Below are 287,398 nucleotides of genomic sequence, written 5' to 3' on the forward strand. Positions count from 1 at the left end.
CCTCGGCGGGTCATCCGTCTGTCTCAGTGTTCCACATGTAATTGTTCTTCCCCATTTGTTTGGACGTAAACGCAGAAAATAGATGGAAATCAAAACTTCTCCCCCAGTAATCAGTCGGCATCGTGCAGATGTGAATGAATTCTGTTTTTGTCGGCAGCCACTTGTTTCCCCTGCTTTTGCATGTTTTGGTCTGATGCTCATAAATGGGAAGTGCAGTCATCTGAATCAGTGACAGAGCCATTTAGCTTGTTATTTCTGTCAGTCCGCTTGTGCTTCCTCAGGGTTCGGATGACAAGGGCTCAAATGAAATGCCCATGATTTATTTCATTACTATTCAATATATAAGACAAAAGAATGTGTTTTCCGTAGGTTTGGTTACACAATAATTACCTCTTCATTATTATTGCTGCCAGAAGCTTCAGCTTGAGTTCTCCCGATGTGGACAGCTGAGACGGAAAAAGACCGACTTCTTCCTTCCAAGAGGACTCGGGCTCTCCGGGACATAATTTGCCATTAGTTTGGGCAAAATGCTAGTACCAGCACAACTGACCCTGGCTTCGTAGGAGACTTGTTATTAGTGTTGGATGTTTTATGTCGTCATTAGCGCAGTGAAAATGGAGAACACGACCGACCAACATTCAGGTTGCCATTTGCTCAAATAGGTGCTTACTGTTATTATTCCCTACATTGCCCTGGACGGAATTAAAGGATCCGTCTGAATTATACATGCTCTTGTTATTCCTGTTATTTCGCATGTGAGTGAGACCGAAATAAGTAACACTCAAAGAGGGCAAACCGCCAATAAATCACGGTCAATTCACAAAATCCATACGATTTCCATTCATTAGGCTATGACTCGATAAATCACAATACGATTCTGTACTTCATTCTTGTTTTTTCTTTTCTTCTTTTAGACCAGGATCAACTGGTTTAAAATGAAACCTGGTTAAATGTTCCATTTAAAATATCAGCCAGTGCTCCAGGGAGAAGAACGGGGTGTTGAGACTAAAAACGATGGGGTGACACTTCAGGCATAGTGGTGGGAGAACCTGATGGAAACACTGAGGAAAGAAAATAACTGAACTGTGAGTTGTTGGAAAAAGCAATCCAAATCAACCACTGCTCAAAGACCTCAGCGTCAGGTTCCGCACTCAGGTGTCAGGTGCTTTTATTTTGTTAACCCCCTGTAGTTTCCTGTTCCTGTGTTCCATCCAGCTTAATGGCAGCGCAGCTGGAGCTCATCTCATCATCAACTCTGCTGTGGATATCACCTGGCGAGCTCCAGACTGCAGGCTGCTAGATCACTTCGTGTCACTCGGTAAATCTCCCATGACTTATATTCCTTGTTGAACCTTTGAGCTTTCTAGATTTTTGTGCGTGCTTCCATTTCTCTTCAGCCGCCTTCTTAGTTTCGTTTTCTCCTCCTTGCTCCGCTTCTGTTCCCGACTCCCTAAATTTGTAAGTTTGACCGCGTGTTTTAAGATCACTTCTCATTTGACGTTTGTCTTAATCTTTTATCCTTCGTGTTAGTGTTTCTCCTCCACGTAGAGCTTTTGGTTGATCTGGACCTCGGGATTATCAGTTTTTGTGTTCTCCCTAGTTTTGAAGGTTGACATTGATTCAACTCTCTTTTGTTACAGATTTTTCTGTACATCCCGGTTTGTTTTGACTCCGGCGCCTTCAGTTCCTGTCTTTGTCGTTTGTACTTACTGTGTTTTTTTTTTTTTTTTTTGTATTAAATTTCTTAATTTAATCTTGTGTCCGTGCCTTCTGTCAGCCTGCAATCATCTGCACCTGGGTCACTTCTTGGGTAATTATGACACTCAGCTGAGTGGAAGCTGATCTCAGGCTCTTCTCAGAGGATCTAATGAGGGACAAGGTGGGATTCTATGAGGATTTTGGGATTGACTACACTCGGCACATCGGCCAGCTGCCTGTAGAGGGTGCAAGACCACACCCTATTCTAGTGAAATTCCAACAGGAAGTGATGAAACTCAAGGTCTTCAAGGCAGCATGGCTTACCAGAAACGTCACCGTCAATGATCAGACCATTCAACCACGATTATCCACAGAAGGTTTGTCACGACAGGAAGAAGCAAGTGGCAATGAAGAAAAGCATCCTGGAATTGAAGGCTGAAGAAGAGGGTAGTGTGGTATCTACAAAACCCAAGAGGCGGCTTTCCATGGCCCATTGCCACATCACCAAAGGAAGCCAGCAACAAGGAGTGACAGTCTCATGTTCAGAAACCGTCTGAAGTGATGAAAAATTATCAAGGAATTGTAGCAACACAGTCAAAGATGATTCACTCACGTCACAAGAAATTAACAGAAAATGTCTTTTCTCTGCTCCTTCTCGATGCCTCAGATCAAATGAGAGTATTGTTGTTGTACTGTATGTATCTTTAATGTGGGATTGAAATAAATATTCATCCAGTCATCAAATTTTAACTGGAAACAAAGGCTTCAGGCGCCTTTGTGCTTTGCTAGTCAGAAGCTTCCCGAACACTGTGTAATTTGTACTGTTTTTAAAACGATAACATTAATAAAGCTTTATTTAGATAGCAATTTTCAAACACTGTTTACATAGTGCTTCACAGGCAGAGGTGGAGGAGGTACAGGTTGTGTTTCGCATCTCCTCTGACAGACTGTGCCAGAGATCCATTCCTGTCACCTCTAGATTTAAGTCGAGACTTAGGGACAACTAGCAGAGACCCGCCTGAGGATCTGGAGGTCCGGCTTGGCTTGTAGGGGGTCAGCAGTTCCACAAAGTAGCCGGGGCCAGGCCAAGATGGGCTTTAAAAGTTATCAATAAAATCTGTTAGTGGATTCTAAAGTCACAGGGAGCAAAGTGGAGTGAAGTTAGCACAGGAGTGATGTGCCGCTGCCTGTCAGAGCCAGGTAGAAGCCTAGCTGCTGAGTTCTGAACCAGCTGGAGGCGTGAGAGAAATTTTTTGTTGACGCCAGGAGAGAGTTGCAGGAGCTCAGGCAGTTATGCTCAGAGCTCAGAGTATATGCATGTATGAATTTGTTTTTTCTAAGTCGCTGTGTGAGAACATGTGTTTGATTTTAGAGATCATTTTCAACTGGAGGAAGCAGGACTGGACTGTTTTTTATTTTTTATTTTTAGTTTGTTTTTATAAATGAGGATTGAATTAGTAAGCATACTGTGTGTTTAAGAGCATGGGTAAAAAACACTGCATGTAGCTTTTGTTTATGGCCAGGTTATGGACAGACTGCGTCTGGCTTGCAAAAAATCTACCACCCACAGATGTCATGCCATGATTCATGGTCATCACTGCAGTACAGTCAACAACGATTTACTCCAGTAACTGCATTGTCGATGCATTGTTTTCGCTTTCCTGGACTGAGCCGGATGGATTGATACCATAAGTAGAACAATGGATGGCCATCGATTTCAGTAACCCTGTCACCATGGAGAAGGTTTGCCCCACCTCCAAAAGACGCACTTAGGCTCACCATTGAAGACTTATAGCAGAGACCAAAAAAAATGTCACAATGTGAATGTCTTTTAAGTCGTCCTCTGGGGTGTCTGTTCAGCCTACCTGAAAAGGTGGAGTTCTCCTCAACCGACTGGAGTGAGGGAGTGCTGGCATTGCAAGTCACTGTACACTGCAGTGGAGCGGGTCAAAAGCCCTGTGCAGGTGGCGGCTACTACACAGCTAAAGTGGTGGAGAGAACCCTTATTTTATTGCGTCACCCACTTTCAATACCATTCAAACAGTAAATTCTTGCTTCTGCTGCCTTGCAGCGAACGGCTGTCAACCGAATGACAAATGCAACGGATGTGGATGAAGCTCAAGCTTAAAAGTGTCTGTCCAATTGATGAGCTTCAAATAGCACACTAAAATATTTTAAATCATCAAAAATCTTTACAAAATTTCAGAGGATTGTCTTGTCGTGGGGAAAACACCTGCCATTCAAGCAGGTAAAATGCAGCATTGTGGTCTCCCCGGGCAATATCACAATATCACTTCTTTCTTTCTCTCTCTCGCGCTCTCATTTTCTCTCTCTCTCTCACACACACACACACACACACACTTCTACACACAGTGTTTACCCAGCTACTATCCCAAGATAGAATCCATCTCAGACTCTCACCTGGTCTGAAGCAATCAGTGTGATGGGATTCCACTAGCTGCTAGCTTTACATATTCAATCTGTCTCCATCCTTTTTAGATAAACACAGCTAGCCGGGGTCCCCAGCTGCTCTGTACGCTGTGGGTTCAGCGTAATGAGTTTAAGATGGCTGACGGAGACGAGAGGAGAGCCTCCGTTTCTGCTAGTGAGCTGGACGAGCCCTGCGTGGGTGCTTCCACCCCTTGTCAAGCACCGGAGTGGATATAGAGTGTGTGTAGAGTCACGTTTGGTGGTTTCAGTGCAGAAACCGTGTGAGAGGAGCTGCACACAGCAAAGTTAAATGTTTACACGACACATCTGTCACTGTTTTCCCTTGGGATGAGACTCAAGAACGTGAGGATTGTTGTCAGGTTCCTCAAAATATGAGGTGTTTTTGTTTGGTGGGGCTCATTATTTCATGAAAGGTACTGTCCAGGAAGGCATTGCAAATTTTAGCGCGGCATGTTATTGAAACGTACTGAATATTCCTCAACTAACACATGGATTGATGCTGAGGACATCCTAACCAGAATCTGCTCTCAGAGCTCCATAAAGGACATTTAATGCAAACGTGACCATCGTCCCTGGCCATGCTTGAATGTCTTTGTTCATCACCGTCGCTTGCTGCTCGTGGACACTTGACCCAGCACCCTCTTCACTGAGCCCTTACTAAGGATGGCAGGGAACAAGATTGTAACGAAAAAGATGCATTTTCACACGACAAGGCCCAGCGCACTCTTGACAGATCTTTGTTCATTGTATAAATGGTTTGTTTGACACCAATGTGGGTTCACTGTTGACTTGAAGTCAGCCGTGTAATGCTATAGTCAGCAATTACTCTGTAAGTAATGGGGAGTGGGGTCGTAGCCACCCCTGTCAGAAAACGGCGCCCATGGAGTTCGCTGCTCAGAAAATCCCCACTTCAGCTCATTTGTGTGAAACTAATGCATTAGTGTCATAGTGCACTTTAAACTTAAAGCCTACGCGCATGCGGCGGGTTCTCGCAGCGGTGCCACAGCTGTCAGACGATAATGCTATTCCAAAGAGGGACTGGGGAGAGAAACAAAGCATCTGGACACACACACACACACTTGCACATATCTTTAGAAGCATAGAATCAGATTTTCCAGGCGTCCGTCGTGGTGGACTTCATGACCCAAGTGTGTGTTCGCTAAAGCGGTTCACTCACGTGTACAGTATGTGCGGCGTTGTGAGTTGCATAACTTGACTTTGTGAGCAAAGCAGAGCTTAGAAACACAGATCAGATGTGTGACAAGTCCATATCTTGGTCTTTGAATAAATGGTGAAATCCTGAAATGGCTTTTCTTGATGACGGTTTCTCAAAATGGTTCCTAAATTCTGACTTCCATCAAATGCTCCAATAGCCTCAATTGGATTTCTCAAAGGAGCTTTCTAATTGTTGCGTCCATCAGGAGCATGCACACACTCGTGTCTTGTACCTCAAATCGGACAAAAAAAAACATCTGCTGATATAGTATGTACAACGACAACAACAAAATGCTTGTCTTAAGACGCTCCTGAGATTCCTTCAACTATTTCAAAGAAAGACGGTCCACAATTTGAACGGAACTGTGATGCACTTCAAAAGTGTATTTTTTTATAACAACGTAAATATAACCATATAAACTCCATTTGAACTCCAAATTGGAAAAAACTCAAGACAACCACACAATTTTAAAAGACTGTTACATCAGAGCCAGGGCTTCACAGACATGAACTGAGAGAGGAGGAGGCCATCTCGACTCATCAACAGTAGATGCGTTCCACCAACTTCAACTTCACATTTAAGTGTTGTGCCTGCGTTGTTATGTTCTGACCACATTGGAGGTTCATGCATTGTTCTATAACAAGTGTCCCTTCATGTCCACTACACCTTCAGATGTGAGACTGTCTTCCTGCATACAATACTGCAACACAAACAATTTTGCAGTTACACTCACGTTAAAAAGCAGCACACGCTTGTTAAAGCTGATTTAAATGCTTCGGTGTTGACATTTGTGATCTGTTAAAACCAGAAGTGACGTGTTTGTTGTTCTTTGTAGTTCAAGGGAGCGTGTTGAGCAAGGCAGCCATTTTCCAACTTGAAATTACAAACAGGAATATTTCTATTTTGATACAAAGCAGCTAGAGATATACCAGTACTGAGGAGGAAAAACAAGTCTTTTTAATGCGCTAACTTTAACAGCTCTATGAAAGACATACAAACGGTCTTGTAAAAAATAACAAAAGAGTAACAATGTCTCCAAGGTTTTCAACAACAGTGAATCACAGAGGTGAGGATGTTAAATTGATCCGGCCCTTTATCAAACTGTTGTGGTCCTTTGTTAATGAACTGTTTGTTAATGAACAGTTTGCTAATGAGTTCATCATTAATAGTCATCTATCTTCTTTATTTACTAATTGGGACTGACCTTAGTTCATCGATTGTCCGTCTCCAAGCGGTTGGGTCCAAGGCTCTGGGCCTCCAGGGTCTTGTTGAAGTGACTCCAATTAAAAGTGGTCAGTCACAGAGAGCTCGACCTCCGGCATTAAATTCCACTGTGATGACCAGCGAAGTGACCGACTCCCGCCACTAGACTGCAGTCTTTCAGTTTAAGTGTGCAGCGGATGCAAGTGTGAATCCTAAAGTAAGATGTCTGTGAACGGTTGGACCCCAAGCATGGATGGACGCGACAGAGATGACAGTACTGGAAGTGATAAAAACAAGTGATAAAATTGATGCGGATATTGTTTCAGTTCGACCCCCAACTTCGTGCGATGAAGTTTGATCCCAAAGGTCATGGGAGCCAGAACATACTGTGACCTCTTGTGAACCAAATAAAAGCCATTCCGACTTGGTTCGGGAAATAAAGAAATAACGTTCATTTTTCAGCAGCGGACAGTGCTCCTGGTGAATGAAAAAGCTAATGGAAATGCACAACAGAAAAAGCCACACATTCAAGTTCACAAAATGAATTATCTATAAAATTATTAAAAATCAAAGTTCCCCTCGGCCATAAAATGAACACTTCTTTAATTCATTACACACGCTATGTAAACACCGACATTTTAATAATACACTTTTTGTCTTGATTTTGTTTATGTTTAATTCAGGATTGCACCAAAGAAAATTCATGGTTCTGCACTTTTCTGATTCTGAGTTCATGACTCATTCATTTTCTGGTTTGCCAGGCATCATCTGGTCCATCCCCTCACTGTTGTCTAATCCCCAGGTTGGATTACAGATGTCAGATGTTCCTGCTGCACGTGGAGTAATGCTATCCTCCACATCAGACCGGAGGCTCCGCCTTCTGCTCGGGGCTTCACGTAATTACACCTACAACAAACAGCCCCAGAGAGCAGGAGGCAGGAAGCTACCAGCATCACTGGAAACAGTTCAAACTCTTATCTCGCCGTTTCCCCATATCGGCTTCATTACACCGCTTTCCCCCCCAGAAAATCTGACAACTTCAGATGACTAAGCGGGTTCGCAGCAGAGTGCCACACAAAAGCAACCACAAAAAATTGGGAATCCCGGAGGTTTCCTGGAGTGCGAGGGTTCATGGAGAGAGCATGATGTAATCTGAGAGGCAGAATGTTCCAAACCGACATCTCAATGTTGCCAACAGTTTAATCCGGGATCCACTTTTCACAGTTACCAGGCTGAACTGATCAGCTGAGGCTCCCCGACTTACACTCTCCGGCTACTGATATTTGTGGCACATGATATCAGCTTCTCAGAAATATTGTGTATACAATACACATGTATAAACTGACATATTAAAAAGTGGACATTTCATGTCTAAAATGTCTTTGATTCAATAGATCCTCAAATAAAGGTTTACAGTAAATCATACACATTGCCAACATTTTTTTATTTTTTTAATGTGAAAATTTAAGTTCAAATTCACCAAGAAAACTGCGTTTGTTTGTTGTTGCTAAGGAATATTTAGTTTATGAGCATAGTAAAATTTTCTGATCACGTTTCCTGAGTGAAGGATTTATGTTTTCCCCTGTGTGTTTTTTACTTAGTTACATTTGATTATGTCTGGGTTTTATGACTGAATTTGATCTTATTTGTCCATAAACACACATATAGATGTTGAAATAAATAGAAAATAACATACAGAAGGCATTGTTGAATTTAAATTTTGGGATTATTTATCCCGTCACCAGTTTGGGAGACTTACTAGAATAACTTTGTCGAAGTATGTCGGGTGCTTGACAGCTGGCGTGCAGCTCTCCTCCCGCGATCACCTGAGATAAGAAGTCAAGCCGCTCGCTCCACTTGGAAGGTGTGATTTTGCACTTCCACAAATAGCAGCAGACTCCACTGTTGCTGTGAGAAGTATGTCGAGTTAACATGCCGTTACACAAAATTCTGAGTTCAGGTTCTGAAGCAAACGGGGGGATCAAATACATGCAGTGAAATAGAAATTTCCAACACGCACATGTCTGTCACACTATCTCTGTGGGGACCGGTCATTGCCATAATGCTTTCCTCTCACGCTAAACCTAACCATCCAAAACACAGTTATAATGACACAGTTATTTTGGAGTCTTCAGCCAAAATGCCATCCAGCCAAATCTTCCCACAAAGTCATATGGTCCTCACAAGGATAGCGTTTTGTCAAGAATTGGTCCCCACAAAGTAGGATAAACAAGCCCACGCACACATAGGCTGCCAGTTGACAGGGAAGCCACGTGTGTAGGTGCTGTGAGAATTGGCGACACAGTAAATGTGGATTCCACCAGTGACTCATTGGTTAGCAACTGCTTGCTTTACAAAGACATTAAAGACTGGTGAGAGTTATAGGAAGATTCCCTTCATTAAATACACTCGAGCCTGACGCTGTGTTGTTTTTGTTCTGTTCTCATCTGTCATACAGTGAGTCAGACCAATTAAGTACAGAAAGGAATGAAGACAGTAATCTATGTTTAGATTGAGGAATTCAGTACAGTTTCAGTACATATTGCCAGTTTTTCAGTTTCAGGATCATCTGCCAGATCTTGAAATATCAATTTCAGGACCAGAAAAATAGGCTAGAAAATAAGAATACATGATTGTATTAACAGTTTGTTATTGAACTGCATGTCATGACTTGTTCATTCATATTCCTCTTGTGTTTAAAGTGAGGAGAAGTGTGTTTTTGGCTGTGAAGTAGAGGGACAAACTGCCACAAAGGTGAAGCTGGTGCTGCTGCAGGACGCCTCCACCACAGTCACCAACTGCTACATTTGTGGTCCATGCTGTAACCATTCGACCGCATACTGTTTCACAGCCATGATCCGCTGCATTGTAGGTTTGTCACATGCTAACACTCCAATAAACTCCTCGTGGATGAATAAGACTGTGAACTTCATGTTGCCCACGAAAACAATCAATGAGGACAAATTTGAACTGAGGAAGGAATCTCAAAGTAGTGTGAACTAGGAACACATGGCATCACTTGACGGACGAGTGGCGCCACCTGACTATGGCGCACCTCGTGTTGGTAGCAGGCGGTCAGATGTTACCCGTGAACTTGATGTGTCTCAAAGTGTCATCAATAGACTGGTAGCAAGGCAGAGAACAACAGGAAATGTTGGTGACAGACCCCGGAGTGGAGCCCCACAAGTACCTCTGGACCTACTGTATGCACTCAGACACACAGCTGCCACCTTGTGATATCCTCACAGCTTCAGGAAGTTTGAGTGCCTCACATGGTGTGGCAGCAATATCCCCGCACCTGAACCAAATAGAGCACATGTGGTGGCACCTGAAGCAGGGACTGGGTCCCCGTACTCCTATCCCTGACTTAGCAGAACTGCATGGAGCAATTGCAGAGGGGTGGAACACATTGCCACATTGTGAGGAGCATCAGTCAAGCTGGTGAAAAACACCCCCTATTGACTTCTGACCATTTTGGTTATTTGGGTCTATCTTTGTTAGTGTCTAAATTGTTGTGTAATAAATACTGAAATGATGGAAACTGAGTATATTCCCATTCATTGATAGTAATAGCAAAGGCATCTATGACTTATTTCATTAAAAGACTGAACTGACTGAATAGGAAAAGCACTTGTGCAAATGGCAATATCCCTAACTTATTGAGAGTAGTGTACAAGTCGTTTCACAACCTTCCATAAGGGAGTCGACTTGTTTAGATCACCATATTCCCATTACACACAGAACCAAAAAAGTAAGGGATACTAGTAAAATTACATTGGCCTTAAAGGACGAGGGTAAAAAATAAATATTTGTGCAAAAATGTTCGGGTTATGTGTGGGGCATGTAGCCTCGGGATAGAAAGCGTTCTCCACTCTGTTTATTCTGGTTTTGACTCTCCTGAAGCTCTTTGCGGGACGGAAGTGGGACCAACAGCGAGTGACCGGGTCAGTGCTGTCAGGAGTGACGCTGATTGCTCTCCTTCTCAGTCGGCTGCTATAAACAGCTCCGGAAGCTCCGTCCTCATGATCCGCTGGGCAGCTTTGGCCACTCGATCGAGGGCTCTTCGCTCGGCCTTCAGAGGAAACAGTCTCTGTTGAGTCTTTGACAACGCTCGTGTTGATGTTTGGCTGATGTCAAAGTGAAGGGGGAAAAGTGAGTGTTGCACTTTTCAAGTTCACTCAGGATATTTTTTTTCTTTCTCTACTGTGTGCTACCTTCCATTCCATTCCATTTTTTCCATTTGTCCAATCAGGTCAATAGTGCTGACCACTGACACCAGTGCTGATGCTGGTCACATGGATTGGCTATGATTTAGTTGCCGCTTTTGGGGTCTGTCCATTTTTTATCATGATCTATTCAAGGCAATGGCGAGAGTGTTGCAGGGAACCCCTCATGTGTTGAGTCCTGATGGGACAACCTTGTCCCGAAACGTATTTGGACCAACCGATCTTACAAAACCAGGACTGCCTCCGCGTCACAGTATCTGCTAGTGTCACAATAGATGCCAGCCAATCACAACGTGTTGTTCCGCAGGCCGCTGGAAGAACAGACATATTCTTCGCAAATGACAAACATCGTATTTGCGGATATAAATGTTATGCAAGTGGTAGAAAGTGCCATCAAATCCTTCATTTCGATTTTCTCTGGGTCATTATAACATTGCAAATAAAATCGTATCGTCATCCTCCCGACACAGGTAGGACACATTCGGTAAGTGGACAGATTTGATACCTGCAATAGCATGATGCACGTTCTGAGTCGTTCTGAGTGTCCTGAGTCTCGACGCTGGAGCTTGTCTCAAAACTTTAGTGTGATGTGACGTATCCTCATGCATCCATTGACCATTCCGCGACGTAGACTGCACAGCTTGCCATAGACCAGTGAAAAAATCATCACGTTTGCATAGTGTCATATGGATTCATGCACCTGCATCCTGTTTTGAAGGTGTTATGTGAAGAAATGCAAAATCATATTTGTGTTTCGTTCTATTATAAGAAGGTAAATTGTACCACAAACAGTGATAAGTGAGTGACTGAAGTTTGTATGTTCATTTGAACCTTTGAAAAACCTGTTTTGTGCTTTGCTCTATTGCATCCTGTTAAAATGACTGTGTGAAAGAAATGAAACAGTCTCATCTTCAATCATATTGTTCATTGGTCTAAATTGTCGGATTTTCCTTTAGGGCTAACACTGATCAGAAACTTGCAGCCTAGTCTCAAAAATGCATGTGAGAGAAAATTGAAACACTTTTTTAAAATAAACAAATAAACACAATATATTTTTGCTATATTGCCCAGCCTTTTCTGGGGACATTTTCATTCAAATACTATTTTGCTATTTCTTTCTGCAAATAACATGCCAAAATAGCCAGAAGTCAGTAGCTACAATTTTTCATAAATTATAAGAGCTTTTCTGCGGGACATTTGACTGAGCACAAACGTGCTTTGGCGGAGGTTCCTTTGGTGGTGAGCCTTGGGATTTTTTTCAGTGAGCGAAGTGTGCACTGGCTTAACAAAGCTTGAACAAAACTGCAGTGGAAGATGGTTGGTGGTCTTCTCGCCATGGGGAAAGGCACAGACTCTGGTCTTGGAGGGGTGTTACAGTGACAGCCGATTCTAAAGTTTCTGCCCAAACTTAAACAATAACACTATACAATTTCACCTCAACCAAACTCCGATTTCAATTTTTTATATTCCTGATGTGTATAGTGTGAAGTCAGGTAATGATCTGAAGAGTCACATTTTAATCGCACAGCTGAAGGCTCTGACCTTCCATGCCCCCATGAGAAACAACTGGACATTAACATATCATAACTGCATTTCAGATCCACCCTCCCATCAGTGCTGATCACTTCCCTCTCCTATCCATCGGTTTGGTTACATGAAGGTCCACTGACAGGACAAATGAGGCCGACCTTTTGTCGTCCACACACGAGAAGCACGCCACTTTGAATCCTTGTACAGCCCATTTCCTCAGCAGAGGAAGGCTGTGGGCGTGATCATCTGTGCGCCTCTAATCTCATGATGTTAATATTTCCACCCACTCTCTGCCTTGGTTTCCCTCCTTTTCAATATCATACCCCGGCCTTTCTGCTCCTCTCCGATCCTGACATGGCCATGCATCATTTCCAGACTGCTTCCAGATTACAGTCATAGTCATGACTTCTAGGAAGAAGTCATGAATTGACGTCTACACAAAAAAAGGAACAGCGGAGGAAGACGTTTGTAGTTTGTAGATGATGCTTAGAAAAAAACGTTTTTGTTGGAAAGTTCAATCAAAGCAAAAATGTCCACTATTCAACACACAAAAGTGGAGAACAATTTTGTCTGATCCCAACTGGTTCGGGCCCAGATTTTTGCACCAAACCAGACATCAATTTTAAAATGTCACTCAACAGGAGGTTTGTACTGGCCATTGTGTTCTCAAAACACCCTCCTCCATACTGTTCATGACTGCTGGTTCAATCCGTCCTGACTGGAGCACCGTTTAAAGGGGCACTATTATGGCTTTCCACAGTTTATCCATAGTTATCCGCTGTTTGCAAGACGAAGCATCACCTTTACATAAACTGATGTGTGTAATGTAATGAAGTCATTCCATCGGCACAAATGGCAGGTCAGACGGACCTCATGCAGCGACTTTTTAAACATGGATAACTATTTTCTTGAAAGGTGAAGAAGCGTGTTCTTCAAAGTTCCCAGACGACATAAATAATAATAGCGCCGTGCTTATCAATACAGAATGCGTTATGATCATAAAACTCCATAAAGGGTGGGAGAATCTCAAAGTCAAATACTGACTTGTGAACACATGGCGGGAAGAAACAGTGAACAGTGATGCCAGCAACAAGTTGTGATCGAATGTTATCATTTCCAGCCCAGTAAGTCATTGTAAAGTCACTTATCCAAGTCACTGTGTGTTACTAGTTTTGTCGTTTTCTGGAAACAATAGATTTATACTTGCTTTTTTTCTCCTCTTGCAAGACGTCAGTCACATTTTGAGCATCTGTCAAGAAGCCATTGACACTGACATAAATAACAGAGGAGTGAGAAGAGAGATGCAGTTTCTAGCAGATAGTATACAGCCACTACCTTGAATTGGTGTCTGCTACAGATGACAGTGCTGACTATACTGGGTCCCCAGATGCACTGATGTCACAAAAAGGCAGCCTCGCGAAATGTGAAGACTCCAAAATATATAGCGTTTTTTAAAAATAATCTTGATTTGTCGAGTTAAATGACACTTATTGTTCAATGAAGGAATAGTTTCTGATTGGTGCAGTAAGGGACAGGTACTGTTGTTCTGTTCTACCATCTCCCGAGAGTCAAAAATAAGTTGCACTGCCACTACTACTCAGTGCAGAGACGCCAGAGTCGCTGCAGCAATCATTTAAGAGCAGCCGCTGCCTGCAGGTGGCCAACTGGAGACGTGACACACCGAGGCTTTGCACACCTGTGTCTTCAATGGGGACAGGGACCGTCTTGTTTGTAATGCTTTCTTAGTATTTCATAAAAAAGGTAAAACAAAAAATACAAATCCTGGGACATTTACGGCATCATTATCTAAATCACATTATTGAAAATACTTTACTTTATTAAATAGTTTCATATTTGTGGCTGTTACATGATATATGATGTTGGTCCTCCTTTTGCAGCTATTACAGCTTCAACTCTTCTGGGAAGGCTGTCCTCAAGGTTGAGGAGTGTCTCTATAGGAATATTTTATCATTCTTCCAAAAGCGCATTGGTGACGCACTGATGTTGGTGGAGAAGGTCTGGCTGTCAGTCTCAGAGTCTCAGGCTCTAATTCATCCCAGAGGTGTTCAGGACTCTGTACAGGCCATTCAAGTTCATCCACACCAGACTCCAGAGTCATCCATGTCTTAATGGACCTTGCTTTGTGCACTGGTGCACAGTCATGTTGGAAGAGGAAGGGGCTCACTCCAAACTGTTGCCACAAAGTTGGGAGCATGGAATTGTCCAAAATGTTTTGGTATCCTGAAGCATTCAAAGTTCCTTTCACTGGAACTAAGGGGCCAAGCCCAACTCCTGAAAAACAACCTCACACCATCATTCTTCCTCCACCAAATGTCACCTTTGGCAGAATGCAGTCTGAAATGTACCGTTCTCCTGGCAACCTCCAAACCCAGACTGGTCCTTCAGGTTGCCAGATGGAAACGTGTGATTCATCACTCCAGAGAAGGCGTCTCCACTGCTCTATAGTCCAGTGGCAGCGAGCTTTACACCACTGCATCCAGCGCTTTGCATTGCACTTGGTGATGTATGGCTTGGATGCAGCTGCTTGGCCACGGAAATCCATTCCATGAAGCTCTTTGCGTACTGTACTTGGGCTCATCTGAAGGCCACATGTTTGGAGCTCTGTAGCAATTGACTGTGCAGAAAGTTAGCGACATCTTGCACTTGTACTGTGCACCTCAGCATCCGTCAGTTTACATGGCCGACCACTTGGTGGCTGAGTTGCTGTTGTTCCCAAACGCTTCCATTTCCTTGTAATAAAGCCGACAGTTGACTGTGGAATATTTTAGAGCGAGGAAATGTCACAACTGGATTTGTGGCACAGGTGGCATCCTACAGCAGTTCCACGCTGGAATTCACTTATACCGTGGTGATCATTTGGATTGGTGAGCAAATACTTTTGGTAATATAGTCATCAGTCAGTCGTCGGATTACTTCCATTAATATTGATATGGCATAATAAGAGAGAAGACTGAAAGACATAGTAGATGTAGCAGGTGTCATTTTAAGTGGGGGAATCCGCTGGTGCACAGCATCAGGTGTAAGTGGATCTTCACCCTTATGGACATCAGCCTTGTGATTTGCATTGTCTCGATGACCCAGGGAGGTCACACGCTCTGCCTGTCTAACACATGTAGTTAAATAACATCAACACAAAACGACAAGCATCAGGGTTGGATCCGGTGAAGGTGAGCAGGCTGATGCTTAACTGATGTTCACTGCAGCATCATATTCAATTATCAGCATCTTTCCATCTGTGCAAGCAGCTGACCTGCGGGCGAAATGTGGCTCCAGCTGCAGCCCCACTATCAAAATGTGTGAGTGCTGATCTGAGGTGTGATTAGTCTCTGTCCCCCAGACATCAGAGGCAGGGATCAATAAAGTAAATCTATCTGTCCCTCTACAAGAGGATGGATTTATCTGTGATGCTGAAGAAAGGATTCTAAGTTTAAATTATTATGTGATAATAAGAGTAAGGGCTCAGATCGGCTGCTGCTGTTGCCATCACTTCCAGCTTCACTCATCTTGACCTCTCAGTCAGACCTATTCTCTTCCTTTATCACATCCATGAACCTCAAGGGTTGTCTTCCTTCTTTTGCCCCGTAGCTCCATTTTGAACACTCACCTCGCGTCCCAATCATGTGAGCAGGTCTTTAACTCTGCCTCCAAACTTCTCTGACATACATGTTTCCATCCACTCCGTTCTTCGACCCACTCCCAAAGAAAACCAATGAGTTTAAACACATTTTCAAATGAATCTCAAAACTAAATAAATGAGAAAAACAAATCAGAAAAAAGTGAAACGAAAAAGATTTGGGATGATTTACTGAAGGAAGTTGGACGTGTCTCCGGAGAGCAGGTAGAAGTTCAAGCTGGAGGAGGAAGAAGTGATAATGAGGATGTTTCTCCCCCTTTCCTCAGTGCTCAGATCTCTGGACAGCTTGACAGGATCATACTTGTATTCAACAAATTCAAACTCACATGATGTAATTCATGTATTTCACAAACAGGTCTTCTTTCTCAGGAACAGAAGTCACTCAAAAAGACTTGAAAAGTATCAAAACAGCACTGAGGGCTGGTCAGCATCAGAAGCACCATCTATTATTAGGTCTTTGTCCTAAAAGGGTCCAGACCGATGAAAGGCAGGCAGAGGTCCCAAATTGTGAAGCAACCTTGAGGTGCTGCTGTGTGCCCGTCTGTTGGGCTCTAATTGTTCATTTCAAAGTGAAAGGAAGTTTGTTTAAAAACCTTCCAAATGTGTCAGCGTGTGTCGACACCACCCTCCAGGCAGCCGCGACTCGGTCCATCCCCTGCTGCGGGCAGACTCTGACTCTGAACCAGAGAAGTGAAATGTTTCCTGCGTTTCATGATCATGCAGCTTTGGAAGATCTAAATCTCTCTCTACTTCAGTGAGTCTTCAAGGTTAGTGACTTTGCAAGTGTGGACATGAGATTCATTTCATATTCCTGAAAACTTTCACCCCTGAAGGTCGGTGCTCTCAATCCTCAGAGAGCTTCTGAATCCACTAAAGCTCACAACAGAGGCAGCACGTCTCCTCCAGCGAGGTCATCCACGCGTACGAGAACCGAGCACAATGTCTTGTGGAAACATGTTTGCGAAAACCGATTGTACTGAAGGAAAGACCGGTGAGAAAACATAAGGCTCCCAGACAGTAGAAACACATCAAACCATGGGCACCTGAGCCGGAGTGGACTGGTCATGTCTCGGGAGCTGCAGTAATAGATGAAGTCAAAATGCCAACAACCCATATAATTTTTAACCAAACAAAATTTATTTTATATTTTATATTATTATATTTTTTTGTTTATTATTATCATTATTATTATAGTATTTTGTTCATTATTGCACGTTGTTCCAAAGCACTTTCCTAGTTGGTGGGATCCTCACTGACCTTGCCATAAAGCTGATTCTGATCCTAAAGATTGTGCATTATCACGTAAAATCCACAAACACAACAGCGTAACTCCAAGGTTTAGAGCTGACACAGGCTCGGCTCCGTCCACACAAAATCAAGTCTAATCCCAGCTTCTATTCTAAAGCCGGGTCCTCCAGCGCTGTGGTCCAGTGGGTCAGCATGTTGCTTATCCTCATAATGAGCAGCCGCGCTCACGCCAAGTCTGCAGCATGCACGATGGAGATAGGAGCGTTTCTGCCGCGACCTTGTTTGAACTGGACGTCTCCTTCATGGTCTGTGCAAAGCTGAGGCGCATTATTGCACAGATACATGTAAATAATGTGGAGCGGACATCCATTTCCTCCAGGGATGGAAAAGCTACGTGGAGATGACGACACATGGTGGATATATGATTTAATAACATAATTTGATTAAGTCAATGTTCGAGATAGGTTGTAGTTCATTTCAGGAGTGTGCATGTGTGTGTAGCTGGGGGGAAACACAGCTACTTGTGTGGACATTTTGCATTCTAGCCGCGTTTTTGCCAGTCTCCAAGCCCCAATTTGAAGATTAAAATGTCAAAATAACTGGGTCATTTTAAGTCCTGGTTAAGGTGAGCCATGTGTTTTGGATGGTTGGGTTTAGGGTGAGAGGCTGGGGAAAGGGTTATGGCAATGAGAGGTCCCCACAAAGACAGTGTGACAAAGCTGTGTGTGAGAGTTTAGGTAAAACAATATGTCAAGATGAAACGACACAAACAGGGCCAACTGTTTGCAGCAGAGTTTAAAAGATAAAATAAAAAATAGACAGCTATATTCATGTATAACTTGGCTACTGTTAAAATCAAGTAATCTGTAAAGTAATCATGCTATTAAGGAATGAATGACTACACACACACACATTTCTCTTTCTCTCTCATTGCCATAATGCTTTGCTCAGCCTCTCACCCTAAACCTAACCATCCAAAAAACAAATAGCTAACCTTAACCAGCACTAAACCTAATAGTTATTTTGAAGTCTTCATCCTCAAATTGAGGCTTAACCTTGTTGGGTCCAGCCAAATGTCATAAGGTTCTCACAAGGATAGTGTTTTATCAAGAATTGCTCCCCACAAAGTAGGATAAACAAAGTACACACACTCACGATATATATATCACTGGAGCACAATGAAAACACGTTCATCATTTACACCAAGTGGGCAACCATTGATGGCTCATGTGTTGAAGGAGCAACCCCTGATGGGAAATGGAAGAGATAGAATCACAGACATGTCACAAGATGGCGCTTGTTTGCAGTCCTCACTCAGGGACCCCTCATGCCTGGCCTTTGCCTCGGAACCATTCATGGAATCTTAACACTACCAACCCTCTTCATTATTGATATACCTCCATAAAACCCTCACTGTCAACACCACCCTTCACTTCGACATCCCAGAAGAGCTTCACAGTTTTGCTGAAAGGCTGCGAATATTCAGAGAAACAGATTTTGACTTGACGTTTTCCCCGATCTGTTTTGGGGCTTTGATGAATGTAGAACACATGACAGCCCCTCAGCCAAACGTTTAGTTACCAAATACACTCGATTGCAAGCTACGTTGTGTTATCAAGCAGAATCAGACAGGCTGTCAGGATGTGTCTCACGCCGTGTAGATCTCAGTTCTGCAGCGGGAACCAGGCGCAACACGGCTTCTGCAGCGGAATGTGTTTCTTCAATGTAACACGAAGCATCGACCAGGAGGCATGAGGTTGCTCGAGAGGCGCCGATGTAACCTGACACATGTTCACACACCAGTTCTATTGGAAAAAAAAGAATAACCGCGGACTGATCTTGGCCCTTGGACACCAGCAGCTGCGTCAACATCACTGGCAGGATCGCTGCAATTCCTGCGCTCACTTGACGGTTCACTTGGCATCATGATGACTCGTATGATGAGGGGAGACTGCTGCCGACTCAGCAACAATGGAAGTATACGTGACCAGATTTGATTGAAGGGATGACTCATTTGGAGACCAGTCGCTGAGAAATCATCAGCTTTAATTATATTATCACAGCAAAGTTAAATACATTTTTACATTTCTTGCATTTTGGCATAAAAATTTGGAGTCCAAATTGGCCACTTAACCCCAAAAATATCAGGTGGCAATCATTAAATCCCTCTAAAACTCAACGCTCAGACAGTAAAAAAGACATTTGTCAGGGGTCACCCCCACTATTGCTCTCTCTAAATATACATCCCAGCATGTTTAAAAATAAAGGCAGCAGACTCTCAAGACAACTGGCCATTAATATTGTGAGGTTTACAGTAGTGCGAGCCTTTCGATAGTTCGTTGCTACTGTTCAATAGATAAGGTTCGACCGGAATAAGGTGGTTTGCTCTCTCCAGGTCGGTGGAGAGTTCTTGCCTCAAGTGGTGGAGTTTAAGTATTTCGGGGTCTTGTTCTCGAGTGAGGGAAAAGGGGAGCGTGAGATTGATAGATGGGTTGGTGCAGCGGCAGCAGTGATGCGGTCGCTGTATCGGACCGTCGTGGTGAAGAGGGAGCTGAGTCACAAGACGAAGCTCTCGATTTACCGATCGATCTACGTTCCCACCCTCACCTATGGTCACGAGCTTTGGGTAGTGACCGAAAGGATGAGATCGCGGATACAAGCGGCTGAGATGAGTTTCCTCCGCAGGGTGGCTTGGCGCACCCTTAGAGATAGGGTGAGGAGTTCAGTCATCCGGGAGGAGCTCGGGGTGGAGCCGCTGCTCCTCCACATCGAGAGGAACCAGCTGAGGTGGCTCGGGCATCTGATCCGGATGCCCCCTGGACGCCTCCCTGGGGAGGTGTTTCGGGCATGTCCTACCGGGAGGAGACCCCGGGGAAGAACCAGGACTCGCAGGAGAGATTATGTCTCCGGTCTGGCCTGGGAACGCCTCGGGATCCCCCGGGAAGAGCTGGAGGAGGTTTGTGCGGACCGGGAAGTTTGGGCTTCCTTGCTCCGAATGCTGCCTCCGCGACCCGACCCCGGATAAGAGGCAGAAGAAGGTGACGGGGAAGGTGTTCAATAGATGGGAGATTGACCCGTGAGCCTCCACAGTAAAACAGTGCACAATAAGCTCCTGGACTGTTGAGTGACAAATGTAAGGAGAACAAATGAGCAACATTATACGTTACAGAATCTGTCACTGTGAGGCGGTTTAACAGATATTAAGGTCCCACTTGTAATAGAAGTTTCCACTCTAGCATGGAGAGTGACAAACACACGGCACACACATACAGTCGCGCCTGTTCCTTCAGCAGGTTTACTGGGACTTGATAAAGTCTCGAGGTGACGAGAAAACTGAGTCGTCGTGTGAGACTCACACCGCTGGCAAAATAAAAGGCCTGGGTCTGCTCTGAGTTAGAAAAACAATTTCATTGAAGCCTTGTTTGCTCATCTTTCTGATCTACAACTGGTAAATGGTTTCAGCACTGCAGCACTGACAACACTCAATAAATATCAACATCAACCAATACTTTATTAGAAAGAAGTGCTGGGTTTTCATTCCATGAATACAAAAAAATAATAAAAAATTCAGTCGAGTTTACTTTCCATATGGTTCCATAAAAAACAACCTGGCTGCCATCTTGAGCCCTCACTGGAGGAACCGAACACCAAGTTGCAGCAATCTCAGCAAATAATGAGGCATTTCTCTACGGTTTTTAAAGAAAAAGAGCACATTTACGTAAACAAAGGACAATTAGTTTTCAAACCATGTTGTTCAATGTTTGAACGGATCAGAACAGAACTGTAAATGTACATGTAATGAAAAACAAAATGGGTCAGTCGTGCATAACATAATTAAACAGAGGGACTTATTCTGTCTTTTACTGGAGAGTATTGACATCTCCTCACCGCTGTTTAGATTTGATAGCTTCTCTCTATTGTTTTATTAGTGTTGGGATCATTGCCTTTGTTTATGTTTGACAACCGTGAGGCAAACTTTCAGAGCAAAATAATCCTGCAAAGCAGCTAAATACTGAGGGTTTGACACTCGTCCCACATTCTGTGAACTTGTTCCACCTATTCCTTATGATGCTGCTCTCACCCCAGAGAGCCTGCCTCAGTGGGGATGCTGCTCTAGGAATTGCTGCTGTTAAAACATTCATCCCATGGGAATGAAGAAACATGTGCGTGTATGACTGTTTTATTTAAAGACGTTATACGGTGTATATATACACTGTTAAAAAAAAAAATCAAGGGAACAACATAATGTAACTTCAAGTCAAGAGGAAGCAACACTGACAAACTCTTGATCCAATGGAAGAGACAACAGGTGAAAATCACATGCATATAGCATGACAAGTGGTGGTGCAGGTGGTGACCATAGACTACTTCTTAGTTCCTATGCTTTCTGGCTGTTGTTTTGGTCACTTTTGAATGGTCACAATATGACGCAAGTGCTAAAGGTCATGCTTGCCGGCACACAACAATCCGCTCTCAGTTACCGTTTTCCTTTTCCCTGAGACTGTGCACCTGGCACTTCATGAAGACCAAGGAGTCTCTGATTGGTCAACTGACCCATCTCTCTTTGAATTACTGTAATATCTGGACCATAGAGTGCACCGGAATATTAGCCGCACCCACAAAATTTAAGTAGGAAAATAGATCTTATTCATACATAAGCGGTCTATAAGCAGCGGTCGCAGTGGTGCTGTCCGCACCGTAGAAAGGCCAGTAGTGCACCAGGATTAAAAATGAATCACTTCGAAACTACTTTTGAAAATGGACTCCAGCATGGAGACTGACTCATGAAACGATATTCTGAACTAGAATCATGAACTCCTCACATCCTTTATTCAAATTAAAGCACTCATAATGCAATGTTTCCGACCGCGTGACGGAAGTTCAAACACCACAGCCAGTCTCAGCTGCTGCTTCTCGTCTCCGGTCCTCCAGAAGAACGGCTCTGTTGGCGGAGCTGTGGACGAAAACAGCACATTTAAGGTCAATAAAACGCCTGTGATTTCATTGGTTTGACGTGACAAGACTCAATATTCTGGAAGCATGACATGCTTAAGCCTGTAAAAATCCATACATTATCCCCGTCCTTGTACAAGCCACAGAGTTCAGAGTGCAGGAAAAAAGTAAAGCCTGAGTACGTTCAGATACATGAAGTAATTCCTAGTCAGGTCACACAGTGTTATTCGTGAATCTTAAAAAATGTGATGTGGCAAGTCATCTCAGGGAGCAATATGTTCATTTTCCATTCACAGCTACCTCAGTGTTAGTCATCATTTGATTCTCCCTGTGACTTGTAACAAAAGATGACCCAATGCTTTGTTGTTTCACTGGCTGTCCTTAAAGTCTAGGTGCATGTGAAATAACTTGAATCACCACTTAACTGAAGAAAGACACAGACATGACAGGGATGACCCACGTTCACTTTATTTCTAAGGCTGAATGTAATTCAGTATCTTACAGTTCATCTTTAAGGACATGAGTATCTGAGCGGTGTGACTCCATCTGAAAACTAAAGTGTCCAACAGACTCTACAAAAGCCAAATCAGCTGTTGGGTAAATTGGAGTTTCTAGTGGCTTCCCCTTTCTTCTTCCTCGTGACTGCATGTAGCTGCATCTGCATTAGGGAGTCACTCCAATGCACTTTCTGTCAATATACTAAGGTAATGACATATTCATAGAGTCAGATGCTCATCCGAGAGCACTTCAATGGAACAATCTTTAATGTAATGGCACTGTAATAATGACGCACTGACTATTACTGCTCATCCATTTGGAAGTAGCTACAAACCACTGGAGGCACTGAACATGATGCATGATCACTAAAAACTGAGCAGAATAAGAAATAAAACATCATATTTGATGGTGGACAAAACTGTCCTGTGTTGTTCTGACTCTCATCGAGGTAAGAAGTGCTGTCAGTGAGTTGGTCCATGTTCCCACAGGAACATCTTTGAGATACAAGTCTGTAACATTCCTTCTCTTCCCCAAGTGGAAAAGCAGCAAGCCCCGGCTCAGCAAGCCGAAGATATTAAGGCCATTTCATCGCCCTCTGAAATGGGAGTTGCTATGTCAATACTGGATTCAAGTGTTTTCTCCGGTCACGTCCTCTTTCCCGAAATGTTCAGGCTAAAGGTCACCACTCTGAGGCTCAGGTCTGGCCTCCTGGTTGCGGCTGCGGCCCAGTCTTGGGAAGCGGGACGAGGTCTTAGACCGTGGCGTTTTGGCCGCGCTGTCGTTGGCCTGCGGTGTGTCTCTGGAGGAGAAAGAAGAAAGATAAAGTACTTTGATGAGAACATATGTTGAGGTTTATTGCTGAGAGGATGGGAACACAAAGATGCTGCAGCTGGAGATTAAACGCATTGTTTACTCCGGGCCAGAGGGACTTGCTTTTTATGACAGTATAGAGTTTTTTTTAATGATGGAATGTTTTCCCTTTTCTACATTAAACATTAATGATGTGTGATGAAGACAAGTGGGTAATGTTATCTACCATAACCTGGGCTTTGTGTATGACGTTTTCTAAGTAAAGAAGCCTTTTGTTCTCCAGTTCACAAGAAATCTAAACAAATTGAGACAAAAAGATGTTCGAAAATAGTTTGAGTGAAAATGTGCTTTAAGGAGGAGGCATTAGCCTGCGTGGATTACACTGATCTTGACTCATGAGTCTACTTTCATCCTGACTGGGAACCACTGCTTTGAGTCATGTGGTGGACAAACCATGATTTGTTTGCATAATATTGTGTTTTTCTATTTTTTTTTTTTTTAACGTGGTTACAATGGTCCCACCAAAGGACCCTGCGAGTGCAGAGAACTGCTTAGCAACAATGCTCCAATGACTCCTGTGAGACTGGGCTGTTGACTCGTGAAGATGTTCAGCAATATTAATGATCTTTCATCGTGGCTCAGCAGTCTTAGACAACAAGACAAGAAGGGAGTTTCACTCCAGGAATTGCTGAACCACACAAATGCAAAGAGTCCCAGTGACAGAAGGGCAGGAAGTAAGGCAGTTAGAATGAGTGACAGTCTTTTAAAGTATTGTTGGTGCCAAGTGGTTATGAGCCTGATGCTCCTGTAGGGATAAACCATCAATGAAATGCTGGATTTAAATAAATAAATGGCATTTAACTCGGGTAACAACAGGACATGTGACCTAGATTGTTTCAATGCTGAGCTAATGTGTATCGCTGACAGCACCAAGACACGAATATGATGGCGAAGCATGTCTCTCCAAAGTTACTGCACTCCAGAGACGGCTGTTGTGGACATGAACTGGGCATGGGCGGTAACATAGCTACAAACAAAAGGAGTCTATGCAAATATTAGCCACAGTCTACACATACTAAAAACCACATTCATCAAACCGTAATAAATGAGCTGGACACTTGGAAAAGGCGGCAGATCAGTACGTGGATTGATGGTGTTTCTATTGTCTCAAAAACAAGCCTCACTATCCTCTAATATTGTAGATTAAACTCGGCAATGTGGCACCCTGTGAAAGGGCCTTGTTGCCGTGACGACCAGCTGTAGCACAGATGAACCCTGAACTGAGAAGATCTGCACTTGTCTGAGGACAGTAATGAAAAAAAGCAACTGCATCATTGTAGATGTTCTGACTTGTGAGTCGCTTTCGTCATTCCTCACCTGCTGCGACTGTTCGAGTGGTGAGGCTGTAAAAGTAGTGATGCATTCAAGGGTATCTCAGACAAAGACACTTTACATGAATATTAGTAAATGGAAGCTCCTCACTGCTTGACACCTGCTGCTTGTGGAGTACTTTTAAAGTAGAATATAGTGTTATACATTATATATATATATATATATATACATATTTAAAAAACAATCATAACAATACATTCAAACAATAATATTAACAAAACATTTACTGAATATATGGAAATACATCCATCAAAAAAGCAAGTCTGAATGCTGCATGTGCCTGAGAGGAAAAGTATAGTCTAATAGCACTTATAGGAGAGATACCTGTACTTTGGCAGCAGGTTGAACGGTAATGAAGTGTAAATAAATACTTCAGAAGTGAACACATGAAGCAACTGTCCAACAGACGTGTCGAACTGCTAGCAAAGATTTAGCTGGAGTGGCGGTGATTCTGCGGTGCACCAGGCTCAGACTCAACCAACCGCCACACAATTTGACTGTCCAAACATCGGTGCAATGGGGAGCAACCTCAGCGAAAGATTAGAGGAACATTGAGGCAAGTTCGAGGAGGTGATGTCACACAGCTGGTCCCTTATACATATCCAGCTGGACAATAATGAGGTCCATCGATTTCCCTTTCTTGGCATGGACACGGACCAGTCCCAGCAGCATTTGGAGCAGGTACGAACTAATGTGAGAAAACAACACTCCCGGGCACCACTGGAATATGAATAATTGGAGTGCAGAGCAGAGTAATTACAGTGAACAGGAGGAATCATATTGATTTTGTGACAGGAAATGGTGGGATGCGGTAAACAGCAGAGGAAGGATAATGAACTATTCCTCCAACATTTCCTCTCCCACACACACCTTCTATAAAGCTAACAGGACAGAAATGAAAGTTTACCTCCGAACACTGAAAGTCAAACTGCTGCTGACAGCGAAACAGAGGTCCACAACACTTTTCTGCGCTCTCTGGCAGCAGGTCAATAAGACTGAACCCAGATCAGCATGGACACTTTGTGCTCTGAGTGAGAGAGATGTGATGAGGTTGCGCTGCATATGAAATCAGCGCAAACCCAGAGAGGGAGAGTTGAAAAGAAAAAAACTACAGCTGGAACTGAGGCTGGTCTTAGGGCCACAGTCGTCTCCGTCGCGTCTTGGACTTGGGATTTCTTGTCAAGGGAAGTCGAGAGCGCAGCTACTCAGCGTTTTTTAAATAAACGTGAAATGTGTGAAATTCTCAGGTTAGATTCAAGCCAAACAAGTCAATTGATTTGAAGAAATGCAACTGACCCGCGCTCCTATTTAACGTCATACAGAGTAGCAACTACGTTGTCAATGTCAACAATTCCATTTGCCTATGCTAATCGCAAAGCACTCAGTAGAGTGTAACATTTGCAAAGCAGCCGTCACAGAAGCGGCTCAGATGCTGAACTATCACTGTCACAACTGTTAAGGTAGAATATCAACATTAAGCTAACTAAGCTAAATGTGTGTGCGGGGAAATAACTGTCAGGTCACGATATCACCATTACTGCTATGGCAGTCACAAGTCCTACAGTAAACTGCTAATGTAAACTGCTCACTCCACGCTAGTGTAGTCGCACTCGAGACGCAGTCTTGAAACCAGGCTCAAGACAGGATTTTGTCGCCTTGGACTTGACGGCATTGGGTCACGGCCTTGGCTTAGGTGGTTTCTACTACACGAGACAAAAATGAGCATCAGGTGACAAAGGGGTTCAGCTCACTTCCTGACTGTACACCAACAACAGACCTGTCTGGAGAAATGAGGCCCTCTCAGCTGGGGGGACAGGAGAGGTAGGATTGGCTGACTCGGCATTCCCAGCACCACAGTTAAAGGCATGTTCTCAAGCTCTTATTAAACAAGTGCATGTTTCACTTCTTTCTTTATCTTAACATATTGTCTATCTTTGTCATCGTGACAACCTCCAGTGGAATGGAGCTCAAGCACAACACAGATTGTGTTGTGTGTCCCTGCTGCTTGCAAAAATATTAAATAGTGATCGGACTTTTTGTCTCCAGACACACAAACATTGACCCAGAGGAAAGTGACAGGAGCGTGGCGCTACTAAAGTTACGAGTGGGCGGAGGGTCGTGAATCTCCAGGATGTTTCGAAACACGGGCATCTGTGGGACGGCTAGGAAATCCATAGCTCTACTTGAGATAATGGAGCTGAGCGCATTTAATCCCAGCAGTTGTGCTCTGTGTTGGACAAACAAGCACATGCACAAACACCTGAAGACTATTCAGATCGGGGCTGAAGTCTTCCCACAGAGGACCCTTGTTAGACACAGAATTGGCCATAGCTGGGATCCAACTGGTGACCTTCTCACTGCAGGGGGAATTACTGTTTGGTATTGATTTGAATCAAGGAAATGAAACAATGATTTGATTTGGGAAGAGGTGGCCCAGCGCTCAGTCAATGACTCGGCCTCTCAGCTGCAGAGGACACAGCAGGAGGGTTAAAGAGTTACATCTCCCTCTTCTGCCCCTGTCTCTACTCTGAACCTGCCACCACATCCCAACTCTCTCCCTGAAGCAGCTGTCAACTCTTGTACACGCTCGGTTATTGTGCCACACGTGTGCCAGCATCAGCAGCTGGTGGCATCACGGAGGTCCAAAGGATAATGGGGCTCAGCACAGATGGCGAATGAGCGAATAATGGCCGTGAAAAAAATGGAGACATTTCAAGTGGCGGATTAGAGGAAGTCCACTTAATCAACCTCTCAAGGAGATGACAAGCTTGACAGCAGCCAGGTACAATCTTGGAAGAGAGAATTTGGAGCAGCATCATTAAATTGCCCATAAAGAAACTGGAAATAGCATCCACTAGTCTCCTCTTTACGACTTTTACAGCATTGCTAAAGTTAAGTTGGGCTAACCTTCTTCCAACGACTACTGACACTATTTAATTGGTGAATGTTAAATGAACAAAACACGGGCAAAAGTGAAGACATTTCAGCTCAGTCAGGGTAAATAAAAGATCTGTCATTCAGAGATCCACTACAAAGCATCAAGCTAGTCACCAAAGGCAAAACAGACAGTGCAAATAGTTATTTTAAATCAACAAATAACCAAAACATATTCTTGCATCACACTAAACAGTTCTCGACTAAAGTACACGGTCGGCTTCAGAAAGCAAATGAAATCCAAAAGTGAGGATTTTCGTGGGAGCCAGACTGTCCATGAAACAGTGGGATATTCTCGATGAGGCTGTACAAACACAGAGGAACCAAAGATTCAAAAGCTATCGCGCATGAATGCCATGATGATATGATGTAGCTAGCAAAGGCAGCAAGTCATGTGGAAAGCCAGTGAAGTGCCATGTCGACGCCCCTCGGCTAGTATGGCAATATTTCATGCCTTTCAAGGATGGTTTCTATTTCAGCCAGGAGAGATATGAGGAAGAGATTGGATTATTAAGCTTCCCGCTTTAGAGGAAATAATGAGCCATCTGTGAGAGTGGGGGGTGCTGGTGGTTTATAGAGGCTATAGAGTTGACTCCTATTTCATTGTGGACAATTGCCTCTAATTTTACTTATAAGTGGATTCGTGCACAATATGGAATGCCAGTTATAACAGTCTTAGTGTGTGGTAACGTTAAAAAGCACACAATTCTAGCAGATTAATTATATTTGCTGCTCTGGAAGGAGGTCAGGCGCATGCTTCTTGTATGTGTGTGTGTGTAGATATATATTTATATCTACACACACAGTATATACATATATAATTAAATAAGGGACTAAAAGCAAAAAAATGGCATTAGACATGAGATGTATGAAATTGTGAACTGACTTGTGTTTACATGCGCTGACTTTATATTCATATATTTATATTGGTCTCACCTGGTCTATCGAGGTTCTCAGGAAAATTTGAGCTCCCCAACTATTCAACAGTTAAGTGAACTCCATGCGTGACAAACATTGAAGCACTGAGAGTTGCAATTCATTACCATCATAGCCACAATTTCCGTCATTTCGTAAAGGCCAGCAGGATTTGCCGGTAGATCTTTATTCATACGAAAAAGCAAATTACTAATCGACAACTATGTCAGTATGAAAGCAGACTTCTGCTTCACCTGGTTTAAGTTTGGCTGTGGAAGCTTAGAGTCAACCTGAAGGCATGAGAGTGTCCCAAAAGAACAATCCTGGCATTGGTGTAAGACCACTCACAGCTTTGAAGATCAAGCGCAAGATCTATTCTTTGAATCACAGGAAGCCAGTGTAGTGATTTAAGCACTGGATCAAGGGGATGGATGAATGTGTGAGCAAGCTCCTCTGTGACTTATCTAGACTCTGGATTTAAGAAATAGATTGTGGTCACACGTTGATTCAGATGCGACCACACAATTGGCACCCAGGCGCCAAAGCTCAGTACCCTTAAAAAGCCTTATTAATGGTGAGCATGTTTCCTCCTTGGTGCCAGTAAGTGATGACTAAACATCCAGGGTGTCCAAACCAGACCTGAAAACCCAACTAGCACACAGCCCTGTGACTCACCTTCTCAGTGACTCGGCCCGAGTGACTGCCCTCCAGCTCTTTTTTTTTCGCAGTAAGAGGAACAGGACGTGAGTGAAGCATTTCTAGAGCCTGGTTTTGTCCTGTGCGCCTTCATTCTTACTGGTCAGACTGTGTGAGAGCATGTCTGTTCTGAATGAGTGCTGAATGAATGTCACTCTGCTATGAACAGAATTTCCGGTTATCATGAGCGCAATTGGATGGACTTTTTTCACTTTTCCCCATCTGCAGTTGTCCTCCCGTTGGATCATGCAGGCATAAATGGGTGGTGAGCGGTGTGGACTTACAGACAGAAGGGCAGCAGAGACAGCAGGGTCTCTTTGGTGGGGCGGGCGGCGAACTCCGGCAGCGTCTGGATCAGTTTGTTCATCACCATGCGAAGGTAGTTCTGCAGCTGCTTCCTCCTCTCCTCCACAAACTTGGCATCCTGGTGACCAGAGGTGGACAATTGAGATTTCTCAAGAGTTGCTTGAGAACAGACACTTGTACTTAGTGAGGAAGCAAAACACTGATAAGACTTGTGTAAAAAAACAATAGTTTTATGTGAGTGGGGGAGATATTTCGGATTGAAGACTACTGATCCCAATGTGTAACAGCAGCTACACAGTGAACAACCACTACCAACCAGCAGCATCATGTGACCAGGAGGAGACCCTTGGGCACAATGGCAAAATAGCTTTAATGTGCTCTAACTGAGGTTCCTAAAGACAATTTGACATAAGGGTCAGGGGTGTGTGTGGCCTCCCAAAGGACAAGGTCAGGGCAAACAGGGATCTCCTACCAGCTGTCCCATTAGTCATGTCTCAAACAGTTTATGGTGAGACTTAACAGTGTTGGACAGAACACTACATGTCCCAGAAGAACTGGGTTCATGCGAGTCCACACATAAATGGCTTCATCGTTCAGAACTGCTGACAAGCTACAGCATGGTCATACATCAGGCCCAACTGCAGCAGCATATGTGACGGCTGTGGCAGTTGTCCTTCCTTGTACAGGGGAGCTCATGGTGATCCTACAGTTGGAGAGTTGCCCTCCTACCCAAGTTCATGTAAACATGACTCCGTGACTACAAGGGAATCTCTATGCCAGACGTAGGGGCTGCATGTGGCCCTCATGAGTTCAGAGCAAGAACAACAAAACAATAAATGATTTAAATATAACTCATAACTCACACTTCTGTGCGATACTTACCACTTACAAGGATCCACCAATATTTATGACTTATATTGATAATCTTTCAATAAAATGAAACAATTTATCGTCAAATATTATTTGTATATAATGACATGGCATAATTACAGCTTCCCTATTTTTCTGTGGTTTTATAATACTTTACTACCAAAGTTTTAAATTTAAGATTCTTCTTCTGTCCTTCTGTCTTTTGACACAACAGTCAGAATATATAAAGTGTCCCCCTTGCATAAAATCGCTCACCCCTGCTCTATGCAAGCGTATAAAAAAATATACAGGTATAGTGACTGAATTCATATGTGTATGAGAAAAGTTGGATCAGAATCAGAACAATCGAAGATCGACCGACACGAGCTTCTTCTCATACACTTTTATTGTGGTTCTCGCCATTAAATCATGTTAAAGTTGATAGTCAATATGACAGTGGTCATTGGCTAATACCACCCTTTGTCCCGCCCCTCCAACAGACCAGGGACAGCTTACATTGGCGTTGAAAAAAAAAAAGACATTTTTGTATTGAGGTAGAAAACTAGTATGGTATTAAAATTAAAAATACAAATGTATTCTTTTTTTCAGCCAATATATTTTTCTTAATGTCAATGTAAGCTGTCCCTGGTCTAGTCCCACAGCCCCTGGCTGCTGAACATCCCTGGAGGTCTGTGGTGAAGGGAGTGGACCAGGGTGCTGTACTTTTACATGAGCATTGGAAGAACTGTCCTAAAGCCAGAATCTCTTTTGATTGGCAGCAAGCTACAAACATCCAGACACTCGACTGTAGAGTTTGCCACAGAGGTCCAAAGATGAGCGCCTGCGCATTACTCATACTTGCTTGGTGATATGGCCCATTTCCATTCATACACTGCAAATAGAGCTGACTTTTCACCCCCTTGCTTCAGTGACACAGACCTCACACAGGAATTTCTCATTCATTCAAACAGTTGTACAGTAGTAGTAGGAGTTCAATCCAGCCATGGCATTAACATGAGATCTTTTCTTGTTTTTTTGTTTGCTCCAAACACTTTAAGGAGGGGGACCTGGCGGCTCACCTGGCATATACGTCGGCGGTTGTTGACTACAAGCAGCAGGCACTCTTCTCTTTCCAACTCATACAATACAACAAGCCTGCCTGTTTCTGTTCACGACACCAATTTTCATCTCACTCTTGTGGCTACAAAGAGCCTCCAAACAACGCAGGTTTTTTATTAGGGTTTCAAGGCCACACAGACATTTGAAGATTCAAACCCTCCGCACTGTGACGCTGTGCAGCCGGAGGCATCCAGCCACATGGACCACGCAGGCATCACTAATCAGTGTCCAGCGAGGCTCAGAACAAAGGCCTGGCCAATGTTCCGTTCCACACGGGGAGCTTGGTAATGGGACAAACAGCCCTCCAGAGAGGACAACACATCCCAAAATTCACACTGATACTCTTCGTTTTATCTACCACCAAAGTCCCCGCTGGGTCCACTGTACTGCCCCAAAACACATAAAATAAAAGAGTGAGCAGGAGCGGAGTGCAACTTGGATCTGAGCATAAATCACAAACAGAAACCAGAACAAAAGCGAATCAGAATGAAATAACTGTGGACTGGATCAACCAACTCACATTTGAACGCCCCAAGCGGATGTTGACTCCACAGCATCCGCCAACAAAAGGCAAATAATTAGCTCCAGTTTCAGACCTGGACGGCAGGAGGCCTGTTCAAATTGTTTTACCTTAGAGGGAGATGTGACATTTGCTTCGAGGACTAATTCATTACAGAGACATTTAAATCTTTGTTTGCAATTCATTTGACACTTGATCTCCAACAATAGCTGGTAAATAGCTAGTAAAATTAGATGTCAGTTAGCATTTAAAAAGGTGATATGAAGATGAGGGCAATATGTAATATTATTTTGCCAAAACCCAATTCATTTTATGATGCACAACACCTTGCACGTGCATCCCTTAATAAAACAGGGGACTGAAGCCTGTCCTGGAATCACCAGCGCCCAGGCAAACCAGGCAAAAACCAGCAGGTCTGGAAGCACAACACATGAGTTCCTGTTCAGGGCCTTTTATTTGAAGGAAGCAAAAAAAAAAAATCATAACCAGTTATTTGGTACTTGTCTTTTATTCTGAATTTGTTTGTTTAGTGAAACAAACAGCAATCAAAAGGTGTACAGAGGTCACATAGTAAAAGTACTTGTATGAGCCGTTCATGAGTCTAGTGCAGCTTTGATGATCTTCACCCAACACAAATCATCTTTTATTACCTCCAATGTGCTACACCTCAACATAATGATTCATGACTCACTTGTATCAAATGAACTTTTTTGACTGACATTTCCATGACCTTACTGAACTTCACATGAGTCCAAGGACCATTACAGTCCTTCAAACTATTGACCCTTAAGTCAGTGTCTCAGGAGAGCAGGTAGTGCATGTCGACGAAGAAAATTCAAAACGTTTCTTGGAAAAAAAAAAGAAAAACAAAACATTTTTAGTTATTTGTTGCGCTTGTCGCAGACGAGTGTCATCCAGAGGTGAGCAGCACATAACCAGGCCACCTCATTGTCCCTGCGGCGGCGGGGAAATCAGATGTGTCAGATGAGGGTGAGCACGTCAGCGTGCTTTACATGCTATGTCAACATTGGAAGGCGACACCCTGACTGCCTTCATGGATGTCAGCGCTGTAATAACACTAATGGACGCGGTGACAGATTTATCCTCTCGCGGAGGAGGCCCGAGGACGGCAGGTGCCACCACTCGTTTGCCTGAAGGAACAAGAACAGAAGCCACAGTGGAGTTCTGATGCCGCTTCAGAACAGCCCATCAAAAGACTGCTTCTGGAACCTACTTGTCTGAGCACTGGGAAGGTCAATCTATAAGGTCATGATCTTGACAGCTTCTGTAACTAATCTTGGGTTTAATCATGTCCTGATCTAACTTTGTGTTGCTTGGCATAAAGCAACATTAAACCAATCCCGGTAAGGACTCTTGCCAAGTCTTTGTCTTCCAACATTATTAGCTTGACCTTTGAATGGACGCCAAACGCTCACAGGCTTGTCCGCAGTACAGCCACAACAGACCTAGTTTTAGCTTCGTCTAACTACTCTGCCTAACTTGTGTGTCAAAACATGGCCTTCATATGGTCTCTCTTATTTTGGACCTGACTCCACAGCCCCATGAGCATCGGGACGTGACCTGTTGTGGTGCTCTCCTTTTTATGAGACACAAGAGAGATGAAGGTCAAACATCAGTTACAGACAAGAGTACTAAACTTCACATCAAGAGGGTGTATGTACCGCATGAGCTGCGGAGAGAATACATGGGAGCTGGATTATCCCTCCATGGCAACAGAAATAAACAAATGAACGCTGATGCCTCTATGTGCCAGTGGCATCTTACACCATCCTATTTTTTAAAGCGTTCCAAGTCCCAAACCATTTTGCCTTTGATACGTCTCCATCAGCACAAGGGGACAGGTATTTGGCAGCCATCTAGGAAGCACACAAGGTAACTGACGTAGAAAATATCAAACAGTGTCAAGATAAGAACATTTTAAAACGGTAGAGGAGCCAACATATGTTCATTTATGGGGTCCACAGAAGTCAGAAATGGCAAAATCAAAGGGTAGGATGTCAAACACACACAACACACACAGCTACATGGCACGTCTTAGCGCAGAAAGATAAGCAGCTGAGTGGAGCTGTCAATGGGAGAGGCGTAAAACCGCCACATATCCGACGGGGTCTCCACAACTGCTCACTGAATTTCCTGCCACCTTAGCTGTGCTCAACATAGAAGAGAGAAAGACACTGCTGATAGCACATCTGAGGAGCTAAATGTTGCCTGGCAACAGAAAACACTTCCAAGAGAAAAACGGAAAAACACACCCTGCGGCAGCATCAACTCCTCTCCAACAGAAAATCGATGCACTTGACAAAGACTCACATCCTGTCTGTAAATCGGGAATTACTTGGCGGATATAAATTGCTTTTCCTTTAGAGTCTTGCTTTGTTCCAGACTGTGATGCTTGCACAGGTGTGACGTGACCACAGGATGAAAGTTTCTTTATGCTCACCGCGGCGCAGTCTGCACGTACACAGGGCAAATATAATATCCGTCCAGCTTGGCACACCTGAAAGATTCTGGGATGGAATCGAATGTGTGAGTATGGCTTCATTGATAAAATGAACCTAGAGTTCATAAACTCATCTGCATCTCAGTTACATTTGCTGCATTAAAGAAAAAACCTTTCATGCATTTGTGGGTTTGAATGCTCCATATTGATATATTAACGTAAACTCCGGACTATAGAGGGCACTGGAATATTAGCTGCACCCACTAAATTCAAGAAGGAAAACAGATATTGTTCGTACATAAGTCGCAGCAGCCTACAAGCCGCCGGTGCAGTGGTGCTATCTGCGCCATTGAAAGGTCAGTGATGCTCAAAAAATGCATGAGGATCAATTCTAAACTAGTTATGAAGACGGGGTCCAGAATGAATACTGACTCATGAAAAAAACTCGGCAATGTTCTGAACTTGAATCATGAACTCCTCTCATCTTTTATTTACATTAAAGCACTCAAAATGTGCTGTTTTTTGTGTCCAAAGTTCAGACACCACAGGCAGTATTTTGAGCGCTTTAAGATGAGCGGTAAAAATCCATACATTAGCCACACTGTGACACAAGCTGCAGGGTTCAGGCCATGATGAAAAAGGAGCGGCTAATAGTATAGAGCTGAACACTGAAGTGCGCGTACACTACCAGCTAAGTCAGCGGCACCTGTGAACAGGCCGCTGTTCAACACTGGAACAATCTTGTCTATGAATAAAACATCCCCGAATGTTCCTGCAAGACCTCCACAATGTCTACATGTCATAATTAAAAGTGGGAAACATGTACATTACATAATGTGTGAACACAACATACTAAAAACACTGAATTATTCACTTTGTAGTTTGTGATTAATTAATCAGGGCAGCCTTGGCACTCCTTGCTGGAACCAGAACGCGGAGACGCTTCTTGTGTAAGGACTGTTTTAAGAGAGAACTTCATTCTAATCTTCAGTTCACTACCATTAAAATACCTGTGAACTTTCGCACATCGCGGGAAAACATCCACTTGAGACAGTTAACTAACTGCGTGAGCTTTCTGGAAAACCAGATAGATACTTTTTCCCATTGGGTGTGTGACTTAAATTATTCAATATTCCAGTATCATACTAGTACTATGTGATGGTTAGGTGACATGGCAGACTATTGTTATTTGAACCTAGAAACTTAAAGACAGATCTACTGCATGGTCTGATCTCAGCTGTCGCTTTCACATCGATATTAATGAATTAGTATGAATAATTAATAAATCATATTAAGTTACATTATAATCCACATGCTTTGCAACACAATTTTGTTGTCTATCTACCTGCTGAACCAGGTCTACACTCACCTGGACCAGCTTGTTGAGAATCACGTTCTTTGATTTCTCCAGCGCCATTGAATTGAATGAAACAGACAGAGATGCTGGTCGATGCTCCCCTTGTGCCCTGGATTATGGACTACCTGACGGGTAGACCACAGTACGTGCGCCTGCAGGGCTGTGTGTCGGACACAGTAGTTAGTAATACCGGGGCACCACAGGGAACTGTTCTCTCTCCATTCCTCTTCACTATGTACACTACAGAGTTCAGTTATCGGTCGGAGACTTGCCACCTTCAGAAGTTCTCTGACGACTCTGCCATAGTCGGACGTATCAGCATGGTTGAGGAGACTGAGTACGGGGCTGTGGTGGAGGACTTTGTTTCTTGGTGTGAGCTGAACCATCTGCAGCTCAATGTGGCAAAGTCCAAGGAACTGATGGTGGACCTAAGGAGGACCAAGTCTCCTGTGACCCCCGTTTCCAATGTGGATATGGTCGAGGACTATGAGTATCTTGGGGTCCTCACAGGAACATTAATGCACTTTACAAAAAAGGACAGAGTCGTCTCTACTCAGGTCCTTCAACGTCTGCAGAACAATGCTGAGGATGTTTTATGAGTCGGTGGTGTCCAGTGCAATTCTGTTGGCTGTGGTTTGCTGGGGCAGCAGATTAACGGTGCCGTAACAGACTCGACATACGCATCAGCAAAGCTGGTGATGTGGTGTGGGTGAAACTGGACTCCTTGTAGATGGTTATGGAGAGGAGGATGCTCCTGAAACTAAGGAGCATCCTGGACAACATCACCCACCCCCTCCATGAGCTCCTGGTCCAATACAGTAGCACACGTACCAACAGACTGAGACTACCCAACTCAAAGACTGAGCGCCACAGGAGGTCCTTTCTTCCTGTGGCAATAAAACTACAATTCATCCCTGAAAAATTACAATGAAGGATTCTTTGGCACGTTTTTTCTTAAACTGTTTCTAAGCTCTTTTGTATTGCTTTTTGCACTTTATAATATTATTTCCTATTCATTTTATTGTGATATGTTGTATACAGAGCATGTTACGAACACTATTTCCCTTGGGATTAATAAAGTTTTTCTGATACTGATTCTTCATTTATGCGTTAATAAATAAATGTGATCTTACTCATGTTTGGGTTTCTATTCATTTGAAGATATAGTCAGTTTTGTTTGTGTCACAGCAAGGTGTCAGTATGGTGTCACCACTGAAGTGTCAGGTTTAAATATGTATATTGATTTAATATGGATATTGATATTTTATATTGATTCAAAAAATGTCTATGTAAATACATCAGGAAGGTTTTAATGTAATACATTAAAACCTTCCTGATGCGGTAAATGTGTCCTCCCTGAAACTCTGCAGGACGTGGGCCTGAAACAGGAAAGTAACAATAGGAAGGAGATCTGTCAGAGTGATCCCCCTTTTCTCTAGAAACTACTGGTCAGGTCAGGAAACAAGAAGACACGGTGGAGGCCATCACTACGTGACTCATAAGCAGCTCCCACCAGAAATGAAGGCCAAAGAATTGACTATTGAAATGTTGTTGGGACCCACAGCAACACGTTCAGGTACATGGTCACAAAGTTGTTGCTCAACTTTGTAAAAACAACGTTGTGCGCCTTTAAATGGTGTTTCGGATGATGTTTCAAGATTTTTTCTTCATGGCCAAGACAGATAAATAAAAGTGGATTCGGCATTAATGGAACCATTTTATGAGGATATTTGCATGATGTGATTGCTTTGATCATCATAATTAATGTGCACTCCCAAAAACATAATTATTATCTCGCAAAAAAAAATCACGTTTGGCAGACATCTGTAATCATATTTCAAAATATAGGTTGTTGGCATCCCAGATTATTGAGGGTTTAATAACCCCCTCACCACCTAAACAGCATTTGCTTCATTAGCGAATCATGTTCACAACAAACCAAGCAGATGTAACAAGTCAGAAAGCTTCTGGAGATTGCCGTACACCAGGACAAAGTCTGAGGCGCCGCTACCGTTCAGGCACTTGCTCGACAAGGCCGCACAGTTAAGGTGATCATTACGAGCGGTGAACAACAAGCCCTACAATATTCATGAAGGGATTACTCTGGCGCCGATGAGCAGCTGATGAGAATCCCAATATCTGAACTTGTAGCCCAGAAGGGGGAAAAGGAGAGGAAGATAAAAGGCGCATCAAAAATGAAGCAGCCTGAAGGCCAAGGTGAGGTGACAGGAGCCAGCTGGGGAGGGGTGCTGATCCAGTTGGAGCCGGAAGGGGAAGACAGACAAGTGCAACAAGTCTGAGGGCGAAAATGATTCAATTATAAAATCTGAGGTTTCGATGTGGCTTTGATGTCGTCATCCTGCCTTTTTCTCTCAGTGTTGGCCACGAAAAAAAGAGACTTGTCGGGCCCGACTGGGGAGCCTTTAGCTTGTATGCATGGGCAGACCCCTGACAAATCCGCGGGTTTTAGCGCTGCCGTCACAGGGGGAGGATGAGCTGCGCCGTCTTTGCTAGTTTACACAGCTGGACGATCCCAGAGCTCGAAGAGTCGCCCGGAGAGAAAGAATCATTGTCTCATTAATGAAATACACACAGTGAAGCTGAAAGCAAAGCTGATATTTGAGAGCAGAACTGGCCACAGGGATTAGCTCCACCACTGTCGGATCCATTTACTCGTGATGAAGTTGGTTTGAAGCGTACAGCTTCATTTGTCATGTTACCTGCTCCATACTTGCAGGCTTAACAGTTTCTTGTCATGCAGTCATGTGGCATCTATGGAGGCCGCACCAGCATGCAGGTCACACATTCGGTGAAAAGAAACTAACCTCAGCGCTCCAACGGGCTCTGAAATTATTTTAGTGTTTTGTAGAGATGACATCCGGAATTTTTTAGAACAATTTTGATGATTTATTATTATTTATCTGTCGGTAGTGTACGTAACAGACAACAGGATCAGATTGTATTTCACACTTCAAGATTGTAAAAGTGAGTGCACGTTGCAAAGTGGGCACAGAAATAGTGGCTGACACCTAACTGATGTCATGCTCGACTTTAAGTGGGGTGGCCTGTTCAGAGCAGCATTCCTTGTGACCTCATGTGAGCAGAGGTCACCCTCTGATCTGTGCTGTTGGAACCTATTACTGTTCATAACGCTGTGATCTACTCTTCAAAGCTCCCACAGCTCTAACTCAGCAATCAGTGCCAGACATTACCACCTTGTCAGACGATAAACAGCAACTGCTCCACTAAGTGCAACAAATCATCCCCTACAGCAGCAGCCAAAACTTCACTTCTACTTTATCCAACAGTAACTTTTCACTCAGGCTTGGTACTTGAAATAAACAGGAAGTTATAATATAGATGATTGAAGCATACGTAAGAATGAAAATGTTATTCAGCTTGAAGCTGGAATGGGTCCCACTTAAAATGGTATTAGGGATGGAGAGACAGCGCAAAGCAGAGAAGCGATTTCGGGTTCCTAAAAACCTAAAAGGGATCTGTATTTTGAAGATGTGTGCTTCACTTTAAAAAGAGGATCGTTTTCATGTTTTTAATGGAATCTTATGTAGCAGTTTACTTTGACAGGTACAGTTGGAATCAGGTGGGTAGGGAAACCACTGCTCCTGGTGTTGTAGTTGAGACCACTGAACCAGTAACTTGGTGCCTGTTTGAAAAATTCAAACATGTTTTTATCCTTTACACATTTTCATCTTTTTATTCCAGTATATTACCCAAAACTTAAGGGGACTCTCCTCCTACTGTCTGACTCATTATGTTTAAAATGTAGAACTCCTGATCTAGTGGTGACTCCTTTATTCCTGTTCATCCCAAAACCATGCCAAAAGATTTCTGATTCTATAGTATCAGAAATCCAGTCTCCAACATGGAGCTGCGAGTGTTGAGTGTTGTACTAATAGTTTATTGTAATGGAAGCACCACAGTTTCTTTTGCAGTCAGAAATAAAAGTGTGCATCTGATATGCAGCAGATTCTTATTTTTACATTTATTCATTTTATTGTGTCGTACGTATTTGTTCAAAAACCCCATGCAGATGCAAGTTTGCTCATTTTCCTTTCCTTGGGAGCTTGAATTTTGTGAAGTTTGTGGAGCGCTTCACTGTTACTGCAGCTTCCGGTGGGAGGGGGTCAGTAACCTCTGGATAGTTTGAATGTGCTCCACAAAGCAGCTATCTGAACATCGTCCTCATTTCAATCGATGGTGGTAGGAGGGCGGAGGCATGACGGACTCTGCCTCAGTGCAGAGATAGTGGCTTCATCCACTGCTAATCACGTTACGCTCTGGTTTATCAAACAGAGTACGTTTCATTCCAGATGAGAGTCAGACCTGCCAGTGATTTCATGGCGTGGTTGGGGTTTTCTAGCCGCTACTCTGCAGTGTTCTTTTGAAGGTCAAATTTTGCAGCAAAATCAACCATGTTTGACGTATAACGCTACAACTTTAATCATATTGAATTATTACACTGCAAAATAATTCAAAAACATGTCAGCAGCACTTTAAAGGTTTGGTTCGGTGTTGGATCAAGTAGATGAAAATGTGAATGAAACGGAAAAGAAACCTAAAGAATTATGCAATAGGCACCAAATACGACATAACACATGAATCGACAGCATGAATCCTCTTTCTGAAGCAAAAAACAAACTAAACCCAAAACAGACTTCACAACGTGACGTGTCTCAGGCGTGATGGAACATGTGATTCATGGTAACAGACATCAATCGCCTGAGCCGATGCTCGACTTCCTGTGTCATGCTATGAAGACAGAAGATGAACTTGAACAGACAGCTTGGCAATCTGCTTATGAAGTTATTTTGGGATGATGGTAATGCACGCATGTGCTCGAGTAGGTTTAGCAGGTGTCATACATGCATCGTGTCTTAAAGCCAGAGCATGACGAACATCCTCCGACGTCTCTCTTTCGACAGTGTCTCTCTCTCTACTTTGGTAGCTCGTGTGTGTTTGCTTCTACCTGATCTTAGTTGCATGATTGACAAGGGTAAAAAAAAAAAAAGTAAACGCTATTTAAAACTCAAATGAAGACCATGGAATTAATCATGACAACAAACATAACACAAATGCAACCCCCTGTTGATTAAACGTGATTCATTTTCCGAGCTGCATGACTTCCATAAGGAGAATGTTGCTCCTGCTGTAAAAGAAGTTTGGTTTGGTTTGATTTGGTATATTACTGAGTCAAATGATGGACCACGATGGTGGCTATATTCAAGTTTTTACATCACCTTATTTAAACTAAAGCTCTTTTATTGTATTGAACAATTTCAATTTTATAAGAATTTCAAATACATTCCGAGTAGAGGAAACCCTGGCCATTGTGTAGTGAAAAACATCCCTGAACAAAAGCAAACAGATGCTTTTGTTTGCTTTTGTTCAGGGATTCCTCCATGTTTGTTGTTGTTGTTATCATCCTAGCTGCCACGTGTCTTGTGCAGCAGTGGGATCAGTGGAGCAGGAACTCCTGCACTTACAAAGGTTTTGTGTTGTCAGGAGGGAAAACCGTTAAAATAAATGAACATCAATAAATATTTATTGGACATCTCTGCCATGTCTTTTGCTAGCCACCATGAAGACATAACGTCAATATAAAAGAGCACTCAATGCACCACATATAATCACAATTTAACTCCAAAATAAAACTGGCAGAAAACAGTCTGTGATGTTGGGAACAGAAGAGGGTTCTATGAGAGACATGGAACATTGATGAGCGATGTTCAAGCACATTCTTAGTTAATGTTAATAGTCACTATCACCATGAAACAGAAGGGCTTTCCAGACAAAATGTAGGAACCGAAACACATCTAGTAGAAGTATAGTTTATTTGTCATTATTTTGAGTGTAAACATTTACCAGCATCGTCACTTTCAGGTTGAAAATAAAAACTGTAAACAGATGCTTCACATTGTAGTAAGCAGGTGAAGAATCAATGAAAAACAAGCCATGGTGTTTAGTTCTGTGGCCAAATTCCACTTCATAGAAGCTGTACCTGAAGTAATGATGTGAACAGCAACACAATAGAAGAAACTAAAACAGCATCTTGCCCAGCATCGGACACCCAACTGACTCATTATTTAGTCCACTTTCCTAAAACTTTAGTCTGAGAGAAAGTGGGGAGCCGGACCACAGCTCAAGGCCATGACTGTATCTAATTCACCCGGGCTGTGAATCCAGGTCAGAACCAAATTAGCTCAGAAAGGTTGGAAAGAGTCGAGGCGAACAGGATGAAGAAGCTGGGGAGAGCGGGGGACTAGACAATCGTGGGCACATTAGTGCTGGTGTGTGTGTGTGTGTGTGTGTGTGTGTGTGTGTGTGTGTACAAGACACCATTATATTTTGAAATGAGTTGAAGAAAAAAAGGAAACATTCAGGTCACCATTACGTAAAACAGAAGAGGAAGTAGGTGTTGAGTTTGAATCCCAATATGACATCTGGTGTAGGCAAGCCTTTCACACAAAATTCAATATTCGAATCATTGCTCATACAGAGTGTGATGGTGCTGGAAAAGTCATTCGAAATAAGAAAATAAAGAAAAGGGTTCATGTCCTTCACATGGCATTAAAAAAAGAGTTAGGACTCAATTTGCTCAGCGAGGCCTGTTCTTGTGGTTCACATGTGGAGAAACTAGGGTCAATGGCAGCATCGGCTTTTTGATGCAAAGGCCCATTAAAGGACACCCAATACATATCGTGCAAAAAAGTTCAAACTGAATAAAGTTATTTCAAATACTAAGTAACATTCATTTTGTAATTATTGTAATCATCCAGTTGATGTTGTTGAAAGAATGAAGTACACCAGCCATCTCTGGCGTGGTCTATATTCAAGAGAGAATGGACCTAGCCTTGATCCCAGAGGAACTCCACACACATTTGATTTCTCAACTTTAAAACACCCTAAATACAGAGCCTTATACAGTCTCAGTCTCTACAATTCCCAATCTGATCGACGGTGTGCTCACCTTATTTCCGATGGCTTTCTTTGGCGGGAAGTTGAAGGTGTCCACTTGAGGAAACTGAGATCTGAGATGGTTGTGGAGTTCTCTGAACTCTGTGTAGCGTCTGTATACATTCCACTCATTGTCCAGGATGCGGATGTAAACCTGACGAGAGGGAGACATGACACTCCGTAAGCGGTGGAACTACACTTTCTGGTTTGACAATACTGACGGTGATATTAATATTAACAAGCGTGCTTCAGGTGGCTTGTATTGTCAAAGGAGAGGTGAACTTCTGATTGTTAAATATATTTGGCAAAATACATCTGCTGGCAACATACAGAAGGAAAAGGTGATATATAGGGAACACAATGACATCAAGACTGGTAGTCCACTCTTTGTCCTTCATACAGACAACGGGCAAACAATAACATCAAGGACGTATCCTCTTCAGGAGGAGATGTACCTGGACAGAAGCTACCTGTTCACAGCCACAAGTGAAGTTGCAAACAAACAATTACATTTGCCAATGGAGGGGCAGAGTGAACTTTCTTCACACTCTGAAATGCCCACACAAAAAACAGACAAAAATCTAATCTAATCTGCTGCCATGAAAGCAGGTCTAGGGTGAAAAAGGTCAAATGCAATTGCAGACTGACATGTCAGAGAATGGTTTGTTTGGCTCACAGTAGCCCTGTGTTCTACACTGACGTTTGCACAAGGACATTCAAGCATAGATTTGAATATTTGAGTTTCTACATCATGAAAGGACACCTATAGCCCTTTTACACTCCTGTCTTATCCATGACCAGTTCCAGTTGAATTTCAAGCCAGCATCCAGGTGTTTAACACGAGTTGTATCCTTCTCCCCCAAAACTCACTCTGCAAAAAAACACTGTCATATTTGTATTAGTGATAGTATACTACAATATCAACTGCAACCCCCAACTGCACCCCTTCTTAAGCCTTTTGTGACACATAAACACAATGAAATTAAGTGTTCTGCCACACAGATTGTCCTGCAGGAAGAAATGACGCACTGGATGCCACAGTGTATAAATACTGCGTTCATGTTTTTAATGTTTTGGGAATCTTCAGGCAACTCACAATGAGATCACGATTAAGGGCGGGTTAGATTCTAAACCATTATTTTCCCCCCGCCATATTAGATGACAGAGAATAAGCATAAATCGAAACACTAGAGATTCGTAAAAAAGGCCCAAAATTGGGCAAACTTGAAGGAGGTAGATTGGTCTGCTTATCGATAAAAGGAGATGCTGTTTTTTTGTTTTGCAGATACACAATGACTGGACTGGACACCATGTCACACATTGTGATCCAAAAACTGGTGGCGGACAATGAAGTGAGATACTGTAAGTTTGGGGATGAAAAAAGCATTTTTTTTTCTGTAGTTGATCAAAGAAGCAAATATATAGACATACACATATTGTATATACCTGTATATGATATTGTGCTTTCAATCTGTGGATGGTGGGGGGCAGAGAACAGACTTGATAGAACAAAGCCGAAACAACAGAGCAGCTATTACTGATGATGGTTATATTGCTGGGATGAGGCACATTTGCTGAATTATAAAGTGAATGAATATTTCAAACAAAGACACTGACGCTGTTGGAGCCTTCGCTCGACTCTAACAGGCTCGTGATCAATTACAAGAAGTGGCTCAATGTTCAATGTCAGTGCTGTGTGCTGCTCTTTCTCTATCAGATCAGTTTGTCCTCAACACCATTGTCTGCATGAAACCGCTAGAGATATTCATTAAATGTCATGTTTTCTTTTTTTGATGAACCTGAAACAGCCATCCATCCATCCATCCATCAATCAATCAATCAATCCTCAACCACTTATCCGTTGCCAGGTCGCGGGGGCAGCAGCTTCAGAGGGTCGCGCCAAATGCCCTTCTCCTGGGCAACATTCACCAGCTCTGACTGGGGGATCCCGAGACGCTCCCAAGGCAGTGAAGTGGTAAAATCCTGGGTCCTGGGTCGACCCTCTGTCTTCTCCAAGCTGGCCCTGCCTGAAACACCTCCAAAGGGAGGCATCTGGGGAGCACCCTCATGAGACGCCTGAACCACTCCAACTGGCTCCGTGCAATGCGGAAAGGAGTGGCTCTACTCCAAGTCACCCACAGCTCATGACCATAGGTGAGGGTTGGGATGAAGACTGATGGGTGAACAGAGAGCTTTGCCTTTTGGCTCAGCTCTCTCTTACACACAACAGTACGGCAGATCGACTCCAGTACATGATGCACCAATTCACCGACCAATCATAACCCCCTCACTCGAGAACAAGACCCCAAGTTATTTAAACTTCTTTGCTTGAGGCAGGACCTCATTCTCCATCCGAGGGAGCAGACCATAAGTAAGTCCTAAGTCAGCTGTAGTAAATAAGTCAACCTCACCCCTGCCTGGATATGAGCCACTCCAATTTTTAAGATTGGGAGCACCACCCAGGCCCGTTCCAGTAACACACAGCAAACGGAGATCAGCTTAACATTGATAAAGATTCCTCGAGCAGCCATTACAGGATATTGCTGGATCTGTCACAGTGATGAACTGGTCCTGATCCAGAGAGAATGAGAGAAATACTCACAGAAAGGAGAAACAGTAATAAGTCCACCCTATAATTCAATATATGTTTATATTACTCTCAGTAACATGATTCCAATTGCTGGTGTTCCTGACAGGAGGCAACATTCCCAGTAAACCAAAGCACTAGAAATCTGTAGAAACTACCAGGATATGAAGACTTCTCTGGACATTGGGTCAAATCTCACATTTTTCATTAAGCTCAAGAGGCTCATCACCGGATGTGAAAGGAACAACCGTCCCTCCTCTCATCCATTTTTTTCAACACAAAACAGAGAAAGTGTGTATAGACATTGACGCCATTTCCATGCACCATTAGCTGCTTTATTCAGACTCAGAGAAGACAGAGGGAGACGAGGGACGATGAGCCTATTACAAAGAGAGACGGGAAGACGACAGAAAACCATTTTCAAAGAAAAAGCACAGACAGAGAGGAAAAAAGCTCGAAGAATTGAATTTCAAAATGCCCGACATCCCAGAAGAAGCAAAATGTAATTCTGCAACATAGGGAAAAATGACCTGAGAAACTGGGAAATAATTTCATGACGATGACTCCTTCTATATATCCACTACCGTCCAAACGTTTGGGGTCGCCCAGACAATTTTGTGTTTTCCATGAAAAGTCATAATGTTTTTTTAACTTGAAATAACCATTTTCTCCTTCAAACTTTGCTCTTGTCAGTGAATGCTCCAGTTGCAGCAATTACTGCATTGCAGACCTTTTGTACTCAAGCTGTTCTTTTGTTGAGGTAATTTGGAAGGTTTCCACACCATGCTTCCAGAAGTCCCTCCCACAAGTTGGATTGGCTTGATGGCCACTTCCTGTGTACCCTACAGTCAAACTGCTACCACAACAACTCAATTCAGTTGAAATCTATTGACTCTGCAGGCCACTCCATTATAGACAGAATACCAGCAGCCTGCTTCTCACGTAAATAGTTCTTGCTATGCAAGTCCTGAGGCAATGACATGGTGTTGCAACATGGAGTCATAGCTTTCCTTATTCAATAACCCTTCTACCTTGTACAAACATCCCACTTGATTGGAACACAAGCAACTCTTTCAGCACATTTCCACTTGTTCTGCATCTCCCAAATGTTCTTCTGTGTGATCTAAACATCTCAAACTTCATTTTGTCTTGCCATCTTGCCAACACTTTTTTTCCAATCTTCCTGAGTCTGATGTCTGTGTTCTGTTGCCCATATAAATCTTCTGCATTTAATGGCCATTTCCAGATACAGCTCTTTCTCTGCCACTGTGACCTGAAGGCTGGAGTTGCCTCTTCACTGTAGTTATTGACATGGCGTTTTGTGGGTACCGTTTAATGAAGCTGCCAGTTGAGAACCTGTGAGGCGTCTATTTCTCAAACTAGTTTACTTGTCTTCTTTGTCAGTTGTGGTCCTCCCACTTCTCTTTCTACTCTGGTTAGAGCTTTTGTTAGTGCTGTTCTCTGGAGGGAGTAGTACACACAGTTGGATGGAATCTTCAGTTTCTTTCTACAGAAGGAAATTTCTGAGAACAAGAATCGTCTGTTGAGATCCACAAGGAAGTTTTCGGGCCATTTTGAGAGTTTATTCGAACCCATGATCCTGATACTCAACTAGCTCAATGGAAGGTTGGTCTTTTAGATTCACTAACCAGCTAAACTGTTTTAAGCTGTGCTAGCATCCTTGCACATCCATTAGGCATCTAACAAAACCAGCAAACACAACGTACCATGAGAACACTGGAGTGATGGTAGGTGGAAATGGGCCTCTATACAGTTGCAGCTAGAAAAGTCATTTACCACATTAACAATCTATAGAGTGTATGTCCGATTAGTTTAACACAAGAAATCCCAGAGAGGGGTCATTTGACCTTTCTACCTTTAAAACCCAGAGATGTGTCGATTGACCTGAGACGAAACTATTAAAAAAAAAAAAAAAATCCATTTGCTTCCTTCTTGCTGTATTCCTTCCTTATTGGCTGCACTACGCTCGGTGGTACTTTTTGATTTTTTTAAATGTATTCATTTCTTTTCTTTTTTTTTTTTTCGCAGTGGCAGATGGCCGGGAGTTGTCCACCACAGTTTTCAAATGCCTGGCGGAAAACCTGAATATTATCTCATTTTGAGGGGAAAACAGTATCATTTTCCATGAAATGAATGTAGCATGAGCTATGAGCTGGAAAAACTATTCTCATTACACATGCATTAAAAAAGCAATTGAATTTGTTTTTCAAAAAATAGGGTCACACTGTGCTACTTAAGGGGAAGTGCAAACAAGTGTGAAGTGACAGAAAACACCCACAGACAAGCACAGGAGTATTTAAAGTCAGTAAATAACACACTAATGGCCACATTAGCATACAGTCTGCAGTCTCTCAGACTTCAAATGGCAACTCACATATGGTGAAGAGAGCTGCATCCACTTTATCGCACGCAACATACTTATTTATGGCTACACATTAAACAACTCCTCCTTCTTCCCTCCTAATTACAGACAAGCTTTTATAATCTTTGCCGAATGTATCAGTTACATATATGTGCTTCCATCTGCAAACACTTGCAGTGTCGCTGTCACTAAAGTTAGGTATCTTCTAGCAGGGATGAGGAACTAAACGTTGTTTATTGGAGTAGGGTTTATAGGATTCTGTTGGTTCTGAAATCTTGACTGTGATAAACAACGCAGTAGCGTTATCTAACTTGCTGGAGAAAGAGAGGAAATTGGTTTAATAGAAACAGAACCTCGATGAATCATGATGGCAGTGAAAGTTAACCTTTAATTACAAGTGTGACACCGAGTGTTTGGTCCTTTCAGAGTGTCGTGGCCAGTCAAACTATCAACTCGCCATAAGGAATTACATGAAGAAAATGCTCCATTTTATTTATTTTTAAAGGACATTTTCTTCAATTAAAGTGCATAAATGCAACTGTATTCAACAATAAGCAAAAGGATATGGTCACACTTTATGAGTTCATTTGTAAATTTGAACACGTCACACACATACAGTGTACAAAAAGGCAACAAATAAGCCAATTGCGTCATGTTCTTCTAGTTAAAACAGTATGCAGGGAAGAGAAAGTGGGATTACAGAGTAATGCACCTCCGGGACAAGGGGTGGCGTTGTGAGCTCTTCAGTCCTTCCAGTTCTGCTATCAGTAGAAGAACTGGCAGAGCTCACAGGTAGCGAGGAGGCGTTTCAGACTGTTCTCTTCTTTTCTGTACACAGCGATCGTGCTACCAACACATGATCGTACAACACACGACCAACCGATCAGACATTATTGGTACATGATTAGTCTAGGAGTTTGTTTACTTCCGCTGCGCAGCCGAAGCTTGCGCGTCATCCAGGCCGTGTAGTCTGACGAAGAGAAATTGCAATTTCTCTCCAGTCGTCGGACTAAGCTGTTTACATGCATTTTAAAAGTCCAAATTTTGCCCGACTAGCGCAATAATATGCGTGTAAACACAGTGTAGTAAGCAATGCTGTAGGAGCAATTCACAACATTGTAAATGAACGTTATTTCAAGCAGCAAATTCCTATGGCTTCACGAATCGAAGTGCTTCTCCATTCCCAACAGTATGGAGTATAAGAGCTCAAAAAAAGATCTAGTTAAGAGCAGGCCAGGTGCAGTAATTGTTGTTGCCAGGAAACAAAATTGGCTTGCTGCAGCTTTGGAAACAGTGTTTTTGAGAAGACTGAGCCGCGCCAACTTCAAAGAAAATACACACAGGCTCAATAAACAGATGCAAAACCGCATAAATGACATCAAATGAATGTGCTTCCCAGCTACAAAGGTATTCATGGATCAGTCAGGACCGACTCTAGTGACCGTTCTATCAGTTCCAGAGGCTGCAAGTCCTTTAAGAAAGGACATGCATATGACACACAAGCAGAGCTTCATACATGAAGGAGCTGTGAAGGCCAACTCCAATCTGCTGGTCACAGAATGTGACTGGACAGCAACTCAGGCTACATCTAGAAGGATAAGCAACTTAAAGAACTAAAGTATTAGATTTACTTGTACATTTACTAAAAGACTAGCTCACATGATCGGTACGATGATTTCATTCAGAGTAAGCATTGATAGCACAGAAGCATAATCCACACGCGGTGAACACTTCTCTTCTTGTCTTTACACCTGAGTTTGGTGGTTGATATTGAAGACAGCACAACATCAAGATGCAAGGTCAAGAGCGTTAAACACTAACCTGTAAGTCCGATTTGGGGATCATGCAGCAGTATGATGTTATCTGAACCGCGAGTCCAGTCTTTGAGCCTCGGCTACGTTATGAAGAACATTTAAGGAAATACAAAGCCTTTAACAGCAGCTTTATGTTCAGCAGAACCCATTTTAGTCATACAAGATATCTCCATATTTACAAGTGTAGTTTTACACAGTATTGACATGCATTTGATTTATCCATTGAAATTAATGCTACCAGACGGAGACAAACTCTATTTTCAGACAAATATTCAGCTATCTATGTTGCCAGAACCTGCCAGACAATCACCATTTTAAAATAACCATCTTCTCAACTCCATCTTAAATCCCACATTTAAAGTAAAAATGGCTTTATACCACTTTTTTTCCCATCTGATACAGATACTGCAGGATCAAACGACATAGATCTGACACCTTCTACATGTTACTCAAAACGTAGTCCATAATAATAGATGGCTTCATGGAAAAGCAAGATAATAACATAATAATAACAACAACATAATAGATAATAACAACAACATAAATAAAAGGGTAAAATCGCAAAGCTATTGGAGTAATTAAAATAAATAAATACAGGGATACACACCATGTTTAATCTACCATGACAAAATCTAAAAGGCATTGAGGATATTTGGTTTTATGTATCGGAACAGATAGGTAGATACCGATAGTCACCCCAAATGAAAATGTTTACATGACGGCTCAGAAAACCGAATTATCGTGCGGACATTTAAAATGCATATAAACAGCTTAGTCCGACGGCTGGAGACAAAGTCAGACTACACAAACTGGATAATGTGGTTAATAGCTGGACTAAGCCTGTATGTAGCCAAGTAGCTCCACCATGACCGGACTGGTTGATGAGTGGCTGCACGAGCTTCAGCTACACAGCGGAAGAAAAAAACTCTAAGACTTATCAAGCTATGATGATATCTAATAACCTAATATACGATTGAGAAGTTACGTGTGTAACCTGATAAAGTATCTGTGCTACTTTATCTTAGTCGAGGTCTGCGGTGTACACATGACAAACCTGATATCAGCTGTGTTTTGTAACTCAGATTTGTCTTCAACTTTGTTTGTTCTCACAACAAGTTAAGAAGACCGGATTGGTTGGATCAAGGAGTCAACACGATAGCAACCGTTAACATGGTTGCTAAGTTAGTCGAGGCTCACGCTGGTGGTCAAAAGGCAACACTGTACATTAGATGCTCCACATGTGTGATACAGTGAAAACACAACAGCTTACTCTCTGCATGTCACCTCAGTTATGAAAAGGAGAGTGGTGCGCAACTGACACCCAAATCATCAGAGAAGATGAAAACACATCAGATCTAGGATTCATTAAAAGCTGAGCTACTGTTACACTAAAGCCTCATTGAGACGCAAAATAAAAAGTTCCTTTCGTTCTTCATTTCCATTTTGACTACTAGACTGTAAAGTTCAATCAGAGCCTGCAGGCGGCTGGAGGAAGCTTGTGATCACGCACAAGAGTCAAAATGTGATCTTCTACTTTACAGCCAGAGTAGCTTCCAGTTGAAACAACACTTGCCCTAATAGAGAGGATTTAAGCGTCAGTGAGCAGATAATTGCCGCCACATCTAAGCTTGACATTTAACAGGCTGTGCAGCCGGAGGGCAGTCCCACAAACAGGTGAGGCGAGAGCTTGTCGTGAGCATCGTAATGATGTCTCCCTCTCTGCCACAGTGAACGCTCCTCTCTTCTGCTGAGATCTGAGAAGAAGGCAAAATACTGTGGATCTGACAGATGACTGAAATATCTGGCTCACTTTAGAGAACTCACCGACAGTAAGGCGTGTTTCAGCATCTACCACTTTCATAAAAAACAGGTGAAACACTGCATAAAGGAAATTGAATTGACTATTTCATCCAGGCTGCTCATGGGACTGCGACATGTTGGAACACATTTTTTATTTGAGCAGATCAATTTTATAACATAACAAATACAAGAATATCACAGAATTTCCCTCATGCAAATTAGTCAACAATTCTTGCACTGAGGAAACGCCCACTTGGGAAATCCTGTTGTTCCATAGTTTCTTTTGAAAGTCTGACAGAAAAGGTCGCACTGTCCCCACAGTTCAGCCACAACTTGGGATGCATCGATCAAGTCACGCGATTTGCCACAATTTCCGATCACATGAAACTGAAATTTACAATTAATTCTGAGGAAAAAGACAAATGTCCAGTGATTCTTAACCATACGTCCCGGGGCCCATGGTTGGGCCGCGAGCGCCTCCTAAAGGCCGCTAAAAGTTTTTTTTGTTTTAAATCTTTGGGTCATGAGGGCAGTGAGACGCTCAGTTTTAATACATGAGCCATGTATGGTGGCAGTAGTGTGTCACTGTATTGACATGACAGCTGCAACTTTGTGATGGTTACCAACTTTGGAGAAGATCTTGAAGGGAAAAAAATGATTAAGAAAGTGATGATGCCCAAAACAGCAAAAACTGTTCATGAAAGCACCTGTCGACGCAGTTTCGAAATGACAATACTTTTATTTACACTTTACTCACATCATCTTTGGAGTTTAAATAAAATATATAATTTTAATTTCATGATATTTAGACATGGTTTTATTATATTTATCTTATTCAGAATTGTATTCAGTTTTTCCAATTTTCTCAACAGTTTACATCAAGTGTATATTTCTTCTTTAGTAAATTCTGGTTTCTGGTGGGACTTTTCGATGACAAAATAAATAAATTGCGATGATCACATGGTACCGTGTCATTTCACAAGGTTTTGGTTTGTTTATGTGTAAGTAGACTAAATATGGTTATGGATCACAAATAAAATCAAGAGTAATGAATCACTTCTATTACTTGAATGGGCCCCATGGCTCATTTGTTCGGGGAAAGGTGGGCCCCGAGATCAAAAAGGTTAAGAAACCCTGATCTACTCCGCTATTTCAAGGACGGGTTGCTGGTTCATGGCTTAACAGTAAATATATTGAGGTGACTCTTGGTCACATTGCTGTGCTCAATACACTTTTTTTAACAAGAATTCTGCTTTGGTCCATGACAAAAACAAAGTGTCTTCACCAGTTTTCTCGAAACCTTCTGCAAGCATCTCTCAACACTGTTACTGAAAGCTTGATCAGGTGCTGACCACAGCATTCCTGGAAGCATATGGGGGAGCAACACAACATCGGCCAGTTGGCAATAATGCTGCTGCTGATTTGTGTAAATCTGATAGGGAGCAGGTATAAACAATACCTAGTCCAAATACACTGTCAGACATTGGGGTGCACCGAGCTCAAGACTTCCCGTACACAGGTCAGAGAAATGGATTTGAGCAGATAGAATAAAGGCTCCCCCCTCGTGTGTCCTCCACCCTGACTGTGGTTCACAAGAACGGTGGAAACTTCACCTTTGTCCTCGATTTGTTCCACTTCTCTGCAGCAACCTCAGCATCTACAGGGATGTACTTCAACTCGTACTTAGTGTAATTAAATTTAGCACGTTCACATCACTCCAATTATGCACCTAGCTTTTATCATGAAAAAAAAATCATCAGTGTGATGACTGTGGATGATGAACACCCCAATAGCTTCCATTAGAGAGCAAATGTGAGAACCACCCAGGAAGCAGCTGGTATTTCTTTCTCATTAAAATGTAATTTCTAAACTTTCCACTGGGTGATTTATTTTAATGCCGCTTATTCACAAAGTCAGTCTGTCTATCACACTCGAAAATGAATCTTTCATCTAAACATTCACTTTTGACATAGTGTATCGCAAAAAGTAGAAGTGATCATAATTGATGGGCATTAACCTTTTTCTGGAAATGTAATAAACGCAACACGTGAAAAGTCTTATACCTCTCCTTCAACTGGAGGACAGCTTTAACTGGAGTGCTGAGGTTCGAACTGAGTGAGGACAATATGCTTGGCTCAATCTAAGAAACAAGACACTCAGCTTACACACCTCATTCCAAGGTGATGTACTTGTATTCATCCCAATAGACGGACAAGAGACACGTCACAAAGTCATCCTTCTTGGATAGAAAGACCTCACTGCCTCTTTTGCTCTTTGAGGGAGGAAGCAGTTAATTCAATGAGCGTCACCATGAGGTTGAGCCTGTTCTGCAAGGGCCAGTGTCCTAAATACTACATATCACATCACAAACACAAAACGGCAACCACAAAATGTGGAAGCGTTACCTTTCCAGGAAATCTTCTGCCTTTTTTGTTCGTGAAAATACAATATCCTATCTGTATCTTTGTGTCCTAAGGAAGGCAAAGGCACCACATTCTCACTCCCAAGGAAGACAGAAAGTGCTAAAGCCTAATGCGTCAAGATGCAATGTGGAGGACTGACTTCAGCGTCACTCTGGCATGAAGTCCAATTTGTGTTCACTACAGTTGTCATCTCTATGTCCACTTTTCAGAAAGCGCAAGCCGGTGATAAGGGCACAATTGTGAGGATGACTAGCTTGGATTCAGGTCACTACACTATAAGGTGTAAAATATCTTTCCCCATTGAACAGATTTATAACTATACTAATATACTAATGATAATAATAATAACAATGACCATGATTACATACAGTAGCACTTTTGAGAAGCGTTATAGTACTTATGAAAGGTCTCGGTCTCAAGACCACTTTTTTAGGGTCTCGACTCGCCATGGTCTCAAATGTGTTTTTACTCTGTCTTGCCTCGAACTGGGCAACCAACAGAGAAAGCTGTCATCATATATGAACTGCCTTGTCTCAGTCTCCACCTCCAAATATTTTGGTCCCGTCTTGTTCTTGATCTACAAATAGCTTGTTCTTGTCCGGCGTGACGCCTGCTGTTTATAGACATTAGCGCCGGCTACATGAAAACGTTGCCACATTGTGGCAGTTTGGTCACACACGGATTTAGCCACTAACTTGGTATCGAGAGGCAAGTCACGGTTCATTGCATGTTCAACTGTTAATCAGAAGTAGGCGTTTTAATTCACAGATTCATTTAAGTGTATCTGCCTTACAATTATTTATTATTAAGGAAGGAGGGGGTTTGGAAGAGGAGTCGTCGCTTCACAGTTTGGCGCTAAAAAACTTGAAAGGGGCACTGAGTCCAGGCGGGTTCGTCAGACATGATGGCATTGGTCCAGCTTATCTGATATCATGCAGCAACAGAAGAGACCATCACACAGTCACTTGAAGGGAATCCCGACTGCAGCCTGTTTCGCCACAGGGACTGACCACCGGGCAGGTGCCAGTACAATCTCCACCCAGGTGCTACACACCTTTGAAGGCTTTAGGGGAGAAAGGTTGTCTGATGAACAGCCACAGCAGGACTTCACCTAAGGCCTTAACGCTGGCTGCCCTTCAGTTTACAAATCCAGCAAGGGGTTCAAACCAAGATGAGCAGGAGGAAAACATATTCCTGTGCAAAGCAGATCAAAGCTGCACATTTGATGGTGTGGTGCAGACATGCAGGACTTTTACAGTCAAGAATATGAATGACACTTGAGCTGTTGCAGGATGTTTATTCTATCGAAGACCATCGGAAGGGAGGAGGGCAAGAGAGTTGTCACAGCACTTCTAAGGCAGGATCATCCGACAACTGACCAAATTCACATGCGTCCACAGGTAAGAAGGCTTCTCAGGTGTGCACAATTGTGTTGCATCATATGTAGCCTTAACAAATACTCTCTGACCGAATGGGACCTTCATGAATAATTTGATTTGTATTGAAGAGGATTTTGGTTTAATCATGGGATATTTTACTCAATTGTGGGAATTCATTTAAAATATTCGCTGAATTAGAAGTGTGGGGTTGGGGAGGACTGGGGCAGGACAGACCTTGGACAGTGACAGACTTATGGGGCTTAATAAGGCTCTTTTGGGGGCATTATATTCACTCACTTATCAGTTAAAATAAAGCAGTAAAATGTTCATAAAAAGCTGTCATCAACATTCACAACTAGTGTCTAAACTCATCGCACTTTCCAGCAAGAGACAAAAGAAAGCATGAGAGAATAAGTCATGCAATGTGGGCTTCATAACTGAAATACTAATTTTCCCTGTGTATGACAATTGAACACTGCAATTCAATGAGTGTGAATTGATATAGGCACATTGATAGGTAAGAGAAAAAATACAGAGAAAATAAATCTTGAGGCAGCACAGTCGGCGCACCAGGCTGACATTTACATGAACTACATTCGCACTGTATTCTGCTTCTGCCGATGAATGATAATTTCCGGCATGTGAAAATCTTCATGCAGTTGCAATTGTGGAAAAAGGGAAAGAGTGGAGGAAGAGCAAAAAACGCGGTGTAGACAAGGAGACGAGGTGGAAATAAATAATCAGACATAATAAACAGAAAAATAAAAAGGAGAGAGGGAAGAAACGGCAGAGCTACGCCTGCAGGGACAAAACCTGGAAGGAAAACTAACTACGCCATGTTTGTTCAGATGAAACATAAAAAGTTTGCAACAATAACAACTCGGGCGAAGAGGAAACAGCTAGAGGTGAAATTTTGTGATTGTGTTTTATGAGAGTTGATGTTAGGTGAGTGTGTTTGACATCGTGTTTTAATAAAGGAGCCTGCATAACATCACAGAGCAACGGAAGAGTACACATGTTGCTCTGACTTTTTACCCCTTTGAATTCCTGGAATGTGTTATCTAACAAAACACAAATAAAGAAAAGATGGCCAAGCTTCTCTCCTAGGAAGAGTCAGGACAGCCTGAAGAGAAAACTCATCTTACTCACTTCTGTCTATCGCTCGTGGCCACAGTTGAAGTATGGGATGGGGATCAGCAGGAAAATCAAGAACAATTTTCCTCCTATTTCAACTGGACAAACTGATGTCATGAATGAAAACGCTGCTCTCATCTGTCAATGGATCTCGCGCTCCATCTTTCTCTCACTTGTGAACATGACCCAGAGAGACCCTAGCCGAAAACAGCTGCTCTCCATGGTCCATAATTCACACCCGCATCATGGTAAATGAAAGAGGTGACGCACACATACCGAACCTGCTTTTACAAGATGGTTGCGTGAGTCATCTGATGGAGAGAAAGCGATGCTTCTCTCAATCTCATTACCATCTCTTTTGTTGGTGTGGTGTAGGAGTGAGACACTAATGTGCCGAGGCCTCGTTCTCTCATTGAACAATTAGGGAGAAAACAGGTGCTTAGAGGGATGAAGATATCAAGAGCAAACCGGACTGATTCACATTGTCAATTGCTGTGTCTGGATAGACCTTAAAGCCAAATAAAGTGAAACCTCCTCCAGTCAAAAATGCCACACCAGATATTCTTTCTGCAAATAAAAAGACCTAAAACAGACCTCTACATTTTTCACAATTGCACTCTGCTGAGGGAATTTTCAATTTCAAAAAAACAAGAATTAGACATTAAAAACCCCAAGATCTGAGAGGCAGCGATGGGATCAAGCACCCCCATCTTTGCGGTGACCTGACTTGACTTGGCTGCACATGTTCAGTTCACTCATTATTACTCAAACACTTTTTAGCTTTCACTTGAACTCAGTGCCCTCCCTTCTCTCAGAGAGTTCTCTAAATAGCAGACTGCCATCAATGAACTAAATGGCCATGCATATATAATTTAACAATTTCCATTGTTATCATAATAAAATGACAGCAACAACAGTACTGAATTACTTTACTATGGTGGAGATGTGCAGTGTAAGTTAACACCGTTGCTTCTCTCGTCACTTGCGATCTTGTTTACCATCGGCTCTGTGTTCACACGCGACACACTCGCTCACGTTAAATACAATGACTCCAGTAACCTTGGTCATCCATTAGCTTGTCTTACAACCGAGGCGATTTCCACAGGGAGCCATTAGATGGATATAGCTCTGGGAAAGGAAGTATCCAATTGACCATATGGGCTGGTCTTTGTATCATCTGTCGCTCTGGACTGCACGCTGACAGAGGCGCTTCATGAATCTCACATTTTATATTAAATTATCCTTGAAAAAGCGAGCCATAGCTGTATGCTCCAAGATCTTTAAACATGTTTCACACACTGAAAGCTTATTCGCTCACAGAGGCTCCAAACTTGATTTTCAGCTTTCAGGAGGAAATATAAGAGAAGCGCTCCATGCATTGTCCCGACATTGACTTGCCAGGATTGGGGAAAAAAGCATAATAAAACTATGCAGCTTTAACATACTATCAAAACAAAAACAAAGCATTTTAATTTCATTTAATGTAACCAAGAGTTATAATATTGGATCACGCTATATGATGTAACTTTTTCAATGACTTGATCTCAGGTTGACCTCTTGGCAACCAGATATCATCAGACACCCCAAACTCATTGTCATTGGCATGGATCAAATATGAAAAAAAAAACCCTCAATGCCTGGGGGACAAATCCATCTATCGAGTAACTTCATGTGGCTCATGTGAGCAGTAAATATTAATAGTCGCTGCACCAGCAATTAGCTATTAGCTGCATCATGTGACTTGCAGTGCCACTATATAACTATATTTACGAGGAGGACAACGTTTAAAGAGTCACTGACAAGGCTGTGGAACTTTCATAAATACACCATATGAAATGATCATCTATCATCCACAATGTCAGTTCTGTTGAATTAGAATGGTAAAACTAAATTCAAATCCAGCGCAGTGTTGCACTAAGAGAGAACCGCAAACATGGCATTGGTCAGTGAGGAGGTTAAATATATCACAACTGCAGCACAGAGAATGCCCACCATTGTTACGTCTTCTGCCAGTTTCCAGTGGTACTGCTCTGTTTGGTTCATCCGGATCCACACGTAACGTGGAGCATAAATGGGCTGTAATTCCACATGCATTATATATTTTGTACCGTTGACCCTTTTAAAGTGAATATTACTCCCAGTTCACCTTCATTTTTAATCAGTATATGACCATTTGCTGTAATGGAGCTCACTTATGTCCGACTCTCACTAACTCAGCAGCATCTCAGCCTTCAATTGCCAGAACAACATGATTTGAACAATAATAAAAAAAAAGCCTTTGTTTGCATGAACCTGCTCATCCGCCTAAATTTCCGTGGATAAATCCCCCAAATCTTTGCAGATATAGCTCATGACTTTATCCACGTCCATGCAAACAGCCGTGCTTGTTTACAGAGTTTGTACCTGTTACATTACAAGATGCCACTAAAGACTAAACATCAGACTCGTCTGCATCACAATGTAAGTCATGGTCACATGCGGACAGTACTTTTTATTGATACTTTCTAGATGAGAACACAGTACTAGTTTCTAATTACGTCCCGGTTGACTTGCCGTTGATGACCCTGTAAGATTCACCGTTATAGATAAGATCGATCAACAGCTAATCTGGAAATGTCCAAAATGGAAGCGAATTTGGTAGAAGATGGGAAATCGCATTGAAGTTCCAACTACTGCAAAGAAAAAACATAAAGTCAGTGGGGAACCTGAGATGCTTCATGCTAAAATGAATCTTCATTCATTACAGTGGAGACAGATACTGCATTCTGATTAGACTGGAAATTCTTGTGATAGACTCAATCAATAAAAACAAAACACGCTTAGCCTGTGACTTGGACTGTGTTTACAATGATCACCCCTAACCTGTTCATTTCAGTGGATCCTCCACATTGCGGTGATGCCAGGTGAAGAGGTCCTCAGGGAGGCTCCTAGCTTTAGGCCTGATCTCTGGGCTGATCTGAGAACACTTCTGTATTTTTCTATTAGAGGTCACTCGCATGAGGGGGGGTTGGCGCCCTCCCTGGAGCTGCTGCCTTGTTAATACAACCTTGGATAAAGGGGAGACAACGGATGGATCCACATTTTACAGCTGGTTTGGCAGATGCTCTGATGGCTAGCATCCACTACGGTGCAGAGACCAGCTCATCGTCTGAGACGCTGCTTGTCACTAAAAAGAAATTTTTAGTCAAGCTGGATGCCTTTGCGATTTTAAGGACAAAAATGACATGGAGACATTTGAACTATTTCCCATATTTGTCAGCAACAATGGTCAAATGACCAGAAAAGGCCTCTGTGGCTATAAGGTGAAGTATGTAAGTAAGTTGACATCTGTCACGTCAGGACAGCAGTATGGAGATAATTTCACACAAAAAAAGGTGCTTGGCAGAGCTCAGCTTGTCCCATGAGTTGTGAATTTACATCAATTATGTACAAGTTGAGCTCAGCACACACCGGTGCTCTGAGCAAGCTGGTTCTACTGGCGCCAAGTGTCACCTGTCTGTGCCTGTTTGCCATCGTTCCCCCATGATGAATTCTGAAGTGACTGGCAGAGAATGAGGGTTTGGGCCTGAAAAATAGCTCTGAATATCATGACTAACTGTAGGTATGCTGCATTCATGAATGTTTTTAAACAGCGCAACAGAGCCCAAACAAACCTGGCGATTCCAAGCCGTACACAGACTGACAACATTGGTGAAACCACCGAGAGCTTCATCCAGCGCCTGAAGGTTTGTGTGTCTGAGTGGGTCCTCGTGTCACATGAGGGGAAACACTGGGGGACTGAGAGCTGAGTTGCAACACCTTGTTAATGTGATAGACACAATAAAACAGCCACCCAGGGAATGAAATGACTACTTGGCCGGACAACTTGACAGAAACAAGAAGAAGCAGCAGGCAGGTTTGTTAAGGGGCTCAGGAGTCCAACTTCCGGCGGTGCAGAGGAGGACTTGTTTTCACTGGAGACCAGCAACTCAGGTGTACTTTTCAGACCTAACAGTAAACAGGTTAGAACAGATCCAAAGGTGGATCTCAGACCTTGCTTTAGAGGGTTGTCTAGTATTGCCCTTTTCCATATACATTGGCACAGTAAAGTATGAAACACCATTTTAAGCATCACAGCTGTAGTGTACACTGACAAGCTTTCAAAATCACCTCACAGGTCGATCAGCGGCTTTGCCGAATTATTGTGATCCTAACCAGCCTCCTCTCAAGACTAAACCTCCACTGCACCACGACCTTATGGTAGGGAAGGTTTTAGCACGCTGTTTTTGAATCCAAAAGCTCAACCTCTTCCTTCAGACTCTCCCCCAAAGACAAGCTTCCAGATATATAATATAATCTCAGGCTCATAAGAACAGCTGACTGCAGTGTGTCTGAAGCCCCTTTAATACTACAGCAAAATCTACAGGAAAAGTAGGTCAACCGGTAATTTTGTGAGATATGATGGGGTCATCCAGTATTTGGAAATGCGTCAAACCGCAATAGACACGGGTATTTGTCACGACTGGCTTTGACGCTATTCAAGGACCTTGTGGGGTTGCTTGCTCAACCCCAGAGCTCTTGACGTGTGCGAGACTGAGAACTATAGCAGGGCAAGTACTTGAAATTCACCACAACAACTCCTGTGAGTGAAGCAGGGGAGGTCAATTAAATGAATTGCAGCGATCCAAATTTCAAGTTTCGTCTTTTCAGTGGCAGCAATGAACTTTGTACAGATCGAGCAGATCAACAATGTGTCCTTGAGCTTCTAAATTCAGACATTGCACAAGCACCTTTCTCTCAGTGTAGCTCTCATGTAATGTGTCTCTGCATCTACGTCGACAAGTGTGCGTGCAGTCAGAGGTAGGCGACTTGTCTTATTTTAGTCTTCAGTTGTCATGGTGTCATGAAAAGTTGCTCAGTAGAGATGTGCTTGTTTCCTTAAAGAACCTCCAGAGAGAGAATCCAACTGTTTCTCTGCATATTACTGATGTTACGGCAGCATATTTCATAGGGCAGCATGGCAAGTGCTGCAGTCATAGCAAGGACACAAGTTTCATTCTTTGGGTTTTCAGCAAGCCAGACTCAGTCCCTTTGATGTCACCCCAAGTACAGCCCATGACCTGTTAGAACGCATGTTAAACTCAAGGCCAGATGGCCAAATCCAATCCAGTCCTTTTTTTCAGCCCCCAAAAGCCTGATGAAAGACCAACCCCATTGCCAAGCAGTCGTCACCTCATGCAAGTTGTGATGAAGTTAGTTAAGTAAATAGCATAGCTGGGGGAAGACGTGATCAAGAAAACCAATAAAGATATGAAACTGTTTCAGAAAGTAGTGCAACAAATTTAAGGTGAGAGTGACTTGGTGCAGCTCTATTCGTTTTTAAGATTTCACCAATTATGAGGAACAGAAACCAGGCGTGGCTAATTCTGAGTTGTATGGCACCATGATACACACTTTCAGCTACTGAACAGCTACATCTCTATCACAATAATATAAATACCAATGTACAACAATGCACTATGCAACCATCACAGTAAAAACTCACTGTCTCACTCCTATCCAACAAAACGTAAGGGAGTCATTTCATTTAAACACTTCACACAAACCTTGCAAGAGTGTGCGGCAGTGTATTGTGTATCGAGTCCAGACACCACTCAGACACCAGTGAGAAGTGTGGCAGGCGGCTTATCGCATAATGAAACAGAGCTGGGTTTTTCCATGTGTTTTCACCTAACACTGTCCCAGCACTGTCTCCCTCTGCGCAAGTTTAGCAGTACTTCTTGATTTCAAGTATTTCTTTGTCCTGCTCAGAGGCAGTGGGAGAATTGTCCGAACTGCCGAACTTAATCACTGTCAAGTAAATAGTGGAAAAAAACTGTAAAGACAGTGTCTCATGTAATTTGACACACTCTGAACAAAACTGGAATGAATTTCAGGAACAAAACACTCTCTTGAGTCGTAACCATGCGCTGTGGGTTATAGCTGGAAGAGTAGGAAAGAGCAGCTCAAAGAAATGACTAATGTCAGAAGTGCAGGGCTTTACACATCAAACACACATTACTTGATAGACGTGGTAAGCGTTGGCTGCTCTGCCCTGCAGGAACACTGAAGGTATCCACACGTTGATGAGAGCACGTTGAGCCCTGAAAGATATCAAGAAGATCCTCAATGACCACAGCACACTCAACCTCAAGTCGGCGGATCAACAGACCATTCAGTTTCAAACAGATTCACATATTTAGAGCAAAAATTATTATATTATGATATCAATTTTAGCTTGAAGATACATATAACACTTCTCATTATATTATATTATTACATATAACACGTTTATCACATGTTTTCAAGGGTGTCTTTCAGAAAAGCTGTCAGTATTGGTTGCTACTCATTGCTTCTAGGCAATACCAAGATCGCGAAAAACAATCACTCACGTCTCAAAATCAGAAAGACTGGGATCATCTGAAGTTTGGCTTAAATCTCCAGGAACCTGAAACAAAGACAAGAAAATACATTGATATCTAATCTGTATCTTGAGCATAATATTTCAAATAAATGCTCCTCTACTTTGGCCGAAACCAATTCAGCTTTCGTGGATGGTATCCTTATAGAAAACATGGTGGAACCAGAAGGGTGTTAAGATAGAAATAGGGTAGTTGTGAGAGTTGTGTGTGTTCATGTTGAGGCGGTATGAGAGTAGGAATACATCGATAGCCACCCTTTTTGGGGGCATAACTACGATGTGTCAGCGTCAGGGACAAAGACGAAGAGAGCGCTACTGTCGTCATTTAAGCAGCCCTTTGCAGCAGATTCCTGCCAAGCTAAATCTATTGGTTGTGTGTCTTTTTGCTGCAGAAGAAACACAGTAATGGAAGGGAAATGATTATATCAACTTGTCCATAACAAGGTTGTGTTACTTTCGTGTTGTTTTTAGGGGGTAAACCTATGCTGTTTTTTTCAGAGAGCACTAACAATAATATCTTAATTGGTCACAGTATATTGTATTTTTTTTTGTCTGTTTCTTGCATGTATAATGCAATATACACTTTTGTATACATACTTGCCTGATGAGGGATTCACTGCACGTACTACTATATTTTGTTCACAGTAACAATGATAGCAATAAAGAGAAGACCAAAAAAATGTATCTTAAGTCTGTGTATAAAGCAGTCAACAATTTCAAGATGTTACTTCTCTTAAAAACAAAAACATTGTTTTGCCAGGAAAAAAATAAGCCAGCCGTTTCTCAACTCTTTAATAACAAAGGGAGTCAAATGCAACCCCACTGTCTTCTCGTCCATTCATGAACAAAGCATATCACACTTCTCACAAACAAGGGTTGAAGCAGTGACCCACTGATTTTAGGATTATTTTCCGGAGACGTCAGTTCAATAGAACCAGAGCGTGTTGCATTTTGAAAAACAATCAACTGGGTTTAATTTTGTAACTACACTTTACTTTCTCACGCTGTTCAGAGCTGAGCTGAATCCAGGCGCTTGTGACGGAAGTGTCCACGTAGAGGTGGAAGAACACATTGGAAATTCACCCTACACCAGCAATAAACGCAATGGTGACATAAAGCTGGGGTTTCAAACCATTATTAACATGTGCTGCTGTGACACACGGAGGCGTGTGATTGATTTCGGTTATTTGCCTGTGCAAGAGAACAATGACGCCTCATGGGTGATGGTTAAAGGAAAATGCAGTCAAAGGTAATTGTATTTTGACTTTACAGGACAATAAGAAAAGGAAAGAAAAGCTATAATACTGAAATCAGAACCAGCCTCAGTGTGACCTTTGTCTGTGTGTGTGTGTGTGTGTGTGTGTCTGTGGGTTAGGGACACTCACCGGTCCTCTCAAGTCGATGAGTTCCTGTCTCATCTGGACAATGAGATGGTCTTTGGCCATGAGCGAACGGTACAGTCGCTCATTGAACTCAATCAGCTCTCCATGCATCTCGGCAACCTGAGAAACGCGAACAGAAAAACAAAACTCTCAAAAAAAAAATAAAGCACAGAGCAGGAAATCAGGTGGGTATATAAATATAAGCCTCATTGTGTCAAAAACAGCGGCATTAGAAATCGAAAGCATACAGCTTTTAGACCTTTTCAGCAAGGAGCGTTCTGTTAACACACAAAAGGTGGAGGCGCTCCAGGAGAGCTTTAATGATTGCTGACAGCAGGACAGATTCGAGGAAACAGTGAGATGTGGCGCGGGGACAAAGAGACAGCTAGAGAAGTGGGCACACAGCGAGAGGGTGAAACCGGTTCACATCCAAAACTGTCAGACTCCTGCCAGGCTGCTGATGAAATGGCTTCAAATCTAAGTGACCTTGACGTGTCTTTCTTCACATCTCTCTACTGTATTCGCTCATGCAAATATGGTGGAGTTAACGCGCAAGTCTTAGTCGTGTCCCCTTAAACAGGCCAGACAATGAGGACAGGTCTCTGTCAGTGGACTGACAGCGGTGACACACACTCTGTTGTTCGGAGGCTCCCTGCTGTCAACCACCACTAGGACAGAGGGTGGAAGTGCTGACGGGTGAACAAGTCGCAGAGGTGCAGTTGTTCTTTACAACGGAAGCAGACAACAGTACAGGAGACAACACATCTCTTACAGACAGTCAAGTGTAAAGATGGCTTTGAATCATTTGGAATAAAACCTACCACCTGACAGCAAGGCTCCACACAGTCCAAAGCATGGGCTAAAACAAAGCACATTTATCAAACTAAGGTCTAATTTTGATATAAAGCAGTTTTTTGGACAGCAATGGTTCATATTCTTTGAAGGAATGTTATTACTCTCTCTTTTATTTTTCATTAAAAGGGTGTTGAGCAGGGCAGATGGCTCAGTGAACAACAACCCTGCTTCAGTCAAACAACAAACTCAGCAAATCTCTGTTTCCTCTCTTGTGCAAGAGCTACTTTTAATCATCAATACTTCTTCAACAGCCACAGTGTTGGTTTTGGAGTTTGTCGTCATAAATGTTTGACTCTGGGCTGCGCCCCCTGGTGGATATATTGGTGAACAGCAATACCAAGGCAAAGAACGCATGGAAGCATGACGGTAACAATGTTTGAAATGTCGTACATATAGGAAGCATAAATAGTCCGAATGAGATCCTTCCCCATAGGAAGAGAATAGAGATAGAAGTAGACTTCGATGCCCATGCAGGTGAAGAAGAAACAGAAGAAATGGGGTGAGGTTTGGGCTGGTATGGAGTCAAGTGAAGAAATACCGGGGGACAGATGGTGGCAGGTTTTGCGATGGATATGGCACATATATCCAGTCAAGAGTGGAACACCAGGTAACATATAGTTCTCAGGTAGATCACAACAAAAAAATCTGAAAGCGATATTTCATTATACAGTGGTGGCAGATGAGTGTTGCCAGACAGCGTGGGACAGGGATCAGTAGAATGAGACATGGGACATTAGGGACAAGTAATGTTAGGATGTTAGAAATGGAAGCACCGGGCAATGGAAGAAGAGGAAGACAACCGTTGGGGATAGTGGAAGTGATAAAGGAGGAGGAGGGAAAGGAAGATCAAGATAGGTTGAGGTAGAGGAGGCCGACCCGCTGTGGCAAATCATGGCGGGAGATGTCGAAAAACAAAGCAGTGTTTGGGACACCTCGGGATGCCTTAAATAACGCTTCAGGGTCAATTAAAGTCCACATAAAAACAGATCACACACACCCAAAGACAGACAAAAACGGCAATGAGCAGCCTGTGAACTGATTAGCTCCCTGAAAATTAATTGGGTTACTTCGCGCTTAAAATTAATTTCCTCTTTAATGTTCCATTTGAGAGTTCTGTAGCCAAAATAAAGAGTGGTAATGATTGCTTGGCTCTATGGAGGGCAGTCATTGTTTTAGTGTTTCCGAGGATCCCAACCATTGCAGTCCAATATAGAATAAATTCACTTGTCCTTTTCTCTGCCTTCCGTCACACTGCTTTCTGAGGAAGCTGCCAGTGCTATTCCAGGATACACAGAAATGCTCGAGTCGCACAGAGCATAAATCCTGAGTTATACTTTGCATTGCGGGATTACCATCTGCTGCCTTTTATTGCCACGCAGTCCTGTATGACTGTGAGATTTCCAACTTGTCTGTTGTTTATAGGCATCGGTATTTACAGGGAATATGGGTATCCAGATAAAGCCCGCAGGTAAACAAAGCCCATATGCTCTAATACCTGTTCATTCTTGCCAGCCAAAAAACATTCAGTGTTGTTCACTCTTTGAAGGAACCTGACAATGCACTCTTTTCTTCTCTTTTGTCATCATCAAAAGAACAATATCAGTGCACTCACAACATAGCAAATAAAATTAGAGTCAGTGTCCACATGCCATTGGGATACGTTACTCAATAATGGGCACATATTTACAACTGGTGTCCATGAGGCTGAGGAGGCTGCCACAAAGCATTTTAGCTGGGACGTGCGTCCAAAACTAGCAAGAATGTAGTTGACTCGCACTTAAAAATTGTGTGCTGCTAACAGTGTGAAAAGGATATTACATGGGCCTTAGCAGCACATTGTGAAAATTATACTTCAGATTTAAAGTAGTAGGACTTAGTGGTTATTAATGTTGTATAATACATGTATTATCTCATCTTAGGCACCAATCGGATATAAGCTCTTCAAAAGTGTCTGGTAAACAGTGCAACAATACTTGTAAATAATTGCAGTTGCATTCCCATTTGGTAATGCTGCTTATCTGCACTGAAGTTGAACTACGTCGCTTTGTATTAGCAATATACCATGTACATCTGTCCTGTTTAAATCATCCTTCCTTCATGTTTGGCACCTTCAAAACTTTAATAAATTATAAGTCTTAATAGTGCCAAGGCAAGTTTCTACTCCCCGGCTGTTTAAAAAACCATGGAGGACAAATTTCTGCATCTGTGTGGAAGAGATTTAAGAAAACCTCATGATTTATTTAAGAGCCTACTTCTTGAGGCACAGCTGATTCAGGGAGCGAGAGGTGCAACCTTGTGCGGTGCCGCACATCGCTGTCAAAAGTGATGACTGGGAATGTTTAACTTTGATAATTAGAGCGACTGAATTACTGAGTAAAACAGCAAAAGTGCTTAAGCAGCTGTATGATTTGTTATGCAACGGATATTTGCTCTGAGGGAGAGTCTCTTGGTTCTGCGCTCCACTGTGATATAGTGTCCTACTGAATGTGTCGACGACAATAGTGAATCTTTGAATCATTTATGTGGACGTTTAGTGATAAGTAGTCGATTTGGCAACTGGATCTCCACAGGAAGCTTTACGTAGTGTGATGGAATATTGTGTTGCAGGCTTTGTTCTTTGTGGAATGTCTCCTTGCTCAACTACCGGTATCATCCAGTGTCCTGGTCCTGCAAACGTTACACACTTTTTTTTTTTTCAATTAGTAGTCTAAACAGCAACGACAGCCTTTCTGATGGTGTGCCATCTTTATTTATGTTGGATTTTGTGACAAGCACAAGTGATTTTCACGTCCTTGTAGTTGCTACTTTTCAAAGTCAGTGAGACAACGTGTTTGATTTTATCAGCCACGTGGAACTCCTTCAAACCCTTGTAAACAAAGGTAATGGGATAAGAAAATGCTCCCGACACTTTAACTTGGAAGGATTCGGATGCTTACAAATAGAGTGCAGCTAAATCAAGTTATGTTCATCCAATTAGTTCCCCTTGGCCTCACTAATGATATCCAAATTTGAGTAAGCGGGAAAAGAATATTTTATTTATGGTTATTTGGCCCACAGGCGGTCTGCAGCAGAGAAATGGACCAGACATGTTGCGAAGCTTTGATTTTGCTGTGTGTGAAATGAGGTTGTCATAGCAACTGCCGTTTTTGGTGAGACCTTGACAACAATGCAGGACACTCTTTTATTGAATTTTATAGAAAATTGCGAACAATCACCACCATGCAGTGTCTCTTCTTTGGGATTGTCAAATGACAGTTTGCCGTCGAGACTACGGTGGCAACTCTGACTCTTGAAGAGGGGAGTGGATTTGGTTGGGTGTGAATTTACGACTGGAGCCAAGATTGACAGACTGCCTGCCAACATTAAAAGCTTTACACTGGGGTGAGTGTTTCGCTGGTAGCAACACATCTCTACATCAACATTCCCTGCCAGCAAAAAACCCCAGGCTCCTGGTTGTAAAGCAGACGCGCGACGTCAATAATGCAAATAAGAGCCGTCCATCAAATGAAGCTGCGACAAGGTTCATCATTTTAAGCTTTTTGGTTTTCTCTATATTGAAGCAATGCAGCTTGTGAACTCGTCTTTGAATGTGATCGCAGATGAAAGGTAATAATTGAAGGTCTATTTCACTACTTAGAGTGGACCAACAACTCTCCCAACAAGCAGGCACGCTTTCATCCCCGTCCAGCATACTAGTAACCTTTTGCGAGAAAATGATATAGGATTGTTTTTACTTTTTGCTGAACCAACTTTCATGTCTAGTCTTTCAGACTTCACTTGTAAGTTTGATGTGGAACAAACCTGGGTAGTTTTAAGTGAAACAGAGGCACAAATATGACAAAAAGAACAGACAAAAAGTGCAAAATCACTATTTTACTGTTATCTATTTATGTTTTATTTTCTTACTTATTTGACAAAAACCTAAAATGTTGGAGACTTCCCTTGGATATTGGACATGCTGTATCTCTACAAGTTGAGACACAGCAGGCCAAAGAGTTGAGTAATGCAGCAATAGACCTCGCAGCAGATGAGCAGTCCCAGATAAGTGAGCGACGGCTGAACTCCTTTTATCGACTCTTATAAGTCGGCACATCGACGGTGGTGTTAGACTTGCAAAGGGAGGTGATTACCTTGTGAGAAGAACTTACTTGGATTCTACACACAAAAGAAGAGACAGTCCCTGTTTCAAAGATTAGAATTCACACAGGCGAATCACATATTGCAGTGTGAGAAGAAAACAATACCTGCTTCCACCCGCTGCTGAATGTTTTTCTTGTCTTTATCTCTCTGAGTTCGCAGGAGCTTAGGCTTAAAATAGAGCTCACTTCTGTTGTCTATACTGCATTTGAAGTGAGCGTTTAATATGCGGAAGAAAGGCATCTTTATGTTGCACTATACTATCATAGTCCCACAGTAGCTCTTTATGGTTGTTTAATTTGTTCATTTTGTGTCAGTGTCTCCATTGAAAATTCATCCATGCTGCTGAATGTATGTTAAAAGAAATAACAAAAATTGACTCACACTTGTCAGCAATTAAAACAAATGGGTTGACTTTTTCAATGCACATAAAACTGAAGTGAAGTGTTGTTGGCTGGGCAGCCAAGAACCAAACTCAGGGCTGAGTGTGGACCGCGTTTTAAGTGACTCAAGACGGCTGAAAAACATCAGAAACAAAACCTCTCCATCATGACCCATGAGGACGGCAGTGTTTTCCCTCAAATAGCAATTGTCAATCTCCACTCTTGCATTATTAGAAAAAATGATGTATAGTTTACAGTATATTATAATGTATACAAGGGAACTTTTGTGTACATTATATTTATACACCTGTTTGTACACTTGTTCTCCAATACAATTAATATGGTTACTGTAAGTTGAATAACCAACTGGCTGCCTTACTCAGTCCTAAAGCAGACTTCCCCAACACAAACAGGGAGGTGATGTTGCTACTGTGCTCAAGTCGCTTTCAGTTTCCTTGGAGTCGACAGAGCAGAAGTCTTCAGGCTGCTGTTGTTTGCTGCATCAATTTGTAGTCCTGGAGGTTTGACTTCATGCCACACATGGGACACTCTCAAGGTCCAGCACAGAGCAAAAAGGAGCGGAAAGTAATGTCCAGCCAGAATTCAGACCACAAACTCCAATAATGGAGTGGAATAACAAGTAGCAATAAATGGGTGGAAAAGGTGCAATACAAAACTGCAAATGAAATATCATCCTGATTTTGGATGCATATATTTTTTCTCTTTTTTGCTCAAATGTATCACGTCGAGGCTCTCCTGATAGTGGAAATACATTGGCCATAACCATGGTGTGTCAGAGACAGCAGGCGAAGCAGAGGCTGCTCAACAACCGTCATCACCACGACATTGAAGAAGCCCTTCACAGCACAATCAGAACTGGCTGCGAAACAGTGCAGTGTTAAGTAATTAAGGAAGGTCCAATGAAAACTCTCAGGTCAGCACATCAGTCGCCACAAGTTCAAATAAGTTTTCCGCTGGGTGTTAACTGCTGCAGATGTGACGCCATTCTCCACTGTGCAAACCCAGGGGAACAAATTTATGCTGATGCTGCACTTTAGGCATGTAATGAAATCCCGTCGCGCACCTCTTCAGAGGGAAGATCGTGTCTTCATGTGTGGTCTCTAAAAGCTTTTATTCATGTCAACAAACTCTGGGAGCAAAAAACTGTGCCTTTGAAGGTCGAGGAGCAGAAGAGAGTGTGGCCCTATAGTCAAGACAGTTTCTTCATTTAACTAATGTCCTCTATTATGGATTCTACATTAGGCATGTAGAAAATACTCACTGCCTTCTACAGACATTTGTTACAATTAACACTTAGAAGCAATTCTATTAGTTTCTCAACGTAAATATTTTCATTCATTAAAATAATGCAAAGCTGCGATCATTTTCATGGACGGTGATTTTGTGTACTGAAATGGGAACCTGAACATACCACACTCCAGAGCAATCTGCATGAAAAACCAAGAGAGATGACCAGAACATGCAGTACATGAGAGCACTAATGCTAATGTCAGATCAGTGTGGTTCTCTCCTAACAAAGCTTGCGGCAGATGGACCCAACAGAAAAGACTAAATCTGGCTTCAGACATCTCTGTCTCAACATGCTCAGATCACACATTTTCAGGAGAAGTGAGAGTATTTCTTTGAAGCGGCGCAGTGATGCCGGCGTTAAAGTGCAGGGTGTCAACTCTAATATGTGGGTGTTTTTATTATCAATAGAGGAACAATCAAAACAAGGCACTCTTGTCTATTAGATCAATTTGTCTGTGTCTCGGTGTGTTGAGACATAAAAATTACATTTGTTAGGATGCGGGAAAACACCTAGTGTACACAGTTGACTGTAAAATAAAATGAAAACTGTTCTACTACTACTTGGTATGAATCAATCCAAGCACATTGCTATTGAAAGCTGAGTGAGGATGTATTCTATATCTTTGATATTACATGCCAAAAACACATGCTACTGAATTCAGTTACATGTTCCTAGTCAACTAGTGAAGTTAAATATGCTCACTAGTTAACTAGTTTAAGCCATTATTGCCACACTCGTGAGCGATTCAAATGCAACATTTACTAGTAACCGTCTACTCAGTCACTCTCAAACTCATTTTGTAGCAGGACTACTCAAATGAGGGCTCTTTCACACGAGTGAAAGTCATAATGAAAGCCAGATACTGAAACATAATGATGGTGTCTGAGGAGCAAGTGCCACTGGCTCTCCAGTTGAATATGAAATACCTCAAACAATCACCACTCATGAATGTATTGTTATCATACATCTTTCGTTCGCACTAGTCCATCACATTTATGAATTGCTAGTTTTAGGATCATTTTTTCATTTGACTCGTAAACTACGGGGCATTTCCTACACAACGTGAACTTGTTCACTACAAAGGTCAAGAAAGGTAAAGTGAATGTAGTCAGTTTGCCCATCACAGGTAAACCTTACCTTACAGGCACGAGGTCAGTGGCACACAATTCACTAGTGAACCTGTAAATGTCTTATTGTTACTAGTTCACTAAGAAACACATTAAGTCCAGGTAGTTCACGATAAAGGCCAAAAAGACAAAAGAACGACTTAACCAGTGAGCAATTTCAGCTTTCACTAGTGAACTAGTAATATAAAACTGCATGACAAGTTAACTACGGATGTCATTTAATGTCTGACTTGTTGACTTGTCAGTGACTTTGATGCTCACTCGTGAAATAGTATACATTTTTATTTTATTTATTTAACATGTGATGGGAAAGAAACGGAATAAATCCTGAGTCTACTTTCCATACATAGTGACATTTAATTGATCCTGAATCCCTGCAATGGTGTCACTAAACAACTGTGATGTACGGTCGTCATGCTGAGGGCGAGCAGCTAATGCATCTCTGATAATTGAGGCTTCATTTAATCCCCATCCTGAGCGGCGATTAATCATTTATGCTGAGCACTGCCAAGTGCACATGGCACAACTGTCATGCTCAGCCAGCAGGAGATGTCGGGCACCAACGGAGCCTTAGTTAACTGCTGTAATCTCTTTGTATTTACAGTCAGCTTACCTGCCTTATGCGGGAAAACACTACATCATCATCCACGCATCACTCAATGCTTGTACAGTGCACGGTGTCGGTTTTTGTCATAAGCAATTTGTTGTCGTGGAATGGGTGATTGCTCAAAGTCATGGAATTTTTGGTGGTGCTTTTATTCACATGTAGTTACTGTACCAGTGTCAGGCTCTTCAAGCCCAAAATATGGGCTGCGTGCAAGGTACTACACCTTGCACGCAGCCCATATTGTTAAACCAGCATCTACTGTATCTAGAGGCAGCCATCTTGCAGTGACCGCAAAATTACTTGGAGGGACGGATTTGGCCCCCGAGCCTCAAGTCTAACAAGTGCTATACAGTGACTGCCTTAAATCATTTTGCTTGTTGGTGCCATAATTTTGAAGTCGGTTGTTATGGTTCCTGGTAGGCCTGTCACAACAAACACATTTTGCTGGTCCATAAATTGTCCCACAACTGCAGACAAGCTGTTTTCAAACATTATTTTGAGCTAAAATGAATGATTAATGTAATGATAACATAGCAAAAATAATGTAAATGTACCCTTTAAAATGTAATGTATTTTATTTCCCATCAGTATTTTACCATCGTCAGCAAAATGTCTACAACTTTTCAATTTCTTAAATAAACGAAATAAATAAAGATGCAATACAAAATGCATTCATAGTCTCAGCAAAACTTGAGCTTACTAACTTGCTGCTCTGGTGGTTGTGCTTCAGGTGAGCTGCATGTTAGATGTGTTTGGCGTTTTTTGCTGTTAACACGTTTCACAATTCCACTCGTCCTGGTTGTCGCTCACCTCACACATTAGGAATGATGGCAAAATATTTCCACACCAGGACTGTGGCATTTGGCTCTGCAATCATGCTTTTTTTTCACCCTTTATTTCCACAAACGGAGCTAGTGCTGGCTGGACAACTGACTCTGAGATGACTGACAAGAGGGTTCATTCTGCTGTGGCACAAATGGGAACGGAGAGCTGTCTGATATCATGGACAGAGTGAACCCTCCAGTCAGTGAGAAGAGACGAGGTCGGCGGTAATAAGCCAAGATGCACACGGCAATTCATCCAGGCCACCAAAGTGACCCAGTAGATTTATATTTATATAACAGTGACCGCAACATCCCATCAGTGGACATACTGTAATAGAGGGTTTTCACGGCGCGTCATCAAACCCGGAAGCTGTCATGTTGGAGATACTCACTGCTCAGCACAGAGCGGTGCTGAAGGCGATTCTGCAGCGTTTCCTTGAAAAAATGGTGAATTACGGTTGTGTTTTGAATTGTACAAATCATACTGATCGTGAAAAACATTTGGAATTTTATCGACTTCCAAAAAGTTATTACAAATCAAGGAGAACAATGCCAGAAGTTGTGGTTAGCGAAGCTGAACCAGGACCTTCGTGGCTGCGGATAACATCCGAATATTTTGCAAAAAAAAAGTATAGCCTAAATGAATATTAATTTGCATTATATTGCAGTGGAAGAGAATACACAAAACTTTTATCAGAGCATATTTATTGATGCCAATACGCTCAATTTTCAGAATGTTCCCTGAATCTCACACACACACACAGACAAAAAAATACTTGAGCACAATCTAAAATAACAAAACAAACTCAAAATGAAACGTCAAAATATTTAAATATGTCACATTCTCATATAAGGTGCAAAATCGGCGATGACTTCTAATAACAGTTTCCTGACCCATCCGGTGACATTTCAGGTCCGGTGGATGGAATAGGCGAAAAAACAGGTAACTGACGATATACTGTCCAGGTCGTTGTTCATTTCGTATGGGTCTGTACCACCAATAAAGCTCAACTCTGTCATGCATTTTCGTGCTCATGAAGTCTCTCTCTGTATGTCCTGTCACTCGGAACTCGTTTCGACGAGCCTTTCCGTTTTATTTTGCATTTTTCCATCGCACTCCATTCACAGCCTATGAGAGTCCAACATGGCGGCTTCCGGGTGGGATGGCGCGGTAATGACGCGCTGTGAAAACCCTCTATTGTACTGAGGTGTGAGCATGGTCAAAATCTGAAAGAGTGCACCTTGAAAGGCATCAAAAAGCAAAATGAAGGCACAACCTTAAATAGACTCCATTGTCATGAGATAAATCCCATGTATAATGCAGCACAGTGGCTACTCGAGGGCCGCTTCACATGCTTTATATAATGTGTTCACAATATTGGCACATGCTCTGTATGACGGTCTATGGAAGGAGCAGATTGTGTGATGGATGTCTAATTGTTGTCCCTGCTCTTGATGTTGCTTCTAGTTCATTAATGAGTTCTGGGATCAAAGGCAGAATCCCTGATCCCACCGGAACCATCGACCCGAATATCTCCTTCACTGCAGTCACCCAATTCCTCATCGATACAGAGATGCAAAAAGAAAAATAATTAGCTGGCCACACCAAAGCCTCAACAGTCAAGGACGCCAAATTCCTCTTACAGCATTCACGGTTTTTGGTTGCTCAATCAAAGCAGCCTAACATTTGCTGCATGACTCAAATGGTAAATCCACGCTGGAACTACTTGGATTGAATATTACAAGAATGAAAACGTTTTAAGAGGATAAATCCAGTGTAATTTGGGAGTCGGTAGTACATGAAGAGCGAGAACGACACAAGCATTAATACAGAAAAAGCATCAGAAAAGCACGTCTTGACAGTTTTCACTATTTGCAGAATTTCCTTTCTTTGTCATCAAAAGACTGTTAAATGCTTATTTGTTACAAAGCGAGGGACTGCTTAGGAGAAATTACTCCCCTGCCCTTTATTGATTTTCAGAATGTATTCATTATTTTTAGTCATACACAAATACTTGGATTTACATATACATCTGCTCAGGCACTTGGAGTGCAGCTAAAGATCGCTTTGGGGCAGGTTATCCAGCTCAGTAGCTGTGCATGTGACCCCTGTTGCAGGAACAGTATTAAACGAAAAGCACGCTTGGACGTTCATTTATTGTCATTACCGAGTGTGTAAAACTAACATTTCATTGACCATGATCATTAAATAATGTGACTCAGGCCTTCAAAGAATATATTTCATAATGAATCCAAGCAGTTTCTTTTTTTCGTATTACAAATCCATGTTTTGATACTGTTTCCACAGGGATCATTTGTTTTATTATGAAAAGCCTGGATGAAGCAAAAAGGTTCCCACTTTAGATGTCAATCCACGTTAGATCTTCTCAGAATGGTGTGTATGATCTTGTTAAGATCATTGCCTGAGCTAATGAACTAGACATAATACTGTCATACCCCTGAAAAAAAAAAAAGTCTAACCCCACAATGTCCCCAGGGATCCTACACTGCCTGTCTTTGATGGCATTAGTTAGTCTTCCCTCATTTCATTTTTCCATGAACCTATTGTTTTTCAGCTAAGACAGGCATATCCATTGGGAAATATTTACGCCCTCCCACACTGATAGCTTTCGAAAAAAAAAACCCATTGAGATCAAACATCCGCGCAGCTTCCCGTGAGAAGTGCCACTCACATGAAGTGCTGTTTGCACATCTGGTAGTGTTAAAGATAGTAGGGGAGTGAGCGGGAAGGGAACATGGGAAAAGATGTGCGTACCAAAAATATAAACATCAATACACCACATAGCCTCCAGCGATCCTAATGCTGTGGTTTGCAATGGGTTGAATGAATCATGTCATGCGGTTGTGTAATATAAGTGTCAGTCAAAGACATGTTTGTATGTTTATGCCTTCATCTTTTCTTAGTTCTAAAACCAGCAGTACTGAAGCATTGTCACCCATTGCATATCAGATTTAGCTGTGGCAAGTGAGGGAACAAAAGTGAGCGATCTTACTGAATCTGAGCAGGTGGGGGCAGTAATGAGTTCACTGAAGTGCACCATCGTCACAAAAATATAGCCGAGTCAGCAGGTAAAACTCATTTTCTACCTGTGTTGAAGTTATTGAATTTTGGGTCAGTATTGAAAGATTAAGATTTAAGATAGAAGCTGCTAAAGTTAGCTATTGCCAACTCCCCTACATTACAGATACCAGGGCTTTTTTTGTCAGACATCATAGGACCGTTTGTCCTTTGAAGCTGTAGTCACGACAGACAACAATGGAGCTGACCCAAGACCAGAAATCTCTGAGCTAAATTCTTGCAAATGTAGCAATTTTTGAGCAGAGTTTGTGTGTTCCACCGTCCTCCGGGCACTAGAGAAAATACAACACTCACATGTTGTGCATGAGGCTGTCTGTCTGTAAGTTACTCTACTGGACAGCCGAACCCATCCTAGGTGTCCCCGAGTCACGTCACCAGCACAGCTTGAGAGCAATATAAGGGAATAAGACAACAGAAACAAATGACTTTTCTGACTCATGATCTTCAAGAATGTGATGTGGTTGTACCTTCTAGGCTACGAATACAGGTCAGCAAGAAAAAGATTCATACAGCATCTAAACCAGGAAAACAGCAGCCAGTTGTTCAATGGAACCTGAAGGGAGCAGTGTCCCTCGGGTTAATGATGATAATCCTTGTCCAATATTTATTTGTGTCAGCGAGGGCTCTGTGTAACCAACAAGGCCCGACGTGACATTTACAAAAAAATCAATAACCGCTTCAGTCGGAATTTTCTCTCCCGGCTACTGAAGCAAGACAGCTGAATCAGGAGGGCTGGCAGCTGCGAATGTAAATCACTGATTTACTGAACATTGACATCAGCTGTGATGCTGCACAGTGAAGGCTATTCACAGTATGAAAAAAAAAAAAGTACTGGAAAATAATGGCTTTTTTTGTTTTGTACTAGCATCACATGGCGTGGCTTTTTTTGGCACATCTAGGATTTGAAGAGCAACTTACTGTGTTTACTGATTTGACTGTCTGTTAAAAATAGGGCTGGGACAATATGCATTTGGCCTGATCCGATATTTTTCGATACTTGTATGTCAATTCAATTTATATCGCAATTGTGATCTATTCATTTCAAGATTAATAATAATAAAAATGCACATCATGCTTTCCCAGAGACTTTTGGTCAAGGTGCTGACCGTGGTTGTGTTTGTTTATTATTTTTCAGTTTATATTATTAGAGATTACCAGATTAACCGCAAAGCAGTTCATGTGCCAGAACAGGTTCTGAGAGCAATATTTTGGGGCTAAATTGTTTCAGCGAGTGAGAGCCTGTGTTATCACAGGTCAATGTGCACATGCAGCAGGAGAGAGACGCAGTGGGAGCTGGATTAAATAACCTATATCCAACTACTTTCCCCACAATTTATACAGCCCAGGACGACCAACCATTGCATAGATGATGTTATTTCGGTATCTACCATCCTCCCAAACTATACTAGGCAAAGGATACCAGAGACTGCTAACATGTTGGCACAGAGCTGCAACTTCTCTTGTGACCAGTGTAAGACTCTCGCAAAAGGGGCTTTTGTCAGGCCACACTTCCCATTTGTCTATGGTGCGCTCCTGAAATGGCACTGTGGAGTGACAGTTGCCAATGTCCGCTACGTGAATCCAGCAAGGAGTCCTTGGACTACATTTGACAATAGCTGGCATTTGAACATAAAAGCTTGTCATGTGTATTAAACTTGTGTGTTTGATCAGCTGGAGACATGCTTGAGCTCGGCTTCTCAACTGTTTACCAAGAAACAGATATGACGTTGCGTCTTAACACCATCATAATGTTTGAGAAAAAAATCAATTCTGGGCAGAAATACCAATATTTAATATTGTCATGAAAAAAATGCTTGAGAATCATTTTTTAATTCATTTTTTCTACAACAAAATATGCATAAGCCCTGCCCATTAAAAACACTTTGTTTAGCAAGAGAAAATAAAAAGTCAAAACTGTAGCCTACAATAAACCAGGATGCGAACACTGAGTCTTCATTCGCCACGTACACCAGTACTAGCTAGCATGCTTGCCAGCTACATGTATTTCACATACGTAAATAATATGAGGTTTCTCAGTGAATTCTAACAAGCATTAAATAGTGGCTAACTTTGGGACCTCAAGAGCCAGTCATCAAGTTACAAATCTTCATCACCTCAATGAGCTTCCGCTCGTAGCTGGCTGCCAACTCCTCGATGTCACCCATGCACTTATTCTGAGGGGCCGGTGTGTGCTCTTCACTGGACTGCAGCACTGACACAACTGCAACAGATAGAATTGAGGCTGTTAAACACGCCATCAGAGCTCTTCATCATTTTACCCAACCTGTCAACAGGAAGTGGAGTGTCAGGCCTGAATGCGGGGAAACACAGTTCTCAAAACACAAAGTACAACTTGATCAATGTATTCACGATGAGATTAGATTAGAATTGATTTGCGCGACCATTTTATAGCTACAAATGAGGAGTTATGGTGAAGGAAATATTGCTTTCATCTTTAGATAACGCAAAAGGATTTTTCAACACTAACATGGTTAAATGTCTAAGATGGCCTCAATAAGCAAAATGAGATGACAAATGTGACTTATTTTGCATAGTTACAAGAACAAAATTTCACTTCTGGTGTTTTATTATTTTGTTATTCAAAGTGCTATAGCCCAGCGTTATCAGCTGGGAGGAGTAGAAACAGATTGGAATTATAAGGGTTCCTGAGCAAAAACTAAAACCAATACTTCTTCTTTTGAGGGACAGAGTCAGAAATGTATATTAACACACCACGATTAGCATAAACTAAAATCTAAAAACTCAATAAACACTCTCCTTAACAAACCAAAGTTCATTACTTCTCTTTTTTCAAGCTAGTTGAGATACAGTCATATCACAATTCTTCAAGCAGTCATTTATTTAAACTATTTTCTGGATGTCAAAATCTACAATCCCAGCAAAATCATCTTAAACTCAATTAAAAATAATCTAAAATTCTTAGTTCTATGGCTAAATTTAGTATATTGTACTTATTTTTGGAGAGTCAAAAGATATATTTTAAGTAATGTCAACTTAAAACCTGCATTGTTTTTGCTCTTTTTATTGCCTTCTGGAGACATTTTCTATATGTCAATCCAATAAATCTTGTCAAGTGAAATTATCTTGCTGAAATTTCACTTGCTTCAAGTACATATTTGCTCACAATGAGTATCATTATCTAGTTTTTAGATGTCCCACTTTTTGCAATTTGGACAAAGAATGTTAAAGATGGAAAAGGCAGATAAAAGGAACACAATGAGGTTGTGGTAAAGGAGGATGTGGGGAGAGAGGGATGTTATCAGGGACATCAGTTAACTGTCAACTGTATCTTATTCCAAGCTATAGCCTGAATTAATTGTTGCACACAAACATCTTCTTTTGTGATCCTCCTAGAATGAGAAAGGTCCCGCTTTTTGCAAAACTGGTCATAGCCAATAAGAGTCTTAAGTTTGGATGTAAGACTGTTGTTCACTGTCATTAGCACAGAGGCTGAAATGTCAGTGGTGAGAGCAACTCTTCTGTTGCTTTCCGCAAAAATAACAAACGTTGGGTGAAGTGAGAGTTCTGTATCCCCGCAGACAAGTGGCAAAGGGGAGACAGATTGTTTCTCCACCTCCTCAAAACTGTATTAGCAGCGGTGTCGGTTAACCATTCAACAAATGCGGTGAAGCTTGACGGTGCAACTTAGAGGACCGACACTAGGAGACTGAGCTTTGGCTTCTGAGCACGTCTGGCTGACTGAACCAACAAGAATGTAAATGTCGAGAAAGAATCAGAAAGTCATTAATTTCAGAGAGCAACCTCAAACACTGAATATGACATTCAAGTTATCAAACATTATGCAATACTGCAGGAGGGCTGTTCTTACTGAAAATAAATGCAACATGATTTGCACAACAACTAAAGCAAATTGTTCCATGGACATGGCGGCTGGTTTTAATCCTAAACCAACAATTGTTTTTTTTCTTAATCTATTCTCCTCAAAAGTAGTTAACATTCTGATTTCAATATTTTAAAATTATGGACAATTTACTTTACTTTTATAGTTTCTATTATGATGAAGCAAGTGGCTGCCTCACTGCTCATCCGACTGTTTTTCTTTACAAATTTAGCAGTAGTTCTACACATAGACACGTCAGCCTGATCCATAACCACAATCTGTTTCACACGGTACAAAATCATCTCAGAGAAAATCATTTGTCAGGTCATTTTCTTATCTTTTTAACAAGGCCAAAGTTGCATTCTATTAGACTGGGCTATCAGCGATTTGGGGAAAACATTGAATTGTGATTTATTGTGACAATATTGCAATTCAGCATGCAGTTTTCAAAATGTTCTGCACTATTCACTTAACATAAGCAATATATCATTCTATGCTATGGCCAACAACATCAGACACAATCAACATATAAACACTTCTTCCCTTTAAGAGAGGCATACATGTTATAAAACAACATGAAATGATGCATACATTGATATGAATAATATATCTTTATTTATATACATTTATATACCGTAAAAATCACTGCAAAACATCAGTATAATGTAGTATAATTATCATTTGCTAGAATAAAAGTACTGCTGCACATGAAAAATAAACAACTGCTGTGTTTCTAGAGTGGGTTCCTAGTTTTGTATTGAGTACGATGGATCACTCCAACAGGGAGTCATTTGATGGAAAGCAAAGACATTGAATCACACTTTACGCTGACGCGGCACAGCGACGATGGAGCCGGTCGCTCTTCTTACTTGACACCACGGACAACAAGGGAACGATCAAATCAAAGAGTACACACAGTACAGCTCGCGCTTGGTGGATTGCAATGCCAGATCTGGTGGAGCAGGTTGCCGGAATATTCTACCGCAGTCTGGCGGAGCTCGCCTCAGCTCGGCGGCACACGTTAGCTTTCAAAATTGCAGCCTACGAGGTATGAAAATTACACCATGATGTCGAGGTCAGAGGCTGCTGTGGAGAGGGAGAAACCCTTTGAGCGTAACTTGATCAATTTTGTTTCTCGGAAGCTCCAGTATAAAGCATTTGCGAGAGTTCCATCCTCATTCATAAACTAGGCAGCAACCCAAACCCTGACATTTGCAGGTTTTACAGTACAACTTTGGTTTAACACAACAAGGTTATTCAGTTGCTTGTGTTATGTGACACTGTTTCTACAGGACCACAAACACTTTAAGCCACTTAAGCAATAAAAATTTAAAATGCCAACTCAAGCAAGTTTTTTTTAAAAAAGAAAAAAAACAATATGAAGAATAAAATAGCAACAACAAAGAACAACAACAACAAAGTAATTATCTTATTTCATGAAAAATATTTTTCACGCTTTCTTAGTAAGTCATTTGTCAATTTATTTTAATACAGAAATGTTCCATTTTTTTTAATTTTCATACTTGGAGCAATTTACCAAAACACACCCAGCTGTGTTCCAAGATCTGCCAAGGGCATGGTTATACCAGAGTAATATTCCTTCTCAGTTTCCCTCCACCGTGAGTTTCTTCCCCCTCCAGTTAGATTTCATACCTGTCAGGCTCTTTATCATGACAAACGCAGGGGGTGTGCGCCAAAAAAGAACAGGGGGAGAAGGAGGCAAGATGGGTGGGGGAATCACAGATGTTCTAAGCAGATGTTCTGTTGTAACTAAACTAACAGATCAACGCTCCCCAGCAGCTGCATGAGTGGAGAACAACTCTGGGAATGAAAGGAGAAACGTACTAAAGTGATCTGTAACGGTCTAGTCCCTGAGGTCCAAATCCCAGCGGTGGTTCTCAGGTGAGTGTTCTCCTTTGGGGAATTGAAAGTGGCACAGATAATGAGGCAGTGGATTGTGAAGAGCCAATATGACAATCACACACAAACATAGAGATTCCCTGGAAGAGCGCTCCATGTTCCAGGATGTGAGGGCTTGAGCAGATGTTGATTCATGTATATAGAAATATATCTTTGTTTGTGTGGTCATGCTTGTCAAGTGTGAGCACAGCACGTTGTTGAGCGACTCAACTTTTGTATTACACCTCCGAGTGGCATTTGCTTATTTTCCACAATGGACGAGGACATTTGAATGAAAGGTTGGTTTGACGTTGCATAACTCTGAAGTGATTTAATTTTGGTGGAGTTGTCAGGGTTGGTTTGGATTTACAGACATTCAAATTCTTTGGTGCATGCTCCGGCTAAAACAAGCACAAAACTGACAACTTTACAAACCCAAACTCAATTGACTCACTGAAACAAGATACTAACTAGAGATCTGAGGAATCGAGTGCTTAGCAAACGGCAACTGAGGCACAGCGGGTCGAGGCACAAGTCATAGATGTTGCTCTATTAACTTAGTCATGTGCTGTGTTTCTACAAAGACACGTGAAATGGAGGAGGTGCACTGTCTCAAGCCTTCCTAGTTATGAAGTCATTATTTCCGTGTCATCCTGCAGCCAGGGACCATCTCAAACGGAAACAGTACTTCATGAGTACGTGTCATGCCTCAGAAAAAAACCTCCTATCACTGAGACCCGACTTCTTCTTCAGGCATTTCCCGCCACAGCAAGTCAGTGTCCTCCACCTAAGCCTGGCTTGTGCATCCTCCCTGGTCAAGTTAGAGAAGTTAAGAGAACAAGGGCGCAGATGGCACACGGATGCCATTCGCTCAATTAGTCCGGTCTGGGGAAGTGTCCGGTTCCAACAGATGCTCTTGCGGAGCTGGAGCGTACTTGCTCAATAAAACATGTGCAGGGCTTCTTTCTCAACAGGACTAATGTGCCATCAAGTGAAGCGCCTCTTGTAACATCGTAAAAGCACAAAGGCAGGGTGAAAACGCCGCTGTGAAATTGGGCTTGCTCTTCCACATCTTATCTTCATATGAAAGTGCTGCATCCCTCCAAGCTCTTGTTCTAATTCTTTGTTCTTCCGTGCCCTTAACTTTCTTTTATCTTTCCTCTGTAAAAAACACGTCCTTGTTTGGGCTTCACCTCCTTCTCACTGATCCTGCCTCAGCCGCTCATGTGCATCTGATTTACACATCCGTCCTTTACCTTTAAACTCTTCCCTTGGATTTCTTTCTTCCACTGATCAATCATTCAACATCACTCATACTAACTTGGCACGTGTTGTGAAGGCCAGCCACACGCTCTCATGCATAGTAATGAAAAGACGTATACAAAGAACACTCACGCACGGAATTAAGGAGGGTGTGTGACATCTGCATATTAATATATAGCAGCAAGGATGATGAATAAAAGGAGGAACACACAAGCTGCAGCTCATCGCCAGTCAGGACATACATCCCCGGCTTATGAGCGGGCGAGAATCCGGCCACTGCCTGAGTGAATTAACCAGTGCTCATTTACAGCAATCTCCTTTCATCATTCACTTCTTGTGTTCTCATCCTTTAGATAAGAGAAATCCTTTGTGGATCCCCACCGCATGAAACCAGCTGACATCAACCTTTCACCGGCCTGTGCTCGCTGTACTCCAGGCTGACCGTGCCTGAACGCCACTGTGCCAATACAAAGCAAAGCAGTTCAACAGTCAGTCTCTGCAGGCGACAAGGCTCTGACCTCAAGTCTAAACAATTGCTCTATTGATGATACAACAAACATAGAGATTCCCTGGAAGAGCGCTCCATGTTCCAGGATGTGAGGGGTTGAGCAGATGTTGATTCATGTATATAGAAATATATCTTTGTTTGTGTGGTCATGCTTGTCAAGTGTGAGCACAGCACGTTGTTGAGCGACTCAACTTTTGTATTTCACCTCCGAGTGGCATTTGCTTATTTTCCACAATGGACGAGGACATTTGAATGAAAGGTTGGTTTGATGTTGCATAACTCTGAAGTGATTTGATTTTGGTGGTGTTGTCAGGGTTGGTTTGGATTTACAGACATTCAAATTCTTTGGTGCACAGCTCAGGTGCCAGTCACGTGACCAGCTCCGGCTAAAACAAGCACAAAACTGACAACTTTACAAACCCAAACTCAATTGACTCACTGAAACAAGACACTAACTAGAGATCTGAGGAATCGAGTGCTCTCCTTAGCAAATGGCAACTGAGGCACAGCGAGTCGAGGCAAAAAACTACATTTTGTTATTGCTATATTGATGATGCAACTCCAAACAATAACTCAGCTTTAATCCCAGCACTGTAATCCCTAATCTGTATGGAGTTTTGTCTTCCATCCATGACACATAAACTAAGTTGGCAATATCCACAGACGCATGCATGGTTCGTGACAATTATGGACAAAACCTTTTGTGTATCCAAACTCATTAGCTGTGTTTTGGAAGCACGGCTGGTAAATAAATTCAAATAAATTCCCTCAAAGGCCAAACCGTACACAATTACTTCAGTGAGAGGAGATACACAGAGCAACAATTAAAAAAAAGCTTTAGAAAATGATACTTGCAACCCATGCTTGTGTACACGCATAAAGCTGTCTGAAGAGAGTCATTTTCTTCAGTATTTCTCATTAAATCACAGACATCTTGGCAAAACACAAGAAAATACTCATTTTAAAAGGATTAAGAAGGCAATTATTGGTGATACAAAGCTTATTAAATCTCTCATTTTACTTACTTAATGTTGCATTTTCAAAACCCTGATGAAACTTCAGTACAAAAGGAAGATTCCATGACACCCATAATCAAACAGCAGCAACTTGAACACTCATCAAATCACCAGGGGATTGTTGCTTTGTAATCACGGCGCGTTTGCCACTATGACCTGCGCAAGCTGCACATCCTTTATCCAACACATATGTTCTCAAGTCTGAGCAAATGAATCTACATATGCCACCGATTGTCAGACTCTCAAATGCATTCTTTTTCTTTGTCGCAGCATGTAATGATCTTGAATTTGTAAATACGCGCATTATCTTGAAGCCTCCATTTGCTCGGCTATTCTCTTCCCACATTGACCCACTTTCCCCACAGGGATTATTAAAGTTTTATATTATCGAGCATTAATCCGGAGCCTTTGTTGAGGCTCCGCACCTCTCCAAGTCACATGAGCGCTCTCCTAGGAGGGAGCGTGCGGCTGCAAGCAAACATCGTGCCAAGCAGTTTTGGATCGCTGCGATCATGTGGGGAAAACAATCAATATTCAGATCAGGAAGACTTCATAAATATTAATTGAAAAATCTAAGGGAATGTAAATCTAAAATAGATTTGCATTTGTCAGTATCTGAAACAGACATCACCGGGTTGACAATCAGACGATAAAAGAGCAAACACATATCTAATGCAGATATATTAATGAGGCATTCACACATAGGCGATTCAATGTCACAGTCACGTCTTGTTTTCACAATGAAAGTTTGCTATTGAACCAAAACTAATTCACATTATCGATGGATTAGCTTTGACTAGAGGCAGAAAGAAAGGTTGCTGAATAATAGAAATGTGTTGAAAGTTTAAATCTGAAATAAAGACATTTTCAACTCATCCATTTCCATAGAATCCACTCGACAACAGAATGCCGTTTTTTCTTCAATAAATAAACGCTTGAGGACGGAAAAACAACGGTGTGGAATTCAATTTGGGTTTCCACCTTGAGCACAGCAGGCTGCATCTACCACATAAACGGCACAACTGCTCCAGTAGTGGGCTTATCATTATTCATCCTGGCAGGGTTTGGGCGTGTTTGTTCTCAACTTTTTTTTTTTTTCTGGTTCATCACTTACAGGGCCCAACTTCTGTGGTCAGAGCGTGGAATTCAATTGATATGTCATGGTTCACCGCTGGCTGTGAGCAGGTGCTCGCGTGCGCTAACGTGTGTGAAAATCTGATTATTTCTGTGATCAAAGCAATTATAGGAAAAACACTCTGACCCAAAAATGTCTCAGCTGGAAACCATGGCGGCTCAATCTGTGGCAACCTTTTTTCAAAAGCGTTTTCACACAGCCCTCGCTCGCACTGAACTCATGCATGACAAAGCTTTAGCTCCACAATTAGGAGCAAAACGGAAGGAAAACAATAATCAACTGGGTGGGTTTCTTTTTTTGTCACGTTAAATCACAAAACGTGGAAACATGCAGAAGTGATCTAAGCGATTTAAATCTCCATCGAAAGCTGTCAAAGCCACTGATGCTCGGCACAAACAGGAAGCACATCATTGGTCCTAGTTAACAACATTGCACCTAATGCACATCACTTTGATCATCATGACATTAGACGGACTGAAAAGATCAGTCCAACCGCCAACATACTCGTGTTACTTACATGTCAAACCGGTCCTCAAAGGGCCGAAGTGGTTGCTGGCTTTTGTCCCAACCAATCACCAGTAACATGTCTGAAGGCTGTGAACAGTAGAAAGTCTGGTGCAGCTGTTTCCACTAACACCTGACTGGCTGACCAAGATGTATTTGCAGGGTTAGAACAAAAACTAGAACCCACTGCGGCCCTTTTGTGCAGTTTGACACCTCAGAACTCGGCAAAGTTTAGTTAGGATTAAGCCCGTCAATCTATCTGCTTGCCTCCAGCACTCAGAGAATCGATAGACCATACTATCCACGATGGCCAAGCCGTTTCCCTGTCCATACAAGTCACCATCTTTTGGCGTGTCTGTGCAAAGAATGGTACAAATTGTAAGGGCAACAAGTTTCCCTTTGTTGTGCAATATCATGCACTCTCAGGAGAGAATCTGTAAACATCTGAGCCTTTCCCACTTCTCACTTCTGGCTTCTTCTTCGTTGCTGCTATGCATACAACAGTCGAATGTGTTGTTTATGGACGTATAGTTCAAGCTGTCAGATTGCAGCTGAGCATCAGCTCATACAGTGTGACAACAGGAATGGTGAGCTATTCACTCAGACAGTACGAACGGCAACCGAATGAGGCAAATCGAAAAAGTCAGCTAGGCCATGACCAGATTTAGAGAGGACACGCACGCTAACTTGGGCGACGTGGGGTGCCCAAGAAGAAGTTTATCACATCATTCAATTGTCTATTTGCAATACATTTTAAGCTCTGTTCCAGTTAACACACCAAAGATCATTCACTCCTATCCATACTTTATTTATCCCTCCTATCTTTAGTTCCACCAACGGTGTACTGACATTTTGTGAAGTCAATAAATTAGCACTTGGATTGTTGTTTAGCAGATAGTTTGTTCTTAAGAGCACCAGCGCTCTCTTCATCCAACTTAATCACAAGGCCTGTTGATCTGCGGCAGCCTTACAGGTTTGTAGAGGCTATTAAGAGACCAGTTAACCGTGAGCTGCTCACTGTCCAGCTACCACTAACAACAAGCACTAATGAGTTAGGGCCAGGGAGTCACTTTATTAATTGTGTACATCGTGTAACGCATCAGCAGCGACATTGCAATTAACCGTTGGGTACAGGACACATCTAGAAGGTTTACTCAGGAGCTCATGGAACCTCAATTAAAAATACAATAGGAAAACTTCTATGGTTAAAAAAAAAAAAAAAAGAAAATGACCATCAATGTTGCACATGAAAGACACATTCTGATGTGTTGTAAGAATGTGCTGAAATAAACGTTGAAAGCAAATCACCTCGGTCATAACTGCAGGTTCACATGCAGGATAGCTGCTTTTGCACTGTAGGAGCCTTTCTAATTCTAGGAACCATTATCCCCTAGTGTGCATTCCCATGGACTTTAGAGGGGGCACAGAGGGGGCAGGGGGTGACACTGCTGCATTACACGATCGTCACAAAAAAAAAAGAAATAGTGAGCAATGATGGAGCAGTGTTTTAGTTGTCTATAGTATTAGAGTGTGCCTCAAATCACAGATTTTGGGTTTAATACTGGTTAAATAAGGGCAAAGACCGCCGTGTCACGTGTGTGTGACAGTGGTAGAAACTCTGGTAAAACAAACTTTGAATCTACATTTATTTACGTTACCATTGACAGACTGTGGGCTTGTTACCTCTGAATGTCTGTAGTGGTCTGTGTGTGTTGAGGCGATGCTGCAGGTCAGAGTTGACTGTCCGCTCCGCTGAATTAAAATCACGTCTCATGATGAGTCTGCAGACTGTGACTGAACTACTCATGTCAATACGGAGACCTTTGTGTCGTCTAAAACAGCGATCATGAACCGCAGTCCTCCAGACTACCAGCCTCAACGCTGCCTCTGTGCTGGTGTTGGTTTTCATACGTCACGCAGGCATGAAGATGCTTCCATGAGAAATAACGAAAAGACTCTGCTCTGGAAACAGGACTGAAAAGGTTCTTAGTGCCATTACAATTGGTTCCTACTGTGTGAACATGTACTGAAATGACAGCTGGAAGTGAAAAGGTTGCTACAGAGTGAAAGCGGCTCATGAAGTAGTGTGCATATGGTCAGCCATGTCTGCAACAAGGAGGTAGCTCCAATAATAGCTGAAGAATGACAAACGGATGTAACAATTAAACCAATGTCATTTGTCACCGTGCTGGCAGAAACACACCTTAACTATACTGCTAGAAACTGTTGACCTTGAAGTGACAGTTGAAGTTACATTGCTACAGAGCCTTTATGAGGAAGTTTGAAGGTATGGTAACAAATGTGACTTGCTGTCCTGTTGGCCATGGATCAGCACCATCTCACACAGTGAGAAAAGAGCCAGAGCACTACAGGAGAAAATAATTCTGAGACAACAAAAACAATTCTTGAGAAACCAACAGTGGCTCCATTTAGCTTTTAGAAATCTGCTTAAACATCAAAACACTGCACAGCAAAGCCAATTTCCAGTTTGTTGGTGGACTCCCTGCGCGTGCCGCCCTGCCTGTGCAGCTCATCCAAACCCAGTGGCCTGACCTGCTTTGAACCTGCCAAAGTTCTCCCACACTATTCCCTCGCTCACTTGACAGGCTTTTGTAAGCTGCACATATTGAAGATGGCAGTACTTTCATGGGGTGTTACCAACACTCACACCCAAGGCATCAAATAGCAACTATCTTTGCCTTATGTTGACAGCGAAGGCAGCCATCTGTGTTGCACGCGGTGTTTCAATGCCAAAAGTTTCCCCTCCAGTGTGGATGGACATGTGAAGCCAAGGGAGCAACATCAAGATGTGACGTGGGCAGCTGACTACGGCGTCACTCTAGGACGCAGTCCACTTGAAAACAGTCAGTATTTGACAACCTGGGAGAGAGAATGTGTTGTTGTTTCAGTAGGCAATTTAAGTGGTTTCTGCCAACCATGACTTTGATGATGAAGATGATGAATTGGTGTAGGGTTGCATAATTTGAAGTGATCATGCCAGTGACGGTAAGTTTATGATCACTATGACATTTTATATAAAGCATCTACTGGTGGTTTTAATGAGGGAGACAAGGAGCAATGTGACATTCCTCCCAAGTTTCTGCAACTCAAAAAATAAAATAAATAAATAAATAAAAAATGGTACTGTTCTATTTATTTGTCCTACCAGAGCCATCGTACTTAATTTTACTCTTCAGATGAAGTAGCTTCATTCATTAAACCTTTGTTTTAAGGGTGTGATTTCTTGTTTTTCTGGTCTTTTGTGGTCTGGTCGTACATACCACTGTCTTTTCCAAAACACAATGAACAATCATGGTGTTCGTAGAAAAAAAAAAAAAAAAAAAGAAAAAAAAAAACAGAGAAGCGCAGGACTAATGTTGGTATTAGCCGATCCAAATTCAAGTACCAGAAGTGAAAAAATGAAGATGGGTGCATTCGAGTACGGGTGTCCAAACCGGTTCTCGAAGGGCCGAGGTGGTACAGCGTTTTGTTCCCACACAGTTTAGCGACTGATGTGTCGGCTGAAACACCAACACCAGATTGACAGTCAACGGATTATGCTCTTAACTTAAGGCACTTGTTTGGCTGGAACAAGAGGCTATACTCACTGCTGACCTTGGTGGAACAGTCTGGACACCCCTGGGTCAGAGTAATGGCATTGATGCTGGTAGCAATGGCTGAGGGGTGACAGCAATAGTTTTGACATTGGGAGCGCTGTTGGAATGATGAGATGATGGTGGCGGCAAGATGGACGACGACGGCGACAGTAATGACAGCAGAGGTGTGAATGGAGTAATTGATGCAGAGGAAGTTTATAAACTTGATGGTCATGATGAAAAGGCTACACGGAGACAGGTGTAACAGTGAGAGTGGATTCACATATATCTATTGACTTTCTATATCCCATCCAACAGCCGGTTCTTTGAAGTTCACAAACCAAATTTACTCACATATGAGGAGAGACCGAACCTAATTTAACATTACGACAGTGACATTGTTGGAGACGCAAACTTCACTTAGCAGGGACACCACTCGCGCAAACGCTGTTATTCTCCAGAGAGCTGCAGTAATTACTGTGACAAAGCACTTCAGTATGAAATCCTAAAAACCTCACAGGTTACTCAGCCATTTAATTGTATTTCAAACAAGCCCACGCTTTTTCGTGTCCATTTTCTTTCAGACAGGCGACGATGAGTAGAAACCACAGGAATTTCTTCATTATCGAGAGACATAACACTATCATCCACTCTGGTTGTTTAATCTTTCGTTTTGCATCGAGTCCGGTGTTTGGTCAGACTCTAGAAGAAAGCCCGAGTCTTTGAACTTTGGACCGGAGTTTTCATCTGCCCTCTGTTCTTGGAACACTTGGCATGGCTCAGTCTACAACATTTGATACTAGAGAAGAGAAACGGTCGATCGTACACAGCCGGTGAAAATCTTAAAAAAGTGGGTAGGAATCTCATCCTCAGTCACTAGTATCAGCAACCGCATGAACATGTTAATGTTAACTGAATGTAAATACATGCCTCAGCGATGTGTGAAATATTTTTAATGAGGATCTTAGATTGGATGTCTCAGTAGGACTCGCGTCTCCTTGTAGGTGTTTCAGCAGCAAATCGAGTATGATAGTTGACAGTAGGACCCTGTGCTGGTTTTGTACGCCCAAGGGAGAAACGGGGAACAGCGTGGCAGAATGAGCATTAAGAATTGATGTTCCCATCTGGAGGACTGAGAGGAAGAGATGGGAGGGGTTTTTTTCTCACTTTGAAGAGTTGATAAGAACAAACCACTCATTTAGGATCAAATGAAATGGCTGCACCTCACAGAAAATTCAAGGGGAAAAAAAAAGGGAAGAGAGGAGAGGATCAGTGCCGCTAGTGTAATTGAGACATTTCCTCGAGAACGCTCGAGGATATCCAAAAGAACAGTGACAGGATGGAGAGGAGAGGAGAGTAGGAGATAAAGGAGGAGAAAGAAATAGCGTGATTGAGGCACAGAGGAAACAATACACAGCGCTTTGTCTGGAGCTGATGTTATCACTCTACTATTGTTATGAGAAGGTCAGAGAGCCTTCACGGCCTCTCTCTGATTCACTTCTATCACACTTGGTACTGAGCTACCACTTCATCAGGATCAGCACTGTTTATGAGCGCCTATCTTATAAGAGATCAGGCAAAGATCTCTTGCAAGGGGTGCCTCAGAATAACTTTGCAAGTGCATGTTCATCTGATCACGTGAAGGGCTTTTGCGTCGGCCTCTAGGGTCAGATTTTGACATGAACATTTAGTGTATCTAATGTGTCAAAGGTTCGGTGTAGAATTGAAAATCGTTTCCATTTTCAGTCGGCACCATTTTCTCAAACACAAAAATGAGTTGTTTTGGCGAAAGAGCATGAAGACGAAAGACAGAGGAGAATATGCTGCAATATCTTGTGAACCCACAGTGCTGACGCCACCTCTGTTTTGATCAATTTGATGAGTTCATCCCACCATCAGTCACATCTCTTCATCACACTGGAAAGCAGCAAGATAAGATAGAAAGTCAGAGCGTGACAGTCTTCTCTCCGACCTATCTTCCCACTTCTTCTCCAGTATCATCAGTCAACGCCGTGTCGAATCAGCGAGTGGGGCGAGTGTGTCGAGTGAGGTCAGCGCACGGCAAAGTGGAACAAGATGTCTTTCCAAACTATTTAGCAGCATACATCTGAATTCTGTGCAGCTCATTACTGTAACCCAGCATTACTCTGGCCTGTCAGTTGTTGGCTCATTCACTCATGTAGGGGGAGGCTAAAGAATCAAGAACATCTATGGCTGAATAGAAGGCCAGCCGACGTGAGAAGATGACAATTGACTACATCAAACCGTCCCGGATGCACCAACCGAGTGGCTAGTTGTGGATAACAAGCGAGTGAGCGAGCTTGTTACGACACAATGTGAATGTGGTCTGGAGCTTTTTTGCAAACTACTTGTCATGTGCTCTGGGACGAGACCAGGGGTGTAAGAAAACATCGATAAGCATCGCGATACTTGACTGTGTGATATTTTAAGTCAATATTTAAGTTTAATACATAGATATTTGGATACGCTGCAGCATTTGTGATGTGTTTAATACTAATATCATTTTCTCTATGTTCATAACAACAAACCTGTTTCCATGCACATAATATTGTACTGCATTTTCCCCCTTAAAATGATGCTACCAAACAGTGCCAACCAACATATTGCTGAACATAAAGTATTGCAACATAATGGGAATTTATCATATCGCCACCATATCCTGCATCAGAATACGTATCGTATCAAAAGACACCTGCCAATACACAGCTCCAAATGACATCCTTCAAAACTGCCTCCCTGCTCTTGCAACATCATCCTCACTGAGAAGAGGAACCATACGAATCGGGAGGATGCAGAGGATCACTCCGAAAAATATGAATGTGCCGTTTTGTTCGAGATGAAATCATGGATATGACTAAACTGTTGACTGTCGATGACAAGAGGTGATATAAGTCCAGCTATATTGTAGATCTCATCAAAGATTCCCCAGTCACACCAATTACATTCTATACAACCAGCAAGCAGAAGCAGCACGACATGGAGAGATTCTACCTTCACTCTCGACCATCATCTCCATCTAGGAGGTAGCTAAGGCTGTAACGGCATGTGAAGGTGTGGCTCCCACATCAACAGTGGGTGGTAAATCCACGGCCTATGAGGGCTGGAAATACTCCTAAACCGTTGTGTAAAAGTGAAGTCAAACTAGGGTTGAAGTGCCCGTAAGCTGACGTGGGATAAGCAGAAGGAGATTGATGGGAGGACAAGGCCCCCCATAAAAAACAAGATGGCTGCTGGAAGTTGGAAGCAAACGGAACCAACATTGTCAACTGACATTTAATCAAAACGACAGGGGAAGAGGGCTCACACGCTCAGTGAATTTAGACGAATCTAATCACTGGAGGCGGCATCGACTTTCAATCAGCACCATCTGCTTCCCTCCCCGCTCGTGGCAACAGTAGTGCAGTTGCAACTTCAGTGTTTGTAAACTCTTCAACTTCAGCCGCACTCATCCATAACCAGTAACAAGACGGCTTGGTAAACAGGACCCCATTGCCCAAACTTGTTTTATTAGAGTGTTTCATCACACAAAGAGCACAGAGAAGCGCCACACACGCAAATGTGACCCCTGCTGCGGTGGGACGTGCGGCATCTGCATGAAGATGATGACATCAAAAAAGCAAATCAGATGCTCTGATTTGCATTGTTTGAAAATGCACACAGTCATTAGACATCACAGTTAGAGGAGGAAGTCGTCCTCTATTCAGCTTCAACAACACATACCATCTTTTTTTTCCTACATATTCATTCTATTTCAGAGGACACTTCAGAGGCTTTTCACACATGCAGGGATGAAAGGGACAAGCAACAATATGCTCGAGTGTGCTTATGTGTTGCCTTTTCCTTGTCATCGAACTCTTATATTGAATTTTTGAAAGCATTCGTATTAGCATGCCGCTATTGCAACAGGGCGGCAAATGTCCAGAAGATAATCAAATATACATACGCCTGCGCTTTTTCTCTGCATTAGCCTGGATTATTTATGCAGATCGAGAAGAGAACAAACGTGAGAGCAAAAACAAAAGATGGCAGCCCGGCAAGATGGACTACATGTGAAGGAAAATGGACGCACGAGTCTTGAGGCGAGTTGTAAATATTTTACTCATGAAAATACATCCAAGCCCCAGGGGCTGTTATGAAACAAGGCTTTCTTTAAGTTGGCAAAGATCAGACATGCTATGACCATAAACTTTGTTGCCAGTATAAATGTGTTGTTAAATGAGAATTGTTAAAAAGGGAGTTGAATTTTTTTTTTTTTTTTCGCTACTTACAAAAAAGCTGTTCAATCACAGGTGCATGAGGAGGAGAATGGCCACGTTCCAGGTTCAGGCAAATACAAACTATTCGGTTGCACAACACAATAATTTTAAGGTAATACATTTTTTAATTTCGCTTTTGTATTTATTTTATTTTTTACTATTTTTACGATCAAATATCTGCTGAGAGGGAACTATACTGTATTTGAAACATGAATTTCCTACATCACCTTTCCCTAATCATTTTACCATTGAATGAATCTTAAAACATCTCCGAAATAAACATGTATGAAGCTAGTCCTCAGTGTTCCCCATGGTTTCCTCAGAAGAAGAGCGAAGACAAAACGTCTTATTAACAGCTCAACAGCTAAATAACCCTTCTCCAAACTATGAAAAAGCTGTTTCTCTAGCTTGTTCTCTGAATCATGAATCAAAGTTCACGATCAAGATGAAGGTTGGAATGAATATTGATAAATAAAGTTCATGTTTCATCACCAGTTTGCAGCAAAGCAAACTCACCACCTTTTCATCTGCCATGATTCTCTCAACCAACGGATTCCTTTTGATCTCATCACACAACCTTAAGAGAGCTCCACGGAATAGCTTTTTGTGCTGATATGACATAAAAGGCTTTCATACGTGCCGTGCCGTTATTTGTCAAAAGAGACACATTTAATATGATTTCTTCGCCAGAGCAACACAGCAAGTGCGTAACTGCCAATGAAGTGGATGGCATCTCAGGAGGTTTAATGTTAAGGGCAGTTCAATTTCTATCAGCACGTTTTATGTTGCACGTCTGGGGTCACGAGTTTATCTACTCTACAGTCCACCAGTAGAAATCGATTCCTCTTAATGCAGGTTAAAGGACACGGCTTGTAAACCACTGGCTGGCTCCGAGCAGACCTCTTAATCCACTCCAGCTCTACATCAGTATTCTGATGTCATTCATCTGGTCAGATAGACAGGTAAAGCCTACAGAAGATAGACGAAGCACCATTAATGCCTTAGCCAGCTCTTCTGATCCTGATCCCAGGTGTTTGACCGGAGCTGTGAAGTCTTTGGGAGAGAAGATGATAAGCCTGACAGGATAAGAAGTGAGGCACGAGCTGTGGAAATAATTAAAGACATCTTGCTGCAGGATCCATCTCCCTCATTCTTTACTGCTGCCTATGATGCATTCTCCATTGTACTTAGTCCAAGGTTTCAGATAAACCTAGAGATGAATTGTCTTCACATAATGATGGCCAACACATTGATCACCTCTAAGTTGGAGTCAAAACATGGACCTTCTGCCTGCCTCTTATATATTATCATTGCATCTTGCATTACTGACTACTCTATTGTTAAAAATATGAATTGGATTCCTCTTCTCACAGCTGGCGGGTGTGATTACTAAAGATCCTGTCACACAGCCTAATCACTCCACCTCCATCTCTCAGAGACCACAAGAGAGCTGATATGAGGGACTGTACTCTGGTGCCTTGGGCGATGGTACCAGAGACGAAATGAGAAAAATATAACCGCCACTCCATGAAAAATATTCCACCCAAGAACATTTTGACAAAGCAAATGGGTGATGTATCAACCATTCTCTTCATATGATCATCCCTGCATGTGACTTGGGTCGATGCTCTGGAACATGTTTTTCTGAGCTAAACCTCATGGTTTGAAATGAAGCGTCAGGCGTGTAGTGTTTGGAATAACCAAGGTCATTTTGCCCATGTCCCTAAGTCTTTTTCATTCACGATACTAACATCGCAAAATCAATCATATCCACTCACCCGACTCGACATGTGACACAGTGATCAATGTCACTTTTACGCTCTCTCTTCAGAGTGGAGCTAAAACAATGGCCAACCAGAAACGTTGCTTCATGCTTGCCTCTGATCGACAGCTGCAGCCGGCCTGACAAAAGACTCTTGAAGGCACCACAAATACGTTCAGGAGCATGCTCAACACAGCAGCCAACCAGAAACACGTTCAATATAGGCGACAAAATTATATTTTCAGACCCAAATCAAACAATAACTTGAGGCAATATATTCACCAACTTGTACAAAAGTAGATGATGGGCAATGCTAACTTAGACAGAGCTGCTCAGTAGCCCTCCTCTGAGGTTGTACATGCGGAGGGTTGTCCCAGGGTGCAGTACTCTAGAAAACTTGGTTAGAGGTTGGTTTAATCCACTTCCTAATCGGTTTTGTTGTGCCGCCTGCGTCTACGAGTAGAGGTGTGTCTTGATGATGCTGGCTCGCAATCACTGAAACTATTTTATCTCCAAACTTTCAAAGCAAGAAGTTGCTCATGGCCATTGCAATTTAACTCCAAACATTTACAGTCAAGTGGAGAAGTATGTGACAGAACACTGAGATAGAGATTTATCGTGCATTTAGCCCAATTTCTCGTGATATTGATGAGGTCATATCACCCAGTTCTAGTCTGGACAATAGGTCATACGCTTAAAAAAATTGGTCATGAGTGCTCAAGTTTAGTTTTGTACAAAAAAAAAATGCCAATTGTCCAACCATTCAAATGAAATCCCAGGTGCATTCTGTGATGAGGGTTTGCCAAGTGTAATAGTCACCACACCTGTTAAAATAAATGCTGCTTTCCCCAAGTATTTGACAGAGAATGCACTGCCATCAGATCTCATTTTGACATCGGATGACACCATTTCAAACAATGACCTATAACTATAACAGTAGGAAAGAAAAATGGTATGTACAGTGAACTCCATATTGAGGTAAATACACTGTCATGCAATGCAGCGGTAAACAAGAGAACTGCTCTGCTACAGATATGCTCAAATGTCAATGGGGAAGGTTTAAACGCACCCGAAAATCCACAGCAGGTAAGGAGGTGAGGTGAGGCCAGCCAAATAAGAGGTTTGCTTATTCAGAAGAGAATTGCAGCACTTTTTCAAAGGCTCAGTGGGGCTCCACATAGAAAAAGAGGCACTGAATGATAGCCATCTGTGTGAGGATCAAAATATTCATATCCAAATCCCAGCAGTGCTCCGAAAACGAAAAATGGAACTCACAATCAAGCTGAGACGTATCACTGGAAGGAGATTACTCCCACGTTCGGAGAGTTAATCTCAAATGTGACAATTTAGTTGCAACCAATAGTTGAGGTTCCTTGAGAGTGGCACCAAAGTGATTTCAGTATTTTTGGAAAGTCTGGAGTGTTCTATAATAGAAATGTCATTATCTGTAGAGCGCTAATCTTCCACTGATTTATGGCGCTCATTTTTTAGAAAAAGCTTGGATTAAATTGATTAATTCATTCTGAGTGTTTTCTCGCCTAATGTAAGAGTGAGCCTCACCACTCCGAATTGTTATCCTCAACAGGATTACGCCGAGCTGCAGATCGGTTGACATCAACTTCTGTGGTTTAGAGGGGATTCATCCTCTGCTTAAAGATGTTCCTGAGCAAAAAAAGGTAGATTTAAAATAGTATTAACTTCGCGTGGAAAATCCGACAAACGTCATCTGTCCGTGTCTGTGAACCTTCATAAGCTGAAAGGCCAACGCAAGCAAGCGGAAGTGACACCAGAGGCAGACGCTTCTTCAATGTCATTATCAACTCTGTGTGAAGGACACCAGGTTGTCACGGAGCACCGATCAGCTCCAGTTAACATCCAAGTGGCCCCGGCGGAACAAACAGACTCGCTGCCACTTTAGTGAGCGAGCAAGCCATTTTTTTTCCTCACCACATGTGAACATACCAAAGCAAACAAAGTCATTGACAAGTCATCGGGAGGCTTGTCATCCTGGGAATGTGATGCTTCACCCACAATACAAACGTTCAATAGTCCCACAATGTTACTGAAGAAATTGGCAGCTTTCTTCACAGGTAGCCTCTTGAGCTTTAGATGCACAAGATCACACTACAAAACTTACCCTCGGCAAATAAAGGAATCATAAGGTCGGTGATAAACAACAACAAAGCAACTGACTTGCCAAATGAGATCCGCTTCACTCTCAATCTCCGGTTCTTGGTATTTGCTGCTTTTCAGTTTCTAGCTTCCTAGGCGTACAAACAGGTCGTGAGCACTAGTGATGCACCCATGCTTACGTTTTGGCAGACACTGACATCTATTATTAATGTTGCTGTTAAGGCTGAAAATGGATATTGGCACTTATCCATGTGTTTTCAAAAAAGTTCTGCGAGATTATGAGAAAATCATGCAAAGTGGACTCATGAATGCTTTAATTTCTAAACAAATGTGGTGCTTTTGAGAAACTTTTAAAATTCCAGTCGGTGAAAAAGACTCGACCATGTACAGCAGGGCAGTTTTACACATCAGCACACATGACTGAAACTGTTATTTACTGCATTCATACCAATCTTACTGCACCAAAACACTGTCCAATATCAAGACCGAGACTACTTTCCCCTATTGCGTCGTATCTCATCTAGACAGACTAAATAAGTGCGAAACTATGTTTCAGTGCGAAGAGCATTTCGACATACAGTAAACATTTGACTTGGTTTCGTGGGGGTATCATGGGACCTGTTTCCTAACAGACTGAAGACAGATGTTTCCATCTAACAGCTGCTAGACTACTGCCTGTCCATTTTGGCAAGCCACCCAGGTTTCCTAACACATACTCCTGCGGTGCGAACGCCAGCAAAATGAAAGACATTTAAGGACTTCTTCATCTTCTTTGTCTCATGTCAATACTAGCGAATAGTACTTGGGGTTATACGTACAGTGCAAAGCAACACTCACGATCAAAGGTGTAACTCATTTAAATGAGAAAATAAAGACATAAAAATATAAATTAAAATCTTGAAAAATACCATTTTACTCTTCCCCCAACACGTGTCCAAAAATATGCACAAAGGTCTGCCAGCCCAACATTTTTATTATGGTTAGAAGATGAGCACTGTAGTGCACTGCATGACAGGATAGTATGTATTGTCTAACACAGTTGTGCAAGGGTATCTACTACGCATCGCATGAATGCCTTATTCTGCCGCCAGTGACCCAGATACCAAAGTGATCAGGCTTGAACAAATCTGTGTTTTCTTCACTAAATCACTGCATGTATAGTAACAGCTAACCAAATAAAGAGAGAATGAGCAGTCTCTGTAATTACATAATACTGAAAATGCAGCGCTTCAATGACAAACAACAAGAAAAAACTCCATTGTCCTGATTATTAACAAAGCTGACATTGCTTTACGTAAATGTAAACAAAGAAACGAAGGAAAGTCTGTTGCTGTTATGAATGGCTTTACAGATATAGGAGAACTTATTATGACAGTATTGACAGTATTTTTTTTTTTAAATCACATGATAAAATGAAACAGAAATTTCCACTTCTACTCACTTTCTCACCAGAAACACACCCTGAAGGAACAAGCGGACAAAAACAGGAGTGTAACAGACATAGGTTTCCTGGCAGCCTGTGACATCTGCTCCCTGCAGCCTCTAACATTTAGTCCTCAGTCTGCTGGTCAGCATTCGAAAGTAGGACTTAGCTCTGCTATCATAATCTCAGGTAGTCATGCAGGAAATTGGTAGAAAGCCTTTCCTGCGCTCCTACAGCACCGGACCAACACCAGCTGCAGGGCCGGTAAGCAGGTGAGCCAAGAGCAGATGCAATCACTCTGAGATAAATGTAGCAAGGGAGAAGGAGATAGAGATGGAGATGTTCCATAGATAAACGATCAAGACGCAAATTATGATACTCAAGCGTGAAGGATGAACCAGCTGATATGAGCAAACCTTTCTCTTTATATGGGAGGTTTAAAAATATACACTTACAAGATGTCAAAATGTGAGACCTTTAAAGCTGTAGAGTTAAACAGATCAGAGGGGAGGTTGTAGAGGCAGTGTGGGACTACATATACCCAAGTGTGGTGACTGACAGCAGACAGGATCGAAGCACAAGAAGAAGAGGAGCTGCCGACAGTACTTCCTGAACCAGCTTAAATCTTTTGGCGAGTGCAGCAAGATGTCAGAGATCTACCAGTCTGTCGTTTCCAGTAACATTTTCTTTGCTGCGGAGAGCAGCATCAGTGCTGGCGATGAGAGCAGGTACAGCAAGCTCATTAAGAAGGCTGGCTCTGAGATGCTTGAGAGACACTGGAGTCATTTGAGTCTGTGGTGAAGAGAAGGTCTCTGTCATGGACAACCTCCAACAGCCACAGTCGAGAAACACCAGAGTAAGTCTTCATTAGACAGCTCAGCTGTAGAAATGAATGACATCCACCTCGACAGTGTTCTGTCAGCAATGTAGTTCCTGCAGTTTGCAGCTCTTATTTTACGTTATACAATATTCTGCTTTGCCTCGTCTTCATACTGTGCTGGGCTTTAACTTCCTATTTTTGAACTTAGTAAAGCAATTCTGTTGACAGAACAACTCCAAGAGGTTGTTGTGACGTTGAGAAGTGAATTGCAGTATCACTCTGGACATGGAAGGGACCCAAGTTCACTCCAAACTCAGGCGTAGTAAAATGCCTCCTGGTCAAGTTTATCAACCCACTCAGTGCCCTTTCACAACGACAAGGTTCTGGACCATGTGCCGCTCTGAATTCTCATAACCTTGGTGCTTTCTACTGAACCAGCACACTTTCATACTAGCTTAAGCAGAACTGAAGTGGCTGGCACTAAAAAGTGACAGAGACAATACACCAGCCAAATGACAAGTTACTCGGATATTCTGAAATTGCTTTACAGAGAATATTCGTTAACGGCCACTCTCCATCTACCACTGAACTTCAGGTCACAGACAGAAGCCGCAATTCGCTGCGCTCCTCCGTCCTGCACAGCACTGGAAGCCTTCATTACTACATACCAGAATAGACTTGGTGAACCACCCGGTCGGAGGTGGTCCATCTGAGCTGCCCAGACTTGTGATCTTGTGAACTGGCTGAAGGCAATTCAGTGGGGTCAGTAAGGCCCAACCATTCAAAGAGATGGTGCCAGTCTCACTTGAGAGACCAGAGAGCATCACCCAGATCCTCTCTTCACCTCCGCCATGATGTCATCTGTCTGGATCATCCAGGCCCATGTCCCTGCCTGCCTTCCTGCACAGTGCCTCCTCCTGCCTGAAGATTCTCCTCTGCCACGTTACTTACAGTATATCACAGATTGATGCTTGGGATGTACCTTGATCTGAGATTATAGTAACATAGCGTAGATGAGTCAATAAAACTTTGCCAGAAAGCACTTTCACTTGTCTCAGTCTTAAAGTCGGTCCGCGGATTACTTCAATGGCATACCATTCATCATTACATATTCTTTCCTGTCTCCTTCAATCTGACCTTTCTTGAAAAAAATCTTATAAAATTACATTGGTTGTTGCCGTGCACTATCAGTACAAAGTAATAGCGCTTCAACTTCAAAGTGACTTCAGATGGCTCAATTTAAAATGATGAATTAGTTAAGGTTTTCATGTGCTAATCTAAATGCTTTGACTTTGACTAGACACAGGGATTTTATGATAATCCTTCCCCCAACTTCCCTTCCTTCGAACTTTATGTGTCAAGCACAAACCACTTCTCTGCCAAGTCATACAATGGCAGTTCATATTCAATGTATGACGTCTGTTTTACCAATATTTAACCCCTTTATAGGCACTTCAGCCTTTCAGCATAGTCTCTGTTTACCGTTCAGAGTGCATTCCAACAGTATTATCACGACAACTTCATGAGTATATTCAACAAGAACCTTTGACTCAGAGCTCAGCACAACAACCTGCAGGCAAGACCACTTGTTACAAAAGATGGGAATCCCCCCTTCAGACTTTTCCACATTATCTCAGGGATACGTTGGACATGATGACACCCAGCAGGTCTGGCAAATAAGAGCCATGATGAAAATGTTCATTAGCACGGACCAATCCAGGTGATGAAATCTCCCAGACACCCCTGCTGCGCTCACCCGACGGCGCCGTGAGTAATAATAGCAGAGCCACATCCATCCTGGCACCAGGGCCTCCTTCAGACCGCGGCCACCTGGCCATGCCTGTAACAAATCTAATGTTATGTCACCTCCCCTGTGCCAAGAAGATAATTACTCCCTAATAATATGAGCATATCTTGCCATACATACACAATGAGAATCCCTCACACACTTTCAACCCTGAGGGACATCGTGCGGCGCCAGACCACTTCTCTTCTAATAATCGCACACTCTGGCAGCACGTGTGGGCACAATAAAGCACATCTCGCAGAGTGTGAGTCATCATTAATCCGTTCACACTCGACCCGCTGGTATCTAAATTACGTCAAAACATAAACAACTTAAACTCCCGTTACAACACTTGCATTTCAACCGACAGCCACTAATGCACACTTCAATTAAAGCCCTGAATGGACTTGTCAAGAATTTGCACAGTGGAAGGAGACACAACACCACAAAGCCACATGGTAATCTAACAATTGTTGCTCTCATGCCACCATGTACTTATTTGCAGCCGAAAAGTAACATCCACTTCAACAGCAAGCTTTTTGTCTTGTTGAAGTTTTGTGCAGGAGAAAGCAACTAATCAGGTCCTTCCTCCCTTTTCACATGACTTCATCTCACTTACCCAGGCCCATCGCTCTTCGTTTTTAATTTATAAGCATGAAACCCACAGCTGTTTATATCCTTCAAGATGTAAGATCAAAAATGAAACGATCCATAATACTAGCCAGTCGATTTCATTGGCCCAATACTAGCAAAAAATGTATCTGAACGCCAGTGGTGTAAAGGTACAAGTACTTGGGCTGAACAGTTTTGGTATGGACCGCATTGTACCATGTGACCGGTTCAGGAGCTGGATTGCATAGTTCATTTCCAGATGTGGTGATATCCAGTAGAGGTCCCCCATTTTAACTAACCTCAATCTTCAGGAATCTTTTTAGTTAGTTTAGAACCATCCTCCTCACAGGGCGCGTGACATGACATCACCTGCACATAACATCAGCGCAAAGCAGCACACAAACTTGTATTAGTAAGGGAGGAAGCAGCAGTGTTTATGTTTTTTAGATTACTGCAGCCTGCGTCCAAAATCAAAAGGAAAGGAGAAATTTAAAATGTTTGGGATAAAAAACAAAATCCAAGGCTTTAAATCTGAGACCCGTATCAAAGCACAGTTTTTGTGTACCGTTGCAAACCTAGTGCACATGTTGCCGTTTCTTCCTCTGATAATGATAACCTGACAGTGTAATGCCTGGGCAATTGTGGCGATGTAAATGCTTGTGGAGTCCGAAGACCTTTACCGGCATGATTGATGACTTCATCAAACCACGCCAGGAGGCAAAACAACAACCGCGTGGCTAGTCATGGCTAACAGGCTTGCTCACTCATTGCGACACAAAATGTCAGTGGTGTGGATTTTTTTTTTTTAAGATGCGGATACCAAATTTGCAGTCTGTAATGACCACAAGGCACTGGTACCAAATCCATATAGCATGCTATTACTTCACTGCACCCTGCCACAGTGTAGACACAGGATATGGTTGGTCAGTCTCGCAGATCATCAACGAGAAAAAAATAAGAAAAAATAAGAACACCCCACACCAGGTGAACCAGGATCAGGCTTGCACTTTAAGAGGACAATGTTTACTTTTTACAATGTTTACAATGTCTTCTTTTTTTCTACTTCTAGGCCATCCATGGGCTCTACTACTTTTATCACTATCACTATCTCGAGCTGGGAGCATATGCACTTAAGGTACCGTCCTTATCATAATGTTTCTGTTGCTCTTGCAGCAGCTCTTGCAATGTGTATACCGTCTACACATAGTCTTTTAACATTAAATTTACAGGGATTTACTGTCATGTTTCGTTTGTCTTCTGCTTTTATTTCGTTATTTCCCGTGTTCCTGAGTGTCGTTTGCTGTTCTTTCTCACTCTACAGCTTCACAGCAGCGCAGCTGGATCCCATTCCGCTGATCAGACTCCACTGATTTCTACACCTGGGTTCCAGTCTGTGCTTCCAGATGGTTGCTTCGCATCCTCACAGTAAACTCTCTCTCGATCCTCTGTTCTCTTGTGTTCCTGTTATATGTTTCTAAATTCAGTGTGTGCTAGATTTTCTTTGTGCTGCCTCCTTAGTTGGTTCTCTTCACTCCGTTTTCTGCTTTCTCACTTAGCTTGTGTGTGAGTGCTTTGTTTAACTCATCCTTTGATTTCTCTCTTGTGTGTGTGTCACCGACCGCTTAAAGTTATTTGGGCCTCGTGAGTTAATTTCCGAGTGCCTTGTCCCCATTAGTTAGGCTTTTCTGTTTCAGGTTTTCCCCAGCTCGTGAGTGTATTTCCCGTGTTGTGGTATCGGTGCCCTTGGTTCAGTGTTCCCGTTGGTCTTTTGTGTGCTTGCGTAATTAATAAACCTTGTTAAACCTACCCTCGCTCTGCCGAGCCTTCTGTCACTCCTCAACAATTCAGCAACTGGGCATGATCCCATACACAACCACGACATATGACGTCCACTTGTGCGACAATCCCGCAAAAAAAGATTTGCCTTTCACATGAGGCAGCAATATTGTACATGTTCACTAAATATACATTTGAAATTTTTGTCAAAGATTTTTTTAATTTTGCAGCGAATCTACTGCATTACTGTGTGAGAACTCATGCAACCTGCAGACGCGTGTCTCGAAGACGAGCCTGCAGAAGGACAATAAATGCAGATCTGTGTGTGTAATGAATAAGTTACACACTCCTATTAGTACAGGCAGCGGTGACAAATGTGTCTCATTCACTCATTAGCCTGCTGGCTGTCGTGGAGGCTGCAGTAACCAAGGCACAGTCATGGCAGCTTTTAAACGGCCGGGTAATCCATTTCCATATTGGAGATGAATAAGGCCCTGTCCACAACGGGTTTATTTATGGATGAATTAAACACGACCAGCGAACTGCAACATGAATCAAACACAGTTCTGCATCTGTAAATGTCTAATACTGACGAGAAAAGCCATAAAAAGGCAAATAAAAAAATGTTCTTCAAGAGCCATCAATCGGTAAAATTCAATTAAATATGGATTAAATGAAGAAATATTCATCTACTGTTGAAAACAATCATAGAAAACACACATGGGTAATTAAATATAACGATAAAGTCTTTACCTCCAATAAAAGCTTAATCCATCATTATGTAGTATGGATTAAATCATTCCAATTATGATCTACTGTTAGATGTTACAATTACACACACAAATGAAACAATCTGTTCTGTTTGACCTTCAAATCAGGAGGTTTTCAAAGAGGAGAACATCAATCTAAAGGAGGGCTTTTCCATATTATCAGGAGAAAATAGAGATATCACCGAGATCTTGACAAGAAAATGGGAGCCGGGGAATTGCATTCCACCAGTCTCAGTGGCCTCTGACCCCTCATTGATCCCTTTCAGTTTCCTGAACGTGCCGAGCCAGCACTTAACAGGTTAATAACTCTTGATCTCCCTTCCACCATTGTCAGGCCAATCTTTTTTAATATACAACGCTGCAGGCCAATTTCAGCTAATCTGTGGGCAGTAGTCATGTTTGCTGGAGACGGTGAAAGCAGTGACTGCGGTCTGGTGACTATTCCCATGAGGAATCGATCATCTGGGGAAGGAGTCGGTCACACTGAGCGGTCAGTCAACCATGAAGCCTCTTGGGGAAAATGAAGCCATTATTGCCTGAAGGACAATTTGGTTCACTAAACACCAGTCTGATCATGATCTTTCCAATAACAAATATTTGTCTTCAGTCAACGCTGCCAGACCCTGTCAAGCCACTTCAAAGCAGCCTTTTTATCTCAAATTCAGAGCGCCAGGGCCACAAGAAGCTGAATATCTGAGGCAAACATTTATTCAAAAATCTGAATCAAACAATTTGAGTTAAATGTATCCAAAAAAAAAAAAAACATCCACGTAGATGCTAAAGGATTTAGTGATTTCTGCCAACTACACTACAATGCAGCAGCTCTGTATCTGGGGCTGAAGATGAACTCCATCAAGGTGATCGAGGGTCATGAACTGCAGTGAAAATTAAATGCAGTTCCACCTGAATTTTCTTCCATTGTCTGAGCAGACAGACTTTTCTAATGACAAAGGCTCTCATTCACTAAACCAAATGATCCCCAAATTTTACTGACAGAAGGCGTACTTGCAGGGTTAGGGTTAAGTGGCAGGTTTCCGGGCAAGTTCCAGCCAAGTTCCAGCCGATGGTACGACCTCCTCACCTCTCCACTAACTTATTGAGTTCCAAGGTCTGACCTGGGGATGGCGTTATAAAACACAAACCCCGCGGCCAACCACAACCCATTTAGAAGAGTAAATGACTGCTCTCCACAATGATCAAATAATGAAGAAGGAAGGATTGAGATTAGCCTTTGTGAACCCAAGATCACGACAATTTTGAAATATCAAAATGGTGAGGATTGAAATAATGATAATAATAAAATCAATGAATCCAACAAAATGTGCTGGGAGTTCCAAGTCAGAACATTATACATTATAACATGAAAATGCTGCTCTGGTGTGAGGAAAGAGGATAACATAATATGCACCATTATTCAAGAGCAAGACTGCCATTTTCAGGATTAAAAACTAGGAAACATTCCTACAAACATAAGCCTAAACCATAAGATTACGTACAAGACTACGTTTCTGTTTAGCTGCTTGGTGATTCCTCATCTATGCCTCTTGCTTTATTGTAAACATGACAGCGAGCATTTCGCTAGAAGTCCTTTGGGATTCAGCCAGTAGTGTCTTTCAACGCAAAGTTACGTAAAATGATTTATATACGAGCACAAGCATTTCTCACACAGTTCCTTTGAAATGTGTAGAAAAGTGAAAACGAAAGCTGAGCCGCCTGTTCAGTTAAAGTATAAATGGCAGATGGCACATGAAAGAATGTAAAACAACACGTCAGTTGTATGAAAGCATGAACAGAAAGGAGATGCCCTTAACTTTGGGGGAAAAAAACAGATAGCTCGATGCATGAAACATCAATGATCACTTCTCTGGATTAGAGGTGGAGATTAAAGCTAGCATGCAGATAGCAAGTGTTCAGCTCCATCTTTAGACAGACAGTTTCAAAAAGCCAGAGCAGGGATCCGGATGAAGGCTGCTGACAGCACATAAGAAAACAGCCGCTTGCTTATTAATTCAGCCAACTCTTTCCTTCAGCCCAGGTTTTTGCTCTCCCTAAACTGCCGAACATTATGCCTCCCTCAATATTTCCAACACACACGCACGCGCTTGCTAGTCAAGATCAAAGTGTGACGAACGAGGCACATCATTAGCAGAAGAAAACAGAGGCACAGGAGGATGAAATCATTCCGACGCTGCTGTGGATAGGGAATTACTACGCCTGTCGGGATAAGGGGAGTAAGGATTGAAGCGAGAAAAGACACAAGAGGGGAATATGGTACAAAAGGGAAGCAAAAGGGTACAAATGACAGAGAAGTCAACAAGTCACAGGAAGATTACTCAAGTGGTGAGCAAAGAAAAGCCAATCATGAAAAAGCCGCAGTATGTACACAATAACACTGATTCTAGGTGACAAACCAGAGAAAGTATGTTAAGACCAACTTGGGGTATTTGGCGATCGTGTGTTTTATGATATACGTGCAGAAACCTCAATTGGTTCTGCACATCATTTCCGTGTCGTCACGCCACTTCCTGCTGAGCACATCAATGTCAGCGCGCTCGCAAGCTGTGTGGCCGCCAAGAGAACCTTCATTTCAGAAATTGAAAGACATCAATTGTGAAGCTGGCGGGAGGCTGTGGACACTTGGAAAAAATGAAACGGTGGCCATCTTAGCACTGGCTTGTGCTGCTACACCACACACTTGTGCCCGCTGAACCGGACATGTACTGTGTTAGGTATTACCAAACAGCAATCTTTGCGGCGTGAGTGTACAGTCTACCATAACATCCCATGAGAACGGCAGCTCTGCCAATCGCAGACATAAAACGGTCACATGCCAATGAAATTTATCCAATCAGCACCCAAGAATTTGTTGGGTGGGGAGCACTTATCTGCTCCAAAGTTTTAGTGCACACGCAAGCACAGCAAACTGATTCGGATTTTTTAAAAATATGTTTTCTGCTCACCAACTCTGGACAACTTTTTAAAAATGTATTTCTCTCTGTTTATTTTGTCAAAATAAGATCTTGAATTTCTTATTTCAAAGTGAGCCATGAATGAATGTACAGTCAGTCAGTTTTCGAACGTGCCGGAATTCGAACAAATCAGAGTTCGGACAAAAATTTCGAGATTTTTTTTGCTTCGGATTCCGAACGAAAATCCAGAACTCGAACTCCGCCAAAAAAAGCCTTTAAAAACATAAAGTGCGCGGACCGATCAGCTGACCCACAACGCACTTTGTTATTGTGTATAACGCAGCCTCTGTATGCAGACGTGTCCCGTTAGCTACATTTACTGACTGTTTTTTCTTCATATTGAGGTGTAAAACCTTTCCTGTCTCCTCACTGGACCGTGGTAGAGTGTCACAGGGGAGGTGCTCGCTCTCCACACCTCCGAGGCTGGAGCGCTCACTCCAGGGTTTGATGTCCTGTTGTGGGCTGGAGCTGGGACAGGGATGAGGCCAGTCTGGGACAGAGCGTTACTTGGTTTATGACTTTGTCACAGCCAAACTGCACAGAAGCGCACATTCAGAGCTGGACACGCACCGGGCACCTCTTCACTTCTGGAGAGACCTCACTCACTCAGCAACCCCTCCCACATGCAGCGGCCACACACATAGAGGAACAGCGCACCTGCAGCAGACACTCTACATTCACTCCTACAAAAGCCTATTTTAAGGCTTGGAACACATTATTTCTTTTTCCATTCATTGTAATGGGAAAAATGTATTCAGATTTCAAACAAATCGCTTCTCGAACGGCCGTCTGGAACGGATTGTGGTCGAGAACCGAGGTACCACTGTATTTGTTTCTTTTATATTTAAATGGAATTTACAGCTGCAGCTATTACAGCTTGAAACAGACACTGCCAACATAAATCCAGATGCAATATGGCTAATATCATCTTCATATTTTAAGCAACATTTAAAAAGGTGAATTGTCATAGGATGATTTTAAAAAGTAGCCCGCCCTGCCATACAGCACCAGGTCGACAAAATAACAGTGTATGCAAGCGTGTAAAACTGAAATCCGCTTGTGCGTGTTTTACCATCGTTGCCCTGGCTGCCTTCCCTCTTCAGCATCTGTACTGCTCCCACATACTTTTTCAGTTGGACCTTCAGAACTTCATTTTCCCTGCAACAGACGGACACATTAATGAATCAGTGGTGACTAATACGAAAAGTTCTGCAGTTGCATCATGATTATAAACACGTCAAAATTCAAACCCTGACCAACGGTTTCACCTGATAAATAAGTGAAACAATGGCAACTTTTAGCAGGCAATCAGCTTTCATCTGAATGAAAAGAAAATGTAAGTGTGAAAAGCACCTTTTTTTAACATTAGTGTTTGTAGAGAAGTTCAGCATGAATGGTGGGTGTTTGATTTGACAGAAGTAAGTGGTCTGAGGGTAGTCTGCAAACATCAATAGTCATCAAAGGTTTTTTTTTTTTTAATGATTTGAAATCCAAGGATGAAGACATGGCAACACAGGAAGAGCAACTTTACAAGCCATAATGGGCCTGAACATTATTGAATTTGAGAATGAAATCAATCAGCGTGGCAGTGAGCCTTTCTAACCCCTGGCAGTTTAATGTAACAGCTTTTGTCTTGCTCCACTGCACCCCCCTTTCTTTCTTCTTTCATTCACTCTTCATGGGTGATTTTGGTATGCTGCTTATCAACCCTTTATTTCGACCTACAAATGAAGCAACCTCCAGGATCTACATGATGAGCTCTCTGAGGGGGCTGACAATGTCATTGTTATCAGACCTTCCTGAAGGTTATATCATGCCTGACTTGCTATTAATGTGTGTTTAAAGGGGCCTTCTTGTATTCAGAAATTGCTTATGTAGCTACCATGAGAGTCATGAGAATACAGATGTGAGAATTTGAGAAAATTCAAAACTGAATACCAGCAAGCTTGCCAAGTCTATATATATATATATATATATATATATATATATATATATATATATATACACGTCACATCACATGATCTAATGATGTAACTGCCTGCCGTTTATTTTTGTTCCTACAAATGTATTCACAGCCATTAGCTGGTACCAAATTAAACCACAGAGTCCCACCCCTCCAGGCATCGACGGCAATATGGCTTTGTGAAACCGCTGCTTTGTTGCACCATTGACACATTGCAACCCCTAGTGATCATTAAGGCTGTGCTTCTGAAGGACATTGGATTAGCAATAATGTAAAATGTGTGCAACTCATCTACCTCGCAAAGTACGTGCTCTGCCTTCAGGGACAGCAAAACTTCAAATGAGTCTTTGGAAAATGAAATATACGTTGCGACACCTCAGATGACGTTGGTATTTGACGATGTTGATGTAACTGAATGAGAGTGAAAACTGTGCAGAGACGTTTGTGATAGGTGTGTGACTCTTCACAAAAGCTCATAAAAAAAGGGAAGAAGGTTGGAGTGTAGGAGAGATAAAACAAAATAAGTGCAGTTGTTTGAATGCGAATGAGGCGATGTGGGAGAAAATTGTAAATATTGTCTGTGGGTTTGAAGAAAGGGCTGCAAAACAAAATAATAGAAAAGACTGAGCGCCCTGTCATTATTCAGTGCCGACAAATAATAACTATCTGGAGAGAATAAAAACTAAACTAGACACAGTAATTATGAAAGTTGAATTGAAGCCCTCGAGTGACGTTTTTCCTGTGCATTCCCTGCCACCACTTCCTTTATTATCCCCTCTCTTTGTATTCATCCTAACGCGCAATAAACATAACAAAGTGAGCCGTTATTCAGGTACGATTGGCGTTTATTTGAAAGTAGAAAACAAGAGATACAAAGCTTCAATAGAGATACACAGTTCAGTCTCTGGCTAATGCTCTCGAGAGCAATTTACCGCCGCGTTAAAGCGGATACTCTTGTGTTAGCCTTCCAGAGCCGCAAGCCCAGAGCTGGATAAAGACACACACACACATATATTACCGCTCGTAAGTTAACACAGAATTCCCGCACGGCTCAGAGGTGCAGAGTTGTTAAAACTTCGGCAATGAAGGGAAAAGGCCCCCTTGGGTGGAGTGACATAATTGACTTCACGCAGAAAGAAAACAGCACGACTAAACAACAACTTCACAACTCGCTGCCACTCTTGAGATCCACCAAACTGAACTGCCTGCTGAGAGGACGACAGTGCTGCCGGATGAGCAAATGGCATCTGCTCACACTATTCGACGACGTGAAAGTGAATGTCCGTGTCCACATGACACTCCACCTCGTCTAACGGTGACAGGACAGAGCAGGTTCCTGGCGGATGATACTTGGCTGGCACTTTCCCATGGAGAGAGCTCTGCTGTCTCGGCTGATTTCGAAAATAAGGCTTCAACTCTGTCAAACATCCCTGTCACAGATGAATCCTCAGTGCTTTCCCAAGAAAGTTAATTTGATATAAGTGTCAAATATTCAGTCCCATTAGGAGCCAGCACAAATATGCAAGCGCTGTGGTAAATATATACATCTACTGCACTCTACAGAATAAAAACCTCACTGCACTCGCAAGAAATGCAGTGAATAATTTTTATTTCTTTCATTCGTTAAATATATTTTTGCAGGCAAGCACTGGTGATGTACGGAATGTTTTTATTGGCAGCAAGCTACTTTGAGTACTTTCAGTTTGAGTCAAGTGTACACGCAGCACCATCTATTGCAAAGCCAACACAACAACATGGATACCGAACACTTGTCCTTCAAAAGACATTTTTCTGAAAGCCTTTGCAAGTCACTTACGGATAACCAACAAAAGAGGTCATGCCCTTGACTTTTGCCCCATTCCAATACCACCCCTACCCCTAGATTTTAGCCCAGACCCTGGATTTTGCACCTTCTCAAGTAGGAATAGCACGTTTCATTACTATAGAGAGCAAGGGGGAGGGGGATTTTGCACTAATCAACCCTGAGACTGAAGTGGGGTAGGATGTGGAAGATGAAATAACCAATGATGCACTGGAAATTCAGTGAGCCGGTTCATTTTTAGCAATAAAGAAGCTAATGTTGATGTTTAATCGCCGACTACCGATGCAGACGGAACGAAACAGTCAAAATATATTAACATTAACAACATACCTGAAACAAGGTTGAAGGCAAAGTAAAGGTTGAATGCATCTCCTGTTCACATTTCTGAGCAGAAGATAAACAAACAGAACCTGCATTTTTCCTTAATGAAAATAGCAGTTCACAGGTTAGACTTGTCAGCCAGTGACATAAGTGAGCATGTTCACTACGTTCACTACTACACTACTACTTTTAATGTAATACTCAACATTGGACTTGGTCTCAAGACCACTTTTTTAGGGTCTTTTCTCGGTCTCAGGCTGGGCGGACTCTGGAATTCAATTCAAGACCGGTCAAGACCGATAGAGGAAACTGTCATAATTGATAAGTGACAAAAAGATTCTGGGTTTTTGTTCAGTTGTGTTGTGTTTTTTCCATGATATAGGTTCTCAAAATGACCCACAAAAGGGCCAAAGTAGGCGTCAGATATCGTTGAAACCAGTCAGGACCCACCCAAACACCAAATGTCTGAAGACTGTTACAGCAACTGTCAGACTGGTGCAGCTTGTTTCAGCTGACACCTGATTGGTTACCCAATGTGTGCCCGGACCCATTGTGACTCATTTGTGGCTCAGTTTGAAACTACTTATAAATACTCTATAGTCTTCTTGATCTTGATCTCCAAACATCTTGGTCTTGTTTTGGTCTCGATCCTCCAGTCTCAATAATGTTTTAGTCTCTGTTGGTGCGATCTTGAATAAAAAACTACTACTTTGTACATAGTTGTTAGATAGGGAAATATTTCTTATTGGCAGGAAGAATTTAGTGTTGATGGCAGTTAAAGTCGGTTTTAAGGTGGGAGACATGGGACAGGACCATAACATCTCACTCACCTACAGAGTGTTCAGGTTAGGGGTAGGTTTAGGTTAAGAAAAGAGTTATTAAGAAAGATGAAATATGCCAGAAGTGTTGCAGGAAAACAAATACTGTATATGACATCTATTTGTTGTTTGTTCCATGCAATGCGAACAGTCACAAAAAAATAATGAAGACGTTTTTTTAAATGTGACTCAAATGTTTTTTCACTCATGCCCGCTAGGATGCAATGTTATATATTCCCATAAGCATCAAGATCATCAACCATGTGTAAGTGACCCCTGCAGTTCAGGGTTCACCTTACTGTCCGCCATAAAGCACAGATCATTAGTTTAATAATGCAGGATATTCACTGGATTTAAGTTTTCAGCCTTCTCTTGCCTTAAAATGTCTATTGTGTAGTCATAAAATTCAATCGCATAAGAACAAGAAGTCCCTCAGAGACCTCCAGACTCAGTTTCAAGAGCGCTACTAAAACAGCTGAGTGACTGCAAAGACTTGGAAATGTGACGAAACAGTAAAGACATGGTTGAATGACAGGTGTCCAAACCGGTCCTCACCAACCATGTGAAGACTGTAATCTGTTGATCACCTGTCTGGTGCTGCTTGGTTAAACCGTGTGTGCCTGGTGGGTTAAAAAAAAACCTGCAGCCACTGCAGCCCCTTTGTGGAACAGTTTGGGATTCACTTAATGTGTACCATGTGTTTTCAACTCCCAGTTTGACAGAATGCTAGTTTCATTATCACCTCTCAGCTCCATGCTACTCATGACATCAAAGCTTCTGTGCAAAAAAAATACATAAAAATAACAGCTAACATATACAACCATCAGCAGCGAATCAAATTTTTCAGGGGGTTGTTTTGACAGTTGTCAAATGAAATGAAAGTGAACAATTAGAATTACAGTAGTTGATGCCGGAAGGTGAGTAAAAGCTCTATTACTAGCAAGCGTCAGAAGCATCTTCATCTGGCCATAAATCGTCCAAAGCAGCAGCCATTTTTATCCCAGGAATACATTAGAATGGATGTAGACACACAAAGACAACAGTGTTGCTACATGTGCGCTTTTGTAACCACTTAAATCCCTATAACGTGGGCTGCCATGTTTCGGTGTGTTGGTGTCACTTCCTTGTGTTAAATTTGGAGGGGTGTGTGACCGACGACTGCAGTGATTCAATGGCGTCTTTGTGTGAGTAACAACTACTAACCAGTTTCTTTGCGCCCACGCCTTCCGGCCAGAGTCAGCCTAAATCTATCTATGGAGGCTCATCCTCTGCCACCCACAAATACAGCCCGAGCGGAGACACGCTGCATCTTTAAGGACTTTTCTCTGAGAGAAGAAGGAGGTGACTAGCATCTTGATCAAACCATCTGCAGCTGAAAATGTGGCCTGGAAAGTAGGAGCTGCGGCCCCGATAACAGTCCAAATTAAACAAACTGGCTCAAAAAAGCACAACAGCTGGAGACGGCGTGTTCTACTTGTGAATCCGATCACATGTTAGGATGTCGCTTTTCAAACTCTTTATGTAATATTTTCCAATGGCCAAATCACACTTGCAGAGAGACAAAGACGTCATGGGAGCGCGGCAGCGATTGCCAGTAGCCTCTTTCACTGAATGGTGCCGACAGCTTCTCAGGCCCATTCAGCGGCGAGCTGCTCCTTAAAGGATATTTATAGCCGCTATTGATCGAGACAGATTTGGCTGAGACGGGAAAGCGATGCTCGAGAGTTAACGGGTGTCTATGGGATCACTTTGTGTGTGAAACTTCTGATAACAATGACCAGGAAAGAAAACGTGCCGATTTGTTTCACTTTTCACTCGTCACCCAAAGGGTGCAGCAGGAAGCCATCGCAAGGTGAGTTTGCATTTCGGTATCATCAGGATTTCGTCCTTGGACATCGCAGAGCCAACACCACCCAACTCTCACTGCAAGGCTTTTATCAACATGCATCTGCGTGTTTTGTTCTGGAGTGATGGAACAATGTAGCATGAACAGTCAGTTGCACATTCTCTGGAGACCAAACCTCCGGACCATCTGTTTCTCACATTCAAAGACAATTTTTCCAAGACAATTTCTGAGTGGTGAATTCACTTAGCTGCACAGACAAGCAAGGCCAGACGGCAAACTTCCTAGCTTTACAGTCAAATGACAAATCCCACAAGCCTTGTAAGAATGTGGTCAAAGTCTCCATTTAGGGTCCAGCAATGAGGGGATTTATCCAGTATGATGCACCCTGGGCATTTACCTGGGTTAGGCAAGCTGGCAGTGCTAGACAACAAAGGCGAGGTTCTTGCTCTGGACTGATAAGAGTCTACAGTAGAGCTGGGTATGGATTCGATTATTGAGAGCCTGATTCAGTTTGAATCGCGATTCAATTCAATTTTGATTTGGCTAGGGATCTTTCAGTGACAATACCATTACATACTACAATACTACTAGAGAACTATTTCTATAAAGACACTAACTTGACACATTATTAAATATACATCGTTGGATCTAAAGGCCAGAATAAAACAGCTAGAAAAGACATCGTCATCTTAGGGTTTCTGCAACACGTAAATAATTGCGGCACACTACACATCATAGAGGACTGTTTATAGCTGGACATGAGCAAGACGGTTTTCAGAGAGTTTTTCATCATCGACAACATAAAGACTGAAGTCCGTTGCTCGCGGAACTCAAGTCAGCCAGACAACTGGACGGACCATGTGAGGATGGCAGCCGATTGGAAAGAGATTTACTTCCCATGATTAAAAACTACCGTTTTTATTGTCACCAATTCAGTAAACTGTCAAAACTCAGTAGAGGCTCGAGAGACGAGGAAGAGGAGATGAGGTCTGCAGCCAGACCCTTCTCAAACGTTCTCCTCTGCTCTCTTGTTTCTCTATCACTTGATTTTTTTTGGTTTGTTTTGTTTTGGGGTGGTGGGGCAAAAAAAAAGAGCCTCGAGTCATCAATGGCCTGTTCCCAACAAAGCTCACTAAGTGTAAACCACATTTTCAAAAGGAAAAAGGGCATAGCTTTAGACACAAGCTAGCAAGGGATATACTGTAAATCTGGGATTGTCATCCTAGACAAAAACATACTTTCATCAGCAGGAGACATCAAGAAAGCTAATACAAATGAGTTAAAATAGGTTTACAAAGGTGGCAAGTTAAGGCTTCCTGCAACTCCTGCTCAGGGGAAGAACCTGTGATTGAACTGTCTTCCAGCACCGATAACTAATAATAATAATAATAATAAAGTGATCAAAGCTGTGACACACTCTAATTAGCAAACTGCAGAAAAGTACAAGCGTGAAACAGGAAACCTCCATTCAACTCAGTCATCATGGCTGCAATAAATGCTGGCGGGCGACTCGGCCTACAGCAGGTCACCAATTGAACACGGACTTGCTGCTGCGTTCCTTCGCAATAGATAGCAAAGGAATGACTAAGACTCCATTTGACAGCCAGACTCAAGTTATTTGGCATAAAAGAAAATCAATGGTCGATGGCGACCCAATTCAAGCACACTGTAGGTGGTGTCCGTTCTGGATAAAAGCCACCATGTGTGTTTTGTGCCGAGATGCCAGCCCTCATGCATTTCATATGGAGACATTGACAGTTGCATAGAAGGTTTCTCTGGCTGAGGACATTGGCGACCTTAAGCGGGAGCCTATGCACTAGGTCATTATGATTGACCTCAGTCAAAACCTTACAGAACTAGTTTATACCATTGAAAAAAATGATGCAACTTTATCATTCAGATTATTCAGATTAAATTCACCTACTGATGAAATCATGAGAACATTATGATAAAATAATTATCACTCTGTGTCGCCTACCTGGCCAGCGCCTGAACCTTAGCTGTGTGTCTCTCCTCCAGCTCTGCCAGTTTCTTCTTCAGCAACTCGGTTTCTTGTCTCAGACCTGCCGAGTGCTCCATCTCTCCGTCCAAGAGGCTACGCAAGGACCTGCCAAAGACATCCACATTAAAATCTGTGTCACATCTGTCAGGAATCTAGACCATACGTCAATGCAAAGAAAGCTAACTTGATACTGGCGAGGTGAAATGTTTGCCATAACCATGAGCCATGATCATTGCATGCTAACATCTCCAGATTGCCCATGATTTTGGAATCTTAAGACCAATTTTTTCCATATTATTTGTAATAATAAACTATAAAATGGCTTACACAAATAAAACAAGTTGTGCAAAAACCTCTTATGGCACATTAACACCCAGAAATAAAATTGAAAAAAACATGAGCAATGCATTAGGAAAATATTTTTAGAATATAAAGAAGAGAGTATTTCAGCTGGTTTCAGACTCACCTTAAACAAGACAAGACACAGTGAAGAGTATGCGCCCCCCGGGCTTTAGCCCAGTACTTATCAGCATTAATGCATCCGTGGATTGCAAGGACAGATTTACAATTTCTACCATATATATTAGTGACACACTGAGATGTCAACTTGGAGTTCAATCTGGAACAGACCCAGGCAATGTTAAAGAGAATTCATCCTATAGTTTGGCCCGGGAACAATTTAGTATGAAGAGTAAGAGCAAAGCTATGAAGCTGTATCTCCATAAAATCGGACAAAATGATTGGACAGTATTTTGACAGCACTCCAAGTCCCCTGGTAACAACAATGTTTTATTTTTGAGTTAGAACATGTAACTAATTGGTTGCAATTTGGGTATGAAAAAATTTGCAGTACTGTAAAAAAAAAAAAAAAAAAAAAAAAAAAAGGGTCATACCCTTGTTTTAGGAAACCTGTGAAAAGTGATATCGTAATGTAAAAAAAGATTTTTATTCACAGTTGCCTAGGATTCTGCATACGAAAGTACGATTAAAACAAGCTACAAAAACACACAAGGTCAGATAAAGTACAGAGAAACGAAACATAATTAAAAACAAAATGTGTAAAATCAGAAGACTGTACTCTTCTGATTCTGTGATTTGAAGATGGGTAAAAAGGTTGCAGTTCAAATGTTCTGTGGGAGTGTGAACCAGGGTCTGTTAGTAGAAAGGACAAAAGATGTAGGTCCCATAGTGGACAGAAGGTTTGACAGGTTCTTTGTGGTTTACAGAGCAATTTCATTTTCTCTTTGGAGACAGGAGCGATGTGTTGGCTGGGGGATGATCTGTTCATGTTTATGGCAGGATACGTTTTTAGAGGGATATGCGAGTTCCTCTGGCATTTTATTGCTTATATTTTTATATTTTTCAGCTGGTTTCACACTCACCTGATACAGTACAAGCCACACAAAGAGCAGAGGGGACCAACACAGGAAATGTTGTGAGAATTCTTCCCATACTTTGGCCCCAGAACGATTTAGTGAGAACGCTAAGTGTGAATCTATTACTGTTTTGGTTTTTTTTAACTTTATTTTTTCCATTTAGTCAATCTTTCTACAACTCCTAAGAGTGTTTTTTGCTGCTGAATAAAGCCGCGGTTATCACGCCGACCACTGTCTGACCTAGAAAATAACACCTGCTTGCAAAGATTCATCCAAACGGACAAATCTCAGTGAATGCAATCTAATATTCAGGTGGTTAAGTTTGCAGACTATGAATTACAACTGCTTTGGAGGTCATATTAACCAAATTGCCAATGAGGAAAAACAACTCGGTTGCTTCTGTGAGAGGTGCTTTCACTTTAAAGAAAAGTATAGAGAAACTTACAACTAAGCTAAACCTTTCAAATAAATCTGAACTGCACTTTGATGTTATTAAAATTCAACTTAGGGAACTTTCTTCAATACTTTTTTGATAGACTTAAACCGATGTGAGTCACAGCCTCTGGTGGCTTAATGGAAGAAAGAAAACAGTCAGCGGAAAAACACTCTGGAAGGAAAGAAAACAAGCTGACACATTTTACCATAAAGGTCATTCGATATCTTCTCTCACTGTGCATCTGTGTTTGCATTTCGCTCTTTGTTGCAGCAGCTGATGGGAGGGGGGTCTTAAACATACCCATTTTGTTCCTCCAGCTCGTTCTTCCTGTTCATCATGGCAACTATGGCCTGACGCAACTCCACTGCAGAGGAAAGGGATGGCAACATGAGAGAGGGGCAAAAGAGCTTTTAAGAGACAACAATATTATTGACTGAATTGCAGACATTAGATGTCTATGTTCGAAGATATTAAATATGCTTTGTGATAATCAAAGAAATTTACAGAAGTAGCCTTAACATATACAAAGCTGTCAAATTTCTCCATTGTGGAACGAACAGAGGTGAAAATATTATACATTTTGACGAAATGAAAATCATGATGTGCAGTGATTGACAGTAGCCTGATGGTGAGCAAAGGCTTCGGCTAACACGAAAAGCACTAGGGAAATAGCATGTCCCAAGAGACCCCTGTCCTATGGAAGCAGTGGATGCAGCTGGGACGAAAAAAAGACGTAGACCAGCAACTTGCACCCCCTTACAGTTTTCAGACTTGCTGAGAATACCAAAGACAATTGGAATGATGATGGTGACCTGGATAAATGACTCAGCAGTAGTCAAGTGCCACTCTCCGCACTTATCGCTCCTCCGTCTGTAGCTCAACAGGTAAAGCTCTAAACAGGCCAAATCCCTTCCAAAAACACTGCCAGCTATGAAACATTCACTGGACCCATTGTTGGTCATTATTTTGCTATTGTTTCAGTTATTCACTTTTGTTCATCAATGGCGCACTTGTAAGTGGCGGCACCCCCTTAGTTGTGGTCATTTTTGTGTCGGCTTTGGCCCGAGGAGTAGATCAAATAGGGTGAGCAGGTGTGAAGGTATTGTTGACACACATGTAAAGATGATCACTTTAGGACGTGGATCTGAGACACTTGGCAGAGACAGAAACAAAGGTGACGTTGTGAGGACCAGGAATGGAACCAAAGTTCATGAAGCTTCATGATTTTACCACCTATTACGGACGGCAGCATGACGCTAACAGGTTTCACTGCGACACACTGAACTGTCTATTATTAGCATTTTAGCATTTGCATTAGCATTTTGTCTGTAATCTCTCCCTTTATTGAATGCTACATTTGAAACCTCTTATTTTATTATGTCTATTTCTCTAGCTTTGTTCAGACTATATGCTACAACTACTCTATAAAGGTCATCTATCTCGGAGTTTGAAGGAGACTAGGTTCAAGGCAAGGTCAGGATTTCTCTTCACACGCAAAATTTCTGTGCTGAGACAGAAAACATAGCTAGTGTTGACTGTTTTATTATTAAAAGAAACAAAAGTCATAACTAAACATCTGTTTTGATTTTTTTCAAGACAACAGTTATAACTATGTGTAAGTTATTAGTGTAAAAAATTAAATTAATATGTGAAGCATGAATTATAAATAAATGAGAAACAAAACAAAAAACTCAAACACACTTCACAGAAGTCCGACACTCACAGAATTCCCTCTCTCAGTTGTAAAACCAGTTGCCATGGAGAAAATCAATGGAGAGACTTTCAACTGATGGGCAGAAATATGAACTGAAAACATTTTTTGCACTTGCAATCAAATGTGACTTGATTTCACCATGAAAAGAAAACTCTCTTTTGTGACTGAAAAAAGATGTGTGTTTACTCTCCTCAGTCTTTCTTCACCATCATCCCTGAATCTCATTCAATGCAGAGTCCATCTCTGCAGCAGGTAGGCATCTGTATCACTGCAGGAGACGGGCTTGGTCAGATCCTGGCTAGCATTCAGCTGTCAAAAGAACGGCATCTAAACAGTCTAGTCTCAATGTAACTAAAGCTACTTAGTCCATTCACAAACATGTAAGCCATTTCCTCATACTTCCAAGTCTGCCTGTGTCCCAAAACACAACGGTGTCATAGCTTTGGGTTTGAGCGTCAGTTTTAAAACATTGGCTTCTTCAACTTAAATCTATCATGAAGTCTGTGTCCAGAAATGCTGCCTCACCAAAGGTCCCTCAGGATAGGCTCAGGAAAGGCCATTCACGGTCATAGAACACAAAATTGGAATAGTCTTAAAGGGGCGCTCAGGATGGCTGATTTAATATGCCGTTTATAGTTGCTTTCAAAAACACATTTTCATCATCAAGCCTTTCATTTGAGCCTCAGCTTTATTTCCCTGCTTCACTCGCTCTTCTGTGTATTTTATTGTTTTATAGCATTACGCTCTTCATTGATCTCTTAGACTTTCTTTTATGTTTATTTTTAATTGCCGTCATGTGGAGCACAAGCTAATATTGTTTTGGAGATGCAGTATATAAATAAAGTTATGATAACCAATGGAATTTTAGCAATCTCTGCAAATACTGTATATATAACTGCCATCTGAATCAGAGCAACGCAATTACAAGGACAGAGGCTGCGCTGTCTGACCAGAATAGAGGTCCGAAGAATGAATTATGAGATGTTCTTGGGAGGTTCAGAGGTACAGATGTAGCAGAGTTGTTACAGAAAACAAAGCTTCTATTCCACGTCTTTCTCACTAGCTGAGGCAGCTGGTGTTTCGGCATGACTCATTGCCATAGACGGCTCGCAGGAACAAAACGAGATACCCGGACTCTTCTGAAGATTCCTGGAAATACAACAAGGCAACAGGCTCCTGCATCCTCGGCATGTACTATTTGTATAGCCGACAGAGCCCTTGACCCTCTTCTCATGACTAATCTAGGGTGGTGATGACGCCCTGCACACATGCAGGTCTCCTCCAGCCCCAGCCAACTACAAGGTAGAGGAGGAGGAGTGTGATGAAGGCAGGGGAAGGAGGTCTTTCAGCAGCCCTTTCTTTACATCAGTGGGCTGGAAATAAAAGTGACCTTTAGTACAACCACACATTCACAGCAGGGGCCACAGGCGAGCCATTAAGGATTCCAGCGCCACTGATTCTGTCACCACGACATGGACAAATTGCAGCTTGTGTGTGAAAGTGTGACGGCGAAATAAGTAAGCATGAGCGTTCACTCCCGTGACTCATATGTAGCTCGGTAGCATTTTTGGAAAATGCTAAGCAAATGGATGTGTTTTCGCACCGGAAGTTATTCTCCCTCAATGTCCAAATGCAGAGACGTTTGCTCATGTCATTGAGGTGCCATGAGAATTAAAGGCCGGCTTGGCCTCACATACAGTCAGGTCTGGCTGAGAACATCGGAAATGGCGTGAGCCGCACACCTCCCAGACAGAGTGGACATTAGAATACGGCTTGCTTCACCACTGCGGGTGAGATGAGAGATCAACTCATCAAATGAAAACATAATTATGCTCAATCGAGTCAGACATTTTCATCTCACCAAAAAACTGGAGATTCACAAACACCCTTGTAACGGAGGATTCTAGTGCAGCAGCGACACGTCTCGAAATATGATGTCTGTAAATCAGAGTAGATTATCAATAAAGTTGTTGTAATTGAACAGAAAAAGTGAGACAAGATTTTCACGCAGCAGCAGTGACATTACTAAGTTAGTACCACTGACAGAAAACAGTAGATCCCCTTCACATTCTTATGAAACATTATGATCATACAGCACCATGATCAATAAATCATCATAAATATTTAAGAGTGTCAATCCGGAAACCCGATTGACAGCTTTAATGACCTGAATCCCTGCGTCTGGCATGTTAATGCCAGCAGGTCAAATTGTTTAAAATCTGGAGATGAGATTAAATCTCCAGTGAACACTTGGCACACGTGACTCTTAAAACACAGCACTTGTGGCCGGACACAATCGCCATTTAAAGACAGTTATCTTAGCTGCTCCATTAGTCAGGGGTGTCCGCAACTGGCTTAGTGGCCCCTCTGGGTTTGACCAATGTCACGGTCACAAGTCCCAGGCAGAACAATCAGTTTTTACTAAGTACTGTCAAGCCAAGCCTCGGTATTCTACTCAGGTGGCCCCAACAGCTCATAGTTTTTATTGTTAATTAACAGGAATATTTCAATTGTTCTTATCTATTTGAGCTACTCCTCAGCTTCCGAAGTACATCCCCTTTGATTTGGCTCGAATCACTTTACAAATGAAATGTTCCTTGAGCTAAAAGCTTATCTGTGCTGACCTCTTGTGGCCCCTGCATTGAGCCATTGAGTAAACGGTGACGTCATCGTTGTGCTCAATTCTGACCACCAGACGTTGTAGTTTTGAGGACTAGATTCTGTTGTGCACGAGCTCTTTGGATCCAACCATGCAGAGTCACTTGTGGCTTTAGAACATTTCAGTTGTTGACATGGTACTTTCGTGAGCAGCGCAGACAAGGAAAATATGAACAAGGAAAAATACATATTGGGTAAGCAGCACAAAGTTGTTGAAGTTGAATGTCCTACCTCAATGGTAACGTTCTATCACACAAAACACAAATGGGAGCAAAAACTAAAAGTGTATTTCAATTTTATCAGTTTACAAACGCTTTGGTCCTAAAAGGTTAACAGAAAAATAGAAAAAATATATATTAACTGAATTCCAAATCGCATTACATTGACATTCCAACGACTCTCCTCGATTTTCTCTCATAAACCAAAGGTGCATAAAAACAGACCAACAGCGGCTCTCCGTCAACTTGCTCTGCACACGAGAGCAACCGCGCCATCTCGTGGCAGCATTCCGCCTGGTGACCGTTTGTATTCATTTGTATTTGCGTTCTCTTCTTTGACATACATTAAATCAACGATATTCAAACTAGAATAAAGCTAAATAATTGACAATGTTCCCAGGATTCAAGTTTCACGCAATGCAGAATGGAAAATCACCACAGTTTCTAAAATAAAAACAGGGCATTAAGAACATAATTTGTGTATTTTTTTATTTTTATCTTACTTATTTCAACCCAAATTGTGAACTGCAAGGATTAAATGACTATAGAAAACATCAGATGTTGCATGAACTACATTATTTGTATTTACTTATTGGCAAGGTACAAAAATAGCAATCTCTACACTCGCTCAGGTAGTTTTTTTTAACAGATTATGTGCTTTAAAGATGGAAATCTAAAATCTTCTGAGGCCTCCGGACTGTTCAGGGACTTGCACAACTGTCGTAGCACAGCATAATATGAAGAGATAAGCACGGTTCAACACAGGTTAAATACCAGCTGGGCTACTATGCCATTGATGTACTTGCCATATACATATATCTGTAATGACAAGCTTTTTTAGGAAACATAACCCTACTATTTATCATGTACGTAGAAATAAAGCAATCACTGATAAAAGTTAAAAGGAAACTCTTAAATTACACCACAGCAAACACACATAAACCATCCTTGGATAGTTGACATTTAGAGATGAAACACAAAAACATATTAGAGCTGGAGCCAAGACGCATGGAGTGCAAGCGCAAACGATTCAGGAGATTGTGTGGGCCTTCAGAAACTTCTTTTTGGATAAATGTTTGTCTTCGACACCTAAATCTTCAGTCATTTTCTTTGGTTCACAACCTCACTAGTCTACTGGTGATATCTCCAGGCAATGTTGATGGAGTGTATCCAACACACCCATTTTTGTGTTCAAGTAAGAGTCCAGGTTTCGTGAAATATACCATGGTTCTTGTGAAATGCTAATGTCATCGATTGATAATTACACACATCAACGGGAGGGGTAGTCTTCAAACTGAACCAAAATGATTCACAGAACAGGTAAGTGAACAATCTACACAAAAGAAAATTAACCAGCAGTGCAGAGCAGGTGGGAAAACTACCAACAAAAAAAACTACTCACCAACTGTCATGGACTCTGGCAGGCCAGATGTTGGCAGCATACTAGCGAGTGGAGCAGACGACACTGGGGGACTAGACTCCAGACTGAAAGAGATTAGAAGAAAAAAGATTTCAGCAAAAACAGATGGGACAAAAGCAGTGGAGAACATTTTCAGACAGTAACGTGACACAAAGCCAAATTCGCTGCTTACTTGAGGGCGCGCTGAGATCTGTTGCCTTCGCAGCTTACAGCCGCTTCTGTTGACTCGCAGTGAGCAGGAAATGCAGGTGAGTCTTCCACCGAGTTTACTAAAATCACATCAAACTTGAGGAACAGACAGACTCATTTCTTAAACTAGATGACCACATTATGAATACAGTGAATGCTAGATAAGCAGAAGTGAAGAGTGAAATCACCAAATATGACGCCAGGAAAAGTACTTTCACAAACTTTGGATCAGCCAGCAAGATACTGAATATCTTAGCAACCGGAACTCAGTACTGAGAGTTTCTTGTATTACAAATACATGGGCACAGAGGGCTGGCATCGGCTGCAGGATTGAGGACGTGGATGTCTGGTTGAGTCACGTAGTTGTTACCAGCGGAATTAAAATTTACAATACAAGAGGCGTCATAGACATGAGTAGGAAAAGCTGGAAATGCTGGACTTGGAAAGCAAGTACTTGGCTACACTTGTGTGTATTGTGCTTACTGACCTGGCTGAGGGTCTGATGCGTTCACAGGTATCAAGAAGTCAGCACTGCTGTGGTCAGTCAGCATCTGGACTGGACTCCATGTGGACACACTTGACAGACTTCCAATCACGACCCTGGTTCATTAGACATGAAAGTTAAAGGGTAATTCTCGAAGACGGTGTTAATACACTGCATCTAGAATAACATCTGCTAATCTGCCTTGAAATTGCTCTCACTCAACCCTTATCTTCACAACTCCTCATCCATTTTTCTGCACTAGAGTCCAGCTTCTGACAGGAATCTGTGCTCTAAGATGAAACGTGACCTGAAACAAAGCCTCACTTCTGTCTATACAAATTGTCACTCGAGAACCCAAGAACCTGAATGACACTATATGGGACAATGAGTGCAGGGAAACCTACAGTCCAAGCTCAACCAGAGTAACAAAGCTCCCTGTCTAGCAATCCTCCAATGTGGATAGCAGCAGTTGGTCTGACAGAACTAGACTGTTGAATGTGTCAATTTCCTCTGCTATTGTGAGGAAGGTACGTGACTCAAACGAGAAAGGCAAGATGGAAGCATTAGTTTGCTAGAATCTACCAGGAAATGGGTGTGGCACATGAAGCGCTGCTTTGATCCACCTGGACCAGAGTCCAAACTGTAATCTGTGTACTGTCTGGTGCTGCTTTTTCAGCTGACACCTTACTTGCTAAACTCGATCGGTTGGAGCAAAAATCAGAAACCACTCAGGCACTTTCTGGAACAGTTCCGACCCAACTGATCTAGACTCCTTCTGCCTTGCAGCGAGAGTTGTTGATGGCACTCGTCATTGCATTGACGCATCAAGAGAGGGGACGTTTGTTTTCACATCAACCACCATCGGAGTCTGGAGTGTTGTTCTACGCAAGACCTGCGTCCCTTCAAGTGCAAGTGCCACTTCTTAAAAGTGCTCATTAGATTATGTAAATTCCCCAGCAACAACTTAAATTACACAAGATGCAAGAATGATTTCAGGAACCACTTATACAGCTGAAAATTCCTGCCGCATCATTATTCTTTCACTCACTGCTCTGAGCTGGGCCTCTCCTCCTGGTTATGACTTGTGGGCTTCTCCTCCTCTTCCTCCTCCTCCTCATTATCTAAACTCCTGCTGTGTGGCAGACAGGGGGCAGGCAGAGGTGAGGTGCGTGATGGATGTGGAGATCCGACCCAGCTGACTCCATCCAGCCCGTTTTGAGCGGGCAAGTCGCCGAAGGTCGGCTCCAGGGGGTCGACACCTTCTTCCACACTGCTCTGAGCGGGTGCCGTGTGACTCTTCCTTATCACGGTCATCTTCTGGAAGTCTTCATCGCCCTCCTCCTCATCCTCTGCCCCACCATCCAAATCATCATCAAAGGAAATGATGTTGGTGATCTTCTTTTTCTTCCGTCGCTCTTTCCTCAGGCCCGAGTCTGACAGGAAGAACGGACAAAAGCTAGTTATTAAAAGCTTCAAAGTTGACTGACTCATTCAATAACGCACTGAGCGTTGCGTCAAGCAGAGCCTTTATCAACTGCATGAATGAGCTGCCTCACAATAACCAGGAAAACATCTTACAAACTCTGGCATTTGCAGTCAAGTCAACGTCTACAATCGTACAGTTCAATCTCAAATTAATATTCAGGATATATTAACCTGGTGGGAGTCAACGAATGTAGAATGTTACTGTGTTTACACCCATTCTATGTGCTGTTTCACTGCTTGAAAGAAGAAAAAACCTTGACTTTTAATCAACCTATGCAATAATCCATTCATTCATTCATTCAGCAAACTCCATTAGTTTAGCAGAGTACTGATGATGATACAGTGTGTTCACCTACCATTGGCTCAGAGAACAAAATGCATCTCATGTTAATCGAAAACACCTCAGGCAACACTGCCACACTCCTGATTCCCAATTTCAAAATCAAGTACAACTGAATTCAAAGTTCACCAACACAATTCTGTTGCCAGTGTAGGATGTCACAGCACCTGGCAATCCACTCGGTGTTAAGCAGGTCGCTCAAGACTCTCAAACGCTAGACAGTGTTACAATAAATTTCCCAAACCAGAAAGACGTATCTGCCTGACCTCTGCTTCAGAAGAGAAAGTCGGACAGGAGGAAGAACCATTGCCAGACCCAGTCAACAATGATGTGGACTGCGCAAAGAGTCTCAGATGAAGAGAATAATTATTGTCTTAAATTGGCATAGATCAGACCACGTGGTATGGAGGTGGAATAGTACAGCGCTGGTTTACACATATCCATAGCTGGGGGTGGAACCAGTGAGGAAATTGAGTGGTACTGTTAAGTTTCCAACTTTTGGTTACTCTTAATTTTAAATTATAGAACAATCAAAACATTTGAACCATGACTGGCAAACACCTAAAACTGTGTTGGATATTCTGGAGCAGAGGTAATAAGTGTTGTTCTATACCAGCAGAGGAGCTGCGCGGCAGGACAGGAAGTGGGTCAGAGGCGCCATCTACTCTCGGGGTGAAGCCCGGAACCACAGCAGTGGCGGTGCTGATCTCGCGGAGGAGACTGCTGACCCCTTGGGTGGACTCTTTCCACAGCGTGCCAATGCCTTGTGTAGACTCTTTCAGGAGGTGAGACATGGAGGAGCCTGAAGCTCGAGTCATGCCGCCATTCAGGTCGCTGTTGTCAATGTTGATGGCAAACAGGATGGAGTTCAACCCTGCAAACAAGCCCAAAGTAAAACTTGCAACACAAAACTTGAACTCCTTTGAAGTCTTTGAACTTGTGCTCAGTCATCGTTTAGTAAATTAGATATCTGTGTAAACAGTGAGATGAGGAGCCGAGATGAAAGCAAGAAAAAAAAAAAAAGACTGGCATCTGATCAGATGCACACACAATAAATATTTTAAGGTTGAAGTTCTGTGCAACTGTGCATCAATACTTGAAAAGTCAAAATGATACTGGTTAGAAGTTCTGCTCAGGCAGAAAATCGATTGTGTTGCATCCTCAGGGAGATATGGACGTGGACGAAATAGGAAAAGTAAAACTTCTGATTCTGATTCATTCTGAAGCGGAACTCAAAGATAATAGATTTTTTTTTTCACAATATGCCAAAATATTGTGAAAATAGAATTTTGAATTTATTAAAATTATATCCTCAAAGTTTAGTGGATTTCAATTCAACAATTTCATCAAATAACTGTAAGATCATGAATGAATGATGAACATGAAAGTTTCTTGGAAAAACTGGAAATCTATTTTTGTTTTGAGTTTTGCAATCTGAGATAGGAATTACATACTAAGATGGAGTAATAACTAAACTTTGTCCTGTAAGGAAAGGTTTTGCAAAGAAGAATGACCTTGTTTGTGGACAATTAAAATGTATAATGCTGTTATCAATAATAATTTTATTATAACAATATAAAACCATATAACATATATGAAACTGGAGACATTATTGTACAAATTGTATGTATACTTGATTCATTCTCAAAACTTGAACAGTTCTGTTGTGTTTTCATTCAGGAGTTGTTGCACAAGTCCTGTCTTTGTATGTGCGGGCAGTGTCCCTAAATATGACTAGTAGATCAGCATTTAGAAAAACAAAATATCATGGTGATGAAAGGCAAAAATGTAATTGCCACATACGTGGACGGAGGGGACATACAGTACAGTAAGAGGTTAAACTGACCTGCAGCCATGGTGGGCAACATACTGGCTCGCTCCTCATCAAGAATAAAAGCCCAGTCTTCATAGTATGTGCTGCCAAGAATAAAGGACATATGATGTCATGCGGTGACTTTGTTCCAACATACAAACTTCATAACATGGTCCTAAATTGTAAATGATAACATAACAATAACAAGACATGTTTTTCTAAAAGCTACTGCAACCGTAAATTCATAAATATTATAATAATAGGCTTGCTGGCAATGACTTTATTTTGCTAAATATATTTTCTTAATTTAGATAACATTTTTGGGGTTAAATACGTGCAATGCGCAATGTAATATATATATATATATATATATATATGAAATGAACCCACTGCGTAGAGCTCTCATGCAGGGGACAAATTAAGGTAAAGTTGAGAGTTGAGATTGAAAAAAACAAGGCAAGATTGTTTTTTTCCCCCAAATAAAAAGCCTCAAAAACTATGAATTAAAATGAAGTCACATTTAAAAAATCAAGAACGGCAACCAAAGATGACAAAATCAAATCAAATTACATCTTGGAAAGAAAAAAAACTATTTTAGAACTATTTTAAAAGGGATTCAGCTGATGACTCAATTGTTTGTTTTTTCTTCGCAGACTGAACCTCTTGAAGCAAATAATGGCAGCCAGACTAAACTTGGAAGAAAGAACAGTCACTGAATTGAGAGCAACCATTGAACGTGAATGAAATACCAAGGGAACTGTTTCATGATGTGTGATATTGCTGGCAGTGTCTGGACTAGAACCGACATCAGTTTGAGAAGAGGCGGTGGTAAAACTATAGAATTCTTTTAACGTGTGCATACATTTTTTGGGACACCCAGTGTATTCAGACATTGACACAAGATTGTTCCCCCACCCCAACACACACCACAATGGATTTGAAATCAAATACATTTAATGCAATTTCAGTTCAGATTCAAATCAGGTGAACGCTGTAGGAATTACAGCAGTTAATGAATGCGCCCTCACCCCCATTTAAAGGGACCAAAAAGAAAGGGACACAGACAATAGATCAGGTTTGTCTACAGCAAGTGAAATGCATGCCCTAACAGCTTCAGGTCAGGTTACGCACTTGGTCAACGTGAAACATTCCAGTTGTTAACCTTAGAAAACTCCTCTGTTTCTTTTGCAATACACAATGGGTTATTGTGCCTCTGCATGGTGAAGCGCTGTTCACTTGAGTTCTGAAGAGCTGTGGCTGGATATGCACAGACAATATAGCTCGAAATACTTCAGAATTCATTATGCTGCTTTTGTCAACATCTTGGTTCCGGATGCTCAGCTCCCCGTCTTGAATCTGTGTCAGGTTTAGTGGTCTCCATCTGCTACACCACTTAGTTTTACTATTAGCCCATCAAAAGGTGAGCGGCACATACACAAACTGATGTTATTCCTGAACTGTTCGTCTGATTTGGATGAGCCCCCACAAATGAGATCTAGTCGCCACATCTTGTTTCATAGCATTTCAAATCTGTCGCAGTGGTGAAAGATGGGGATTGTGTTGATGTCCCAATATTTATGGACCTGATTGTAAATATGAAAAATAAAAGCTACAAAAATGATAACACATAGAGGGAAAAAACAAATGTGAGTTAATTCAGTTTAACCAAGAAAAAAAGTCAGTGAACACACGCATACATACACGCACTTACCTGAGCCGTGCTTGATCAGACAGGAGTGTGTGTAAGTAGCGTTCCAGCGAGTGTTCATTGAGAGCGCAGCGGAGCCAGGCGCGACCTCGACCCAGTTCAGATGAGATCTGCCGCAGTGAGTAGAAGCGCTGGAGCTCGTGTCGGTTCAGATGCTCTTTCACATAGAACCAGAAGGTCAGCTCTGGCGGAGGGAGAGTCACATTAGATGACACTCAGGCAAAACAGAGGAAGGGTGATCGTGGAACTGGACGGTAACTATGGAGGTTGAAAGAGTAGTACAACACATCGCCACTCCCTCATGAACGAACAGGACCTCCTGGGCCCCTGGACCTCTTCCATATTTCACTCTGCCCAATGAAGTTCCAGCAGCTAATGGACTCGCTCAAACTTTTCTGTCTCAGTGGTTTGAAAGTTAATGGGATCTTTTTTGCGTCACACTTCTCTTTTCCATATCATTAGCATATAACCTCAGAACAATGTGTTGGGAATGATGGCTTCTATTCCGGGCTCTGTCAGAGGGCTTGGCTTCATTAGTGCAGTTCAGCAACAATCCTTTCTACTAATTGACTGTGAAATACAGGAAAGCCTCAGATATGCTAATAGTGGCAGCCATTACCCAAGTTCCCAGCTGGATTTCCTGCCCTTTGAATTCCATCAAGAAGAAACAATATTTCGTAATGTGTAACCGACGCTCAGCTCAGAAACAGAGCGGTCAAAAGGAGACATTTAGGGTACACACCCTCATTATGAGCGGGGTGGGACTTCAGAAAAGTTCACTTTGACAAGAGCCACGCTGTTTGTAAAATGTGCCAGACTGGAGACAAATAATTGGAACAGAATTGTGTGTAAAACTCGCCTAAAACTATCAATAACAAAGTCAATAAAGGCTCCATAAACAGTACGGCACATGGATCGGACAAGAAACAGAACATAGCGCAGGGCTGCAACAGCTAGCTGACTATAACCGACTAATCTATTAGTCACCATTCACACCACATTATGAGAAATAAAAATGTTAAACACTATACAACGGTTTACAACACTACCACTACAAGACGAGTCGTGTGTGTCAACCCACACACACTATATGCTGAGACTGTCGACTGTCAATATGGTCGTAATTTAAAACATAACTAGTGGTGGACAAATTACATTTTTGTTAGTTTTCTAATGGCCATTTACAACACTATGATCACACAAGTCTGTGTGTTCATCAACCTGCACTAGTCATTCGCCAACAAGTTCACTAATCGTTAAACTAGTCAGACGTACTGGTACTAGTTGTTAGTTGAAGCCCTATTTAGGCGCACATAAGAGGTTGGACTGGAATTTTTTTTTATTTTAAAACAGCAATAGGCATAATTTCTGTATTTCAAAAAATCATTAAAAAGTTGCGTGAATCATCTTTGTTTTTCTGAAGTAGGCAGGCAGCAGCCTTTTCAGCCACATCACACAAAATTTGTGTCACAGCTAAGAATATAGCCGGACTATGGTTATGTAAGTTTTATGAAGCATGTGATTTCCTGGACAAAATAATGGCTCTGATTAAAAATTATCACAACATACCACGTCAAACAGAGTACATAAATATAGTATACAGAGTATATACAATAAACAGAGCCCCAGGTGTCAGCAGTCCTGCATCAGGTTCCTACTGTATGGCCAGAGTCTTGCAAATATAGAGCCCGAGTACCTATGTTTTGATATCTTGATGGCTGCTTATCGGGAAAAAAGATTTTGTCCTAGTTTTCTCATTAGTCGAAAATCCAGACACGGAGTACAATTACACGCAGAGAGTAGACGGACTAAAGCAATAGCTCGCTTAAGCCCCCGAGTCGGCTGTGAACTCTTCAGTCTTTCCGGTTCTACTATCTGTAAAAGAACAACATGCAAAGTTGACAGGTAGCGAGGAGCCGTTTCAGACCGATCAAGTAGTTTCGCTTAAGCGTTAGAATCAGCGCATCAGAGCAACAGTTGACCACGGTCCCACTCATGGATCCCCAAATTAATGTCAACACGCTTCCTGTCTGAATAAGATTAAATATTCAGGAGACTCAGTGGCCTTTGTATTCCAATAGTGATAAATGTCTAGTAACTTAAGCAGAGAGTCATGCTTTTGATCACCGTCATGGGCCCAGAGTCACTTAACAACTATGCTAACGGTTGCTTTCATGGAAGTAATGTTGTGTACTAAAAGCAACAAATCACGTCCTCTAATGTTCTTGTGAGAACTAACGACCAGAACAACCTAAGTCAAGGAAGTTGAAGACAAATTGACACATCTGCAGATCACCGTCGTCGCAAGTTACAAAACACAGCTGATATCAGAGTTTTGTCATGTGTTCACCGCAGACATTGGCTAAGACCGAGGAACACACATACTGTGCATCAGGTTACGCACACAACTTATCGATTGTATAGAAGGTTATTAGACATCATTCGAGCTAGATTTGTTTGGAGTTGCTTAACTTCCAGTGCGTAGCTGAAGCTCACGTAGCCACACATCACCCAGTCCGGTCAGAGTCAAGCTACTTGGCGACATGCTAGCTTAGTCTAGCTATTAACCGCATTATTCAGGTCGTGCAGTCCGACATCCCGTGCTGGGTAACACTACCTTCACCTTAATCTGGGTTTTATCAAGTATCCTTGATAAAAACAAGGAGCAAAAAGTAAGAGGAAATAAAAATAATTTTTTAAAAATGTAGTTTTCCAATCATCAGCGCCATTGACAAGCATGCTTGGGGTCTGAGGAGAGTACCTGCTTCAGTCTTGCTGCTGAAACCTGCCGCTTGCTTGATGGCCGCAGCAGTGAGGGCAAGGCCTCGACTTTTCCTCAGGCCGTGCTGGAGCACCGCTTCAAACTGGGCACAGAGGCAGATGACCCTGCAGGCACAACGTAGAGTCAGCACAAGGTTCACTTTACAACATATTGGCCAAAAACTGTTTTGAGTGAGTATTGTCATGCAAGAGAATATCATAGATGAGTTCACCCTTTACACATGACACAGAGAGTAGTCAACCAGCTCTACATAGACGGAAATGTTATTCTTTCTTCACATCAAGTTAACATTAGTCGTACTGATGAGAGGGTCCAAACCATCAGCAGGACGATACAAGCAACAATGACCCGACACTTTCCGTACACATTCACTTAGAGTCAGTGGCCTGCACACTTCCTGTTCAGGAAAACACACCAGAGACATCTTCGCCATCATCCATCGGCCAAAACCTTTTCATCCTATTCATCGACTGCAACCCTTCATCAGGGCCAAAGGCCTGATTCATCTCTTCAACTTCAGCTATCCTCAATGACCTGCAGGTGTCACACGCAGGCCTCACTCACCCCTCTGCCCCCCCTTCTGCTCTCATCCCTGGGTGTGTGCCGTCACCAAACACACTCAAAACGTCGGCTGTATGGCTGTTAAATCCTCTAGCAAGGTGACATTTAGTTTCTTTGTTTTGAAGGAAGAGAGACAACATGCTGCCCGTGTAAATTATTGGAATCCAAACAGAACAAAATGAGCATAAGGACTATGATGATGCGATGACGGACGGATTACAGATGCAGTGGCGGCCCCTAGTGGAGGAGCAAAGAACCTCCTCCACCAGGAAGCGCTGCGCACTCAGACACACCTAAAAAAGCCTTATTAAAGGCGATGAAATGCCGAGCTGGAAATTTTCCAAACACCAAGTGAACAAACACAACCATGTACCTGCTGTCTGAGTCCGTAGCGATCTCTTTTCGTCCTCCGAAACGTATTTGGCACTGGAGACAAAAGAAGGAAATGACAATGGTCATGAATGGCATGACCGCTTTTCGACTTGAACCTAGGCGATAGTGAACTTCAATAGTGCATCAGCATGCAGAACATTTTGGATATACACTTAGCTGTAGTCTGGGGTATTTCTTTTTTAATACTATTATTGATCTGAGCCATGATTAAAAAAGGATACGAGAGAAGTAGTAATTATGGACTTATTACTATGAATATAAACTTATTACAATTGACTGCTGGCCAACATGTGATATAGTTTGCTTCCTACTGAAACCACGAACATTATTGACAGGCTTCATTCTGAAAATGTGTGTAGAATGTTTTAAATCTTTGATGGTAGCTGCATTAGAACTCTTGTCACATTCTTGCTATCCTGTTTTCACTGGGTGTAATTTTGCAATATCATTAGAAGATGGTAAGAGAACTGTCCCTAAAAGAGGCTAAACAGTAAAAAAAAAAAGTATATTGGTGCTGAATGGCAGATTTCCATCACTTCAGCATGCAGGGTCTCAGGCGGCAACATTGCACAACATTTAGATCAAACCAGATAAAACAGAGTTTTAGGCACTTCCACATCCAAACGCCTGACTTCCTCTTTACCCCTACACCTGTTTCACAAAAAAAAAGAAACTGAAAAATTCACCTCATGCAAAGTCCACCTGAAGTACTGCATATAAATATAATAGTTTTTTTTTTCTCAAACATCTATTTGTTTGTTGAATTTGTGCTGTATGAAAAAGAGAGGAGGGATCTGTGGGACTAACTGATGATGATGATGATGATGATGATGATGATGATGATGATGATGATGATGATTCCACCTTTGTCACTACAGTCACTGAAAAAGTGAGCAAGAACGAAATTAAATTTATTTCCCGTCATTTTTTTGTCCCTATAGTTACCCGTAGTGCAATCACCATTTACAACTCTGCTAAACTAAAAGATGATCATCGATGCAATAATCATCACAGCTGGCTCAGACCAAATGCGCCGGTTTTAGATGACCCTTGACCTCCCAAGACCACTTGCATATCACTGCTGTGTCTACAGCTTGCAGCCTGGAGAGATTCAAAGAGGAACATGGTGTCACCTGTTTGACAGCATCTAGCAGGCGCTCCAGGAGATTCTGTCTCTTGGTGTCAATCTGCTGTGTGCCTGAGAATGAACACACCAGAGACATGCAATAAACAGGCGCAAATAAAGGAAAGGATTAAGCTTCTTGACAGTGTGTTGTGTTTTGAATATTGCAACAAAAAAAAAAACAACAAGCTTCTACGGTCAATCATGTTGGCTGGATACATCATTGTCCACTGTAACAGTGTTTGTCATTGAAAACATATTCTGAATTTTATTCTTATCCTCATGGACAAATAAATGAATATAAACTGAGTTAGTGAACATACTGCATGAGCCTTGGCAACAAAAGATTCATGAAATAATAAACAAAACCTCGTCAGGCTGAAGTAAGAAAAGACTTATTTTCACCTTGAGACTTACTAATCGTGAATCGTCCAGTCTTGATTTCATGATGAAGTGTCCACGCTACACTGTTGTTTGTCGTTTTTATGTGTCATGATTACGGGCATCTTGTGAAGTCATAACCAGTAATGGTTCCGTTAATAACCTCCAGATTTTATTACTACAGTAACTTCCTGGAGGGGCGAGTCATATTTAACGCTTCGAAATCTTATCCAAAATAAAAATTCATTCAAGGTAATCTCTGTCACAGCCCCAAATAGGACTGAATGAAAACTGGGAACATTTTATCTAGATGTGGTCGATTGATCTGTTGGGCTTTAAGCAGCAGCTCAATGTTAAAGGCGTAGGACGCACTTAAATACGTAAAAGAATGAGTTCGTTGACTGGGAAACGGTCGGGATTTACTCAGTTGTCTGTTCTATCAGTTTGATTATTTAACAAAAAGTAAACTCACCGTTCATCGTGACAAACAAACCACGTATGCAGTGACATGCAACAGCAAGAGGCCACCGACGGTTCCACTAATGTGGCTTCTTGTCATCCGGAGCACAGCGGGTCACTGCACCTTCAGGAGCCGAGCTTGTCGCACCCTGCAGGGGCTTCAGGACTGATGCTGTGTCGGTAGCATGGAGGCCTGACAGACAGCAGCCGCCGGGAAGTAGAAAAGCGGCTACGTTGAAACGCCAGACAAAAGGCGGAGGACGAGGAAGTCAAGCGTGTCGCGTGTGTTAAACCTTTAAGACGATAAACACTGTTGACAACTAATAAGTGACTCTGCGAAAAAGGAAGCGGAGACCAGGGTGAGCGGCAGCTTGGTCACGTGACAAAACATACTGCTGTCATATGACAAAACAAGGCATGCTGGGTCTTGTAGTTCTTATTTCACAATTCACACGCTCTAAAACGATCTACATTGTTTTGTAAAATAACCATTAAAATGTAATTACTGACACCTCATTAGTTTGTTGTTTTTCCCCTGATCTTTTTGAAAACGAAAACAGACACTAGGATCAAAACATCCCAGTGATGTTTTCATTTTCTCTCATATTATTTGCCTGTCCTATTTATGCTGAATTGTCCATTGAATTGATATTTTGTCTTTGGCAATTATAAACAAGCTATTTGTTCATCAATATCAAATCAATAAATAAAAATCAAAGACACTCCAAAATGTCAGTTTTGCTGATTCAGTTTAATGTCGCAGTCTCCCACAAAACTGATTTTCATAGTTCTATTTTTATTCTTTTGTGGACAAACAGCTGTACAACACAACAATGGACAGATCAATTCACAAACTTAACTTTACTCATAGCAAGAGAGTGCATATGTCCATCCAGCTGCTTATTTCTCTCCACATTGTTATTTGTTTTACAGAGTATTGTTGCCTGGCCTTTATTTAATGTATATAATTCAACGTTTGGAACAGCATTCGTCGAAATGAGCTCAATCAGACAGCAGGTGACAGTGACTTCATGACCCCACAGATTAAACACAAGTGTTGCCAACTTGGCGACATTTCGCTAAATGTGACTTTTGAATCCCTGTAGACAGATTTCATTGTGAAAAGCGACAATTTCAGCGCCTTTTTTTGAGGTCCCAGTTTCCATGATACAAGGCACTTGCAGGCATTTGTCTCACTCAGCGAGGGAACACCTCCTCACTTTTAAATGTGTTTATTTCCGAGCGATTTTGAAAAAGTTATTCTTTACAAATGTCTCCAGATAATTAATGCTTTGCATTTTGTTGCACACTGACAGTCATTTTTGCCACTATGAAAGGTGCTCAAATGCGGACTGGTATTCAGCATGGAACCATTAACGTGAGCAAGGGTTGCTTCTTATCAGCAATAAAAGCATCTTATCACGGCAGTGTTGTCATATCATTATTGCAGCACGCTTGCAGATTCTTCAACAAACAACATAATCCATAAAAGAGAGTCTATATTGACAGAGTTTCTCTGGAGTGTTCTCTTGTGGAGGAAGCCATGGAGCTGTCAAAGATAGTGAAGAGCGCAGCATCGGTGTTTGAGGGTCTGCTCTTCCTCCTGAAAGAGTTCCTGATCCCACTGGAGAGTTTCCGGGAGACACTTCTCATCACGTGTCCAAGTCCCGCTTTACTTTTGCCCACGTCGTCCTCCAGATCCTCTGGCGGCACGTCGATGTTCCCGGAGTACCAGAACAGCCACCAGATCAGGCTGAGGAAGATAATGATGCCTCCTGCGTAGATGAACAAGTCGTGGACCACCAGGCCTCCAAACAGGCCCACCATCATGATGAAGACTCCCAGTATGTCGTGGGCCACTGCGAACCAAAAGGAGCACTTGCAGCGTCCGACTCCTCCGTACCGCCGCTCCCCTTCTGAATTCATCTGCACAGTTGTCGACATGCTGCGGGTTTGAGTCCAGTCCCAGGGTTCTCCTCAGAGGAACTCCAGATGTGAACACAACAGTTCTCTGTCACATGCAGCTCTGCGTCTGCTCAAAGTGCATCGAGCAGAATCAATAAAAGCCGCTCAAAGCAGCTCAGTGTTGGATGTTTGGACAGTTGCATCACAACAGGTGTAATGATTAAACACACCCACGTGCAAAGCGAGCAGACAGGTGGAGGGGTTTTGGGAATTATTCATGCAAGTACACGAGCTTCTTTTAAGAGAAGACAGAAAAGATGTACATGAAAATGTGGAGAACAAGAGGCTAAACACTTTCATGCAGTAATCTTCCCACTATGGCAGGATATTGTGACATGGACGCAAATGATGTGTTGCTACATTCCATCAAGGAAGCAACAGCTAATGTGCCAATAAAGGAAGACCTGACCCACTACAAAAGCAGATTGGATTGACATTGTAAAAAATTACTTCCATACTTTACATGCAGAAACACCAAATGCCTGATATTTGATTTTGACAAAACATTTTCCCCAAAATTACAACAGAAGACAGTGCCTCAGGAACGCAACCAAAAAAAAAATCAACATGACAAACTTCAAATTGAATTCAACTTGTGAGAAGAAAATATTGCTGTCCCACTCACGTATTTTGGACTACTACTGCTGCTTCCATTTTAAATAGGGTGGTGGATTTGTGCGCCCCTTGGTGTGAATGACCCGCCTTGACCTTGTGTGTCTTTGTGTTTGTCTGTGATCAAAATAACTTGAAAAGCTATGGACAGATTTGGATGAAAATTTCAGGAACAAATTCAATTTTGGGAGTGATGCAAATAAAAAAAAAAAGAATCTCTAACACTGGGAGATAGGAGCATTTTTGGCATTTGGATCCAGGAATACTTAGATGGGGAGATGGGGATGGACTGAAGCTGATGAGAGAGGTTTGCACGGGCTTTTCTGTTGTTGGTTTTTTATATGATTTGTTTCCTCACCAATTTCTTTTTTTCACATTTCAAAACAGTCAACTGAATGATTTCTATTCAGGTTTCTTCTGTGCTATGACTTCATTTGCGAAGCCTGCAGCAGATGGCAGCACTCTTTACCTCCGTCAGAACGCTCGGCTGCACCATCTCCTCCTCTTCTCCTCCTTCAGCACCGGGATCCAAACAAGTCCCAGCACCACAAACATCAGTCCGATAGACAGACAGGCGCTGGCCACGGAGTGACCCCCGACCATGCGTCCTGTAGACTGGAGCACGTAGAGCAGTGTGGCTGTGGCCGACATCAGAGATCCCAGCACTATTGAGATGATGGGCTTGTGGAGGTAGGACCAGTCACTGTCAGTGTCTGGACACAAAGTCTCATATTCCTCCGGAGAAGAAGACCCACCGAACACATCCATGATGGAGGAAGCCGAGAATGGAAAAACCCAGTCGGGATGGACCAGAGAGTCGACTGAAAGCGCTACATGATCAGATCAGCAGCTGATGTTTGCACTGTAATTCTAGATGTCTCATACACACACACACACACACACACACACTATACACAGCAACTCATGAAACTCTGGTATAGTAAAATGACTCTTGAGACACACTTTCCATAAAATATTAATGGCCTAAAATATGAATATTTAGAGGAAGCTTTACAGTGAAGCATTAAAAGAAATGCATCTGAAACAATTCCATGTTTTATGCCATTAGAATTTGGAGAACCATAAAGGCATAAATAATTGTCTATGGTGGAACAACAGTAGCCATTTTATGGACTAGTTTGAGACCCCTACTCTTTCCTGCGATAGATCTGCCCAATTTCCCCATTGTGGGACGAATAGAGGACTATCTTATCTAACCTTGTGACGTCATGTAATATGAAATAAAAATGAATGTGAATGGACAGAATAAGCTTAAAAGACCTTTCACCATCAAGACCCAGATGTTTTCAGGGACTTGGTTGAACTGCAACCCACACATGGGACCACAAAATATAAAAAAAATGAGGACTAGAAAAAGACTAGACCAGCAGAAACTTGAATGTAATTATATATAGAGTAAAAATAAATATATATATACATAAAATAAATGATGCTAGTTGCTGGTATTTTAAGACTGAATAAACACTGTGAAGTAAAAAATATATTTATTAAAAGAAAAAACCTTCCATACTTCCAAATAAAATGCAAACATGCATCATTACATAAATTGATACAAGATGATTAGAGCAATAATATATCTGAACATGATTTAACACTGTGTAAAAATAGAACATTTTTTCTTTAGTTTTTAGCATTTGTATCACTATTTTCAAAACTTTAGCTTTGCTTAATATTTTCCTCACGTTGTACATTCATCGTTTTCGTGCTGGTTACATGAACATCTTCGACACCAATAGTTTGTTAGCACACATTTTGGGACATATTGTATCTTTTCCCTCTCACAGGAGATTATTTAATCAGTTTCAAAATTTAATCTTGTTTATTAAAGTGTGCTCCACCTTAATGTCCAGCCAGTTTTTGGAGGGGGTGAGGGGTGGATATTTCCTCATACACTATTTGAAACTACACAATAATATCAGTGGTTTACCTTGAAAAAAATGTAACGTCCCTGTGCCAAAAACAGAGATTGTAATAATAATCTTGTCAATATTTCAAACAACGCATGAATGATAAAGCTGTAGGAACATCAATAAGAGGTTTATACATTGCCAGGTGACACGAAGCATTACATCAGATGATCCTAGAGACGTGGCTTGCGAGTAGCAGCTGTTCACGTCTGAACATAATCTCATTAACAATAGTCTGTAATCTGATGCGGTAAATGCTCCTGTTTACCATCATCGCTCTGTTCAAGGCTCAATGTCAGAGAAAACACTTGCAACACCTCGGTAGAATTGTTCTCCTTCTGGGACACAACCTAGTAGAATGCAGCAGTTGCTTCCACAATACCTGCAACATCACAACCCCCACCTCAACACTGTACAGCCCAGCACTGTGCAGTTAAAAAAACTGCTCACCCACGTGAGGTCAGAGTGCAGAAACACGAGTCAAACATGCTCAACATGATGAATATCACGACACATGATGAACATGCAGGGGGAGGGAAAAGATTTGTGGGAAAAACGGATGGTAATCGTGTTCCTTAAACAGCTGCATATGAGTTGAGCGTGATACTCATATAGGAGGTTGAAGCACCGGATCATGTGATCCAGGATTTTATTTTGACAAAATTAGAAAACTGACAACTGGTCTTGAATAGAAACACAATAAGAAGAACATAGAGTTAATAAACGTGTTCACAAGTGCAGACATCACTTTCTTTTATTTGACCTTGGGAACTTTTCTTTTAACTGCTTTCTTGGACAGTTTCTTCTCAGCTTTGGGTCCTTTCTTCACAGCTGTGGGTTTCAATGTCTTCTTCAGCGGTTGCTTTTTCTTCCCCTGCAAAATAACAGAATTCGAATATTGCACTTTATCTTGACCAAGCTGGAGTGTTGAAAAGAAACGGATCCTGACCTCCAGTTTGGCCTTTTTAGTGGGCGTTTCTATGGGAACCAGCTGAGGGATTTCTTCCTCCTCATCCTCCTTCACTGCCTCCTCGTCCTTGCTCTGCTCCTCTGGCTTCAACTCTCCTTTTTCAGACGAATCTTCCTGCTTTGCCTGTTCATTTTTTTCCGCTTTGCGCTTTTCCTTCTTCTTCTGAGCTCCCAAGAACACACGTGCTCAGTTACATAAATTCGTTCAGGTGGAAGAAGGTGACAAAAAAAGACTTACAGTACGTGCAAGCAGTTTTGCTTCATCCAGCACTTTGAGATGGTTCAGGTCTGATGTGTAGATGGGCAAAGCCACAGATTTTTTACTCTTCAAATGGATGACTTTTAGCACTGGTCCTGTCTACACACACAAACAGCAGCCAAAGTGATATATGAATTTTAGTCTTGTAAAATTGTAAAATAAATAATGCTCCTACAATGAGCATTTTATAATTTTAATTCAACATGAGGATTGTTGTAATATGATGCCATATGCACAGGGAGGCGCCATTTCGCTCGTGAGCCGACTGCTACCATAGAAATGGATAAATGCAATGGAAATACTGGCTAAATATTTTTTAACGCAATCACACTATTGGGCAAGTGACTTGAAATTTCAAGCGACAATGTTTTTGGGAATATGATAATTAATTGTTGAATCACATTTAAAGGACCATCGTGTATGTCGGTTGTCATTCGGCGTCACCTCACTTACCATTTTTATTTTTGCCATCACAGTCTGAACAGCGGACTCAATATTTTCCACCAGCTGCTCAGCAGTCAAGCCAGAGTTGCCAACATGGGCCGTGCTGAGAACATTTTGAACATGACATGAGAAGACAAACATACAGTCATTTCTCTCCGTTTCATGGGAGTGGCTGTGGGAGGCATGTCTTAGTATCTTTTCTGTATCAAAATTGTAGAGACAAACTTCATGGAGGAAGGAGGTTCGTCTGGACTAACCGTGAGTTTCTATGGCACCGTTTTCAACCACATCAAACTGGAGCATTGAGTGGCTGTTTGCTAGTGCTAGTTTAGTGATGTAAATAGTGTTAACCGTTGACTACTCACCAGCAGCAACCTTTGTTTGTGACTTTCAGGTTGGTTCCCTGAACCAGGCGCTGGACATCCCAGGCCAGACTTTTGCCCATAAGATTGATACTCAGCGGTTCTCTGAAAATGACGATTCATTTGAGTCTATTCCTTGAGGTGTCAACGTGACCTTCATTGTGTTAGTATACTGTTGTGAATACCACGACAGAGAATCTTACTTTTTCCTCTCATAAAAATGTCTCCCTATATGTGAAGGCAGCAGACGTCGGATTCTGTCATCGGAGAGAAACATGTTGAAATTCCCTAAAAGACGGCGTTTGGCCTCAAATGGCTTGTACTCTGTCTTCAACATTTTGAAGGGAATCACCTGCCGGAAGAATAAAACGGAAGGCGTTTAGCACAGACCATAGGAACAAATCCTGATCTTTAACAGAATCTGGTAGTGACTTCTGATTACCTCTGTGATGTACTTAACGCCCTTCTTCTCCAGTAGTGTCTTGTAAAACCTTTGAGTCTGTTCTGCGGTCATGTTGGGCTCATCTCTGGTGAAGAGACACACCTCATCTGTGTCTGGACGCTGGCCATGGGGCAGAGGACTGGTGGACAGGACAAGAGTTTGATGCAGTAAACAAAACTTACAACACATTTCTAATGACTGTAACTGCCATGCGGTGACTTTATGTGCAAATAACACACGGAAGAGGCTTGGCAGCGCTGTGATGTCGACTTACATTCGGATGGTCTGTGCTTGTCTTGGGATCTTCCACAGGGTGAAAAGCAGGCTAATCGGCTGAGTATCTTCCAGGAGCGAGGAATCTTTTGTTGGTGAAGATTTGAGGTACGCCAGCAGAGCCTTCACAGCCTTATTCACCTTTAAGAGAGACGTTTATGAGGCTGAAACCACGATGTAAGACTCCATCTTAAACGCAACCACCACAACTTTGACCGATTAGCTCAGGTGCTAACATCGAGCTAGCTGTCTGGCAACGCAAACCTAAAGACTCAATAAAAAAAAACAATCCACACAATTGTCACGTAATCGTAGCCTGTCTGTTACGCCGGACCGCTTCTAAAATAGCTGGAGCGTTACATTACCTGTGATTGATCCACCACGACTTGAGTTTTCTCCTCCATGCTGCCTCGTTTCACGTGTGTGGCACGCACGCATGCGTATTCACTTCCCCTACGTCACCGGATACAAACCGAAAAACTTTATTTACAGGACTGTCTCAGAAAATTAGAATATTGTGATGAAGCTCTTTATTTCTGTAATGCAATTAAAAAAACAAAAATGTCATACATTCTGGATTCATTACAAATCAACTGAAATATTGCAAGCCTTTTATTATTTTAATATTGCTGATTATGGCTTACAGCTTAAGAGAACTCAAAAATCCTGTCTCAAAATATTAGAATATTTCCTCAGACCAAGTTAAAAAAAGATCCTTTTGCAGGGATTACTGCATCAATGCGGCGTGGCATGGAGGCAACCAGCCTGTGGCATTGCTGAGGTGTTATGGAGGCCCAGGATGCTTCAATAGCGGCCTTTAGCTCATTTGGTCTGTTGGGTCTGGTGTCCTTCAGCTTCTTCTTCACAATACCCCACACATTCTCAATGGGGCCAGCTCAGGGCCAATCCAGGACAGTAATGCCATGGTCAGTACAGCAGTTACTGGTGGTTTTGGCACTGTGGGCAGGTGCCAGATCATGCTGGAAAATGAAATCATCATCTCCATGGAGCTTTTCAGCAGACGGAAGCATGTCGTGCTCTAAAATCTCATGTTACACAGCTGCATTTACTCTGGACTTGATGAAACACAGTGGACCAACACCAGCAGCTAACATGGCTCCTCAAACCATCGCTGACTGTGGGAACTTCAGACTGGATTTAAAGCAACTTGGATTTTGCTCCTCTAAAGCCTTTCTCCAGACTTCCAAATGAAACACAAAACTTGCTTTGGTCTGAAAAGAGGACTTTGGACCGCTCTGCAACTGTCAAGTGCTTCTTTTCCACAGCCCAAGTCAGACGCTTCTTCTGTTGTCTTGAGTTCTTGACCATGGGAATACAGGTATTGAAGCCCATTTCCCGGACACGTCTGAGAACAGTGGCTTTTGATACCTAGACTCCAGCTTCAGCCCACTGTCTATGAAGCTCCCCCAAATTCTGGAAGCGGCTCTTCTTCACAATGCTGTTCAGGCTGCGGTCATCTCTCTTGGTTGTGCAGTTTCCTGCCACGTTTCCCCCCTTCCAACAGACTTTTTGTAAATGTGCTTTGAAACTGCACTCTGTCAACAGCCAGCTCTTTGAGAAATTTCCTTTTGTGTCTTACCCCTCAAGGGTGTCAATGATGATCCTCTGGACAGCAGTCAGATCAACAGTCTGTATGGAAACAGCTTAACATTGACCAGGATATGGGACTGTCCAACCACCGTGGAGAGAGAGCTCAGGGAAGTGTAAACTGCATATCTTTCGCACAATACCGCAGGAGCTACCCACCATATCGGTATCTTTAGGCTAATGCTATTTGAAGAAAACCAAGAGGAAAACACTGGGTTGCAGCGTCATTTAATTTCATTTAACGGCTGGGTGTGTGCATGTGTGTTTGTGTGTCTTCATTCTTGTTACATCTGTGAGCGTCGACAATCAAACCATTTGACAGGGAGAGAGAACAAACTTTTGGTACAGCAATCGTTGAAACCAACCCAAAAATCTTCATTGGACTCGGAAGCCTACTTTTTAAAAGGGAGACGGTCTATGACAGTTGCAGGTTCTGGTCAGATGTTTAATCATCCCCAAGTCCTTCTTCGCTGAGAATGCATCCTTCTCCATTCTTAAAACAACTGGCTGATCAGCCATGGGAGTCGAGAGGAGGAGAAGGAGGGGACTCTCGTAGCTACATTAGTGGCATCGCTGAGCTCTCAATATGAGAAAGCTGACACACTGGACTTGGTCTCTCCTTTCATATAGTTCGTCATTAAAAACTGATTCAGTCTTATTGTTATTATTATTATCATCATCATTATTATTATCATTAAAATGCCATTTATTCTCCTTTGTTCCTCTTCTCTTCAGCATAGTTATGAGTGTGGAGAGTTGTTGGGGTCAGCTCTCGCAGCGTTTCTCCTCCTGTCCAGCGGAAGAACCTCATGCATTCTGCCACCATTGCATTCTAGTCCTTCTCTGGCACCAGCTTCAGCACTTTTCCAATGGCAATGGTTTTTCCTGCGGAAAGGATAAAGCAGAGGAAATGTAACACTCCAAATGTCCAGGTGTCGCTTTTGTAGTCAACCGTGGCATAACATCTGCAATTTCTGTCCGGAACTTCAAGTCTATTAACTTTGCTTGCTATCCCTGAAATTTAAAAAGCGTCCAAACCCATCTTTTTTGCATGCGTATCACATGTTGAAGTCCCCATTCACGATCATGCTTCGAGGTTTATAAAGTTCTCCCCTGTCTGACATGTTTGAGAGGAAGAGACAGTCTTTATTGATTTTGGAGACAGACTATCACCAATGGTGCGGTCTCCTCCCTCCCTCATGGTTATAAATTTATCTTGAGTCCCATATGCCTTGGTGACGTCACAGTTCTCTGGTGCACCAAAGCAGGAGCTCAGCATATTCTCATCGTTGAACAACCATTATGTGCTGCTTGTGGACTGTCACAGCAAACAGAGTTGAAGCAGCAAGTCACTTTCTGCCTCACTGAACACATGAATATCTTCATCAGAGGGTGAATATGCTTCATCTGAATCTGAGTCAGATGAGTCTGCTGTTTTTCTCCTGCTACATAACACTTCACTTGTCCACTGAACCACCGGCCCCACTGTTAGCTCCAAAACATTGACATATACACATCCACCAACGTTGCTCAAACTGAAGCTACAGGTGTCCATCTGTTTGGGTAAAGTAGTAACCACATCAGGCTTCATAGTTGCAGCTTGGTTGGTTTAATTGCAGTGATGCTGCTTGTAGCAATTTTGTGAGTTGGGTGCCTAAAGGGTGAACTTTCTCAATGGCAGCATTACCGTATTTTCCAGACCACAAGCCGCAACTTTTTTTCTAGCGGTCTGAAACCTGCGGCTTATACAACGATGAGGCTAATAAATGGATTTTTATGAGGGATGCTCCAATCGATCAGCCACTGATTATGAAAGGCTGATATCAGCGTGAATGCCGATCACTGCCCGTCATTGCCGATCACAAAATCTGATCACATGTGACAGCCGGCACTCTGATGAAGCACTGCCCGTGGTTTATGATGCGTCCGCTCCTGTCTCCCTCCCTGCCGACTCGCCGCTCACCTTGCAACAGCATGTCTACTGCGGAGGTTTTTTTCAGTCCGTCATGTAACGTTTGCATCCTGCAGCACATACACGTTTAAAGGCGTAAACGCCACGAATTCAATACGATATTTAAAACACCAGTGAGTTTTCTGGTGCTCATGAAAGTGAAACTGCAGGAACCAGCGGTCACTTGTGGACACTCGCCAGTCTGAGCGTGACATTCGGAAGAAATAATTATTCATTTCACAGAGTCCGGTGAGCAGCCTTTCTCGGGTGTCGTTTTAAGACGCAATCGACTGCGACCGAATCCGTTGCTGTTTTGTGTGTGACAGATGCAGCGTCCTTTGGCCACCTGAATCTGAAACTTTTGCAAACGTCCAGAGTGGGAACTTTCATGAAGAGGATGAAGATAGCTGCTTCCGCTGAGTGCTCTTCCTGTCTCTCGGAGCATCCCTAGTTTTTACAGTCTAAAGAGTGTCATGCTGGCAAAAATATTGAGCCTCGTCACATCAAACGGATAACATCACAGGCATTTAATTTACCTTTAAAGCGCTCAAATTGCGCTGTTTTTGCCCGCGAGTCCATAGCTCTGCTAACAGAGACGATCTGCTGGAGGGTGAAAACAGCGCTTTTTGGACACTTTAAATATAAAGAAGATGTGAGGAGTTCATGATTCAAGTTCAGAACATTGCCGAGATTGTTTCATGAGTTAGTCTCGATGCTGGACCCCGTTTTCAAAGAGAACTAGAACTAGAGGATCGCGAGAAGTGATCCTCATGCATTTTCTGTGGCGCAGACAGCAACGGTGCACCCGCGGCTTATAGACTGGTGCGGCTTATGTACGAAAAGGCTGTGTTGCAGTGATAGATCTGTTAGTGTTATGACAATGTAAACGTTAGCCTGGATGCTAGCCGACTGTTGTTTGTTAAGAAGAAATAAAAACATAGCGTTGTATTGTTCATGGTGTCGGACATAATAAACCATTTGGGTCGCTAACTTGTGATACAAAGTAAACAAACGGAAGAGTAGTCCTTGTTACTGAAATGTCCCTGTTGTTCATATTCCCACTTGGTTTCAAGTCACCTCCGGAGCGCCCTCGGTTTGAAGGGATCATGTCAAGTGGTGAACGGCCAGTGCGCTTGGTCTTAGGAGTATTGGGACACACTATACTTAGATGTGAACGCGCAAAACAAGAGTTAGGGTGAGAAATGGGACACAGCCCTAGTCTTCCAGTGACTAGGCTACTGGTTTATATTCTGCTTTTTCATTGTCACAGTAGGTGAAGGCAGCAAGAGATCCACCGTTTCCAACTTCCTCTACTCACCTTCATCTCGCAGTGTGAATCGTCCCATCTGAGGAAAGTCTTTAAAGGTCTCCAAGCAGATCACACCTGCTGCCCGCAGTCTGGCGATACAGACCTGGTCCTGCTTCACAAAACGGGGTCTCATATTGCTCTTTTCCCCCGTCTTCTTGTCCACCAGGCAAATTAAGGCCTGTGGTGAGGGAGGAGCACAGCTGGTCAGTGACCGAACGATTTGCTGCAGTAGAACATTAACTTACTGTGATCTGCACCTCCTCAATGCAGGTGTGGATGTGGAGAACTGCATTGTAACCAGGACAGATAATCGATTTGTGCTCGATGATGACAATCTGCCAGGAAACGAGCAAAGCTCATCATTATTGCATCAAAGGAATGATTTAATATTCATGGCATTGAGTCATTCTAGCCAAGGTTCCCCTTTATACGTGACTGGCTGTGAAGGGCATTTTCAGAATCTCATTATTTCCCACACAAGCACAGGGTGAACATATACCACCCACACAAAAAGGAAAAGTACTGTCATCCTAAAACTTTAATGGCTCCCTTTACTCAATTCCAGCCCTTGTGCAAGTTCACGCCAAGGCTCTATGATAGTGGAAATACGTGGACCACAGTCGCGGAGTCTCAGCGACAAGAGCCGAGACGGAGGCTGCTTAACTACCACTATCACTGCAGCGTTGAAGCAGCCCTCTACAGTCACACATGCGTCAGCAGCTGTGTTTATTGCCTCAGACGCAACGCCATACTCCGGAATGCAAAACAAGGGGTTCAAATTCATGCTTATGCCGAGCTTGAGCCACATAATTAAACCTTGTTACTGATACTGTTAGCTGGTACTGATAGAACCAGAGACTTATTGGAAGATCATGGGCATAACTTCTTTGGTGGAGTTTTTTTTTTACCTGGGCATCAAAGGTGCGTCCAGAATGGCAGAGGTTGTCAGGGCTGCAGAGGATAAAACCTGGCAGAATCTCCTCTTCCTCAATGCCCTTGAGCCTCAACTTGAGATTTTCTCCAGGACTAGCATCATCCGTCTCCACATCGTCGCTGAGAAGACTCAGCACTTCCACGGTGTGCTGGAATGTCAGAAAAAAAACGCATGTCATTGCTCACCTTCAACAATTGTAAACCTGGTCTGAAAATCTTCATCTCAGATCTCTGCTTTGAGGAGGCGGCTTTCACCCTTTGCACATTTCAGTACGAATTAGCTGAGCAAGCTTCAGAAGCAGAGGTCACCACTTAAACCAGGTCTTATAATCCTCACTTGCGTATGGAATGTCTTACCCTGTTGGGCATCATGACCAGCTGCTGGGCCTTACTAATGGATCCAGACTCCAGTTTCCCCAAAATCACTGTGCCCATGTCCTAAAAACACAAACACAGTGATTACTCTGGATTCAACTCAACAGAACTGCCGTGAAAACATGGAAAACCAAAATTCAAAAGATCTCCTCAGATTGAGATTATGAGATAATTCCATCTGAAAACATTTCTACACACCAGATGTATGAAAAATTAAACCCAGGCGGTCAATTACATAATCAACATTTCATAATTCATCATAAACAGAAAACACACACTTTCCGCATTATGCTAGTAAATTAGATCAAGCCCATGCACACAACAGACAACACAAAGAATGCACAACTGAGATAGAATCTTAGAGAAGATAAAGAGTGACTGCCATGGAATGGCATATACTTATTCATGGACTTTAGTTTACAGTAGGCTCAAGAATAGAGCACCATCTGTACCATAACTAATTGTATGCTATGAATTTTACTGTGATTATCATCTGTAATAAAGTAATTACATATTAAATATATGTAAAAATATGCCACACTGAAAAAAAAGCTTGTTTTGAATTGCTGACCAAACAATCCACATAACCGTTGAAGGTCAGGAATTTAAAAAAAAACAAAAAACACTCCTAACAAACTAAAATCCTCACATTGTTTTCAATGTGACCTTTTTGCCCTCAGACTGAGGCTTTGTGATTTTGATTCATACTGTAATTGCAATTGTAATTGTAATACATGATGCTCTCCGTTTAAAAAAAAAAATAATAATAAAAAATGTGAATATATGCTTTGAAATTTGCAACCCTGCACATGGAACCTCATGGAAACAGGGGTGCAAGCTGCGTTCGAAGCAAACAGCCAGAGAGAAACACTGCTGTTTCACCGTCTGCTTGAGCTTCGTCTCTATTCTGGTTGTCCTGTATCAATCGATTGACCGTCTCGACAAGAGAAACGAACTGTTCGGTTTGGGGGCTGTGGTGTGCATCACACAGCCACAAGGGGGCTAGGCGTACAGCAAAATGGTCGTGTTATGACGATTACCTTGCTTTCTTAACCTGTGAAGCCATGAAGGATCAAATTTGGATTAACTGCACAGACGTATGGCAGCACGTCCAACAGTGTTTCTGACCTAGTGGGTTACAAGTGCAACAAGCATCTCACCAGTTCTAGATCTTCTCTTTAAGACTTAAGAAAATATGCTCGCAAGCAACAAGTGAATGGCTACTAATCAATAAAAAGTGATGTTCAATCCTCAGATCACTCACAGTCACCCGGCAGTCTATAAATGTAACATGACACATTAAAATACAATTAACTAAACGTAACAAAGGTTAAATCAGCAGTATGTAGAGCTATACAGCTTTCTCTATTATTGATAGTAATAACAGTTTATTCTCTCTCTCATTTCCACCAGAGGGTCAATGAGCTGCTCACACATTCAAGAATGAATTAATAATCATATTTGACAATCATTAGTTCCAGTCCAAACTCCTGCGGATTGTTTTATCAACAGCCAGGAGGCTATTATGAAAGCTGCGTGCGCATCAGCCCAGTTACATCACCAGCTGCAACTAGTTGGGATTAAAAATCCACAAGAAGCTCTAGAAGGAAGATTAGACCCATAGATGGACAAGCAAGATGATGAGGACAAAAGTGAACAGACAAAATCGATGTCAAATGAACAAGAGCTCCATCTTGTAATGTTTTACTTAGAAAAGCAACACTTGACGATTTTCTAAATTATTCATTGGTAGCCAATCTTTATCCACCATTTATGCCTGGGTGAAATATGGAGAGAATTATTCCGCCTATCACATGAAAAAATCATTATTAAAGGAGGAGTATTTCAGTCCCAACTGAATACTGAATAAAATGGCATTTGACTAAATGGAAAATGCCAGTTTATTAATCAGAATATAAAAATCACACCACTCGCTGATCACTCCAGTCTGTGCGCACGTTGCTCCATATTCACAATGAAGAAGTTTGTGTTCAAATATAACATACTTTTCTGCTGTCTGAGATGAAACCAGGACATGAACTCAAGTACTGTTTTATCAAATGATCAACCAAGAATCTGGGGTTTGATATCAAGGCGAGTTCAAGAGCGATTGCTGGTTACTAAAGCATTCAAAAAGAGTATTTGAAGAAAAAAAACTGTCTGGATTATTTGTACGAGGGTTGCCAAGTTATCAATAAACCTTGGTTGGCAGATGAAGAAGATAGCTGTGAGTTCTTCATTCTAAAATATTGCTGATGTGGCCATAATAGGTCTCAGTCTAATCTAATCTAATCTAACCCTGTCAGACACAAAAAGACCAGTTCAGCAAGTACAAATCCTGTTTCTGGCAGGGCTTGCTGAATCAGACACCCATTTCCGGATTGGCTCTGGTGCAAAGGGCGATTTACACCATAATCTTCATCATTTGTAAATAAGATGAAATCAAACGTCCTTTTGTACATATCACACACTGAAGATAACCCAAGAAACTGCAAAAGACATGCTGTTACAGATTTTCCACACCCACACATCTGCCAAGTCGAGAACACAATGAGCTGCTAAGAACCAGTTCTTCCACCCTGAGAATCAAGAGTCTTATCTCGCCATCTGCTCACCTTGTACTTGTCAACAATCGGTAGTCTGACTGGTCCGTCGCTGGATCTGGTGAAGTTTGGCAAACTGTCCAAGTGGGAGATAAACGGCAGACCACTGGCGAGGAGACCAAAAACAAATCAATCAGCATTCATCATTTGAGAATAGCACAGATGTCAAAACGCTCCAACGCCCACAGTGTTTCTAAGGTTTGAAATGGAGCCAGATTATCATGTGACTTATAATAATGATCTTTGGATTACATAAGGGTTTCTTACAAACAAGACAAAGGAAAATGGAACTAGTGAAGAGCAACTCCACAGCATGACTGGAAGAAAACACTTTCTTTACCTGACACAAATGTGATTAGCTTTTTTTATGTGATCTATTGCTGCAAGGCCCATAATATTAGTAACAAATTTTGGTCCTCTTGAGAATTAAGAGAGGCAGAGGGTGTACTTACATGTACCACGGACATTCGGGTACTGGGTCCTTGAGGTTGGCACCTGTGAGTCCTGAACAAGGCATGAAATGGATGTCCTTTTTCGGGTTGAAGCCGACCTTTTTAAGGAACGGCACCAACTTCTCCTTACACTCCTCATACCTGCAGAATCCCAGTAAACATAAACATCAGTGCAACAGTAAGCCAAGGTTAGGGCTGAGTTCTATTTTTAGCAGTTCACATGACGTTGTAAAGTGAATAAAAAGTGTCACAATAATACATCACAAAGCTCCTCATTTGAAAGACTAAGTCCAATGATGATGGACAGGCCATCACTAACACGTGAAAATATGCTTCACAGAATTGAATATAAAACCAAAATGTGTGGCAAGCTCTTGTATATGTATGTTTAAAAAAACATGTAAAACTCCATGCCATCCCTCTTTCCTAAGCACAACTACTTTGTGTATTGTACGTCTCCAATACATACTTAAACCTCCCTGTCGTGGGAAGATCTCTTATTCAACAAAGGACAATCTTTCAGGGGAATAACTGAAAACTTTTGGAACACAAATGAATCACAAATTAAAACATGGATAGATCTAAAGCAAAGGCCTCAAACTCAGACAACCTGGGGGTCACTAGAAGTTTAAATTGTGGTGGTACCAGGCCACAATCCTTGCCCATGTCATTACCTCATTAAGGTGCACTTTCAGCTATTTTGGCTCTTTGATGTAAATGATGAGACTGTCTATACGGACACCTTTATTTCACAAGATTGATATATTTGTATATGTTCTGCCACATTTTACTGCTGCTTCACTGTCACAGGAGTATTTTAACCTCTTTGTTTGGTATCTGTGTAATCATAGATTTTGAAGATATTCAGAATGTCTAGCACACTTCCCCAAATATGACAGTGGGATTAAGGCACTGTCCAAGGTCCATAAGGATTCAGTTATACAGCGTGCCCTAACTATACTACACAGTACAAAGACTGAGTACATGCACTGGATGTCAAATTGCAGGGCTCAAACCAAACCAAAGTGCTTAACACTAAGTCGCCCATTCATGTACACAATCACACACTGACGGTGCCAACGGCCATCTGAACTGCCAGGAGCCAACTGGGGTCAAGTGGCTTGCTCAGGGTCACAACAACACAAGGAGCTAAGACAGGCAACCGCTCAGTCATAAGCCGACCACTTTTCCATGTGAGCTGTATCGCCACCATATTATCTGGTGCCTTGAAATGGCCCATGGAACATGAATACGTGACCCTGAAACGGTTCATGTCAAAACACCTAGGACTAGCGGAGGTGCAGCAGCCACAAAGCAAGAGGTTCTCAGGTTGGTATCCAGCTTGATGCAACTCTGGCTTTGAGTGTTGTGTCCTTTATGTGTACAGTAGTTTGTATGTTCTTTCTGTCTTCCCGTTGGGTTAGAAACCCCAACCTTCTGTACCCAACACAGTACTCAACATCAGCTATATGTCGAAGAGCAAAGCAGACCATAACGTTGCTCACCTTTCTAGACTCCAATTTACAGTTGGGTCATCCATTTTGTTGACTAGGACTATCAGATGTTTGACTCCAGCAGTTTTAGCTAGCATGGCATGCTCCCGAGTCTGGCCCCCCTTCTCAAAGCCAGTCTCAAACTCTCCCTTTCGGGCCGATATTACCTAAGGCAAATAGGAGGTTAGCCACATCCATTTGCAGAAAAAAATTATTAAAACAAAAATCTATGGGTCTCATGTTTTAATCTATAACTGAATTATCATACTCACCAGGACAGCCAGGTCAGCTTGTGACGCACCTCCAATCATGTTTGGGACGAAGCTCTTGTGTCCTGGGGCGTCAAGGATGGTGAAATGTTTCTTCTCGGTCTCAAAATAAGCTCTTCCCACTTCCACCGTTTTGCCTTTGTCTCGCTCCTCCTGGTTTGTGTCTAGAGCCCACGACAGGTACCTGCAGCAAACACAGAATTTTACACCTCAAAAAATTTGCCTTTGTAAATTTGTTTTATTACTGGCTGTGATTACTTCACTTTCCTACACACTATGTAGTGGAAAACATTCCAAGGGACATCAGAATGTGAACACAGGTGAGTCCAGTGTGAAGAATTCAGACATGACATGCAAACATGCAAATCAACACATCCCTTCTATTCTCAGAAAAGTATCAATGCACCAAGGGATCAAGAGAAAGGTGCAAATGGACATAACAAAAGGTATAATAATACATTATTATTTTAAAAGTTTTTCAGGAGAAACGTTATATTAGTATGTCCTATTTTTAAACTAATTGCAGTAAACATTTGAGAGCAAAACGTTTTTTCGCACTTCATTCATTCAAATCATGTCATTTTTTTGCAATTTTTTTTATTGCAATAATTGAAATATTTACACTATTTTCTGATGAATCATCTTACCAAGTCTCCCTGTTCTTCTCCTTGGCTTCCCTTTCATATTTCTCAAGAGTCCGCTTGTCCACCATACCAGTCAAGTACCTAACAAAAGGAAAAAAAAAGATCATTTTAAGGAGCGTCCATCCCAAAAGGAAGTCGTAAACATATTGTTTATAAATTTGTGAATTCATCAATCAAAAAAAGAACAGTAAAAAGCTCACATGATTTGACCCCCTATAGTTGATTTTCCAGCATCTAACAGACAAAAGTAAATTACTTGTGATTCTTGCTTTGAGGTGAATAAATGTCCACTTCGAGAGAGATTGAAATGAGACTCACCCACATGACCTATGAACACCACGTTAACATGCTCTTTCTTGGGGGCATCTGGTGGTGACTGGACCACTTTGGGCTTCAGCATGTCCTCATCTTCCTCCTCCATCATCTCCTCGTCCTCCTTCTGTGCGCTGCCTTCCTCACAGGCATCCCCGTGGTCCTCCTGTCCGCCGCCTCCCCCGTCTCCTCCCGGCTCCTCCTTCTGCTCCCACGTCTCCTCCTCAGTGGTCATGTCCGCCTCCGTACTTCCGTTCTCCACTGGAGCTGCAAATTTAAGACATTTACTGCACACTTGAGCTTTCCAAGCACCATTTAAAAATCCAGTTGTGAACGAATGCTGGGGAACATGATGAACATGCCCATTCCCTCGCAGACAAACTGTGTGTGGTCCTTCTTATCATTTACTGCTTCTGTCAATTGAGTAGAAACACAAGCACAAGCAAGTAAAACAGGATGAATCAAAACTAACAAGAGAGCAGTGAAATCTCTAGAGGCAAACAGAGACGGCAACAGCCCCTGGCAGCAAACAAATAAGCCTCCTATTTCCATAACTATGAAATTATGCAGACCAGCAGTCATGTACAATAGCCATCTTCTTCTGTCCCGGTGAGAAAGTGCTGTTGGCAAACACACATCCACATTCCGGCCTTGACTTTGTTCAGAACCAGTGCAGTGGAAGACAGTAGGTGCACAAAGAACGATTAGATGCGGTTTAAATCATCACATATTAATATATTTGACCCCAGTTATGAATGACGGAGATTAAAGAATGTCTTGCTGTGCCACAGTTGGATAATTCTTCTGAGTAGAAAAGAAGGTCATTTTTTTTTAAGATGGTCAGTAAACATTGGTATATACACATTTTATAGTATAAAAAAAAACCTGATTAATAACATTTTTAAAATCGATCTTTGACAAGGATAGCTAATATAACCTAATATAATCCCTAGTTACTATACACACGGTTCTTACTCAGAAAAAATGAACAATTAAGACGCCGTGATGTGGGATTAATGAAGGCCATCGAATCTAATGGTTAAGTGGCAGCTCTGCAGTTATAGGAAATTAAGGTAATCCAACACTCAGAAGGACTCCGAAGGAATGTTCAAGCAAGAGTTTTGCACGCCATTTGGCCATCTATTCAAAGGCAACAACGAACGTCAAGGGTGAAACTAATAGATGGAAGGAAGGAGCTAGGATCGGACCTCTGGACAGCATGGTGGCACAAAGGTATTTTCTGTGGAGTCTTCAAAGTCAAAAGCACATGCACCAGGTGACATGTTTATAGACATGTCTACCAGGTAGCACAGAAAAAGGCTCCTCACAAAGGCAACATTGTCCTTTTCCCATTTGCTTTGTCAAAAAAGAGGACTTAAAGACCGGCGGACTTTCAGCTCAGCTACTGTTGAGTGGATTTTTATGAACAAAAAATAAAATTCGTGTTGCAGAAAAAATGACAGTTCATCAGAAGTTAAGATGGTGATGCCATTTACATTGCTGTGACCAGACAGAAGAGTAAAATTATATCTGCTCAATGACATCCCTGAGTTAAATACTGGTTATCTTATCCAATAAAACATGTTTCTAAGATCCAAAAATGTGTCAACAGAAAAGCTTTCTATGTGAAGTGAATTTGAACATGTCAAGGGAGGACTCACTTGGTCATATTCAATAGGCGCATGCATGACATAGTTGTGTCACTTGAGAATCTTAAACCAAGTCAAACAGTCAGCACTCGCTGTTCAGACCTAACAGTTGTGGATTTCTATGGTGCAGTATTCTCTCGCTTCTAAACTCAACACAGTGAAATTATTAAAAACTTTGAAATGTCCGATAAGTAATCATATCTGGTTAGTACTATTTTTTATAAATGATGGTCACAGCACATCATGAGTGGATATTAATGAAACCCATTTTAAGAGTTGCTCTGCGTCAAAAATAGCTCTGGTGGAATGGGCAGAACGTGGGAACATTTAAGAACATCAAATCAAGCACCAAGTCTTGAGTGAAACCCTCAGGGCCCGGGGCACAGTGAGGTTCGGAGCCTGAGTGGAAAGTCTATTTTGGGCATGGGTTGCATCATATACATAAGCTGATGCACACATTGGTTTGGCAGAGACAGCAGTCCTAATATGGATCAGTGCAGCCGAGGGTTGGAAAAGCGATCGTCCTCTGACCCCTGACCGGAGAAGAGACACCTGTTGTGTTCCAGCAACGAACCACCAGACAAGCGAATTAATAACTCAGTAACTGTAAAAGCATACCAGCTGTTTCCGTCACCTCCATGCTGGCGACTGCATCAGAGGCACCTGAAATGAATCCAAATTTTCGAATGTCATTATCATACACTGGCTTTACGGTTGTGATGCGGTTGACGTTAATGTGTTGATGTGTGAAGGCAGTCTGGTAGGAGGCTACCTTAGCTGAGTTGGCTACCATGCTAAGCTAACTTCCAGCCAGCTGCCTGGCGCTCACCTACCGTAAAGAGCGGTCGTATCCCCCGCGCTGGCCTGGAGGAAGCTTGGTACAAACACCGGGGCGTTAACGTTGGGGACGAACGGCTTGGCGTTAACGTTGAGAGCGGCAAAGGCGGTCGGGAGTTCTGCCGCGACAGCCGGGGCCTCGGCATCCTCCTCCAGCTCCCACGAATCCGGGGCTGTGTCTTTCACGTCCATTTGTGCCCAACGGAGTTGACAAGGTGTCCGGTACCGGGGACAGCAGTCGCTTAGTGGGGCTCTTTTTAGTCGCTGGTACGTCCGAACTCTTGGCAGACCACCCGGTTAAGTTCCCATTGATTTTTAAGCCTCGCTTTTGGACGCATATGGCTCTCGGAACCGACTACGATAGATATTCAAGCTCGGCACATCCTTAGAGCACCGTTAGAGGTCGCTACTGTACCAGATAAATTCCACTGCCCCTTTTAACAGGACGACTGCTTATCACAACGGTGCTGCTCTGGCGATGGCCAGTAGACGTTGAACGTATACTGTCAATCCAAGCAGCGATAAAGATGACCAAGTGTTTGGTGCAACAACAGCAAAATAGTTCAAGTAAAAGGTCATCAGGTTTAAAACGTTTTCTCTTGAAGGTGGAGAAATAGCAATGTGCACAATCTAGTCAATACAATGTGTATTAAATGTCATGAACCATAAAAAGTATAAATAGAATAAATAAACATTGCCTTAAACTGGCACAACATCAGGAAGCCAACGAACTGAATGGAAACGAACAACTGTGCGGCTTCATAGTCACTCTTTGGCATCGCTTATTCCGCCAGCCGTGATGGAGAACGTTGTCTCGCTCTCAGGCAGGTCAGGGCTACCACAAATGGAAAAGGGAATCACCAATAAGTTCAATAAGGTTTTTACTATGAATAAAAAAACGTAAATATTAAAACAATTGGTCAAATCAAACCTGTGTACTTGAACATGTGGACACTACATTCAAATATATAAACAGTGAACACTTTTTCTAGTGTTTTTACATCAAACATGCATTTAAATTAAGCAAAATTGTCCATGGGGCCGTATATGATAATCTATCTATCCACCCCAAGGTGTCCCCATCCCCTCTGGTCATATGGTGTCTGGAAAATCTGGATCAGTCCATCAAAAATGATCATCCTAAGGATATTCTGAATTTATGCAGCTTTTCATGCAGTTCAATTCATCAGTTAACACAAATGATGAGGATTTAGCAAAGACTAACCTGTCGAATATTTTGACAATCCTCAAATCTCCACGACCTTTCCTTAAGCTTAGCCTAGTGGTGGAGGCATGTGCCATGATGTGACCTCCGAAAGGCTTTTTGGGATCAGCCTGGAAGCTACAGAAGGAAGAGTAGCACTTAATAAAGAGTCCATTAAGTTGGTAGGATTCTGGGTAGTTGGGAGATATCACAATGGCAAAGATGTGTTTTTACTGAAGGGTAACTGGTAAAACATTTCTTACATGAAATCATAAATCATCAACCACTGATTTACCTTTATTGTAAGGTGTGGTGGGTCTAAAGGAAGAAGTAATTGATCGAACTGATAAGAGACAGTTGAATGAAATGGTGGTTGAAAAAACAGTTCAAATATCTGAAATCTCGCAGATGTGCAACAAGTGTTTTTTTTTCTCATAAATTATCATTAGAAGTGGACTGCGTTTTTTTTTTTTTGCCAAAGTTGACTGTCAGATGTTTATGTGATGAGTTTTTGTCTGGGAATAGTTCATATACTAACTATATTCTGAGATAAAATATGAGCTTTATTATTTGTTTAAACTATTTCACACAAACATCATCATGGTTTGAGAGTTTAAAAACAAATGTTGCGTCACTAAATTTCATGAGCACCACAAATTGGGTGTGTTCAACTGGGCGTGGCGCACTGCACTGAGGTAAGACTGGGTGTCCAGAATCACACAGTTCTAGAGAGAGTCCCCAGAGCAGGGGCGGACCCCGGCACCTGCTGTCACGCCTGTCCCACTGCACCAGGGCATACTGGGATGTAGAGTCAACTGACTGACACTGAAGTTTGCTTACACCTTTGTAAGCCAAAGTTTAAGACGTTGGATTTATGAGAGAAAAATGATTATTATGTCACAGCCAAATGAACATTGTCAGAGACACTTGATGAGATGCATGTTTTCTGACGTTTTCATAACATCCACAATCAATACGAGTTTGTAACTGTGATTTCAGTGATCATCACAGTTCTGGACTTGTTTTCTTTATCATGCTCTTATGGTGAAGTTCAGCAGGATCAATCCACACCACTGTGTTAAGATGTCCCATGGAATTTAGACTTTGACTGAATTTTTATTTCAATACTCATGCTGATCCTGCACTTTTAGCAGCAGAAACATTTTAGAATTAGTAGGATGAAAATCAGCCCTTTTATACAAGCCAACATCAGGATTCTCCCATCACTTGCATGAAACAAAATATTAATGCAGCAACAAAAGGAAAACTGTGGTAAAATGTCTTACCTTAATCCAGCCCCTGGGTCAGCCGTCATTTGGTTGGTCACAAACACAGCTACATTAAACTCTTCAACGAAAGAAATGCATATTAGTCACCACATTGTGCATCAATGATACAATTTAATATTTGAGGTGAGACCTTCAGAGATCTTCTGAAGTTTGGACAGCATCTGAGCCAGTTTTTGCTGTCGCTCCGCCAGCTCTCCTCGACCACAGAAGTCCACTCGGAACAGAGCCATGATGGAGTCGATGATCTAATGAAAGAGAAAAAATAGTGGGAGGAATAATACTTTTGCGTAATGTGACTCATTCTTCAGCATCTGTATGAATAAAACCATGTGAGTCAGCTTTGCTTTGAGTGATCATCAGCAGGAAAGTAGAGAGTTCCAAGTTAAAACCTGCCAGAGATTTCAGGAGAAGATCCTGATTCATTTTCTGGGAATTTCATTTTCTGTCTTTTTATAAGAGACTCCCTTCATATTCAAAATGTTTTTCTCATAACATAAACAACACATTTAATGCGTAACGTCTTATCAGAATGTGTTTAAAAGTAATTTTTGACATTTAGTTTTTTACCAAAAGTTTGAAGACACCCCAGTCCTCGTGGAATTTAGCTGCGACAAAGTCTAACATCTCCATCTGGTGTTCACCTGCCAAATAAAGAGCATATCATAATCAAAAGCATTGTGCCTCTGATTTCCACCAAAGTAATTGTTGTACTTGTATAAGCTCGGGCATAAAGCACATTGTCCAGAGTAGTATCATGGTCCACATTGAATCTGTCAGCGATGTCTCTCAGTCGGTCGGGATGGCTAAAAGCCACACGAGTGAAGGATCAATAGAAACAGATCAACCACATTTACGGAAGGATACAAAGTGAGGATACAAAGTGTTCTCTGTATCGATGAAGATGACCTTCCCACCAGAGTAGCCATCTGCTCCTGGGAGCTGAGTGGTCACTGAGGGTAGACGGCAAAATAATCATGGTTTCCAAATCACTCTCTTCCCTGTCCGAAACTCTGAAGGATGAAGTCACATGATCACACATATGTTTCAAAAATGCTCCGACATTTCTTTGTACTCACCTCCAAATGCTTCTGTGATGGACATGCTCTCTATCCCACCACCCAGGAGTTTACTGGGGAAATTTGAATCGTATTGTTTTTCATGTAGAATTGCATAATAATGAATAAAAATGTTAGCTACAATACAGTGTCTCTACTTAGATATATGCAATAGGCTTGGATCTAGTGTTCAACATTTGAAAATTCAATTGAGTGAACAGAAAATGTGTGGTTCAATAAGAGATTTCAATCTTATCATCATTAAGATCAGTCACATCACCATTGGAACTTGTGAAAAACAGCTTAGTGAATGATTATGAGTTAAATAAAGTTGTGTGGTATTTTCAAAGATTAAACTAAAAAAATATTAAATATTAAACTGAGAAACTACGAACTCAAACTCTTGGCTCCCAGTTGTGATGTGGAACACCTGCTTTCTCCTGTTGCTGTACTGGTAGGCTGTCTGGAAGCCAATATTCTATAATGTAAACATTTTTGACAAGTCAAAACGTTGCGTATTGCCATTTAACCAGATGACCACTCCATCACCAGGTTTTTCTTTGACAATGTTTAGGCCAAGCTTGAGCAGCCTACCTGCCTGATGATAACAAGACAACAACGTTTGCAGATACCTTAACTACATGATCATGGTAAATAATATGTTTTATCTTGCCAGCAATTTCCCAGCTGCTTCCTTGATTTTTTCCACTTTTGCTTCCGACATGCCCTTGACGTTGCACAGTGCCTTGCGGGTGGTCATCTGGATTCGCTTTACTGTGCAGATGCCCACTGACTTCAGCTTTTTGATATCAGCCATGTTCTGGAATGACAAGTGAGCCTCTGCACTCTTGGACAGCAAGCGTGTAAGAAAAAAAGAAAGAAAAATGAAAAGAAAAGAAAGGAGAATGAAGCTGCTTACAATTCCGTATTTCTGAAGAAGGTTGATGTCTAGGAAAAAGGACTCCTGTTCATTTGAGATGAAAGCAAATTGTTATTGAATGAAAAACATGATGAGAATACAACTCATTGCTGATAGGAAATTATTTATTTTTAATATCGAATGCTGTTTTGGTGTGAATATACACTGCCTGGACAAAAAACAAGTTGCCACCAAAAAAAAGGGTGATACACTCTAATATTTCGGTGGACCGCCTTTAGCTTTGATTACAGCACGCATTCGCGGTGGCATGGTTTGGATAAGCTTCTGCAATGTCAAAAATGTTATTTCCATCCAGTGTTGCATTAATTTTTCACCAAGATCTTGCATTGATGATGGTAGAGTCTGACCGCTGCGCAAAGCCTTCTCCAGCACATCCCAAAGACTCTCAATGGGGTTAAGGTCTGGACTGTGTGGTGGCCAATCCATGTGTGAAAATGATGTCTCACGCTCCCTGAACCGGTCTTTAACAATTTGATGATCACGGATGAGTCCTGGCATTGTCATCTTGGAATATGGCCCTGCCATCAGGGAAGAAACAATCCATTGATGGAATAACCTGGTCATTCAGTATATTCAGGTGGTCAGCTGACCTCATTCTTTGAGCACATAATGTTGCTGAACCTAGACCTGACCAACTACTGGCATCACGCTCGCCCGCGATCTACAAATACCCATCTCGCCAGCCCACAAAAAAACATGCGCGTCTATTTGTGCCGTTACGGTAGCGACTCCGTAAGCGCCAGTGAAGTGTAGTTGTGTGATACAGAGATGATAAATAGACGTTATGTGTTGCAAGAAAGTGTCTTCAACGGTTTTTATGAGTCATTTAAGAAAACCAGAGTCATTTAAGAAAGTCATTTAAGAAAACCACAAGAGGCAAGTCATTTTTTTTCACTGGATTCATGTTTAGGAAGCTCTTGGCTACTCTCCCACGGAATTTGTGTACTTTTTACTTTGCAATTCTTGCAGTGACTTTTTTTCACTGTTTTCACTGTTGGTTCCAAAAAACGGAAAAATGACTACTCCCAGTGAGAGGTAAGTTGTGTTTTTTGTATGCATGAAGGTCACACGCACACACACATATATAATAATAAAATAATAATAAAATTAATGTTTTATAAGTGTGCATGTCTAATTGCAATTTCACAGTACAGACAACATAAACCCAATTTGTATTTCAGATTTTGCACTTTCAAAACCTTTGGAAAGGTATGTAATATATATTTTTAAATAATTAATAAATTACAATTATCCTGTTTTATCATTGAGGCCACAATATTTTACATGCTATATGAAAATCTGAAAGTATGTATGTACTGTGAAATTGCAATTAGACATGCACACTTATAAAACATAAAAAAACATAAATGAATATATATATATATATATATATATATATATATATATATATATATATATATATATATATATATATATATATATATATATATATATATATATATATATATATATATATATATATATATATATATATATATATATAATTTTTTTTTATATATGTGTGTGTGTGTGTGACCTTCATGCATACAAAAAACACAACTTACCTCTCACTGGGAGTAGTCATTTTTCCGTTTTTTGGAACCAACAGTGAAAACAGTGAAAAAAAGTCACTGCAAGAATTGCAAAGTAAAAAGTACCCAAATTCCGTGGGAGAGTAGCCAAGAATCCAGTGAAAAAAATTGACTTGCCTTTTGTGGTTTTCTTAAATGACTTTCTTAAATGACTCTGGTTTTCTTAAATGACTCTGAATGTGCATGTTGATACATGACATAATGTGTTTTACAAACTCTTGAAACTCACAGGGAGAGTAGAGAAAAGCACCTTGAACACGAATCCAGTGACATTTCACGAAGCCCTTTTTTTTATGCACGTGTTATTATGCCATAAGGTGTAACTATTTTGTAATTACAAATTAAAACGCTCTAAACTCACAGGGAGAGTAGAGTAGACCAGGGTGGTCTACTGTACTCACAGGAATCCAGTGAAAGATTTCACTAACCTCTTGTAGTTTTTTTTAATATAATTTTTTCACAATATACATGTTATTACAATACATAGAGTTAATTTATTTTATAATTCTACAGTAAAAACATTTCAAACTCACAGGGATAGTAGAGTAGAGCTCCCTGAACAGGAATCCAGCGAAAGATTTCACTAACCTCTTGTAGTTTTTCTAATATGTATTCTTAATAATATTTATTTATATAATATACTTTATATAATATTTAATAATATTTATCATCTCCGTAAGCTATAACGACGCTTTACTGGAGCTTACGGAGTCGCTACCGTAACGGCACAAATAGACGCATACTTTTTTTGAGTGGGCTGGCGAGATGGGTATTTGTAGATCGCGGGCTAGCGTGATGCCAGTTGACCAACTGCAGCAACCCCGTACCTATTTGCTTAGTTAAATCCAGGTGGCGACTTTTTTTTTTTTTTTTTTTGGACAGGCAGTGAATAATATATAATAGATAAGCCCATTTGATACATTAAAATAATCATTTACAGTGCCATATCACACAGAGTATGATTAAGGTTGCAACATGTTCTCATACACAGTACCGTGGAGTTTGACAAGGTGAAACTTACCAATACCAATACTACATTTATAATACAAGCAAAATGTACATCTCACTTATTTCACCTCATCATCTTGGAAGGCGGCATCATCTTCCACAACTTGGTCTTCGGTCTTCATTTTGTACATTTATGACGTGAAAATCTAACTAAAGGAAAAGGTGAGCGTAATGAATGTAGCTTGTCGAGCTAACAATGCTAAATTACCTTCTCGACGACAAAACGCTATCTAACATCAGAAACGGTGGACTCAGCAAATGTAGATGCACTACAAAAATAAATACAACTATTAGCAGAAGAAGATAAGCGCTAGCTTGGTGCTAGTTTCGGGCAGTCAAGTGGCGGGATATGATTGTTGGAAACACAGATGGACAACGTACAACTTAATTCAAATGTTTAATGTTTGAACAATGAACATTCAATAAACAAAACAGGATTGAAAAAAATGACAGGAGGAGAGATGTGTGATGCTACATCAACATTATATTCATCTTACTTTGAGTGGCCATCTGACAATCAATTTAACAACCAATGAACTCCTTTCATTTATGTACCTACATATCTGCCACTGTGCTGTACAAACATGATGTACAAACTAGAGACGCTGGTGACTTAAGACAGAAAGACAATAAGTTCCAATAAGTTAATACTGGATCCCAGGTGAGCCAGAGCGCATTTATTACTCAGTCAGAGATAACTTTCTTAACAGCACACACAATGATGAACATGAGGTGGTTTGGGGAAGTGGATAACCAATCTTCACCTGTAGCAAAAAAAAAAAAAAAACTTCAAAGAAGAAAAAAGCAGCGCTGCTGAAAAAAAAAATCCGTCAGCATGATGGACTTAGAGACAGTGAAAAGAAGATTTTAAACATGCCATGTCCCGCAACATAATTTGTGACCCAGTCAACTGGATTCAGAAAGCACAAGTTGTGAGGGACAATTTCTCATATTCATCAGCAGTGGGGTTTTTTTTATCTCCTCCACTAAGGTCATGAACTTCCCAGTGCTGACATCAGAAGCAGGTTGTGATCTTCTCTTTACATCTTTCCAGGGGCTGGTGGCATCATGCCTGGCATCCCACCAGACATTCCAGCATTTGGTCCCAACAGGATCTAGGTAAAAAAAAAAGAAGTATGGGATGATTTATTCAGATATGTACGCAATATTTTATCAGGTCTTGAATGAGGGACGCATGCGTTTTGTGCATGACAGGAGTGGTAGCCATGAACACCAGACCTTGCTATAGCGATTTAGCTAGTTATTTTCAATCACCATGTCTTCAGTTGAGTGTACAATCCGGTTTCTTTCTCATCCTCATACTACAAACCTTGTTGCCACCATCACCATTCTGAGGCAATAAGAGAATTATCTTCGACACCCACCTGTCTCTGCTGTTGTAGCTGTTGTTGCTCCAACTGTAGTCGTTCTGTCTCAAAAACAACAGGGAGCACCAGGATCATGAAGGATGTAGTTCCCACCCAGAGGGCTGATCGGGAAAAGCTACAAGGATATAATAGTCATTTTAGGTTGCAGTCAACAAAAGCTAACATTATTTAAACCAACTGTTCCGTCTACAACCTGTCCACCATGTGTTATTGCTACCCTTTAGACGTTTAAAAAAACCCAAGTCTTGTCCTCCAAGTCATTCCCTTACTCACTTTCGTGACACAGTTTACCGTTTTTTTATGCTTACAACAGTTGACCAATGGGTAGCAGAGTACGACATGACATTAGTTTCTTTAATCTTCCAAGTCCAGTAGGTAATCCTTAAATACTGAGAATAAATTATAATAAGTATGCTGGAGAACATCTCATAACAGATGTGATAAGCGATGCGATACAGCCCTGTTCACCTCATTTGGCTCCAAGTTGCAATTGAGAATTGCGACGCTACAAAGACAAAACCTATTTTCTTCCAGAAAATGTTCAATAACACACTAAGCAAACACAGACTAGAAAACTGTGTAGCCAGCGATTTGGAAATGTCTACTCTTGAAAACCTGCAGCCGTCAGTATCGTTATTAGCCATTCACGTCAGCAAGGATGCTTTAGAATGTCACTTAAAATGGGGATTTACACTGTTCCTGAAGTGGAAAGGAGACAGTGGAGTTTTAATTAACACTACCAGACAGCGAGGATCTGAGGTCTTCCTTAAAATATGTTAACGTACGGCTGTGCATGTCATGTCAATGGTTGTTTGTAAACACAAAATAATCAGGAATCAGAACTTTTATCACCATTAATGTTCTGAGTGTGCAACACATAGTTATTTAAGATTTAATAAACCTACACAAATGTAACAACAAATAGACATTTAAGCTCACAAAAATAAACATATTTTTTTAAACATTGTTGCTTTTATCAGTTTTTTCCTCCGATCTCCTACAGCACTTTATACATAAATAACAGCCAGACATATATTAATGTAACACCACTTTTATTTTAAAGACATGCAAAATTAGGATATATATTTCTGAAAACGCATTGCCTATTGTAGAAAAGTTGCAGTAGTAATCCAATCATGACACTGCGAGATATTTGTTCTCCCATCTTCTCAGGTAATCTTCTCTCAGGATCAACTGCCACTGCACTGCCAATTTAGAGGCTTCCTCTACACACTTGGCTTCCACACACTTGTAAGTCCTTTCTATTAGATGACAATAAGAATCCAGCCACTCTTCAAGGCAGATCAGAGGAACCTCTCTTTGTTCATGTTTCCTAAATGTAGGAGCAATGCCTGCTTCATCGTTTGACTTTCTATTTGGAACAGTAGCTTTTGTTATCAACAGCTCGGTCCATGCTGCAATCACTTTAGAAAAACATTCTGTGACAGAGGAACACAATCACATTAGACTGAATCAAATTGAAATAAATCAAAATTCTATGGTCAAACAACTGCATTTCCTGAAACTTCAAGGGGAAGCACCCCAAGTCTCCAAACCAAAATGGCAAAAAGTGCTGAAAAGCCATACCTGTAAAACTTTTTGGCCAGTGAGACGGAACACTGAGCCGATACTTCTGCTACGGAGCGGACTGTGTCAGGAAACATCTCCGTCAAACCCCACAACCTCTCCATCAGGGTTTCATCCAGCTAACGAAAAAAAAAAGCTCGGTTAAGCACACTCACCACAGGAGACCACATTCCTACATTTGCATTTCCAAACGTTCAGTAAGCTCAGTCTTGGAACAGGACACTATTTAACCTTTGGCTTTTCGCTCACCTTTAAAACATCAAGGAAAAGTGGAACACAGACATATTTCACAAATGTGTGCACTTTATTTTCCTAGTAACTTACATCTTCGTCTTCATCGTCATCGATCTCGTCCTCCAAGGGTCGGGTAGACACGGGGCCCGCAGCCGGCGAAAGCTCTTCGATAGCTGCCATGTCTCCGCGGTCCTGCTGAGCTCCACCACCCAGATCAGTCAACTGTAAACAATAAACACGTACAGCCCCGCGTCGTCCAATTGAAAAGACCACTCAAATACGCTATATGGATATATTTCTACGCGATGTGCAATGCAGACTGAAACTGAGGTCAAAGACGGGAAGCGTGCGCGGTGTCGATTGTCGATGACGTCAGCAGAGGAAGTAATGGTCTTCTTCTACGGTCGAATTGACATGTAGCAAAGCAGAGTAAAGGTGCATTACTGCCACTGATGTGCAATCCGCGATATAACACGTAGCAAATCGTATATTTACTGTCAGTCATGAGTTTTTAAGACTCAACCTTTGATAAGTGACAAACAAACCTTCAGCAATCACATCCATGTAATAACTGTTTCTTACAAGTTCCACATTGGTAGTATTATCCAAATTATTGGGGGTGTTATGGAAATATTTGCTCACTCATAAGATTGATGTTTGCTAGAGTATCTCGATTCACTATACGACTATACATATATCCTCTTGATTAACTTTACCTTCGACATCTGATATCTTGAATTTCCTTTTTGAAGCCTATGAATGATGTTGCAGAAAAGGTTGCAATGAATCCTTCCTTAAAGGTTTTGAAGAGCCATACGCTTGTCAATGAGAACTTAATAGCCACGGCGTACTTTAATCCATACTTGGTTTCTTCAGGAATCTTTGTAGAGGCTTGTCGTCTTTGATTTCTACCCACATCATCTCAGGTTTAATACAATCACTCTTGATGCTACAAAGCACAATCATATGCTTTGATCTGAAAAGGACGGATCTGCATGATTCTCATTCCTACAGTTAGAAATCCATGAGCTCATGATCAGGAACTTGGACTTTCTTTGTAACACCATGAGCATTGTTATACATTTATAAATGATTGATGAAAGACACTAATGCATGTGCCATGACTCCTGTTGAGGAAGTAAAGCTATTTATTTTGTTTTATAAGTATACTTACTTTTCACCTCAGAATCATCAATATACAGTTTGCCAGTTTGAGATTAACAAACAGTTTTCCCTGTGCTCCCAGAGCCAGAGGAGTTGGAGATATCTCCAAACCAACAGTTAGTTTGACAACCCCATTTAATCGTAAATTTGCTTTGTGGCCACATCCCACTCCAAAAAAGGCTGTTGACTGTTCCAAAAGAGACGAGATCGGTTGGGTCGGTTAGATGACTTTGTTGGCATAATCCCAAACCATGTCAACTGTCTATTAAATCAAAAGTGCCTCAGCCATGAGTGATGGGTGACTGACTATGAATACCCTGCTCTTGTCTTCTCAGAAGCGCCTCCGGGACAGTTTTACTGTAATAATTCCGAATGTTGTCTCCTGCTTTGCTTATAAAATTGCCTATTCGGGTTATTTATGTGTGTATAATGTCATGCACGGAACTTACTTGAGGCATTTTACCTTGTGTTTTAAGCACTCCTCCTACCTCATTGAGCAACGTCTTTCTTGCAGATGTGATGTGGGGTTGTTTTCGTGGAAGTTGTTATTCCCGGGAAGAGGGAAGAGGGAGGGCGGCTCATGGAAACATTCAGGGATTCCTTGTTTACATCCTACCGGAGTACACCGCGGGGGTGGGTCGACTCCGCCCCCATTCTTTCTGCCTGACGTCATTGTCGCTTGTGTTTTTTATGAATGAAAGAATCCAACCTCAGAGAGCAGCGGAGTCATTCCGGGAAAAGGCGGACGGATATTTTGACGCCATAGTCGCTTCGTCCTAGCAGGTAAACCATATTATTGACCAGATATTGCATTTGTATAGCGTGTTGGCCATGAAGACGCGTGATAGAAGCGGACCACTGAGCTTGGTTTCCGCCTAATGCTTTCTAAGCAGCCAAGGACAAGTGAGCAGGCAGCTGTTGGCTTTAATCTCCGAAACCGTAGATGCTAGAGATGCTAACGGTTGCTAGCATGCAATAGAAGCCCGCGTTTACGGTTAATATCTCAGTATATTTAATACTCACCGACGTGTTGACTCGTAATTTGACTGTTCTCCGTGGATTGGTTTAAATGGATTGGCTAAATCGTTGGATGTCGACCTCACTCGTGATCGCTATTTACTATGGCAGCCGCGGCGCTTCTCCCTATAAGGTGGCGGTGCTAGCGAGAATAACAAACGGCAGCAGGCACTTGGATTCATCTTAATGCGTTTCAAGGTTTCATATGCTTAAAGAGAACCTAACAGTTTCCTGCGGCGGGCTAGCTTGTTCACTTGTTGCGCTCTTATTTTGGGCACTGGCTGTCTGTTAACCTGTTATTTATAGCCGTGGATAAACACAAATGCACTTTGCTGTTTGTCCGACGGCAGTTTAAGGATATGGTTGATTTTCTTGGGTTCGAATCGTCTGGGTTTGTTAGTAGAATTGTGAAATGGTTTATTGCTGAATCACCATGACTTTACGAAAGTGCGGTCCCGTGGGTTTAAGTCCACCACCGCCACTTCCCACGCATGACGGGAAATGCAGTTTATTGTCAGCACTCCTGCCGACCATAATAGCAGGTGTGTGAGATCGAGAGACGTCAAACCCCGTGGCCCTGTCTGGGTTTACTTAACATTGGGGATCAAGAAACCACAATCTGTTAGCATACGGTCTCTTTAAGCTGATTTGTAATGAGATTTTGAAAATGAATAATATCATTGTTTTTAATTTATCGGTTGCCACACATGGTCTAATGTATCGAGACAATTGTCTAATTCATAAATGTACAGCAGAAAACACTAAAAGTGTTTGTATGACTTGTTGGTGTGAAAATGTCTTGCTCAGTGTATAAGTGATCTGCTGCCTTAACATACAGGTGAAACTAATGACACTACGTGAACTCAATGTGCCCCATTGCTGGAACAAATTTTGGTCCTGGTTCATCTTAGGGTGGTTGCCCACGTCAGGCCTGATAGCACAAGAGCGTCCCAAAATCAAGCCAGGAATCTATTGTCATGAGAAGAATCGGGAGTGGAAGATGTTTAATCTTCTCACCAGATTTAGATGAGTTAAAGCACTAGCCCTTTCGTCTGGTGTTAATTCCACTTGCATTTTCATTGGCGTATAGATGTGTGGATTAAGTCACATGAATGGCCACAACTGTGAAGTCTAAATTCTCTTAAATGTCTTCCTTTGAGGGAATTTTACCAGAAGAATTCGTTTTTAAACAAGAAGAGAATGTAGTTCTCATTCTAAAAACAAATGTGGTCTCGGTCAGTCTCGAAATAGAATTCAGAGTCTGCAGTCTGTTTGAGGAGACTAGACAGAGGGAAAAATGTTTTTTCGTTGTGACCTAGACTTTGAAAAGAAATGCCCTGGATGTCAAATGATTGTAAATGGGAATGTTAAACTGTCACTGAATGTCGCATTTCTTCAAGCTACGAGACAGAGACCTGGAACTAGTTTAGTTTGTATATTTCTTTATATATTTAGCTGAAGAGCTAAGTTCTTTTAAGAGCAGTTAAATAAAAGGCAGGGTAGAGGTACATTTTAGGACAATAACTGTTTTGTTTGAATTGAAGGTGATTGAGTCAGAAGTTTAGAAGTCCGTTAGTTAACCTTAACATTAACATTCAGATTCCCTGTTTCAGTTTCTCATCATGAGAAGTAGATTAATACAGAAGAGCTGAAGCACATTTTCAGAAAAAATAAGCTTCGTCAATAATGAAAGTGAATGTTAGATGTTGGTCCAACAAGACAGGGTGTATGTCTTTTTGTCTGTAACTGAAAGTTGTTTTGTCTCGTGTCGAATGATTTCTCCTAAAAAACCTTGTGACCAGACAAAAATGCTTCCATTTTAGATGAAAAGAAAATGGGTTCTTTGTCTCAATAACATTGAAAGCAGCTCAAAGAAGAAGTCATCTTTCTGTCTTTACAATGGAAGCTTTGAGCCGTTGACAGAGTGTTGACAAGAGGAAGTGTCGAGGGAATTGGTTAGGACACCTGCCTGTAGCAATCAGGCAACTTCCTCCTCGCGGTTACACTCGACAGAGGGAGAAAGAGAAAAGGGCGTGACTCACTTCGCACTCATGTCAAGCCACACACTTTTTCAAGCAATGGTGAGTTTGGAGTGGGATGAAAGCTCCTGGCTTCCCCCTTTTGTGAGGCAATGTAAATGTCAGACCAGATTGTTGTCACATGTGATGACATACCTCATGTTATCTCTCCTGTAGAGTGACTGTGCCTGTGTGTGTTGGAGGGAAGTGAAGCAAGGGATCATGACGGAGAGAAGCAGCAAAGCCCTCAAGGTAAGGAGATGAAGACATGAAAATTTCAGGATGGTTTTGAGGTCTTTGTGTCACTGTCGCTACCTCCTCGACACTTGCTACTGTACACCCTGTGTCATGTCTCGGCACCATTACAGGGTGAATGAGGATTATTTTTCCCTTCCTATCTGCGAAACCCTGCCCCTGTAATAATTATTAGTAGTATCATAGTACAGTAATAATTATTAGTGGTATGTAGTATTTGTTGTTACACTGTAATTGTGCAGTGAATCATTTGTTTTTAAGTCATGTGACTGTGAACCTGAAGTCAGACTAATTGTATTGCGTCATTTACACACGCACTGGTGTAATAACTGCTTTAATATTCAGATGTTTCCTTTGTTTCAAAAACACTCCTTAGAACTTACAGAAAACTGTATTTAATGTGTTTGAGTTTTAGTCTCTGAAAACAGGCTGACTCTGTCTGTCACTTCTCTCACTGTGTTGCTCAGGTGAAGCAGGAGTGTGGCGAGAATGTGCCCTTCCTGTCTGACAGCGAGCTCATGTCGCTCTCCGTGAGGGAGTTGAACCTGCACCTGCGCGGCATGTCCCGCGACGAGGTCCAGAAGCTGAAGCAACGGCGGCGCACTTTGAAAAACCGGGGCTACGCGGCCAGCTGTCGGGTCAAGCGGGTGTCCCAGCGCGAGGCCCTGGAGCAGCAGAAGATGGAGCTGCAGCGGGAGGTGGAGCGGCTCGGGGCGGAGAACGCCGGCATGAGGAAGGAGCTGGAGGGTCTGGGCGCCCGCTTGGCAGCACTGCAGAGGTTCGCTCGCGGCCTGGAATCGGGAGGGGGCAACCTCCTGGCCGCCACCCCCCGCCTCAACACAGCCTCCGTCATCACCATCGTCAAGAGTCCGCCACAAGCTCAGGCACAGAGAGACCACGAGCCGTCCTAGAAGTAGCTGCTGGGCTCAGACTGAGGGGAGGGACACAACCTGCAATGCAAACACACATTGACACGCAAGTCCCAAAACAAGCGTTTAGAGCCTCATTCACGTCGTCTGTGTCCTTCTCACATCCAGGTCTTATTTATTCTCATGACAAACACACACACACAGTGGCGGGCGTGTCACGTCCCCTGTTCAATGACAACTGGACTTAAAAATAAAGCACTTACCGGCACCGCTCTCCTGAGAACATTTCAACTGCAGTCGTGCTCAGAGGATGCAGACTGAATGAGAATGAGGCGCTAAACTGACACACACATGCACAAACCCACACAACCCCCGCCGGGTGACGACTTTGACGAACTCTTGACTGAAATGAGAATAACCCCGTCATTATATTCTTTCATCGCCCCAAAGCTGCTCTCCCACTCTCTCGATCATTACACCTGCTCCACAGCAACACTCCGGGGAGGAGCAGTGTGTCTGCGCGCCTCTGCGGCCTTTGCTCTCCCGGTGATTTGTTACTTGCTGATTCATTGGTGATTGTGAAAGTTAGATTTCCTTGTTAGGTGAGGGGAAGTGGAGCTAGCGTCCTGTTTTCACTTGAGAATTATCTCTGCCTTCACCTTTTGTTCTGAAAACAAACCTTTATTCTTGCCACTTGACTGGCTGAACATGTGCTGATGCTGAAAGACAAAATGTCAGAAAATCATCATCAAAAATGATGAAAAAAATCATTTTCTCTGTCGTAATGTGCTGAGCGGCCAGAGACTCGTCTGAATTTGAGTCAAGTGTCCTGGAGAGGCACACCTCATGTACTGGTCATTGTTGATCTCTTCTGATTAAAGGGAGTGCTGATCTGAGATAGAGCACGTTTTCCTCCTGTCACTCAAAATCCTAACCATCGGGCCCAGTTGAAACACCTGAACAGGTGGAATAATCGCCCATGAACTTGACGGACTGACCAGACGTCCCGCTAAATGCGCTGACCCTACCTACATGTTTGCTGCTGTGCACATCTGTCATTGATCCAGTGCCTTCAGTGTGAGTTCAAAAACCCGGGACGGACTCTGACCGACTGTTCAAACGCTTCTCTCTGTCTATTTATTTACCTATGTTTCTTTTGTTTTTTTACTCACTCAGTCTGCTGTGACGTCCTTTCCCTTCTGCTCGACTCCTGACTGATGTTTTGCTAAGAAAAACATCACATCTGGCAGGAATTACACTCAAATCTGCAAACATTCCTGTTCTTATTCGTGCCGCTTGAGAGACGACAATGTTGAGTGACATTTATCAGAGATATATATTCTATATTTTATTTGTATTTAAAGGTAGATAATATGCTAAAGACAAGCTAACGAGTGCTGTGATGTTCTCTGTTTCTCAGAAGTATTTACGTAGTCCGGGGGAAACTTAATTCTTGTGTCTGTGTGGCGATTCTTTTGTGAACTTAGCGACTAGAGGTCGAAGGCCATATTGCTGTGTGTGTGTTTCTGCCCGTCGTAGTGGATTTTTGGAGGGATTTTTTTTTTTTTTTTTTTACCATTTTGATTTTGTTTATTTGTGTGAAAAGTGTTGGTGAAATTGTAAAGATGGTGATGAGGATGAGACGAGAGGGCCAGGAGAAGAATGGATCGATGGAGGAAGGAAGTAGAGAAAGTGGTAAAGAAAGTGGGGAGAGTCAAGGTGTCAGAGCTACATTCACTTGAAAACCAGGTTGTCATGTGACCACCGGTCGCCTGAACAGCAGCAATACGACGTAAAGGCAGTGTGACACCGCGTGTGTTGACCAATAACCTCTGCAGAGAACAAGGCGTATATATATTGATAAATATATATATAGATATATATATTTAGCTGTCAGTGTGGCGACGCATTTATTCTTTATACTTTACTGTCTCACATCTGTGCTGGATGTTTTGTAATACTTGCAAAACAAAAATGGTCTTTGTATTTATTGTATTTTTTCTATTGTGAAAATTTAAGTACATTGTCTATTTTATATATTAATTATAATAAATGTTGTACATATTGTACATAACATGGTGTGTGAGTGGTCATTACAGATGACGTGGTCCTGTCTCAACATTTTGTCTCAACTTTGGCTCTTATTGTTTGCTGCTACAGCTTCAACTGTTGCAGTGCGCTATGGGCAGTGGGACTGCTTGGTACGTGCAGGACATTGTTGACACTATTACAATACTGAGTTTGATACGTCTGTCGACAAGTTAAACACACGCAGATTTTTGGTTCTTGATAATCTGAGAACCATCAAATGCAGTTTGTTGGGGACGAAAAAAAAAAAAAAAAAAAGTAAATGCATGAAAGCATGCTGAAGTAAAATATGAAATATATTCATTGGTCATTGAGGGAAGAGGCCCTTTATTTTATCATGAAGCATAATTTGAGACAGTTATTTGTCATAGGGACCATTTCTTCTTTTCAAAAATCAGATGAGCCACTTTTCATGATAAGATGAGTTGAAAAGTATTTTTGTGTTTGGTAAAAAAAATGGATGCTCTGTCAGTGTCAGTGTGCGTTAATGCCCCTTGGCAACAATTGTAAAAAGTCTACTTATGTGCAATAAAACATTGAAGGGCAAAATGATGGCAGAATCTGTCAAAGAGTTTAGTATTTCAATGAGAAACCTTCTGAAGACTTGAGCTTAGTAATGGATGAATTTCTTCAAAATCATCAGCTGTGCTTTTAAATAAAAAAATCTATCCATAAATTGGGTGAAACGAAGGAAACATTGGAAGACGATATAACATTTTCGTTCTGACTTAACATTGGCTAATATAGTACATTGTGACTAGATCACTATGATAACAATATTTATTATAATAATGATATTTATTAGAATGATTCCAAACATTTTTGAGCAAATTGCTGAAGTGAAAGCAGCTTGTTTATTTACTTATTGTTCCACGTTGTGGGTGTCAGGAGTCACCCATGTGACACGTTACACAATCCATGGCTGGGATCAGCTGATGACGTATGAGCTAATGATCCCTGTGGGAATAAACACTTGTGATTTACTGTCACAAAGGTCCAATGAAACATGATGGCACTCAGAATAGCTTAGCTTCGCCACAGGCTTTCAGCCCCTGAATGATTTCACTATTACATTATACTGCTGTCTGTGTCCGGGTGCTGAGCTGAACCATTCAGAAGCGGATCATAAGAAATTTATGATGATTCATTTCCGGACGCATGACAGAACAGGAAGGAGGCTTTACAGTGAATACAAGTTGAGTGTGTTGTGGAGCACCACAGGGATCATCTTCTGACACTTTCATTGACCTGCTGGCTCCTCATTCATTGTCAGGTTATTTGGATATTTTACAGTTGAACCATTACTTTCTGGCAATACATAAACATGTGCAGCGTGACTGTAAGCTAAAATTCTGGAAACATTTTGTGCTCATTCATACATTCCTCATGTGTTTCACCACAGGGTACAGTTCTGCTTCCTCTTTATGCAGCGCCTCCCATCACGAGAATTAGATACAGTCATTTTTGTGCTCTCCCCTTCAGTACATTTTACATCTACATCACACGAGTATCTTTATGCTGAGATACACTGCACTTTGTAATGCGTCCTTGGACTTCAATTCCAGAGAACAAAGCCACCGGGTCAATTCTTTTCACCAGCTCACCCATTTGAATTCTGGTTCGCTTCATGAGAGTTTGGGGAAGTGCCTGACCCATGACTCACACTCATCGCCATGGTAATATCACTGAGTCAAAAGTATCACTGACATTTACTTAAATACCAGCCTGCTGATGCAGGCACCAGGCTGATATTAATACACACTAAATATGCACTGCTTTTCGTAGAACGCATTTTGCTGTGACATTTAATTTCATATTTATTTCTGATAACTTTTTTTTTTAGAAGCAACAGAAGCGGTTAAAGCGAACCATTAACATGTTAAAAGAAGCAGAGGAACGGAACTACTGAGGTTCTCAGCTGTGATAAAGGAGACCTGAGGACAGGTGGAGGCTGAGGTGGAGGAGGCTGACTTTCTCTCTAGAATAACGCTGGAAAGTCCTGCTGTTCCGCTTAAAACTTTCTAACGTCCACCAGCTGAATCCGTGTTTCTGTCGCCCCCTGTGTTCCTGAGCGGGTACGGCAAGGAGCGAAAGTGCCGACTCACTGTGATTCACTCTCTGACCTCAGCGCCTCACCTGCTGCTGACTGCTGTGAAATAATAACCTGCGGTGACCTGCTTTTGGAAACACCCGGGCAACGCAGCACATTTGGATATCTTCACAAAAGAAGTCCTTTTTGGCCAGCGATCCATTGACACTTAATATAAATGATACCTCTCTATCTGTATAACATGTTGGGAGTAATAAGTAATAACAAGTAATAACATAAATAATGGCCGGAAACAGTGGTAAATATCATGCTCTCACAATAGCATCCCGTTATTCACATATCTATTACATTGTCTCGCTATTTTCATACAATCAAACAACAGAATGTCGTAATAAATAAGCAATATTATACGCTCTCTCTCTCTCGAATATATATATATATATATATATATATATATATATATATATATATATATATATATATATATATATATATATATATATATATATAGAACTATATATCTATATATATATATTCGAGAGATAGATATATAGATATATAAAGTCAATATATAGTTCTCTCCTTTGGTCGGTATATTAGCATAACAAGCAAGTAACAGCTGCATATTTGGGGAATAAATTGACCAACGGTAAGACAATCATCCCCTTGAAATAACAAATTCCGTTGAAGGGGCAGCAGGGGGCAGTCGCATTTCAGAAGTGCCTAATTCAACGGCAGATGGTAGACCGAGTTTGTAATCCATCAACATTTCATCCTCTGATCATCATTTCACAAAAAAAAAATCAATCAAATTCTTAGGTTATTCCCAACGAATAGAAAACTCCTTGACGTAGGAATACGTTTTAATTTAACTAACTGTAATGTTAAAAAAATTGAGTCTTAAATCTTGAGTATTTTGAACTCCCTAGCAGCAGATTCTGGAAAAAAAAACAGACAGCAGTGTAGTTCACTCCAAAGGCTTTAGAATATAATCTATAATTTTTCCATGTTGTGAACGTTGCACGTTTAAATAATTATCTCAATTTCCACACGTATACATTGTATTATTTAGTCAATATATTTGCATAAACAGTATCTAAAAATATTTTTGCGATATATATATTAATATTTTTTCTCAAGTAACTGTTTTATCTACATTCAGTAACAAGCAAATAATTTAGATAATTCAAATAATGTTTACAAACATTCCAGATGATGTATTTTGGCCACCTATATTTGTAGCATTCTTTTATTTATATACTGTAATGTGTAAGAACAAGAAAAAAAACAAGGTTGTGAAAACAAAGAAAATATTTTATTTCTTCACCTGTTGTGGGGATTTTAATTTTAAACAATGATGCACTACAGGCCTTGTTTCAAAAAAAAAAAATCTTTGTTGTCCATTTAAAGCCTCTCACTAAAATTAGTTTTAACCTATTTTATCTCACCTCAATCCAGTTAACCCAGATTGTGGGGGGGAGAGTGCTCCACCCGGCATTAAATAATCCCAGCCACCTCACATAACGCCCCAATTACAGCCGTCTAATCCCGGATGCACTTTCTGGTGCCGCCCACTTGACGGTGATGACTGGAGCAGAAGAAGTGGGTCGAGCCATAATCGGATCCTCGGTTACAGATTGCATTTGTATTGATCCAAAACATAGGGTGGCTCTTAAAATTCCATCCACTCATATCACACGTCCACATCCTTGTCTGCACGTCAAGTTAAATAACAAAAAAGTGGCTGATAAATATACAAAAAAGACACTCACAAGAACATCTTGCAGAGACAAACATAAAAAGCAGTACAATCTCTAAAAACACAAAGTCGTCTTCACCGTCTCTCCAAACATGAACATTTACATCGGCAGCACAAAAAAAAAATTGTTACATTATTAACTTTAATTTGCGTTTAAAACAGTCTGTCCAGGTAGGAGTGAGAACTCCAACTAAAAGTGGAGCCAAATAAGACCCGGTCCAGGTAGTGGGGCCTAGAACTCGTCATCTGAGCTCAGCAGCAGTGTCTTCTCAGAGTCCCCGCGAGGGCCCAGTGTGCTGTTGGTGCGGCAGACGACGGTGGGTGCCCCCTGCTCCAGGGTGGACTGCTGCGTGTACTGCTGGTACGCTGGGGAGAAGTTGTGGATGGCGTCCTGGACCATATCGCCCGGGTTCATGGTTTCCTTCAGGCTGCTAGAGATGCTCTTCATGGGAGCGCAACGTCCTGAGAGAAGGGAAGGAAAGAGAGCTGAGTGGCCAACAATGCCATTAAAAAAAACCACTCAAAATATTTGAAGAAACATTGGACCCCACAACTCCTACTAACAGGATGGCCATGGTTGTGTCAGGAGAAGATCTGGATTTAGTCTTCCGCCTAGCAATGCCAGAACGATTCGCAACACGGAAGCATCCAGACACTGCTCCAGGATCCAACTATTCCTGACATCAGATGGACCTAGGGTTCCTAAGTCAGGCATATTCACCAGTCTCCTGCCAGCTATTGTGGTGTGGAATTAACACATCAAATTCGTCTCTTATTTAATCTCAGTGGTAAAATGAGACACTTGGCCTCACCAAATTTGAGCGCTACCAAGAGGCTAACAGAGAAACAACAAACAACAAAAGCTATCGTTTCGGACAAGCAGCCGAGTTCTGCATATGAGTGAGGTTTACATTGAGAGTTTTATCTGTTTGTGTTCATTGGAATGGGAATAAAAGTTGTTTATTTTATATTAAACACTCTATTTGTTAGTCAGTTGCAACTTACAAAAATCGACTATCGGTATCGGCCAAAAACAAAGGGTGCAGCTCTACTCTTCATCGATAAAAACTGTGAGAGAACTGTTTTTTGACACAAGCTATCAAGCGTACCCAGGTCCAAGACCACTTTCCCATGTCATCCCAAAATCTGGCGCCAGCATTGGAACCTGTTCATGAGAGCTCATGTTGCTACTAACTGAGGAACAAACCATACAAAAATCTATATTGAAAAAATATATTTAAAAAAAATTCTTGAGGCAGGATGACATTGTTTGGTTTAGACAAATATAACTGACAAAGCTCAATAATGATGATAGAAACAAGTGATGCACATAAAATAAAAGGAGATGAAATGATAAAAACATTATTGAGGATTGGCAGAATAAAGAAGAAATTCATGACTTAGTGACTCAGTAGATTTAACTTGTCCAAATGCAAATGCAATTTTGTTTTTTTGCCTAATACATTCCCCAACAAAAATCCAGAGTGGAAACAAAGGATGAGTACACAGAGAGAAAAGACAGGGGGGACCAAACCACAAGCAGCACATGAGCATCACGTGGATAACAGCAGCAGAGAGAAAGAGGAGCGGAGTGCTATGGCAGATGTGGAACCTACCAAACTCGCCGTATGTAGGAACTGGTCCTTTCAGACGCAGCATGGGAAAAGAAAAGAGAAAAGTAATAAAGAAAGAAGGTAAAAAGAGCAACAGGAGGAAGAGGTGACATCATGACAACAATGTTAGAGACACCGTACAACACACATCAGTCTAATACATATATGACTTATAGAAGAGGAGCAGAACATCCTGTCTCAATTCTTCTTCTCTCTGATTTCAATTGAATCTCACCCAATCTCACTCTCTGACCCCCACCCAACCTCAAGTCTATTGAGCACCAACGTGTCCCATTCTCATCTTACCAAGCGAGTCCAGACTCTTGTTCATGTAGACCCTGTAGGGGAAGGCAGGACGCAGGGCCAGGGCGGCGAAAAACATTTCGATGCAGATGATGAAATTCTGGTAGCCAGCAGCGACGGTGCCCTCACCCAAGGACACCTCCAGGGAGTTGATCTGGGGGATGGCGCCGCACTTCTCCAGGATGGCCAGCAGCATGCCTGCAGACAGAGTCAGACTGAGCACTAAGGCATTCATTGTCTGATGCCACCGGCGGGACTGCGACCTCCGTACCCTGCCAGAAGGACAGGAAGATGACCGACTTGACCATGAGGAACTTGAGCATGGGACGGTAGGGGCTCAGCAGCTGCCGTGTGGAGAAGTAGAAGAGGAAGAGGGCGTAGAGAGACAGACTGACGGAGATGTTGTAGATGATAGTCACATACAAGTAACCGCTGGCGACGCTGCAGACAGAGACAGAAGGGTTAGCAGTGCTTTCAGCTTCAAGGGATAAATTCATGCATTAAACAGTTTTTAGACATCATCAACTGAGATGTGCAACACGTGGAAAATACACCTTAAATATTTGCTTCCAAAAATATTCCTACAAAAAGTATATGAAACATTCAACATTGTTTAGACCTAAATGTGGCTTCTTTTAATTCACATTAAAGACATTAAAATGTAGAAAACTAACGTCATTATTTTATCATCTAAGAAGTTTCTAAAAAAGTCTGTTTTATTACAATATCCTCTACATTTAAATTGTAATAATCACTATAGTGGTACTGCATTAAAGGTTGCATCTACTTTCATTCAAAAATCATAAGTTTATTTCTATTTGTTTTAATTCAAATCAGAGCATGTTAAACCCAGTGTTTCCTTGTTTCAGCATCACATTATATCATTTCAAAATGTACGTTCTAGGTAGTTCTCATGTTTACGTCCCCCATAAAGAAAGGGGACCAGTTGTGCCCTCATTGAAGATGAACTCTTCAAAGAGAGGTCAACTTCTGTGGTGAGCAATGAAAGCAGTCGAAAAGCGAGTACCTACTTAAAGTCACCGTCCTTATATTTGCCATAGGCCTGCAGCACGACAGTGATGATGGCCATGAGCGGTTTGACCACACAGAACTGCAAAGTGGCCTGTTTGCAGAACCGGAGGAACCCGATGGAGTAGGCCTTGCCCCTCAGACAGCAGGTCCCATACATGCAGCTGGACCTGGCCAGTAACAAGACGGGAATGAAGCATATTCGTGGACAGAAAAGTACATCAATTCGATTCTCATCAAATCAGTTCCACTAACTCAATGGGCTTCCCCCTGATCTCGGACATGATGGCGCTCTCTCCACCCAGGTACTCGTAGCACAGACTCAGGAAGTTGTAGATGACGAACGCTGGAAGAAAATGGAAGGTGAGCCAGGATGATTCATAATAGGCTTCACTGGTTGTATATAAGAGCAGAGGGGGGCAGAGGGCCCATCAAGTGGTCCTGAATGAGAATTTATTTCACCCAAAACATGCAAGAATGTGGCTGGAGGACAAGGCAGGATTGTCCTGGGGACAAGTCTTCATGTCGCCAGAGAGTCGCTTCATTTCAGGGGCCCCACAAAGAGGGGCCAGTTTATAGGAGGCTAGTGTCAGTTTGACATCACAATCATATAGGCTGATAAAGCGGTGAAATTCAGTCAAATATCAACAATAATAATGATAAAAAACTTCAGGGGCAGGACCATCAACCATCACGTGCATGTACAGCCACACAAACCTGGTCGACCATACATTAGAAGCAGTGGTTTACATAGCGATGAGACCAGCAACTCACAACAAAAAAGATCTGATTTTTGTGCAGTCACCACTTCAAACAAAACAAAACTGAATCGAACAGAAACTCCCGTGTCATGAGCATCCGCATTTGGCTAGCACTCGCACTTTGTTCTCAACGGTTGTCAAATAAATACAGCCTGAAGGCAAAGCTACAGAGCAGCTGATGCTAACCGTCAACAACTCCAGTTCCTCTCCACCACTTCTGCCACCATGTCAAACGGTCTCTTTACCGCAATGACTGCAGCTTCATGATCCACCTTAAATACATGGCTTAACTGTAAAGTATGTTAAATGAAACGTAAAACAATAATAACACCTTATGACAGCTTGTGAAAATAAACACTTGCAGAATGGATAGCAACATGACAGACTTTTAGACTCACTTAGACTCACTAACAGGTAAATTGATAAACAATAAATAACATGAATTATTTTCTATATTTCCCAGAACCGTTTTCCTTGTAAACATCCAGGGAAATTTTCCATTCACACTTCTATGACCCATTGTGATCAACTCATTTAAGATGAATGTGTGATCAGTTGTTTGTCTACCAGAAAATCCTTATAAAAATATAGGTAAAGAAAAAAAAAAAACGGGCACCATAGCAATGACGTGACTCTCCTGAGACCTCGGCTTACAACAAGCTCAAACAAACACCGTTGAGCTAATCTTATTATACTCATGAGGCAAGCCACGTGTCTGGAGGATGTGCTGACTTAACGTGTGTGACAGGTATCAGCATGGGACCTGTTGATAATAGAAAGTCGCCCTGCAAGTCATTCATATTTGACCAGTTCTATGTATTCTCTCCGCACCTTCGCGGCCCTTCTCAGGCTGCCGCAGCAGGCAGACCATGCCTGTGAGACAACGATCACCCACAAAGAAGCCCCATGAAACTAAACCATATCCACAGCAGCAGAGGTGGCAGCTGTTCATCACTTGGCTCTGTCACATTCCCTAGTTTCAGTGTGTGCACAGGGGCGGAGGGGTTTACCAAGGCAGTGGCAACAAGAACTTTTCGGGATGTTTGATGGTATCGAAGCTCATTATCTGATGCAACGACTCTGCTTGATGAGAAAGATTTGTGAGAGCAGTTGCCAGGCAACATGTTGGTCATCCAGGGTGAGTGAGATCTATGGGTTTAGACTAAGGGGCCCTTGGGGAAGGACAGAGCCACAAGAGAAATGAACAACAGCCCAAAGTGAAACGCCATCAAGATGATGCTGAAATCTGTAGAAAATGTGGATTCCATTTGCTACACACTTTCAGCACTATATCAAGATACAACTCATATATAATATATATAATTTTAACAAGAAACTGTTCCAAAATACATACACGTAATACCCAGTTTGCTATGTTAGGTGATATTTCCTTGAGAATTTGGGGTTCTCAAAAGTAGAACTCCCTTGCATGGAAAGAAAAGCAAAAGTAGCCCTGGTACCGGAAATAAGTCTCACAGGAAGGCAAACCCCAAAACACAGCCAAACTCTACTCCCTTTACTTTAAAGATACATGCAGTACATCCTTTAGAGTTCAGTGGTTTTGCTGAGAACTCAAACACACCTATATTAATAAAGACAAGATAGGTCCAACTCATTCAATTTGATCTTGTAGCGGTTCACGCTGAGCCCAGTCAGATTTTCATCCCCATTATTCCAAGTAACTGCGCTCTGCACATTAACATAATAAAGCTTCAAGCCATCCAGTGAACAGGACGACAGTGTGTTACGCAACACAACTGAGCAAGCCTCCGTAGCATTTATACTGAAATATCTGGAGTGGGGTTACCTTCATAGCAGTCACGGACTGTGTCGAAGTACACGTAGTACTGGTCATTGGTGAAGAAGAGGAGGCTGAGCCAGGAGTCAAAGGCGTAAATGGGAACAATGAAGAGGATGCGCACAATATGTCGCTGCTCTCTCGGCGAAGAGTAGAAACGCAGGTGCATGTAGATCTGGAAATAACATATCATTCCACAAAGAGATTCATGAGCTTTCAGACACTTGAACTTAGGTGGACTGTTATTTTAATACTATGATCATTTGTTTGTACGTTTCAATCTTTGTTTTAATCCAACACTAAGCGTCTGTCACCACAGGCTGGCACCAAGGTTTTAAAGGCCAAATAGCAAATGCAGCAGAAGATCTCAAAGAAATGCCCAGAGTCAGAATACATTATAATAAAGCAGTGACACAGATCACAACGACTATGTATAGAAGATAAAATAAGACATATTTGATACTATTTTAAGAATACTAAATGCATAGGAATGTTATGGAACATTTGTTAATAAACTTAAGAAGCAGCATTTTATTTAATACATATATTTTATTTAATAAAAAAAAAAGTTGAGACCAACTTTTACACTTTTTACTCAACATAGTGTGTGGATACTTAGGTTTTAAAGACAAAGACGACAATGTTATGTATTTGATATAATCATGGATTTAAAAAACGATGTATTTCTTTTTATATGAATTGATTATTTGGTGACAGCGGCAGTGGAAAACAACTGAGAACATATTTGTTACCTCTGAAGTTGCCAAGCAACAATGATCCTTCACTGAGCAAATGAGCGTGTTTACAGGATCACCTGTGCAATTAGCGGCACAAACGTGTCGACTAGACTTGTGCCGCCTCTCCAGACTGAAGTCTTTTCAAGGACACAGTAAATCAGGAATGGCGTTCAAACAAAAAGACGCAGACTGGAATGTGTGACGGGGGACTGGTAAGGAGTTCCTACGTAGTTCCTACATGGGAGTTATTTCTTTAGAGGTGGTGCACGCACAAAACAGCAGCTCAGAATCTGACAGCAAATTCAGCATCTGGATATAAACTATGTCAGCATATTTTTTTTGAATTGCTGAAAGTAAAAGAAGTTTATGTACTTGGGCGATTTACAGAATTAAGATTTTAATCTTTAAAATACACAAAGATGCCAGGTGTTATGGGGAGGTAAATTCCATCCCAGAATGACTACGGCTAACACTGCTATTGACTTGCTAAGCTACCAAGTATACTTACTTATAATAATAATAATAATAATAATAATAATCGGAATCATGTAGCAAAGAACAAAAAGTCGAATGACTCTAAATACGTTTCATATTTAGATGACTCATGACCTTTTGCTTTGTTGGCAGCGCTGCAAACCCGTGGCCTTCTTAATAACCTTCATGATGTTCAGTAGTCACCTGCTGGAAAACCACATCAGGTGACTTCATCATGAAGCTCATCGTCAGAATGCCAAGAGTGAGCCGAGTAGTGGTCACAGCAAAGAGTGGCTGTGGTGAAGAATCTAAAATATAAAACACGCTTTGAGTAATTACACACATCTTTGTTTACTACATAATTCCATACGTGCTCCTTCATAGTTTGATGCCTTCTGTGAGAATGTACAGTGTAAATAGTAGTAATGGGGAAATTAAAAAAAGCATGAGAGGTGGCCAAACTTTTGCCCTGTACTGTACTATTATAGATACTATACTAGATAGATATAGATATAGATATAGATACAGACAGACAGACAGATATAGATAGATATAGATAGACATAGAGACAGACAGACAGACAGATAGACAGATAGACTGATAGATAGATAGATAGATAGAGACAGACATGTGTTGGACTTTGGGGGTTGGACTTTTGAATTCAACAGTACAGGTGTTCAAAGTGAACCAGTGTTTGGTGGCAGAGGTTAGTGCAGCATCACGGAACAGAATGAAAGCAACACGTGGTGTAACTGAGACTTATGGCATAAAATTTAGATAATATAGATTTTTGCTCTGCCCTAGTTCATAACTGGGTGTTTCTGTGTATAAAAAAGCAAAGCACTCACCTGATGACACGTGAGGATCAGTGCGGTCCAGACGAAGAAGCCTGATACAGCCTGTGCAGCAGGAGTCATGAGAAAGATCGGCTGATCTTGGCTCATCAGCGGAGCTTCTGGCAGCAACGACATATTGGGGCCAGTAGGGGCAGCGGTCGCAGGAGGGCCTGGGGCAGCGACTGATGGAGAGTCTTCCCCCAACCTCTCTGAGAGTGGCACATCTCGCCGCAGCATCCTAAACATCTGTATGGAATGCAAGGGCAGATCAGGAGACTGTTTTGGAAAGTATACATCTTTAGTTAATTACACAGACTGTCATTCAACCAGATGATAAAAAGGTAGGTGGTGACCTGAGGAGTGCATTACCTTCAGAAAGCCAGTGACTTAAGAGTTTAAGAATGAGCTTCTGCCGGGAAAATCAATTTTCTTTGGTAATGTATAATCTGTGAGAGCGGATTGCAACACCAGTCAGCAGGTGTGAAAATGGAACAAAAGTGTGTCATTGTTTCAACAAGACTTTATCGACACAAGTGCTGCTTCAGATAAAGAAGGTAAACAGGAGAGCTTAAAGCTGGCTTCTCTTTCAGCCTGTCCACATGGACCACTGCCACGGTTCATTTCACAACCCCACCTGCATCGTCCTGCAGGTGTACGGCCAAATATTTAAATATTTTTCACAATATTTTTCAACACACACTTTGTACTGACGAGGACTGTGTGAACAGTCATGAAGAGTGTCATGGCGGCATTTCAATCCAGGCAATTGATGACAGTTGTCAAAATGCAACACTGTCTTCATTCCTTGCCACAGTAACTTTCTGCTTCTAAAGAAAGACGTGAGTTGTTATCCAGACAGCTACAACTGACTTTTATCTCCGATGACCCGAGCATTTCTTTTTGCCTTCTGGGTTAAAAAGGACCTGATACGGAGCATAACTGAACTTATCTTTGTACAGGAAGCTGATTTTGCAGAGAATATCCTTGTCTGTGTAATCTTATTGCAACTGTCACTATCATTAATTACTATGTAATTACTAGTACCATAACTAAAATGCATCAGATTTTAACTTCATGCTTTCCTTTTTCTTTTATCTTGCTATTGTCTCGTCTTCAGATGACATTCTTTTTTTATTCACCTATACCCGAGTGATTTTCTGAGATGGCGTATCAAGTGACAGGTACTCTAACTCATGGCTATTTCATCTGTGAGAACGCTGTTAGCAACAATAAAACGGAGACCACTACAAACTAAAGAAAACAAGCTCTGTCAGCAGCATGAGGAGGAGGAAGGGACGAGACAGCGCATAAGTAGTGAAGTAATCTGGCCAGGTGAGCCAATCAGACCGCAGCAGCTTAACAAGCATAGGTGAGCTGTGTGATGCCGAGAACTTAGTAGGGGTGTGCAAAAAACAAATTCACATAAGAATTATGATTCTTACTTGCTATGAGCCAGAAACCATTAAATAAATAAAATAAATCAGCTGGCTGCCTTGTAACTATGCTACTAAACTAAAGAAGTTTTAGGAGGGGACTTAAAGAGTCTGCAGTGAAGGCACTTCGCTCAGAATTTAAAAGGCAGCATGTTTAACTGAACTTTTACTTTTTGATAAAAAAGGGATGTCCCCATCCGATATCGTATATTGGTCCACTATCAGCCAAATGGGTTACTGAATATAATCGGACTGCATCTTAAATCTCTGACACGAGTGCTCAGATAAAGTTTTCCCCTCCACCACTTCTTGTCATCACCTACAAAATATCGGAGGCAATATGGACAAGCTATAGAACGCCATACTGCTTTAGTGGTGTATCCGTCGCCGAGGAGTAGCCAGCAGCAGGCAGAGCCTGTGCCGTGATCACAACAACAATGTGTGTGGTCAACTGAAGGAGAAGTGGTGACGGCCATGTGCCAATATTTACCATGGTGGTACAGGACCGGAAAAGTTGAATAAAACCAGCCTCATCGCACATTTGAGCAGCATCACAAACATGCCCGCCAAGGCGAAGAAACAACAAACTTCTCAGATGCGGCGTGACTTGAAGATTGACAAAAAGATCCATGTCGTTTTAAACGATTTTATTCTATTGATTTGGATTATTTTTCAGGGACTTCAAATCCATTTTTATTTATTTTATTCAATTGTAGAATACTGTAGCTATTGTGTTTAAGGTTGAAATTTATTACACATTGGCTCATAATAAATGTACTGTTGCCGACTACTCTCAGTTCAAGTAACATCACTTGATCAAGTGTTTTCTGAAATTTCACACAAAACAATTAATAAAAGTGTGTATGATTCATGCTCATATCGGCTTGATAGCGGCCAATACTCAAGGATGCAATATCAGTATCATATTAGAAGTGTTACTTAAGCTATATATCAGTGGTCCCCAACTCCCGGGCCGGGGACCGGATTCCCACTGTTAAGTCTTGGTCACTTGAGAGCCAAAGTTTAATCCACAAGCTCGCAAAATGTGTAGGAAACAGTTGTTTCTTTGCGAATGGTAAAAGATTCAGTGAAGAGTTTTTAAACAATACAAGGAGTCGTACTTGAAATATGGATTTATCGCGGTCGTCTACCATCACTCCCAGGTGGGACCGTCTTGTTGCAGAGAAACCAGCTCAGGGCTCCCATCGATTTAACAATATGGTGAGACATCTTTAAGCGTTACCATAATGACCAGAGTCAGAAAGTGTTTGGGCAATGGTCCAGAGGAAGGCACACAAACATGCAGAGGCCTTATATGACGGGTCAAAGTGGCAACGTCATACCCCATGGGGCATGATCCAATTGTCAAGTGTTGACTGGTCGGCATCGATGAAAAGATAGGGGACCACTGCTATATATGATATTGCTTTCATGCAACAATTCCATCTTGGTTTAAAACTACATGTTTACATCTACATGTTTAAAACTTAATGACACTTTCATGATGCCGTCCCAAAGCAGAGTGTGTCTGCCTCTGTTGTGGTAAATTCTAATCTAATGAAGCATCTCTCAAAGGCCTCACACTACTACAAAAGGTGTCGTCCAAAACTGTTTAGTATGTACAGTTGGATTATTGAACCTTCACTTTGGCTTTGGTTTAACTGATCTAACTTTGAGTGTGAGAGTTAAAAGCGCTCACAGCAATGTAAAACAATGTACATTGTTAAATCAGTTTTTTCCTAAAGAAAATACAGCACGTGTTGTGTGGTGCAATCAATATTAATAGTTGAAAAAGTACTATAAAATCTACTTCATGGAACTGGCTTAAAAGTAAAAAAAGGTGAGACACATATTTAATCTTACAAAAAGCAACATTTACTTTTTTTGGTTCTTTTGTTAAGTGGCTAGAAGGTGCCAAATAAATGGTGCCGAGGGGCGTACACGGCATATTTTGGATTTGTGGTCGATGTAATGAGGATGCCGCAAATGAAGCGTGCCATCATTCCTCCCTTGTGAAAAAGATGAGACATGAAGCAGAGAACAAAGGTGTTGCGTAAGCAGCAGTTGACAGCATCACCGGGGTGATACTGGCTCCTGCCCAGTGTTCAGACTGACGGTTTTAGTCTGAGGGCTTGCGCAAACATTAGGACGTTCAAGGCAGGTTCAGGAATAGACTAGTGTTGAGGAAACAACGCCACGATCAATTGAAGTGAGCCGGTGGAAGTGGTGAGTGACAGTCACACTGAAGAGGAAAATGACATTGAGGAGGCATCGTTGCGCAACTCTGGCACTGCTGTGCGCTTCTCTGCAGGTCAGATGTATTGCTTTGCCAGGGCTCAGCGCGTTAAATGGAGGAAGTGAGGGCATCAGCATCCACAAAGAGGATGACTGGGACACACAGGGATAATAGGGAGCCAGAAGGTCGAGAATAAGCAACAGATGGAAAGGGGGGGAAAGGGGCCAGACGGGGTGCGTTTTATCATAATAACTGACACGGATAAAGGACGTCAAGGACGCAAAGACAACAACACTAGGTTCAACTGCATTTCAGATTGAATTCCCTTTACAATACAAGAGATTGTCATCAGTTTTAGAGGAAGACTGGATTTGTGAAAAGTCGCGACGAACGGAAACACTCACCTTTTTATGGTTTCTCACCGCAGCAGACAGTTAGCTTCACTTCTGAAACTAGAAAACTCGATTATTATTCGGCCAAATAGTTGTTTGTCTCACGCGTTTTTCGGGTGTTTAAGTTACACATACCTTCGTAGGGCACTTAAAACTCCATAAACAAACTTCGCTGAAAGGAAATGAGCCTGAAACGGCCTTAATTCCAGCTCAGAGGAACCACCGTTGCTCCCCGGACATCCATGTTGAGCCCCGTCCACCCACCGTCAAACCACTACCCCTCAGCTCTCACTGCCTAAAACTATAACAGGAACTTTTCTCATGTCAATGACTTCCACAGGTTCCTGAGAACTATACTTTTCACTCTCACGCCAGCGTGGTTCGGACGATCGAGTGGTCAACTAGTTGGATCCGTCATTCCTCACGGAGTCCTTTCTCCCCACTGTGAGGATTAAAGTGGCACAAACCAGGCACCGCCCACTAGAACCGCCTAACCAATCAGAAGTCAGTATCCACGAACACTAAAAAGTGAGCGTGGCTTAACGTTTCGTCACCGAGCATGCGCCGACCTATTCTAGGAGGCGACGCAACTACACACGTCAACAATTTGGAAATAAACAATTTGCAAACGTGATACTGTCTCATTTCACTGGAAAAACTAACACCGTAAACTGTTAAACACGCCTGAAACGCATTGCCTCAAGCGAAGCAGAGCGCGAGGTTACTAAAGGACACTCGAATATTCATCCAATATTCCTCAGTGATGCTTCATAGAGACAAGTTCATGACCAACTGCCTCACGTTGACAGAAAAACATTGCAAACTGACAACTGCAGATTTCAATTCAACCTTTATTGTCATGTTCTTTTCCACATTAAATTAATTTCCTCTCCTTTTTGTAACACCTGTAATAAACAACAAAAAACATCCCCAACTGGAGTGATAATAAAGAATTAACTTAAACTGTGAATCAAAGGGACAACAAAACACAGTAAAACCTAACAAGTAATGTCTTTAACGTGTCTGTAAAACACTGTTCCAGCTCCACTTGGTATGGTAGGATTTGGCATTTTAACAGAAATGCCTTCAGTTGTTTGCTTAAAAACATTTTTTCTTATTGCATTTGATGAAAGAAAGAATAACAAACAGGGACAAAATGCTGCTAAAAATGACAATTTAAGAGACGCCTGCAATAGTGCCTTTATTTTTTTGAACCTGCAAACTATCACAACGTCTGGTGGTGTAGCGCGCACACACATACATCTCTGTCAAAAGCTGTAGCTTCCCTGACCAAAGCAGGTGAAGCTAACACACGCACTCCAATATCTTTTGAATCTCTCACGGACAAAAAAAAAAAGAAAAAACACATTCAACAATGAGGCAATAACAAACACTCCTGACATCATTGTCGGCTTCTTCTCATCCTTTTCCATTCGATCAGACTGTTCTGTTCATGCACACACAGGCAGGCAGGAGGGCACCTTTGAACAGCGAGTAAATAAGTGACCGCAGTCTTAAACATCATAACAATATATAATAACCAACTTGGAGAAAAAAAAACACAATAGCGAGGTCAGTGTTTGAAGGGCGTTAAAAAACAGTTCACACATTTTTCTTTTGAAACAAACAAACCAACAAATGGAGAACATCAAATAGGATACAATTTTGCTTGTTAAATATAAGAGCATTGAGTAACTGATGAAGATGCTGCTGACATGGTGATGGGCGACCACTGGGGGTTAGCCAAGGCCACTGCTGTAACATTTAGTTGTCCTGGAAGGTCTGTATAGTTGTAGCTCTGTTAAAAAATGGAGGCGTTGCAGAGGACGTCAACAACAAACCCAGAGGCATATAGTGCAAGTTTGGCTTATGTTGTTGTTGTTTTTTTTCTTCGTTTTTTTGTTTTGTTTTGTTTTTTAACCCTGGGTTCCATGTTGATGGCATATTTGCACCAAGGTAGAGGTGCCAGTACCGACTCAAACATTGTTCTTTTTCTCAAAAAGTTAATGATTTGTGTTGGTAGTGTCTCGCTATCTGCAAATGATTGACGGACAAATCTTTTCTTCTGCCTCCAAACGTTGTTTTTAGCCAGTCTGGTCAGAGATGGCTCAGTCAGCAAGTCTGAATTGAGAGAGGTGACCAGAAAGAAGAGCAACGAGACGTTACATGTGGCACACAAAGAACAGCAAGGGCTTCACTTGAGAACTCAAACCGAGCCCATCTACAGTGCATGCCTGAGTGATGTGGTCTGGGTGGAGATGCTCTGGTTTGGAGAAAAACATCTATCCAGTTTAAAGAATATGATGAAGTTCACCTTTTTTCTCCTGGTTCAAGTTTTGCTGTTGTCTTCATTTAAAGTCATTGAACACGAGTGTCAAGTGTCTGCATGTTGGGAAACCAGTGTCGCTTCAGTTCACATAATCTCTGCGTGAAAATATGCATCATGGGTGTAATATGTGTTTGTCAGTCAGATGGAGTCGGCCCCTCCGCCCAGCAGGTCTCCTGGCAGCAGCGAGGCAGGGCTGCCCATCTGATGACGATCCTCAAGTGCTGGAGAACCCCAGAGGCTACTGCTGGGGTACCCTGCCCCACTCATTCCGCCCCAAAGACCCTGTCGGCCAGCTTCAGAGCCTGCAGCTCCGCCCACTCCAGACGCATTGCTGCTCCACTGGGCAAAGATTCCCAGCCCAGGTCCAGAGGGGGCAGACTGATCCACTGAGCTGCCTGTGCTATCCAGAGTCTGCCAGCCAGAGCTGGAAGGCCCAGTGCCACCTCCTGCTACTGCAGCGACAGAACCTTCTACTGCTCCACTCCCACCTCTATCACAGTTTCCCCCGTTACCATTTGTCCCCACTGCAGTACTGGCTGCTGGTGCGGACCCAGGGGAAGTGGCAGTGGCTCCTCCGCTTCCCCCGCCACCAGCCTGGGAATGTGCAATGTAGCGAGCCACATCCTCCTCACTGACAAATTCAGCCAAGATAGTGGTGTTACCCAGAACGCACCTGCGGGGGGAATGATAAAGACCAAGTATTAAAATGCTGAAAGATGAAATACTAAACAATAATGCAAGATCACCTCATGCTTTTTTTCCTATGGAATCTAACCATAATTACATATTTATGGGTGGAAAACCTGAAAACTTTAACAGATTCTGAGTGAAACATAGGAAGAACCTAGTTTGACTTCAACCTCAATGGTCGTACTACTTTTCTTCACTTCTCAGTACAGTTGGAGTTTCATACTCTTGCTGCCAACTTTCAGTGTTAAACATTCGGGCACAGTTCTTGATTAACTTACATGTGGAGTGCGCTCTGAGCTTTGGCTGCTTCCTGTTTGGAGTTGTAGCGAATTAAAGCGGTGCCCTGCGTGAGACCCAGATGAAAGGTCAACAAGGGGCCGTGCTGCATGCAGATGGTTCGCAGGGTGGAACCATCGATCTGAGGAAGTGGAAAGGACAGGTTTTTATGCTTATAATGAATTCATGAACACAATATAACAAAGTATAACTGCAAAACCTTTTAGCAGTATGACAAGTCAAGGAGGTACAGACAGCATATAGTTATTGACATATTAAATTAAGATTCTGTTGGGAAAAATTAAAAACATCCACATGAAGAAAAATTCCAAGCTTTCCGGGGTTTCCTCGAGGATTTTTTTGACACTGTGGCGGTGAAAGGGCGGCAGATCTAAATTCTTTTCGGTATGTTCATTCAATATCATTTTAAAGATGACAATTCTGAAGGCATGGCAGCTTTTATCATGTACCTGAGGTGTAAGATTGCTGAGCACCAACCAGCAGCTTTCTAGGGCGCTACCGTCACTCCAGGCCGAGCCTGTAGGGGGCGACAAAGACAATTAGAACATCCTGGAGAAAAGTGCTTCAGTTCCTGGATCACTGAACACACGTTTCAAAAACAGAAGAAAGATGTAGCAACAGTTGCATAAAAGCACATTGTTTTTGACATGCGTGGTTAATAGAAAACTAATAATGATACAAAAGAGTTACCGGTCGTGCTTGAACCACTGGTCCACCCTCTGCTAGGCATTCTTGGAGCTGATCCAGACCAAGGCGAAGGCGATGGCTGCTTTTGGCTGGCTAGTCCAGGTGGTGGGCGGGACAACTGACTCTGATTGCTGCTGCGATTGGCTTTCCACTTGTGTCCGATAGGCTCTGGTGGCCAACTCGTTTTGTACTCTGTGTACTTTGCTGTGGAAGTAAACAAAAACAGACATCACAACAGGGCTCGAAAGAGTGATGTTTCACAGTGGAAAAAACTGCCCATGTTTTTTAGCTCAACTGCAAAGTTATTTTACGACACCGTGGTTAATGCTTTTTTTTCCTCCACATGTTCCCCGAACAAACACGACACCACTGCCACAGATTTCACTTTGAACATTTCAAGTTTAGCCCGGGCAATCTATGTATATGCTGATTTATAATGTCCAAGATCCTGGTACGGCAAACTAGTGTATGTATACAGTGTCCCCTCACTTATTGCATGGGTTACGTTCCGCCACCACACGCCATAATTGGAATTCGAAGTAGCAGCAGCATAATATAAGAATAGGTTAGCACGGGGTACCTCAGATTAACAGATAAAATCAGTTTCAGATAGTCTGTATGCATTACCAGAGTTATGTGCGTTGTTAAGGGGACTGTCTGAGGCACTGTAGGGCCAGGCACCAGGTGAAGGCAGTAAGGTGTTGAGGGGAGGGGTGGAATCTGCAAAAGAAAATAACCATAAGTGAAGCAAACAGAAGACAGTAACATTTTATTTCATTCTTTCTATGTATGGGCGTCTACTCTCAAGTCAAGTTCCACTGTCTTTGTACTTTTGGGAAAGTCCACCGAAACACTCTAAAGAGTCTTCATCATCATTGGAGACATATATCATCAAAAGGTTGGCATCCAGTTTCATAAAAGGACAACACAGGTCGCATCAACACCAAGAAAGATGACACGACGTATTAAACAACATGACGGCATAAATAGAAACACTGTTGACAATGAACATCTTTGTCCTGTGCAATTGCTGCATGCTCTCATTTGAAAAGACGCCTGCCTGTTGGTTAAATCTTGACTTTATATACGCTCTTCAGATCGAGCAAAATAAAAAAAATCAGCAGTTGGAGACTCACCAGAATTATCTTGCAACAACTGGTGCTCATTGTCGTTGAGGCTAGGGGATACTGCATTTCCCATCATGCTTCCAGGAGTCATGTAAGGATCTGATTCAGGGTCAACACGGTCAATTCCCTTCCACGGAACTCCAGGCTGGAACTCTGAAGAAAGAATGCATGAGCTTGTAAAACATGACTTATAATAACCTTTAATAAAATGCAACCAAGTGTCACTCACCAGGGGGCCAACTAGGAGTGGCAGCTGGCTTGGATCCCAATTTGTTGCCAGGGGTTCGATGCCAGTTGTTATTCAGTCCATCTCCAGGCATCATGTCATACTGCGAATAAGCTGAGCCCCCTGGAATCTTCATAGGAGTTATGGGTCCTATAAGGCAGATATTGGTCAGTCAAAATGCTGGAATGATGGTGATCAATGTATCATTTAACTTTTCAATCATTACCAATGAGAAGAAACGAGAGCTATTAATTTAAAGTAGCACATTAGATATAACTGAAGTGGGTCCTTGTAATTTCACGTTTATTTATTCCTGATGCCTTTTGATGTTTTCAGGAACAAAGTGTCCCTTTCCATCCAACCACAACATAACCTGTTGTCTCTGTACATCCGGCCCTCTGCTTTCTTGCCGCCCCCAGAACAAAACCAATTTGTCAGGTATGACTTAATTTCTACATTGCACATTGGAATAATGAAATTGTTCTGAGGTCCCAATATAGAAGTCTCTGTTTTGTCCTTAAGTTAAACAACTTGTTTAAGTCTTTTAAAATCTGTTTAAGTTTTAATTTTGATGAAAAGAAGAAAACTGAGACTTAACTACTCCACACAAATTCAGTGTTCATAACCTTTTGAAAATAATTTTCAGTGCTGAAACAATATTCATCAGAATCCAAACATTGTACCATTTTTGTGGAATGTGCTGTCGGATGACACAGGATCCGGAGAAGATTGTCCTTCCATCATCCACTTGAAGCGGGACTGCTGCCCACCGAAGTCTTTCATGCCACCAGGGCCCCCAACCGCAGAGCTACCCAAGTCCAGACCTGAAAGGTTCATCCCAGAATTGAACCCTGTCAGATGGAGACAAAGTGGACAAAGTTCAAAAGTGAACCTGTGAATATTCTGGACCAAATAAATTTCCTGTAAAACTTCCAAAACACAGTCCCCAAACACAAGTTGACATGTGACAAGACAATACAATGAAACAAAAATACCCCATAAAACAAAAGACTTATTTTGGTAATGTAAAACCTTTTAGTTGAGTAGCAGATTTACCGGAATATGGTCCAGGGTGTTTCTGATGCAGGTCTGCTATAGAAGCTGACATGCCTTGGTTGGGGAGGGGATCAGCACCGGGGAGTTTGGCACCAATTCCTCCATGGTGGGAAGGTGAAAGTTTAGTGTTGCTGCTTCCCAGACCTCCCACCTGCTGCTGTTGCCTCTGTTGCTGGAGCACAGCCATGATCCGGGCCAGCTGTGAAGTATGAAAAAAACTGACATCAGTGCCTGTTGATGCAGTTGTTGATGTGTGTCTGTGTACCTGTTGAGGGTCAGCCTGCGGTCGGACATTTGGTGTGAATTTTCTCTGGTTTTGGAGTAAATGCTGTTGCTGCTGCTGCTGGGGTGGCTGCTGCTGCTGCTGTAGAATAAGCTGACAAGCCTGATTTACATATTAAAAGGAAAAACATGACACTAGAGTCAGTGGACATAAAGACATTCAGCAATTTCCAATAGCAGTTATTGAATCCACCAGCGAGTAGTCTTGAACACCTGTGTATGTAAAGGATTTTCAAGTGCTCACTTCAAATCGTTTTTTTTTAAAAGAGGAGCACCGCAGCTACTTTCTTTTAACAAAACACCATACATTTCAAGAAGAACATGAGAAAAAAATCAAGGCTTAAAGCATGGGTCTTTAAAAGTCTTCTCTGAGAGGTCAGTCAGAAAACACTTCATGTTGACTTTTTGTACTTGGAAAATCACAGCATAGGGGATCAAAATTCCAGCATAGGGCTGCTAAAGAACCAGGGAGAACCCTCTTTAGCGTGGAATTTTTCCCAGTTCATGTCGCTCATTTAGTGTAAATGGAGCATTTCAAACGAGGCTACCATTGTATGAGCTTTAACTACATCCCTGTATAAACATTGAAAATTAAATTGCGACATGAAGCTACTCAATAAGTATGTGAGATTTGATTATTAAAAAAAATACACAATGGGGCCACTCTTAGGTAAGCTATAAAGGGACAATCAGAAGTAGTCAAAAAGAGACTAGGATGTGAACTTTCAAGTGAAAGGCTAGTTCTCTCTTACCAGCTGAAACTGGATGTGAGGTGGATATATACTGCTGAGCATGGCAATGTGCTGGGGGGACAGCTGTGGAGGAAAAACACCCGCTCCAACACCTGCCACACCACTTACACCCCCAACAGTGCCTGTGGGGGGAGGCATTTGCTTCAGCATGGAACCTGGCACCTAGAGAGTAGCAGCAGAACACACATTAATTGACAAACCTCAACAGAAATGACAGAAACACTTAATTATTTATAAAAAAAAAAGAAATATATGACCTAAAACTCACAATGATAGCCCAAACTAAATGAGAAGAAAATAATGATTCACTTGTCAGGTGAAGAGAGAAATAATCATTTCTGATGTGATAATGCTCAGTGTACCATTTTATGCCGTTTAAAAAAAAATGTTTTAAAATAATTCATGTAATAGTGAACTGGTGCAAAGAAAGTCATTTGAAATGGAGCAGAAACAGAAAGTGGTCATATAAAAAAAAAATATTAAAAATTCTTGACTTTCATTTCAAATGGGCTGAGACTGAAGATCGTGCCACGATAATTAAGGAATTACTACATACACAATTCACATCAATGAAAGAGAAGAGACCTAGAAACGAATGAATGAACTCTGCCCAGTAGTTGAAAATTATGGCAACGGAGGGAGTAAAGCACAGCATGATACTGTAACAAACAAAACAAAAAAAAACGACATTGCAATTTTTTTTCATTGCAATACAAACACAAATTAACAACAATTCTCACCAGATAACTTGAGTAGCTATATTTAGAAAAAAAAATCTGGTTGATTCTCAGTTTGTCACAAATCCCAACAATGAAAGAAAAATCAGAGCCTAGTACATGAAAAATGATGAAAATATGTGAAATAAATTAGGAAAAATAAAGAGAGCTGTAAAATAGTTTGAGTAGGAAGATTATTATTATTTCTTATTGAATTAACATCTGTTCCCAAAAGTTTAACAAGGCACTGTCAGCACAGTACTGTCTTATGTTTGACAAGATCTTATTGAAATCAAAAATATTTCCATATTTCTGACATTGTTTCTTATGGGACTTCTAATTGATCCCTCACAGAGTCTGTACTTTTCTTCCCTCGTTTTTCCCAGGGCTGGCTATGAGCAAAATGAAAATAACGCACTGTCCTGCAATGTAACTATCGCACATGGGCATATCACAAAGACAAAGTTTGAATCTCATGCCGCCAAACAGCAAAGCTTAATGACAAGTACCTGAGGCGACAGGAACTGATGAGGCAGTTGCGCTCGAATCCCTGGTGACTGGTTAATGGGTGCAACGTTTGGCTGGTGTCTTGATTGTGCCACCCCTCCACTACTGCTAAAGATACTGTGGCCACCCTAGAAATGAAGACAATAAATTAAAAAAAAATTGACATATTACAACAATTCTACTACAGACCAATCCAAGTCTATGTACAGATCAGCTTCATAAATATTAAAATTTAATGTCATGCATGAAGACTGAGATGTTAAAGGAGACCTATCCTGCTGGTTTAACTGTCTTTTTAAACGATGACTGCAATGGAGAGTACAAGTTCTCACGGTCAGAAGAGGGGAGGTGGAGACACCATAACTATTTAGATGATATTTGATGTCAGCATACAAATAGATTCATGTTGTACAGGCGACACAAGTAAGTTCAGATGACAACAATGTGATACACTGGCATTAACTCAGTAAAAATTATGTGCCGAACATAGGGATGGGAGCAATCCAGTATCGATATGGGGCTCCAATACCAACGTTTTGACGGATTGGGAATTGTCGAAACCAACCAGCAGGGACGACTGATCCATGAGCGGAGTCTGAACGTCATGTTTTCAGCTGAAGTATCTTCCCAGTCAGCTGCTCCACAATCGCAATGCAAACTGTGGAATGGATCTCCTGTACATCGATGAGAGGCATGAAACATGTCTCACTTGGAAAACCCATCCCACAGTTTGCAGTGAGCTCGCTGAGCTGACTGGGAAGAGACTTCATCTGAAAACACATAGCCATTTAGTAGGCAAGCGATTAGCAGAGGGCACCTGGAGCTAAAACTCGCCTAACTTCAGTCCTCGGTTGAGCATTGATTGTGGCATATATGAGTAAGTTGGAACCCAAGTAAAGTAAAGTGCAGTGGTGGTCTTCGCTGACGAATACATACAGGACAGGCAAGCGTGGATGTGAACCAGAAGTGCAGAACATCATGTCAAATGTTTTCGTTTCTCAAACGCACTGTTGTGTCCTCAAATTAGTCAAATATCTTCAGACACCCGCCCTACATCCCTTACTTAGGCTTGGCAGTCAGGAAATTGATTTATGTAAGCTGAAAGAGCTCTTACTCTTGTAATCACTCGTTCATGAGATTTCACAAAGGGAAAAATGACTAAAGCAGTCACTTCAAAATATCATCATGAGGGACTTACTGCATCATAGAGATAAAGACCCAAACACTTTTAACATATGCATAAGCCAGAAAAGTTGGACATGCAAGTCCCCTTTAATAAAGTTGTGCACTCAAGAATCACTGGTTGTTTGGGCTACTTTAAAAGAATAACATGAGAATCATTGGCAGGTTTGTACAAACAGAAATAACACATACGTGAGTGGTGGTCTTACTTGTCTAAAGGGGATAGAGTGGTTGAATAGGGAAGGGGGCTTATGGGCAGTGGGTGGTGAGTACAGAGAACAGAGACCCTCTTCCCCGGAGCAACCATCCTGATTGTTCAAAGTCAAGGTCTGTCATGGTGACAGCAAACAATGGATGAATTTGAGGAGAAATGGGGGAAAGGTGGTAGGAACGTTAGACAAAGACGAATAGTCAAAGAGACAAATTCATAAAAAGGTAAAAAATAAGTAGACTGCTATGAATGGCATTTTACCTTGTCATAGTAAGAACCAGCATCCATGGGTGTGGCCTCTCTGGGAACAGGGGATCGATAAGTCATTCCCCCTCCTCCTCTCGCTGCTTTCCTTATGTCTCCATTATAATCCATCATAACCAAGCCTCTTTTGTCCATATCCAACCTCTTATCCTGGAGAGCTCCTGGAGTAAGGTCCATGTTTTGGCTAGGAGAATCATCGTTCTGTTTAAAGGAAGAGACAAATATCATCATTAAAAACTATCCACCTATGCCAACTTTTCTGAAAGTTACTTTTCATGTTCACACACTGGGAATAAGACTGGGCGAGACGATGACAACGAGGTGTGTTATAAAGTCTTTTCCTTAATATAAACATCAATAGATTGCATTAGTCCAAACAATAAGAGTTTTGTGCAGCAGTGACCTGTGAGTTACTGCCATGTGGCTCCACCTCCTGTCTGAAGACATTAAGTAAAGGCTGCAAACACAACAAGAGGCTGCCCTCTCAATGAATGTTGGAAGGGAGAAAATAACTCATGGCTAATAAGTAGACTAGACCTGCACTACTGCTAAAATTACAGGATATGAAAATAACAGCAATGAATTTGAAACTTGGAAGATACAATTACTTCCTAATCAACTTCGAGATTTTCAAATCTCACTTAACGGGGAACATACAGTATAGGCTAGACAAAAAAAATATTAATAATAAAAATAAATATTGGGGGCTTTATTTTTCCAATACATTCCCCCGTGGTATTGTAGCTGCTGGGAGACATCAGAAAGGAAATCTGTACTGGCTGGTTTAAGATAAAAATAAATAAATAAATGAAATAAATAATAAAAAAATCTGGACTAAGCCTAACCCTAACCAAGAAAATGGTAACTCGTGAACCCCTACTCAGAAGTTACAGTAAAGTACATTTTGCAATAAATGTCCTCACACAAGGACAGAACATTTCTGCTCATGAATAGCCTACCATTAAGCCCATATTCGAGAACTGCCTGTTGATGGGACTCATCCATGAATCCCCACCACCAGTCTTGAGTGGACCCTGAGATCATACAATTGCAAAGTTGGTCAAACGAAAACTAAAACACCAAAGACTAAAACTTTGAAGCAAGTGTTTTTAACCAACCTTATTAATTGGTTTCTTGCTGGTGTGACTCTGGCCCCAGCCTCCATTGCTACCCTGCCCCCAAGATGATCCACTTCCCTGAGAGCCAGTGCTGTTCCACATGCCCCCGCCGTCATCATCCTCCTCCCAGCTTGAGTGGCGTGAGGCAGCCACAGAGCCCTCTTTGTCTCCCCAGCCATCTTGCATAGACTTTGATCCTGTGAGGGGAAACATTTGTAGGTGAAGCAATGAACTTGGGCTGAACACATTCTTCCAAGATGGAGATTAGGATAAGGGTGATTAAAAAAATGTTAATCCACATTTTGCACCAGATGTTTGATAGATTTTCTCACCAGACTTAATGGGGTTAGGAGGGGGGTTCCCCCAGCCAGTCGACTTCCCTGTTGCTTCATCAGGGTCTCCCCAACCAGATGGGGCATCAGTCGGTTTTCCCCATGCTGCGGTGCCATTGTCTAAATTTGGACTTACAGAAGATGTTGCACCCCAACCAGTTGAACCTGTGGACAAATGGTATCAGTTAATGGCAACTGTTAATGATTTGACAGAAGTACAGAGGTTGCAAAATGATTGGGCATATTTGATTATGACATTAAGATGGTATCAAGGGTTTCCCACAGAATATTGTTTTGTCAGTGCTTAAAGGCGCATGGGGTGGTACAACTTCAGGCAAGTTGAAAACAATATTGTACATATCAGCCCAGTAAGAGTCGTTGTATGTCTCTGTATCTTCTCAGAAACGCAGAAGAAAGGATACTGATTATCAAGCTCTGTGGAATCCGCTTGTGTTGGTCCCATCACAGACTATATGCATCAGATTTATTGTGGGGTTAAAAGAGGGTGTAAGAGGCAGTGAGTGAAAAATTAGAGTGTGCCTGAATAGGTGTCATCATAATCAGAAGAAAGTGTCAACTGAGTGCACAGGAGCACGGCTGAATAAAGATTTTTTTAGCTTCAAGAACTAGCAAGAAGGTATGGCTGGAGACCCCAAATCAAAAACAGACGTCCAAAAATGTTATGTCAAAATATAACACGTGAACAGTTGCAAAGGCCAGAGCAGCTGCAATGTTGTGGCTCAGTGTCACGCCAGTGGATGGAAGGCAATTGAAATTATCTACGTTTCTGCAAGAGGTCCTATTGTGCTTTTCTATGTTTTGTCATCTATTCTCAATGTCCATCCATTTCTGAGATTCCTTAAGCATGTAGTTCTCATTAGTTCTCACTGGTACTGATTTCACAAAAGCACGTTTATGAAACCAGAACAAAGGATGTGCGGGCATTTACTTTTCTAAAAACACTGGTCATGTTAAGATACTTCTTGGTATCTCACCCATTGATGCTGTGGTCCCAGGTCCATGGCCAGCGTTCAGGTCCCTGTTAGTTGCAACCTGCCGATTGGGCTGTTGGCGTATTGCAGGACCCGACTGTTGCGCTTGACTTTGAGGTTGTGGTTGCTGAACAGCATGTGCGCTGTTCTTGTCCCATAAATTCACTGGCCTATAGTTGTAATTTGTTGGGTCTCCCCATGCTGACGTCCCATCATCAATCTCATTTTTCCGGCTTATAGATTGTGGGGAGGGTTCCTCCCAACCACTCGCTTCTGATCCACTTAAACCACCAGGAGGACAACCAGGAATGGGTCCGGAGGTCCAGCCTGAGCTTTGGTTTTGGGCTTGTGAGATGGGTTTTCTGCCCACACCCACTTGCATGTTCTCTTGGTCCAACGCTTGCTGTGGAGGGTGATTGCAGGACTGTGATTGTTGCTGTTGCAGTTGTGCCTGTAGGCCTGTGACGGAACCTGACTGGCTGTTTGGCATCTGATTGTTTTTGTTTCCACCACTCCAATTTGAATGGCCTCCCATTCCTCCACCAGCACCCACCGCTCCTCCACCACTTGCTTCCCCAGTGCCCATGGTTCTCCTTGAGGCTCCCTGATCCCAGCTTCCCCAATCACCCACAGCAGAATCTCCTCCTGAGTTGCCTCCACTGTTTTTCCTGTCTTCTTCCCACCCTACAACACTGCTAGTTGATTTGGATTCTTCCTCCCGCCAGTCCCTACCTCCCCCAACATTCTGCCCTGATCCCCATCCACGTCCTCCATCTCCACCCAAATCTTTCCAGGCACCTGTACCTTTGTCCTCTTTGCTTCCTGTCCAGCCACCACTGGTTGGTTCACCTTGTTGTCCAAGATCACCCCATCCTCCTCCATTTCCACCCCGAGCATTTCTCCATTCTTCATTTGCCCAACTTTTGGCCTCCTGACTATCCCTTGACCCAGCACCACTCCACCCCATTGATCGCCCCTGTTGGACATGCCCTGGAATAGCACATGATGTCCCAGGTTGTGAAATGCCAATATTCCGCATGCTGGAAACGGAAGAAGTTGGGGCTCTTCCTGAAGTTGAGGCCCCACTGCTGCTACTGTTGCTGCTACTTTCCCACCCTTCCCCAGAAGACACCACTGAAGGAACTGTGGAAGGAATTAGCCCTCCACCAATAGAATCACACACAGGATTTCTGGAACCACCAGAATACTGAGAGTAACCACTAATAGACTGAGGCTGTTTTGATGTAGCTGATTGTGGAGCACTTTTATTCTTTCCTTGTTCTTCCATATCCCAAGAGGTGTTTTGCCTTATCTGCGTCTGTCCCCAGCCTGTGTTAGATAAAACTCGAGGGTCCAGATCAGGACGACTTAACAGGTTTTGTAAGGCGGCTTCAGTATTAGATGCTTGGCGGCGAGGACGTGACTGACCACCACTAGACCCACTTTTGGAATTTCCACCACTAGATGAAGAATTCGCCCGAGTTTCCTGTGCCCCCGTGGCCACTCCCCATTCCCCCATTTCCGCCTCTCCCTTCTGATTGTCCCATGCTCTGGTCATACTGGAGGATGCTGAAGTTGAGGTACCAGGAGGAATACCAGATGCACTGTCTCCACAACTGCTGCTGTTGCTACTGCAAATTCCCTCTATTTCCTCTCCTCCAGGTGTGGACCGACTAGTACTACAACCCCCACCCCAATCACCACTAGGCACCACTCTTTCTCCAACAACCCCTGATGACCCCCACGCTCCCTGAGATTCCCTAGAGGTTTGACTAGAATTACCCCCAGTTCCAGCACTACTCCAAGAATTAACTCCAGTTGTTGAAGAAGGATAACCCCAAGCCGAGGTTCCATTATCCTCTTCTGCAGCTCCAAATCCACATTCCCCACTTTCCCATCCATCAGTCCTTGAGGCACCTGCTTTGGAGCTAGCTGCAGGGTAAGAAGTTTGGTTTCTCCATGAAGAGGCATGACTGTGGTCACTGACATTTTCCCGACCTTCTCCACCTGCACAGTCCATTCCACTCTCGACAGCTCCACCCCCTGCAATTTTTGGTCCAGCTGATTCACTATCCCATTTTCCCACTTCCACCCCCCTTTCTCTGGATTGAATTTGGTGGAGTTGGTGCTGATGAGTGCTTGATTGATTCACAGATAATGGAGGATGACCACCCGGAACTCCACCTGCTCCAGCCCCAAGTCTCAAGGAAGCAGAGTTGTTGGCAGGTCCTGCAGTGCCTGGTTGTTTAAAAGAAGACTGACCTTCTGGTGCAGCAGGAGGCCCATTCTGCTGCACCAAGGCAGGCCAGGCCGAAGGGTTGGCATTTGGATGGAAGTTGGCACCTGGAATCCCGCTGCTGCTGACAGCAGGGCCACTGGCATCATGGCTCCCTGGCACAGCGGAGGCTTTGGAAAGTGAGGAGGATTGCTGTAGCAGAGACCCGGCAACAGCTACTGCATTACCCCCACCAAGGTGACCCTGGGAGGCAGTCGTCCCCCATGCCACACTGTTGGACGACTGTATACATTCATTGGGCGATGAAAACAAGGAAGTGGGTGAGGATTGGTTGCCAGAGGCACTGACGCTGTTCACAGGCATTCCGTTGTTGCTGCTTCCGCCACCAGCCATGGTAAAAGGAGCTCCTACCGAATCGTTGCCAGCGATGCTAGGCCACTCTTCTAGATCATTTCCATCAACAATCACCTTCTCTCGGCCCTGAGAGGAGGCTTGGCTGCCAGAGCTGGCCCCCCACATTGAATTTGCATAATTAGAAGTAGTAGTAGAAGCAGCAACTGATGAGGTGGGGGCCAATGAGGAGGCAGCTGAACCACAATCTAAAAGCATGATACAGAGTGTGTTAAAATCCAAACTATAAATTCAGGGCTTTGTCAAAATTTACCTGAGACAACAACCAGGTTTGCATTCGGGCCTTCACCTCCTCCTCCCCCTCCCAGCAGCATAGAGGACAGTGGCGGCTGACCCCTTTTCAGTAGCACTTTATGGTCCTGCTGGCAGCGGAAACGTGGCGGCACTTCTCTCGGCATGTAACGGGGTTGCTGTTGAGGTGCCTGAGCTCCGCCTCCACTACCTGCACTCCCGTTTGCACTTGAGTTGCCAGCGATTGAGGAAGAACTGGTCGTGGGGGTGGGTTGTCCGTTGGCCACTGCAAGGCGCTTGGCATTGTTGCCACCCTGTAATTGGGTGGCAGCACTGCCAGGGCCAGTGGGGGCTGGGGATGGTGAAGGAGAGGGGGTGGGTCCAGGGCTGGGGGAGGCAGAGCTGCTCTGAACAGAAGGAGGCTGGGCAGCAGCCGACTTTGTTATGTCAAGCACTGCAAAGAACAGGTTAAGAAAGTCAGTTCCAATTGGTAACTGCACCCATACAAGAGTAAAAATTGAGTACTGTATCTACTAGTACCTTTGTTTTTTTGCTCAGTAACCTGAAAAAGAAAGAAAATAAATGATCTCAGAATGGAATTCATACATGTCATCATGCTAAGCCAGAGCTTCTTTTATTTTTTCCATTAGTAACCTCATTATATATAAAATAAACATAGAACACACCTTCTGAGGGGCTTCCCTTTTCCTTTTTTCGTCTTTTTTCCTTTTCTTGTCTTCCATGAACTACTGCTCCAGTCCCAACACTCTTACTCTATTAAAGATACGACAATAATTTGAGAATTCATCAGTCAAATTCATTCACTCGCGTAATCCATTTTAGCTACATTACTGTGTGCCATTTGAGACAAGAAAAAGTGTAACAATCAACAGTTACAACATCAATTTGACCATGACTAAAGAACAATAAAACTGTTCTGTTGTTCATGCAGTTTCAATCCAAGTTATAATGTTCATAAATACAAATGAAATTGTAACCACCAGCTGTGACAACAAAATAAAATTACCGGAAATGTCTGAAGACCACTTTCTTGCAGCACGACTGTAAGTTCAAGTACTGACATTTGAGTGCTTGCCAATATCAGTAAGTAATAATACCTTTACAACCATTTACAAAATATCAGCACATGACACCACTGCCACAGATTTCACTTCTTGTATTTCAGGTTTTCCCTGGGCAATCTATACATAATGCAGATTTTTACTTAGTAGTGCTTACTGGTTTTTTTGTATACAGTGTTCCTTCATTTGGGTCATGACACACGTTGAAAATCTGTGGCAGTATAAGCACCATAATGTTACCACCGGTTAGCGCAGTCTCTGCAACTACTAATGTCATGATTGAGCATTTTCTTGGATTAAACACATTAAGAACAATCAAGAAAAAAAAAAAAAACATTTTTTTTTGCAGCACAGGTAGGAACAGGTGGACCCAATCGCATCAACAGTGTAAACTGTTGAGTTTCCTGTGTTAAAAGTAGAAGTAAAACTACGATCATGAACTAAGGTGCTCCATTCACACAGCGCCACGCTGCAGTCTTAATGTGCTGCAGTCTGTCTTAATGTTCCATCTGGTAAGATTTGATGCAGAGTGGAGGTCCACCACTGTGTAGCTCATCAGGGAGTATATTACAGTAAGTATTAGAGGTGGGAAAGAAAAAAAATAGATATATTGTTGCGACCAGTGTCACAATAATCAGTACACTGACAGTAAATATCAAAATTTTAGTACAACATTCATAGTAAGCATTTTTAGTTGAGAACGTATCCCAGTATGCCGGTTTGCTAGGAATCTTATATTTGCATGGACGCTCCATAATTGAAACTGTGCCACCTCTAGCATTTTCTGCTGTCACATAATACATCCCAGTGCTGCTAATGGCCATTGCTACACTAGACCCAGCAAATTTCAGGAGGAAACATGTAGGACAATGAAAAGAGCAGGATACCGGGATTATATCAAGAGCACGGACTGATAGATTTCATTATTTTAGCTAAAGCATGTGATTGCGAAATGTCAAACCTTCAACAAACACAACACTAATCTCTGATGAGTGAAGAGATATGCTCTAGCATTGGATTTGCCAACGCTAGTGGCAAGACTTAGGAAACAGCAACACACGAGCTATAATTCGGAGCTTGTATATTCAAATTTTCTAGTTTAAAATGCCATGAACACACCAATGTGTCCAGTGATTGTGTCGAGGTGATATTTGAGCATCAACGCCATATAGCCTGTCCAGGCATCACCGTTACTTCCGGGACTGGAGTCCTTTCCTCTTCATATTCTACATTAATGAAATGGGAGCAATCGCAAAACAATGTTTTTCTGAAGCGGTCATGGGAACGAGTGTGCCAGTTAAAAAGCACAGCACATTCCCATCATGATCGAAGTTTAACAGACAAACTTCGACTGACAAACAGCACAGAGAGCCACGACAGTGTTGTAAACAAAAATTGCAGTTGACCGACAATACATTGCATTGTCACCTTTCCAAGCCCTATTTGTTATCTGGGTAAAATTATGTGGATAACATCTTGGCTTCTGAAAAAGTGAACCCTATCTATGTAGTTCACAAAAGTTGATTGCAATATATGCATTCAACACTAAATGGAAGAACCATTGCCACTCACTTTTGTCATGTTATTAATGTTCATGCACTTAAATTTGTCCAGCTGTACATTGTTTATATTTACAAGACTGGAGGCCGTGAGACAATTTGCAAATGCTTGTTTCTTTGTACAAGCAACATCCGACTTACAACGTGCTCGACTTACGTCCACCCGTACTTGCGACCACCAGATGCTTATTTTTATTTTTTTTTATTCAATGTCTGGCACTGCAGCACGTACAGCCCGGCAACGCGTACAACAATTATGGCAGCACAATATCCCAGCATCTCACTCTCACACAGCTATCTAGCACTACAAGAGTACCTATAACCCTTGCATCTGCTATTATGACGTCCAATCTGACTTACGACCAGTTGGTCGGAACCGATCTCGGTCAAAAGTCGGCTGTTACTTGTACATTGAATTCATGCATTATTACATACTTTTTCCTTTTGTGGGTATTTTTTCAGTTTCAGTCACATATATTGTGATGTATTGTTGATAACTGTTTTTGCAATATATAGGATATCACAAACATCATGTATCGTGATATTATCATTATCGTAGGCCAAATATCGCCACACTATCGTATCGTGAGTTACCCATATTGTCCCACCCCTAGTAGGGATCGAGTCTGCTCATGAGTGTGTATTTGACGAGTTCAGTTACAACAAAAGACATCAGAACCACAGAAATATCTTTGCCGGCCAGTCACAAGTGCCTGCACAGAGGTTTTCAACACAGGTGAGAATATTGTCACCTGTCTCCACTTTTCTCTAAGCCAGAGTATGTAAACAGACTGGTGTTTCTAGGTAGACACCATCAAGAGTTACATGATGAAAGTTGAATATAGCCTATTGCTATGTTAGACATTTTTTATTATTATTTTACCAATGAAGTCTAAAAGTTCTAAACAGCAAAAACTTAAATCAACTTAAATCATTGACTAATGTTTGAGTGTCAGTGAAATTAAGACCCACTGTACTGTTGGTTAAAACAACGTAATGAGAGAGCAATGTCTTTGATAACGGGTTTAAAGATTGGTTTAAACGCCCTAAAACCAACTACAACACAGGCGTACGATGACTTGATGTCCTTCCGAGCAACATTGGTTCCGCTACTTAAACTGTCAACGTTAAGGCTACATCTTGAGCATGTCATTCAAACCAAACCAAACAAGTTTTACGATTTAACACAACGATTACAGAGTGCTGGATCTCGAAAGGCAACAGCAGAAGAAACATATTCTCATGAATATTTGGCAGGCGGAACGCTGACTGTTCGTCGACAGCTAACATCTACATAGCGAACGTCACGTAGCGCACTAGCTTTTCAACACCGATTGAGTAAAGTGACTTGATTTTGTTTGCGGAATTATGGAAATATATACACATATTGACATGCTGTGACATAAAGTGCTGTTTTGTTGTCATGCAAGTGCTAATGCTATAAGGGTTAGCAGTGACAGAAGCTACAAGTAGCATAGGCCAGACACAAAGCTTCAACGTGCATTTGTTGTTCAATGATATAAAAAGGAGACAAATACAAGACCGAACCGAACATCATGACTCGTTAATGTTGTGTACTCACCTCTGGAATCACATATGAAGTAAAGCTAGCGAGCTAGCTTAGCTAAAGTGCTTCAGTGCGATTTCTTTTAGCTTTTAGAGGCATTCGTCGATGCTACAGGAATAGAAGCGCCTGAGCGAAAGTCAAGTATAGAATATAACGCTACTGGACTGTTGAAAAGTACTATCGTTGCTCGTCTTCAGTGTGCAGAGTGCATTTAATTTCAAAGCGCAGTAGAGTCAGTCAGTTGACGGGCGGCCATTTTGCATCTCAGCACGAAGCGTCTCTAGGCAGGCAGCCTGCTGGAAAACGCTCGCTGACTGGCTGCACCACTAAACCAGATTTTCGGACGGTTACAACTTTGTATCGAAACTGAGCAACCGCCCACTGATAATAACAGTTCTGGACGCACGCTGTAAAGTGTCGTCGACGTGCATCCCCGAAATAGTTTTAGTTGTCGGTATGGCTCCGAGAAAGAGCAACACAAGGAAGAGGGGAAATACGTTTCCAGGTGAGGTGGACAGCAGCGAGGTTGCGAAGAAGAAGCGAGTGGGAGTCAAGACATACATTGGGGCACACGTCAGCATTCAAGGTATTACTGGTATTGTCATCCTGGTTGCAGTTGCACGTGCGGTGATCATTTGTTTCGAATCTATTGTGGACTTAATAGACGACAAAATAGTTGTTTATGAACTTGTGTTATTTTAATATTGTGTCATTATTTAAACAGCCCTTCATGTGTTCCACAGGTGGAATATGGAATGCAGTGCAGTCCAGTCTAAACGTGGGGGGCACCTGCTTTGCTTTGTTTCTGGGCTCCCAGAGGTCCTGGAAGAGACCTGTTTTGGACCAGGATGCTGCCGACAAGTTTCGAGAAGTGTGTTCACTTCAGGGGTTTGATCCCGCTCATATTCTTCCTCATGGATCCTACCTAATGAACTGTGGTTCCCCTAAAGAAGGTTGGTCACTCACTGCCACGTTGTTCCCTTCAGCTTACGCATCTCAAGTCTTCTTTTTGATTGTATGACCACAGATGTGTTTGAGAAGAGTCAGGCACTGCTAGTCGATGAGCTGAGCCGCTGTAGCCATCTGGGTCTCAACTTGTACAACTTCCACCCCGGTTCCTCCCTGGGATCCATTTCCGTGGAGCAGTGTGTGGACAAGATTGCCGCAGCTATAAACCATGCTCATAGCCAAATCCCAGCTGTGGTCACAGGTGCACGGATAATCCATCTGGTTTTAAATTAGCAGCAAAGGTTTTGTCTTCTTTCATGATGAAAGGCCAAACTGAATTGAATATAATTTATCGAGTGTATTTGGGCTTCAAGACAGAAATAGCCAAAATAGCCCTAGATCTTAGATGACTTTGTTTTTTCCCTGCTTATGCTGGTGTGTTTTTATAGTTTTCACCCCCCTTTCCGATCTCCTCAGTGCTGGAGAACATGTGCGGTCAGGGGTCAACAGTGGGTGGCAAATTCTCAGAGCTGAAAAGCATCATCGACAAAGTGAGGGACCAGACCAGGATGGGAGTGTGTTTGGACACTTGTCACGCCTTCGCTGCAGGTAAGCCTGATGTTTTTTACAAACGGAAAATGCAATATTTAGAAATCCAATACTCTATTTACTTTTTTACATATTGTGTGTATCTGTATTATATTCTCCTTTAGCTTTTATCAATGTCTTCAAAGGTTACATTAGGAACATATTATCCTATTTTGTATCATGTGTTGCTTTAATAATCACTTCAATTGACAAATGCCACTCATCTAAAAGTTATTCAGATTTCAGACTAAAGGACAAAATTTTGCTGCCATCATGGTCAATAATTTCACAAAATGGTTATGTACCAACGTGAACTAAATGTTAATTCATCATATATTTTTAATCTCTCCAGGATATGACCTGTCTAAAGATGGAGGAGTCAAGGAGATGCTTGATGAGTTTGATACAGTAGTGGGGCTCGACTACCTGAAAGCTCTCCATCTCAATGACTCCAAAGGTGAAGTAAACTCATCACACTCCTCACTCGCAACATGCAACTAAAACAAAGAATGATCTTTTCAGTCTCTGAATGTGTGTATTTGAAGGTAAACTGGGCTGTAAACTGGACCGCCATGAAGACATCGGTAAAGGTCACATAGGAATAACTGCTTTTCAAGACATTGTCAATGAACCGAGACTTCGCAACATCCCTCTTATCCTGGAAACACCTGGACGGTAAGGAGGGAAGCAGAATTGTTGTCCAGAGAATTGACACTTTACAACGCTGTTTTTCAACCTTTTAAAAGCCACAGCACACTGATAGTCATTGAAAACATCCTGAGGCATACCACCAATGGAACCTAGGCCCAAGCTCATTTGCACTTTGTCGAAAATTGTATCTCTTAATTCATGAAAATTTGTCACCAATGACCTTGGCTATATTGGTATGCTTTTTGCAGAACATAATTGCAAAAAATAAGTTCTTTAAAATGTCTCCACTCCAGGCAAAATAGGTGACTTTGGATGATGGTTGAAAAACACTGGTCTACTAAAATTTTCATTTGCAAGTACAATAACCAGGCAATGTGTCTACAGTCAGCATGATGATGATGACAGAAGAAGAATTTTCAAAGAACAGTAAACCTGTTTTCCTTTCACAGGCCTGGATTTGGAGATGCCGAGCAGATTGAACTTCTTTATTCACTTTGTAAGGATTGACTTCAAGTCTGGGAGCAGTTGGCAGCCAGAGTTTATGTTGTTCATGACGTCTGTCTCACATGCAAGGTCCACAACCGGTCACTAGGTGGCAGAAAGCGTAGACGTTTTTGTTGTGCTGTTGCTTTTGTGTGCACGTCTGTCCAGGGACATGACAAGTTGGATTACTCTGTCTCGTCTGCTACCACTTTAATACGTTGATGAAATGTTGACTGGGTGAGATGTCTTTGTCCATATTTCTTTGAATTGAAATGGGTACTTATTATTTTACTCAAGTCACTAGATTTGTCTGAGAAGAAAAAGAAAAAGATGAATAAATATAAGTAGCACACACACACACACACACACATATATATTATTTTACAGTTTGCTCAACTTCGAACAGAAACCAAATTCAAAATGTAAAAGTTGCTTGTCCTTATGTGTAAATACAAATAATTCTTGCAAGATCCCACAAAATAAATCAAAAAATCTGGGAGAGTGAGGAGGATTACAAACAAAGATAACTCTTACAATCAGGCAATGATGTAATTTGGCTGTTACATCTATTGAAATGCATCAGTGAAGCAATGAAGAGAAAGTTCCTCTCCTTCTCAAACTTTCCCACAACTCTTGGAACACAAGAGTTGATGCACCACTAATAACAAAGGAAGAGCTTTGTTTTCTCCGACCTTGCGCGCAATCCTGTTTGTACATGAGACATTTTGAACCAGGATAATTCTACAGTAGCATTCCCCAGATAAGTAAGTTAAAGTGTAAAGTTGGTCCAGACTGTGTGTCTGTCGGCGGGGTGTTAACAGAGACAGGAAGTGGAGGTGACTGGCCTAAGAATGTCTGCACGAATGTCACGCCCACAGGAAATGCCTGTCCAGGTCGCTGTAGCCGTGAACAAGAAGGTTATGATGAATGAATAAGGACGAACACGCAGTTGGGGTTTAGATAAGCTGATGCGTGATGGTTTTCAGAGGGGTTTTGGTGAGCCGGTTGGGTCAGGGCGCAACTTGCCAGAGCTGTTGGAGACTAAACAATGAATAAACATTCCTGAGTGCCAAATTTATCATTTTCTAGGAAGGCATGCATGAGAAAATACTGATGGGAAAATTCTTAATTCTTCAAGAACCCCAAAACGTGAGGAATGCGCTTGCTTAAGGGTAATGCCGGCCCGTGTTTGCCAGCGTTGTTCCCCTCACTCTGTCATTATTGGGCTGCAAATATTTTCCGCTGCACCCTAAAGCCGCTGATTTAATTACACAACATTGTAAGTACTTCCAGATATCTCTGGTTTGACTATTTCAGTCTTTCAAATGTGAAGCGTTCTGAGTGATCGTTTCGCTACAGACACTTTTGACTCTTTTGAGATTTGAGATTTTTGAAGCGCATGCAGGTTCATGGGAAGAAACTGCTTTTAATAAATCGGATATTATGACTTCACATTTGAATTTTAAAGTGACCAGACAGAAAGGACTCATTTCAATGCGGTTTGTTCTCAACTGTCCCCATCTAAGTGCAGCCGTGCATAGCCTGAGGCAAAAGACAGATAAAAGCTCTGTTCTGCAGATGTCAATGGACATTTCCCACCACTATATCAGAGTCACTTGTGAGGTTTACAACAGTGCCACCACAGGTACTCAACAAGCACCCACACTGCCAGAACACAATCTCCACATTCTTGAACTACACCCTGGAACGATAAATTACTGCTGCTTCAATGTACAAATTGTCACCATTGTACATCCATGCTCTCATCCATGCCACTAAAAGCGTCGCTATCTGACTCAATGTCCACCTCCCTTTCAGCCTTTTCAACTGTTCTTTCCTGAGCCTGACAACGGGATAGCCATAGGCCAACGCACCAAACTGCGGGCATGTTAGGTCTGATCATGTCCTCAACAGAAGTTGTGTCTGAATCTGGTGTTCTGTGTCTGTCTAGTCAGATTTCAGTTAATTTTCTTGAAGAGTTAGATAAGGATTGTGCATGCAGTGGGAGGAAAATGCAAAAGACGTGAATGTGTGGCTCTGCTCTGCCAATGTGGCTTCGACTGCAGTCTGGATCCAAATGTATCCACCGCTCTCTTGCCACAGTCTGACTGCTGCATCTGCCAGCAGCTCTGAGTGGAACCCACATGTGCACACACACACACACGCTTCCACAAGCCTCAACATTGACTGATCTAAAGGGTTTAAAAGAAATAAGAGCTGAAGGACAGGGTGGAGTTTGTTCTGCTCCCTCAGCAAATCTTTTATTTTTGCACCTCAGCTGCAGTGAAGGCATCGTAACTTCTAATCCAAAATGTGGTCCAGCGGGGACAATGGAGAATGAGCACTTACATGCTGAGTGCATTTTAAGAGATAGTGCCTTGGTCAAGTTGTGTGGGTGTTTATGTGCAAGGGATGCTGAAGTCTAAAAAATAAAATCTATAATAAGGTAATAGCAAAAATGGTAGTGAAAGTGTCGTAATAAAGATGGGTCTTTCAGTAATACCTCATTTTATCCGGGGGGGGTAGTTGCTTCCCCCACACTAGGAGGCACACCATAATCAAGTGAGCAAAGAAAGGAAGAATGCAAAAGATAAAAAAAAATTATGGGAGAGAATTAAATGAGTCACAGACGACTCTCCTTTGCCTGTCTCCACAAGTAACTGGCCTGCTGTATTCTCCTACATACACATACTCAAATCAACATTATTTTAAGAGGCCAGTAGACTGCATATGAGTTATCAAATTTTGGCTGATAAACACAAAAATTGTAATAAAAATGCCCTAAAACACATGGAAAAAATGATATCTTGGCAGGTGACGTTGTCAGGTTTCCAACAAAAGAAAACGCGTTTTAGTTTGAATTCCTATTTTGTGGCGACCGTTCATTGCCATCATGCTTTGCCCAGTCTCTCACCATAAACCTAACCATAGAAAACAAATGACTAGCCTTTACCAGGACTCTGAACCAAACTTAGACTCAATTATAATGACACAGTTATTTTAAAGTTTTAACCCTCAAAACCCTATGAGGACAAGATCAGTGTGTTGTCGAAGATTGGTCCATGTTAGACTATTAATACATGCACATGTAGGTTATGTTTTTATGTTTTGTGGAGCTACTCAGCACCTAAACCAAACTTCTATTCAATAATAATGACCCAGTAATTTTAAAGTTTTGAGCCTCAAGGCTTAAACTTGCAGGGACCAGCAAAAGGTCCCCACAAGGATGTGTGTCTCCAGGAATTGATCCCCATAAGTATAGCTATACAAGGACACACACACTGGCTTCTATCCATTCAACAAGTATGTCCAAACACTCCTCAGGCATGAACCAGAAGGTGAGACGTTGGTTTGTTCATGCCTCAGAGGAGACACTGTGTGTTTGAAGCAGACACACATCAGGGTCAGTCTTCCAGGTCACTTGTCCACACACAAAGAGAACATGAAGGTTAGACATTGACATTCCTCATACGCAAACACGCTCCCCTGTCCAGACCTTCTTTCATTCAGAGCTCTGGACGTTACTCATCAGCGGGTTTGTTGAAGAAACACGGAGCCAACTTCATGTTGGCATCTTTGTTCACAAACCACGATCGGTAGCTGGTGTCCTATTGTAGGCATTTCTTTCTTTTATTTTCTTTCTTTTTTTTAACTCCAAGGAGTAACACAATATTTGTTTAACCACGAATGGTCACATTAACATTGAATTTGTTGCGTATATGTCACATAACCACTTTAACTGTGGCTGGGTTTGGAGAACTGCAGTACTGGACAATGCTGAACTTTGATTCAACTACAAAATGACAACGTCCGACTGAAACAAACGCAATGATGTTGGGCAGACATAATTTCTTGCCTTTGAGACTAATGTGCTATTTTTATTTGTAATGCACAAAGACCTTGTCTCCATGTTGATAGATGAAGGACCCCAGCACCAGTCCACCAGCAGCTGACTGCATAGTGCAGTGTGAGTCAGAGCTATCCTGATGTTTCTCCAAATTGAGCAGTAATGTTGAATGTGAACCTGCTCGGAACAGCATCTTCTGTTCTTGTCAAGGGAACAGAGGAGACGGGCAGCCCAGTGCCACCATGACGGGCAAGATACACCTGCTGTAGATGAAGCCAGTGGGTTGTGAGCATCTCAGAGAAGGTGTGCACTCCATGTGGCTGCATGATGATGGGAGGCAGAGACTGTGTATCTGTCTTGATCGGCATATTCCTTCTACACATTGTATTGAGGTTGGTACCGAGAAGAGGACGTGGAGATGGTCCGACGGTGTTGCAGAATGCCTGCCAGTCTTGTGGAATGACCTGGGAACCACAGTCTGAGATGATGTCAATGGGAAGACCATCAGATCAGAAGAGTTAAGGGAAGCCTTGGCAAGAGCACAAAGTGGGTTACCTTGGAGGACTTATCCACAAATCATCCAGAGTGTGGTAAACAAGTGACAAAGTTGATGGAAAGTCTGGAGGAAGGAATGGCTTGGAGCTGACAAAACAAACTCCCTCAAAGTCCCTTACATCTCTGGGCCATGCTGGGCACCAGATGCACTGACGGAAGAAGCAGATCTTTGAGGATGCTAATACTGTACATTTGACACAAGACATCAGGTTTGACATTGGAATTTGGATGGTACGACAAAGACAGAAACAAAGACTTGACACAAACAAAGACTCAATGACTGCGGTTACATGCAGAGAGTTGTCCAACAAAGGCAATAGCTCGATTAAGCCAGCAAGTCCAATTGCATCATGTTCACCTGGTTTACATGTCGAATTACTGCGTCATACAGCTTCATGAGGAGGGGTGGTGCAGGGGGCTTTACAGTCCTTCCGGTTCCTATTACCATAAAGGAAGAGCAATTGAAGCTGACAAGTAGCGAGGAGCAGTTTGAGTGATACTGAAATCTGCAGACAGCGATGGTGCTGACTGAACAACTAGTTTAACTTCAGAGGTCCAGAATCGGCGCGATAGCTCAACGGCGTCATTGCATGGAGCTGCCATCATCGTCAAACACACTTTTTTTTGGCAGGTTTAGTAGGCTTTTGTTGAGCCTCAACTCACTTAGCAACCATGCTAACCGTTGCTAACATGGAGGCCATCTTCTTATGAGAACTAATGATCAAAACGACTTGAGCGAAGGAAGTTGAAGGCAAACCTGCTCATCTACAGAGCATCATTGTTGCGAGTGACCAAAAGCAACTGAGATTTGTCATGTGTTCACCGCGGACATCAGCTCAGAGGAGGAGCACACACTGCATCAGGTTTTACACACACGACTTCTCCATTGTACAGAAGATTATTAGACATCATTTTACTGTGATTGGTTTAGGAGTTTGTTTACTTCCGCTCTGTTGCTGAATCTTGCACAGTCGCACATCACCCAGTCCGAGTATTGTCCAGCTACTCGGCTACATGCTAGCTTAGTCCTGCTATTAACCGCATGATCCAGGTCACGTAGTCCGACTAAGAGTAATTTGAATTTCTCTCCAGTAGTGGGACTAAGCTAGTTACACGCATTTTAATAGTCAGATTTCAGTCGGGCCAATACAATAATTCAGTTTTCTGGTCCTCCATGTGGTTGTACTCAATGAGAATTCAGTCTCTTATCAGGTAGTTCTCATGATCAAATGAGATGATGAATGGAATCTCCACAACTTTGAGCCAGTGCGTTCATTGCTGCAACACAAGCCAGTACCACAAGGAGCTCCCAAGTCAGCTTCCGCGAGTAGTAGGTGCATGGATGTACCTTGTTGGCCTCTCCACTGGGAGAGGGCTCCTCCCAACACTCAGACTGAGACATCCATTTCCATGATGAAATGACTGCTGGTTGAAGCTTGTAGGGTGCCAGGAGCCGCAATCTAGTAATAGTCTCAAAAAAAAAACTTGGTGGAAATTAGCTCACGCAAGAAACTGCAGTTACTGACAGACCAAGACCCAAAGACAGTTGGGACAAGGGAAAGATCAGGTGGAGAGAGAGGTGCAGGGTGAGATAAGCGAAAGGACGAAACAGCAGAACCAAGATGGTGAGAGGAACAGTGGGCATTCCAAGTGATTGTCAGTACCAATGACTTGGCTTGTCAACTCCTCTTAGGATCTGGCATCATATCTGATGATCAATGATCTTGAACAGAAGCCCATCCAAGAGCTGTTTTGTTCCAGCCACTCACCAAGCGCAGAAAATAGAGACGACAACAGGAAGATTAAATACTCATCTTAGCTGTGACTCAAACAATGAAGCAGCCCACTCACCTCTACCACAAAATGCATCATTTGAACAAGAACCCAATGGTAAGCTGAACAAAATAAAGAGGAAGAGGAGAGAGGTTGTGAAAGCACTTCCTTATATGTAATATTAGGAACAAGCTTCTATTAGATGAGTCATGATGACAATATATCACTGTAACTCCATATTTACACTTGGACTACACTCACACGCACACATACCCATTGGAAAACAGCATGGCCCCATCACATACCTCTAGTCCTGGAATAGACTCCCTTCCGCTACACTGCTTCTTTTGACGGCCGGTGTGAATCCATCGATCACGAGTCCCACTCCCCTGGCTGACCTGTAAAAGACAGGGGGTCATCGGCATGATGGCGGTCTCTGAGATTCCATATTTTTAAAAGGGGTGTGTATGAGAACGACTGCAGCGCGTAGAATTTCTCAACTGACATGTCACCGTGTATTGACGAGTCTTTTGTCCTCCTGGCTGTTTCCATAGATACACCTGGGTGAATCCAAGTTCAGAATTGTGGCTTCTGTTGTGACTTAAAGAGGTAAATGTTAGAACATTAAAACAGCCCAAAACAAAACGCAAATTTAATTATAGACCAAAACTATTTTGCTTTAATGGGTGTTCAGGTATTTCCAACTCACCTCTCCACGGGGTGAGAAACTGGGAAAAACCTAGGGACATGAATTGTCCACACGGCACTTATAGAAAGACAAATGCACTGTGGTTTTAACCTGTTTTTCTTCTATAAAAGAATAACTGCAGTGATGTTTGAAACGTGTCGGCTTTAATGAAGAATATCAGGACCTCTTTTCAAACACTGAACTGGAGAGGGTGGCTCTACCTGTAGTAGAGACACATCAGATTTGACTGATTATGCATTCACATCCCGGTGCTTTGCCTGGACGTCCTCACCTTTCTAGCTTTCTTCAAGAACCTCCCGAATCCTGAGTGAAATAGAGAACACTTCCATTCAACTGTCTATGTTCGTAATGTGGAGCGGGACAGACGACCAAGTTGGTGCCTGTATCTTAGTGTGTTTTCCTGTTTTAGCTTCGGATGGAGATGAAGTGCCGTCTCACAATGGCCCATTGTCCCGTCTCCTTGCCGCACTTCCTGCCAGGTCAGAATTCACGGAAATAAAGACGCAGTGCAAACAAACAGCGTCGGCTAATGCCTCCCACCCTCCGGCGGGCTCTCCAGGAGGAACCTCTCTTCTTCTCATTGGATTGTATCTTTGTATTCCTGCCAGGAAACCAATCAGATTACTTTCCAAGGGTATGGTACGTCTGCAAGTCAAGGGGAGCTGTTGGTGAGAGGTTTGTGTCACAGTGCAGACTTCCTCCATCGTAGGAAAGAAGTGGCGAGTTTGGTGGTTTATCATCAAACTGAAATTTGGTCTTTAGGGATAAACATCAAGTTCATCTACATCTTGACTCAACATCACTTGTGATTTGTTAGAGATGAAGTCCACTGGTGTGGTGTACTGATGTGGTCTGAACCGCAGCATTTTTTTCCACTTCAAACAAACAACTGCAACACTGGAATCAGAGATGAAGAGAGGGCACCGAGTTCTGGTGTGGAAAAGGACAGAGAGTTAATCGGGGTACGAGAGAGAACTTTGACTTGTGCTCAAAGGAATTCCCTGCGGAACAATCCAGCTTCAATTGACAGCAACATCTCCCTGCTGGATGGTTTTGGCAGATTTCATATGTTATTTTTAGGACATAAAAGTGTCAAAACAGTCCATTTTCCCTGACAGAAAATCCAAATTTCTCCCATAAAAATGCACAATTTATATAAAATATCTTGAGAAGGCACACAGACCACTGCACTAAATATATTTTTCCATAAGCTCCAACTACTTGTGATAGTATTGCCTCATGAAACCATTCCTATATGCAACACCATGATGTAGTAAGACAGCAGTGATGGCATGGAGATGTCAGGGCTTCTCTCCCTCCCTGGCAGTGAAATATAAATGTTCCACATGAGCATACAATATAACCAAAACTGTTTAGGGAGGCATAAGGGGGAGCAGACACCTGTATCCACCATGGGCTCCCTCGACGGACATTTGGTTCCAGTCTCCTGAAAAACACAGTAGCTGCTGTTATTCTAAGAGTCAAATTAGCCGACGGGCCACTGATTTTTGGGCTGGCCTGATTTAAACCAGCCGAATCTCAGGGGATTGGATCTGGCAGCGGCACTTGGATTTATGACCCGACGCTCACACCCTCTGCTTTTTAACAAAAATGTGAATTTAATTAAAATAGTTTGAGCGGGTGAGTTCATAAAATTGCATGTCGACAGGCAAATTGTTAACCTCTGGGTCCAAAACACACAAAGAAGAGTGCGACGCTGAATAGGATTTTTGGGGAATTTTACATTTCTTCTTGACCTGCTGGAAAAGACATTAGCTTCGTCTTTGCCAAGCGAAAGAGCAGAAGTTCTTTTCACTTTGTTTCTCTGTGTTGTTAATTGCGTTTCCAAAAAAAGTGTGCAGAACTTGCATCAAGCGAAAGAGCATTTGTTATATTTCACATCTCCCTGCATCCACTTTCTTCCCCCTCCTCTGATGTGGGGTGGCGGGGGCTGCAACCGTGATGATACCTGAGCCCCTCCACTGGCTTCTCTGAGCTAGTTCATGCATTACAAGGCTTTGCCACTGCATTTGGTGGCAAAGCTCTGGACAATGTTGTTTAAACAAATCCACCAAAAAGTGCATTTATAGCTGCTTATACAAAGCTTCTGCCAATTTTTCCAAAACACTGCTGAGCCTTTCAAGGCAGCAATCATTTTTAATCACACAGAAACCTTCCATTCAAATGTGTCAGAGGTCAGCAACAGTGATTCGGAAAAGATAATTAGTCACATTTTTCAGGTTTAATGCTCCTGGAAATGGTTTCAGCAGATCTGGCAGGAAAAGAAACTTCCTGAATAAGACCTCATTCCACTCGTACCTACCTCCTTCGATTTCTTTCGTTCTGGCTGACTTTCGTTCTCCTCCACCCAGAAAAATATCTCAAAACACATTACAGTCATTCTCATCTTTGACCGTCATCTGATGACACTTTATATGTGTTTTTATATTCACATCTAAAAGCATTAGAGACTGAGATAGCATTCATTTCCTGCTGACGCCAGACAACAAGGAGCAGTTTAGGAATAAGTAAATCGCTGTGACGCTCTCAGAACACACCCCATCGAGGACTTAAGGGGGCTTTGACTTTTGGTAGGAAGCAAGAAAATATGTGCACTTTGACGGAAAATCCCTCCTTTTCCTCTGCGTTCACCCTCTGTCTTGTTTTTCCTTAAGTGAGCTATAATTACACCTTCATCGTAGCGCAGAAAGGAAAACATTGATTTGTATCTCTATATAGAAATACTGGTCTAGTCTAAATAAAAGCCGTTCTTCATTGTGCGAGCCTGCACCTCTCTATACAGCCTAATAGCAGCATAGAGAGTCTGCTACTGCTACTAGTTTTTTTAGTCATATGATGCAGAAACCTAACACACTGAGTCATTAAGAGGGCAGATCAATAAGGCCAATGAGCACAAGAGGGTCAAATTCGCCACAGGGTGTTGGAGCAATGGCTGGAAAGCCTGTTGTGAGCCAGGTGAAAGACGTACTAAAGGAGTACAGTTGAGGAAAGCCACAAAGAACACCCTTCAGACCGCAGAACAGACTTCCTGGTGGCTGAGGATCCATAGGGGGGATTTTGGATACAAGCTGGGGATTTATCGTCTGTGGCTGGGTCGCCCAGGTGAAGGTTAAAGACCTGAAACACCCCATGACCCCGGGTTTATCACGGATCTATCCATTTTTCATGTCCAATAAAACTGACTGCTGCAGGGGCAGTCAGTTCACAACAGGGCAAAACAAACACCAACAGGAACTAAACGACAAGAATACAGCATACAATATGAAAAGAGTGAAAACTGAAAACCCCTGGAGAATCTGTAAGAGCACAATCCAGAAAAAAAACAAAATACAAAAGTACTCATCTGAAAAGAAAGACTGAGGGAGGCACGAAGAGACGTAGATTTCCTTATTCTGGTGTTGATCTGCGTGCCAGACGCCACTTAAAGAGGAGACAAGAGGAGCACTGCAGGTGCACTACCAGGAAGAAGACAATAGGTGGACCAGAACAGGAAGTTGGCCACTTGGAAGAAACCTGCCACACTACACACCCAGAATACTGTCATGGCACATACCATAATTGTAACATGATGAGGAGTTGCACAGTCTCTAAGATAGCAAGCATCTTCCTCTGGTGATCATGTTCAGTAGAAAAGTAGAACCCTTGAATGGTTTGCAACTGTGATCACACCTGACTCATTGATGTTACTTTGCTGGGCCAATCAGCAACCACAGAGCTGAACATCGTGTTTTTTGTTGGGTTGCTTTGCTCAAAACTGTCGAGTAAAATTGCCACAAAACTTCATCAACCTTCTGGATGATTTAGCACAGTGACAACAGTAACTGAAGCACACACATGCACAAACTTCAGGCCATTAACCTCAAAACCAATGACAAATTGTCAGCAGTTGATGTGTGTTTGTTTCTCACAGAGGAACTTCACACAAGCTGCCAGAAGACTTCGGTTTTCCCCTTGTGGGTTCAGAGTTTGGAAGCAGTTATGTGATTTCAACCACTTACTTGAATCGTTATTTGAAAAAAAAAACATGCTTAAAAGAGTAAGAGTATAAATTTGGTTGATGAGTATCATTGCTGGCTAAAGCATGAGAGCTTGAGCAATGAAAAAAGAACAGTTACGAGAAAAAATAAATTCAAAACAGAGAGCCTGACCGTGAAAAGTACTAAATATGTAATCTTGCCTCCCTATGGGAGCTCAACTGTGTGCTGCGTCCAAAAGTTGGAGTGCTTTTTAGAACAAATAGCTGACATGCCTCTGAACAGGCCTTGTTTATTTTGGGTGGCACTGGAGGAGAAGAAGAAGGATGCGTGGAAGAGAAAGGAGGGGATGACAGGAACACAGGGATGGACGGAGGGATTTGCGATAGTGCAAAAAGAAATAAAGGAAGACATAGAAGAGAAGAGATTCTTGGGCAACAGGCCATTGAAAAAGCAAATGACTGCTTTGGCGGACATGCAGAAATAATATTTGCCTCCTAAACTCACAGCAGCTAAATCATGCACAGCCACGAAACTCAATGCAAGTGCCAAGGCCGACTTAATGGGCTGTTAGAGCAAATCTCAAGTGTGAGAGCAGAAAGCACTACAAGCATCTGATATAATGGAGCTCAACAACCACATGACCTTAGTGGTGGACTCTGTGGTCCACTGTGGGGCCTTCTGGATGACATGTCAGCATCATCATATCTCTTCATGGTGCTATTAGATTCAGCTTTCTTACATCAATTGACCTGCTGATAAAAACCTTTTACTGAGAACTAGCCACCTGTTGACCAATGACAAAAACCTTTTATCAGGTCAAATCTGCCTCCATTATTGGCTAATAAAAGCTACCTTTGGAGGTAGTGAGGTGTAATGTCACATGACTCACTAGAACATGATTTAATGTTATTTAGAGCAGAAAAACTATGCAGCCAGAAACAAAGGATTGGGAAGAAGACTACTTAAGTCAAAATTGAAATATGCGCCGATACGTCTCAATGTTGAGGCAAATTGATTTCCATCAACATTAATTATATTATAAACATTATAACAAAATAGACAGTTGTAAATTTGATATGTTATTTAAACAAGTCTTTAAAAACAAGCAAACCTACAGCAAAGCATAACAGAAGTATGATAAAGCCATGAAGCATGTCATCTGGTGAAAAATGACATACAAATACACTCAACCCGAAAAAAACAAAAAACTGAAATCTTGAAAGTTTACTGGTAGAAAACTCACTTTGGAAGCCTTGTTGTGGCAGTGCTTCACATTTCTCCATCACCTTGCACTTCATTCAATGAGCTGCAACAAAAGTACCACCATCTTCCTCTTGTGATTTATCGATTGTTGTTGACTTTTGCGGGCGACACTCCTTCCGATAGCCTCATTGGGAAAACCTGCTCAGGGATCTTCACTCCAAACAGTGTACTACAGCTCTTTGCATGAATGCTTAGGCTCATGTCGGACTCCCACAGGAACCTGTTACATTCAAATAGTTTTGGCTTTGTGAATGGCTGCATGTGGTGAAGGGGAAGTCCTGTCTGCCACTCTAGGCCTAATACAGAAATGTCGCCATGCACACACACAGATACACACACACACACTGCCCGCTACTGTAGGTCATGCCCAGATTAGAGGTGTCCATTAAACACCACGGCATGATAACATATCTTCTCTCTGCATAACAAATCTCTAAGAATAAATCATAACAGACAAATCCTTCTCAACAGCAAGCCTTTAATGTGATAGCAGTAATGTGTAAATTCATTTATTTATTTGGAACGACAATCTCCGAAATATTAAATATATACTTTGTACACAAACTGACATCTTCAAATACAGAATCTCCATTGAATTTATATCTATGCAAACATATACAGGCTATTAACCAGCACCTACACTCTTTGTTATGTTATGGGTTTAGAGCAAGACTTCTCCCGGGCCAATTGTTTCGATTATGTCTGTTAGGAGTTTAAACTATTTTTTCCATAGATCATAGATCAGGATAAACCTCTGTGTTGCTGTCTGATGAATCTCTAGTGTCGTGCCAACTCTTCTAAAAACAATTCTGTTCCTGGTTTATTTCAAACCTTTGACTGGGATAGTCTATGTTTGTGGCCCACATTTCAACTATGTCATGGCACTACATTAATGTGCTATAACTGATTTGTTAAGTCACAATAATTATCATTAACTGTACCTTTAACTGTGTCACTTGACCAAGCTTAAAACTAAAACACGGGCCACGATTGCAGCAGGATAGTTTTATTGCTGATCCAACGGTTGCCACCTCGTCACACTGAAAATATAGATGCACGTCACCAACACACTGAGCAAAAAATAAATATCAATACTGCTTGAAATGTGTAGATGCGCACAAAACGATTCAGATAGTTACAACAAGACAGGATGACAATAAATAAGACAATACCGTTAAATTAAAAGCACAGGATGGCAGCGAATGTACAACGTGGCCACTCACCTCTTGTTAAAGTTTATCAAAAACAGGGCAAGGGAGGGGACATTTAAAGCACAAACACACGAGGAAGAAATAAATAGGAGGGACAACACACAATACACAAATATAAAACTAGGTATATTTTAAATTAACAATGAAAATAAAGAAAGCTAAACAGAGTATTTTGTGCAAACAATATTATTCCTGTTATATAAGCTTCATTGAAGCTTTGAAAGCTAAACTGAAGTTATGCTGAGATTTGCTCAGCAGTGACAGGTGACTGAGAACTTCCAAAGGTTTTTTTTTATCTTGAATACACCACAGTTTGTAGCCGTCACAACCGCCTAAGACGAGGAAGGGTGTTGTCTGAATTTTGTCGGTTCTCCTTGTGTGTAATTGTGTTTACTTCATCAGCTCAAGTGTAGGCATGTGCCTGTGAGCACATGCGAGTGGCAGGGGTCTGGTGTGGACTCATATATCGTCTGGGAGCTTTAATGATCGACAAACTCTCAGAGTCCGCCGAGAACAGCGAGGATGCTTCTGCTGCTGTTGATAAGACTTGTGTTTCCTCTCGCACCAGTCAGCACAGAACAGCCTGTGTGAGCTTTCATGTGGGTCATTACCCTCCCAGTCAGGGACGGAGCTTCATGAAAAGTCACATAAATAATACAGTCATTCAATTAATATTTTCATAATATGATGATTAAACTTTATTTATTTATTTAAGTTTACAAATTGTGTTACGTTAACAATGAATAAAAATAAGGTGAACAAAAACTAAACCCAAAATAGAAAAATAAAGTGCAATTCATACTATTCAATTATTCAAGAAAATTAACACAAATGTAGCATAAAAGAAAATATTCTAAGGTTTAACAACAAGCAAGGAAATGTTTTGATAGTGGCATCGATAGAAGGGTGAGTAAAATGACGGTAATTTCAAAGTGCACTTCTTCAACAGAGTTTCTTGAGCAAACCAAATGTATGTTTGCCTAACTGTCACTCAAACACGGGACTCAAACATGAAGATGATTTCCTCAATGCGAGTTCCTCCCTGCCTCATCAGATGAGCCACATTTGATCTTGTTTCATCACGGGCTTGAGCAACAGCTGAAACAATTCGGTCTGCTCCCTCCCGAGGTCGCCTGTCAATAGCCCGGGCAAATCAATTGAGATGTTCGGGAAGATCATCGGTTTGAAGAGTTAAAACGGCTCCCAGTGAAAACAAGAACTGTCCTCCAGTCTGGACCTCTCTTGGGTCCTATTCGACTCCGCCCACTTTCCTGCTGCACAGCGCAGCGCCGCTTCTCAGTAGAAGCGCACCAGCTCCATCAGTTCCCTCGGACCCAGCCCGGTCGCAAGTTCACTTGGATACTTATGGACGGAGACTTCCATTTGGATTTACTTTTCTAAGGGTGAGTGATTTCTACGGGTTGTTGCAGTATGTTCTCGCGTCGTCTCAGCGTAGTGAGAGGGGAGAATTGTAACTCGAGTCGAGCCACAGTTTTAACACAGACAGTTCAACAGAATCTTAACGTGGATACTTGTCAAAAATGAAGGAAACCATCATTCATTTTGTAATACTGTAGACGTATTTGCGAGAGGTTTATCAAGCACAGGACTGAAAATAAAGACTTGAAAAATAAATAAATAAATAAATAAAGAACGTTAAAAAAATCACTTTAACGTAAAACAGTAACAAGTAGAGCGTAAACAATTACAAGGAAAGACAAAAATAACAGCGGTAAAAAAAATATTGTGACGAGAGTGTGAACACTACAGTATATTTATCAATGGTAAAGTCATTATACTCAAGATAGAAATATATATATTTTAAAATACAGAATAGAAATGTACTGAAGTAACGTGCCCGAGTTCATTTTCAGTGATACATAGAAATAAAGTTAAATCTGAAAGTCCAATCAAAATATATTTTATACGAGCTTAAAACGTTTAAAAAAAATCAGTGGTTAAAAACATCAAAAACACCAATTCAATACAAAATCTGACGATGAATGGCACACGAGACGTGACAAATCAAGATGAAAATATATGAGCAAGTCTGACAGCAATTCATTGTAAATATTTTATTAAATATAAATGTAATTAATCAACTGTTGAACTCTTCACAGTTATTGTTGTTGATGGAAATTTGTCATGACCACATTGAGGTTTAGTTATACTTTGAATTGATGGCTGGAGTTTGTAAGACCTGTAAAATAGATTATACATTTCCTAGAGAAACCCAACGTGAAATTATTCTGTGTAAATATGCCAATAACCATGCACTTAAAAAAAGAATAAACAACAACAATAATCATCGTTATAAAGAAAGAACACCCCTTCATTCATGGCAAATTTCATCAATTATAGTGCAGTGTTACTGAAGCATGATTGGGTGAACCAAAGTGAAATACATTGTTGGACATGAAAACCAGCCACTTGGATCCATGCTGCCTTGATTGGTGTGAACAACTTGGAAATGATCTTCATGCCGAGTAAAGCTGACGTGTTTATGGGCACGCATGTTGTTTCAGTTGTCCCTCTGTTGTCTGACATGTCACGTCTGACATGAAACTAAATATGCCTGCCTACATGTTTACCCTCCAGCAGCAGCAGCAGCAGCATGTCATTACACTCACCACAAGCTGGGCCCGACCCAGCTAGGATTTTTATCACCCTGCATTCTAATTACTGCGCTTACATGACATAACCTGTCACTTCTCATGCACGTGGCATTAAATCAGCCCGACCGGACTGAATGAGTGGACGTGCTCAAGTGGAAACTTGTGGCCTTGGACTCTACCAGGAGGCTAACAGGTGTGTGGGACTTGTTACAAGTTGTGGATGCTTTGATAAGTGAGACCCGCTAACAGCCCACCAGGGAGGGGCAGTACCACACACACACACACACACGGGCCCACTGGATAAACATGTCGGATCAATAACAAGCGCGCTGGCTTTAGTAGTTACAACACACAATCCCAATAACTCATGTCAATGGTAACATCTATCATTGTAACAAGCCCACACTACGATTTAATACTCCCAGTTTTCCGTGTTACTACACTAATGTCTGTGCTCCTAAAGTATCAGCCTCATGAGTTCGTCTCCTATGGAATTTTTTTTTACCCAAGTCCAACATTCCAGTGAGCGGCACCTTCTGTGACCTCGGGGTGTCATTGACGCACCCTGTAGGGTCAGCAGCAGAGGTGTGAGCTCTGGGTCTGGTGCTGTATTTGCTCTGACACAGCTGGCTCCTTTTGTTTTGTGCTGTTAGGCCCCACATGATGATGCTGGGAAAGGTAAAGTCTGTCGCTTGCCATGCAAATGAGATGCTGTTACATTGTTTTCTTTGTTACTTAAAGAGTAAGTAACAAAGTTCAGAAAGGTGCACAGGTACAACTCAAAAATAATAACTACCTTCCACTGAACAGTTGCAATTTCATGGACATGCTGAAAGTGGCTGGTAATGATTTATAATTGAATTATATTAACTGAAACAGTAAAAATACCTTTTGTTGACTAACCTTCACTATCAAACTAACAAGAGGCTCAAAACCCTTCATCTCTTGAAGGCATGTTTTTTGCTGCTTGGATAGTTACTGTAACATGATTAAAAAAAGTAACCATTGTTCAACAAAATGTGATACATCGTTATGTGTTGCAGAATAAATGCAAAATAAAGAAGGGCATTGCTGGGGTAAAACAAAAGACAAAAAAAGGACAAAAGGATGTTTGAAAAAATGCATAAAGCAATATCAAGAACATTTTTTAAAAATATACTTTATATGGAAGAAAAGACGGAAAAAAACGAAAGTGTAACAAATGTAATTGTGACCTCACATGGACCAGGAAGTTCCAGTGTAAGGGCCACATCTGGCCCTGGTGCGACACTATTAGTCCTGCACTAGGTCCTGTGCTTTCAAAGTGAATCCAAACATATCGAACATTTTAGGACACTGTAGTCCAACAAATATTAAATAGCATGAAAAGATGAAAGGGGAAAGAAGGAGACATGTTTATATTCCAGATCGCAACAGATAAAGGAGCCAACGGATCAGACGGGGGAAGCCAGAGCCTCGAAGGATAGATGCTTTCTGAAGCATGAAGGTGTTTTCTTGCCTGCAGAGGAAGTATGTTGTGGCAGGATTCAGGTGGATCATGAGTGGTGCTAATAGAATTGAAACTCAAAAGAGTAAAAGACGTGGTCTTATCCTGCATCTTGTATGTTTGTTCACCTGGTCAGCGAGTGAAGGACGGGAGTCTGAGGAGGTGGGGAAGGCTTTTTAGCGCCAGCTGCTGATTTCACTCAAGAGATTATGTTTGTGTGCTTGTTTTAAAAAATAAATCTGCGTGAAGATGTGAGGTGGTAGGTACCGAAAAGGAAATATACACAGGAATGAGGAAGGAGATGAGAATGAGAGGAGGCGCGAGGGCAAGAACACTGAGGGAAAAGCAAACATGGTTCCAATCAACATGGAGGTCGACACGAAGGATGTTTAATGGTCATAGCTGAGATAAACAATCTGGAATGTGTTTGCATACACACATGCACGCGCACACAGACGTGGCTCCCATTGAACTTCAGGTCAGTTTGATTTATGTCCAACCAACTGTACATGGTGACATGGAAATATTTCATTTGAGATTAAATGTGATGTATGATCATACAGTTAAACCCATAAATGGTGATATTTGTCAGAAAAAAAGAAGAAAAAAGTAGAAAGAAGTTGAACAAAGACTTTACTGTTGTACAGCGACTGAGGCTCTCTAACCAAACACGAACCTCAAAGGTCACACAACTCTATTTGCCGTAGTCTTTTGCCATCATAGGGTTTTGTTTCTCACAGTGCAGTGAATACAGTTAAGTTGCGGGAGTGCCAGTGTGCTACTTTGACTGCTTTGAGAAAAAAAAGAGACCCGAGCTAAGAGGTAAAGAACATCAGTGTAGGTTAGTGTCCATGTGAAGATGTCATTTTAGTTCAAATTTATGGCATCATGTACCTATGCAAAATTAATCTGCGGTTTGGCCACCTGATTCGATTTCAACGTTTTGTCACGGCAGAATCAACATGTCGCAAGCTAAAGTCCACGGCGGTATTAGCTTGACCTTTGCACAGAGGGACCCTCCCTGATGGGGGTAACTGGACAGATGAGGGATTAGGGGATTAACCATGGTACAAGAGCGGCAACAGCTATTCTTTTACTCACGAATGTTACTGAGATTATCACTTAAGTTAGAGTTTGTTTGTGTTGATCTACCGGTCTCAGTCGTCAGTTATGAGGAGGGTTATTTGATGAACAAAATAGTTTAATTTTATAGATAAATGCTCATTGATACTCCGATCAGAAATAGTGCTGACTCTCTTTTAAGGGCAACTCCCAAGCCTTTATGCGAGTACTAAAAAATTACTAGATTGGAGGGAAAGATTTGGTGAAATGGACAATCTGCAAAACCAAAAATGGGACCTAAATAATATTGCTGATCTTCTCCTACTACGTGCTATCATTTTCTTAAAATCTTTACAGCATTATAGTCATTTATTTATTCAAAAATGTACATTCATTTCTAACAGCATGCTCCCTAACCCTAAGGTTAATAATACACAAGTATGGAGTTCTGAACACCACTGTGTGTGCACTTTCACATAGTATTTCATTTCTTAAATACATTGTTAAAATCACATTTATGAAACTGCCAAACCTGAAGCTGGCAGTGGTTCTGGTTTCTCATTGAGGTTGACATATTGCTCCCTGTTGGAGACTTTAAGTCTTCTCTGCTTTAATAGCGAAACCTCCTGGTTCTCTCCAGACCATTTCTATGACACCTGATACGGCCGGGCCATGTTTTTATGAAGCCCTGATTTAGATGAAGTGTAGGTCGTGGTGTTTGGGATAGATAAGTTGGAGGCCTCTGTCTGAGCTGCAGTCCAAGGTCTTTAACAGGATTAACGGCAGAGTCAGACGGTAATTAAAGGCCCCATGTGTGTCTCAATAATCTCAGAGGTTATCAACTAGCCCCTTATCCTCAAACTGTGAGTCAGATTCAGTCTCATCACAGAATAGTATTTCTGTAGTTTTTTGAAAATGATAAGGTTATTCTCATGGACCCCTCTATATTGAAGACAGCAAGACAGCAGTATGCAGTATTAGACTCACTTCCATCTGAGTCAACGACTCATTTTTGGCAGGTTTTCAGATCAGTTTACGCTTGCTAGAGAAACACCTGTTGAACAGCAAATCTTTACTCGTGTGATCTTTGTCTCAACATCACCATGCATTGGAGGTGCTCAGGTTTTGTTCAGTTGAATTTCGTGTTTAGCCAAGTTAATGTTTGTAAAGCGCACGCGGCTGCATTAACTTGACTTTGTCGGCCGAATTTGGCCCCCTGACCTTGAGTTTGACACGTGCTGTATGTATGATACAATGTTAAACAAATGAAGACAGACAGACAAGAAACAGCAAGAGGTTCAGAAGAAGAGTGTTTTTCCTCTCTGCTGCCAAAAAAATTGCTTTTTTTAGCCGGTGCTAGAGTCCAATGTCTAGCTTGTCGCCGAGCCGTTTCCTTTGCTGGGGTGCGTGGGAACCTGTAAAAGATCCGTGTAGAAGGATGTAGTCCCAGATTTGACATCACACCTCTGCGTACTGGTCCCTGGAGCCTCAACATGGCTTCGATCACAGCTGGTATGTGGCGTGCTTCCTTCCAGATGCCCCCACTTGAAACACCAGCCAGAGGAGGTGGAGTGGAAGGCCGTGGTCGGCAGCAAATTACAAGGCCTGCTTTGGTCCTGACGCAATCCTCATCTCATGAGCCATAGCGAGTCATTAATGGAAGCAGACTGAGTTTAGCATGTGTGGGAGGCCCATGGATGTTTGGCTGGTGTGGGGGAAGTTTTGTAGGAGAAGCAGAGGTCTATGTCCTGGCTGCCTTCAGCTGTCAAAATATTGTAGGGCTGCCGATCCATTACTCTGCTGGCAAAGGACAACTCTGAGGACTGGCCAGTCTTTTCTCTGGTTGGAGACTTTCTGAGTTTTACTTCAGGCCCACACCTTCATTCATACATTGTTTTGTGGACTCAGTTCTCCTCACTGGCCTCAGTGGCCTCGTAAGTGATCCAGACACTCAAAGGTTTCCCTGTGCTTTTACTCGTACAAATTAAATTTCATTGCCTGTTAAAGAACTCAAATATGCATCGGTTGGCAAATGTTTAACTTCATACCATATTCATCAATATTCCCGGGGCAGTTCATGTCCTCGAGAATAAGTAAATTATGCTGTCACATTTGGATGTTAAACCAGTTTTTTAAGAGTGGTTTTATCAATTAATTTGTAAACGTCTTTATAAGTCCAGCTTGTCATGAATTTGTTCTTGAATGCACCAAATTCAGAAATCCTCATCTGCATCGCCATACATTGTGATTTATTACTACTCTAACTTGAAATTGTCTGGGCCCACAGTCTCGACCCTCGAATGTCGTAGTGGAGATAAACATCTACTGTTAGCAAATACATATCACTGGTGATGGCACAGTTTTGACAAAGTAATTCCCTTCGGTTTTTTCATCCTGCATCTGTCTGTTGATCTGTTAAGATGACAACAACAGAAGAACAGAGTTTTTTCTTTGACAGTGGGACAAGGAAAACGTGGCGTTTTTGTGGTGCTACAAATGACCATCTTGACCATTTGACCGGCATCACATTTGTCACTATGTGATGCAGGGTATTGAACTATATTGATAAAATGTAGGGCAATAATATTGGTCAGCTCGGCAGAGGTCTGCCTGGTCTTAGCTGCATTTCAAATGCACATTTTAAGGAGAAGACTACAACTGATCAAATCACAGTAAGGTTTCTGGGGTCTGGCGACACTCATCTGAGGGTTCAGTTAATGGTGAAGATTTGCTTGAGTGGTTCTAGTTTCTTATTAGTTTTCTACATTTTTATTCTAATTGCCACAGTTTTTTTTTTCAAAAAGGTTGCGGGTAGCGAGAGATCAGACATTTGAACCATTAACCACTGAGCTGCTCCATGATCAAATCGACTTTAAAGCTGCTAAGGTCTTATCTCTTAGGTCAGACTTTAGCTGTTTATGGACAAACCCTGATGAAAGACCTTCATCTCCAGAGCCTTGTTGTGAAAGTGAGATGAACTCTGTCTGACCCTCCAGTCAGACAGGGAAGGTCATCTCAGACAGGACTACCCTTTAAGTTGAGCAATTTTGGTGGATGAGTCGCAGACTTTGGCGCAGAGAAGCAACTGCTGTCTAATTTTAGATGGTTCCAGACCAGTGAACCTTTGGAACGCAGAATCTAAAAAACTTCTTCTTTAAGTATGATATAAACCGTGAAGCGGACGCCCCAATCCTCACTTTAAAGTAACTCTTTGTCCTGGTTTTTGTTTTCACAGGATGGTTCATTGTAACCCGCAGAACAGAGTGCAGCTGGAACTGGACCTATTCCTGATCAGTGGCGTGAGCCAAAGCCTAAAGAAGTCAGTGGAACCAGGCGACTTGACCGCATGAAGTCCTGCTTCCAGGAATACAACTGCACAGTGTTCTCCTCAATTTGTGACAGCTTAATGTGGCCTGCTATGAATAACAACAATGGACTGAGACTGGGACTGAACCTGACTCACACTTGACAGAGTCCAAATTTCTCAGCCCTCAGCTTCAATTGGACCATTCGATCGTGACATAAACGCCATTTTATTACATTGTTAAACCATCCATCTGCAAGCATGAATCTCCAGGAGAAACTCTCTGGCCTCAAAGGTCTTGTCACACACTCGCAGGGCAAACGGCGTCACAAAACGGACCTGACCGTGGACATGATCAGCCCTCCCTTAGGCGACTTCCGCCACACCATGCACGTAGGCAGAGGTGGCGATGTGTTTGGAGACACCTCCTTCCTTAGCAACCACGGTGGGCCTGCCAACGGAAACAATGGGGAGACTGATTCCATTTCCACTCCTGACAGCAGGCTGGGCTCCTTCTTCTCCAGGACACTTCGACAAATCAGGAGGAGTTCTGACAACCGACCAAGAGAGGCATCCAAGGATCTGTCACCCCCGCCGCCTGCCATTTCTCCCATCATCAAGAACGCCATCTCCCTGCCAAGGCTGGATGTGGATCTGCCCAATGGGAGTCCCACCACCAAAGTGCTCTTCCCCAGTGCTCAGAACTCACCAGAGGAGAGGAAAAGCTCATATGGTGAGGACAGAGTGTTGTTACCAGACTAAATAACAAGTGACTTTTGGAGTGACTCAGGTTTCACACCAAAATAGACATGCTCAAAGTGAACCCCATGAGAACGGCACAATGTTAAATCAAACCCAGGAACACAAGGCTAAAAGAATAAATAAAAAATACACATCTCAGAAATAGTGCGCATACATACTGTATATGGGTAGCATGTCATCACTGAAATGAGGTCGCCGTTTTGCAAAATATTCATGTACTTTATTGGCAAACAAGTACTCTTTCAGTCTCTACTCGATACATCGGAGCAATTTCTTTTAAATGCTTTTTAAATGATTCAGAAATAAATATGAATATCGTACACATTTGTTGGTTGCTAAATAAAATAGCATATTGTTACAATTAAATACCAACAAATTCCATTGACACTGGAAGAAAAAAATGTATCCAACCCTAAGTCGAGTGTGCACAGAGTGTGCACCACTAGCTGGAGTCAAGCTCTTGGGAATTCAGATGAGAAGACAGAGGAAGTGATACAACAAAATAAAAGCAGAAGGTGACACCTCGTCCAAATATTCTGAGGCTGTGACCTAATAAGACAAGCCGTAAGAGATGACAGTTTGAAAATGTGGCTGACTTTTGAATCTTTAGACACAGTCAGAAGAGCCGTGTTCCAAACACATCACTATTGATGGGCTGGGAAGTGTGTCGCCTCTCAGCAGGGACTGTTATGTCAGCCAGAACAATCCACTTCGGATTGACAGATGATGCAAATTGCGGCACAGTTTAGCCAGATAAGCGATTCAGATCACCAATTTTAATGCAAAATAAGCTTTGGTTTGAATAGAAGTGTTTCAATGCCACCCGTACTGTATATCTGATGCAAGCTATGCTATTGAAATATAAAGACCCTTAATTCTGGTGTCCATATTTTGAGAATGTTTTTCATCAACTGACTGCAACTGGAAAGGTGAGTTATGCCAACAATGATCATAACCAGCCTCCTCACTGTGAAGAAGCAGGTCTACTTTAACATGCAAGTTGCTCTCAAGACCGCTCATAGCGACAGACATTAAATCATGTGACTGGTTTCCCCCCAAACTGGTCGTCTTGCAGGACCATGTGGTAGAGATCTGGCTTGCGAGACCAATGCTCAAGTGAGTCATTGCCTCTGAAATGAGCTTCAACTCCATGAAACGTTTTAATGAAGGGGTGAATTATTTTTGTTTCAACTGCTTTTCCTTGCTATAACACACCGTGAGTTACGCGACTGTTTGTCACAGCAACGTTGATCCACTTCTGTGTGATGAAGTGTTCATTTTTTTCAAATGAACATACAAGATAAATCAGCCCACATCTGATGTTGGTTTTGGCCCATGCCGTGGAAAATGCCCAATCAGGAAACAAACAGGATTCCACGCTTGCGCATGAGTTCCCCTTGTTCAGCATTCCAATAGATTGGCCCTTCCGTTTTTACACTTAAAAGAAATGTGCTCCTTGGATCTGCTGTCTTAACTTGATGAAAGTTTTTTTTTTTTTTGTTCATATTTGATCTGTCAGTGAAAGCTATTTTTACCAGAAGGGCATCTGTTTGTGTTCATTGAGTCCGAAACATTTTTCCCAGGAAAATCAAATCATGATCTCACATGTTGTGTGAGTTTAAGGATTAAGTGAAGTGCACTGCCAAAGCCCTAACTATCTCCTGAGACAGCGGATAGATGTTTTCCCTCACATCAGATGTCAGTGGTGCAAACACTTGGCTGAAGGATAAATGACTTATAGCCAGTTACGACTGGAAGCTTCAGATAAATGGTGATTATCTGCGGCGGTGCAGGCAAGCTCATCCATCAGCCTCTTGCGATGGAGACACGTTCACCTCAGACGGCTTCATGACTCATGAATAGACGCTTTCACACTGATAACACTCACCAGTCCAGACTGCAGAGACAACTAGCTGTCAGCGTTAGATGATTCCACGCTCACTCATTGTTTGTGCAGTGATAAAGTTTAATGAAGGCAGAATGGAAAATGCACACACACAAAAAAAAAATCAAAGAGGCTCTTTAGTGATGGTTTTTTTTATTGTCAATAATCAAACATCACACTGATAGAGTGGCTTTGCTTCAAGATAAAGTTTAAAATGCTCGTAATTTCAAAGTTATATCAAGATGAAGGTCACAAATATCCACCTCATTTGAAATACTCTGTTGACAACGGAAGCGCGACAAAGACTATCACCAAAACGTTTGGAGCTTTAACATTTACGTTTACAAAAACAAAACTGACTCACATGTCATCATGGCAAAATGTTGCATTTCAATAGTTATATATATATAAAAGCAGGAAAGTAAAAGTTAAAAAGTCACTCCATGATGTCCCTCAGCGCTGTCATATGTCTAGTGCCTCATAATTCCCATAATCCTTTGCCGTCTCCACGAACAAGATTTTGTCAAAGCAGTTTGAATTACTTAATCTGAACTCTGTCTAAGGGCCAAATTTGTTATTTTTGAGGAGATAACTTCAAAATTGACCAACTTCTTTCACACTTGTGTATGTTAAGGTGACTCTTAGTCGCCCAACACAACAGCAAGGTAGACCGTGTGTAACTTGTGTGCTCATACAATGCAGTGGCTCTTGTTTCACATCATGAATCAAAGTTCCTATCAATATACCAGACTTCATTGCTCACATTGGCATTATGACGTAGTAGCGCACGTCAACAAGGCCATTATTACATTGCTATCTGCTGGTGAAAAACTGTCACTGCAGTCTAACTCGTGTGTTTCAGAAGCGTAAAGAGCTCAAATGAAAATCATTATGTCAAAGGTTTATTAGGTGCATACATTGGTGTATGAAACCTATTTATGATTTATTGAGTTTAATAGTATTTATGTGACTTTTGTGTACTTGTATTTGTGTTAACACAAATTGCCTTTGCTGTTGTTTTGAATGACACATAAAATCACTCACACCTCAGTCCCAAATTATTAATATGAACTGCAGATTCATGTTCAGTGTATGAAAGTAGGGCAGACCTTATCTTATCACTGCTTTGGCTGTTGTGCACATATCTTCGGTCTGTGCTTAAAATAGTCTCGGGAAGATTCATCATGGTGTGCCGGTGAAATCTGAGTAATGAATGCAATTTAAATAGATAGTGCATCTTTTTTTTTTACTCTTGTTATTTGTGTAAACACGCCACATTGTTGATGCTTTCTTTTTTTTCATGGTGAGTTAATGTGGAGCGCATCATGTAGTGCATTTTTTCCTCCCACCAAACACTGCTTGACTCCTCAGTGTTGGCAGAAACATGAAGAGATCATTTTAATCTCTCAGGTTAAAGAGACCTCCACATGACTCCCAAGAGCTTCTCCAAAGAAGTTCACATTTAGTTCACATGAATATGGTGTTGCTCAATAATAGGTCAACTGTTTGTAATGTGCTGTTTGACTGACATTTTGCACTGACTCCTCTATGTTTAATGATGATCTTGTTATTGTATGTATTATTAATTACTTATTTATCAATTATTTATAGCCCATTAATCCACTTATTACTGTCTAAAAAATGATGTCTTACATATTGATGGAGTCCACACTTTTCCTCAGGTTTCCTCCCACAGTCCAAAAACACATAGATGAATTGACTCCATTCGCTTACCAGGATATACAACAGTAATAGAATGAATGAAAAATGGCCGCATCAATTTGACTTCTTATATTTCTAATTTTATTGTTGATGCATTTGTGATGTTAGTTAACTTTTTGTCTGTGTGGGTCTCTCAGGTCTGGACTCTGGATTCGTCACTCTACCCCGTCTGTCCCGCTCCGAGCGCCAGCAGCCCTCCATCTCCTTCCCCACATCCTGCTCCCCGAACGTCCATCGTGGCTCGCTCACCGACCCATCTGATGTCATCCTGCCCTCCTACTCCACCTCCGTCCTGACCTCGGTGATGAAACCCAGCAGCACTGCCGCCTATTCTGACTCCCTTCCCTCCCTCACCTCCCTGGACACCTTCACCTTCGACCTAGGGCCGTCTCTCATGAGCGAGGTTCTAGGCCTGCTGTCCTGCGACTCCGAGGAGCATGCTCACTCCTGGGAAAGGGAAGAGGAGGGGTCAGCGACCAACGATGGATCAGAGATGGACTCCGCTACCATCTCATATGTGGATTCTCTCCTGAGGGAGGAGTGTGGGAGTGGGAAAAGCCCATCTGGCGCCGAGTGGGACGAGCAAGTGCATGTGAGTGGAGAAGTGACTGGTTCTCCGGAGCGAGTGAGGATGGAAAGCGAGCGTTTCCAGAACGCCTCAGACGTGCTCGCTCGCCATTACGGCGTCGGCAGTCTCGTGAAGGAAAAAACCAAAGTGGGGGATTCAGAAACGATGATGATCAGCCCGGCGAGGAAGAAGACCTCCTACAGTTACCTGGATGATGATGACGAGATTAAAGTCTAGGACGACGTGTCGCCTTTCCACTTCCATTCCATTTTTGATCAAGACTGGCTCTTGAAACACACTAACTGCAACGTGACGCTGGCTGAAGTATCCAGCACTGGGACGCTGTCAGGATATCAGCGGCACACTTTGTTATGAATGTATATGGAGTGAGAGAAAGACTGTTTGGTATGAGATGAATCATTGGGTAACTAGACATAAGAAAATGGGGAACACTAATAACATCGCTACGACAATCCTATGTATTTCGCAATGACGTTTTGACGCACTCTGAATGACCTCATAGTCAGCTACTAAAGTTATCCTGTATAACTCAATTGCTTTCTCATTTAAATCAACAAGTGTGAAGAGGAGTATTGTGCCATAGATGTTCAGTCTTAGGTTGAGGTTGGTTCCTTAAAATATACCTATCTATCACTGAGTTCATCGGGACTTGGGGACCGAAGACTAGATGCACCGGGTGATGCAGTAATTGTGGGTGAAGATAGGGACATTTTCTAACTTATTGATGAACCACTGAGAACTGGAAAATAATTGAAGATAAACAACCAAAAAATGGCAGGCTATCACATGGACATATCGTAAGTCTTTGGACCACATTGCAGTACTTGGACTCACACTGTGTTTCACAAAAAAAGACAAAAAAAAACCCACACATAACGCATAAAAATGAAGTCACACAGTAAAACCTGGAGGCGTATATATTGTATAACTAAAAAAAAAACATACTATTACCATCAAATATACAAGATAATCACATTCGCTTCACTCTCGGTTTGGAACAAACACGTCCTCGTGACCTCTGTGTTCAAAATACATGGCAGTCCGCTGCTCTAGACAGATTGTACAGATGGTCATTCACTAAACTCAGGAAGCCTACGTGAAAAGGGAGACAAGGCCGAGACAGCTCAGCGTTTCAGTCGCAACAGCAACTATGGGACAACAAACCAATCAATTGTGTCACGACGCACCTTTTTATTTGAGTGACTGCCTTTTGTCACCATTGACATGTACCGGTTTTTATACATCAAGATGTCAGCTGACCTCGCTTAGTTATATACATATATAGATATATGTACACACACACACATATGTTTAACCAACCTCAGTAAGCTGCAGTTCACGCCCAGTAGCCAATGCTATGTTGTTATGCAATAACAATAAAGATGCTTCTACTTAGTCTGAGTGTTGATTGAAAAAGCTGGAAAAGCAACAGAAAATGACCAGCTCTGTCGTCTCATTGAGCTACTGTGGGAACCACTTTCCCTTGTGATGGAGGGGGGAGAGGCGGAGGACAGTTTGGTGACCGGGTTCCAGGTTTTTTGGAGGGCGGCTTTTTAAGGTTGGCAGGCTGATCTTGTGGCATCACAGCAGTTCCAGCAGCAGAGGAGGGCGGAGGAGGCGCCTGATGCCTCGGAGGCTCTGGGGCTTTAGGCTTAGGGAACTTGGGCACCACGGCGTCGTTGAGGCATCTTTTGGCTGTGTGTAGGACAGAGGCAGTTAGAACGTGGCCCTCAGTGGAATAAACTGTTGATATAAAAACAATGCTGCTACAAGTGAGGGAGCCGTGACATGCTACTTTGGTCAGCCATCTGTTGATTCTTGTTTCCTGAACACTTCCTGGCTGCCACCACATGAGAAACAATCTGGGGGTTTGCGTTCACTTGACAGCAGCGCGCTATATGACAGTGGAACAAGCCTTCTGAGAGGAGTCAATATTAACGGACATTTTCTCAGCTACAGACGTGTCATCACCGTTTCATGATGTGGCGCTCTGATACAAGCTACCATCCGAGCGTGATAAATAACTAGAACGAGTCAGTGTTTCTCCTTATGGCACCCACACCCATTTGATTTGTGCGTGTGTGTGTGTGTGTTTGTGTGGTCTACAATACAGCCAACTTCCAAAATGACTCACAGACAAACACATATAGAGAAACAAACCTAAATTGCAACTTGCTGGGACCGTTAGCGGATCTCCAGGGTAATAAGAAGAAGAAGAAGAAGAAGACACCAAAGAGATAAAGTCACCACACCAGACATGAAGCACTGAGTTGAGAAGTCACTCTGAAAAAATGAAGCTTCTGGTGGGTCACCCGAGACATCAGGTGGCATGTTGTGTTCTGACTGTAATTATACATAGTTATACCAAAATTAAATCTCAATATGAACATAAAAAAATAATATATTATACTAAATGGACACCGGCTGGTGAGTGTGATAATGTTTGATCATTGACAGATTGTGTGAGCATGTGATCACAGTTGCATGTCCCGTGAGTGATTCAAGCGCTACCTCAAACATCCTGTATCTGATGATGCCTTTGGTCCGTGCCTACATTCTATCGAGACTAGTTGGTTATAGATGTGCGTCTCCACTCACGTTTTGGAGGCAAGGCCACCTTCACACTCTCTGGAGCAGCTGAAGGGGAGGATATGTTGCCAGGCTGTTGATCCGAGAGTTTTTCCGGAGGGGGGCTCCTCGTGTAAACGGGGTTCGGTGCAGACTCTTTAGACTTGGAAGGACCCTGGTTTGATGTTGCGTTTGAAGTGAGTGAGGGCTGGAGAGCGTTGACGTTGGTGGGTCCAGCTCGAGGTGCCGGAGTGGGCCCGCCTTGACTGAGAAAGGTCGGCTTTGACTGGACCATGCTGCAGTCCTGGGTGGCTGCGCTGAGTGAGTGAGAGAGTGAGCAATGGTGAGTCGTGAGCAAGAAAGTCTAGTGAGAATTAGTTGACAATAATCATCAAAACAATTTGCATACAAGTTTGACCGAAGTATTTTCATTTTCTTTTTCAAAAAAAACAAATTGATATTTTTTTAGATTGATGTATTTTAAAATTTAGCATCTAAAATTACTAAGCCATTAGATAGTTATTCACTTACCATATTTTACTGTTTTCTTTTCTTGCAATTTTTCAAACATGTCTCTCATTATTCTTCTACAGCTCTATAAAATGAATTCAAGTCTCTTATAAGTTGTGGTCGCAATATAACTTTAATATCTGCATATGATGAGGAAATAAAGCAGGGGACACCTTCAGAGTAACAGAAGAAATAGTAGAATCAAAACATTAAATGGTTTGTAGGTATGGATGAAAATATAAATAGTGAGTCTTCACAAATCCATTTAAGAAGACGACTGTCAAATTATTGGACAACTTCTTTTAACATGAGCAATACCTCTTCGTCTTGGAGAGCGTGAGCTGGTTGGAGAAAGAAGAGGACACGGATGAAGCGGCGCAGGAGGTGCTCCGGCTGGCTTTCTTCTTCTCAGACGGAGTAAGAACTGAAGATTGAGAGCCACTCCTGAGAAGTTGGGGGATCTCAAAAGACGCCTCTAACCACAGAGAGTAAAGGATTGGGAGATATTTTGTTAAAGTTTCAGTGACACCCGTCCTAGTTCCAGTCATTGCAGAGGTTAAAATATGAAGCAAGAACAAGTATTTAAAAGCATGTACCTTCAGGGAAAAGGTCAGAGCTGTATTGAATCAGAGGCTCCACGACTGTCACCACCTGCACTGAGGAGGCTGCTGCCATGTCAAACATCGCCAGCTCACTGGCAAAGAGAAAATGACCTTTATTTAGATTATCACCACTGGTTGACCCAGTTTCCACCATAGCTTTACCATTGGTCCCTATTTCGCCTATCGCAATCGACCGTCATGGACTGCTCCGCAGCATATTGACCAATGAGAAAAGTGAACAGATTTGCATTGTGTAATATGGATTCATTCAGTCATGCAACTGCAACCAGGCAACATCCTGTTTTGAAAGAGTTTTGTGGCAAAATATAAAGTCACATCCCCTTTTGTTTTATTATTGTGCAAAAAAATCAGCAATTTCATTTGTCTGAATATTAATATCTATGATGCCTCGCATTTTGTTCCTCAGCCTCCAACTTGTAGCCTCTTTTTCTGCAAACAACAAACAACATTGTACAATACTCAATATATTTATAAGTAAAATATTGCTTGTTTATGGTAGGAAGATCATTGTGGTCATTTATAAGTAGCTCACATGCTTTTTGAAAAGGTCTGAGCTCCCCTGGCTTATACAATATTCCAACAATCTTGTGTGTGCATCGTCATCATCACGATGACCAGCAGCGCAAGAGATGACAATGAGAAAGTGCTCGCACCCTTCACTTTGGGGCCAGAGAAGATTTGGGCCCAAAACGATGGCAATGTTACTTGGACTCATCTTGTTGATGGCCTGCTGCTCTGACAGCAGAGAAAGGAACTGTACCAGGTACCTGAAAAAGAAGATCATAGGAAACAATGAACTCTAGTTTTCCCAGTAAGTAATCCAGCTGGAATCAAACGTTCACACCTGAGGTTGTTATAGTTTTCACAAGGCAGCTTCTTTAACAGAGCTCGGAACTGCTGCAGCTTCTCTGTCAATTCTTTCTCCCTGTAAAACAGCAATAACATCTATAATAATAGTAATAATAATAACAATAACAATAATAATAATACGTACCCTGCTGCTTTAAACCAGTCATTGTAGAGTTCAAAGGTCATGAGAGGTTCTGGTAGTTCTCGTAGGTAACACTTCAACGCTCCTGTTGTCACACACACACTCAGAGTCATCATGCTTCTACTCAATAAATCGATTATGTGTATATGTTTAGCTGCCTGTCAAATTGACAACTGGATGCACTTATGCAGGAAGTTGCAAATATAATGACGGGAAAATAAAGAATTACCAGCGACAATAAAGTTCACCTGCTACAGCGTGAGGATCCATGCTGAATTCGCTGTGATCAACTGTCCCCTGGTCCAGACAGGACTTCAGCCGCTTGACCACCGAGGCTGCTGCTGCCAGCCGAAACAACCCCTGTGGAGGAGGACGATGGAGAGCTGACAGGCTGTTACCAAGTATTCCTGCGCATTCACTGGTAGAACTTTCACCAGAGTCAGCAATGGCACCGTCATGGGCCTGTTATTATTATTATTATTATTATTATTATCCCATGTATTCTCCTGGAATACTAGAGGACAATTCAGTCACCAATTCACCACTGCACATAGGAATTCCACGCACAAAAGACCCTGTACTTGTAGTTGTACTATTACTCTTCATAGTCATCACTAGTGTTGTAGAAGTGTAATAGTTGGTGAAATAATAATGATGATAATATTAAACCCCTAGATAGTAACTGTAGTAGTAGTCGTAGTAGTACCAGTAATAATAGTACCTAATAGTAGTGATAGTAGTTGGTTTTTAGCAGTAGTACCCATTACTGTAGAAATCTTTTTTGGTTGTTTTTGTTTATTTATTTATTTATTTTTGCAATAATGTCATGTTTTTCAGTCCACCATGTAGTATAAGAATAACAGAATGTTGGTCGTAATGTTATGGCCAATGTGGGTATATTCATACATCAATATGCTGACCAAATTTAGCAATTGTCTGGCAGATAAAGAGAGTCATTTGACGTTCATTTCAACATCAGCAGTAAAGAAAGAGTGATACCTCCTCCCTCATGCCTGTTTTCAGCAGCATTGAAATACACTCCTGGATGGGTGCTGCGATTTCCCTCTTGCTCTGCGACAAATGAGAGAGCAGAGTTTCTCCATAGACCTTCCGACCGGACAGGGTCAGGGTGGGACCTGCACACAACCAAGTCATGGGGAGAAGATGACTCTGACATCCTACAGTCCAAAGTAGCAGCATAAACTCACCTTTTCGATTGCTATCTTCTTTGAGTTCACTGATGTTCTCATTCAAGAACTCATGTGAATGTTTGTGGTATTGTGCTTGTAGTTCCAGAAGCTAAAACCAGGGCAATGTTACAGATCAAAAAACAAGTCTAAAATACACTTCTTTTATTTTGACTCACTCGAATGAAATAATTGGAATAATCTTCTTCCTTTGTGGCAAAGTGGTATAAATCTGCTGAGTACTGGTCCTGGACAGACAAAACCAGAGGACAGATCATGAAAGCTCCTCTCACATTTGCTATCAAACACCAGTACCCTGATGCTCTGCAGCTTCCTCCAGGCTTCTTCCATTTCTTCTCTGAGTCCATCCTGCTTGGCCTGCGCCCCAGTGCTGCTCTGGCTCCTGAGGACGAGACCCTTTCTGCGGTCAGCGAGTTCATTTGGATGAACTGCACTCAGGACAAGCGAGCGCTCACCTGATTTTGGCGTTGTTCCAGTCCATGGTGAGCTTTGCAAACTGCTTCTTGTTTTTGAGGATCTCGGGCAAATCATCCTGCATGGAGACGTCAGTATCTTACACAGGATCACTCAATAATTGTTCTCACACTGTCAACTCTGCCCACAACTGGTGAACAGCTCAACATCTCCAAACCTCACCAAAAAGAGCCAACGTTCCTGCTCCAAGCTCGACCACAAAGATTGCATGTTCAGCTGCCTGGACTCTTTTCACTGGTACATTGACAGTTGCATTAACTAACTCTCCAGACCAGGGTCCAATCAATTGGATTCTTCTGTTTTGAACTTCCACCCATTGGCCACGAATGTGTGTTCTGCTTAACACCAAGAGTTCTGCTTAACACTTTCTCCTCTGCTTTGACAGTGGGCGGGGTTTTCCTCACCATATTCGGTATTCCAGGTGTGTTTTTTGTGTGATGTATTTCAAGCACAAATCAAACATGACACTATTCTTCACTGTGCAAATAAACTCCACGATTTCTGAAAATGAACTTTTTTTTATCTATGTTTTGTCCATAGTAAAAGAATTGATTTTTGGTCTGATATTCAATAATTGTAATTCAATATGATACGTTCTTTTGTAGTGAATTATTTTTAAATATAAGAAACAATATATGGAATGTTAATTGAAAATGTTGCAGGGGCATCAGCGGATTTAATACTTGAACCTATTAAATCACAGGAATCCATCTACCTGTTTAACCGTTAAGCTGAAGAGCTGTGGTATTACCGCACCGCCGTATATATATATATATATATATATATATATATATATATATATATATATATATATATATATATATATATATATATGCTTATATGAATAGAATCAGTGATTGACTGAGGGAACGCTGGTCAGATTTAAATCCATACTGTCATAGCTGACTTAAAGAAACCTCAGAGGTTCGAGGAATCACTTGAGTTTATACCTCACCTCACTGAGTTTGTTCAGAGGCTCCAAAACTTCCTTTTCGAGACGAATCTCGAAATCTGCCAACATGGTGGCCAACATCTTCTCCATGAAGCAGCACATCTCCAGCACCCTCCTGTCACGCACACATGCATACACAACAGCTGAGTTATTTTTGTCATCTAACTGCTTTATTGTAAAATGTAAAATGCTTCACCGAACATGGGCTGTAGTTCAATGCAAGATTAAATAAGATATCACCGTGTACAATAAAATCCATCCCAATGTATTTATCTCGTGTTTGCTAAAGTAATTTCACATCTCTCAAATAAGCTTGCACTGCTGCTACAAATAACAAGAGACATCTGACCAACACACGCAGACGTTAAACACGGCTCGCACATCTGACTGCATGTGTTTGGCGACTTCCTTGTTTGATCCAGAAGTGAAAACAGAGTTGTCAGATGACGGTCACATGATCAGGAAACACATCAGGGATGATGTTTGGGATCAAGCAAGTCACCTTATGGGCGAGTCTGCGTCGAAATCTTTCAGGCTCTCGGCCATGCTGAGAGACAGCAGCATCAGAGGCAACTTTTTCTGTGGACAGAACATGTCACGACCTTTAGCGACTTGTTTGGGGTCTGAGATCTGCATGGTTACAGGAGTGTCACTACCATTCTCTTCTCAGTATCCAGTCCGGTTTGGCTCTGCATGCAGGCCTGCAGCTTCTTATACAGGACCTGCGCTGCCTTCTTGGTCGGTTCAACTCTCTGTTCCACCTTAAGTCGTGACCACACAAGTGATCACACATCAGCTACTTGTGATTCAGTTGTGTGAGATAACCAAATGTCGTTTCATAGAGTCAAATATGAATAATCTAATACAATGTGACTCTTGAAATGATGACGTGCATCTTTTGGTCACTGCTGTGTCTCTAGATTACGACTAGATATTTAGGTTTGTGGCCAGATTATGAGTTTGGTTGGGCTTTTTTCATCTGGATCAGTAGCTGCTGTGTCATGGCTAACATGCTATTGTAGAAACATGACACATCAGAAAAGGCAATATGTGTCTATAACTGCTCCCTGGACCAGAGCAGAAAGTCACATACTAATTCATACTGATAAAAAATAGATCAGCACTGGCACTGCTTAGTATAAAATGTATCACAATGTAATACACACAGCAGTTAAGTCTGTTCATGTCCAGATTTTTCTTGTTGTCCTCACAGCATCTCAATATTTCCAATGATATGATCACAACACTCAACAATCCATCAGCTTTAGTAGACAAACATAAAGAAGAATAGAACCTAATGTAGGAGGTTCTAATGTGAGTGACCAGGCTTTTATAAGGACTGTGGTTTTGAGAAATAGCATGAATTAAGACAAGTTCCTACCACAACCAGGTCCTCGTGTAGAAGTCCTGTGGCATCCTGAGACCTGCAGGTGGGAACATGTGAGACCAGTATATTACAACGTATCATATCGAGCGTTGTCCTGCACCAATACTGCTGTCATCAGAATTCAAACATTTATGACAGCAGAATGAGGTTACACACTCAAGTAAAAGAAGATTTCCACATACAAAACATTTCTTCTGTTATGTTTTCAGCTAGTATTTCTAGCTGATATTTCTTTTTTTTGCAGGATATTCATATGATATCATGATAACACACACGTTAAATGAGCTACAAAAGCAATGAAGTGAGGGCTAAAGTGAAACCATTCTTGACTGTCACTTTCATAAGTCAGCAGAGAGCATGTAGCTGTGGCAGCGCTTTGCAGAGTACATTGAAAAGAACTTACACTACACAAAATAATGCTGTTGAGGATCATGTTAGCTTTTCAGTATTTTTTTGTGACAATTGTATTAAATATACCACTTTAGAGAGGCCAAAATATGATTCAATGCAAGTTATTGAATACCGTACTTCAAATAGCTAAAGCTCATACAGTAGAGATTTCATTTTTCATAGGAATGCAATGTTTGGAGTGATAGAGAACAACAACCAGAACTTTGTGGTTGCAAGTTGAGGCCCGGATTTAAACACTTCTGCGTGTGCGAAACATACAAGAGACAAAGAGGAACCTGGTTGACTCCACCCCCAATTTAGTTTTTTTTTTTTTTTGTTGTTTGATTGATTGTTGGCAGCAAGACTCATATTAAAGACATAGACAGAAATTACTAAAATTACAACGTGATATCCAAAATTGTCAAAATAATATAACACATTGGTCTGAGTATTTTCAAATATTCACAATATTTGGTGTCACTCGTCTAGTGCCAGACATTCTTAAATCTAAAAATAATATTTAATGCAAAATAAATAAAATAAATAATAATAATAATGTTGTGTCTTTAAACTCTTGACCAAAGAAATCAGACGTTCACTCAGTTTTTGTAATACTGATTACTGTATATCATTATATGTGGATGACACTCTTTTGTATTACGAGATGCTTCACAAATTTAACATTTGCTTTCTTTATGTGATCATTTCATTTCCCTGTCCATATAGAAAATCAATTGGACCAAATCAGCATTAATGTCCTGAAATTCTTGAGCATCAGGCACCTTTTTATCAGGAGAAATACCAATAGTGAGTTTCAAATATCTTCAGTGAAAATTTTTGCATCATTGTCTTGATGGTAAAACACAACTTACTGAGTTTTACTGATATGAAAAAGAAATATAATCTCCCTGGTATAGCCTTTTTTTTTTAACTTACAGCAGAGACCAGCGATGCATGCATATGGTGTACCATGCACCACTGCCCTCAACACATCCTCTGCATAAACTGCTGACTTCATCACACCTTACCCGAGGAGTGGGAAGAAAACTTTACAAATTCTTTTCTGAAGCCCAAACACGATTTCCAGTGAAAGCTGCATGAGCTCTAGCTCCCATCAACAACTCTAAATTGGGGTACTGTGTGGGCCAATGGAAAAATGACAACCACGACAAGTGTTTCACTATGAAATTAGCGAAATCACCACATTGTGACCTCTGCGCACATGGAGGCTTTTTACATACAGTATGCACTGGGATTGTGTTGATGTGTCTCCATTCTGAGAACGACTTGCTTCCTCCATAAGTGACTTTATTGATGTTCAAATCCCACATTCACCAAAACTTCTGCTTTTAAATGACTCCGACTTCAACTTGTCACGTCAACAAAGACGGATATTATGGGCTGGGTGTAAAGAAGCTTGCTGTGAAATGAAAACCACCACATTGTCTGACAATTCCTCAATGGACTGATACTTTACTGGACATTGTACAGATGAATGCATGCTGCCAGCTCCAAGACTTAAGGAAGATAAGTGATATCTACAACACGACAATGTTTAATAACTATACATATTTAAATTTCAAATAAACTGTCAGGGGGAGGGGGACCGCCAGAAGGTGGGGAGGAGGGATTTGGTTTCACATGGAAAGTGATCTGCAAAATGTATCTGTATATTTTGCTTGACCAACTTTTAATTAAAAAAAAATAATAATAATAATAATTAAAATAAATAAATAAATAAATATATATATATATATATACACTAGTTTTTGCATGTGTGTGTGCCTGTATAGCTTTGGAAACATACTTACTTGAGAGTCCAAGTCTCAATTTGAGGATGACAATGTCAAAACAACTGGGTCATTATAATAGGTTTCAGTTTGGTTCAGAGTCCTGGTTCAGTTTGGCCATTTGTTTTGGATGGTTAGGTTTGGGGTGAGAGGCTGGGAAAAGGGTTATGGCAATGAGAGGTCCCAACAAGGACTCAAACATGGCTGTGTGTGTGTGTGTGTTATTTTTTTATACTTTTATTTTAACGTTGAGTGTGAATCTTGTGGTTTTTCTCTATACCAGCCGTGAGGAGGGTGTCAAAGAGAACTGATCTTGCACCGGGTCATGAGAACACTCCAGGTCTCAAACCACCAGGAACTCTTGAACGACTATATCACAGACGGTGATTTCTACAAAAGTGTGATGAAAAATAAGATGAAGAGTCAAAACAATTCCTCACTACCACATGGTTATGATTTATCCATGATGAAATCATTTACCGCGCTAACAACCTGGAACCTTCCACACTGCATGACCTTAATCAATAACTAGCATCGAAGAAAGTAGTTACGACTGTGCTTTTACAGTACATCCGCCAATTGAACCTATCTCACACAGTGTTTCTCACTGACTTGCCTCTTTAAGCTAACACCAGCAACCTCGTCTACGTGTTGAGAGAAAGTGAGAAATCATTCAAAATCGGAGCATATCTCAGCGACCGGTGTCATAAACTGTCTGGCGACTGTACTGAGGAGTTTGTGTCTCGCTCACACTATGCCGAGTTACAGAAAAAAAAAAAAGTATAAATTTTGTTTGCTGACTCTTGAAGATGAAAATAAGTTTGCTTCTAATGAAACACATTGGGTGAATTTTTGATATGAGCATCACCAAGCCATTAGCACAATCATGTTAACTCAGAATTTATTTCTACATTGTAAACACACTTGTACCTTAAAAAAATATTTAAAAATCTAAAAAATGGCCCTCAGATTTACCCCAACCAAAATGTTTTTTTGTTGAAAAGTCCGAAGCCTCAACCAGAGAGGATCATGGGTGTTTTATCATTGAACTCACAGGTCTCTTGCCAAGAAACATAAAAACATTATGCTCCCAAGTTGGCGGGACTTATAAATCCAGGCTTTAAATGTTTTACAGGTAAACATTCCTAACTCTCAACTCAAGGAACTGAACAAGCAATTGGCAATAACATCAGAAGTTCCTGCAGACTCCCAGTCTTGTGACTAATTCGGTTTGTGTCTGAGTCCGAAGCGGCTGGGATGAGCATCATCACCTTAAGTCTGAGGTCACGGTTCTCAACCGGAAATGGATGGTTTTCTGGGCGGGGAATGAGGTTCTCGAGTGAGGGAGTAAATGAGTCTGTGAATTGGCGCAGCAGGGGCGGTACTGCAGTCGTTCTACCGCACTGTTGTGTGTCAGAGAGAGCTGAGCCAAAAGGCAAAGCACCTATGGTCATGAGCTGTGGATCATGGCTGAAGGAACGAGGTCTTGGATACAAGCGGCTGAAATGAGTTTTCTCTGATGGTCGGCAGGCGTCTCCCTTAGAGATAAGGTGAGGAGTTCTGTCACTCAGGAGAGACTCGGAGTAGAGCTGCTGCTTCTCCGCATTGAGAGGAGTCGGTTGAGGATGCCCCCCCCTTCTCCGCACGTCTCCCAGTGGAGGTGTTACAGAAGGGTCGACCCAGGACCAGGTGGAGGGATTATATCTCTTCACGGGCCTGGGAGCATCTCGGGATCCCTGAGTCAGAGTGTTTGGCATGGCCTTTGACGCTGCTGCCGCCACGACCCGGCTATGGATAAGTGGATATGGATGGATGGATCGACCTTATATTGAAAAGGCGCAACCAAAAGTGTAACCTGGTCTCACTACTGAGTTCTCATGCTGAGTGTGGAACTGACCATTTAATGTTAAATTATTTTTAGTATAATTAATACAAGTAGTTTGAACGTAAATCAAAACAAACATAATCAATACACGATTTTGGAAATCTATTTATTTTGACTGTAATTTCCACTGTGACTAGCTTAAGCTGAGCTGTCAGTAGATGTGGGCAAAGTGTGACCTGTGGCCCACATGCGGCCCTCTGCCTGTGTTTAGGCGGCACTCAAAACTACTACTGTCTTGAAAAGATATTAAATGTAAATGTATTTTGGGTCACATTTATGGCATTACAGACATTTAAAAGTTTATTTGAAGATAAGGTCCCCAGAAAGCACATACCAGAGAAGGAATGTTTGGGTTGTTTTGTTTTATACAATCACACACCTGTGTTGCATGTGATGTTGCCTAGCAACTTCAGTTAAATGAGCAGTTATAACTCTTATTCTGTTTTGTCTGTGCGGTGACAGCTCATGACCATTTATTTCCCTACTATGGTTAAGTCATGAAGCAGCAACACTTCCCTCCACAGAGTTGAAAGAGAAACTTTCACTACTTTAAATCAGCTACATAATACGCTATATCACTTTATTCATCTGTGTATGAGTACACTTTAATAAAGTAATACACCTTAAACCAAAGAACAATATATATATTATTCCTTCCTCCGCATCCAAACAGGATCCCCCCCCCCTCCAAGTACAGGAGATGTGGCACTGTGGAGAGTTGCATTCAGGCCTAGTCTGGTGGGGGAGTCAGGACTGCAGACTCCGGGTCTTTGTGTCCTGACAGTTAAAACCAGTAGACCATTTTAACTGAATACAGTAATAGATCCAGTGCCTGAAACAAAGTTCCCATGCTAAAGCTTCCTCATTGTCATACCGTTTGTTTGATTGCTTTGCACTGAATTTTAGATTAACATACTGAACAAATCCAGTTTTGTCATTATTTTCATACTCATCAAGCCTTACTCGTGCACTCACCAACAGCTCAGAGACAAAAGACAAAAAGAAACCTTGATTTTACACATCCAAAAGTCAATCTTCTCTCTGTTGGGACAAATGTCATAGCTACAGACACAGGTTAAGAAGTTGTTCTACTTCACTTCACACTATCAAAATGAAAAAAGTGTCTTACTTTGCAGTGGAGCCAAACTGCTTCAAGAGGCTGAAGGACTGACGGAACATGGTGGATCTCAGAATAGAGGTCCTGAAGTATGCTCAGGTTCTGCTGGTTGTCTTTCGCAGAACCAGAAGGCAGGCACTTTGTATTAGAGCGCGTAAGTAATGTCGCTTGTTCTAGTTTCCGACACAAGTTTGACGTGCAGGAGGAAGTTGCACATTTGAGGCGGAAGTCGCCCCCCCCCACTCTTTCACAGCTACAAAGCGTCACAGAAACTCCATGTATTAACCACAGATCATAGTCTTGATACCGTGGTGGAATTACTTATTTTTATTGTATAGGCATGACGTAATTTAAAGCCATTAAATACTTCCCTCTCTCCATTCAGTAGGTGGTCTTAAGCCAAGACAGAGGACGCGATACGAAAACTTTAAACATTGAAGAGGCCACTGATTTGTAGGCAGACTTTAAGAATTATTGCTACCATTTATGCACAACTCAAAAATAATGTAGTCAGCAACAAATCTCGCACAAAACCAGTTTACTTTTGAATTATTTTATTGTTTTAAGATGATTCCCTAATGTATGAATGAAGAATTGAGGAATGCTCTGATCACGTTTCTGAAGATTTGAATTTCAAATGCTAGTTGCAATACCATCTACTGGCGGACAAGTGTAAGTGCACTCTGAGTTTCCATCACATTGATGTGGAGTCACAATGTCTGATGCCATCCGATTCTTACTGGTAGAGAAAGTAAATACCGATCCATTCTTTAGAAATATAGGCAATACTGCAACACGTCAAATGGACTGAGGCTATGGTGAGAGTCTTGGAGATAGACAGTGAGTTGGTCTCATGTAAACGTTGAGAAGGCAACAGAAGACAATCGCATGAAGACAGACCAATCAGAACCGGGAAATGTCAGTTACAGTGGGGCATTGACCGTGAAATGGAAATCATATTTGGAGTACCACGTGAAAAGAATTCCAACATAGTATACAGATTTGGGTAAGAGATGATAAGCCCTTCTGGGCTGAAGAGAGCCTGAATTCACTGTTGCGCATCAAGTTCAGAATGGTGGTTTTAAAATTGTACTTTTCTCAAATATTGACAGAGCAAAATCATACGGTCTTAATAATTCTGCCCCCCCCCTCAAGTGCTAGCACATTAGCGTCAGTTTCTAAATAACACGTGAGACGTACTGTAAAAGTACACGTCATCTTCTCATGATTGTTGGCATGACACCAGTAGGTTTTCTAAAAATGCATGAATAAGCAGACATGAATTGAGCAGCATCGATATTTTAAAAAATGGTTGGTGCAGAAGAGTAAAGAGTCTTTGAAACACTTGGGCAAACCTGCAGTCCTCAACTTCAGAGAATTCCCAAATGATGCCTTTCTCTTCATCTTGCGTAGCGTCACCCGTGTTACCTGCGTTGACCACACTGTTCTGGAAGACCCACGTGACCTCTGGTTTCAAATTGGAGACAGAAGAAGCACCTGTAACCTGGCATCCCACATGATGATTTCCTCAGAGTGTTTCTCAGAATCTCCTGCTTCATCCCCTCTCCATCCTGTCGAGACTGATGCACATGTAGACATTTTCGGATATGGACTAGTGCTTCCCTTTGGCCTCCTCAGCTTCTTTTTCTGAGGAGAAACAGTTTTAAATTGAACGTCAAACAACCAGGTGAAAGGCAACTACAGTGAAACTTGCAGACCTTTCCTGAGTTCATCTCTCTTCTTGGCAGCCTCTTCTCTCTGTTTCTTGATGATGGCTAGTCTAGCCAGGTCAGCTCTGGCCTGATCAGTCTTGCCCTCCTGATGAAGCTTCATATACCGTTCCTTAGATTTCTGCTTCTCAATCTCCTCTCTGTGAGACAGGAGAGAAAGCCCATGATAATTTCACTCAACAGTATCAGAGTGTATTAAGTTGGGATGCTCCGATCGATCGGTCACCAATCGTGATCGGCCGATTTCAGCGTGACCTGTAAAAGCCCATCGCTACCTGTCATTGTAGATCACAACAACTGATCACGTGTGACAGCTGTCGCTCTGACAACTGTTGTGATGCGTCCGCTCCTCCCTACTCGCTGCTCACTCAGCAATCAGGCATGTCTGATGTGGAGCACGGGAAACTGCTGTGCTGGGAAGCACCTTCAAATTCAATATGCTATTTTAAGCTCCAGCACTTGGCGGAGCACAGAGTTTTCCGGGCTCATGAAAGTGAGACAGCTAGTTCCTCAGCAGCAGGCTGTTAGCGCAGCTGACTGTTAGCAACATCCGCCGGTCCGAGGGTGACATTCAGAATGACAGACTAATTGCCCAAGAAATAACAGCTACATGACCAGCCTTTCTCAGCTGTCATTTACGTCCCACTACCATATGTAAATATTTCACACATTTTATATATATATATATATATATATATATATATATAGAGAGAGAGAGAGAGAGAGAGAGACAGAGACAGAGACAGAGACAGAGACAGAGAGAGAGAGAGAGACAGAGAGAGAGAGAGAGAGAGATAGATATACACCTGCGATGTCTCACATAGAATTAAATGTTTTTCAGTTGTCTTTTTGACAGAATAATTGCTGCATTCAGAAAAACTTCTCTTTTTGTAAACTTGAAAAGGTATAAAAACATGTCTGAATTAAAATGATTTAAAGTTCATTTTTTTCTCAACATGTACACACAGGATCTCATCATTTTGAGCACAAATTCATTGTCAATCAATGTGATCAGTATCGGTGGTCGGCACAGATCGGAGCATCCCCAGTGTCAAGTGTTCAACCCTCACCTTTCCCTGCGAGACAACTCTCGTGGAGCATTTACATCTACCTCAGTGACCTTCTTGTTCTTTTGAGACACGCGGTTGGGGTTCTCAATTTCGATTAGACCCTGCACACCATTTCTTCTCCTGAACTGCAGATAAAAGCAAACTGTCAGTAACACATTGATGAAAACAAGGAATTTCATCCAAACATTGGACAATACATGAGTTAGACAATACCATATTAGATGTACATATATGATGTACATATAAGTGAAATAGAACGTTGAGAACGTTTTTGAACAGTGTCATGCATGGAGTTGGATCGCTAACAGTACATCAGTACATTTAAAAACATGTAACACATATATCACTGATATAATCAAAAAGGCAGAGTTACAGAAGCTAAACTCAACTCGGAAACCTTCTGTTCATTCAATTTTTTGACTTTCAACACTATGGTGCATTATTCTTAAACTTGCTTGACATATACTTATCTCAGTCTTTTTGACTACTGTCAGACACTTTTTCATGGACAAAAATTGTAAGAGATCTAGACACTTTTTTTGCTGGGCTTGAGTTATACCCACTTCAGACTCTTCATCACTGCTACTCTCCTCCTCAGACTCTGAAGAGCTCTCCTTCTCAGCACTGGCACCACACTCTCTCTGTGAAGCACACATCACAACATCAAAACAGGCTGTCAGCAACTACTAACAATAACAAGAGCAGCATCTCTTACCATTTCTTTCTGCGCTTTCATTTGGCGGTCAATTTCTTCTGGATTGTTGTACTGCTTTCCTCTGCCTTTATGGCCTTTTTTACCTGAAGCACAGTTGTGGGCGATGACAACATATAAGCTTCTAAGATGTATATGTACTTGAACTCAATTTTAAAAATACTTCGGTCTCCAACATTACAAGACTCGATTCCAACAGGGTTTAGTGTCATGCGTCCAACAGTTGTTTCACTTTAGGAGTACTACGTAGAATCACAGCATCTAGTTAGTAACGCATCCCCAACTTTTCAAGCGGAAGGTTTGTGTCCCAAAACGTCGACTTTGTTGACCTATAAAAGCGCAAAGACAGTATCTGTCGCTATCGAGCCAACGCTAGTCTCAACTTCAAACATGACAGCTGGTCATGCGTCCCGGCCTCTTTAATTTGCGTCAAAATCTCGCAGCCTATACACTACAGCGAACACCATTTTTTTTCCAACGATTGTTTGAGTAGAACTGGTTCAACATGACTACAAAGTGAACGCACAATCCTACGGCGTTTCTGGGCACATGGTAGAGGCCATCAACAGACATACATGTTTGTCATGTTTTTCTATCCGGTTTAACAGACATTAATAGATAGACCGGCATTAAAAGTAGCATTTGAACGAATGATGGGTCTACATATTAAAAGAAAATAAGTCGGTAGCTCGCAAACTCTCTCGACCAGTCCACTGGCCAGTTAGCATGCTAAAACTCACTTAGCAAGTGAGTTCAGCGGGATTCAGCTAACAATTAGCATGCTATGCTTCTGTGAGTTACTAACATCAACAATGGTTTCGCTGCGAATACTTACCACCTCGCGGCATCGTGAATGCTGACAGAGATAGCTAGCTTCAAACGAAATGTCAAAAGTGCAGCAGACGGTTTTACGAGCTCGAAAACAGCGCTAGCTAGAAACCGCTTCGTGTCTCCCGCTGTCGGTGAGAAGTCAAAGCTACAGCAGTTGTGAACTTCCGGTTACGTCACACTTGCGTTATACAGAGGCCCGCGCTGACTTCATGCTAGAAGTTAGTTTTCAATGAGATTCACTGGTAAAGTTTAAATCGGAGAGAAAATATCCTCTATTTAACTAAACAAAACTGGAAAATAAAACTTTAAAAGGTTGGCCTGTTCTCTGGTAAGTGCATTCACCAGCTTTATTAGAGCCACAAACACAGACTAGATCCAAAATGTTTCATAATTCGTAATTCTTCTACCTCTTCAAAACTATGTTAAAGTAGAGTGACAAGTAAATCAGGTTGAGATGATACTGTACCGTATTTGGAGTAAATTCAAGCATGCCTGATAGAAACCACAGGGGGATAGTCCAACAGCGACCCATGAAAGACGATGGAAACGTTGTGATTGTATAGAACGAAAATATGAATCAAAGCAAAAGCACAATACAGAAAAATATTATGGACAACGGATTTTAAATGAGAGGGAAACACAATTGTGATGCTGTGCGTTACATATAGCACTGTCAAACTTTTAATGGCATAGTTCCTATCAAAGTTATTACAGGGTTGCACCATCTTGATTTTTATTTCCATTTGATGTTTTTGTTGACTAAATAATTGAACATCAACATGTGATGTACAATGGAAACGGATGTTCAGTATCTTATAGGGCTCTACTATAGATGCTACAACATTGAAAATGGGTGATACAAAATAGAAAGAATATATTTTTCAAACATTAAGAAACACAACTTTCAAAAAACCTCAGTAAGTAGTTACAAAATTGAAAAATAAATCACACAATTCAGAATGGTTACAGAGTACATGAAAGAGAATTTGACATTTCTTTTGTCTGAACAGATGTCTGGACTGTTGGACTTTTTATTTTCATTATATATTTTATTATAAAATCCGAGGTCACACATTCAAGCAAGCTCATTATTATTGAGCAACAGCCATACATAAGTTGTAAAAAAATATTTCACAAAAAAAGCTTCCTATGAGGAAGGTGATAAGATTTTTTTCAGTTCTTCCTTTGAAGATGAGATTTTACATCCCCGTCGTCATCCTCAGACAAGTGGTACTCTGTTAGCTAGAGAAGAAATATTTCCACAGTTATTTAAGCTTGATTGTTTCACATACTGTATCTAGAACACTTACCATATCCAGCAAGATTTCAATTTTGACTTTTAGAAGATTGTTTTCCTCTTCTAGTTGGAGATTTCTTTTTTTAAGTCGCTGCATTTCTCTCCCAGATCCACCTCCACCTGATTCTGGTGAAACAATTATACAGAAAAATATACAACATTGGCTATTCAGAGGCAGAGCAATGGAGGCTGGATAAAAAAACACCACAGGGATGTTGGAAGAATGCATTCATTCAGCTTAGCATTAGCAGTTTTTTTTAACATTCAACTTCATTGTTAGTTCAGCATTATATTCTTCAGTTGTCTGTAACACAAGACAATCTGTGAACTCAATGAACTAGCTTGTGTGCTCTGATCAACAGAATGAATCCAATTTAAAACCACGCCAGATTGAACAACTTAAAATGGCATCCCTTGTCATTGATTCATACCCGACGTCCAATTGCCATCTTCAAATTTCCAAGTCTGGCCCCCAATGTTCATGACTGGAGGTCCATACTCCACACCCAGCTCCATTTCTCTCGTGGAACGATCCAACTAAAACAGAAGCATCAGAAATGCATGTTGTCCAGTTCAGCTGTGTGATTTTAAAAAAAAGTTTTGGCTGTAGAACAAAACCAGACCTTACTACAATCAATGATATGCCAAAGACATCAGTCAATGCATTAATAACACACATGTATGATAAGCATTAGCCACAGTGTTTCATTGAGTCCATTAAAACATGTCCCACCATTCTCATGGCTGATAAATGTGACGATGAATTAACGGTAGGATTAACGACCCACTCCGCGGGAAAATCCACCCAACACATCCTTACTACTATCATATTCACCCGTTTGACCAAGGAAGCTATCAAACTGTATTTAGAGGTCCAAATAACTACATTTTACATGTTATTTTGGAGTTGCCAATGTGGTCGAACTTACCGTATGGAGACTGGACAAAGATGCAGACTTGCGGTCAGGAGTTTTCTTTGGATTAAACGTGCTTGTGAACAGCGGCATCTTAAGTGACCTTTTAAGATCCTTAAAAAAAAGAACATACAAAAAAAGACCATTTAACACAATGATTCTTTTTCATGCCCGATTGTAACCACAGCAACGGCGTCATTTATTTGCCTTTCAAAGGCTAATGCTACGAGGCTAACTCGAATCATCTGTTAGTACTAGAACCTGACCTGGAAATGAAACGGTTCAACGAAGGGTCGAGAGAGAGAGTTAGTCGGTTTGACGTCACTTCTTATCAATAACTACAGCAGTTACCTCCATTAGGATTATTTAAACGACTGGGATGATGGTCGGAGTGGCGAGTTCTCGTCAACAAATCATTCTTGGGACAGCGCATGCGCGAAAGTTCCACATTCAAAACAAAAACTTAAATGCGTATTCGACGAAGTCTGCAACAAAAACCATTTAAAATGAATCCACATTTTGTACTTTGAAATATTCATGTTTTAGGACTCATGGTTTGTTGGCACGCAAGTAACTTCAATATAAAACCGTTACACCCTAATAAAGACCCATGGTATCGTCCAAACACCGTCACCATGGAAACTGAAGACGGAAGAGACGGAATAAGGGTTTAAGGCGACCCTTACCATGATTAGATAACCTTCACACATGAAATTCGCGGATTTACTTATTATTATTAGTACTAGTAGTTGTTGTAGTCGTAGTAGTAGTAGTAGTAGTAGCAATAGTAGTAGTTGTAGTCGTTCAGTGCAGGTAGTTTTTCACCATAGCTTAATTATAATACGCATTTTTGCCTCGAAAAACCCCAGTTTGATTTGATGCCAAATTGCTTTACTTTTTTTCTTCAATTTCTAAATGCCAGGTATTAATTTTATTTATTTATTTTAAATTCTGTCCATCAGCCACCAAAGCAGAGGTTGTCGAAAATATAATTACAGAAATATATAGATAATCAAATAACATTTTTTAAACACATGTCATACCATAATTAAACGTTTTTGTATTTTCTTCTTGTTTTATATTGTTAAAGTGACACATTTAAGAGGAATTCATGACTATTTTTTTTCTGTCTGATTGACAGTCGACAATGTGGCCCCATAGCACATTGAATTGCATCCCTTTGCTCCAAAAGAACAAATGGGTTCCTCTCAATAATGTGTTTAAACAGAGTAATACATTGGTCTCAGATGTTTTGAAATGATACTGAGAAGTCTAGCTTTTCTTCGGCTCAACTCCACAACATGGTTGCTAGAAAATGAACAATGAAGACTTGGTTGCAAATTCATTTGTCACAACATAAACATGCCAGTGTGTCAAGGCATGTGAAAAATATGATGACCTTTGTCTGACTTAGTTCTTATTTTTTTTATTACTTTTTGTTATTGACCTTTCATTGTTAGAATTCCACACTCGGACTTACAAGCTCACTTAGAACATATTTCATTGCATAATCATACCATACCTCTTTTACATCACTCCCATTTCAGCCATTTCATTTTCTCCGTGACAAACGCCGAGGCACGTCAGGATTTCTGTCCGTCCAAGCGGCTGTTTTCCGTTTGGATGACAGAAAGTCATTAGGACCAACAGCCATCTCGGGGTCATGTTATTGTCGGTGTCCTTCTTCTGATTCTGGTGACTTTGCAATAATAATAACAAAAAAAAAACTTGTTCATTGACCGATGTCATAAAATCCTTTCCTTTCTGACGGAGGAATATTATTCATCTTGGCCACGCCCATCGCCGCGCAGCCCCAGTGGCCTAATGGATAAGGCACTGGCCTCCTAAGCCAGGGATTGTGGGTTCGAGTCCCATCTGGGGTGGTTTCCTTTTGTGGAATTTGTTCTAAATATCGCAATTTTGTTATTTACAGTTATTACGGATTATCACGCAAACTCGACATCGTCGTCGCCTTCGGCGAATGCATCTGATCAATGGATTTTAACTCGCCTCAAATATGAGACCGCTTCAATCACTCGCACTCCTTCTCCTACATTTTAGTTCCTCGGCTGAAACGTACAGTGAGTAAATTTATGTTTCATTAAAAAAGATGAATATAATCTGTTTTTACAGTGACCACATTTTATCTGCCACTTCCGTCACTTTGATACATTATTATTTTTCTGTACTTTATTTGATTTCAGTTTATTTAATTTATGCTTTTTTTCAGAAATTAAAACCAGTATTTGCAACATCTGCAACTATATGCATAATTTCATCCACTGAAACAAAATGCTCAAATCCAATGTTTTGTCAAGCTAATTCTGTTTTGTGATGTTGCTTGAAGCATTACTTACATAATACGTGTTATCCAACCTCAACCCGCTGACCTACCCCGTCCTCTCACAACCGCAGCACTGCAAAGGGCCACTGTGACCTGGGATCCTGCCCAGAAAAGTGTCATCCTAAAGGAAGGGGTGATGGAGGCCACAGGGGGAGCATATGGGTACTTCAATGACACCCTGCTCCTCTCTGGATGGAGTGTCCTAGAGATCACTGCAGGTTATGGCGGCGCCCAAGAAGACGAGACCACATTATTCTTGGCTGGTTACCTTGAAGGCTACCTCACTGCTAAGTGAGTAAAAGAAAAGGTCCGCACAATTTGGTGTAGATAAAAAAAAAATAAAAAAACGCAGAACATCAAAAATGTTATGGATAATCTGTTACCTGTTAATAGACTAAAAAAAACTAAAACTAAATAGACAATGATTTTAAAATATGGTTGGTCACCGTCTCTATCTGCTTAAAAACCCTCAAAACAAAACACTAGAGAACACAGAACAATAGAAAATAAAGTTGATTCTGCAAAAACATTTTTACGTGACATTCCAGAGATCAATAAAAGAGAGGGGATTAGTTCATTTTGTGTGACACAGTAAGGATAAGCTTAGCCTGAAGCAGGAACCATGATTTCATAAATAATCTTCAATGGGCCACTGCAGATTATGTGATGTGTGCCGAAAAAATCAAGGTCATGGAGCAACTTTTTTATTTATTTACAGTTGGAGCCATCATTGTATCAGGATATAGTGGAGATACTTGTTCTTAACACAGAGAAGAATAAATCATGATGTCAAAGGTACCTGATAGTCATGATTCAGGAGGAAAACTTTGAACTCTTTACTCTTTAAATGAGCGAGGCACATGTAAGCAGTTTATTTATTGTTGGTCGATTGAAAGAAACTGGACGGAAATCATCTTCTCTTCTCATTGCAGACAGATGTTCACCCATTACTCAAACATGTTTCCTCAGCTGATTAAGGATGAAAAGGTTGTGAATCCACTGAAAATCTTCCTCAGGTGTGTTCACATTTACTGTGTGTGAGTGAGTGGTTGTCACATTCACTGTCCTCTCTTTGAACCCTTCGCAGCAAACCTCATATTTCCATCATGAGATGTTGGATTTTAACTTGATCTGCTTATACAAAAATGTGATTTTGGGAACATATTGCTTGACCATTCAACTGTCTCAATGGTCCACAGCAAACAGAACCAGTGGGCGCGGCAGCAGGTAAAGCTGAGGAGCAATGGAGATCCTCTCTGGAAGCACCTGGGATTGATCTTGGCCCAGTTGGATGGTCTCCATGCTGGAGCAGCTCGGTGGGCCAAAAGTAAACACAGGGAGGTGTGTTCATACTAAAGTGATGAAAGGGCTATTATCTCAGTTTTTGCTCATTTAATCTCTAACACTCACTTGACCTTCCTGCCAAGCCTCTATCTGCATTTGCAATTCAGTTTCTGAATGGTGTCGGTGACCTGCTGGACCTGGTCCCGGCTCTGACACCCCGTTCCAACTCCTCAAACAGGCCTTTCAGGATGCCAGGAATGGGTCACTGCACGGCTCTCATAAAGGTCAGACTCAAAGTACCAAACTATGAGAGGGTTCATTAAACCTAATTATAGGGTCTCTTTATTGTATATGAGCTCACGTGCGGATTATTATAATACATAGCAAAGTCACTTTAATGCACACCATGTCTAATAGTACGAACATAAATTAACCATCATACAGTAAGATGTTGGCTTATCCTATGAAAGCATGTGACTTGCCATGAAATTATTTTGTTTAATATTCAATACGAGGATAACTTTCAGTAAAGAGCTAGAGAAAACCAGCAGCATCTGATACTGTCGTGTGAATAGGGACATGTTAAATGTCTACCTCCGTCATCCTGTGGCAAATATTTATATTTCATATGAGTCAAATAACTACCAATTCATACAAGCAAACGAATGAATGAAACGTTTGACATAAGCAAGGCGAAGTTTAATTATCAAATACAGTGATGCGCAGTGTTGACAGTTATTGGCATAAAATAAATTTTATTGTACAACAAAAAGAGCCATTTTATCATATCAAGTGACAGATTTTTTTTCACCAGATGAGGGCGCTAAAGGCTCGTTTAATAGCTATTAACTCGCAGACACAGTGAACAGTCATAAAAAAGAAACATATTTGCACAATGCTAAGCGTTTTGGATATTGGAGACCAAGAGTAAAAACAAATAAAATCAAATTAATTGATGTTATTCAATCGAAAACTTCTACCTAAACAAATATAATTGCAATGAAGAGTAGTGTGGAAATGTTTTATATTATTACATCAATCAAATAACAAACTGAATTGAAATAGCCTATCATACTGAGACTACAGTGCATTTTATTAAATGAATAATGGAGAAAAAAACTGTGCGAAAACATTGATAGTGTGCAAGTCAAACAAGAGTCATTATATAAGAAGCAGAATTATAAAACGAGGAATTCTTCATGACTTGAGCACTGTGTATCACAGGTCCTGCCAGGCTTTGAGAATTTGCTGCTGGGCCACTCTAGCTGGTACAACTATGCAGCCACCATGCGGATCTATAAACATTGGGACTTCAGATTCTCTGACGCACATGTGGCCACAGGGAAGACATCCTTCAGCAGCTACCCCGGTATTCCCACACACATTACGAAGTCATACCACAGAAGATATAGTCTTAATGTGTTCACAACAAAGCATAAGAGAGATGAACTTCATGTTGGTAATCCAAGGGAGGTCATTCTCACCTAGGGACATACAAACACACAGGATTCAAATCAAATCCTCACTGAACAATCTCTACCTAAAGTAATTCTTGTGCAAAGCCCTACAGCTTAAGACCATGAAATATCCAGCAGCGTGAGTGTGTATGGAGTCATCTTCCTGGCTGGTGACTCAGAGGAGGTTGAATAATTATGAAGAAGATTTACGGAACAAATCGCCTTACAGCTCCATCAATATCCAAGTACTTTCACGGATCTATTTTTAGAGCGTGAAGGCTGTTGCTTTGTCCTCATTCAAATGAGCGATAAGGTTGTCCTGCGACCCCTATAGTCCTTGAAATCTGCTTTCTCTTCAAACAAACATTTGTTTTCAAAATTTGATTCAGCTTTTTTTCCCCAAAAAATGTTTTTGTTCTCTGTGTTAAAACCTTATCTCCCATCCACCAGGCTTCATGATGTCCCTGGATGACTTCTACCTGCTTGGCAGTGGAATTCTAATGACACAGACTTCCAACAGTGTCTTCAATACATCCCTGTTCTCCCGGCTGAGTCCATACAGTCTGCTCGCCTGGCAGAGGGTTCGACTGGCCAATAGTCTCGCTCACACTGGAAACCAGTGGGCCCAAATCTTCTCCAAATACAACTCAGGTGCACTAGTTATTTCAATAGCTTCCAGAATTTGTTTCCAGGTGGGGTGGAACATGTATACATATTTTATGAAATAAGAGTCATTTGTAATAACTGTCATCAATCATGCCGAGCAGATTCATGGAAGAAAAGCCCCATTTTTCACAGATCGGGGGTAGAAATAATGGATGAGATGGAGATGAGGCTGCCAGTGTGATATTAAACATTAACCTCGGCTAGATATGAGGTCTGGAGACTCTCAATCAGATGTGTTCGCCTAATCTGTCACGTGCAATAGTGTGATGACTGTCCTGTCCCTGCTGTCCTTCACGCTGATGTAGGACCGGAGGACGCTGTGTTCTTGAGTCAGACAACACTCCCTTCACTCACTTCCGGAACAGTTATTGATCTGAAGGAGGGGAAGAGACATGCGTACTGTTGTTTACCAAATTAAGGGACTGTCAACAAAAGAAGGAGGTTGAGGATAGTAGCCTCTTGATGTGTTTCCAATACTGATGATGATGATGCTACCTACCTCAGAGGTGTCAAGGACACCCCTGTTTTGGAGTTTACGTATTTCGTCAGCCTTGTTGCTAATCATTTGACAGACTAGTCTGTCTGGGTTGAAAAGTAAATCGAGTAAATAGATGAATCCCATGGCCTTGTCTGTTTCATCTGACATTAGTGTGAAAGAGGCAGCTTGGTTTCGATGTATGCCAGAGCCCCAATTTAAGTGCTATAAAAGCAATACCACTGCAAAATTAGTACCCTAATAATCTGGTTGTAAGGACTGAAAGCGGAGCAACATACAAAGTGGAAGCACTGTCATTGTCAACTTGTATTTATTTTCTGTGTGTGTTATAAACTGAACCGGCCTCCTTTAATGTCAGGTACATATAACAGCCAGTACATGGTGGTGGACCTCAGCAGGGTTTCTCTGGGTCATAGCATCATGGATGGAGCGCTGACTATTGTTGAGCAGATTCCTGGAAAGGTGACATACTCTGACCAGAGCGGCGTACTACGCAGAGGTAAGACACGTTGTCTTAGGAGGAATGTCTTGTTCACTGAATCATCGTCTTCCAAAGGATACTGGCCCTCCTACAATATCCCCTTTCATGAGGACATCTACACGCAGAGTGGGTTTGGGGTGATGTGGAAGAGGCACGGAGAAGACTTCTCCTATGATCTCTGTCCAAGGGCCAAGATTCTGCGCAGAGACCAATCCAAAGTGCATGACCTGGCCTCCCTCAAACACATCATGAGATACAACAGTAAGTGATAGAAGTATTTGAATATTCAAAAGCTCCAGGGCTGGGAATAAACAACCACTGAGGCCACCCGACCCATTTATGTCTTAGACTTCAAAAGGGATCCATATTCAAAAGGCCATCCATGCAAGACCATCTGTTGCCGCAATGACCTGAGGCAGAGGAATCCACGTCCAGGAGGCTGCTATGATACCAAGGTAAGTTCTAATCCTGCCATGGTTATCCACAGGATGAACGAGAGACCACATTTTGTTTATTTCATTGTTAATCATCCATAAAACGAACACATGCAATATTTGTTTGTTCCTCCACAACCATTTCCATTTTATTCCAGAATGAAGGCTGGATTTTATTAACTCATTCATGGGCCATTTCAACTGTGCCAGATAAAAATGCTTGTTCCCATATTGGAAAGAAACTATGGGGCAAAACTCTAATCCCTTGGGGTGGTCTTTTTTTCTCTTCCACTTAGTCTATACATTTGACTAACACAAGAAGTGAGAAATTACACATACAATCTCTAACTAGGCTCATAAAAGACAACACATCGCAAGACTGAATTTGTTATAATATGATTACTGAGACCACTGTTTTCCTGTCAATCCCTCTTCTTCATTGCCTCTTCTTTCCTGATTCATGGCACAGGTTACTGACTACCAGATGGCTCTCCAGCTGGCCTCAGAGGCCATAAACGGCCCCACGACACAGGGGGGGCTACGTCCGTTCATGTGGCAATCCTTCAACCTCACCGCTCATCAGGGTCTCCCACGCATGTACAACTTTAGCTTCACCGCCATGAAGCCAACGCTAATCAGTGCGGGGGAGCCGAGAAATGAGAATTAATCCCATTGAACACTCTGAGGACGGACGGGCCAGTCTTGCTATTGTTGTCTTGGAATAGTTTTGATTTGCTTTAATATAAACAGCTATTTGTGTCTTAACATAAATGTTATTTAGGTCTCGAACCATACTTATTCAATAAGTATGCATGAAGAAAGATGTTGTATAGTGGACATTATTATTATTATTATTATTATTATTATTATTATTATTACAGACATGTGATATTATGTCAGTTACTTTTAGATGTGCTTTCCAGAATATGGTATTGTGTTGAGGGATTAAATATCTTGTTATGACAACCCTAACATTATTACATTCCAGGTCCTCGATGGGATCCTTATGCAGTCCTTAAAAGTCGGTCAGGATTCAATTTATTTTTTTGAAAGCTAAATATTTTTCCTGTAATGTTTGGTTGTTCCCAACCTCCTGCCTCATGCTATTAGATTCATATCCTTAGGTGGTTTAAGATAGTTAATTTTCTTTTTTTTTTTTAAAACTCTCTCTCAGTGTTCTCCATCTTCATTACTTTGTCTGTAATCGGCAGTTGTATTGATATTTTCTGCTAATCCATTTCAATGAAAAAACAAGAAACAAAGATTTCAAGTTAACGGAGGACAGTTTGAGCGGCTTCGTACATGAGAGGACAGACGGAAGACATGGATGGAGAATGCCAGCAATGGAGAAACCAGCTAAAGGGAGATAAATGAGATAAATGAATGTGGTTGGATGCCATGAAGAGGATGGTGAGATTAAGGAATTTACTCAAATGGGTTAAGGTGGAGTGCTGTGTGTGACAACCTCTTATGCCACCAGAAGAAAAGAATAAATGATTGAAAATCATATTTCTCTTCATCGTAGCTCTACCTCTCAACCACCAAAATGACTTGATATTACATTTTCATTTCCCCATACGTTGAATTAAAAAAATCCCTGCTACTGTTTTTCTGTTTTCACGTGATGAGGAATTATTAAGAATACCCGAAATATCTACTGACCACAGCTGATCAGCAACACTGAATGACCTGTGGAAAATCAGATGACTTGATAGAGAATGTGAGCAGAATGAACGCAACTACCTGTATATTGTATAGAGTCTGGCATGCTTTTATTATGAAGGACGTCACCGGATGTCCGGAAACCGACTGCACGCTCTCGGCGGGGCTCCAGTGCGGTCGGGGGCGGAGCTTGCCAGGACTGAAAAGCGAGGCGCAGACGGCTCGTCGTGTCCGTCTCCACTTGGACAAGCGGCTCTTTTAAAATGGCAGCGACAGCCGAGGACGACTGGGAACCGGCCGACGTCCCGCCGCTCTCGGTCCAGCAGGGACACCACCACAACAGCAACAACAACAACAATAACAATAACAAGGACACGGACGCGGGGGAGAGCGCGGCGACCGCTACCACCAGTGCGACCGAACCCAGCGGGACAGTGTCGCATAGCATTGGTAACGGCTCGGTCATTAACCCCACTGGAGGGACGAACGGGAAGTGGGTTCGGTTGAACGTCGGCGGCACCGTGTTCCTGACGACCCGGCAGACACTCCTGAAAGAGCAAACTTCATTCTTGTACCGGCTGTGCCAGCAGCAGGACCTGCACTCGGACACCGTGAGTCCACTACTCCGCCTATTACTCCGTGTTTAAATCTCTTAGCGCCAATTAAGCCATATGCTAATACCTGACTAATGACAAACAAATCATATTGGAATTGCTCAGTCATGCAAAGCAATAGATAACGAGCGAGGAAGAGAGTGTAGGCCGGTTGGAATGACCCGCAACTCGTGTGATTGACAATCTTATAGGAAGACATTTGGTTTAGAGACAGTAGTTCTGGCCTAAGGATGAGAAGCTAAGTTGAATATGTTCCGGTTTTCACATAAAGTTAGGAAGGGCAAATGCTGGTTACATAGAGAGGAGAGACATAGATCATGCTGCATGAAGAATGGAAGTACCTGGTAACAACCGATGAGGTACATGGCTGTGACAACAGAGTGACTGGAGAGGACGCGCAAGATGGATAACTCCATATAGTGTTTGGTGAAATGGGGGTCTTATGTGTAATATAACATTTAACATTTAAGCAAATATAGTAAACATTTTTGTACTTTATAATCTCCTGTTGATGTATTTCATCTGTGGTTACTTCTTAATACCAGTCCATAATAAAATCACTACACATGGTCTGGCTGAGGCATTTATCACAGAAACAGTCCATTAAACTCCTGAAATATTAATAAGAAGCCTGGACCTTTATCTGGGGTGATGTGAAAGGTTAAGAGACGCCCCGAGGAGACGGAGAGCTAAACCTTTATACTTATTCAATGTGATCTAGGAGTAATTGCTTATTATTATTAATGTACCTGATCTTTGGTTGTGAAGCTGAGTAATCCAAAGGCATTCACAGGTCTGAGGGGAGATGTGGTGATCTGCTTCTCCTCGTTCTGTCCTGTGGTCGGCTTTTTCCACAAAGTAAGACAAATGCTTCGGCAAACATATTCCTGTTCATTTAGTCTGATAATAAGAATTCTCCCCAGATCACAGCAGTCATTTGTAATGACTGGTCCGTCCTGCCATGGCTGTGGTAAATGATGAACCGTGACCATTAATTTATTTAAGACCTGCTCCCTCCCATGCATCTCACCAGTCCCCTCTTCTTCCGCTTGTGCGGGTATCAGCATCATTGCGTGGTGAGTGTGTAGCTCGAGTCAGATGGATGAACACGTGCCTCCTCTTCTGCAGGGAGCTGCACAGCCAGGATCACTACAGCTGGCATCTTACGGGTAGAAGGAAAAAGACAGGGGCTTGCATTGTGTCTTTGAGTCACATGTAGAGTGGAGGCACGCTAATGGGCTGCTTGGTGATAAATGATGCAGGTTTTTATCCCGCTGCTTTTGATTTGAGCGTTATATGTGTGTGACGGAGCGAGAGGGGGGTTGGTCCCTGTCTTAGCCCCGAGCTCACTGTTGACATTCTGATGCTGGTTTTGAAAGATCTAATGTTATTGCAGAAAGATCAACATGTGATATCAAGAAGTAGGAGCACTGGCGTAATTTTTGGAAATATTTTTTTTTGTCAGTAAATGCAGCACAGCCCCGCAAAGTGTCTTTTGAATGCAGATTAAAAAAAAAAATAAAATCGTACTGATGAACATACAATGTAAAATGAGGTTTTCCTTCAGGGTTTTTCAAAACTGTGGCTCAAGCCCCCCCGCCTCCTTCCCAAAATAAATAAATAAATAAATCATAGACAAGCAATGAAGCCGAGGGCAATGTTTTGACATTTACTCAATTGATGACAATAAAATGCTAGTTTTTAATCACGAGAAGTAAATATCTCTCCAACTTGCTGCCATTCTCACGCGGCCCCTCTGTTTTGTTTATATGTCTTGCCAGAATGTGCAATTTTAGTTCCTGGAGCAGCGGACTTCAGTCATTATGAGGTTTCTTTCTGGAATTTTCCGTGAATAACACTCTGAGAACCATCATCTTCATGTCCATCTTCTCGATGCGTTCTGTGTTATTCAACTGTGTCGATGTTTCCACTTCATTTGAATATGTTTGCTCACATGAGATTTCATCTTTAAAAATAGAGTCTTTTTCTGAAGGCGTGACGGCTCTCATTTAAGCTGTGGTGGTGCGCCACACTACATTTACATGTAGCGCAAACCTTGTAAAGTAAATAGGACTATCACTAGATTAAAAAAAATCTGTTGTGATTAATCACACTACAGCCATAGTTGATTCACAGTTAATCACAAATGAACACACATTCTTGAGAAAAGAGAGAGAAGACTGCTCTAAAATACTGTTAAGGAATAACATCATAAGCACATGCTCAGAGAACAGCACAACCGCGTTGAGGAGCAGAGTCAGAAAGAATGCTCATGGTCAAAGTCTTTGATCACTTGAGGGATTTTGTCTTACAAATGTGTAATAACAAGACCTAAAATAGTGCCAGCAACCTGAGTTTTCATAGAAGCTTGCCGTGCTGTTTTACTTGTGTTAATTAAAAAATGGAAAATGTTGTTCTCTCTATTTAATGCCCTGCAAAAAAATAAATCAGTTTGTCACAGTCTAATGATCACAGTCAAACATTGTTTAAGTCACACCATTATTGCTGAACACCAGTTTGCCTTGGTGTGCAGCTTGTAGAACAAATTCAATGGTAGCACAATCACATTAGCTCTGACTAGCTCTGCCATAATATAATATAAGGGCGGTGAGTAGCGCTGCCTGCATAAAGTGAGAGCACAGCAACTGAGGCTACATCCACTCGAAGCTGCGCATCTTCTTATCCGGTCATTTTCTGTGCTGTATCTCCTGCCCACACTGAATCCGATCGAAGAGGATGTAGTACGTATGCCAGGACTGTAGTGGTGCTCTAATGCTCTGGCAACAAATAAGAATATGACACAGCACACGTGAAGCTTCTGCGCTAACACTAGCACATTAGCATAACGAATGACTTGCGCTAAGGGATACTGGTGTTTACCCACGATGCGGTTCAGCGTTTCTTACAAGTCAACACTGAACTACTTGGAATCGACGGAGACATGAGAGAGTGGCCAGAAGTGTGTATTTTTTCATGTTTCAAGCATTTTTCTGCTCAACCAACATGAAGGAGGTGGTGGAGACATCCCTGCGCTGGGGAGAACCCTGAATTTTTATCAAGTTTAGGCGAACAAGTCAACAGTTGACACATTTCATTAGTTTGAAAAAAGCAATATAAGAAAAGAAATAAATAATGATGGAAATACATTTGTTAAATTGTTTGTCATTCTTACTGTTTTTAAAATCACCAAATGGTGAGTGGTGACACTGTAAGATATCAAGAAATCTGAAAAGATGTGATAATCGGTTCAGAATCGAATTGCTGTTCCTGAATCTTAATGCTGCCTGAATATTCCCACCCCCTGTGCAAGAGAGAGGAATGTTTAAAGTCTCACATCTAAATCACATGAATAATCACTCAAGCACCTTGTGATGAAAGCAGTTTTTTAAAATTACTATTAAATGGGCCTCATTTTTCTTATATTTTCATGACTGGTTATCGGTGTTAAATGGTTGGATGTTACCAAATATATTTTTAATAGATAACAGCTTTTTTTATTTCTGAGAACTTGTGCACTTCCCCTTGGTCCAAAAAGTCAGCGATGGTGGTGATGATGATGATTACACTTTGAACATGGTGACTTCACTAAAAAAATGGGGAAAATGAGTGGAGCTGGCTCCTAATCTGGAGTTGGCCCTCATCTTGCACTTCTGCAGGCTCATTCACGAACGTGTGTGTCGTGTTTAGACCTCTTCTAGCCAGTCACTGTGCAGTGTGTACACCCTGTGGTGTTGGTGCACAGCGGTGAAATGGATCGCGGGTTGAAACACTTCACCGCTGCCCACATTCCGGACATTATTTGGGCTATTCACTGGGTTAAGGATAGTTGAGAAATTCGTATCATTGCAGAAACACCAGTTTTGTGATATGAAACCAGTATACCACACACCCCTAGTCCAAAGTCCAATAAGTTTAGTCTCACAAATAGTACGAAACATTCAAAACAAAACTATCTATCCGTCTGTTTTCTTGCAAAAGTATCTGACCACTAACAACACATACCTCAGTTGTGTTAGCTTGTCTCAAATCTGCACTCAATCCTGCTTAAAGACTTCTCCCCCCACACACACTCACACAGACACTGTCCGTCTATATGACCGGTTTAATAAGATTACAGGCACTTCCGCTGCCGCCGCCCAAACCTCTGCTGTAATACAACCCAGGCTGGCTTCTACTATCTCTGGCCAATTACTCAGTAAGAAGCTTTGACACCTAGATAGGGTTTGTGGCTTAACACCCTCAACTTTAATCACCTTATTGTACTATGATGGTAATCAATAATTTTAAATCTGTCAAAAGGATCATGGGGTTAGTGATCAGATATTTAGCTCATAATTTTCTTCTCCATCTCTCTCTTGCGTTGAAATCCTTGACAGGCCAGGACTTGCTCTAATGATATCTCTGCTCGGAAATATGTAGTAAGAGAAGCTCAGGGCAAATGTGTTTATTTGGGATCAGATGAGGTGTATGAACTTGTCTTTTCCATGAGCTAGATTTTTGGCCAAGACGTTCCTTAGTCATGAGCAAGATATTGTGTTCAACTCCAGTCTTATCCCCAAGTCAGACTCTCTGAACCAAATGGAGTGAAAAGTTACAAATGTGGGTTGTTGAATTAAAGAATGTGCTTTTAACTATACCAGTCAAAAAACTATTCATGAAATTGAAATTGAAACATATATAAGTCGCACCAGACCATGAGTCACATTTTCAGGTGAGATTTGTTTTGCAAAATTTGTTGCACGAAGCGAGAACACCACAAAGGCCTTACCCCAATGTTATTTGTATTCATCGCACAGGATGTGGACCGGCATAAGATGCAAGCCAACTGAGACACACGCTAAAAGGGGACATTATGACATTTATTGCACTGATCACAGTAAAAATACTAGCTTTTAGTCATGAGAAGTGAATAAATATCAGTTATCTGCAGCCGCTCTCGCCCGGTCTGTCCCTTCAGGTGTCCGGGCTGTCCGAGCAAACATAAGTTCCGATGGATCGCCAGCCGATTTATCAGCACTGATATCTGCATTTATGCTGTCATCATGATCGGCTGATCAAATAACAAATATAAGCCTATTTGTTTTATAATCATGCATAATACGTATTTTTTGTGTGTTATGTATGATTGTATTTATGTTCATACCGGACAAGAAATGTTACTACTCTTTAAAATTTTACATTACAATGTAAAAATGATGAAACACAACAGGCATTTCTCCTGAAAATCTAATTATGAAGCTGCAGCTGCAACAATGGTCATTAAGCAATACTTTTCCGCCCAGGAAAAGGACAACAGAATTGCAGTTAGCAACGTGTGTACCCACAGCCTCAGATGCAGCGTTAAAACAACATCAAATCACTGCACTGAGTTCAAGCGCTACCTAGAGGCAACCAAATAAATGGTAACTGGAGCTACCTGCTGGTGAAACCATTGGTTATGGAGTTTATTGTTTTCGATGAGCAGTCGAGTTCTGTTGTTGAAGACTGGAGGTGCTCTATCAGCAGCTAATCTGGATGCCAGATACCCATACCCTGGACTTGTAGTCCATAAATAATGGAGCGGTCTGTCAGGTTATAATGCATCATTCCGGTATTTCACAAGTGACTGAAGTTTACGTACATTGTGAGTTTGATGTGTTCATTATTCATTGAAAAGGGAATAAAACCTATTCATTTTATATTAAGCATGTTGCCTTTTTTATTGTTTATTTGTTTGCTTTGAACGTTGCAGTGTTTTCTATACTGTGTTGTTCAGCATTATTGTTATTTAATAGTAAAAAAAAAAAATAGAGACTTGTGTATCCCTGTTGTCACCCGTTCTTTTCATCTTTTGGTCAGAAGTACAGGATGACATGCTCACTGGCACGAGCAGCACATCCAGCCGTCATGTTCAGCAGTTCAGCGTCTCTTCTCTGGTACTCAAGTGGAAAACCCTTTTTTAACCTGCATTGTAATGGATGAGCAGACAAGATCTTACTCCTACATCACAGAGGCATGTTTCTGATTCTCACTTTTTACAGTAATATGCTGGATTTGATTTACTTTTTTACATTTCTGTACTCTTATTTAGCATTGTAATTCAACAGATTCAACTTTGTAGACGATTTATGACCATTATTAGATGCTGAAAGGACTGCATATTTATGCATTGTTCCAGAGGCATGTCAGTGACTCTGCTGGAGTTGAGTACGTCTATTAATAGATTTAAATAAACTCAAGATGTTGAGTGCTGAAAGCTGTTTTATGACGCGGAAGGAGCAGACAAAATAACAGCATGGCAACAAATGTGTCAGGATGACGAACAGCTCTTGTGTCTTCTTTGAATTCTCTGATCCCAGGTCATATATATATATATATATATATATATATATATATATATATATATATATATATATATATATATACCTGCTAACTTTAGATGATGGTTTGATCTCCTTGAGGAACACAAGTCTGGATCCTTGATAAAGTGTTTGATTTGCAGAATCAAAGATCTCAAATCTAAAATGTAATGTATTTGCTATTTTTCTGTGATACTGTATATAGACCAGTCGATAGTCTAGTCTAGACTAGAGTGCCTTTATTCTTCCTACAATAGGGAAATATGGGTTGTTACAGCACCATACACGCATTAAAGACAAACACTGATCATTATTGACATGGACAAAGCAACAACATATTCTTTGTCATACCTGCTCCGCCTGAGAGTTGATTTCCTTCACTCTCCGCCCAGGTAGGTTCCACCTTTCCCAATAAAACCCTCTGTTCCTCACTGCTCGTCCCCTTTTGGAAACGCAACGTGTGGAAGTGGAAGATTGGTTTCGCTTTGTGGATTACTTCGATGGATCGTTCTTGCTCTTCGTGTGAGGCGGCGTTGGTGTCTGGAGACACCCACAAGTGCTTGGGGTTCAAGCATCTGCTGGAGCTCAACTCCTGCACGGCGTGTGTCGACCTTCCGGCGGGAGAGCAACTCCTTAGGGAGACCATCCTCCGGTGGCTGTAAATCAACATAACATTTAAATATGCTGTAAGACATAAAGAAATAAAATTAAACAAATGTCCAACAGACAGTGAGTCCAGTCAGAGTCCATCACTGTGCAACCTGATAGCATTGAGCAGGAAGGAACGATGGAATTGCTCCCTTGTGCAGCAAGGATAGGCAAGTTCGTCTCCGGAAATGTGCTGCCCAGCACCGGGAGAGCGAGAGTGAGAGAGACCGTGGAATGAGAGCTGGATCCCGTCTCATCTGCCACTAGCTATGACTCCGCACTAGCATCGTGCCTCACTGTCCCGCAGCCAGCTCGTCCATCAGCTAGACCCCACAATGACGGACAGTTCTTGTCAATGTGCCCTGCGCAATTCCCCCCTCTGTTCCTCCCGGCTCAGCACCAGGGGGACACCAGCATCACGGGGCATGGAGTTGGCATGTAAAGCTAACTGTGATCCGGAGTGCGGACAATGGCATGATAGCATGGAGGAGAGCCTCCAGGTGCTCGGGTATCACTGTCCAAGTTGGGTCCAGCATATCCACTCAAAAACACCAGTTTTGTTGGTTAAATAGAGAAAAGGGTCTTTTCCAATCAAATTAACTTCCCTACACATGGGTGCATTGAAGCTCTGGCATTGACACATCCAGGAAGTGTTCCATGAGAGTTGCCACGCCTACGCTGTCAAGACATGTCATCATGATGAGGCCAGTCCTTCCACTGCAGCCGCCATGGTTCAGAGTCTGTGTCTGTGTCATGGCGGGTGGTCACAGATTTTAACACAGTAACGTGATGATACACTTGCTCCATGCTGAGCTGTCACGCTCGAAACACTTTTAGACAAATTTGCCTGTTCATTTTGTCTGGTACTGAAATTGTTTGTCTTTTGGGGTAAAATTGTGGTTGTGCGAAATGGTGACCGAGAATGTGAGAGCATTCCCAGATGTTTGTGGCTTTGTATCGGCCAAGGAAAGAGGCGTTCAACATTTCATTTTTGTTAATATTTCCGATCAAATCAGCGAATGTTGCTGTTGTGATGTGACATTTTATTTTGTGAGAACATAGTGATGGAGCAGGAGTGGGAACCCCCGTTTTATTTGACGCTCTGACTGACGTTGACTGTCTTTATATGTTGTTTTTTTTTCTATACTTACTCTAAATATTTGGTTTGGTGTTATGAATAAAGAAAACTGGAAGGAGAAGTGAAATTGCTGAGCTGGTTTGACCATGGTGAGAAATGTATCCCAGTCTACAAGATGACGAATTCAAAAGAACTGGATGTCAGCAAGATGTCCTCCTATTACATATGCAAACTTGATGGGGGATCTATCACATGCCTTCATTTACAGTTGTTGTTTCTCTCTGGAGAATTAACAGAGGACAAAACTAACCAATGGTTGTCTTCATTAAAGAATGTCTTAATCTATACGCCTTCTCCGGGTGGGTAAAGAAAAAGGTTCACATATGCATTGAAAAAGTTGAAATATCAATATTTCCCCCAGAATCAATAATATTTATTTTTTTCCAAAATATGATGGGTGCAAATTGTTGCCATGATGTGAGAATGATAGTATTATAGGTCTGGCTTAGTTTAATATCTTAATGCGTAAAAACCGAGGACATGTTTGTACAGTTGACTGGATATTTTATGATTAATATCACATTTTTTGTAGTGGTAGGTTAACAATATCATGAGAGTGAATTAAATTATTTTCAAAGAACAAATAAATAGCAAAATGAGAAAAGAAATTAACAAACTCAAACTCTCAAAACTAGGTTTGGAAATACATTTAGGAAAATAATGAAAAAAGAGACTCCTGCTGTCCTGGCACACATAATGAAACGTGTACAATATATATGTACAAAAATGCATTGTATGTACAATGATATATAGTAGTTTAATGAAATATTGCATACTGTACTGTGCTATTTACTTCTCTTTCTTTTTATATATTATTTCCAAGAACTTTCAGCCTCTGAAATGCTGTACTTCTGCCAAAGTGGAAGTCCAGCCAAGCATGCCACATCAGCAGCTGATGTTCCTCACATTTTCTTTTCAATTTCTCCCTTTTTCTTCCCACATCCTTCAGAACTCTGCCCCAGGGCTGTACATTTTGTCTGCATTTAGCTGAAATGATGCTTTTTGTGTTTAAATTAGAGCCTCTGCTGGAAGGCATCATCACGAGGGGAACGGTGTGTAGATGGGCTATATGGACTTGTGACATCAGAACTGTCTTCTCCAGGCGACTTCAGCAGCAGTTTAGCGCTTCTTCTTTTTAGCATGTCACCAGCAGCAGTTCCCCTGTAATGACAGCGGGCTGATCCCCAGCAGCGAGCATCTGTTGACGTGGCAGCAGCTCCCCAGGGGAAAATATAAAGCCTCTTGTTTTTGGAACATGACATCACAGAGTTTAAAGTCAACTGCTGAGCCAGTTTTAATGCTCTTAAAATAGCCGAGTGGGAATGATGCTGTCCAGCTTGCTGTCACATATTTGCTTGAGAAGGAAAAGAAAAGAAGCAGTGTTGCCGATTCTGGACAAAAACATTCTGAGTGGAAGTAATGTGTGATGAAGCTTGATTCTTTTTGTGTTACAGGATGAGACAGGGGCGTATGTAATCGACAGAGACCCCACCTACTTTGGCCCCATCCTCAACTACCTGAGACATGGCAAACTGGTCTACAACAAGGAACTAGCAGAAGAAGGTAACTCATCTGTATGTGAAAAGAAATCCCAGCATCGCATCCATGAGGTTTCTGTAGGCTACCGTTTATCAGACGTATTCAAGGAAATAGCTGGACAATCTCTTCAGACAGTGGATGTGGGGATGAAGTCATAGCTTCGCCAGCTGGTTAGCAATGATGACTGTGTGGCTGAAGGTCATGAGTTTGCATTCCAGTGAGGTAACCAGTGTGTGCCCTCAGGCCAGATTGTTCATGCTTTCTGATGGTGACGTGACATGTAATCCATGTCACGTTAAACAGCAAGTCACTCATCTCATGAAAAGGTCAAAGTTCTCCTATGCCCCTTGCTCATGGGACTTCAAGTATATTCACAAGACATGGCTGCCAACATTATGATCTGTGAATGGCTGTATGAAGATACCTACAGCTATTGGGCCACGATTTCCTGATCTCAACATATACTACCTAGTGAATAGTTCAGTGTATTTTCTCTCTCAATCCCAGGAGAGTACAAGCACAATTACTGAGTAGAAGACATGGTTTGCAACTCAGTCCCTGTCCTGATATTAGCGTGATGAATGCTCAAAGAACAGAGGACTGGATCACATCCTCTTGGAAGCCAGGTCAACACTGTGGCATCATGTATGAGCAATATGATTTCACCTGCTTGTTCAAGCCATAGCTCACATTAGTGTTGCTTTCCATCAGTGTAGCACAGTGGAGGAAGCATCAGTGGGCGTGAAGTTGCTATGAGTCATCACAGGACACTTCAGGAGAGGACTCTCTCTAATGGTTCTCAGAGCTTGTGAGGAGAAGTCGATGTGGAGTGTGTTAAAGCTAACCCAAAAGCAATTTGTGAAGAAATGAACGGAGGTGCTCTGTCCTTGAGCGGCTTTAGCAAAAGACTTTTCTGAAGGGGTTTTTTCTCCCTACGAGGAAGATAAGATAAAAATAAGGCCAATACCTATGTATGACTTAAAATCCGAGTGATACAAATAGAGTTATAGTTAATGTGACGTATTTGGAGACCGAGTTTGTCATTGAATAAAACAGCAGGCACTTTGACATGCAATTTCCCGAATCATTATTCACAGTGAAATTATGAAGCAGTGAGAAAGCCAGTCGTAGCTCATGGATTATTTAATAACTGTTGCTGTTGTGAATACATCATTCATATTAAGGGTTTCATAATAGATGTAGATTACTTGCCCTCCATTATGACATTAAAATGAATTTGTTTCAGCCTCTCCCTCTTATTCCAGGAGTTCTAGAGGAAGCTGAGTTCTACAACATCACACCGCTCATCAAACTCATCAAAGAGAGGATCATAGAGAGGGACTCCAAGGCCACGCAGGTACGTGAAGATACACACATGTTTGCTTTTCTATCCTTGTGGGGACATCGTGAGCTTTATCATTGCTCTAAACCCAACCATCCAAAACACATGGCTAACCTTAACCAGGACTCTGAACCAAACATCAACACAGTTATAATGACCCACTTATTTTGAAGTCTTCATCCTCAAATAGAGGCTTAACCTAATGGGTTCCAGCCAAATGTCCCCACAGTGTCATACAGTCTTCACCAGGACAGTGTTTTGTCAAGAATTGGTCCTCACAAAGTAGGATAAGGTTTGTCACACTGTCTTTGTGGGGTCACACACACACAAACCTATGCGCACACATTCTCTGCATTACTCGAGAAACTGTGTCCACGCTGATTTGAGATTCCATGTTTTTTTTTTGTAGTAAGCAATACCCCTTTTTGCCGTATGAGTACTGGCTTTTAAGTACTTGCTGATGCCGGTAATATCATAATACCATACCATAACATAATACCATAACAACCACTTTTAATTTTTTTTTCTTTCAGGACATGTGTCTTGAGCTTCCGCCACAGCTTTCAATTATGAAATTTCAAGTTTTGCCTGCAAGAGTACAGATAGGACATCCCCAACTTTGACCAATGAACTGGCTAGTTAGTTAAGGTTTAACTACATGACATACTGTGACTTTGGGACGTTCCAGCCAAAAGAAAGAAGGCATAAGTGAAATAGATTTGTTTTCTCTTAAACTGCAAGGACGAGATGAAAAACGCCAAGTGCTGTCAGCAAGGTATATTTATAAAAGCATGAAGTATAATTTTGACGTGACATTTAAGAAAAATGTTTGTATATTGTTTCATATAAGTCAATTTTATTCAAATATCCATCCTGGAAGTGCACAAAATGTGGAAATGTGGTATAGATGCAATGTCTTTTTTCAATTTTCTTTAATTTTGTTTTTCTTGAAGTAATAACCAGTAATAACTAGGTGAAAATAGTTATATTTATTGAAACAGATTTGTGTGTGCTTGCCTGGCTCAGCTTCTTAACACCTGAATCTCCCACATACTCCTACACCCCATGTGTGCTGCAAAGTGCCTAAATTAGACGGGGTGATGTAACTCCTCCTCCACATCAAGAGTCTGAACAAGTGCACTGCTTCACACAATATCAAACTTTTATTGCCACTCTTCTTCCGCTCCTTCCAACATCCGTGAAGTCGTCTGACCCATTCTTGTTTGTGCTCCCCAGCAGGTACCCCCGAAACATGTGTACCGGGTGTTACAGTGCCAGGAGGAGGAGCTGACCCAGATGGTCTCCACCATGTCGGATGGCTGGAAGTTTGAGCAGGTCAGCGTGCGCACCTGCAGAAAGCCCCGCACCGGACTGCTCTGGACTGTGGGTTGGACTCACGCTGCTGCTGTGACCCTTCAATTTTGACCCCTTTGGCCTTGAGCTCAGCCCCGCCCCCTCCCCTGTGCACTCCCAAAATATTGAGTATAATCACACATAACCTCTTGAGTTTTAGACCTTAATAATTAAGATTTTGCTTGACTGCACATATGTTTTAATTCATCCACAGTAGTCTCAGAATATGTCTGCCCATGTCTCACTGACATCTTTGTGATTTTTTTTGGATTGCACTTTTCAAGTCACAAACCCATGACTCCTATCGTAGGGAAGTCAAGAATCTTTAAAGTCACACCAAGAGATTGCCGATTAAAACATGTCACAATGTCAGTCTTCTTTTCCTTATGTGTTATTTGTGCTCTTAACTTGCACTGATACACTAGAATAAACCAAATCCCAAATTGCATAAAACACAGTAAATGCTCCTCTTACAAATTCCTATGTTTGATGTTCTGTTGAAGTGATTCCCTGTTGCAGTAGCAACTTTCAGGGACCAGGATCAGGAACCCGGATCCCAAGTTAAAGAAGACTTGAGCAAGCTTTTGTATTTTTACCTGTTTTTCTACTTAGATTTAGTGAAGAAAACACAATAAATATTAGTTACCATTTATAATAAGTTAATAATTTACAAATTATAAGTATATTATAAATAATTGTAAGTATGATGTGTGATGACATTTTACACCTGAGAAAGATAATTTAATTTCTCCAAAAAATGGGCTTATACATACAATTTCAGTAGTACTTTTGGCACATTTCTACATTGCCATTATATTTATATTATATATACATTATTATTTTTTATTAGATTTTTTTAATGGGAGAAAAAAATGAATGAAGGTAACAGTGGTGGGGAATTAATGCAAATGTTCTTCAAGTGCATAAAATAATATTGAATAAGAATATGTTTTCACCAGAGACTATTCACTGCTGGACTGTACAAATGCAATGACACTCACTTGAAACGGTCAGGACACAAATCTTTGCCCAGGTTTGAAATATTGTCCTTAATTGTCCTTCAGTCAGTGGTACTTGGCTCTCACTGCTTTTGGCGTAGCCCTGGTGCATGCTGCACAGCTTTGCTTTGAGGCTGCTCGCAGTCCCCCAACTACTGGAAGAAGCCTCTGATAGAGTCCAGCACTCGTGTTCCTTTCCCAGCATGCACGAGCAACCCCTCCGCCGCCCTCCCTCCCCCCGCTTCATTTTCTCTGCTCCTTCAGTCTGCTCTCTTTTCTGACGCTGTCTTTCCCTGTCTGTCTGTCTGTCGTCTGCCGGCTGTCGCTGTATTGTAGATGGTGAACATCGGCTCGTCCTACAGCTATGGCACCGAAGACCAGGCTGAGTTCCTGTGTGTCGTCTCCAAGGAGCTGCACACACCCGGGTCTGGACTTGCTACTGAACAAAGCCACAAAACCAAGGTGACCGTTGCCCCCTCTGTATCATGTTACACACACAGACACACACACCAGACAATTTTCCAGTACTACACATTGATCCTATCAAAAAATAAATATGTTTGATGCAGTGTAAAACTTTAAGAATAACTATAACCAATAATTTCAAAAAAATATTCACACGTGCCTACTGGCACTCATCGGGTGTCCGTTTCCTCTCTGGTGTCTCTGCTGGTCTGAAGAGTTCTTTGATCCCACTCTCACCACTGAAACTCCAAATGTCATTCGCCTTCAAATGTCATTGACCAACACTCATGATTCCCATCTTCGGTGTCCCCTCCTCCATCGCTCTGTCAAAATACAGACCTTGAAATAACTCATCCTCTGCTCACTGACACTCATCAGCGTGTTCATGTTTCTGTCATTTCTTGTTTTTGTTTTATCATTATTTTTTTCCCCCCTTCCCTCCTTCCTGCTCTCTGAAGGCTGCGGAGGTGCAGGAAGATGCATCCAAGGAGGAGGAGGAGGAGGAGGAGGGAGGGAGAGAGACCACACCAAATGAGAGGCTTAGAGAATGAGGGAGGAGGGAGTGTTTCATTTTTCCAAAAAGAGGGTGAGAATCTGCTGGTAGCTAGTCCTGCTTGATATCGGTGTGTGTGTGTGTGCGAGTGCATGTGTGTGATGTCAGGGTTCAAGGTGCTTCATGTCGCAGCAATGGCTGAATCTTTGAGCTCAGCTGTCTTTTTTTTTGATACTTTGATATAACTATGGATCTCAATTACTGTATCAGCAGTCCAACTGTGAGTTCTTTCACCATGATTTCATTTCCACTTCGTACATGACTGAAACTTTGACGACTCAAATTCACAGTTTCACCCAGGGGTGGCCATAGCGTTGAGATAGTTAGTGAGTCTGGAGCGTAATAATAGGTTTTTTAAATGGAGATTGTCACACTAGGCCAAAAGGTCTCATCTATTATGGAAAAGTGGTAAATTCACGGGACATTGCAATAAATTTATAAGGCTTAATTCAGGACATTTGTAAAGACAATAAAGTGTCATGGGTTTGGGTTATTCACATACAGGGGTTGGACAAAATAATGGAAACAAGGTGTGTTTCATTACTTTGTGTGTCCACCACTTATAATGCTATACAGACCTTGTTTTCATTACTAGACATGATTGTAAACCTATGAAGCTTTATGAATGCATTGTTTTGGGTCATGAATGTACCAGCAATTGCAGGCACGTTACTGATTTTTGCTTGTTGAAGAATGATAGCATCCGATTGTCATGGGAGTCCACTATATTTCAGCATTTCTCAACCTAATTCTAGCTGCATTGGTGCAGAGATCACGGTTGACCCTGTTAAGGTGGTATTAGCTGAGGAGTCTTCCTGCTGGGGAAGGTTATGGAAGGTCATTCAACATTTTTAATTTGGTGCGTTTTTTTTCCTGTCGTTGTTGGGTGAGGATTTGGTAGTCGCATGATGGCAGAAGTAAAGCTGTTTTCACTTTTTTATGTTACATCTTATGTAGTCAAGTTGAATGCGGTGAGAGGTGTTGCTGAACTCACTCTGTTCAATGAATGGGAAGCTTCATTGCACACTAGACTCCTGTGGATAAGGATATACAGGAGGCTAAATAATCACTGTGTCAGCACAATACGGGCTTTAGCTTGAAGTCATATACTATTAAAATGCATTAGAATAAGCTGAAAAAAAAGAAAAAATCCCTAATAGTCAGGCGCCTTGTTGCCGTCGTTCACAGCCTACGGAGGACACTGTGTTCAACCCAGATTCCATCAGGACTCCGACTCGGGAGTAGTGATTTTTAGTTGCAGCAGGTGAAATGAAGTTCTGGCATTTCCTCAAGACAGCGACCTGGCAATAGATGCTTCTCAGTTTCCACTGCCTCTGTGGCATGGCCCAGTCACTGGACGCTGTGTGTCCCAGTGACAGCCTGCGGTGCAGCGGAGATATCGATCGTCTTCGTGCGAGCTCTGATTACCAAATGCTGCGACATGGAATCTCCTTGACCTTTTAGTGCCGCACAATGTCCTTCTGGTCTGTGTGAATACTGGCGACACAGCCAAGAGTGGCACACGCTCTTTCTAGACAGTTTTTGTCCATGTCACACACGCCACTGCTCATGCCATCACCATTTCATCCTCACCATCATCCCGCTCTGTTGAAATCTGAAGTCACTCACCAGTTGTTCTCCTCGCAGCTGTTCCAAATCCATGGGTCCAGGATGTAGAAGACTTAATCTTTCCAAACTTACCACAACATTGTTTACGTGTTGCACCAGATGGACGTCGGGAACGAGAAGAGGCTGCAGCAATATAAAACTCAAGCGTCATTTATCTTAGTTGAAACCATCATGTGTGCTGTTTCATTGCCAAAGGCAGCTTAGTAATAACAACCAAAGAAGCTGAATGTTGCTGAGTCACTCTCATCTGGCTGACTTTGATGT

At 41.9% G+C, this 287,398-nt stretch overlaps 16 protein-coding genes and 1 non-coding gene across 36 annotated transcripts in view; 6 read left to right on the forward strand and 11 right to left on the reverse strand.

Annotated features, from left to right (window-relative positions):
• Nucleotides 1-22,045: 22,045 nt before the first annotated feature.
• On the reverse strand, nt 22,046-137,477 carry snx29 (sorting nexin 29). 3 transcript variants are annotated; one of them, XM_053862067.1, is made up of 21 exons: nt 137,135-137,477; nt 136,292-136,356; nt 135,139-135,191; nt 134,184-134,308; nt 131,426-131,606; nt 129,748-129,818; nt 128,515-128,775; nt 127,125-127,509; nt 126,080-126,192; nt 125,576-125,672; nt 125,386-125,468; nt 119,694-119,757; nt 117,558-117,686; nt 109,882-109,967; nt 78,813-78,919; nt 64,357-64,473; nt 62,943-62,998; nt 62,573-62,654; nt 43,026-43,166; nt 29,710-29,849; nt 22,046-23,477 (listed from the first exon to the last, which is right to left on the reverse strand). In XM_053862067.1, the coding sequence occupies exons 1-21, from the start codon at nt 137,139-137,141 to the stop codon at nt 23,351-23,353; spliced, it is 2,490 nt and encodes an 829-aa protein (XP_053718042.1). In that variant the 5' UTR covers nt 137,142-137,477; the 3' UTR covers nt 22,046-23,350. The 3 variants fall into 3 exon arrangements, 2 of the variants coding, with proteins under 2 accessions (XP_053718042.1, XP_053718051.1); XR_008414356.1 differs by having other exon boundaries at nt 23,334-23,477; nt 62,568-62,654; XM_053862076.1 differs by lacking the exons at nt 135,139-135,191; nt 136,292-136,356; nt 137,135-137,477 and adding an exon at nt 134,769-134,883.
• A 390-nt stretch (nt 137,478-137,867) lies between these two features.
• On the reverse strand, nt 137,868-139,131 carry LOC128751407 (transmembrane protein 238-like). Its single transcript, XM_053852388.1, has one exon. It carries the CDS (start codon nt 139,063-139,065, stop codon nt 138,619-138,621), a length of 447 nt encoding a protein of 148 aa, XP_053708363.1. The 5' UTR covers nt 139,066-139,131; the 3' UTR covers nt 137,868-138,618.
• Nucleotides 139,132-141,347: 2,216 nt separating this feature from the next.
• Nucleotides 141,348-144,849, reverse strand: rsl1d1 (ribosomal L1 domain containing 1). The gene is made up of 9 exons (XM_053843709.1): nt 144,741-144,849; nt 144,377-144,516; nt 144,103-144,241; nt 143,864-144,012; nt 143,664-143,765; nt 143,308-143,401; nt 142,834-142,953; nt 142,576-142,758; nt 141,348-142,500 (listed from the first exon to the last, which is right to left on the reverse strand). The coding sequence occupies exons 1-9, from the start codon at nt 144,777-144,779 to the stop codon at nt 142,381-142,383; spliced, it is 1,086 nt and encodes a 361-aa protein (XP_053699684.1). The 5' UTR covers nt 144,780-144,849; the 3' UTR covers nt 141,348-142,380.
• A 1,312-nt stretch (nt 144,850-146,161) lies between these two features.
• On the reverse strand, nt 146,162-159,218 carry gspt1 (G1 to S phase transition 1). The gene is made up of 14 exons (XM_053853019.1): nt 158,807-159,218; nt 158,592-158,636; nt 156,331-156,591; nt 156,213-156,246; nt 156,016-156,093; nt 155,372-155,552; nt 155,112-155,266; nt 153,607-153,747; nt 153,167-153,260; nt 150,534-150,614; nt 150,152-150,325; nt 149,489-149,578; nt 149,253-149,421; nt 146,162-146,868 (listed from the first exon to the last, which is right to left on the reverse strand). The coding sequence occupies exons 1-14, from the start codon at nt 159,000-159,002 to the stop codon at nt 146,816-146,818; spliced, it is 1,752 nt and encodes a 583-aa protein (XP_053708994.1). The 5' UTR covers nt 159,003-159,218; the 3' UTR covers nt 146,162-146,815.
• A 157-nt stretch (nt 159,219-159,375) lies between these two features.
• Nucleotides 159,376-166,127, reverse strand: dmc1 (DNA meiotic recombinase 1). Its single transcript, XM_053881629.1, has 12 exons — nt 165,967-166,127; nt 163,278-163,322; nt 163,032-163,178; nt 162,754-162,836; nt 162,380-162,432; nt 162,181-162,253; nt 162,015-162,106; nt 161,871-161,944; nt 161,434-161,548; nt 161,301-161,361; nt 160,036-160,152; nt 159,376-159,645 (listed from the first exon to the last, which is right to left on the reverse strand). Exons 1-12 carry the CDS (start codon nt 166,027-166,029, stop codon nt 159,576-159,578), a joined length of 993 nt encoding a protein of 330 aa, XP_053737604.1. The 5' UTR covers nt 166,030-166,127; the 3' UTR covers nt 159,376-159,575.
• A 155-nt stretch (nt 166,128-166,282) lies between these two features.
• tomm22 (translocase of outer mitochondrial membrane 22 homolog (yeast)) lies at nt 166,283-170,902 on the reverse strand. Of its 3 annotated transcripts, none has more exons than XM_053881676.1 (5): nt 170,760-170,902; nt 169,198-169,329; nt 168,874-168,992; nt 167,284-167,401; nt 166,283-167,013 (listed from the first exon to the last, which is right to left on the reverse strand). In XM_053881676.1, exons 2-5 carry the CDS (start codon nt 169,285-169,287, stop codon nt 166,939-166,941), a joined length of 402 nt encoding a protein of 133 aa, XP_053737651.1. In that variant the 5' UTR covers nt 169,288-169,329; nt 170,760-170,902; the 3' UTR covers nt 166,283-166,938. The 3 variants fall into 3 exon arrangements, with proteins under 3 accessions (XP_053737651.1, XP_053737642.1, XP_053737635.1); XM_053881667.1 differs by lacking the exon at nt 170,760-170,902 and adding an exon at nt 169,824-170,012 and having other exon boundaries at nt 169,198-169,302; XM_053881660.1 differs by lacking the exon at nt 170,760-170,902 and adding an exon at nt 169,824-169,992.
• A 17-nt stretch (nt 170,903-170,919) lies between these two features.
• Nucleotides 170,920-176,500, forward strand: maff (v-maf avian musculoaponeurotic fibrosarcoma oncogene homolog F). 2 transcript variants are annotated; one of them, XM_053881648.1, is made up of 3 exons: nt 170,920-171,054; nt 173,484-173,558; nt 174,029-176,499. In XM_053881648.1, the coding sequence occupies exons 2-3, from the start codon at nt 173,529-173,531 to the stop codon at nt 174,470-174,472; spliced, it is 474 nt and encodes a 157-aa protein (XP_053737623.1). In that variant the 5' UTR covers nt 170,920-171,054; nt 173,484-173,528; the 3' UTR covers nt 174,473-176,499. The 2 variants fall into 2 exon arrangements, with proteins under 2 accessions (XP_053737623.1, XP_053737615.1); XM_053881640.1 differs by lacking the exon at nt 170,920-171,054 and adding an exon at nt 171,083-173,369 and having other exon boundaries at nt 174,029-176,500.
• A 2,759-nt stretch (nt 176,501-179,259) lies between these two features.
• Nucleotides 179,260-192,401, reverse strand: tmem184ba (transmembrane protein 184ba). Of its 3 annotated transcripts, none has more exons than XM_053852794.1 (10): nt 192,075-192,401; nt 191,952-191,993; nt 187,891-188,124; nt 185,841-186,006; nt 183,528-183,618; nt 183,275-183,442; nt 182,515-182,684; nt 182,247-182,441; nt 181,944-181,970; nt 179,260-180,789 (listed from the first exon to the last, which is right to left on the reverse strand). In XM_053852794.1, exons 3-10 carry the CDS (start codon nt 188,122-188,124, stop codon nt 180,560-180,562), a joined length of 1,281 nt encoding a protein of 426 aa, XP_053708769.1. In that variant the 5' UTR covers nt 191,952-191,993; nt 192,075-192,401; the 3' UTR covers nt 179,260-180,559. The 3 variants fall into 3 exon arrangements, with proteins under 3 accessions (XP_053708769.1, XP_053708855.1, XP_053708682.1); XM_053852707.1 differs by having other exon boundaries at nt 179,261-180,789; nt 191,952-191,999; XM_053852880.1 differs by lacking the exon at nt 181,944-181,970 and having other exon boundaries at nt 191,952-191,999.
• A 373-nt stretch (nt 192,402-192,774) lies between these two features.
• On the reverse strand, nt 192,775-212,285 carry tnrc6ba (trinucleotide repeat containing adaptor 6Ba). 2 transcript variants are annotated; one of them, XM_053852508.1, is made up of 22 exons: nt 211,809-212,285; nt 208,272-208,359; nt 208,126-208,147; nt 207,608-208,039; nt 204,711-207,542; nt 203,716-203,880; nt 203,384-203,580; nt 203,225-203,299; nt 202,263-202,466; nt 202,000-202,119; nt 200,611-200,736; nt 199,386-199,547; nt 198,617-198,736; nt 198,352-198,550; nt 197,979-198,146; nt 197,299-197,445; nt 197,079-197,222; nt 196,570-196,662; nt 195,946-196,146; nt 195,705-195,772; nt 195,237-195,376; nt 192,775-194,941 (listed from the first exon to the last, which is right to left on the reverse strand). In XM_053852508.1, the coding sequence occupies exons 2-22, from the start codon at nt 208,326-208,328 to the stop codon at nt 194,407-194,409; spliced, it is 6,207 nt and encodes a 2,068-aa protein (XP_053708483.1). In that variant the 5' UTR covers nt 208,329-208,359; nt 211,809-212,285; the 3' UTR covers nt 192,775-194,406. The 2 variants fall into 2 exon arrangements, with proteins under 2 accessions (XP_053708483.1, XP_053708564.1); XM_053852589.1 differs by lacking the exon at nt 202,000-202,119 and having other exon boundaries at nt 211,809-212,282.
• si:ch211-141o9.10 (probable endonuclease 4) lies at nt 211,351-217,375 on the forward strand. 2 transcript variants are annotated; one of them, XR_008413296.1, is made up of 7 exons: nt 211,351-212,379; nt 212,537-212,746; nt 212,821-213,003; nt 213,219-213,350; nt 213,682-213,786; nt 213,852-214,004; nt 214,430-217,375. XR_008413296.1 is itself a non-coding variant. In XM_053852943.1 (7 exons), exons 1-7 carry the CDS (start codon nt 212,250-212,252, stop codon nt 214,485-214,487), a joined length of 948 nt encoding a protein of 315 aa, XP_053708918.1. In that variant the 5' UTR covers nt 211,860-212,249; the 3' UTR covers nt 214,488-217,375. The 2 variants fall into 2 exon arrangements, 1 of the variants encoding a protein (XP_053708918.1); XM_053852943.1 differs by having other exon boundaries at nt 211,860-212,379; nt 213,875-214,004.
• An 11,685-nt stretch (nt 217,376-229,060) lies between these two features.
• On the forward strand, nt 229,061-242,640 carry cdc42ep1a (CDC42 effector protein (Rho GTPase binding) 1a). The gene is made up of 3 exons (XM_053852786.1): nt 229,061-229,222; nt 236,218-237,019; nt 240,793-242,640. The coding sequence occupies exons 2-3, from the start codon at nt 236,548-236,550 to the stop codon at nt 241,458-241,460; spliced, it is 1,140 nt and encodes a 379-aa protein (XP_053708761.1). The 5' UTR covers nt 229,061-229,222; nt 236,218-236,547; the 3' UTR covers nt 241,461-242,640.
• sh3bp1 (SH3-domain binding protein 1) lies at nt 242,161-255,303 on the reverse strand. Of its 2 annotated transcripts, XM_053852766.1 has the most exons (18): nt 255,152-255,303; nt 249,952-249,994; nt 249,227-249,331; nt 249,073-249,149; nt 248,574-248,685; nt 247,600-247,676; nt 247,439-247,526; nt 247,303-247,371; nt 247,145-247,235; nt 246,936-247,072; nt 246,185-246,296; nt 245,940-246,021; nt 245,790-245,870; nt 245,599-245,712; nt 244,919-245,016; nt 244,641-244,797; nt 243,843-244,129; nt 242,161-242,939 (listed from the first exon to the last, which is right to left on the reverse strand). In XM_053852766.1, the coding sequence occupies exons 1-18, from the start codon at nt 255,199-255,201 to the stop codon at nt 242,698-242,700; spliced, it is 2,022 nt and encodes a 673-aa protein (XP_053708741.1). In that variant the 5' UTR covers nt 255,202-255,303; the 3' UTR covers nt 242,161-242,697. The 2 variants fall into 2 exon arrangements, with proteins under 2 accessions (XP_053708741.1, XP_053708747.1); XM_053852772.1 differs by lacking the exons at nt 249,073-249,149; nt 249,227-249,331 and having other exon boundaries at nt 255,152-255,297.
• A 372-nt stretch (nt 255,304-255,675) lies between these two features.
• Nucleotides 255,676-259,572, reverse strand: pdap1a (pdgfa associated protein 1a). The gene is made up of 6 exons (XM_053857082.1): nt 259,487-259,572; nt 258,655-258,737; nt 258,503-258,580; nt 257,940-258,064; nt 256,858-257,009; nt 255,676-256,786 (listed from the first exon to the last, which is right to left on the reverse strand). Exons 1-6 carry the CDS (start codon nt 259,497-259,499, stop codon nt 256,752-256,754), a joined length of 486 nt encoding a protein of 161 aa, XP_053713057.1. The 5' UTR covers nt 259,500-259,572; the 3' UTR covers nt 255,676-256,751.
• Nucleotides 259,573-259,956: 384 nt separating this feature from the next.
• cby1 (chibby homolog 1 (Drosophila)) lies at nt 259,957-263,382 on the reverse strand. Of its 3 annotated transcripts, none has more exons than XM_053857108.1 (5): nt 262,045-262,142; nt 261,709-261,807; nt 261,211-261,316; nt 260,793-260,905; nt 259,957-260,724 (listed from the first exon to the last, which is right to left on the reverse strand). In XM_053857108.1, exons 1-5 carry the CDS (start codon nt 262,048-262,050, stop codon nt 260,656-260,658), a joined length of 393 nt encoding a protein of 130 aa, XP_053713083.1. In that variant the 5' UTR covers nt 262,051-262,142; the 3' UTR covers nt 259,957-260,655. The 3 variants fall into 3 exon arrangements, with proteins under 3 accessions (XP_053713083.1, XP_053713101.1, XP_053713093.1); XM_053857126.1 differs by lacking the exon at nt 262,045-262,142 and adding an exon at nt 263,216-263,382 and having other exon boundaries at nt 259,958-260,724; XM_053857118.1 differs by having other exon boundaries at nt 259,958-260,724; nt 261,960-262,098.
• On the forward strand, nt 263,224-270,362 carry plbd1b (phospholipase B domain containing 1b). 5 transcript variants are annotated; one of them, XM_053857009.1, is made up of 12 exons: nt 263,224-263,555; nt 263,627-263,774; nt 264,109-264,328; nt 264,970-265,053; nt 265,237-265,378; nt 265,465-265,605; nt 266,546-266,690; nt 267,229-267,429; nt 268,299-268,439; nt 268,497-268,682; nt 268,770-268,876; nt 269,325-270,362. In XM_053857009.1, exons 2-12 carry the CDS (start codon nt 263,711-263,713, stop codon nt 269,520-269,522), a joined length of 1,629 nt encoding a protein of 542 aa, XP_053712984.1. In that variant the 5' UTR covers nt 263,224-263,555; nt 263,627-263,710; the 3' UTR covers nt 269,523-270,362. The 5 variants fall into 5 exon arrangements, with proteins under 5 accessions (XP_053712984.1, XP_053712975.1, XP_053712993.1 ...); XM_053857000.1 differs by having other exon boundaries at nt 263,224-263,774; XM_053857018.1 differs by having other exon boundaries at nt 263,224-263,774; nt 265,489-265,605.
• On the forward strand, nt 263,504-263,576 carry trnar-ccu (transfer RNA arginine (anticodon CCU)). The gene has a single exon. It is a non-coding gene; the product is annotated as a tRNA-Arg (tRNA).
• A 337-nt stretch (nt 270,363-270,699) lies between the features above and the next one.
• The window catches only part of kctd17 (potassium channel tetramerization domain containing 17), a 19,150-nt gene continuing 2,451 nt past the window's right edge, over nt 270,700-287,398 (forward strand). The window contains exons 1-7 of one of the 4 annotated variants that reach the window (XM_053857044.1): nt 270,700-271,128; nt 280,710-280,818; nt 282,060-282,151; nt 283,373-283,519; nt 284,824-284,949; nt 285,411-285,538; nt 287,153-287,398. The exon at nt 287,153-287,398 is cut by the window's right edge and continues 2,451 nt beyond it. In XM_053857044.1, the coding sequence (XP_053713019.1) occupies nt 270,781-271,128; nt 280,710-280,818; nt 282,060-282,151; nt 283,373-283,519; nt 284,824-284,949; nt 285,411-285,503 (915 nt within the window). In that variant the 5' untranslated portion in view covers nt 270,700-270,780 and the 3' untranslated portion in view covers nt 285,504-285,538; nt 287,153-287,398. The remainder of the gene's footprint in view (nt 271,129-280,709; nt 280,819-282,059; nt 282,152-283,372; nt 283,520-284,823; nt 284,950-285,410; nt 285,539-287,152) is intronic. The other 3 variants (XM_053857053.1, XM_053857062.1, XM_053857070.1) reach the window with 3 other exon arrangements.

The sequence above is a fragment of the Synchiropus splendidus genome, chromosome 1 (assembly GCF_027744825.2).
Source record: "Synchiropus splendidus isolate RoL2022-P1 chromosome 1, RoL_Sspl_1.0, whole genome shotgun sequence".
In the NCBI taxonomy this organism is placed as follows: Eukaryota; Metazoa; Chordata; class Actinopteri; order Syngnathiformes; family Callionymidae; genus Synchiropus; species Synchiropus splendidus.

Excerpts from the sequence above, each read along its gene's own strand:
- cdc42ep1a (XM_053852786.1), top strand. The coding sequence starts at position 236,548 with ATGAATCTCCAGGAGAAACTCTCTGGCCTCAAAGGTCTTGTCACACAC. Across the intron at positions 237,020-240,792 it reads GGAGAGGAAAAGCTCATATG|GTCTGGACTCTGGATTCGTC; the intron begins GTGAGGACAGAG and ends TGGGTCTCTCAG.
- rsl1d1 (XM_053843709.1), bottom strand. The coding sequence starts at position 144,779 with ATGGAGGAGAAAACTCAAGTCGTGGTGGATCAATCACAG. Across the intron at positions 144,517-144,740 it reads TCGTGGTGGATCAATCACAG|GTGAATAAGGCTGTGAAGGC; the intron begins GTAATGTAACGC and ends TCTCTCTTAAAG. Across the intron at positions 142,501-142,575 it reads CTAAAAAGGCCAAACTGGAG|GGGAAGAAAAAGCAACCGCT; the intron begins GTCAGGATCCGT and ends GTTATTTTGCAG.
- dmc1 (XM_053881629.1), bottom strand. The coding sequence starts at position 166,029 with ATGTACAAAATGAAGACCGAAGACCAAGTTGTGGAAGATGATGCCGCC. Across the intron at positions 163,323-165,966 it reads CCGCCTTCCAAGATGATGAG|GAGTCCTTTTTCCTAGACAT; the intron begins GTGAAATAAGTG and ends TCAAATGAACAG. Across the intron at positions 161,362-161,433 it reads ACTTCAGAAGATCTCTGAAG|AGTTTAATGTAGCTGTGTTT; the intron begins GTCTCACCTCAA and ends CTTTCGTTGAAG.
- pdap1a (XM_053857082.1), bottom strand. Across the intron at positions 258,065-258,502 it reads GCAGTGATGAAGAGTCTGAA|TTCAGGAGAAGAAATGGTGT; the intron begins GTGGGTATAACT and ends TTTTATCTGCAG. Across the intron at positions 256,787-256,857 it reads GAGAGATGAACTCAGGAAAG|AAAAAGAAGCTGAGGAGGCC; the intron begins GTCTGCAAGTTT and ends GTTTCTCCTCAG.
- LOC128751407 (XM_053852388.1), bottom strand. The coding sequence starts at position 139,065 with ATGTCGACAACTGTGCAGATGAATTCAGAAGGGGAGCGGCGGTACGGA.
- tomm22 (XM_053881660.1), bottom strand. Across the intron at positions 168,993-169,197 it reads ATGACGATGAAGACGAAGAT|CTGGATGAAACCCTGATGGA; the intron begins GTAAGTTACTAG and ends TTTTTTCGTTAG. Across the intron at positions 167,402-168,873 it reads CTGGCCAAAAAGTTTTACAG|CTTTTCCCGATCAGCCCTCT; the intron begins GTATGGCTTTTC and ends ATATCCTTGTAG.
- si:ch211-141o9.10 (XM_053852943.1), top strand. The coding sequence starts at position 212,250 with ATGGCTCCGAGAAAGAGCAACACAAGGAAGAGGGGAAATACGTTTCCA. Across the intron at positions 213,787-213,874 it reads CCATCTCAATGACTCCAAAG|GTAAACTGGGCTGTAAACTG; the intron begins GTGAAGTAAACT and ends GTGTATTTGAAG. Across the intron at positions 214,005-214,429 it reads ATCCTGGAAACACCTGGACG|GCCTGGATTTGGAGATGCCG; the intron begins GTAAGGAGGGAA and ends TTCCTTTCACAG.
- snx29 (XM_053862067.1), bottom strand. Across the intron at positions 135,192-136,291 it reads TGCTAGATGCTGTCAAACAG|TGCCAAATACGTTTCGGAGG; the intron begins GTGACACCATGT and ends TTTTGTCTCCAG. Across the intron at positions 62,999-64,356 it reads TCATCGACTTGAGAGGACCG|GTTCCTGGAGATTTAAGCCA; the intron begins GTGAGTGTCCCT and ends TCTTTGTTTCAG.
- maff (XM_053881640.1), top strand. The coding sequence starts at position 173,340 with ATGTCAAGCCACACACTTTTTCAAGCAATG. Across the intron at positions 173,370-173,483 it reads ACACACTTTTTCAAGCAATG|AGTGACTGTGCCTGTGTGTG; the intron begins GTGAGTTTGGAG and ends TCTCTCCTGTAG. Across the intron at positions 173,559-174,028 it reads GAAGCAGCAAAGCCCTCAAG|GTGAAGCAGGAGTGTGGCGA; the intron begins GTAAGGAGATGA and ends TGTGTTGCTCAG.
- sh3bp1 (XM_053852766.1), bottom strand. The coding sequence starts at position 255,201 with ATGTTCCGTCAGTCCTTCAGCCTCTTGAAGCAGTTTGGCTCCACTGCA. Across the intron at positions 247,677-248,573 it reads CTCTGAACAAACTCAGTGAG|GATGATTTGCCCGAGATCCT; the intron begins GTGAGGTATAAA and ends GTCTCCATGCAG. Across the intron at positions 245,017-245,598 it reads CTCTGGCCCCAAAGTGAAGG|TGAGCTGGCGATGTTTGACA; the intron begins GTGCGAGCACTT and ends TCTCTTTGCCAG.
- gspt1 (XM_053853019.1), bottom strand. The coding sequence starts at position 159,002 with ATGGACGTGAAAGACACAGCCCCGGATTCGTGGGAGCTGGAGGAGGAT. Across the intron at positions 156,592-158,591 it reads GGAGGTGACGGAAACAGCTG|CTCCAGTGGAGAACGGAAGT; the intron begins GTATGCTTTTAC and ends TTAAATTTGCAG. Across the intron at positions 153,261-153,606 it reads CCCGAATGTCCGTGGTACAT|TGGTCTGCCGTTTATCTCCC; the intron begins GTAAGTACACCC and ends TCTCCTCGCCAG.
- tnrc6ba (XM_053852508.1), bottom strand. The coding sequence starts at position 208,328 with ATGGAAGACAAGAAAAGGAAAAAAGACGAAAAAAGGAAAAGGGAAGCC. Across the intron at positions 203,581-203,715 it reads TCCTAACCCCATTAAGTCTG|GATCAAAGTCTATGCAAGAT; the intron begins GTGAGAAAATCT and ends TTCCCCTCACAG. Across the intron at positions 202,120-202,262 it reads CTGGTTCTTACTATGACAAG|ACCTTGACTTTGAACAATCA; the intron begins GTAAAATGCCAT and ends TCACCATGACAG.
- plbd1b (XM_053857000.1), top strand. The coding sequence starts at position 263,711 with ATGAGACCGCTTCAATCACTCGCACTCCTTCTCCTACATTTTAGTTCC. Across the intron at positions 266,691-267,228 it reads ATCCTTCAGCAGCTACCCCG|GCTTCATGATGTCCCTGGAT; the intron begins GTATTCCCACAC and ends CCCATCCACCAG. Across the intron at positions 268,877-269,324 it reads GAGGCTGCTATGATACCAAG|GTTACTGACTACCAGATGGC; the intron begins GTAAGTTCTAAT and ends TTCATGGCACAG.
- tmem184ba (XM_053852794.1), bottom strand. The coding sequence starts at position 188,124 with ATGTTTAGGATGCTGCGGCGAGATGTGCCACTCTCAGAGAGGTTGGGG. Across the intron at positions 183,619-185,840 it reads AGTCCGTGACTGCTATGAAG|CGTTCGTCATCTACAACTTC; the intron begins GTAACCCCACTC and ends ATTTTCTTCCAG. Across the intron at positions 183,443-183,527 it reads ATCAGGGGGAAGCCCATTGA|GTCCAGCTGCATGTATGGGA; the intron begins GTTAGTGGAACT and ends GTTACTGGCCAG.
- cby1 (XM_053857108.1), bottom strand. Across the intron at positions 260,906-261,210 it reads AGATGGCAATTGGACGTCGG|AATCAGGTGGAGGTGGATCT; the intron begins GTATGAATCAAT and ends TTGTTTCACCAG. Across the intron at positions 260,725-260,792 it reads TTGAAATCTTGCTGGATATG|CTAACAGAGTACCACTTGTC; the intron begins GTAAGTGTTCTA and ends TTTCTTCTCTAG.